Source organism: Schistocerca piceifrons, chromosome 2 (assembly GCF_021461385.2).
Source record: "Schistocerca piceifrons isolate TAMUIC-IGC-003096 chromosome 2, iqSchPice1.1, whole genome shotgun sequence".
NCBI lineage: Eukaryota > Metazoa > Arthropoda > Insecta > Orthoptera > Acrididae > Schistocerca > Schistocerca piceifrons.
In genome coordinates, this window is record NC_060139.1 from 528,846,627 (window position 1) to 529,134,984 (window position 288,358).

At 40.9% G+C, this 288,358-nt stretch overlaps 4 protein-coding genes and 2 long non-coding RNA genes across 7 annotated transcripts; 5 read left to right on the plus strand and 1 right to left on the minus strand.

Annotated features, from left to right (window-relative positions):
* Positions 1 to 11,455: 11,455 nt before the first annotated feature.
* LOC124777003 lies at positions 11,456 to 19,499 on the plus strand. The gene is made up of 3 exons (XM_047252251.1): positions 11,456 to 11,497; positions 16,385 to 16,609; positions 19,078 to 19,499. The coding sequence occupies exons 1-3, from the start codon at positions 11,470 to 11,472 to the stop codon at positions 19,137 to 19,139; spliced, it is 315 nt and encodes a 104-aa protein (XP_047108207.1). The 5' UTR covers positions 11,456 to 11,469; the 3' UTR covers positions 19,140 to 19,499.
* A 25,939-nt stretch (positions 19,500 to 45,438) lies between these two features.
* Positions 45,439 to 62,285, plus strand: LOC124777001. Its single transcript, XM_047252249.1, has 3 exons — positions 45,439 to 45,507; positions 54,218 to 54,445; positions 61,953 to 62,285. Exons 1-3 carry the CDS (start codon positions 45,480 to 45,482, stop codon positions 62,012 to 62,014), a joined length of 318 nt encoding a protein of 105 aa, XP_047108205.1. The 5' UTR covers positions 45,439 to 45,479; the 3' UTR covers positions 62,015 to 62,285.
* Positions 62,286 to 79,595: 17,310 nt separating this feature from the next.
* On the plus strand, positions 79,596 to 187,376 carry LOC124776902. 2 transcript variants are annotated; one of them, XM_047252103.1, is made up of 3 exons: positions 79,596 to 79,639; positions 87,797 to 88,024; positions 187,130 to 187,376. In XM_047252103.1, the coding sequence occupies exons 1-3, from the start codon at positions 79,612 to 79,614 to the stop codon at positions 187,189 to 187,191; spliced, it is 318 nt and encodes a 105-aa protein (XP_047108059.1). In that variant the 5' UTR covers positions 79,596 to 79,611; the 3' UTR covers positions 187,192 to 187,376. The 2 variants fall into 2 exon arrangements, with proteins under 2 accessions (XP_047108059.1, XP_047108058.1); XM_047252102.1 differs by lacking the exon at positions 187,130 to 187,376 and adding an exon at positions 95,651 to 95,919.
* LOC124776903 lies at positions 103,219 to 119,063 on the minus strand. Its single transcript, XM_047252104.1, has 3 exons — positions 119,012 to 119,063; positions 106,551 to 106,778; positions 103,219 to 103,595 (listed from the first exon to the last, which is right to left on the minus strand). The coding sequence occupies exons 1-3, from the start codon at positions 119,037 to 119,039 to the stop codon at positions 103,534 to 103,536; spliced, it is 318 nt and encodes a 105-aa protein (XP_047108060.1). The 5' UTR covers positions 119,040 to 119,063; the 3' UTR covers positions 103,219 to 103,533.
* LOC124776904 lies at positions 123,813 to 133,939 on the plus strand. Its single transcript, XR_007015665.1, has 3 exons — positions 123,813 to 123,853; positions 130,363 to 130,591; positions 133,556 to 133,939. It is a non-coding gene; the product is annotated as an uncharacterized LOC124776904 (long non-coding RNA).
* Positions 187,377 to 227,085: 39,709 nt separating the features above from the next.
* Positions 227,086 to 234,413, plus strand: LOC124777587. Its single transcript, XR_007015753.1, has 3 exons — positions 227,086 to 227,138; positions 230,140 to 230,363; positions 234,118 to 234,413. It is a non-coding gene; the product is annotated as an uncharacterized LOC124777587 (long non-coding RNA).
* Positions 234,414 to 288,358: the final 53,945 nt, after the last annotated feature.

Here is a 288,358-nt window from a genome sequence, read left to right on the forward strand (position 1 = left end):
ATTATTCACCACATCAAATGTTGTACTCATTGATTATTTTCGGAAATTGGTTGAAAATGTGTATTATTATTAACTGATAATTCCTGAACCAAAGAAGTCAGTAGCAGAAGTACATGGACAACTGTTAGTTACTTTTGGATTCTGGATAGAATCTGTCGCTTTCTTGGGTGACTCTGGCATTAATTAATGTACACCACAAGAGTCATCAGTCCAAACCCATCAGTTTCCTTCTGGACTACCGATTCGTTAATTTATGGTCCATTAAGATTTGTTGCCTCAAATAATGTTCCGGCGTTTGAAAGGAACAAAGGAGAAGAACTGTATGGCATAATGGGTGGCGGTGGACAAATTATTAAAGAGTTCTGGACATGACATTTGTTCAAGGTTTCAAAACAGCCATTAATGTTTCGGAAAAAATAACCACACAATTGTGGCCTAGATTCCACGAGAGTTTTTACCTCTAAGAATTTGTGACACTAGTTACCGTCAGTAGGCAGAAGGTTGCAATGAGGAAGGAAATCAGGGCGCACTTGGCTGATAAAACTGTGTTTTCGGAGTTAATATTTGAATTCCTTAGACGGTTTACCGAATAGCGGGAAGGGGGGTGGGGCCGGAGTTGGAATGCGGTGTATGCAGTGTGTTCGTCACTATAATTATATGGATATGGTGTGTATCGATGCTGAAGTAATCTCTGCAACTGAAGTGGCGCTGCAGCTATGCCAGTATAGCGGTAGAAGCGTGGTAGTGACTCTGTACAGCGACAGCAAGCAGGAATTTCGCGTCTCGATGTGTGCACTGTCAATGCAGATAATTTTTCTTTACTTGGCCCTAGACGGTAGGTACCGGGTGGTCTCTTACTATATGTCGTCATGTTGTATGTTGGTCGCGAGTGTACTGATCTCTGAAGTTAGATAAACGAATAAGCTGGGTAGAAATTGTCTGCCTTATCAGTGTTGTAGAGTCGCTCATTTCAGATATGGTGTGATGATCATTCTGTCTCAGGTTATGACTTCTTGCCATCAAGCAATGTTATTATCTCGGAAGTAATTTCAAGATGTGGTGCCAAAATTGAGACTCTGGTGTACACATGTACTGTAAAGGCATTGTTTGAGTCGTTGTGCTCCAGTTATATTCTCCTCCAGGTTGTGTGGCCAATGTGAGTAAAATTAATATAAGGTGATTTAACTACCATTTGCGCATGTGCCGCTAACTCAGTGGTAACAACTGCTGAGAATGCATAAAAATATATGCAATGTATTTACTTGAGTCTGCTTCCCCTGCATTCAAGTATTAGTGAAATAATATAGGTCTATTTCTGATACTGCATTGTTTCATGCTTACTATGAGATACTTTGATACTGTATGAAGGAATTATTAACAGTCTTTGATTGTTTATTTTGTATTTAATATTTAAAACAAAGTATTCATAACACTCAGCTGATGTGTTGTTCGACTGTCCGTTCGCTTCTTCACAGTCGAATTTATTTGTTAAGTACTGAACATTAATACTAGTGCCTCAGAGCAGTTTACTGAAACCTATGGATGCACATCGTACATGAATTTTTTATATCTCCACTTTCTGAGTTAGTGCTTTTGTAGTTCTCGTTTTCTGTAGCTTTAACCATGACCTTTTGCTTCTGTGTCTCCATAACAGAAAGGTATATGTCTTTGGATTTTTGTTGTAATTATTTTCAAGTATTCCAAAAGGCCTTTCCATCTCTAAATTTAATTGTGAGAAGTAAACCGAAAGAATTGTAGGAAAATTATGAAAAAACACTCTCGCTGTATATAGATAAAAGTTAATTCCTTCACGTAGGTTGTTGCAAAGCAATACTAGTTCTCGTTTAACTTGCAATTCGTGACTCTTTCAAATTTGTTGAAAAAGTCTGTAGTTAGTCATATACCGGCGTAGGTAGGAAAGTTCTGTATATCATAGCCAGTTCTTTGTGTGCTACATTTTGTTAAAATTTATTTTGATATCCTCAGTCGTATATGAGAGGTGCAAGATGTGGATATTCATTTCAGGCTGTATTGCTTGTGCACACGATCAGAACTGAAAACACTACATAAAATCCGTTTTCTGGAGACTGGATATAGATGCAGACCTCCATCCTATACCAGTCTAAACGAAAATTCATGATGTAAGCTAAATTTTATTTACTGTATTGAGCGATCTAAATATGTACTAAACGCTAAATCATAACGACCTGTAATTTTCATTGCAGTTTTTAAAATCTCAGTCAATTTGTTCCCTAAATGTGAATATAAACACTAAATATGATTATTAACAGATTGATATGCACTGCACCATGAAGGTGACATAAAAATGTACGAGTGACGCGAAAACATTTTTATTTGCCAAAAAGCGGCTGTAAACCCATGAGACTACAGAACTAATTGCACACATTCGCGACGTTTTACTCGTAGTGGCACTGTTGCAGATTGATTAGGTGACAACCATCATTCTCTGTGTGCCCCTGTAGGGGAGTATAGCTGCTCTATATGGTGCTGCGATTTGGCACGTTGACTGCAAGCTTTCTATGTGTTGTAACACGTAACCGTGCTGTGGGTGTCCTCATGCTCTACACTGTCGTTATTAGTCTTTTCGTTGAAGCTAAAAATCCTCATGAATGTTACAAATACGTGACGTACCCTGACTGTAGGCATGAGAGAGATGATTGTTACTACTTTTAGCATCTAGAAAAGAAATTAATTTTTGATGATTGGAAGTCAGAGTAAGAGACCATTTTTGTTTGGACTTCCATAGAGGTCACCTCTGTACTGTTAATTGTGCTGTTACCCATAGGGTTGTTAGTTACAATATTAAGACTTACATTTAATGATTGTGACCGTTTACAAAATGAATCAATCATTTGTAATTCGAAACCTTTTTTATTAATCATATTCATCTATGACACTGACTAAATAACAAGTAGGAACATTTCCATTGAATGAGCTCAAAGATTAATGTAGACTTCCACGTTGCAAAATCGGGTCGCTATTTTCTACAAGGGTTTTTGGCTGACCGCAGAAATTCATTTCAGGCTCTTTCAGAGCGTGAAAGCAGTGTAAAGTACACACAGATAATTTAAGTGTCTTTTCATAACGACAAAACGAAGTAAAGATAATTTTTTTAAAAGTTTTGACCTCAGAACAATAGTCATGTCATAGTCACAGTAAATTACTAAAAGTTTATATCACTAATTTAGGTCACCATTATCAAACGTAATAAGCCTGAAATAAGTCTGCCATTGATTATGAGAACCAGAAATACAACTGAGATCTAATCAGAGCACCTCTGTCATAGGAAACAATAATATGAGTTAGTTAAATTAAAGTTCATAATGCAGTAATGACAATGAAACAGCATTACTGCAACTGAACGCTGTGTAGCTTTTATCCATACAGCAAACATAAATCTTAACGTCAGATTTGTTGGATTAGGATCGCTTTTGTATAACTATTTGCACATCGAAGCTGACAAGTGAAAATCTCTTCTTATTAGTCTGAGCAATTCTGCTGTTATTCTGATACATACATACTGAAGTATGAGGTGGTCCCGTTAACTTTATCAAGTTGCATTTCGATACTTCAATTAAATGTTCCATCTCATACTTGAGTGATGTATGTTTCAAAATAACAGCAGAAATGCCAAAATCAATAAGACAAGATTTCCACTTGTCAGTTTCATTATACAGGTATTTAGAGAACGCCGACTGCAAGTGTACTTGGTTCCTAGGTTTCATAGATTGAGGAATTCTAGAGGTGCTACAGGAGCACATCGACCCGAATATGTCGAATGACAGGGAAAGATACGAATAGAAGAATCGTAAACCAATACAAGCCTCCTACGAGTATGTAAAAGATTTAGGAATGCATTCCATTTGTCAGAGAATTACGCAGGGAGAAGAAAATGTAGATCTTGATGTAGCATGCAAGGTTGCTCCAGTCATAAGTTCGTAACGTACCAGATCTGTTATGTGTTCCTGTATTTCACTTGAAGGAGGTAGAGCTTAAAAAATTGCCACACAATATGAGACAGCTTAGAGGTGGAAGTAACAGCCCTAAGTTCCGTAATCGTTATATATACGTATCACGTATATTATTACACAAGAATATGCAGTGAACACTGTGTTGCAAAATTTAGTCTTTGAAATGATACTTTTTGGACATTTTTAAATAATGTTCACGTCAGTTGAATAAAATGCCTTGAAAGAACAAATATGTGATGTGTAGAAGCTCTGATTTCCGTTAATTGATGTTTTGTAACGCAAAGTTTCTTAAAATTCCATTAGACAGCAGTAAATAAGGAGTTTTGCATTTGAATAATGTAGGGTCATAGTGAACTAAGAGTACCATATTTGATACATGGGTTACAGCTACTTTTGCTTGAGAGAGACCTACTCTAACACACAATAAATAACGTATAGGTCAGTAGGTCACGTATTTACTGACAATTTTCTTTCAAATTATTGGCTCTTAGCGGTGCTAAGAGGTGAAGTATCACGAGTTTTGCAACTCCTGTATTTAAAAGTTTGTTTTCAGGTCTGTAGAGGTTAACTGATTCAAATTAATCCAGGATGTGTTTGGCAATTGAGCGACGAACAAGTTACTTCCTTGATCATGTTTTTGTATGACTTGCACCAAAAAATAGGAGTGATTTTCGTATAACGTGCGAGAAAAATGTTGTCAACTTATTGTTTTGAGCAAACGGAAATCATTTGACTTGGAAACTGCGATTAATCTCGTCTTTTACGTTATGAGACTATCCTTCAAAGTAAGGAATGGAGGAATAAAGTTGAGCACAAGACTGTAAAATTTCGCTAGCTATGAGTAACTTGGTAGCCAGCGAAGGGTGCCTGCTTTGGTTTCTGATTCCAGTCTCTGTGGAGGATACATTTTTATCCTTTTTGTGGCACAGCTAAAAGAAGTTAACTTGAAAATCAATATGGAATTCATTTTCATTTTATTTATTGCATGCTATATACCGTATCACTTCATTGTGACATGGGACAGTAAGTAAACACAGATTGTTTCAGTGTCCAGAATGAATAACACCTTAGTAATTAAACCTAATCCAGCCACACTTTTTTACAGATACTTTATGGTTTACTAAAATCGACTTAAAATTCCACACCCGTATAAATCAATTGGATGTGAGTTAAAGAGCTTAAACATTAAAATATAAAGATAGCGATACCGAGTTTGAAGGGCGCGATGAACCAGAACCTGAAGGTGGCTATTCAAACACTACTCGACGTCCATCTCCTGGGCACCAGCAACAGTCCAGTCAAATTGAGTATGATCTATCACCATGCAAACCGTCGAAATCCACTGTAATTGAAGTAATTGATGACAGGGTACTAGGAAACGCAGAGGAAGGCTGTTGAAGTCGTGGCTTCAATTCCTGTAGCAAACTAATCAGACACTATAAGCGCATTAGAAGTAAATCAAATTACCGGTTAACTGTATATTGTGCGTCTAGTGAAAGGGAGCAGGAGATCGTTTGAAAGAAAACAGTCGGTCCCAATTACAAGCTCTGAAAGAGCATGTGGTATCACAATTTGATAGAGAGAGGTCGTGTGGATCTACAGTTCACTGTTGGCATCTGCAGATATGGGCAGTAGAAGCGTCTAAAATGGTTGACTTGGACAGTTTCAAAGCTTCGAATTCCTTTATCGACAGTCTTAAAGCTGAGTATTGCATTTCATCTAGGCATTTTATTACATTTGTCACACAGAAGGACACAGAAGACGATAATAGTACACGTCAGAAGCCACAACAGTTTGTGGAAGAGGTAAACATGTTTATGACAGAGCAGAGTGTGGAGAGAGAAAATGTTTGGAACAGTGACCAGAGCCAATTCCAGTACTAAATGCTTCCACCATGTACGCTATCCCACAGAGCAGAGAAAACTACAGCTGATGTGTTGTAGTCCTCAACATAGTTCTACCCACAGCTACATAATTGATGTCGCTTTATTAGTGACAGACTGACTAGCAAATAAGTTGTACATCTGTTTTCAAGAGGAAAAAAAAACTATTACCCAAAATGTTTCAAAGGAACTTGAAACAACCTGATCACGTAACATTCATGCGGAGGCAACAAATGTAGAACAATGACCAAAGAACAACATGAAACGATTTGTTACTTTAGTCCTTAGCGAACATGCTGAAAATGAAAATAACGTATTGCTGTGTAATTGATAGTGTGCGTATACTCGTTGTATTCATCTTGGTGTAAGTTTTCCAAACAAAGAAGTTACGCTAAATATATTCCACTAAAATCACCATACACTACTCTCTCTTAATGTTTACGTCTTCCGCCAATATAAGCTCTATATCAAAAGGATTGCTGGTTATGTAAGATTACGATGTTCCAAAGCACAAGCGAAGATACACGTAAGTATGTCATTTTACACTACGCTCTGTGATGTACAATCAAGTTTCTGCAACAGAGTATACGCATATGTTGCAATATACCTGGTAAAAGGCCTGTTATGACACTGACATACGCACATTATCATTTAAAATTGCAATTAATGTCATTTTGTTACTGGACTGATTGAGTACGAGAGTGATTTTGAGTATAGAAACATGGGTTTAGTGAGGTACTGACTTTGTTCTCGTCCACATTATTTTAAAAACTCCTGCATCTGCAGAATGAGGATTGGTATAAGCACTATCAGGTGTGTAGGATATATGTGTTCTGAGCTACATGATTACTTTAGGCAGAGTATTTTTGCACGGTTGGATGAAAATGTGTGTTACACTGACGTCATTCAATTACGTGTTAATATTCTTCCAAATCCCTATTTACCATTTAATTACATCATATTACTTTATTTCTCTGTATTAAAATGCCACTTGTGGGGGAACACCATGTTCTGCATATAAATTATTCTGACCACTGGTTTTTCTACGATCGGGTGTTATTTTAAACATGGTTCTGTGCGGTTCCAACAGTTCGTTGTCAAAACTATTCCTTGTTAGTAAAAAATACGAAAGTAGCCCATAACATTGTTTACAAAGCAGGAGAGGATGAAGAAATTAAAAGCTCATCAACAAAATGGATATTATACTGTTAATGGGGATGTACTCCAAGGAAGTCTACATTCGTGACTTCCTGTTCATGTTCAGCAGGGACTGCAGGAACAGAAGTGCGTGTGCTCTGTAGGAAAAAAGTGTTTGAGATTTGCTGTATCAACAGTAAATGATAAGACCTCAGAGTTCATCATCGTTGACACATCTGTCCGCTTATTTATTACAGTGTACGAGGTAGTTTCAGATGAGAATCGACAGTGAGGTGCAAAAGACTGTTCGGAGCCCTCGAGATCACACCAGAATATACAGCTAGAGGAAGAGCGCGAAATGGCGGCGGATTAGAGTTCAGGCGGCTATCTTCATAAATTATTATTTACATACATTATTTCGGGTTTTTTGTTTCCCTCGTTTTTGTAACAGGTTTACCCCTAACCGAAGTCAGCTTTATGATACTAGTTGCTACATTATTAGTTATGAAATAAATATATATGTTTATATCACCGCCACGAATCAGCCGATGGTTGAAAAATATGTAGAAGCTCAAAAATCAACATTTATTTTTGTCCATGGACGTTGCATACAATCGTGATTGTTGACCATTAGAAAGAAGGCGACAGAGGAATAAAAATCGATATCGAAGTATATTTTCGTGCCACGTAATGTGGAAAGATAACTATTTCTTGAGAAATGGGACACAAGCTCGGGTACTGATATGGTGGGATATCAGTGGCGTCTTCTTTTGAAAGGAACCATTCTGACATACTCCTTAAGCCACAAACGAAATTCTCACAAAGTCGAATGAGATCTGTTATCTCTCCACTCGAAGTGAGAAAGGCTGTACCGTTCATTATGTAACAACTAAAACGGCTTCTGACACAAATGTAACAGTTGTGTTACTAAATGTGACACTTCGGTCACTCAGTGTAACTGGGTTTTCTCTTTTGATGCTGTAGATTGTCAGGATGATCATTCTAAAGCATGCTGTCAGGGTGAAAATATTAAATAATTAACTTTCTCTCTTAGCAACATGTGGGCAGGGTGGGTTCTTCCTTGGCTCGGGTATGAGGTCGAATGATTTTTACATAAGATAACTTTTATTGAAGGTCTGTACTACTGTATCTTACGGGATGTTCTGGTTCGGAGAGCGGCAGCTGTGTCGTTCGTGAAGTCTTCTGCTGCGGCAGCGGCGGCGGCGGCGGCGGCGGCGGCGGCGTCTGATTACGCGTAGCGGTGTGTATCTCGTGTCGCCGTCTCGCCCAGTTGACTGGAGACGCGCAGCGCGAGGTGGCCCGTTTAATTATTGCGAGCGAAAGCGTGCATCGGATGATACCTTGGGTGCGGCGTCCCAGTGTTTCTCTTCTCTAAGCGGCCGCGTGTGTTCTGCGTCGGCCAGCGGAGCGGTGCGGCGGGAGAAGGCCAGTGTGGCGAACTCGAACCACGGACTCCCGCTTGCCAGTCTTCGGCTGTCAGCTCTTCATCCCAGCTCACAGGTGACTACTGATGTGAGGCCGTCTCCTTCCCGTCCTCACGAGTCACCCGGGTATGTAAAAACCAGACTTCAAATACCTTTTAACTTCTGTCTTCTGGCGCCGCGGCTGCTGCTTGCTATTCCATTACAGCGGCGGACTTGGTGCGTCTGTGCAAGAAGCAGTCTCTTCTTGCATGACGGTCTTCAGCACCGAAACTGACTGAAAACTACTGCTGCTCTTCTTTTCTTCCTTCGTCTTTCGTCTCCGTCCCTGTCTCCGTCTTCGTCTTCTTCCCCGTCTTCATCCGTCTTCATCTGTCGGGCCCACCGCGTCTCGCGTATTTATTCACTTCAGTTCACTGGAGGTGAACGACTTCACGGCCATTGCCTCTTCTGTCACGTTGAAAAGTTTCTCGAAGAATCTTCTTAACGTCGGTCATTGGCTCTTGGAATGTAGGCGGGGGCCTCTGATCGCATGTGACGACTGAGAAACACGTGAGCCAGTCATTGCCTCTTCCGTCACGTTGAAAAGCTTCTCGAAGAATCTTCTTAACGTCGGTCATTGGCTCTTGGAATGTAGGCGAGGGCCTTTGCTCAAATGCGACAACTGAGAAACACGTGAGCCGGTCGGGCGATGCCCTGACGGCTGAATCGACAGCGCCCTCTTATGTGGAACTTGCTGACTTCACGGTCTATGTCTCTTCTGTTCTGCTGTTCTGCACGCTGAATCCCAGTATGTAACTCTCTAAACTAAACCAAGTTTTTCATTTATATTCTAATTTCTAGTTCACTTTGATTTCGCTAATTTATTTACCTAAGTACCACTCAACAGTTATGAAGATTTGTCTTCAGTAAAACTTAACAGAATGTCGTCTCTGCCATGATTACTTCCAGGTAACAGTCAAAATGTTATCAAATTGTTTGGTTTACTTGATTTTTAATATTATTAATTTCTTCTTCATCGTGAAGTCACTCAAAAAATATAGAAAATCTCTCCAAACGTTTTCCTCAGACAACTGATTAAAAGATAGTAAGCATATAAGTATTCGAAAGAAGCAGTAGGAATGTAAATGGTAGCAGGATACGTGAAACCATACAGTGACATCGGTATTTGCTGTTTGCAAGATCTATAAGCTGTGAAGCGATGTTAATTGTTATTCATAGTTCTTCGCTAGTTATAGGAAGAGCGAACGGATATTCGTCTTGTTGCAACACCTTTGGGGCAGTGCAGTGCAACTGAAATTAATAATGGTCTTAGCTCTCTATGGCCCACAACGTCTCTGTGCATGAGGATCAAGTCTATGTTACTTACTGCAAAAGCGTTTATTAATGTGGCTTGTTTCTGTTCCTCTAGAACCATCTTCAGATCTGCAAATTTCGGTTACAGGAGGCAGCATATGAAGGTTGCTGTGTGCCGACGGGTTACTCCTGTAACCGAAATTTGCATATAAGAAGATGGTTCTAGAGGAACAGAGACCAGCAACTTGAATTACATTTTTGCAATCAAGACGGATTATAAGTTTAAAAAGTTATTGCGGTATTCCACCAGACATTACGTCCGTTTTTGCAAAATGCGAGGTTCAAGGCATTTAAAAATTATTTATTTCACTTCATTTTTCGAAGGAGAATGTGACATATTTAACTTCCACTTGGAAGAATGTACTACATATATAACTAATATGTCATTAATACTAAAACCCAAAGCAATTAAACATTTCTCATGTTAAGTACGTATGTGTACCTATGTGGAGCTGTTAGTGATATGTGAAGCATCGACTCTTTCTCTGTAAGTCGTACCTTGTGTGACATTCCCTCTAACAGAAAGGTGAGGGACAAGGTTGTAATTCGAAACAATTTACACAATTTCGCTTCTAGCCGCCTGGATATTTGATCTTTAAATTATTTCCTTATTTCTTATCCACTTTTTATATGCTCCAGTCTTTTCTGCATTTTAAAATGCATTTTCCAAGTCACAACATTGTCTTGTGTTATATTATTACTTATTAAGGTGCACAGCCAACGCAGTATTCGGAAACCGTCAGTACTTTATATAGGATGTCTTTCCTACGAGACGTTACGCGCCCTTTCTCTAGAGCTGTACCACATATTTGCCATTTCCGTTTTGAATTGTGTAGCTAGACTCAATCCTAACAAATAATGCTCATCTACTCTTTCGTATGACGGCCAGTGTCTACAGAAGGCGTCATTTGGTTCTTCTTTACACGCAAAATGATTTTTTAAGGAGCGGAATTTTACGTGCCCATAGGATATAGTGCTCCCACATTTAATCTCCCGCATAAATATATGTATAACTAGGAATAAGAATCTGTAACGTAAGAATTAACCAGATATTTCAAATATATTTAATGTATTATACAGGACTTAAAAGTGTAGATCTCGATAAAATTACAAATGCTGCTTTATTGAGAAAAAAAATATTCCTTTCCAGCATGTGCCTAAATTGAGTTGTACTAATGTTAATAAGTAATATCAGCAATTTCTAGAAAATCGCTTCTGTAGAAATTTGTCTTCTAATTGCGGATTTGACAAGTACTGCCCCTAAGACGTGTGTGAAAATAACAACTCAATAGTGTTGCTGAGCCTTGGCAGTTAATTTCCCTGGACACCTGTCTTTTCGTTTCTTCGTCTCTACTACAACAACACACAACGCGAAAAAAAAAGAAAGGAAGAAAAAAGCAAATCAAAAGACCCAGTATGGCAACCAGTTTTACTGAATGCTGTAGTTGTAATGCTGATAATACGTATGACACAGCGAACGATCACAGATCCTTCCAAGTACAAGGAAAGTCAGTCTACTGCTAGCTGCTGCATCCACAGTTCACGGAACGGAAAATCAGGAGGGAACTTAACGATAACATTCGATGATGCCATTGGGTGTCTAAACATATATAAATGAAAATATAACGCAGAGAGCAGTAGTAGTTTTTGTCGAGTACAATGAAGGCTGCTTTGTTGCTTGTTGCTGGTTAGTATTGGTAGAATTTATTATCTTTCATTCACGATAAACGTTTTTTTCTTAACTCCATTTTACATTATTTCTCATGTATTGATCCGTGTGGAATGCTATATCCATGTATTGAAAGATGGTTGTATAGCGGAAAGAAAAAAAAAGTTTCCAGTAGACTTTAAAATGCATATCTTATTCCGAATGAGAACTTTTTAATCTTCGCTACTGTGAAGCTTATCTCGTCTACTGTAAGCTGTTTGCTATATCGAATCATCAGCAGAGTGCAGTAAGCAACTGAGTAAAGTACTTAGACCACATTACATTCTTGTATCATAAGAAAATACTCACATATACTCTCCTGTGTATATAACTGTTGCACAATAAATAGAAACAAAGCATCTAACTTGAAGATCGATGCTTCACGATGGAATTTAGGCAGTTACAACCCGATCGCTATTGCACGAGTATTTTCCGTGTACAACCACCTTATAAATGTAAAAAAAAAGAAAGAAAAAGAAAGGCAACGAACGGCTGTCTTACTGTAGAAAGCCGTAATTATGTATCACAAAGTTGTATGAATGAATTTAGAAATCAGAATAAAAGGTTTTTCATCTCCAGAACGATTGAAAGCTGCTTCTGATAATCGCTTCCCACGCCCGGGTTCCCGGGTTCGCTTCCTGGCGGGGTCATTGATTTTCTCTGCCTCGTGATGGCTGGGTGTTGTGTGATGTCCTTAGGTTAGTTAGGTTTAAGTAGTTCTAAGTTCTAGGGGACTGATGACCATAGATGTTAAGTCCCATTGTGCTCAGAGCCATTTTTTTGCTTCTGGTAAATAGCTAATTACACTTAATTCACGCAAATGCTGGACAACGAAGGTCACGCCTGAGCTTAGATGTAAAAGAAGAAGCGTTAAATGAACTCCAAAGACGGAAAATCTGTGATGAAATATTTTTAATAAAAATTTTAATTGTGACTCGCAACACTTCATAGATACGGTATTGCGTCGCGCAATTCACGATAATGCTGCCTCTCTGAAAACATCTTTAGTCGTAACAGAAAGTAATTAATTCCTTATCTGATTCTATTCGAGTGGTGCCGTATAAACTTTCCTTCAAGGCTACAACCTATTGCCAGTAGTAATGTTATGAAGAGATATGTCATTTACAGAACACAACATAAAATCATAAAATTATTTTGGCTACAAGACAGCCAGTATACTTTTGTCACTCAAACATGTATTGCGCTTATATCACATTTCGTTTCAACTGATTGTCTGCGTTATCATAGCAGTGCTGCACCACATGAAGAACCATAGTTACCACAGCTTTCTATTACAATGACTACTTGATTGAAAATGAGTTGTCAATTAAACGGTTCCTTTTTCTTTTACCTATATTTTTCCATTATGGTTTTCTTGGAAGTTATGATGAGAGGATTGGACTACGTTGATGGTTCGACTAAACCAATCTAATGTTCCAAGAAAGCTCCTATTGTAGTGGCTTGCGTATAACACAACTATAAAATTACTGGATTGATCTTACTTTGCAGTGAGTTGCTAGCGGTACGATATAATGCTTTTTATGAAATTCAATATAGACAGTAGTCTCTTTTTGATAGCGATCAACTTGAATAAACCTGGGCCACAATGATTTTTAATTAACTCTAAAAACCTTCTTGCGACCATGTACTACGCACATACACGTGTGCTCCCTCACTTATACTTTACCTTTCGGTATTCTCGTACGTTGTCCACTAAATGACAATTCGGAGCTGTATCCAATATTGTTCGGAATATTTCAAGGAGCGAGGCTTCGATGTCGGCGACATTGCCCATACTGTGATTCCTAGTTGATGAGTACCACAAGACTTCTGTTTGTTGAATCAGTTTGGTTTCTTATGGAGGAGACTTCCGTCTTCCGGGGTTCATTTATTCTGCGACGACAACGAGTTAAGCATTCAATCATGTGTGCTTTTTTCGAGTCGCTTGGAATGCTTTGCCTCTCTTTCGAATTACGATTTACTTTTGCTGGAGCGGGAGAAAGTTGTGAATAGGGCCTTAAAGACATCTTCTCAGATCCGGATACATTTCCACTATTGAGCGGTTTTAGTTTCTATTGCTCGATCAGTTACGTCAATGTCGACTAGATGGGTCTTATAAGACAACTCAGCGAAACATCCTTGTGTGGTGAAACAGTTTCCGAAAAGCGAAATCAGTAATTCTACCTTATCTCCGTGATTTGTTGCGAGGGTTCCAGTACGCTCAAAGAGTGACTTAATAAATGAAGTAGATGTATATATTGTACCAATACATTTTAAGATTTTTGGTCACATCGACTAGTGATTGTTTAATTTAAATCTCATGGCTGCTTTTAGGTTTTGCTTTTAACAAGGCTCCGACGTCCTTTAAACCTGTACTGAAGCTCTAAATGTTTTGACAGAAACTTAGTAACGTATCACTCGAACTGTGACGGTCTTTGGATTTCTCTGAAACCTTACTCCCCACATACAGGACTAAGATGCCGTTTGCAACTCGTGGAGTTGACCATTCTGTGTTTCACACCCTCGTCACTAAAGGAGCTGGATATTCGATCTTGACAGCTGAAATACACTGCAGTTCAATTCCTGATATTTCTTCCGAGGGGGAAATCTTTCCTACATCCAGTAACGTTCTACTGATACCAATAGCCGTTGAATTAGTAACAGCCCTATGATCACTGATCTTCTCGTTCATAATAACTGATACGCGAACTATAAGTCTGTTCCATTTAAGAGAATTCCCTATTAGTCACTTCTGTAAATAAAATGTTGGAGATACTTGTCAGATATGAAGTGAAATGAGCATATGGCATTTGTGATAAAAATTGCCAAGTACCGTCTCATACAAATCCTGCCTGTCACATCAGTTTTAATCGAATGGCTCTATCATTTAATAGCTATATGTATTTTGAGAGTTAGTGACTGGTGTTGCAATCCTTTTACACTTGAGAAATAAAGAAGCATGTCGCTAAAATGTGATACGTACTGGAATGCGCACGCAACACCTCTTGTAGGAATGGTGAAAAGAGTACTCCAGCTTTATTTATGTAACAAAAAAGTTACTGCACTAATTATATTTTGCTGACTTAGGACGATAGTTTCCGCGATTTTACTTCACCTTAGAGTGTTGTTGGAAGCAACATAAGGATTAGATCATTTGCCTGCGTTGGGTTATTCAATGATTTTTCCCATGCGATCTTCTGTTTACGTTTACTCTAAGAGGGTACTACAGATCCGACAGTGAGAGGATACATAGTCTTCTTGGTAGATGCCATCGTGCCGAAGAACATTTAACTGTACGGAGGGGTGGACACGGTCCCCAAGCACAAACGCAAACTAGTTTAGATCAATTATGCCTTCCATTACGAAGAATAACCGACACGAATACATTCCTCAGACCATAACGCTCCCTCACTGATTGCAGGTTGTTTGCCCTGAGATGTTTCACGCCGTACACGCCACCCGACTTATACCCGATCGAGCATAAAACGTCTTTCGCCTAAAACGGCCGCTCAAAGCAGGTCCGGTTCAGGTATTGGAGTAAAAATTGAACCCTTCGTCGCCGGTGAACAGCAGTCGACGTGAGCGTACGAATGTGGCACCTGCTGTGGACAGCGGTAAATAGGAACTTTTGCTGGATGGTTGTTGAGCAGACATTGTTGGTAGTCCTTTTGGTTCATCTGGGGCGTCTTTCCCTCAACTGTTGCATGCCTTTTCATGCGTACACATCCCCGCACCTGTCTCTCACTCCTTTCATCTATGGCCCATTCTGCCCCACTGGTCATGGTGTCAGTTTTCGATAGGGCAGTTTTACCAGGCACAGTTCACTTTAAGCAGGGTGACACTTGAACAGTTTACAAACTGAGACGTGCATCCACTCTTGCCCCGAAAGGCAATAATCATACCCCTTTGGACGTTAGATAAATAGCTTCGTTTCCGCATTATGACACCGACTTCACTGTCCCCCGCGGCTCCCTGATGATCTTTATGTAGCCTCCACTGTCAATGCTGCGCCCTACCTTCATTGAGTTGTTATCTGGCGCTGATGTCGAACAAAGGCGGTGGTCACATTACTGTGACGGAACCGTGTATGTACTAGTATCTTGGACTTAACGTAGATAGTGAAAGGACTCTGATGTCTCCCATCGTACAATATGCGGAAGATCACAAGAAGTTATGTGAGACATTCCATTCAAGGCTGTCACGTCTTTGCCTCTAAATTTAGTTTGAATGTAAAAGAAAAACAAACAAATACTAATCATCTCCATCACGGGATTTCAGAGGACGAACAGGGACAATAATTTAATGGGGTACGTTCAGTATCTTGATGAGGAGCAAAAGACTTTACAGAGCCATCCACTTGGAGATATGTGTGCTTTTCAGCGAAACCCCAGCTACATGATCGTAACGAGGAAGGCTTCCTGCTCTGTAATACTTTTTATTCCTTACGACTAAGGGTAGAGTGGGCTGTTTGATGTCAAAATCAATTAAGAACCTAACTTTATCAGCCAAATATCTGGCTACCATTTAGTGAGGGAGAGCCTTACAAGAAAAGCAAACCTTCCCAAACGTAATTAAGGAAAGAAGTAATATTGTCAATTTAATTGTGTGATAATATCAGACCAACAAGAACTTGAAAAACCACTGTATTTGTTTATTGGAACACGAAATTAATTACGAGAGCTTGTCCGACATGAGCATAGCGTGCATGTCGCTGTTGACTCGTTCTTCTTTATTTTCTCGGAAGAGCGGACTGTTAAAATAACACCTATGTAGCATTCAGTAGTGTTGCAGTGCTAAGTGGGAGAGTTTCACTAGCAGCCATTAGACGAAATGGCGATCTGTAATTAGGTTCACTGACTTTTACAGCACTGGTAGCACTGGCGGAGGTCCACGGACAACCAGAAGAGTCGACCACCGCCAACATCGGGAATGAGAATCTAAGCACCGGAAATATCACGGCTGAGAATAGATTTCTGGGGAGGTCGTCCTACACGGAAGATGATGATACCATTTGTGTCGCAGCAGACAACAGGTTCTACTTGTATGCTAATTCGTTGAAGCTGTATTCTTGCTACAACCAACTACCGAAAGGTAAGTTACTTTGAACAGAACTGTTTTCTGTTCAAAATTGACAAGATAAAACCAGTTTGTTCAGCATAAAAATTCGCGCAGGGTTCCACAGCGAAAGTGAAAATATGAGTGAAATCAAATCATCAATGAACAGTGGCTACCCTTGCCTCGCCGAAATTACGAAATTGCAACTTTTCATGGTTCTTCACCAAAACCATTCAGAGCAATTTGCTGTGCATATTTAGTCCACCTTTTACAGTAATTTTCTTTCCCCTTAAAACATCATGTAGGCATTAAAGTAGGGCACAGACTCATTCACTGTTTTAGTGACACGTCTACAATGTAATGTCGGAGCGAAATATAATCTACTTATAGACTATCACACATCGTACTACAATCAACCGTATAACCATTGCAAAAAATGTCCCAAATTTCAGGAATTTATAAATAGCAGCATGCCTCACATTTTAATCAGGAGTCAGTGAAGGTTGAATAAAGAACCTGATAAAAGCACGTTAATTAAGCGTAGTACTAGTTAAGATTTCCACTGAGTTAGAAGTTCTGCCTGCACGCGTGTTGGTTAGCACGTGAGTACATGAATGTTAAATAATGAATCTTTAGATGGAAATGTCTAGAAAACAAGCGGTAAAATCTACATGTATAGTAAGTTTGTTACTACACAGACACGACATTCTCTAGCTTGTCTTTTGGTGGCCACTGTTGTAAGCAGGCTGATACATTGCAGTCACAAAGAACAGTAGTTAAGGAAAACGCACCTTCTATCGAAGCTTTCAGAAGAGCTCAGCTTATACTGTGAAATTGCTCATCGTGTCCTAGCAGAATATCACGATTAAAACTCACCATGAGCCGACCGAAATGCTCCAGCCCCAGGCACCATAGTATTATTAAACAGAAGGCGGGCTCGCATCTCGCACAAAGCTGAAGTCCATAACTTCACAGAGATCGTGCGGAGTATCATGGGCGCAATTTCAAGAGAATAATTTTTCAAATTCTAACAAAATGTGACTCTTCTAGAGTTTGGGAAAATGAAAGGTCTCACTACTACAAACTTTTGGTCTGTCTCAAAACAATTAACATTTTGGTGAACTTGCGCTCTCCAAACTTGGCATTCTGAGTGATGGGGAAAGATACCTGATTCATTCAGTGCTTCTACAGGGTGATTGGGTCGTTTAGCATCCGCAGTTCTGATTTTGACGACGGTTCTGACAGCACGGCGCAATTGTAAATTCTTTGTGATTGCATTTATCTGTTGTCTATTCAAGTCTAATAATTGAATTTATGTCAGCGATGAGTATCTGTGTCCTTTGATGTTCGTGACTATTAAGTATCGCGAAGGCTAAGTCCCATCACGATTCAGCAATCAACTATCCCGTTATCTGTCAAAACGGTAAAGATGATTTTACTTCACTCCGACTTCTGACTAATACTTCCTACCGTAAAACTTTTAAACTTTACATCGTTCTTTAAAACAACCTAGTAGCGCTTAGTATGCGTACTACTATTGCAAGAGTACAAGAGAGAAATGACGTTAACATCTCATTGCCGAGTTACATTGTAGTCACCGCAAACTTACAGCTCGATAGGGCTACAACCCTCTTCTAGGAAAAATGTTATTTTTGGTCAATTTATGATCTGGGCTTTAACCTTAGTAAATAATAATTTCTTGAATTCTTTCTGTTCCGTATCATATGGTATTCTCTCACTGAGTCCTTCCTTAATGATAAGCATTAGTGTTTACATAACATTCTTGTTAATTAAACTATCAAGAGTGTAAATTTTGTTGTCAGTAGCTGCCATCACTGTCAAGATGACTGATTTTTCTATTTCTTTTTGCAACAAAAGGATGTTCGTTATGGGTTGGGTGAACGATCAGACGGTGGAATACCGTTCCTGACCTGTACACGAAGGACAGAGTAAACGCATTTCATCCAGTCACGTTGGATCGTTCTACTGTTAACATGGTCTCAAGTACGACACAGTTTTACGGTTACTGGAGACCAGCGATGCTGACCATTTCCAAATCACACACTCAGGGATTGCCAGATCAGTTCTCAGCAAATGAAACCGAGGTCCCTCAGATTATCGTCATTTGCTTCGTCACAGGATACATGTGTTGCTCACTGAATGCTTCGCACGCCAGGAGCGTTACCCTCCTAGAGGAACGTGGTTCTAGTGACATCCTTAAACTTTCGAAATACGCTATCAGTCAGGTTTATTCGCGTCGTCAATCTTCCAACTGTCTGCTATAATACCAGTAAGGATAGGAACCCTGTAACATAGCACACTGTGTGACCCCAAATTATCTCTGATACACGACCATAACATAATCTTGCCACAATGCTGACAGTGAAATTCGTGCTATGTAAAAAGGGTGAAGGCTTACCACTGTCTTTTTACTAGTAAAATTAAACTGCTATGTTATTTTTGTACTTCCTATCTTTACTAAAGCGCATTTGTCTTCGTTGCAGTTTACGTGGTGAAACCAAAGAGTCAGTGTAAACCATACCTGTCAGATTGTCCCAGGAACTAGGAGTATTGCCAGTCCGTTGCCTCAGCTTGAATGGTCTGCGAGGGAGTGGAGACTAAATGGCTGACCTGCTGACTGAAGACATCTGCTGTTTCCAGAGGAGCCTAGAAACTGCTAGAGTGTCAGAACTTGACACATTTATTTAAACATAAACAGTGGAATCTACACATCCTATTCTGTGTCAGTTACTAATTACTTCACGACAGGCAGTAAATATCATTACTGTAAAGATTAGTATTAAAAACAGTGCATTTGTATTCTTTTTATGTTTCTGTTGTTTCCCAAACAGTTGTGTGCCGACGCAAGAAAAGTGTAGTTTCATGACGTCAACTGTTATATTAAACGGTAGAATATATTTCTGTACCTACAGGTTAACGTAATTATTGAGAAACTACGGCTTGTCATTAATAACATCAAATGCATTTCATCCGTTATCCACGCTGACCTCCTAAATTCCCAATATCCAAATCCAACCTTAACACACTGACTGCCATGAGGACACCGGCGGCCACAGCAAAGACATACGATAGACGCCTCGGCTGGACCTTACGTGGCATGGGAAAAACGTGAAACATTTCTAATCCAGAGGAAATGGTGTCATATCTCACGGTTCTATACAAATTTATTGCAAGCTATTTGAAATATCACGCCAAGATGCGTTTTCGCATTATCGAAGTAGTAAAAGCGACCGTGTACCGTCGCAATTACTAGGTCTTGTCGACTGAAGCGTAAGTAAAGGTGCGTGCCGAAAAGTAATGCCTCCGAATTTTTATATGTGAAAACTTATTAAGCTTTTTAAATAAAATAAACTTTATTAACACTCTACATTCTTATTCTTCCTGTCACTATGTTTATCCAAACAAGAGAAACGTTTCTTGATACCCTCACTGTAGAATGTTTGACTTTGTTCAAGGGGCCACAACATTACTTCTACTTGCACATCTTCATCACCATCAAAGTGAAACCCTCTAAAAGTTTTCATCGAGTTTTGGAAAAAGATGACGGGCGGATGGGGCATAGTCGGGGTATATGGAAGATGATCTGTGACCTCGTATACAATGTGTCGGTTTGTTACACCTGTCGCAGCGCTTGTAAATGCTCTGTCGTTGCCATGATGAAGGAAAGGTAGCTCCATCTGTGCAAGAACTCTTCGAATTCTTCTTTTCAGTCTCTTGAAGGAATATAACAAGCAGTATCTCGAGCTCTGTCACAGTTACGTAACACACCGGGATGTCACATGCTACAGTACGTAGCCCTCGATCGGCAGAGAGTTGCAATTGCGTTATGGAATCGTGAAAGTCGACCGAGTAATATGCACTATGCCTAATAGGGTAACATGCATTGATAACACGATGAAAAACTCGGAGGCATACATCCCGTCTTATCAATACTTACTTTCATTTTTTTCTTGGGTAACATCAGATATCCAAGGAAAAAAGGATGGTGCAAAGCGAATGCTACAAAATAGTGTTATATCAACAAACAGAAAGATAAATAGAGACAGGTAAGAAATTCGTCATCAGTTAGATTAAGGAAACCATACATTAATCATAATTTATTCTGTTCAGTACTAAAACTAAATGTAGATCCCAAATGGCCGCAAAACACATAATTTGCTTGGTAGGAGTAGCGCACACGATTAAGAAAAAATGCCGCAAGTCACGATAGGCATTTGATTGCTGATCCCAGTTCAAGATAAAAATGTATCTACGTAACCTTAGTCCGACTCACTGGTTAACAGAAATGCGATTCAGAAAATGAGGCTCTGGTAATGCTGTTACTGCATGCAGCGGGGCTAAGAACAAGTAGCACTAATTCTCGGCTGAGGTGGAGCTCTCCCATTAGCTCGGTGAGACGAGAAAATGCCCTGGGATTACGACATAACATAAACTTCTTATATATGAAACATATGTTTTACTCTGTCCATGAGTTAATTTAAAACAGTTGAAAATAATAGTGCACACAATAACATCTTCGGTATCCAATGAAGTAAAAAAGACGCAACACGTAGGGGACACTAAATTGCACATTACGTTACACGTTATAATTCCATTCTAGACACCCATCGCCCAGGCGTATATTCACAGTGCTGGTACGTAGACACACGAACAAATTTCACTTTAGGGAAGGCGTTCAACTACCTTCCATTTGCAAAGACAAGGCAACTAGCTGTATCATACGTTGCTGGACCCTACACAACCCGCCTGCATCAACTTTTGTTAAGTTTGCCTCCCCCCTCCCCTCAACCACACACACACACACACACAAACACATACCAAATTAGACTCTAGTGGATTGCCATCTTGGGATTCTGGACTCCAGAACATCGAAAATCCATGACCGATTCATTTCCCTGGAAGTGCTTCTATTCCAAAGTGTGGCAATGTACCTTCGATCCGAAACCTAATGTGTAACTGAACACAAAGAGAAACTGTTAAAATGCATTGTGGAATGTATTGCAAAGGAACTAATTACGCAAGGAACATGCAAAATGTCCAGTAATAGGTAAGGGATCAAAAGTACTTCTTTGACCATTCTAGCCTGTTGATTTATGTTGCTGCGTCAGGAACACAAGCCATGTGCAGGCGTGGTTTGGAGCAACTTTTCTAAATTTCATGCAGCAATGGCTTGAAGGTAGAGGTTAAGGAACGGAATGTCATATCGGATGGCTTTCGCGGGTGACGTTGATATTTAGCAAGCTGCTCTAGGACGCATGTATACGACGTTGCAGTTGAGACGGAATGCAAGGCACGACGAACACTGTATACAAGTGTGATGAAATCAGGGCAGCCCAGGGAACTGCTCTGCTGTGAATAACCGATACATTGTAGATCGAAGCGCACCTAATGAACAGTGTGTAGGGACCAAAGAGGGCTGAGGGAACCTGAAGTTGTAAATATCAAAGAGCACTCCACTTGTCTCCTCCAGAGGAAATACGTCAGGGGTCTAGCCCGCAGGCCCAAATGGGGGGTAGTTGTGCCGCCACTATGTCCATGTTTAGAATCCGAGTGAATAACGATTGCTTAAATTGTACGCGAACCTCGACGACATTGTGGTCATGACTCTCGGCGACCAACGGGCCCGCTGAAACTACTGCCAACCTCTGCTGCACAGACGCGCAGTATCTGTGGCGGGGAGGGACCGCACCTTGGAGGTGCACCGGCACGAGGAACGAGATGGCCGCTACCCTCCGCTCTGTGGGTGACATCGTCCGGCGGACTGCAAGCTGCCATTCGCTGGGGCGGGTCGGGGGCACCAACTAGCGACCTCCCGGGTGAAGAGCAATCTGTGGTCTCTCACGAATACGCCCTGGCTGCTAAGGCGTACTACAACGATGGCGGCCAGTTATTTTCCCTTGGGCGCTGTACGTGGGGTTCACAATTTGTGTTTGAGGGCGCAGTTAGACACGTCCCAGGCTACCTACGCACATACACGCAGGTTAATGTATCGCGGCGACCCCTTAGCCGTCACGAGAGTAGGAGCGCTACTTATGCAACGCTGGGTGGCTGGACGCCGATGCAGCAGGTTCCATGAATGGACGCCACGTGGCGCCATCACTGCGATCAGTGGGAGGCCTGCTGTTTAAATTCTATGCATTAAAGTCAACGAAACACTTTCCGGTTTTTCTATGCATTTTATGCGTAAGTCACCCCTCTCTACCAAACCGTACCTCTGTGTCGTTCCGACAACCCCTGAGCGCTACAGGACGGTTGTGAAATATCATGTTCACATGCAGGTTGTGTTCCAATCAATAATGATTGTTGTGAGTTGAAAATAACTTCACAAGTGAAGCTAGATTCGTCAGTCCATCCCACGTTACTTTTAAAATGGCCTATATCTTTCAAATGGTGCAGAATCCATTCAAATAACTATACTCTTCCATTTCGGTCTTCTGGCCACTGGTGCTGAATTAGCTTGTTATGATACAGAAACAGGTCATTGTGCATTACTTCAAAAACCTGTTTTTCACATATCTGGAACAACTTTTTGTGATGTAGTAGAATGGTTTCAGGACCTGCGTTATCTGTAGGAGTAGGTTTCGTCCTTGGAAGACCACTGTGCATTACTTGTATATGAAGGTTACCCGTTTCCCAGAAGACTGTGCTTCAGGTGACGAAAACCATTCTCTTCAAGATGAAGTCTTCTGTGGTACTGTGTAGCATATCCACGAGCAACAGCGGCCTATTGATCGGAAACACTCAGCAACAAAAACATATTACGATATTTATCTTTTGTGGCTTTCATCGGGAAGCTGCCCTACATAAACTTGACAGGAGCAGTCATGGTTGCCCACTAAGCATTCAGTAGACGCATAAATGCAGGTTAATTTATCCCTCTCTAATGCCATGGGCCACTATCACTTCGTAGGTCATTGTATTGTGTTCAAATAATGCCCAACTTACAAACTACGAGAGCTGGGAAAGGGAATCCACAAAATGAAAATGAAACCGTAACAAGATTTGAAGAGCGGCTGTATGGGGGTGTAGGTTTGATGTTTCTTCGGACCACTCAGTGACCTGCAAGGCCTGGCACGGTTATGTGGGATGACACACAGTCCTCTTTACATTCCGATGCCCTACACGACGTGACAGTGTTGATAGCTCCTCGTTTTCACCAACTATGTGTTTTCTAAACGGACACGATCTTGACAGATAAATTTTTGATCGGATTCGTTTTAAAGATTCGCCTGCTGGTATTTATTCGTCACCCTGTATATTGATTAAGAAAGTTAGCCAACAAGAGTATGTAATAACAATTACTGACACTACAATCGGCTACAAAACAAGAGTGTTGCTCAGTGGGAGTTTTTGTTGTTTACGTTACGGTATGAATGAGCTCTCCAAGCCTCTCTAGGTCTCAGAATGAGTCATTTTATCTGATCCCTTAATCCACTCAACCTCAGACCACTATTTTCTGTTCTCCGACATTCTGTTCAGTGCCTTCTTAACAGTTATGTGGTGTAGCAATCTAATCTTCGGCATTATTCTGTTGCACCTCACTTTAAAGATTAGTGTTACTTGCTTGTCTAAACAGTTTATTGTCCATGTTTCACTCCCATACACGGCTACACTCCGAACAAATACTTTCACGTATGATATCCTACACTTTCATTTATAATCGATGTTAACATATTTCTCTCATTCGAAGACAATTGTCTTGCCATTGCCAGTCTACATTTTATATCCTCTCCAACTCGGCCACCATCTTTTTATAGACATGTGCATTTTTGTATCTTCTCCATTCGTCAAATGAATGCAGTATCGGACCTAAGTGTATCCCAGCGTATACAATCTTCAAAAAACTTACAGAAATACAGGTGGGAGACATCTTTGACAACCCCTAATATTTCTACAGAAGCACTGCTGCCACTTTCAAGAGAAAACTGCAAAAAGTAAGCGCTATGGAAACGAATTTAATAGTTTGGTTTTCGCTGAAAGTCCGTAAAGATAACACACACACTGTCAGCACTGCCGCCAACACAAGTATGGCCGTCGTCATGTGACCGAACCCGCCGGTTCCACGTGTGACCGATTCGTAGTATTAAATAATTCTCGTACGAAATCACGCGTATTCCTACTGTCTTTATGAAATGTACACCACTGGCCATTAAAATTACTACACCACGAAGTGACGTGCTACAGACGCGTAATTTAACCGACATGAAGAAGATGCTGTGATATGCAAATGATTGTCTTTTCAGAGCATTCACACAAGGATGGCGCCGGTGGCGACACCTACAACGTGCTGACATGACGAAAGTTTCCAACCGATTTCTCATACAGTTGACCGGCGTTTTCTGGTGAAACGTTGTTGTGATACCTCGTGTGAGTAGGAGAAATGCGTACCATCACGTTTCCGACTTTGATAAAGGTCAGATTGTAGCTTATTGCGATTGCGATTTATCATATCGCGCTACTGCTATGAATTACTTACTCCCTTCTGAAGAGGGGCAGCAGCCTTTTCAGTAGTTGCAAGGGCAATAGTCTGGATGATTGACTGATCTGGCCTTCCAACAATAACCAAAACGGCCTTGCTGTGCTGGTACTGCGAACGGCTGAAAGCAAGGGGAAACTACAGCCGTAATTTTTCCCGAGGGCATGCAGCTTTACTGTATGATTAAATGATGATGGCGTCCTCCTGGGTAAAATATTCCGGAGGTAAAATAGTCCCCCATTCGGATCTCCGGTCGGGGACTACTCAAGAGGATGTCGTTATCAGGAGAAAGAAAACTGGCGTTCTACGGATCGGAGCATGGAATGTCAGATCCCTTAATCGGGCAGGTAGGTTAGAAAATTTAAAAAGGGAAATGGATAGGTTAAAGTTAGATATAGTGGGAATTAGTGAAGTTCGGTGGCAGGAGGAACAAGACTTCTGGTCAGGTGACTACAGGGTTATAAACACCAAATCAAATAGGGGTAATGCAGGAGTAGGTTTAATAATGAATAGGAAAATAGGAATGCGGGTAAGCTATTACAAACAACATAGTGAACGCATTATTGTGGCCAAGATAGATACGAAGCCCACACCTACTACAGTAGCACAAATTTATATGCCAACTAGCTCTGCAGATGAATTGCAGAAATGTATGATGAAATAAAAGAAATTATTCAGTTAGTGTAGGGAGACGAAAATTTAATAGTCATGGGGGACTGGAATTCGAGTGCAGGAAAAGGGAGAGAAGGAAACGTAGTAGGTGAATATGGATTGGGGCTAAGAAATGAAAGAGGAAGCCGCCTGGTAGAATTTTGCACAGAGCACAACATAATCATAGCTAACACTTGGTTTAAGAATCATGAAAGAAGGTTGTATACATGGAAGAACCCTGGAGATACTAAAAGGTATCAGATAGATTATATAATGGTAAGACAGAGATTTGGGAACCAGGTTTTAAATTGTAAGACATTTCCAGGGGCAGATGTGGACTCTGACCACAATCTATTGGTTATGACCTGTAGATTTTAACTGAAGAAACTGCAAAAAGGTGGGAATTTAAGGAGATGGGACCTGGATAAACTGAAAGAACCAGATGTTGTACAGAGTTTCAGGGAGAGCATAAGGGAACAATTGACAGGAATGAGGGAAAGAAATAAAGTAGAAAAGAATAGGTAGCTTTGAGGGATGAAGTAGTGAAGGCAGCAGAGGATCAAGTAGGTAAAAGGACGAGGGCTAGTAGAAATCCTTGGCTAACAGAAGAAATATTGTATTTAATTGATGAAAGGAGATAATATAAAAATGCAGTAAATGAAGCAGGCAAAAAGGAATACAAACGTCTCAAAAATGATATCGACAGGAAGTGCAAAATGGCTAAGCAGGGATGGCTAGAGGACAAATGTTAGGATGTAGAGGCTTATCTCACTAGGGGTAAGATAGATACTGCCTACAGGAAAATTAAACAGACCTTTGGAGAAAAGAGAACCACTTGTATGAATATCAAGAGCTCAGATGGAATCCCAGTTCTAAGCAAAGAAGGGAAAGCAGAAAGGCGGAAGGAGTATATAGCGGGTCTATACAAGGGCGATGTACTTGAGGACAATATTGTGGAAATGGAAGAGGATGTAGATGAAGATGAAATGGGAGATACGATACTGCGTGAAGAGTTTGACAGAGCACTGAACGACCTGAGTCGAAACAAGGCCCCGGGAGTAGACAACATTCCATTGGAACTATTGACGGCCTTGGGAGAGCCAGTCCTGACAAAACTCTACCATCTGGTGAGCAAGATGTATGAAACAGGCGAAATACCCTCAGACTTCAAGAAGAGTATAATAATGCCAATCCCAAAGAAAGCAGGTGTTGACAGATGTGAAATTACCGAACAATCAGTTTAATAAGCCACAGCTGCAGAATACTACCAGGAATTCTTTACAGAATGGAAAAACTAGTAGAAGCCGACCTCGGGGAAGATCTGTTTGGATTCCGTAGAAACACTGGAACACGTGAGGCAATACTGACCTTACGACTTATCTTAGAAGAAAGATTAAGGAAAGGTAAACATACGTTTCTTGCATTTGTAGACTTAGAGAAAGCGTTTGACAATGTTGACTGGAATACTCTCTTTCAAATTCTAAAGGTGGGAGGGGAAGGTGGCAGGGTTAAAATACAGGGAGCGAAAGGCTATTTACAATTTGTACAGAAACCAGATGGCAGTTATAAGAGTCGAGGGACATGAAAGGGAAACAGTGGTTGGGAAGGGAGTAAGACAGGGTTGTAGCATCTCCCCGATGTTATTCAATCTGTATATTGAGCAAGCAGTAAAGGAAACAAAAGAAAAATTCGGAGTAGGTATTAAAATCCATGGAGAAGAAATAAAAATTTTGAGGTTCGCCGATGACATTGCAATTCTGTCAGAGACAGCAAAGGACTTGGAAGAGCAGTTGAATGGAATGGACAGTGTCTTGAAAGGAGGATATAAGATGAACATCAACAAAAGCAAAACGAGGATAATGGAATGTAGTCGAATCAAGTCGGGTGATGCTGAGGGAATTAGATTAGGATGTGAGACACTTAAAGTAGTAAAGGAGTTTTGCTATTTGGGGAGCAAAATAACTGATGATGGTCGAAGTAGAGAGGATATAAAATGTAGACTGGCAATGGCAAGGAAAGCGTTTCTGAAGAAGAGAAATTTGTTAGCATCGAGTATAGATTTAAGTGTCAGGAGGTCATTTCTGAAAGTATTTGTATGGAGTGTAGCCATGTATGGATGTGAAACATGGACGATAAATAGTTTGGACAAGAAGAGAATAGAAGCTTTCGAAATGTGGTGCTACAGAAGAATGCTGAAGATTAGATGGGTACATCACATAACTAATGAGGAAGTACTGAATAGGATTGAGGAGAAGAGAAGTTTGTGGCACAACTTGACCAGAAGAAGGGATCGGTTGGTAGGACATGTTCTGAGGCATCAAGGGATCACCAATTTAGTATTGGAGGGCAGCGTGGAGGGCAAAAATCGTAGAGGGAGACCAAGAGATGAATACACTAAGCAGATTCAGAAGGATGTAGGTTGCAGTAGGTACTGGGAGATGAAGAGGCTTACACAGGATAGAGTAGCATGGAGAGCTGCATCAAACCAGTCTCAGGACTGAAGACCACAACAACAACAACTTCTTTGTACATCTCCTTCAAGTTCCTCATCTTCATCGCTTTCTCTATAGAGAGATGTTTAACCTAACTTTTGTGGTGTTTCGATAACTTCTTCTTCAATTAACGCGAACTTACTTTCATTGGCTGTACACAGGTGAATACTGCCTACAGCTTCGATTACCCCTGGAGGAAAGATAAATTCATCATAACTACTGCTTTCAGCTTCATCAGTCTCTGACCGGAGCCCGTTTTTGCTATCTCTCTCTTTACAAGGTGCTAAAAATTCAGCTGTCACCCTATATATCTCTAGGATTTCTTCGTCCTCCTCTAACAATTACCGTCAGAATCGTACACGTAGCTTTCCTCCTCCTGTGTGTCACTACTTGATAGATGAACACCATCGACTTCAGCGACACTACAGCCAGTTGCTTGCGTGTTTTGGTCGTCAGTTGGACACTCAACCAGATTATCATCACTTTCGGAATCACTAGCATCATAGGGAACATCCTTTTCTACTGACAACTGATTACCATCGGAATGGGTTTCGTACTTCAGTTCGTGGATCAGGGGCAGTTCCATCTCCGAAAGTGGCCTCCTTTGGGACAGTATGCAGTAATTGTTGTTTGCATTCGTAGAATGGGATTATCTCGTCAAAATCTATTTGTGTATGCATCTTTGTGCAATACATTTTTCCTATTGAGAGTAGCTCCCCTTCCCAGTCACTACGTCTCGTATTCTGCTCAACCCTCCCATTTTTCAACTCATCATACATGTAACAAAGTTCCCCAAAATACGCAACATCATCTGACTCGTCCTCTATTAGGCCATGATTGCTACGCGAAGCAGCAACATGACCCTCCTTCAGTAATAGCAAAATACCTTGTCTTTGGTCCAAGCTCTTCTTCTACGACCTTTTACGTTACCTGTTCCGTTTGGCTATGTTCATCCTTATATACTTGTTTGTCAGTAGTCTGGTTTACCACACTATGTGTCTGTACACCGACAGTCACAATTACATTGCCACTGCTGGAAAATGTATTTACAACACGGTAACACTCGACTTGCCTACTTCGGTCTCCTAAATCCTTCTGTGGTCGCTGTCGTCTTTTGTTGGGCCAGTTTCGTTCCTCCGAGCCAGGCAGACCAGAGATAAGCGCGGCCTTTAGTTTTCCTCATGGTCACTTCCATTATTGTTGAAGTTACCTCGACCACATCCTCTACCACGACCTCTACCACGTCCATTGATCACATTTATCTGATGACCACCTCGGCCTCCTCTTTCCGATGAGTTCTGATATCTTGAAGATCGATTGTCGCGTGTTTCGCGCCATCGATCTTCATCCTATATTTTTTCCAAGAAATCGTCAAATTTCTTGTGATTGCATCCTACATAACGTTTGGTTGCGTCAGGTAGTTTCTTCCGTAACTCTCATACGATTTCAAACTCCGATAGTCTGTGCTGAGATACACTAATCGTTTAAACCAATTTTAGCAATATTCCTTCATGGAATACCCGCCATTCTTGCGACGAGAAATTCCCGCCACAACTTATCCTTCTTTTGTAAGGACCAAATCTCATCCACAAACTTTTCTTTAAACTGGGAATACGTCATGTTTGATGTACCCAAGTTTACACCCCAGTCTTTGTACTACCTACCATAGCATCAATCGAAAAACTGATCTTTTCTCTGTCTTTCATCGCTGTTGGTAACATCCATTCGCTATTCTTTATGAAATCGGCCGAATATCACTCCCCTTGTTTCACTTGAGGTTTAATTTTGTCCTCCTAGCTCAGCAGTTCTGATTTCTGCACAAACAAAGGTGTACTACTCGCTTTGCTTTGCAATCCCACTCGTAACTAGTCGGCTTTACGTTGCAAATCAATACGTAATGCTTCGACTTCGTTACGTATTTGGGTTGTCACGTCACCTACATTACTTTGAACTTTCGTAGAACTGTCTTGTACCCTCGTTACTGTATCCTTAAGCGTCAGGAAATCAGCTTTTGTTTCTTCAGCGATCTCGGTTTTCATTACAGGTAGTATTTCCTGCAACTTGGCCTGTCCTATAGGTTTCACACTGTCTGCCATTCGTGTTAATTCAGTATCAAGCCTTTCGTTGATACCCACTACCTCGCCTTTAACTGACGTTGTAGAAGTACTGAGTTCATTAATTCTTTGGCAGTGTAAATTTAGTACTTTTAAATTCGCTTCAGTTTTCCACGTTACATTAATGTCTAACGTAGAAATGTTCATATCTAATTCTTTGGTCTGATCGGAAATGTTCGTCTCAAGTTTACTAGTGAGCCTAGTTTCTAAACTCTGGCTCTCAGTCGTAATATCCAACAGGATCCCTCAAATATTGGAACTCATGTTAGAATTCATAGCCAACATGATCTTGGACATATTGTTCCACATTGTCATTAAATAGGATATAGATGGTTGAACGTCTACACTCTGTTCGTTCCGAATCAACATCATGCTGATCTGAAACAGTAGTCTCTTTTCCTACTTTTCGCACATTTAGCTGTGTTGTTTCGCTTAATGGTTGCGTCATTTCAACTGCACTGTCACTAGCCGCCAGTAATGACACCGGTCGGCCAGACGCGTCACTGCTCCCGAGCGCGGCCGCTACGTCCGCTATCAACGCCCCATTGCCAGAGCTGTCCGTTTCTGCCTTAATTTTCTCCGTTTCGGGATTGCCGTTAGACCGTGACATTTTTATTAAATAGTTGTCTTGCCTCACAAGTACTCTTACGCAATCAAACAGAGACTGTATTATTGTCAAAATCGGTCTTTGTTGTGCTACCTTGCAGCTCGTTGTCATGGACTATTGTTACCAAGTTCTGGTATTTATGCACGTTTGCACGCAGAACTTTTCCCAGAAAAGGTTTTATAAGTCCTGTCAAGGCAGCCATATGTGACCATACCTGCCGATTCCACCTTTGTCCGATTCGTAGTACTCGTATAAAATAATTCTCGTACGAAATCGCCAGGAATAGTACTGTCTTTACGAAACGTAGTTGAAAAAGAGAACAGTTAACAACGTACATCTTTCCCTACGTCTTTCATTCTACTACTTTTGTTTAAATAACTACATTTTCAATTCACATAATAACGTTTGTCGATTGCTGATAAGGGAAAGTCCAGCGCAAGCCGTCCCGACGAAAGCGAACGCCCTTAGGAAGCGGGCAACGACCACACCTCCTCTGACACCTATGGACACTGGCACAAAAACACTTAACCGTGTCTCTGTGGCCGCGTTCCGCTGCTTTTCTCAAGCCGCAATACAGCCATTAACTCACCCCCGCTAACTTAAACTATACACTGTAAAATGTTACTGCACTTATTGTTAATAAACTTTCTATGTTCAACAAAACCTATGACCGGTGTAACCTAATGGACGTTACACCGCAAGGCTGTCATTGAACGTGGGCTTCTACCCAAAGCACAATGTGGATGAAGGGGCTCGCTGTGCGAATTCGCTCCGGAACACAGGATTGTACAATGTCTGACCTACCTGCTAGAAGATCCATCCACACTGCAGTAGTACACCACAGCAGACTCGAAACCTTACCCTAGTTACGCTCACTGTAAGAAAAACTATTCCTAAAATTTTATTTTCGGTCGCCAGCTCTGATGGAGCAATGTTTAAATCTTTTAACGTTTTTCCTTTATTTACTTTTAGTGCTGACACTGCTTTTGAATGGCTGTAATTTTTTTTATTTGAATTTACTTCGCAACATCATGGAAGCAAACTCGGACTGAGCAAGTGGCAGCTATCTTTACTTTTGAAAAACTTGTTACTCTAATTTTGAATTAGCAGACAAAGCAAATTTATATTTGTAGCAAAATTAATGTTATTCAATGGAATGTAGTTTATTTTGTTGAACACAGCGACCACATTTAAAGATGGTGTTATCAACCAAAGCAATTTCTTCGCTCGAAAATCCCCCTCTTTCTACTATGAAGCAGTTCATAATAATAATGAATTTACTTATCGTAGCGTTTACTCAAATATTAAACAAACAAACAATTTAACTTTCAAACCGTCATCACACAACAAATATGATTAGGAAACAGGACTGGTGATGGCTTGGGGCAGAAATTTTCAGAGAATAAGTTTGCACAACATCTATTTTTTCGCTTCAAAGTAAGTTGACTGAAACCCCTCACACGATCTGCGATCAAACAAACAAGTCTATAGAATTACTGCTTGCCTTGAGTTGCGTGCTGGAGGGCTCATAGTACTGTTGGTACAACAATTTCGGTCGGCTCATCACGTCCCCAGTGATGGACTTCCTTATTGATAGCCACGTCACAAGCAGCAGCCATCTTTATTCGTCGGAGGGTCGGCCGAATTCCCTTATAAAATTATTCGCATAATCTTGCTTTCCAATTTGCTACATACTCTAGACGACTTTGGGGCATAAAAGCCGCTGCCATCCGAATATTTGGTTGCACTTTTTCACAACTTTAGCACCAAATAAGCCACACCTTAGCGGACCTATCGCAGAACGATACACACGCTGTGAAGGCTCCCACGCAACTGCCTTTCTTTCCATCGTCTTCTCACTTGGCGCTCCTTTCGCCAAAGTCACCTCCACAATTGGTCACGTAAAACTCTTTGTACTTCCCCTCATCTTATTCTACACATTTGTTTATTATTTTAACCATGAAAATTTGTCGTAAGGTGGTTACAGCCATTCGAATTTTTTCATTAAATGGCAATAACATTATCCTTATCGTTAATTATCAATTCATTTACATCAAAGAGCTTTGCATACAAACATAACACTTTTACACATTCATTTGCTGACTCCCTTTACATCTCTCTGTAAAATCTACTATCGATATTTCAGCGTACCAGTACCCTAAAACAATGTTAAGAGATATTTGAAGAAAATATGTCATTTTTAACGGTGACATCACACTCAGAAGTTATCGATAGTGAAATAATAATCACCAGGTGTTAAGCATGAACTCTGTCCAGACATCCACAGACGTGATTGTCTCACCAATATGCCACAAATGCAAGGAGAGCAAGCGTCATGCTCCCCACCCAGATGATCCTTTACGGAAACCGAAAGTACAATGACCTTAAATGGCTGTCGAAAAACTCGTGTCACATTATATCTCCGCAAACTACGACCTATACTCATAGAAATGGCCCCAATGTAGGTCAAAAAGGCCATATAATTTGGTGCTACCTCGGTATTATCACCAGTCACCGGGAGCGCACATGGCCAAGAGCGCTATGCAGGTCTGATTTGTCTTTCACTGTAACCAACCTGACGAAGAGTGATTTCGAGATTGATTAGCTCAGCTGAAAAACTCTCATGTCTGAGATTGCATGGGTCCTGTGAATTAAGGTGTGAAGTAGCCTTTCTGGTTGAGGCAGATGGTGACAGCTGTCAGCCTACAGATACAAGATTAAGCTAGTCCGCTTCCTATCATCAGAATGACCCAACGTACCATATACCTTCATCTGACTAACACATCAAGAAAGGGAAGACAGCCATCCTTCTCCATAAACATCAAAGGACGAATAATCGGGTTGAGTGAATTGAAGTGCTCTAAAAAGTTGCTGAAATTTTCACTTCCACGAGGTCAAATTACAAAAATGTCGTCTACATGTCTGAAAAGAAAGGCAGGTTTCCTTTGTTGTTAACCGTCATGGTACAGAAAAATTTTAGCGACGTTTTAGAGAGCATGAATTCAATCCACCCGAATATTCCGCTCTTGATGGAGATGGGAAAGGGTGGCTTTGTACCCTTACTTGATGTGTTGGTCACAAGGAAAGTGGGTTGTGCGATAGGTCATGCTGAAGGTAGGCAGCCGACTAGCGTTGACTTGTATCTGTAGGCTGACAGTTGTCACCAAGTTGCTCAAGGTGAAGCGACGCTTCTTACCTTGGTTCATAGGGCTATTGTATCCCAGACTCTGAGAGTATGTCAGCTGAGTTAGCGCATCTCGAGGTCACCTTTTGTCAGAATGGTTATAGTGTAAGACATATCAGACGTGCATTGCGTTTTCGGCCAACTATGCATCAGGTGAGTTATGATGACACCGAGTTAGTACCAAAATGTACGGTATTTTTGCCTTACGTGGGAAACATTTCTGTCAGTATTGATCGTATTTTGCGGAGATCTGGTGGGAAGCTCGTCATTGGATCGCCATGTTAAACCAGTGTCCTTTTAGGATTTGTAGAGGATGATCATGGTTTGCGTAAGGTGGGTGTCTTCCTTATTCCTTGTAGTTGAAGTCATCCTTTAATGGTAAGTCGATGAGGACAATCGAGGGCCGGCGTACTGAGCATAAGTGGCACACGATTACAACAGGAGAGCAAACCCGCCATTGGAGAACTTTGTCTTGGGAACTGTTATCCCATGTAGCATAACAGCACGAAGATTCCAATTGTTGTATGTTCTTAAGGAAGCTGTTGAAATTAAAGTAGCAAGACACATCATGAATAGGCATGCTGATTTTTGGTTAAAATTTGCATGGAATCCGGCTCTGTCGCTTTTCATAAAACAACGTGACAGAGCTTACGCTTCTCACCGTTGGTTTTTAATAATCGTTATAGATAACTTCTGACGTCGCTAACTTTTGGTTTGTAATAGCCCGAGTGATTACAGTGTCTCTACGCCTTTGTTTGTATGTGTGAGTGTGTTATCATTACGACGTTTCTGTGAAAATCAAGGCATTACGTTAAGTTGCTTAGCGCTTACTTGCTGCAGTTTTGCGCTGAAAATGGCAGGTTGTGCTCCTGTCGAAATATTGTCGTTTCTCGACGACGTCACCCGGCTGTATTCCAGTTAATCCAGTATGTCCTGTGTTGTGCAAGTGTTTCTAATACCCTTTGTCGTTTTGCGTATTAGCTCCTCAGCTGCTTTCGCTATTTCATCTCACAAAGCTTCTCATAATACACAGATCATTGACTGCATCTTTTGTATCAACAGTACGACTAACCTCATAGTTAAACTGCATTAGTTTTACCTTAATTGTCTAATTCAAGAAGCACTGCTTCGTTGCTAATCTTATTCTGCCCGTCAGGCACAGGGTAAATACACGAGAACTGAACTCTATTATTTGTACTACTAGTTTTATTCGCAATGCTTTCTACTTCACTGGCATTATTAACTTCCGTATACTATGGCATGACGTATGTTAATAAACTCACTTTGCTTATAATTAGGTTCACTAATTTCATCCACTGACTGTTCACTGTAGCATGCATTCCCTTCTCGTTGTTCATTACAGCTGTTCCCGCCGTCACAAGTGTCAGCTTCTTCACTTATGCTACCGTTCACTTTACTATGATATTTAGTGAAATTCCCGCCCAACACTTTTGTTTCTGGTGAAAAATTTTAGTTTAGCTTCACTACAACTTTATATTTCGCACAATTGGCTTCATTTGGAGAAATCTCATCAGGCGCAGTATCATATTTTTATTCAGTCTTCTGTCGCTTCATTTGAAAGGCGCAGGTCAGATCCGCTGTCTACGGCCCTTTCCATTTTAATCGACTGCGCCATTCTCATCAGGAGCGACATATTCTGCAGTTTGATTCTTTTAATTTACCATTAAATCATCTTTTTTACTCTCACCATTCTTAGTTGTCTCAACATGACCATGCATTCATTTGTGGCTACTTCCGAACTTCCCTGAAATCACTGGTAAGGGAATTAAGTATTTCGGATTCCTCTTTAGTTTCTCTTCCCTCCGGGAAATGTTTTTGCCCTTGTAAATGTATATAAATCATTGTCCTTGTATTGATATTCTCGTATAGGTTAAAGGTTTTTACCGTTCAGATTCTCGATAGTAATTTCAAGCCTCATATTATGCAAAGAAAGGAATATAGGGGAGTAACCAAACTCAAGTTTGATCCCCTTAACTTCCTCGGTGATACTAAAGATGATATGCTAACTATCCCATTCACTCAGAGAGCGAATCACGTGTGAGGTACCTAACTGCTTTCTCTAGAGCTCTAATGATTTAACCAACATACAGACTTCTAATACTGTGGCAGGTCGCTGATTATTTGTCCTGAGGCTATTATCAACCATAATCGAGGAACTGGTGTCACGTAATTAAGTAGTTCGTTCACTTCTTTTACAGGAATACTACTCGTATTTGCTTTTGGGGGATGGTATAATCTACAAGTCACAAACATTATTCTCTTCGTTTTACCAGTTCGCAAGTTATTGTCGTATTTACGAAATTTATCTTGCGACCCAATAAACCGATTACATGTTATGTATTCTGAAACTGTTTTAGACTCATTTTTAGTGCACAGAAATAAGATTTAAATGACCGCACGAGGCAACATGTCCGTGTCCCATGACTAACCCCTAAATTTCCTTAGCATTTTACTGAATTGTGCGTGAAAATGAAATATATTGGTCCACATCCAACAGCACTTATTCCAGAATGTTAGGTGAGTATAATGCACCTTTCCAAAAGTGTTGGTGGAAGATAAGTGGTGGTTTAGGGCACAGCCTTCGAATGCATCAGCCAATCACATTGAGAGACCGCATTTTTTTGCCATATGTACCGCAAAAGGTCACTTTCTACTACTGGTACATCACACCACTAATTATGTCTTATGCATAAAGCTGCAGCCTCCATTGCTCCCAGGAAAGAGTCTTGGAGGCAAGTATGATGCTAGTATGATATCGCAAGGTGTGGGATGTTTCTAGTCTTGGATTTCCCATTACCGCAAAAGGTCACTTTTTACTATTGGTACATCACACCACTAATTATGTCTTATCCAGACCGCTGCAGCCTCCATTGCTCCCAGGAAAGAGTCTTGGAGGCAAGTATGATGCTAGTATGATATCGCAAGGTGTGGGATGTTTCTAGTCTTGGATTTCCCATTTGACCTCGGGCAGTCGGTCCGAATGCTCTTCTTGCACGGTAATGCAAGCCCCCACACTGCCAATCGGACTAAACCTGATCTTCAACAATTCGGTTGAGAAACACAGCAACATGCTCCATTCAGCCAGAACCTTTCTCTGCGTGGTTTTCACTTCTTTGATGACCTGAAGAAAGAGATGTGTGGACGTCTGTTGCTGCCGGTCAAGGAAGTTCAGTTGACAATGCGCTTGTGAATCCGTCAGCGGCGGACCACATTTTACGAAACAGGAACTGTTCATCAGCTGTCACAATGATATAAACATCGCAATATGTGTGGTGACTCCTTTCGACTGGAACCATTCCAAGGTCACGTTGTTTAAGCAACATGTACACAAGACAAAGTTTATTAAGTGACATAAAAGTACAACTTCACTAAGTATTTACAGCTCATTACAGATTATGCCACAATATGGCAACTGGTTAATAATGCATATGTTCAAACACTATTCTACTTATACATACACTTGTACAAAGTACACATGTGCTTCGTACTAAATGTAAAATGTCGAGTTACATGGACTTTCATCTACAAAACGTGGAAACTAAATTCATACATACATCATTATGGGGACAGAAACATTCAAAAACATTTTAGAAGTTGCTCATTAAGTAGTGGAGTGTTTATAGCCTTTAATTTTGGTTATCCAGGATATACTAGCAAGGAAGCACCAACATTTTCAACATTACCTGTTTCAAATGGACCAGTATATAATGTTTAGCAGTTGTTGTCCCTTCTATTCACGAGAGAGGATTTTGTGTGATTATTGATAAGGTCTCTGCCTTCTACATTTCATCTTTGGATCTCGATACTTCTTTGTATTCTCCAGTGACAGCGGGTCTGTCAATTTATTATGTAACTTGTAACGTGTTTGGTGAGTGGAGGGCAGGATATTGCCGTCATGTAGTAAGCTGAGCAGAATGTCCCTTTCATTTAAAATTTTTAACAGAAATTAAGTTAACCTGTCAATATACGTGATTCCTGGCTTCTGGAGCCAGCGACAGTGCAACTATGGAATAGTTCTCGGTGGTGTGCAATGAGATATCGAAAAAGACTGCTCTCAAATAGAACTCTGTATGAATAAAGTGGCCTTCTCTAATTGACACAATCCTTATAGCAACAATGCATATTTGGCAGGTAGAAACACCTCTAACACCATAGAACAAGAAAGTTTTCTGTACTGCAACTATTTAAACAATTTATTCTAATTTTCCAATGTACTTTAAAAGAAAAACTCAATCCTTGAAACTCCCATAACTGTCAGCCGACAGTAACGTAATTAAAATATTAGGTGAACGATGCACTTCAAGCTGTAAATCTAGTTTGCAGTGACTCAAAAATTCACCAACTGTCACACACCACCACACTCGCAAGAACACACAATACAAGACAAAATCAATTGATAACTAACACAAATATCCACTGATCGAAAATATGACTAACAAAAATTGTTTATTTACACATTGTAAATCTATCATGTCGCCAGAAACAAAAATTGATGGTGACGTAACATCACTGTGTAGCTTTTATCTACAGAGAACATGTAAATCTTAACTTCAGATTTGTTGGATTAGGATCGCCGTTGACTAACTATTTGCGTATCAAGCATGACAAGCGAAAATCTTGTCTCATTAGTCTCAGCAAATCTGCTGTTATTGTGAAACAAACATCGCTCAAGAATGAGGGGGTCCCATTACTTTTTCAAAGTGCGTTCCGATACTTCTATTAAGTGTTCTGTCTCATATGTGAGCGATGTATGTTTCATAGTAACAGCGGAAATGAAAATATTAATCGGCGGCGGCTGATTTAAATACCCTCCGCTCGTGGCGTACTCCCTCCACCGTCCGCGCCCCGCGCCACGGTCACGCGGTGGAACAGATAGCGACGGCGTCTGAGATGACGTCGGTGTGATGGCTCTGTCCGCCGTAGTCGTCACAACTATACGTTTGCTCGATTTACTCTTTATTAACCTCATCGCTGTTTCCAAAGCCTTGCTAAGATTATAGCCACAATCACGGTTTATGAGGTTATCATTGGCGCGAATTTCGATGGCCTGTCTAACAACGCTGTCCCAGTATCTCACGTCTGTACCAGAAAACTCGTGCGTTCATACTCCATAGCGTGATTTTCCGACAAACAATGTTCAGCGACCCCCGACTTGCTCGGATACATCAGTCGAGTGTGCCTCAGGTGTTCACGGCATCGATCCTCGACGGTACGCATCGTCTGACCAATATACGACTTGCCACGTTGACACGGAATCTGATACACCCCGGCCTTCCTGGAACCGAGGTCATCTTTGGCGCTCCCCACCGTTGCACGAGTCTTATTCCGAGGACAAAACACAGTTCCGGTGTTTCTTCAAAATGCGGGTGATTTTCCCCGAGAGTGCGCCTATATATGGAATAAACACAGTGCCTACCTCCTCCCTCGTGATTTCTTCCGACTCCACAGGTTTTGTTGTAGTGGTTCGGCGGAGAGCACGTTTAATCTGCCACTCTGAGTACTCACTTTTTCGAAACACAGTTCCCAGATGTTCCAATTCCTGGGGTAGACTCGCTGCATCAGAGATAGTGCGCTCCCTATGTACTGGAGTTTTAAGTACCCCATTCCTCTGTGAAGCGTGATGGCAGCTGTCTGCGTGCAAATAAAGATCAGTGTGCGTTGCCTTCCGAAACATTCCTTTACCTAGGGTGCCGTTGGCCCTTCTCTTGACCAAGACGTCAAGGAAAGGTAATATACCCTCCGTTTCAGTCTCCATAGTGAATTTGATGTTGGGGTGTATGGAGTTTAGATGTGTAAGGAAGTCAAGGAGTTTATCCATACCATGTGGCCAGATGACGAACGTGTCGTCCACGTCACGGAAAAAGCAAGTAGGTTTCCATGAGGATGACGACAGGGGTTCCTCCTCGAAGTTCTCCATGTACAAATTCGCTACCACCGGTGACAGTAGGCTACCCATGGGGACTCCCTCCGTTTGTTCGTAGTATTCTTCATTAAAAAGAAAATACGTGGATATCAAGACATGCCTAAAATGTTCAGTGGTCTTCTCGTCAAACTTCTGACAAATCATGGCGAGTTTTGAGGTCGTTTCCTTGTTTACGAGGGTACCCTGCGAGAGTCACTAGAATTTATTAAATCTAAAAGAATCTGGGAAAGCTAAGGAATTTAACGGTTCCACACCTGTATAAATCTACTGGGTGTGACTTAAAGATGTTAAACATTAAAATATAAAGATAGGGATACTGATTTCGAAGAACAGGCAGAACCTGAAGCTGAAGGTGATTGTCCAATCAGTACACGACGTTCATCTCTAGGGAAGCAGCAACAATCCAGTCAAAGTGAGTACGACCTATCTACATGCAAACCGTCGAAATCCAGTGTACTGGAAGATACTGACGACTGCTGACTAGAAAACACTGAAGAAGGCTGTGGCAGTCTTGGCTTCAATTCCTGTAGCATACTAGTGAGACATTATAAGGGCATTAAAAGTAAAGCAAATTACCGGTTAATTGTAAATTGAGCGTCTAGTGAAAGGCAGCAGGAGATCATTTGATAGAAAACAGTCCAGGCTCTGAAAGAGCATGTGGTATCACAATTAGATAGAGGGAGGTCGTGTGGATCTACTGTTCACTGTTGGCATCTGCAGATCTGGGCACTAGAAGTTTATAAAATGGATGACTTGGACAATTTCAAATCTTCGAATTCCCTTATCGACAGTCTTAAAGCTAAATATCACATGTCACTATATTTGTCACTCAGAAATAGAAACAAGCCTTTAATAGTAAACGTCAGATGACACAACGGTATGTGGATGAAGTGAAGGTGTTTATGAGAGAGCAGAGTGTGGAGAGAGAAAATATTTGGAACAGTGACCAGAGCCAATTCCAGTACGAAATGTCTTCACCATCAACACTGTCATGCTCTACCCACAGATACACAATTGATGTGGTATTATCAATGACAGACTGATTAGTAAACAAATTGTACATCTGTTTTGAGGTCGCAAACGTCACTGTTGCCCGTTATGTTTCAAAGCAACTTGAAATAACCTGCCCACGATACATTCATGCGGAGGCAAGCAAAACTAGAACAAGAACCAAAGATCAACATGAATCGATTTGTAACTATAGTCCTTTGCGAACACGCAGCAGGTGAAAAGAACATATTGTTGCATAATTGATGGTGAGGGTATATGCATCGTCCTCGTCGAGGTGCAAGTTGTCCAAGTAAAGATGTTATGCTGAAGATATTCCACTACAATACACAAAACACTACCATCTCTTAGTGGTTACATCTTTCGCCAATATAAGCTCTACATCAGAATGATTGCTGATTATGTAAGACTTCAATATTCCAAAACACAAGCGAAGATTCACATGTTTGTCATTATGCACTTCGCTCTGTTATGTACAACCAACTTTCTGCAACAGAGTATGTGCATATTTTGCACTAAACTTGGTGAAAGGCCTGTTTGACACTGACATGCCCACATCACCATTTAAAAATGTAATTAATGTCACGTTTGTTATTGGATTGATTGAATGCGTAAGTGATATTGATCATAGAAACGTGGATTTAGTGAGGTGTTGTCTTTGTTCTCGTCCGCATTGTTTTAACCACTCCAGCATCTGCAGAATGAGGATTAGTATAAGCACTATCAGGTATGTAGGATATGTGTGTTTTGAGCTATATGATTACTTTAGGCAGAGTATTTTTGTACTGTTGACTGAAAATTCATGTTATACTGTCGTCATTGAATTACGTGTTAATATTCTTCCAGTTCCCTATTTACCTTTCACTTACATATTGTTACTTTATTACTCTCTATTAAAATACTGCTCTTTGTAGAATGCAACGTTTTTCATGGAAATTACACAGACCACTGTTTTTTCTGTGATCAGGTGTTATTTTATACATGGTTTTGTGCGGTTCCGAAAATTCGTTGTCAAAGCTGTCCCTTGTTAGTAAGAAGTACACAAGTAGCACGTCACTTTATTTACTAATCAGGCGAAGATGAAGCATTTGAAAGCTCATCAACAAAATTGATACTGAACTGTTAATAGGGATGTAGTCAAAGGAAATCTACAATTGTGACTTCATGTTCTGCAGGGGCTGCAGGAATAGAAGAGCGTGTGCTCTGTAGGAAAGGGCGTGTCTGACATTTGCTGTACCCACAATGATTAACAAGACCTCTACAGGAGTTTTCACAGGGTTCATCTTTGTTGACATATCTGTACCCTTATTTATTACAGAGTAAGAGGTGGTTCCAGATGAGAAGCGATAGTGAGGTGCGACAGACTGTCCAGAGCCCTCGAGACCACACCGGAATTTTCAGCTAGAGGAAGAGCCCGAAGTGGCTGACTCACCGGCGACGGATCAGAGTTCAAGCTGATGTCTTCACAGATTATCATTTACATACAATGTTTCGGGATTTTTTGTTTCCTCGTTCTTGCAACAGGTTTACTCCCAACCGAAGTCAGTTTTACGATATAAGTTGCTACATTTTTAGTCATGAAATAAAATGATCCATCTCTGTAATCGCTACGAATCAGCTGATGATTGAAAAATTACGCAGTAGCGCAAAAATCAAAATTTATTTTAGACCACGACCGTAACATATAATCGTGAGTGCTGTCCATTAGAGACAAGGAGACAGAGGAATAAAAATCGATATCGAAGTATATTTTTGTGCAGCAGCAAGCACGTCATGAGTAAATATGGCAATCTCTTCAGAAATAGAACACAAGCTATGATATGGATGTGGTAGGATATCAGTGGCGTCTTTTTTTTAAGCAACCATCGTGACATATTCCTTAAGCCACAAACGAAATCCTAGCGAAGTTTAAAGAGAAGTAACAGAAGGAGATTTGGTATCTCTCCACTCGGAGCGAGAAAGGCTGTACCGTTCGTTATGACGATTTGTCTTCAGTACCACTTAACAGAATGTCCTCTCTGCCATGTTAACTTCCAGGTAACAGTCAAAATGTCATAAAACTGTTTTGTTTACTTGATTTTAAATGTTATTAATTTCGTCTTCTTCGTGAAGACACTGAAAAAATAGTCTTACTAACGGAGAAAATCTCTCCAAATATCTTTCTCAGACCACTGATAACAAGATAGTATACAAGTATTTGAAAGGAGCAGTAGGAACGTTAAAGGTAGCAGGATTGGTGAAACCATACGGTGATATCGTAGGTTGCTGTTTGCAAGGTCTGAATCCTGTGAAGCGATGTGAAGTGTTCTACATACTTCTTCGTTAGTCATAGGAAGAGCCAGGGGTATTGGTCTTGTTACAACCCCTTTGGGGAAGTGCAGTGCAAATGAATTTGATCATTATCTTAGCTCTGTATGGCCCACAACATCACTGTGCACAAGGTTCAAATCTATGTTACTTATAATCCGTCTTGATTGTAAAGATGTTTATTCACGTGGACGGTTTCGGTGCCTCTAGAACCACCTTCAGATATGCAAATTTCGGTTACAGGACGCAGCATGTGAAGGTTGTTGTGTATGGATGAGTTACTCCTGTAACCGAAATTTGCAGATCTGATGGTGACCGAAACCATCCATGTGAATAAATAATTTTGCAGTCAAGACGGATTATAAGTAACATTGTACAACCAGTGATTGTGGTATCCCACCAGACATTATATGTGTTATTGCAAAATGTGAGGTTCAAAGCATTAAAAAATTTGTTTCACTTCATTTTTCTAAGGACAATGTGACATAATCTTTTCACGTGACTCTACTATATTATAACTAATATGCCATTTACACTAAAACCCAAAACAATTAAACATTTCTCATGTTAAATACGTATGTGTACCTATGTGAAGGTGTTAGTGAGATGTGACGCGTCGTCTCCTTCTCTATAAGTCGTTCCTTGGGTGACTTTCCCTCTACCAGAAAGGTAGGGGACAAGGTGGTAATTCGAAACAATTTGCACACTTTCGTTTCTAGCCAGATGAGTACTTGATCTTTAAAATATTTTCTTATTCCTTATCCACTTCATTGTACTCCAGTTTTTTCCTGCATTACAAAATTTTCTCTGCCAAATTAAAGGTTTTCCTATTTTCCAAGTCACAACATTGTCCTTTGTTAAATTATTTCTTATTAAGGTGAACGACCGACGCAGCATTCCGTAACCGTCAATACTTAATATAGGATGCCTTTTCTAAGAGTCTTTATGTGCCTTTCTCTGGAGTTATAGCAAATATTTTCCATTTCCGTTTGGAATTGTGTAGCTAGACTGAATCCTAACAAATAATGCAACTTGTATTTCATATGACGGCTAGTGTCTACAGAAGGCGTCGGTTTGTTACCCGTTACACACAAAACGATTTTTTGAGGAGGAGAATTTTACGTGCCAATTCGATAGAGTGCGCCCAAATTTAATCCAGTGCAATATATATGTATAACTTGGCATAATAGTGTGTAACTAAAGAATTAACCATATATTTCAAATAGAGTTAATGCATTATACGAGACTTAAACGTGTAGATCTCGAAAAAATTACAAATATTGCACAAAACGCAACCTTACGTCTAAGAACAATAAAAAAATAGAAGATGGTGGAATCTTCTTAGGTAGTCTCTAGAGTACACTCCGTCATGTGATTCTAAGATTGGTAACAAGACTGTAGTATCTAGGTGCTTGAGTTCCTGGGAATACTATCCTCTTGGCACAAGAGTTTCCACTTCAAAATGGAAAGCTCTTTAGACTGCAAGATGAACTTTATAAACGATCACTAACTTCTGTTCATATCCTTTCATCAGGATTCGAGCCGTATTGCATTAAAAGATAGGCTTTATTGAGAGACAAAAAATTATCCTTACGCACCTGTGCCTAAACTGAGTTGTACTAATGCTAAAACATATTATCAGCAATTTCTAGAAACTCGCTTTAGTAGAAATTTGTCTTCGCATTGCGGATTTGACAAGTATTGCCAATAAGACAAGTGAAAAAATATCAACTCAACTGTGTTGGTGTGCCGTGGCAGTTAATTTCCGTAGACACTGTCGCTTCGTTTCCTCGCCTCTATTAAAGTGACACACAACGCAAAAAGAAGGAAAGGAAAAAAGAAGCTAACTAAATGACCCAGAATGGTAAAAAGTGGTATTAAATGCTGCAGTTGTAATGTTGATTATAATTAGACACTGCGAACGATAAGACGTCCTTTCAAGTACAAGGAAAGTCAATCTGCTGCTAGTTGCTGCAACCAGAGTTCACGGAACGGAAAATCAGAAGGGAACTTGGCGATAACATTCGGTGATGCCATCGGGTGTCTGAACATATATAAATGAAAATATAACGCAGACATCTGTTATAGTCCTGTCGAGTACAATGAAGGCTTCTCTGTTGCTTGTTGCTGGTAAGTATTGACAGAATTTATAAACTTTCATTCACGATAAACATTTTTTTCTTACCTCAATTTTACATAATTTCTCATGTATTGATCCGTTTGAAAAGCTATTTGTACAATCGAGGAAGTACATTTTATTGCTGCAATTGGCGACGTAAAATTCGGAATGGAAAACACCTTAGAGGGTCGGGAATGTTCTAGGACGATTTTTTCACATCCTTTGCTCGCGAACAATGGTAGTTCATAGATTGTTGACGAAAGGTATTTGTGTTGCTTATATGAAAAGTATGAATGATTTGAGAGTAAGACTCAAGCAATTACAAATATATATATTGTAGGTACAGCCTTATTAATCTTATAGGTACACCCGTAGTAATCTTGTTAGAGTCGAGGAATATCAGTTTGACGATGAGGAGATTGAGCTTGTTCAGCATATTCGTAACTCCCTCGAACTCACTAAACAAAAGAATCATTCTTCGTCTTCTCCGTCATGTCAGTCATATCGATTCAAGACGGACGAGAAGGACACAGCAACCTACAGACAATGTGCTTTGAGAACCATCTCTTTCGTGGATGAATTTAATTTCATTAAGAAGTTTCCAACAATTCTCACACTCGCAACTGCTTTTCCTGCAGCCAGTTTTATGTGGTCGTTCCACTTTAGGTCTCTTCGGGCAATTACTCCTAGGTATTTCCGGGTTTTAGTGAATTTTCGCCAACAGTGTAAATGAAGTGTTGTGGGTTTTTTCACGTGTTTATGCGCAGTGCTTTATTCTTAATTAGGTTCAGGTTCAACTACCAGCGCCTCAAACAATAATCGAACCCCTGCAGATTTCCATTTCCGTGCAGTCTTTTAACGTAGCAAACTCGCTACAGACATCAATGTCGTCAGCGAAATATCTTATGAAATTCCGTCGGTACCAAAGGATCATTTACGTAGAGGGTGTTAAAAAAAAGTATTTCATGCATTGAAAGATGTTTGTATGGTCGAAACAAAAAAAAAAAAAAAAGAATCCAGTAGGCTTTAAAATGCGTTCCTTATTTCGCATGAGCACTTCTTAATCTTCGCAATTATGAAGCTTATCTCGTCCACAGTAAGCTGTTTGCTGAATCGAATCACCAACAGAGTGCAGTAAGCAACTGAGTAAACCAGTGGGACCACATTACATTCTTGTTGTATCATAACACATTACTCACATATGCTCTCCTGAGTATAAAACTGCACAGTAAATAGGAACAAAGCATCTAATACGAAGATCGATGCTTACCGACAGAAATTAGACAGTTACAAACCGATCGCTACTGCACAAGTGTTTGCAGTATACAACAACGATAGATATGTAAAAAAAAAAAAAAAAAAAAAAAAAAAAAGAAAAAGGGAGGCAACGAGCGGCAGCCTTCCTGCAGGAAGTTGTCTGGATGAATTTATAAATCAGAATAAAAGGTTTCCCATCTCCAAAACGACTAAAAGCTACATTTGGTAAATAGCTAATGACACTGAATTCACGCAAATACTGGACAACAAAGGTAATGCGGTAATTAAACAGAATGCTACTGCGCAAAAATAGATGTAAAAAACACGAGTAAAATAAGCACTAAAGATGTTAATTAGTGATCCAATAATTTTAATAAAAAATGTAACTACGACCAGCAACACTGCATAGAAACTCTAATGCGTCACACAAATCACGATAATGCTGTCTCTTTGAAAATATTTAGTCGTGACCAGAAGTAATTAATTCTTTATCTGATACCATTCGAATAGTGCCGTAGAATCTTTCCTTCAGGGCAAAAACCTCTTGCCAATACTAATGTTGTGTAGAGATATATCATTTACAGAACACACAATAAAATCATAAAAATTACTTTGGCTACAAGATAGCCAGTTTACGTTTGACACTCAAACGTGTATTGCACTTATATCACTTTTCGTTTCAACGGATTGCTGCGTTAGCATAGCAGTGCTGCACGATATAAAGAACCGTAGCTACTACAGCTTTCTATTACAATAACCACTTGATTGAAAATGAGTGGTCAATTTAACGGATCCTTTTTTCTTTTAACTATATCCTTCACTTGACACTTTTTCGGAAGTTATGATGAGAGGATACGATTACGTTGATGGCTAACGGGTTGGGTCAGTACAGATTGGTTTGACAAGACAATTATAGTTTTCCAAGAAAGCTACTATTATACTGGCATGCGTATACCACAATTATAAAACTACTCTATGGGTCTTACTTTGCGATGAGTTGCTTGCAGTGCGATGTAATGCTTATTATGATATTCAGTATAGACAGTAGCCTCTTTTTGATTAGCGATCAGCTTGAATAAACTTGGCCCATACTGCTTTTTTCGTTAATGCTAAATATTTTCTTGGACATGTGCTACGCACATACACGTGCTCCCTCACTTATGTCATACCTTCCCACTTATTATAACACCATTTCCCGCCCAATTTGTCATTTCTGCTCCAAGACACACGTCTGTACAACAATGCACACTGTACGCAACGCACCCCTCCGCGCATTCTTACGCCTACGATATTATCGTGACATGAAATGTATGTCATGTTTCTTACAAATATAACATCCATGACATTGTCAGAGTATTTACTACAACTTGACATAATTATTTGTTATTTATTCTTCCAGCATATATTACAATCTCATTTACGATGGAATTCGCAAGTACATACAGTTTCAAAAATGGTTTTAAACTTATGAAATTAAGTATCTGGATAATACTTGTGGCACTGAGTCGTAGTTTTACAAGCTATTACATAGGGCGTCCATTTGTGATCAAAATGGAGTTTGGTATTTTCCTTGTGAAACAGCAGGCTTCAATTTTCTGGCAATTACAGGGAAAAAACTACAATGTTTTTCGTAAGCTGTTCAAAATACGCACCGGTCCTGTTAGAAATAAGGTATCCGCTGCACTTGCCATGAACTGTGAATACGGTTTACGGTATCACCAAGTACACATAGCTCTAAAAGTATGGATCTTAGAGCTCATGTCTTCCGGATATTTCGCTTGTGTTTTCATTTAAACTACCACCTCCCAGACTATGGAATACATTTTCTACACTGTGTATATTGTGAACAGTTATAGACATATCACAGCTTCTTTCCGACTATCACTTTTGAAAATGGTTCAAATGGGTCTGAGCACTATGGGACTTAACATCTGCGGTCATCAGTCCCCTAGAACTTAGAACTACTTAAACCTAACTAACCTAAGGACATTACACACATCCATGCCCGAGGCAGGATTCGAACGTGCGACCATAGCAGTCGCACGGTTCCGGACTGAGCGCCTGAATGACGAGATGAGTGTGAACATATACATGTGTGGGGGGAGACGTTATGAGGAAAATTAAATGATCAGACAGTACAGAGGTTAATTTAATGAAAAACTTGTTACAATTTTTGGAAAAAATTGGTTACTAAACACGTGAGTGCTTAAAGAGTATTATTAATAATTGACAGTTGAAAAACAGAGGTGTTGGTTTCTTTACTTCTCTCTGTGTGTTTATGTGGGACCGGCTTATCACTTTTGACCCATTAAAAGAGTTCATTTGAATTATTTCTGCAGTGAATTACCGAATAAAATCATAAATCAGGTCCAATATCCGGTATTAAAAATGGTTAAAATGGCTCTGAGCACTATGGTACTAAACATCTGAGGTCATCAGCCAGTAGAACTAAGAACTACATAAATCTAATTAACTAAGGAGATCACACACATCCATGACCGAGGCAGGATTCGCAACTGCGACTGTAACAGTAGCGTGGTTCCGGACTGAAGCACCAAGATCCGCTTGGCCACCGCGGCCTGCTATCCGGTATTCTCGTACGTTGTCCACTAAAGAACATTTCCGAACTATATCGAATATTGTTCGGAATAATTCAAGGAACGAGGCTTAGATGTGGGCGACATTGCCCATACTGTGATTCCGAGTTGATGAATACCATAAGACTTTAGTTTGCTGAATCAATTTGGTTTCTTACGGAGGACACTTCCTTCCTCCAAAACGATCATTATCCGTGGGTATAAAAGGGGTTCTGCAACGACAACGAGTTAGGCATTCAATCATGTCTGCTTTTTTCGAGTCGCTTGGGATGCTTTGCCGCTCTTTCGACCTACGATTAACTTCTGCTGGAAGGGGAGAAAGTTGTGTATAGGATCTTGAAGACATTTTCTCACATCCAGATACCTTTCCACTACAGAGTGATATTAGTTTATATTGCTCTATCAAATACGTGAATGTTGACTAGGTGGGTCATTTGAGACAATTCAACGAAACCTAATTCTGTGGTGAATCAGTTTCAGAATAGCGAAATCAGTACTTCGACCTCCTCTCCTTGATTTGTGGCGAGGGCGACAGTACGGACAAAGAGTGACTTAATAAGTGAAGTAGATGTATATACTGTAACAATACATCTTAAGATTTTTTGTCAGATGGGTTAGTGACTGTTTAATTTAAATTTCATGGCATCTTTCGGGATTTGCTTTTAACAAAGCTCCGAAGTCTTTTAAACGTCTATGAAGCTCTTATTGTTTTAACAGAAACTTAGTAACGTATCATTCGAACTGTGGCGGGCCTTTGCATTTCTATGGAACCTTTTTCGGCACATACAGGTCTAAGATGCCGTTTGCAAATACTCATAGAATTTACCATTTCGTGCTGCACACCCACATCATTAAAGGAGCTGAACATTCGATCTTGACAGCTAAAATACACTGCAGCTAAATTGCTGATATTTCCGCTGAGCTCGAATGCTTTCCTATCTTCATTAACATTCTTTTGACACCAGAAGCCGTTGAATTTGTATCAGCCCAATGATAATAATTGATTCGCGAACTTTGATCTGTTCGCAGATCATCTAAGAGATTTCCCTATTAGTCGCTTCTGTAACTAAAATGCTGGAGGTATTTGTCAGAAATGGAATGAAATGAGCTTATGGAATTTGTCAGAAATATTGTCCAGAACGGTCTCATACAAAACCAGCCTATGGCACCAGTTTTAATCGAATAGCTCTTTCATTTAATAGCTATATGCATTTTGAGAGTTAATGACTGGTGTTGCAATCCTTTTACACTTGAGAAGTAAAGAAGCATAAGGCTAAGATGTGATACATACTGCAATGCGCACACAACACCTCTTGTAGGAATGGTGAAAAGAGGACTGCAGCTTTATTTATGGAACAAAAAAGATACTACATTAATTACGTTTTGCTAACTTAGGACAATAGTTTCCGCATTTTTTTCACTCTTCTGTGTTGTAGCAACAAAATTTTTAGATCATTTGTGTGCGTGTGTGATATTAAACGATTTTTCCCATGTGGTCCCCTGTTTATGTTCTCACTGCAACTAAAAAGACAGAAAGTATAAATCTTGCAATGTAGGTTTTGCTATTCTAGGATAGTATTTTTGAACATCTTCTTACGCATATCATTCCGCCTTCACAATGTAGAGACTGATTCGTGCTTAACACTGCATTCACAGTGTTTGTTTCTGTATATTGAATTGTAACATAAGACGTCACGTTCTTCGTTGCCTCTATGAAATATTAGGTGTGTTGATAGATAATTTTTCTCATGCGTCACATTTCAAATGTTTCTTTAAATATTATTGGAGGGGCTTACAAACGTAAGACGTATTGCAATAATGAACAGCAATGTAAAATGCGCTACTAATCACTAACTAAACAAAGTACTATCAAAGGGATTAAAGAAAGGTAAAAGATAAGAACGAGCATGCAAATAAAAAACAATGTTAAACAATACGTAATATGAACAAATAAAACAGAGGGAGAATCATGTAACAATTAGAAAGCAAAATAGGGGCCACATAATAAACGCTATGGAAGAAAGCGAGTACAATGACAAAACTCTTATATTCTTAACAGATAACTACGTAGTGAAACTAGCAACAGGTATCCAACAAACCAATTGCATAATAAAACCAAACTGCAATTACTGGAAACACATTTCTTGATCACAGAGTATAAAGAGAAGTACAAGAGCCCTAAAGTTACCATATTGAGATCTCATTCCAAAGAACAGACGGAAACATATCCAGTCATGTTAAGAGCAAACTACAGATCCAACAGCGAGAGGATGCATTGTCTTCTTGGTAGATGCCACTGTGCCGAAGAACATTAAACTCTATGGAGGGGTAGACAGGGTCCCAAAGCACAAACGCATACTAGTTTAGATCAATTATAACATCTATTATGAAGAATCACCGACACGAGTACATTCCCAGACCATAACACTTCCTCACTCATTGCAGGTTCTTTGCATTGAGACGTTTCACACAGTACGCGCCACCCGCCTTATACCCGATCGAGCATAAAACGTTTTTCGCCTAAAACGGCCATTCAAAACAGGTCCAGTTCAGGTATTGGAGTGAATATTGAAGGCTTCGTCGCCGATGAACAGCGTGAGCGTTCGAATCTGGGACCTGCTGTGGACGCCGGTAAACAGCAATCTTCGCTTAATGATTGTTGAGCAGACACTGTTGGTAACCCCTTGGTTCACCTGGGGCGTCTTTTCCTCAACTGTTGCATGCCTGTTCATCCGTGCACATCTGCGCAACTGTCTTCTACTCCTGTCATCTATGGGCCATGCTGCCCCACTGGTCATGGCGGCGATTTTGGATCGTGCAGTTTTGCCATGCACAGTACACTTTCAGCAGGCCGACACGTGAACAGTTTACAAACTGAAGCGTGCATCCACCCTTGGTCCGAAAGGCAATAATCATACCCATTTGGACGTCAGATAAATACCTTCGTTTTTGTTTTATGACAACGATTCTACTGTCCCCCGCGGCTCCCTGACGCGCTTTATATAGCTTCCACTGTTAATGTTGCACCCTACCGTCATTGAGTGGTTATCTCGTGCTGATGCCGAACAAAGGCGGTGGTCACATTTCTGTGACGGATCCATGTATGTACTAGTATCTTGGACTTAACGTAGATAGTGAAAGATCTCTGATGCCTCCATCATAGAATATTCGGGCTGTTTGATGTCAGAACCAATGAAGAGCCCAGCTTTTTCAGTCAAATATCTGGCTAACTCTTAGTGGGGCAGAACCTTACTAGAAAGGGAAACATTTCCAAACATAAGTGAGGAAAGTACTAATATTGTCAATTTATTTGTGAGATAATAACAATCCAACAAGAACTTGAAAGACAACTGCATTTGTATATTGGAGCTAGAAATTAACTGCGAGAACTTGTCCGACATGAACGTAGTGTCTATGTCACTGTTGATTCTTTCTTTTTTATTTTCTGGGACGAGCGGACTGTTCAAGAAATGACCAATCTTTCTGTTATATACATCATAGCCAATTACCGTGTGGGGTGTTAGGCGGACAGATTGGATTCCATTACCAACCTTATGGGTAGCGATTTCCAGTTACAGCATTTAGCTTATAGCCAGGAGAGCATTTAGCATTATTCAATGAAAGTATGTAATTTTAGTGGGGTACACTCATTACAAGGGATAAATTACTCGGGGCAATCGTAGTACTGCACTTATGCCATTGTTGCTCCCAGCTGGAGTGGCAGGAGTATTCTGCTTTCGTCGAACGGATTTCAACTGCCAGATTTTTCCTAGGCCACGTGTCTCCTGTGCCAAACGCAATTATCGTATGATAGTTGAAGTTACTAACGATTAGCGTGACGTATATGCTGCGATGTATTGGTACTACTCTTATGTAGTTCAAATAATCCATGGGATGATGTTAGGCACTTATCACATTTGAGCGCTCTTTGGATAATTGGGTTGATATTGTAGGGTCGAGCGGTTCATGCCTGCTTTCTTACCACGTCGAAAAACTATCTTTGCCCAAATTTTAGCGAAGCATCTCCGAGTAAAGCGAATGTAAGCAAATACAGGACGCATTAAAATAAGTATTTAAAAGTGGTAAAAAATGTTAGTCTCTTGAAGAATTGATGTAGCAAACGTCAAGATGCTAATTCTACAATGAACTGATATTTTTTCGGACAGTGAAATAACTCACATTGTCATCCTACGATTATTGCTTGAGAATGAAACGAAGTAACAAAGACTATCAAATGCAATAAAGTTTGCGGGATTGTGTATATTAGTGTTAGTAATTTCCAATTTATTTATTAAGCTGGGACAGTCAGTAAAAACGTCCCCTGTCATCGATTAAACACACAATATTCCCCAGTTCGTAAATAATTACGGTTCACTATAGAGTTCAACGTATCAGAATTCACGTAAACATGAGTAAATATTATAATTTAATGATAATTAATAATAATTACAAATTAGTGGTGAAATTTCCGTCCTACCTGTTGTATTTTCACCCAAGTGTGCATGCTCTCGTATTGCGATGCAGTACGTCTTCATATATTCTTCATAAATGTCACAAATATCCGGTATTCCCTTACTGTGGCTTCACTGAATGTAGTCACATGGTTTTCATGTACGTCGAACAGACTATCAAACTCAGAGTCACACTATGAGACAAAATCAGTATCATTACCAAACGGTGGAGATATGTTAGCAAGTGGAAGGGTTCGTGGTAGGGGTCAGTAGAGTTGCACTATACCTCAGTATTGTCACGCTAGCAGACGGTGCACTTATAGCATACAGTAGTGTCAAAGTCGTAAGTGGGAGAGTTGCACTAACAGCCATGAGACGAAATAGCGATCTGCAATTACGTTCATCGATTTTTACAGCACTGCTAGCAGTGGCGGAGGTCCACGGACAACCAGAAGAGTCGACCACCGCCAGCATCGGAAATGAGGAACTAAGCACCGGCAATATCACGGCTGAGAGTAGATTTCTGGGGAGGTCGTCTTACACAGAAGGTGACGACGATACCATTTGTGTCGCAGCAGACAACAAGTTCTACTTGTATGCTAATTCGCTGAAGCTGTATTTTTGCTACAACCAGCTACCGAAAGGTAAGTTAATTCAAATACCTCTATTTTCTGTGCATATTTGACAATAAAACACCAGATTGTTTTGCATCATATTGTGCCAACGATTCTTCCTTCAACGTGAAGACATGAATGAAACCAAATTATCAAGGATCAGTGACTACCCTTACCTCACCGAAATTACGAAATTGCAACTTTTCATGATTCTGCACCAAAACCATTCAGAGCAATTTGCTACGCATATTTAGTCTACCTTTTACACTAACTTTCTTTTCCGGTAAGACTGCTGCATGTTTTTAACTTCTACACACCTCTGAATTCTTTTACGGGGATTATGTCATGTAACGCGACATCAAGTTCGAATTGGGCTACAATTTCAAAATTTTACGAAAAGATATTTGAACAGGTGACGTAAGCTGCCACAAGTGCCGCGGTCCATAGCGTGTAGTTAATTTTCACAGTGAATGTATTGGCAGCGTTGTACACACATATACTAAGTTAAACACTATAAATCGATAGGCAACGTACACTTTTCATCGTTCTCTGTAGAAGGCCGAAAAGTGGGTTTGTGTTTACAAACAATACCCGTCATACGCTTAGGAACAAGTAGAAATAGGCTTCTAAGCTTAGAAAAGTTTAAAATTTAGCGACGCGTTGACGTAGTGACGAAGAATTAGGTGAATTGGGCAATGATAAGAGAACGTTCTAGATTACAACTTATCGGAAACATCATGCTAGCATTAAATTAGGGCACACACTTATTCAGTCAGTTACATATCTACAATGTAATATCAGATCGAAATATGCTACTTACGGACGATGAAAAACGTACTAGTTATTAACCGCATAACGATTGCAAAAAATGTCCGAAATTTCAGGCATTTATAAACAGCAGCATACATTACATTTCAATTAGGAGTCAGTAAAGTCTGAAACAAGAACCTGGTAAAAGCTCGTTACTTAGGGCACACAAAAGTATCTCGAAAAAAGGATAGGGAAGTGGCGTTGTCGTAGTACTACTTAAGATTTCCACTGAGTTAGAAATTGTGCCTGCATTCATGTTGGTTACCACGGGAGTAGCGGTTACATGAAAGTTAAATAATGAATTTTAGACGGAAATGTCTAGAAAAAAAGCGGTAAAATCTAAATGTATAGTAAGTTTGTTACTATACAACCACGACATTATTTAGCTTGGCTTTTCGTGGCCACTGTTGTAAGCAGGCTGATACATTGCAGTCATCAGGAACAGTGGTCAAGGAAAATGCACCTTCTATCGAAGCTTTCAGGAGAGCTGTACTTATATTGTGAAATTATTCATCGTGTCCTAGCAAAATGTCACGATTAAAACTCACGTTGGACCGATCTAAACACCCCAGTCCCAGGTGCAATACTATTGCGGACGATTAATAAACAGAAGGTTGCTTCGCATCTCGCACAATGTCGATAACTTCACGGGGATCGTGCAGAGTAACATTGGCGCAATTTCAAGAGAATAATTTTTCAAACTCTAACAAAATATGGATCTTCTAGAGTTGTGGAAAATGAAAGGTCTCACCTCTACAAACTTTTGGTCTCTCTCAAAACAATTAACAATTTGGTCATCTTGCGCTCTCCACACTCTTCATCCTGAGTGAGTGGATAACGGTACCGGATTCATTCAGTGTTTCTACAGGGTGATATTTTCCAACGTATTGGATCTATGAGCCGATGAGGAACAAATAAGATCTAAAGAACTTTTGTCCGGAAGTGCTTTCCGTTGTTTCCTTGCAAATGATCGTTTGTCAATTATACGTTGTTACAGAGAATGCGAACTAATACGCGCTATACCAGGCGGCCACTGTTACAGTATGTGCTGAACATTGTTTACATGTGCCATCAACGCATGCATGTACGCGCCGTAGCATGTTCTGTCTCACAAGTTGTCATCGGCCAGGTCGCATCCGAACAGTGTCAAAGGCAGCATGAATACGCTGGTCCAGTGTCTCCATGTTTGGAATGGGCTGTGTATACGTTATACATTTGAGATGGTCCGATAACCAGAAATCGCACAGGTTGTAAACCAATCAACGAGCAGGGCCTGCAGCTGGAACGCCTCGATCGACCCATCGACCAGGGAACACACGTCTGAGATGTGTACGGATGTTAACGGTTAAGTGAGCTGAAACACCATCATGTGGGAACCACATAACGCTTTGAATCATCAAAGGCTCATCTTCCAGCACGGGAGGAAAGTCATCCAAGAGATCCTTAGAGAGTTCCGGCCTATTAGGTGATATGGAAGGAAGACTGGTCCCAAAATACGGTGGCCAGTTATCCCAGCAAACACATCCCAGCTGAATCGATGCTGATGATTCGCTATCACCATTCCTTGAAGGTTATGTATACTGTCCGACAGATGATTGTTTTGAAAGTTGAAGATACCACTCGCCGTGAAGGTGGCCTCATCTATGAATTGGATGGGTGACACATATCCCGCAGTCGTTGTTGCCTGCTGAAGGAACCAGTTACTAAACTGCCACCGATGTGGAAATTTTGTAGCTTGTAAGCCGTGCACACGCTGTAAGTGATCAGGATTGTTGTTATGGATAATGTTCCACAAGGTCGTATGGCTTATCCTTTACAGTGCCGGATGAGGAAGGGGGGGAGAGGGGGGGGAGACACTGCCTGGTACTGACACAGCGGTCGCCTTCCACAGTATTAATCACATTTTCCTCCAAGTCTGATGTTCGAAAATTTCGGGTACGTCCTTCTTGATTTCCTGCTACCTGAAACGAATCTGTGTCACCCTAACGGCGAAACACCCTTTCCAAACAAAGAATTCTGTGATTGTTGTCGGCAGGAATAGGTCTCCTGATACAACGTCGTTGCCCGCCGCCCGTTGTCATTTGCCTCTCCGTAAGTAAATACCATGTCCGCCTTCTCTCGATTCGAATACGGAACCATTGTGTACAACGCCGTATCACGTCCACCATAAGGTGAAAGTGAATCGGACATAAAATTACTAATTACTGTTGCATGAGAGGGTGCTATATCATGACGTATGAAGAACAGTACCGCCCTTTAGGAGAAAACCATGCATATGGTAACTGTGGCTGCGTGGTAAAGCTGTTACTAGACCGCAGTCTCTGCAACAATGTACGATTCAATAAAAGGGCTCTAGCTTGGAAACCATGCATATCCGATAATAAATTCATTGGAATTTTCTGTTCCCTAATCTTCTATTCGATGAATCCCTAGAGTTTATACACGATGGAAAAAATCACTCATTATAATTCCATATACATGTAATTGAACAATAGGCTAACGCAGATCCTAAAACTTTGGTTTAGTACATGTCATGTAACAGCATGATACAGCTGGTATCCCTGAATACCAGTTGGTGCATAAATTGATAGGATGAGGAGTGTGTTGACATCTATATATGAAGTCTTCACGAGTTGTCAGCCGAGTAGTGTCGTCGTCCCATAGCAACGTTTCGATGGGATGAGTCTCCATCACCTTCAGGCGAAGTGATGACATCTGTTTTAAAGAGCCCAAATGCGCTGTTAGTAGCCTTCAGAACCATGTCTTTGTGGCTTTAAGGAGACGACGTCTTTTTAGTGACTGAGTACTACGAAAACGGAGGTGGCTTTTAAGAGAATGGCTGTCAATTTAGCAGCTAGGAGGGTATGTGAGGCCTTCTATTGGCGCAACATCTACTGGAGAACTGACTATCAAAAAACACGCAGCGACGCATTAATTAGTGCGGTCTCAGGCTGTTTTCTCTTCAACTCCAGGAACTTATGTCCCGCCTTATAGTCATTCTTTCTGCAATTTTTCTCTGTGTATGTTTGTTATATTTCACCATGCCACCACATTTTAACATGAATCATGTATTTAGTTTAGTGCAGGTCGACTTGTATTCGACGTACTCAATTTTTCATACTTCTTCATATGTTTCATACTTGGTGTGTTATTTTCATGTAGACGTAAAGAGTGTATTTCTTACTCGTTCATTTAAGTGGACCATCAGAGCTATTAAGACCTTTAGATATATAGAACACTGACTCGTTATCAAACGAATCTTATATTACTACAAAAATTGTCTAATGTTTCCTGCTTTATTCTCTCAGAGATGCTTAAACGGGAGAACTGTCTGCCTCCGATCTTTCGTTTGAGTATTTTTATCCCTTCCCGCAGACTCAAAAGCAGAGAAAACTGCTATTTTCAGAAACGAACACAGTTTTATTATCATGGGAACCGCTGGTTCGATAAAATGCACCAGGAGTGTGTGTCATGCAATATACCTCACTGGCAGCCCAATAATACTGGTTTAGGCACACACAGAAGTTACAGCAACTGATGACTGGCGATCTTGGCTAGCACCCAACTCGTGAACCCCCTGACACTGAAAGGAGTCGGGTGTTCACTAGGACCAAAGGAAGAGAATGGATATATACCGTGACAAACACATAGGCTCATTTTCGACACACATAATTACTTTAAACAAAATATGATTGCCCGAAACGTCACAGATTCTTTGAAATTTTCAAATGTGTCCGTTAATTGCTGCACATGTGAGTTAAAAAACTTTGGGAACTTTGAACATCAAAACGAACACACATAACACACACACACACACACACACACACACACACACACACACACACACACACACAATCACACATAAACACACACACACACACACACACACACACAAAGAGAGAGAGAAGTTAAGAAACAAACACCTCTGTATTTTCAACTGTCAATTATTAATAATACTCTTTAAGCACTCACGTGTTTAGTAACCAGTGTTTCCAAAAATTGTAACAAGTTTTTCATTAAATTACTCTCTGTACTGTCTCGTCATTTAATTTTCCTCATAACATTTCACCCCACACATGTATATGTTCACACTCATCTCGTCATTAACTGTCGCCTGACACATGATTTATAAAAAAGTTTAACTATTCCTTGTCTCTTGTTTTTCGTCAATCATTAACTGCTAACTGACTAACTTAGCTGAAAGTAGCTACCATTCCCCTAGGTGGTCACCATTCTCCATTACGGTTGACACTATTCCTTTAGAGTAGAAGAATCTATCCTTCATGATATGTCTATTGATGTCACGAATGTGGGTGTCGTGCGCCAGCGTCCCCTTAACGTTCTGCAGCTACGTAGCTGAGGGAAAAGCTACTATCATTTTAGCGAGATGCAATGCGAGTAAAAATATTTGATCAATAGTATGCGGACAACAATATGAGAACATTCGACTGATAGGAGAATTTATGTTTATAAGCAAGATCCTAGCAGATGATGCTTCACCTCCAAGTGGGATAAATCTTCAGTACGATGCAAAAAACACAAGTTCATTTACTTATTGATCTCAGTAACCTCCATCGTAAAGCACCCACGGCTAAACACATAGAACACTGGACAGACAGTTGCAACGCATTGATGGCATGGAACAAGTACCATTCGTGATTAAATACACCAAGGAACTCGAAATGCCCCTCCCCCCCCTAAAAAAAAATTACAGGAATGGTTTGTAAGAAATAAGTGATATTCGATTGGCGACTGGGTCTTACAGCGGCCGTGATACTATCAAACATAACATGCAATATTCGCACATACATCTTGAGCAGCATGGTTTGACACTTCAGAGGTTTCGTACAAAGACGAAATTCTCTACAAATAATTTTTTCCAAATACATAGTACTTTGTCATCGAGAATGTTTTCTCAGTAAGTGTCTTGAATTCAAAATCTCTTTCGTTAGTTCACAGCGAATGAACTGTACTCTGTGACGTCTCGCTTTGTCTCGGCTCGATGGTGATGGTTGTACCAGTTTTGCGAGGAAATTGCGTTGTTAATTGTCATTCCGTCGAGAAGGCGACGCTACGTCACGTATTCAGCAACTACACGATGTGTGTGTGGTTTGAGGTTTTCGGGCGCTACACGGCGTGGTCATCAGCGCCCATACACGATGTAATTATAGAGATAACATACCGTTGAGCAATGTTAAGAATGCGTCGTACTTCCGTGTAAACTTATTGCTGTTTACAGTTAAAATGTCACTAAATCACTTCTCACTTTTATGATATCCGAAGTATCAGTCATTTCCAAAAATGCACTTCAAATATCCATTAAATGATGTACGCCACTCGAAGAATTAATGTTGGATTCAAAGATATTGTTCTTCATAATCATCTGTCCCTACACTGAACACACTCACCGATTTTTCATTCAGAGAGCTGGGTCTGTTAGCATCGGCAATTCTGACTTTGACGATAGCTTCTGACAACACGGCTCAATTCTAAGTTTTCCGTGATTGCGTTTGTCTGTTGCCTACTCAAGTCGAATAATTGAGTTTATGTCGCGATCAGTCTCATTCTGTGTCCTTTGATGTTCGTGACTATTAAGTATCATGAAGGCTAAGTCCCATCACAAATCAGCAATCAACTATCCCGTTATCTGTCCAAACGGTAAACATGATTTACTTCAGTCCGACGTCTGACTTCCAACCGTAAACATGCATACTTCTATTGCAACAGTTCAAGAGAGAAGTGAAATTAACATTTCCATTGCCGAATTAAATTGTAGTCACACCTAACTTACAGCTTGATGTGGCTACAGCTTTCTCCTAGGATAAATCTTATCTTTGGTCAGTTTATAGTCTGGATTTAAACTTCGTAAATAATAATTTCTTGAATTCTTTACTTAAAGTTTCTGTTTAGTATCATATAGTATTCATTCATTCAGTCCTTTCTTTATGATAAGTATTAGTACTTACATAACATTCTTGTTTATCAAATTGACAAGAGTGTAAATTTTGTTGCAGTAGCTGTCATCGCTGTTAAGAAGACTATTTTTACGGTTACTGGAGACGGGCAGTTCTGACCATTCCCAAATCACAAACTCAGATATCGCCAGATGAGTTCCCAGCAAACGAAACCGAGGTCCCTGAGGTTATCGTCATCTGGTGCGTCACAGGATACATGTGTTGCTTACTGAATGCTTCACACGGCAGGAGGATTACGCCCCTAGAGGAACTTGGTTCTAGTGACATCCTCAACTTTCGAAATACGCTATAAGTTAGGTTTACTCGCGTTTTCAATCTTCCAAGAGGATTACGCCCCTAGAGGAACTTGGTTCTAGTGACATCCTCAACTTTCGAAATACGCTATAAGTTAGGTTTACTCGCGTTTTCAATCTTCCAACGGTCTGCTATAGTACCAATAACGAAAGGAGCTCAGTGACACAGCACACTTGGCAGCAGTTACAACGGTTGTGACATTATTACGGCATTTATAATAACATTCTCCGCCTATTAAGCATGTCTTCGTAAAATGTAGGACAGAGATAATTACTGGCGGAACCCCACATTATCTCTGATTCACAACCATAACATAATGTTGTCACAATGCTGGGAATGAGATTCATGCTGCCTGTAAAAGGCGAAGAGTTTCAGTTGTTTTATCACTAGTAAATTTAAACTGCTATGCTATTTTTATACTTCCTACCTCTATTAAAACATATTTCTATTCCTTGCAGTTTACGTGGTGAAACCAAAGAGTCAGTGTAAACCATACCTGTCAGATTGTCCCAGGAACTAGGAGTATTGCAAGTCCGTTGGCTCAGCTTGAATCGTCTGCGAGGGAGTGAAGACAAAAATGGCTGGCCTGCTCACTGAAGACATCTGCTGTTTACAGAAGAGCCAAGAAACTGCAAGAGCGTCAGAACTTTCTGATTACTTTACGACATGCTGTATATCTCATTACTGTAAAGATTATTGTTAAAACATCACATTTGTATTCTTTTCATCTTTGTGTTGTTTCGGTAATAGTTGTATGCTGACGCAATATAAGTGCAGTTTCATAACGTCAACTGTTATATTTAAAAAGCACAAGATATTTCTCTATCTACAGGTTCACGTAAATACTGAAAAACAGAGGCTTATTATTAATAACATCAATGCATTTCATCCATTATTCGCTCTGACCTTCTATAATGCCAATATCCAGTTCCAAACTTAACATACTGCCACGAGGACACCGGCGGCCACAGCAAAGACTTAAGACTGACGCCACGGCTTCGCCTTACCTGGCCTGGTAAATACGTGAAACATTTGTAATCTAGAGGAAATGGCGTCATATCTCACGGTCCTACATGGACTTATTGCAAGCTATTATGCAAAGAAAACTTTTAAATATCACGCCAAGATGCGGGTTCAAATTATCGATGTAGTAGAAGTGACCGTGTAACGTCTCAATTACTAGATCTTCTCGATTGAAGCTTAAGCGCAAGTGCGTTCTCAAAGTAATGACTCCGAATTTTTATATGTGAAAACTTATAAAGCTTTTTAAATCCAAGAAAAAAAGCATGATGCAAATGGAATGCTACAAAATAGTGTTATATCAAAAAACAGAAAGATATATCTAGGCAGGTAAGAAAATCGTTATCAGTTGGGTTAAGGAAACCATACATTATAATTTATTCTGTTCAGTACTAAAATTAAATGTAAATCCCAAATGGCCAAAAATCTCATAATTTGCTTGATAGCGGTAGCCAACAGCAAACAAAATGAAGAAAAATTGCTGCACGTCTCGGTCGGCATTTCATTGCTCAACACAGTTCAATACAAAAGTGTATCTACTTAACCTTAGGTGACTCACTGGTTAACAGAAATGCTATTCAGAAAGTGAGGCTCTGGTAATGCTGTTACTGCATGCAGCGAGGCTAAGAGCAAGTGGCACTAATTCTGCGCTGAGGTGGAGGTCTCCCATTAGCTCAGTGAGATGAGAGAATGCTGTGGGAATCGGAGACTCAGACTCAATGATGTTCAAGTTCAGTTTGCGCCAAACATTCTTTATCAGTTAAAGCATCAAACAGTATCCAGTTGACACCTCCAATTGGGGTTGTTGTGTTTTTCTTTCTGTCTTTACTTAAACATTAAGACATAACATAAACTTCTTACATGTAAAACGTCTGCTTTGCTCTGTCCATGAGATAATTAAAAACATTTGAAATTAATAGTGCACACAATAACATCGTCGGTATCCAATGAGGTCCAAAAAAAGCAATACGTAGGGGACACTAAATTGCACATTATGTTACACATTATAATTCCATTCTAGACATCCATCGCCCAGGCGTGTCTTCACAGTGCTGGAACGTAGACACACAAACAAGTTTCATTTTTGGGAAAGGTATTCAACTACCTTGTTTTTGCAAAGACTTCGCATCTAGCTGGATCATACGTTGCTGGACCCTTCACAACGCGTCTGCATCAACTTTTGTTAAGTTTACCTCCCCCCTCCAGTCACACACTCATACACCAAATTAAACTCCAGTGGAGTCCAGAACATCGAAAATCCATGACCGATTCATTTCCCTGGTAGTGCTTGTATTCCAAAGTATGGCAGTGTATCTTCGATCCGAAAGCTAATGTGTAAGTGAACACAAAGAGAAACCTTTAAAATGCATCGTGGAATGTACTGCAAAGGAAATAGCGACGCAAGGCACATGAAAATTGTCCAGTAATAGGTAAGGAATCAACAGCACTTCTTCGACCATTTTAGCCTGTAGATTTATGTTGCTGTATCACGAACACAAGCCATGTGCGGGGGTGGTATTTGGAGAATTTTCTATATTTCATGCAGCAATGGCCGGAAGGTAGTAGTTAAGGAACCGAAAGTCATATCGGATGGCTATCGCGGGTGACGTTGATATTTAGCAAGCTGCTCTAGGACACATGTATACGACGTAGCACTTGGGAGGGAATGCAAGGCACGACGAGCACTGTATACAAGTGTGATGACATCAGGGCAGCACAGGGAACTGACCTGCGGTGAATAACCGATACTTTGTAGATTGAAGCGCACCTAATGAACTGTGTATAGGGACCAAAGAGGGCTGAGGGAACCTAAAGTTGTAAAAATCAAAGAGCACTCCACTTGTCACCTCCAGAGGAAATACGTCAGGGGTCAAGCCCGCAGGTTCAAGTGGGGGGTAGTTGTGCCGCCACTATGTCCATGTTTTGAAATCCGAGTGAATAACAATGGTTTAAATTGCACGCCAACGTCGCTGACAATCTGGCGATGAATTTCGGCGGCCAACCGACCCGCTGAAACTAATACCATACTCCGCTGCACGGACACGCAGTAGATGTTTCGCACCTAGGAGCTGCACCGGCGCGAGGAACGAGATGGCCTCCACCCTCCGCTCTCTGGGTGATATCGTCCGGCGGACTGCAAGCTGCCATTCGCTGGGGCGGGTCGGGGGCACCAACTAGCGACCTCCTGGGTGAAGAGCAATCTGCGGTCTCTCAAGAAAATGCCCTGGCTGCTAAGGCTTACTACGATGATGACGGCCAGTTATTTTCCCTCCGGCGCTGTACGTGGGGTCCACAAGTTGTGCTTGAGGGAGCAGCCAGACACGTCCCAGGCTACCTATGCAGCCGAAACATGCGGTGACCCCTTAGCCGTGACTTGAGCAAGAGCGCTACGTCTGAACCGCTGGGTGGCCGGATGCCGATGCAGCAGGTTCCACCGTTGGTATTGGTGCTGATCTACACATGGACGCCACGTGGCTCCATCACTGGGATCAGTGAGAGGCCTGCTGTTTAACTTCGATCCAATGAAGTCAACGAGACAATTTCAGGTTTTTCTCTGCATTCTTATGCGTAAGTCACTCCTCTCTACCAAACCGTACCTCTGTGTCGTTCCGACAACCCCTGAGCGCTACAGGACGGTTGTGAAATGTCATGTTAACATGCAGGTTGTTTTCCAATCAATAATGATTGTTGTGAGTTGAAAATAACTTCACAAGTGAAGCTAGATTCGTCAGTCCATCCCACGTTACTTTTAAAATGGCCAATATCTTTCACTTGGTGCTGCATCCATTCAAATAACTACACTCTTCCATTTCGGTCATCTGGCCATTGGTGCTGAATTAGTTTGTTATGATACAGAAACAGGTCATTGTGCATCACTTCAAAAACCAGTTTTTCACATATCTGGAACTGCTTCTGGTGATTTAGCAGAATGGTTTCAAGAATTGCGTTATCTGTAGGGGTAGGTTTTGTCCTTGGACGACCACTGTGCATTAGTTGTATACGACGTTTACCCGTTTCCCAGAAGGCTGTGCTTCAGGTGACTATAGCCATTCTCATCAACATGGCGTCTTCTGTGACACTATGTAGCATACGCTCGTGCAACACCAGCCTTTTGATCGGAAAGTCTCAGCATCAAAAACATATTAAGATATTTATCTTTTGTGCGTTTCATCGGGAAGCTGTCCTACATAAACTTGACAGGAATAGCCATGGTTGTCCACTCAGGAGTCAGTAGACACATACACCCAGGTTAATGGATCCCACTATCATGCCATAGGCCACTATCATTTTATAGGTCATTGTCCTGTGTTGAAATGATGCACAACTTACAAACTACGAGAGCTAGGGAACGGGAAGCCAAAAAATGTAAAAGAAACCTGACGTGGATTTGATCAACGGCTCCATGGGAGTGTAGGTTTGATGTTTCATCGGACTACTCAGTGACCTGCTAGACCCGGCACGGTTATGTGGGATGACACAGTCCTCTTTATATTCCAATGCCCTACAAGATGTGACATTGTTGATATCTAGTCGTTTTTACCCGTTATGTGTTTTCTAAACGCACTCAATCTTATTTAGAGAGATAAATATTTGGTTGGAATCTGGTGAAAGATTCGCATGCTGGCATTTATTTGTCTCCCTGTATATTGATTAAGAAAGTTAGCCAACAAGAGTATGCAGTAACCATTACTGAAATTACAATCGACTACAAAACAAGAGTGTTGTTCAGTGGGAGTTTTTGTTGTTTACGTTACGGTATGAAGGAGCTCTCCAAGCCTCTTTAGGTCTCAGAATGAGTCGTTTTAACTGATCCCTTTACCACTCAGGCTCAGACCACTATTTTCTTTTCTCCGACGTTCTATTCAGCGCCTTTTAACAGTTATGTGATGTAGCAATCTAATCTTCGGCATTATTCTGTTGCACCTCATTTTAATGATTAGTGTCACTTGCTTGTCTAAACAGTTTATTGTCCATGTTTCATTTCCATACACGGCTACACTCCGAACATTTATAGTCGATATTAACATATTTCTCTCCTTCGAAGACAATTGTCTTGCCATTGCCAGTCTACATTTTATATCCCTCTAACTCGGCCACCATCTTATTATAGACGTCTGCATTTTTGTATCTTCTCCATTCGTCAAAATGAATGCAGTATCGGACCTTAGTGTATCCCAGCGTATACAATCTTCAAAAAACTTACAGATATACAGGCGGGAGACATCTTTGACAACCCTTAATATTTCTACAGAAGTACTCCTGCCACTTTCAAGAGAAAACTGCAAATAGTAAGCGCTATGGAAACGAATTTAATATTTTAGTTTTCGCTGAAAGTCCGTAAAGATAACAAGCACACTGGCAGCACTGCCGCCAACACAAATATGGCCGCCGTCATGTGACTGAATCCGCTGGTTCCACGTGTGACCGATTCGTAGTATTAAATAATTCTCGTCCGAAATCACGCGTAGTAATGTACACCACTGCCCATTAAAATTGCTACACTAGGAAGATGACGTGCTACAGACGTGTAATTTAACCGACATGAAGAAGACGCTGTGATATGCAAATGATTAGCTTTTCAGAGCATTCACACAAGGTTGGCGCCGGTGGCGACACCTACAACGTGCTGACATGACGAAAGTTTCCAACCGATTTCTCATACACAATCAGCAGTTGACAGGCGTTGCCTGGTGAAACGTTGTTGTGATGCCTCGTGTAAGGAGGAGAAATGCGTACCATCACGTTTCCGACTTTCATAAAGGTCGGATTGTATCTTATTGCGATTGCGATTTATCATATTGCGTCACTGCTATGAATTACTTACTCCCTTCTTTGTACATCTCTTTCAAGTACCTCATCCTCATCGCTTTCTATTTGGAGAGATGTTTAACCTAACTTTTGTGGTGTTTCGATAACTTCTTCTTCAACTAACGCGAATTTACTTTCTTTGGCTGTACACAGGTAAATACTGCCTACAGCATCGATTACCCCTGGAGGAAAGATAAATTCATTATAACTACTGCTTTCAGCTTCATCAGTCTCTGACCGGAGCCCGTTTTTGCTATCTTCCTTTTTACAAGGTGCTAAAAATCAGCGGTCCCCCTATATATCTCTTGGATTTCTTCGTCCTCCTCTAACAATTACTGTCAGAATCGTACATGTAGCTTTCCTCCTCCTGTGTATCACTACTTGTTAGTTGAACACCATCGACTTCAGCGACACTACAGTCAGTTGCTTGCGTGTTTTGGTCGCCAGTTGGACACTCAACCAGATTATCATCACTTTCGGAATCACTAGCATCATAGGGAACATCCTTTTCTACTGACAACTGATCACAATCGGAATGGGTTTCGTACTTCAGTTCGTGGAACAGGGGCAGTTTCATCTCCGAAAGTTGCCCCCTTTGGGACATAATGCAGTAATTGTTGTTTCCATTCGTAGAATAGGATTATCTCGTCAAAATATATTTGTGTATGCATCATTGTGCAATACATTTTTCCTATTGAGGGTAGCTCCCCTTCTTAGTCACTACGTCTCATATTCTGCTCAACCCTCCCATTTTTCAACTCATCATACATGTAACAAAGTTCCCCAAAATACGCAATTTCTGTCTTAATTTTCTCCGTTTCGGGATTGCCGTTAGACCGTGACATTTTTATTAAATAGTTGTCTTGCCTCACAAGTACTCTTACGCAATCAAACAGAGACTGTTTCATTGTCAGAATCGGTCTTTGTTGTGCTACCTTGCAGCTTGTTGTCATGGACTTTTGTTATCAAATTCTGGTATTTATGCTCCTTTGCACGCAGAACTTTTCCCAGAAAAGGTTTTATAAGTCCTGTCAAGGCCACCACATGGACCATACCTGCCGATTCCACCTTTGTCCGATTCGTAGTACTCGTACAAAATAATTCTCGTACGAAATCGCAAGGAATAGTACTGTCTCTACGAAACGTAGTTGAAAAAGAAAACAGTTAAGAACGTACATCTTTCCCTACGTCTTTCTTTCTACTACTTTTGTTTAAATAATTACAATTTCGATGAACATATTAATGTTTGTTGATTGCTGATAATTGAAAGTCCATCTCAAGCCGTCCCGACGAAAGCGAACGCCCTTAGGAAGCGGGCAGTGACCACACCTCCTCTGACACCTATGGACACTAGCACAAAAAACTTAACCGTGTCTCTGTGGCCATGTTCCGCTACATTTCTCAAGCCACAATACAGCCATTAACTCAGCCCCGCTAACTTAAACCTTACACTGTAAAATGTTATGACTCTTATTGTTTATAAACCTTCTATGTTCAACAAAACGTATGACCGGTGTAAACTAATGGACGTTACACCCCAAGGCTGTCATTGAACGTGGGCTTCTACCCAAAGCACAATGTGGATGAAGGGGCTCGCTGTGCAAATTCGTTGCGGAACACAGGATTGTGCAATGTCTGCCCTACCTGCTAGAAGATCCATCCACACTGCAGTAGTACACCACAGCAGACTCGGAACCTTACCTTAGTTAGGCCCACTGTAAGAAAAACTATTCCTAAAATTTTATTTTCGGTCGCCACCTCTGATTGAGCAATTTTGAAAACTTTTAACGTTTTTCCTTTATTTACTTTTAGTGCCGATACTGCCTTTGAATGGCTGAAATTTTTTTTTATTTGAATTTACTTCGCAACAACATGGAAGCAAACTCGGACTGAGCAAGTGGCAGCTATCTTTACTTTTGAAAAACTTGTTACTCTAATTTTGAATTAGCAGGCAAAGCAAATTTAAATTTGTAGCAAAATTAATGTTATTCAACGGAATGTAGTTTATCTTGTTGAACAAAACGACCACATTTAAAGATGGTGTTATCAACCAAAGCAATTTCTTCGCTTGAAATTCCCCCTCTTTCTACTATGAAGCAGTTCATAATAATAATGAATTTACTTATCGTACCGTTTACTCAAATATTATACAACTTCTATTTTTTCGCTTCAAAGGTAGTTCACTGTAACCCCACACACGTTCTGCGATCAAAGAAACAAGTCTATAGAATTACTGCTTGCCTTGAGTTGCGTGCTGGAGGGCTCATAGTACCGTTGGTACAACAATTTCGGTCGGCTCTTCACGTCCCCAGTGATGGACTTCCTTATTGATAGCCACGTCACAAGCAGCAGCCATCTTTACTCTTCGGAGGGTCGGCCGAATTCCCTTATAAAATTATTCGGATAATCTTGCTTTCCAATTTGCTACATACTCTAGACGACTTTGGAGCATAAAAGCCGCTGCCATCCGAATATTTGGTTGCACTTTTTCACAACTTTAGCACCAAATAAGCCTCACCTTAGCGGACCTATCGCAGCCCGATACACACGCTGTGAAGGCTCCCACGCAACTGCCTTTCTTTCCATCGTCTTCTCACTTGGCGCTCCTTTCGCCAAAGTCACCTCCACAATTGGTACGTAAAACCCTTTGTACTTCCCCTCATCTTATTCTATACATTTGTTTATTATGTTAACCATGAAATTTTGCCCTAAGGTGGTTACAGTCATTCGAATTTTTTCATTAAGTGGCAGTAACATTTTCCTTATCGTTATTTATCAATACATTTACATCAAAGAGCTTTGCATACAAACATAACTCTTTTACACATTCATTTGCTGACTCCCCTTACATCTCTCTGTAAAATCTAATATCGATATTTCAGCGTACCAGTACGCTAAAACAATGTTAAGAGGTATTTCAGAAAAATATGTAATTTTTAACGGTGACATCACAGAAGTTATCGATAGTGAAATAATAATCACCAGGTGTTAAGCAAGAACTCTGTCCAGGCCTCCACAGACCTGATTGTCTCACCAATATGCCACAAATGCAAGGAGAGCAAGCGTCATGCTCCCCACCCAGATGATCCTTTACGGAAACCGAAAGTACACTGACCTTAGATGACTGTCGAAAAACTCGTGTCACATTATATCTTCGCAAACTACGACCAATACACATAGAAATGGTCCCAATGTAGGTCAAAAAGGCCATATAATTTGGTGCTACCTCGGTATTATCACCAATCACCGGGAGCGCACATGGCCAAGAGCGCTATGCAGGTCTGATCTGTCTTTCACTGTAACCAACCTGACGAAGAGTGATTTCGAGATTGATTAGCTCAGCTGAAAAACTCTCGTGTCTGTGATGGCATGGGTCCAGTGAATCAAGGTGTGAAGTATCCCTTCTGGTTGAGGCAGATGGTGACAGCTGTCAGCCAACAGATACAAGACAAAGCTAGTACGCTTCCTATCATCAGAATGACCCAACGTACCATCCACCTTCCTCTGACTAACACCTCAAGAAAGAGAAGACCGCCATCCTTCTCCATAAACATCATAGGGCGAATAATCGGGTTGAGTGAATTGAAGTGCTCTAAAAAGTTGCTGAAATTTTCACTTCCACGAGGTCAAATTACAAAAATGTCGTCTAAATGTCTGAAAAGAAAGGCAGGTTTTCTTTGTTGTTAACCGTCATGGTAGTGAGAAATTTCAGCGATGTTCTAGAGAGCATGAATTCAATCCACCCGAATATTCCGCTCATGATGGAGATGGGAAACGGTGGCTTTGTACCCTTACTTGATGTGTTAGTCACAAGTAAAGTGGGTGGTGCGATGGGTCATGCTGAAGGTAGGCAGCCGACTAGCGTTGACTTGTATCTGTAGATGTAGGCGACACTTCTTACCTTGGTTCATAGGGCTCTTGTATCCCAGACTCTGAGAGTATGTCAGCTGAGTTAACGCATCTCGAGGTCACCTTTTGTCAGAATGGTTGTAGTGTAAGACATATCAAACGTGCATTGCGTTTTCGGCCAACTATGCATCAGGTGAGTTATGACACCGAGTTAGTACCAAAGTCAACGGCATTTTTGCCTTACGTAGGAAACATTTCTAACAGTATTGGTCGTATTTTGCGGAGATCTGGTGTGAAGTTCGTCATTGGATCGCCATCTTAAACCAGTGTGCGTTTAGTATCTGCAGAGGATGATCATGGTTTGCGTAAGGCGGGTGTCTTCCGTATTCCATGTAGTTGAAGTCATCTTGTATTGGTAAGTCGATGAGGACAATTGAGGGCCAGCGTACTGAGCATAAGTCGCACACGCTTACAAGAGGAGAGCAAACCCGCCATTGGAGAACTTTGTCTTGGGAACTGTTATCCTATGAAGCGTAACAGTACGAAGATTCTGGAATGCACTTCCAGCTGTTGTATGTTCTTAAGGAAGCTGTTGAAATTGAAGTATCAAGACACATCATCAATAGGCATGCTGATTTTTGTTTAAATTTTGTATGGAATCCGGCTCTGTAACTTTTCATAAAACAACGTGACAGAGCTTACGCTTCTCACCGTTGGTTTTTAATAATCGCTATAGATAACTTCTGACGTCGGTAACTTTTGGTTTGTACGAGATAGCCCTAGTGATTACAGTGTCTCTACGCTTTTGTTTGTATGTGTGTGTGTTATCATTATGACGTTTCTGTGAAAGTCAAGGCATTACGTTAAGTTGCTTAGCGTTTACTTGCTGCAGTTTTGGACTGAAAACGGCAGGTTGTGCTCCTTTCGAAATATTGTCGTTTTTCGACGACGTCACCCGGCTGTATTCCAGTAAATCCAGTATGTCCTGTGTTGTGCAAGTGTTTCTAATAGACTTTGTCGTTTTACCTATTAGCTCCTCAGCTGCTTTCGCTATTTCATTTCACAAAGCTACTCTCAATACACAGATCATTGACTGCACATTTTGTATCAACAGTACGACTATCCTGATAGTATAGGGTCTCAATAATAGTTTAAACTGCATTAGTTTTACGTTCATTGTCTGATTCAACATGCACTGTTTCGTTGCTAATCTTATTCTGCCCGTCAGGCACAGAGTAAATACACGAGAACTGAAGTCTATTATTTGCACTACTAGTTTTATTCGCATTACTTTCTACTTCACTGGCATTATTAACTTCCGTGTACTATGGCATGACGTATGTTAAATAACTCACTTAGCTTATAATTAGGTTCACTAATTTCATGAACTGACTGTTCACTGTACCATGCATTCGCTTCTCGTTGTTCATTACAGCTGTTCACGCCGTCACAAGTGTCAGCTTCTTCACTTATGCCACCGTTCACTTTACTATGATATTTAGTGAAATTCCCGCCCAACACTTTTGTTTATGGTGAAAAATTTTAGTTTAGCTTCACTACAACTTTATATTTCGCACTATTGGTTTCATTTGGCGAAATCTCATCTGGCGCAATATCATATTTTTATTCAGTCTTCTGTCGCTTCATTTGAAAGGTGCAGGTCAGATACGCTGTCTACGGCGTTTCCATTTTAATCGACTGCGCTACTCTCATCAGGAGCGACATATTCCACATTTTTATTCTCATAATTTCCATTAAATCATCTTTTCTGCTCTTACCATCCATAGTTGTCTCAACATGATCGTTGCACTCATTTTTGGCTACTTCTGAACTTCCCTGAAATCACTGGTTAGGGAATTAAGTATTTCAGATTAATCTTTAGTTTCCCTTACCCTCAGAAATAATATATGTATATCCTCCGGGAAATGTTTTTGCCCTTGTAAATATATATTAATCATTGTCCTCAAGTTTGATCCCCTTAACTTCCTCGGTGATACTGAAGATGATATGCTAACTATCCCATTCACTCAGAGAGCGAATTACGCGTGAGGTACCTAACTGCTTTCTCTAGAGCTCTAATGATTTAACCAACATACAGACTTCTAATACTGTCGCAGGTCGCTGATTAGTTGTCCTGAGACTGTTATCAACCATAATCGAGGAGCTGGTGTCATGTGATTAAGTAGTTCGTTCACTTCTTTTACAGGAATGCTACTCGTATTTGCTTTTGCGGGATGGTATAATCTACAAGTCACAAACATTATTCTCTTCGTTTTACCAATTCGCAAGTTATTGTCGTATTTACGAAATTTATCTTGCGACCCAATAAACCGATTACATGTTATGTATTCTGAAACTGTTTTAGACTCATTTTTAGTGCACAGAAATAAGATTTAAATGACCGCACGAGGCAACATGTCCGTGTCCCATGACTAACCCCTAAATTTCCTTAACAATTTACTGAATTGTGCATGAAAATGAAATATAATTGTCCGCATCCAACAGCACGTCATTGTATCATGACTGCACATTTGATTTGTTTAGACGGGGCCATTACCTCGCTTGAGTGCCCGAAGAGCGTTGTTTGTCTTTCCGTTTAGCTTTCGTTTTCAGTTACGCTTGTAATTATGACCTTCGAATGAAGTTGGCGATAGCTTCTATTTAAAGAAACTTATTCCAGAATGTTAGGTGAGTATAATGCACCTTTCCAAAAGTGTTGGTGGAAGATAAGTGGTGGTTTAGGGCACAGCCTTCGAATGCATGAGCCAGTCACATTGAGAGACCGCATTTTCTTGCCATATTTACCGCAAAAGGTCTTTTTCTACAACTGGTACATCACTCCACTAATTATGTCTTATGCATAAAGCTGCAGCCTCCATTGCTCCCAGGAAAGACTCTTGGAGGCAAGTATAATGTTGGTATGATATCACAAGGTGTGGGATGTTTCTAGTCATGGATTTCCCATTTGACCTCGGGCAGTCGGTCCGAATGTTCTTCTTGCACGGTACCGCAAGCCCCCACACTGCCATTCGGACTAAGCCTGATCTACAACAATTCGGTTGAGAAACACTGCAACATGCTCCGTTCAGCCAGAACCTCTCTCTGCGTGGTTTTCACTTCTTTGGTGACCTGAAGATAGACATGTGTGGACGTCTGTTGCTGCCGGTCAAGGAGGTGAAGTTGCCAATGCGCTTGTGAACCCGTCAGCGGCCGACCACATTTTACGAAACAGGAACTGTTCTTCTGCTGTCACAATGGTATAAACATCGTAATAAGTGTGGTGACTCCTTTTGACTGGAACCATTCCAAGGTCACGTTTAAACAACATGTACACAGTTCAATTAGTGACATAAAAGGACAACTACCCCAAGTATTTACAGCTCATTACAGATTATGCCACAATATGGCAACTGGTTAATAATGCATATGTTCACGCACTATTCTACTTATACATACACTTGTACAAAGTACACATGTGCTTGCTACTAAATTTAAAATGTCGAGTTACATGGACTTTCATCTACAAAAGGTGGAAACTAAATTCATACATACATCATTATGTGGACACCAACATTCAAAAACATTTTAGAAGTTGCTCATTAAGTAGTGGGGTGTTTATAGCCTTTAATCTTGGTTATCAAGGATATACTAGCAAGGAAGCACCAACATTTTGAACATTACCTATTTCAAATGGACCAGTATATAATGTTTGCCAGTTTTTGTCCTTTCTATTCACGAGAGAGGATTTTGTGTGATTACTGATAAGGTCTCTGCCTCCTACATTTAATCTTTGCATCTCGATACTTCTTTGTATTCTCCAGTGACAGAGGGTCTGTCAACTTACTATATGACTTGTAACGTGTTTGGTGAGTGGAGGGCAGGATGTGGCTGTCGGGTAGTAAGCTCAGCAGAATGTCTCTTTCATTTAAAATTTTTAACAGAGATTAAGTTAACCTATCAATATATGTGATTCCTGGCTTCTGGAGCCAGCGACAGTGCAACTATGGAATAGTTCTCGGTGGTGTGCAATCAGACATCGAAAAAGACTGCTCTCAAATAGAACTCTGTATGAATAAAGTGGCCTTCTCCAATTGACACAATCCTTATAGCAACAATGCATATTTGGCAGGTAGAAACACCTCTAACACCATAGAACAAGAAAGTTTTCTGTACTGCAACTATTTAAACAATGTATTCTAATTTTCCAATGTACTTTAAAAGAAAAACACAATCTTTGAAACTCCCATATTTGATGAACGATGCACTTCAAGCTGTAAATCTAGTCTGCAGTGACTCAAAAATTCACCAACTGTCACACACAACTACACTCACAAGAACACACAATACAAGACAAAATCAATTGATAACTAACACAAATATCCACTGATCGAAAACATGACTAACAAACATTGTTTGTTTACACATAGTAAATCTATCATGTCGCCAGAAACAAAAATTGATGGTGACGTAACATCACTGTGTAGCTTTTATCTACAGCGAACATTTACATCTTAACCTCAGATTTGTTGGATTAGGATCGCCGTTGTCTAACTATTTGCGTATCAAGCCTGACAAGTGAAAATCTTGTCTTATTAGTCTGAGCTGTTCGGCTGTTATTGTGAAACATACATCGCTCAAGTATGAGGGGGTCCCATTAACTTTTTCAAGGTGCGTTGCGATACTTCAATTAAGTGTTCCGTCTCATACGTGAGCGATGTATGTTTCATAATAACAGCGGAAATGGAAAAATTAATAAGACAATATTTTCATTTGTCAAATCCATTATGCAGGTAGTTAGAGAATGCCGACGTAAGTGTGCTTGGTTCCTAGGTTTGATAGATTCAGAAATTCTGGAGGTGCTACTGGAGCCCATCGACCCAAATACGTCGCACGACAGGGAAAGATGCAAATAGAAGAACGGTAAACCACTACAAGCCATTCTACGAGCATGCGAAAGATTTAGGAATGCGTTCCATTTGCGAGAGATTTTCGCTGGGAGAAGAAAATTTAGATCTGGATGTAGCATGCAAGGTTGCTCCAGTCATAAGTTCGTAACATAACACATCTGTTACGTCTTCCTGTATTTCACTTTTTTACATAATGCACATGGCAGTTGCATAAAATGCCTTGAAAGAACAATAAGTGATCAAAATATCCAAGGGTCTACAGTGTCCAACGGGAAAATATTTTTGCGATCATACACGTCGCCATCATCAGGTGAACTGACGGACTTAGCTCCTGTGAACGTGCCGATACGGACATCCGTACGCTATGGCTGCTCAGGGCAGCTGGGTTCGGCTGCGGCGGCGGCCGATTTAAATTCCCTCCGCCCGTGGCGCACTCCCTCCGCCGTCCGCGCCCCGCGCCACGGTCACGCGGTGGAACAGATTGCGACGGCGTCTGAGATGACGTCGGTGTGATGGCTCTGTCCGCCGTAGTCGTCACAACTACACGTTTGCTCGATTTATTCTTGATTAAACCAATCGTTGTTTCCTAAGCCTTGCTAAGATTATAGCCACAATCACGGTTTATGAGGTCATCATTGGCGCGAATTTCGATGGCCTGTCTAACAACGCTGTCCGAGTATCTCGACGTCTGTACCAGAAAACTCGTGCGTTCATACTCCATAGCGTGATAGGTCATCTTTGGCGCTCCCCACCGGTGCACGAGTCTTATTCCGAGGACAAAACACATATCTGACCCGGTGTTTCTTCAAAATGCGGGTGATTTTCCCCGAGAGTGCGCCTGTATATGGAATAAACGCAGTGCCTACCTCCTCCCTCGTGATTTCTTCCATCTCCACAGGTTTTGCTGTAGTGGTTGGGCGGAGAGCACGTTGAATCTGCCACTCTGAGTACACGCTTTTTCGAAATACAGTTCTCAGATGTTCCAATTCCTGGGGTAGACTCTCTGCGTCAGAGATAGTGCGCGCCCTATGTACTAGAGCTTTAAGTACCCCATTCCTCTGTGAAGCGTGGTGGCAGCTGTCTGCATGCAAATAAAGATCAGTGTGCGTTGCCTTCCGAAACATTCCATGACCTAGGGTGCCGTTAGCCCTTCTCTTGACCCAGACGTCAAGGAAAGGTAATATACCCTCCGTTTCAGTCTCCATAGTGAATTTGATGTTGGGGTGTAAGGAGTTTAGATGTGTAAGGAAGTCAAGGCGTTTATCCATACCATGTGGCCAGATCACGAACGTGTCGTCCACGCAAGGGAAAAAGCAAGTAGGTTTCCATTAGGATGACGACAGGGCTTTCTCCTCGAAGTTCTCCATGTACAAATTCGCTACCACCGGTGACAGTGGGCTACCCATGGCGACTCCCTCCGTTTGTTCGTAGTATTCTTCATTAAAAGGAAAATACGTGGAAATCAAGACAAGCCTAAAATGTTCAGTGGTCTTCTCGTTAAACTTCTGACAAATCATGGTTAGTTTTGAGGTCGTTTCCTTGCTTACGAGGGTACCCTGCGAGAGTCACTAGAATTGATTAAATCTAAAAGAATCAGGGAAAGCTTAGGAATTTAACGGTTCCACACCTGTATAGATCTACTGGGTGTGATTTAAAGATGTTAAACGTTAAAGTATGAAGATAGGGATACTGATTTGGAAGAACAGGCATAACCTGAAGCTGAAGGTGATTGTCCAATCAGTACACGACGTTCATCTCTAGGGCAGCAGCAACAGTCCAGTCAAAGTGAGTACGACCTATCTACATGCAAACCGTCGAAATCCAGTGTACTGGAAGATACTGACGACAGCCGACTAGAAAACACTGATGAAGGCTGTGGCAGTCTTGGCTTCAATTCCTGTAGCATACTAGTGAGACACTATAAGGACATTAAAAGTAAATCAAATTACCGATTAATTGTAAATTGAGCGTCTAGTGAAAGGCAGCAGGAGATCATTTGAAAGAAAACAGTACAAGCTCTGATTGAGTATGTGGTATCACAATTAGATAGAGGGAGGTCGTGTGGATCTACTGTTCACTGTTGGCATCTGCAGATCTGGGCACTAGAAGGGTATAAAATGGATGACTTGGACAATTTCAAAGCTTCGAATTCCTTTATCGACAGTCTTAAAGCTAAATATCGCATGTTACTATATTTGTCACACAGAAATAGAAACAAGCCCTTAATAGTATGCGTCAGATGACACAACAGTATGTGGATGAAGTGAACGTGTTTATGAGTGAGCAAAGTGTGGAGAGAGAAAATATTTGGAACAGTGACCAGAGCCAATTCCACTACGAAATGTCTTCACCCTCAACACTGTCATGCTCTACCCACAGATACACAATTGATGTGGTATTATCAATGACAGACTGATTAGTAAACTAGTTGTACATCTGTTTTGACGTCACAAAAGTAATTGTTGCCCCATATGTTTCGAAGGAACTTGAAACAACCTGTCCACGAAACATTCATGCGGAGGCAAGCAAATCTAGAACAAGACCCAAAGATCAGCATGAAACGATTTCTAACTTTAGTCCTTTGCGAACACACAGCAGGTGAAAAGAACGTGTTGTTGCATAATTGATGGTGAGGGTATATGCATCGTCCTCGTCGAGGTGCAATTTGTCCAAGCAAAGATGTTATGCTGAAGATATTCCACTACAATCCACAAAACACTACCATCTCTTGGTGGTTACATCTTTCGCCAAAATAAGCTCTACATCAGAAGGATTGCTGATTATGTAAGACTTCAATACTCCAAAATACAAGCGAAGATTCACATAAGTTTATCATTATACACTTCGCTCTGTTATGTACAATCAACTTTCTGCAACAGGTTATATGCATATTTTGCACTAAACTTGGTGAAAGGCCTGTTTGACACTGACATACCCACATCACCATTTAAAAATGTAATTAATCTCACGTTTGTTATTGGACTGATTGAATACGTAAGTGATATCGAACATAGAAACGTGGATTTATTGAGGTGTTGTCTTTGTTCTCGTCCGTATTGTTTTAACCACTCCAGCTTCTGCAGAATGTCGATTAGAATAAGCACTGTCAGGTATGTAGGATATGTGTCTTCGCATTGCGGATTTGACAAGTATTGCCAAACTGCCAAACTGCCAAACTGCCGTGGCAGTTAATTTCCGTAGACACTGTCGTTTCGTTTCCTCGCCTCTACTAAAGTGACACACAACGCAAAAAGAAGGAAAGGAAAAAAGTGGCAAACCAAATGACCCAGAATGGTAAAAAGTGTTATTAAATGCTGTAGTTGTAATGTTGATTATAATTAGACACTGCGAACGATAAGACGTCCTTTCAAGTACAAGGAAAGTCAATCTGCTGCTGGTTGCTGCAACCAGAGTTCACGGAACGGAAAATCAGAAGGGAACTTGACGATAACATTCGGTGATGCCATCGGGTGTCTAAACATATATAAATGAAAATATAACGCAGACATCTGTTATAGTCCTGTCGAGTACAATGAAGGCTTCTCTGTTGCTTGTTGCTGGTAAGTATCGACAGAATTTATAAACTTTCATTCACGATAAAAAATTTTTTCTTACATCCATTTTACATAATTTCTCATGTATTAGTCCGTTTGAAAAGCTATTTGTACAATCGAGGATGTACAGTTTATTGCCGCAATTGGCGACGTAAAATTCGGAATGGAAAACACCTTAGAGGGTCGGGAGTGTTCTAGGGCGATTTTTTCATATCCTTTGCTCGCGAACAATGGTAGTTCATAGATAGTTGACGAAAGGTATTTGTGTTGCCTATATGAAAAGTATGAATGGTTTGAGAGTAAGACTCAAGCAATTACAAATATATATATTGTAGGTACAGCCTTATTAATCTTATAGGTACACCCATAGTAATCTTGTTAGAGTCGTGGAATATCAGTTTGACGATGAGGAGATTGAGCTTGTTCAGCATATTCGTAAAGCCCTCGAACTCACTAAACAAAAGAATCATTCTTCGTCTTCTCTGCCATTTCAGTCCTATCGATTCAAGACGGACGAGACGGACACAGCAACCTACAGACAATGTGCTTTGAGAATCATCTCTTTCGTGGATGAATTTCATTTCATTAAGAAGTTTCCAATAATTCTCACACTCGCAACTGCTTTTTCTGCAGCCAGTTTTATGTGGTCGTTCAACTTTAGGTCACTTCGGGCAATTACTCCTAGGTATTTCCTGGTTTTAGTGAATTTTCGCCAACAGTGTAAATGAAGTTTTGTGGGTTTTTTCACGTGTTTATGCGCAGTGCTTTAGTCTTAATTAGCTTCAGGTTCAACAATCGAACCCCTGCAAATTTCCATTTCCCTGCAGTCTTTTAACGTAACAACCTCGCTACAGACATCAATGTCGTCCGCGAAATATCTTATGGAATTTCCGTCGGTACCAAAGGATCATTTACGTAGAGGGTGTTAAAAAAAAGTATTTCATGCACTGAAAGATGATTGTAATGGTCGAAACAAAAAAAAAAAAAAAAAAAAAAAAAAAAAAAAACAAAAAAAAGGAGTCCAGTAGACTTTAAAATGCATTGCTTATTTCGAATGAACACTTCTTAATCTTCGCAATTATGAAGCTTATCTCGTCTACTGTAAGCTGTTTGCGAATCGAATCATCAACAGAGTGCAGTAAGCAACTGAGAAAACCAGTGGGACCACATTACATTCTTGTTGTATCATAACATATTACTCACAGATACTCTCCCGAGTATAAAACTGCACAGTCAATAGGAACAAAGCATCTAATACGAAGATCGATGTTTACCGACAGAACTTAGACAGTTACAAACCGATCACTACTACACAAGTGTTTTGCAGTGTACAACAACGATAGAAATGTAAAAAAAAAGGTTGGCAACGAGCGGCAGCCTTCCTGTAAGAAGTTGTCTGGATGAATTTAGAAATCAGAATAAAAGGTTTCCCATCTCCAAAACGATTAAAAGCTACATTTGGTAAATAGCTAATGACACTGAATTCACGCAAAAGCTGGACAACAAAGGTAATGCGGTAAATAAACAGAATGCTACTGCGCAAAGTTAGATGTAAAAAACACGAGTAAAATAAACACTGAAGATGTTAATTAGTGATCAAATATTTTTAATAAAAAATTTAACTGCGACTAGCAACACTGCATAGAAACTGTAATGCGTCACACAAATCACGATAATGCTGTCTCTTAGAAAATATTTAGTCGTGACCAGAAGTAATTAATTCTTTATCTGATACTATTCGAATAGTGCCGTAGAATCTTTCCTTCAGGGCAAAAACCTCTTACCAATACTAATGTTGTGTAGAGATATATCATTTACAGAACACACCATAAAATCAGAAAAATTAATTTGGCTACAAGATAGCCAGTTTACGTTTGTCACTCAAACGTGTATTGCACTTATATCACTTTTCGTTTCAACGGATTGCTGCGTTAGCATAGCAGTGCTGCACGATATAAAGAACCGTAGCTACTACAGCTTTCTATTACAATAACCTGTTGATTGAAAATGAGTGTTCAGTTTAACGGATCCTTTTTTCTTTTAACCATATTCTTCACTTGAGACTTTTTCGGAAGTTATGATGAGAGGATACGATTACGTTGATGGTTAACGGGTTGGGTCAGTAAAGATTGGTTTGACAAGACTATTCCAGTTTTCCAAGAAAGCTACTATTACACTGGCACGCGTATACCACTATTATAAAACTATTATATAAATCTTACTTTGCGATGAGTTGCTTGCAGTACGATGTAATGCTTATTATGATATTCAGTATAGACAGTAGCCTCTTTTTGATTACCGATAAGCTTGAATAAACTTGACCCATACTGGTTTTTTCGTTAACGCTAAATACTTTCTTGGACATGTGCTACGCACAACCACGTGCTCCCTCACTTATGTCTTACCGTCCCACTTATTATAACACCATTTCCCGCTCAATTTGTCATTTCTGCTCCAAGACACACGTCTGTACAACAACGCACATTGTACGAAACGCACCCCTCCGCGCATTCTTACGCCTACGATATTATCGTGACATGAAATGTATGTCATGTTTCTTACAAATATAACATCCATGACATTGTCAGAGTATTTACTACAACTTGACATAATTATTTGTTATTTATTCTTCCAGCATATACTACAATCTCATTTACGATGGAATTGACAAGTACATACAGTTTCAAAAATTGTTTTAAACTTATGAAATTAAGTATCTGGAAAATACGTGTGGCACTGAGTCGTAGTTTTACAAGCTATTACATACGGCCTGCATTTGTTATCAAAATGGAGTTTGGTGTTTTCCTTGTGAAACAGCAGGCTTCATTTATCTGGCAATTACAGGGAAAAAACGACAATGTTTTTTGTAAGCTGTTCAAAATACGCACCGGTTCTGTTAGAATTAAGGTATCCGCTGCACTTGCAATGAACTGTGAATACGGTTTACAGCATCACCAAGTACACATAGCTCTGAAAGTATGGATCTTGGAGCTCATGTCTTCCGGATATTTTGCATGTGTTTTCATCCAAACTACCACCTCCCAGACTATGGAATACATCTTCTACACTGTGTATATTGTGAACAATTATAGACATATCACAGCTTCTTTCCAACTATCACTTTTGACCCATTAAAAGAGTTCAGTTGAATTATTTCTGCAGTGAATTACCGAATAAAATCATAAATCAGGTCCAATATCCGGAATTCAAAATGGTTAAAATGGCTCTGAGCACTATGGTACTTAACATCTGAGGTCATCAGTCCCCTAGAACTTAGAACTACTTAAACCTAACTAACCTAAGGACATCACAAACATCCATGCCCGAGGCAGGATTCGAACCTGCGACCGTAGCGGTGTTGCGGTTCCAGACTGCAGCGCCTTTAACCGCACGGCCACTTCGGCCGGCGAGGCTTAGATGTGGGCGACATTGCCCATACTGTGATTCCGAGTTGATGAGTACCATAAGACTTTAGTTTGCTGAACCAATCTGGTTTCTTACGGAGGACACTTCCTTCCTCCAAAACGATCATTATCCGTGGGTATAAAAGGGGTTCTGCAACGACAACGAGTTAGGCATTCAATCATGTCTGCTTTTTTCGAGTCGCTTGGAATGCTTTACCGCTCTTTCGACCTACGATTAACTTCTGCTGGAAGGGGAGAAAGTTGTGTATAGGATCTTGAAGACATTTTCTCACATCCAGATACCTTTCCACTACTGAGTGATATTAGTTTATATTGCTCGATCAAGTACGTCAATGTCGACTAGGTGGGTCTTTTGAGACAATTCAACGAAACCTAATTCTGTGGTGAATCAGTTTCACAAAAGCGAAGTCAGTACTTCGACCTCCTCTCCTTGATTTGTGGCGAGGGCGACAGTACGGTCAAAGAGTGACTTAATAAGTGAAGTAGATGTATATACTGTACCAATACATGTTAAGATTTTTTGTCAGATCGGTTAGTGACTGTTTAATTTAAATGTCATGGCTGCTTCCGGGTTTTGCTTTTAACAAGACTCCGAAGCCTTTTAAACGTGTATGAAGCTCTTATTGTTTTGACAGAATCTCAGTAACGTATCACTCTAACTGTGGCGGGCCTTTGCATTTCTATGGAACCTTTTTCGGCACATACAGGTCTAAGATGCCGTTTGCAAATACTCGTAGAATTGACCATTTTGTGCATCACACCCCCATCATCAAAGGAGCTGAACATTCGATCTTGACAGCTAAAATACACTGCAGCTAAATTGCTGATATTTCCGCTGAGCTCGAATGCTTTCATATCTCCATTAACATTCTTTTGACACCAGAAACCGTTGAATTTGTATCAGCCCAATGATAATAAATGATTCGTGAACTTTGGGTCTGTTCGCAGATCATGTAAGAGATTTCCCTATTAGTCGCTTCTGTAACTAAAATGCTGGAGGTACTTGTCAGAAATGGAATGAAATGAGCTTATGGAATTTGTCAGAAATATAGTCCAGAACGGTCTCATACAAAACCAGCCTATGGCACCATTTTTAATCGAATAGCTCTTTCATTTAATAGCTATATGCATTTTGAGAGTTAGTGACTGGTGTTGCAATCCTTTTACACTCGAGAAGTAAAGAAGCATAAGGCTAAGATGTGATACATACTGCAATGCGCACACAACACCTCTTGTAGGAATGGTGAAAAGAGGACTGCAGCTTTATTTATGGAACAAAAAAGATACTGCATTAATTACGTTTTGCTAACTTAGGACAATAGCTTACGCATTTTTTCACTCTTCTGTGTTGTAGGAAGCAACAAAAGTTTTAGATCATTTGCGTGCGTGTGTGTTATTCAACGATTTTTCCCATGTGGTCCCCTGTTTATGTCCTCATTGCAACTAAGAAACCGGAAAATATAAATCTTGCGATGTATGTTCTGCTATTCTAGGAAAATATTTTTGGAATATCTTCTTACGCATATCATTCCGCCTCCACAATATAGAGCCTGACTCGTGCTTAACACTTCATTCACAGTGTTTGTTTGTGTATATTGAATTGTAACGTAAGATGTCACGGTCTTCGTTGCCTCTATGAAATGTTAGGTGTATTGATAGATAAATTTTCTCAAGCGTCACATTTCAAACGTTTCATTAAAAACTATAAGAGGGGCTTACAAACGTAAGACGTACTGCAATAATGAACAGCAACCTAAAATGCGCTACAAGTCACTAACTATACAAACGACTATCAAAGGGATTAAAGGAAGGTAAAAGATAAGTACGAGCATGCAAATAAAAAACAATGTTAAACAATACGTAACATGAACAAATAAAACAGAGGGAGAATCATGTAACAATTACAAAGCAAAAAATAGGGGCCACATAATAAACGCTATGGAAGAAAGCGAGTACAATGAAAAAACTCTTATATTCTTTACAGATAACTACGTAGTGAAACTGGCAACAAGTATCCAACAAACCAATTGCATAATAAAACCAAACTGCAATTACTGGAAACACACATTGAGATCTCATTCCAAAGAACAGACGGAAACATATCCAGTCATGTTAAGAGCAAACTACTGATCCAACAGCGAGAGGATGCATTGTCTTCTTGGTAGATACCATTGTGCCGAAGAACATTAAACTCTATGGAAGGGTCCCAAAGCACAAACGCATACTAGTTTAGATCAATTATGACATCTATTATGAAGAATCACCGACACGAATTCATTCCCAGACCATAGCACTCCCTCAGTCATTGCAGGTTCTTTTCATTGAGACGTTTCACACCGTACACGCCACCCGCCTTATACCCGATCGAGCATAAAACGTTTTTCGCCTAAAACGGCCACTCAAATCAGGTCCAGTTCTGGTATTGGGGTGAAAATTGAAGACTTCGTCGCCGATGAACAGCAGTCAACGTGAGCGTTCGAATCTGGGACCTGCTGAGGACGCCGGTAAACAGCAATCTTCGCTTAGTGATTGTTGAGCAGACACTGTTGGTAACCCCTTGGTTCACCTGGGGCGTCTTTTCCTCAACTGTTGCATGCCTCTTCATCTGTACACATCTGCGCAGCTGTCTTTCACTCATGTCATCTATGGGCCATGCTGCCCCACTGGTCATGGCGTCGATTTTGGATCGTGCAGTTTTGCCATGCACAGTACACTTTCAGCAGGCCGACACGTGAACAGTTTACAAAGTGAGGCGTGCATCCACCCTTGGTCCGAAAGGCAATAATCATACCCGTTTGGACGTCAGATAAATAGCTTCGTTTTTGCTTTATGACAACGATTCTACTGTCCCCCGCGGCTCTCTGACGCGCTTTATACAGCTTCCATTGTTAATGTTGCACCCTACAGTCATTGAGTGGTTATCTCGTGCTGATGCCGAACAAAGGCGGTGGTCACATTTCTGTGAAGGATCCGTGTATGTACTAGTATCTTGGACTTAACGTAGATAGTGAAAGATCTCTGATGCCTCCATCGTACAATATGCGGGCTGTTTGATGTCAGAACCAATGAAGAGCCCAGCTTTTTCAGTCAAATATCTGGCTAACTTTTAGTGGGGCAGAACCTTACTAGAAAGGGAAACATTTCCAAACATAAGTGAGGAAAGTACTAATATTGTCAATTTAATTGTGAGATAATAACAATCCAACAAGAGCTTGAAAGACAACTGCATTTGTATATTGGAGCTAGAAATTAACTGCGAGAACTTGTCCGACATGAACGTAGCGTCTATGTCACTGTTGATTCTTTCTTTTTTATTTTCTGGGACGAGCGGACTGTTCAAGAAATGACCAATCTTTCTGTTATATACATCATAGCCAATTACCGTGTGGGGTGTTAGGCGGACAGATTGGATTCCATTACCAACCTTATGGGTAGCGATTTCCAGTTACAGCATTTAGCTTATAGCCAGGAGAGCATTTAGCATTATTCAATGAAAGTATGTAATTTTAGTAGGGTACACTCAGTACAAGGGATAAATTACTCGGGGCAATCGTAGTGCTGCACTTACGCCATTGTTGCTCCCAGCTGGAGTGGCAAGAGTATTCTGCTTTCGTCGAACGGATTTCAACTGCCAGATTTTTCCTAGGCCACGTGTCTCCTGTGCCAAACGCAATTATCGTATGATGGTTGAAGTTACTAACGATTAGCCTGACGTATATGCTGCGATGTATTGGTACTACTCTTATGTAGTTCAAATAATCCATGGGATGATGTTAGGCACTTACCACATTTGAGCGCTCTTTGGATTACTGGGCTGATATTGTAGGGTCGAGCGGTACATGCCTGCTTTCTTACCACGGCGAAAAATTATCTTTGCCCAAATTTTAGCGAAGCATCACCGAGTAAAGCGAATGTAAGCAAATACAATCCGCATTAACATAAGTATTTAAAAGTGGTAAAAAATGTTATTGTCCTGAAGAATTGATGTAGCAAACGTCAAGATGCTAATTTTACAATAAACTGATATTTTTTCGGACAGTGAAATAACTCACATGGTCATCCTACGATTATTGCTTGAGAATGAAACGAAGTAACAAAGATTATCAAATGCAATAAAGTTTGCGTGATTGTGTATTTTAGTGTTAGAAATTTCCAATTTATTTATTAAGCTGGGACAGTCAGTAAAAACGTCCCCTGTCATCGTTAAACACAAAATATTCCCCAGTTCGTAAATAATTACAGTTCACTATAGAGTTCAACGTATCAGAATTCACGTAAACATGAGTAGATATTATAATTTAGTGATAATTAGTAATAATTACAAATTAGTGGTGAAATTTCCGTCCTACCTGTTGCATTTTCACCCAAGTGCGCATGCTCTCGTATCGCGATGCAGTACGTCTTCATATATTCTTCATAAATGTCACAAATATCCGGTATTCTCTTACTGTAGCTTCACTGAATGTAGTCACATGGGTTTCAGTACGTCGAACAGACTGTCAAACTCAGACTCACACTATGAGAGAAAATCAGTATCATTTCCAAACGGTGGAGATATGTTAGCACGTGGAAGAGTTCGTGGTAAGGGTCAGTAGAGTTTCACTATACCTCAGTATTGTCACGCTAGCAGACGGTGCACATACAGCATACAGTAGTGTCGAAGTCGTAAGTGGGAGAGCTGCACTAACAGCCATTAGACGAAATAGCGATCTGTAATTACGTTCATCGATTTTTACAGCACTGCTAGCAGTGGCGGGGGTCCACGGACAACCAGAAGAGTCGACCACCGCCAGCATCGGAAATGAGGAACTAAGCATCGGCAATATCACGGCTGAGAGTAGATTTCTGGGGAGGTCGTCTCACACGGAAGATGACGACGATACCATTTGTGTCGCAGCAGACAACAAGTTCTACTTGTATGCTAATTCGCTGAAGCTGTATTCTTGCTACAACCAGCTACCGAAAGGTAAGTTAATTCAAATACCACTATTTTCTGTGCATTTTTGACAAGATAACATCAGACTGTTTTGCATTATATTTTGCCAACGATTCTTCCGTTAATGTGAACACATGAATGAAACCTAATTATCAAGGATCAGTGACTACCCTTACCTCACCGAAATTACGAAATTGCAACTTTTCATGATTCTCCACCAAAACCATTCAGAGCAATTGGCTGCGCATATTTAGTCTACCTTTTACACTAACTTTCTTTCCCGGTAAGACTGCTGCATGTTTTTAACTTCTACACACCTTTGAATTATTTTACGGGGATTATGTCATGTAACACGACATCAAGTTCGAAATGGGCTACAATTTCAAAATTTTACGGAAAGATATTTGAACAGGTGACGTAAGCTGCCACAAGTGCCGCGGTCCATAGCGTGTAGTTAATTTTCACAGTGAATGTATTGGCAGCGTTGTACACACATATACTAAGTTAAACACTATAAATCGATAGGCAACGTACACTTTTCATCGTTTTCTGTAGAAGGCCGAAAAGTGGGTTAGTGTGCATAAACAATATCCGCAATACGCTCAGGAACAAGTAGAAATAGGCTTCTAAGTTTAGAAAAGTTTAAAATTTAGCGACGCGTTGACGTAGTGACGAAGAATTAGGTGAATTGGGCAATGATAAGTGAACGTTCTGGATTACATCTTATCGGAAACATCATGCTAGCATTAAATTAGGCCACACACTTATTCAGCTAATTACACATCTACAATGTAATATCACATCGAAATATGTTACTTATGGACGACGACAAATGTACTAGTTATTAACCGAATAACCATTGCAAAAAATGTCCGAAATTTCAGGCATTTATAAATAGCAGCATACATCACATTTCAATTAGGAGTCAGTAAAGGCTGAAACAAGAACCAGGTAAAAGCTCGTTACTTAGGCCACACCAACGTATCTCGAAAAAAGGATAGGGAAGTGGCGTTGTCGTAGTACTACTTAAGATTTCCACTGAGTTAGAAATTGTGCCTGCATTCGTGTTGGTTACCACGAGAGTAGCGGTTACATGAAAATTAATTAATGAATTTGTAGACGGAAATGTCCAGAAAACAAGCGGGAAATTCTAAATGTATAGTAAGTTTGTTACTATACAACCACGACATTTTTTAGCTTGGCCATTCGTGGCCACTGTTGTAAGCAGACTGATACATTGCAGTCATCAAGAACAGTGGTTAAGGATAATGCACCTTCTATCGAAGCTTTCAGGAGAGCTGTACTTATACTGTGAAATTATTCATCGTGTCCTAGCAAAATATCACGATTAAAACTCACGTTGAACCGATCGAAACACCCCAGTCCCAGGTGCAATACTATTGCGGACGATTAATAAACAGAAGGTTGCTTCGCATCTCGCAAAAAGCTGAAGTCCATAACTTCACAGAGATCGTGCAGAGTAACATTGGCGCAATTTCAAGACAATGATTTTTCAAACTCTAACAAAATATGGATCTTCTAGAGTTGTGGAAAATGAAAGGTCTCACCTCTACAAACTTTTGGTCTCTCTCAAAACAATTATCAATTTGGTCATCTTACGCTCTCCACACTCTTCATCCTGAGTGATGGATAACGGTACCGGATTCATTCAGTGTTTCTACAGGGTGATATTTTCCAACGTGTTGGATCTATGTGACGATGACGAACAAATAAGGTCTAGAGAACTTTTGTCCGGAAGTGCTTTCCGTTGTTTCCTTCCAAATGATCGTTTTTCAATTATACGTTGTTACAGAGAATGCGAACTAATACGCGCTGTACCAGGCGGCCACTGTTACAGTATGTGCTGAACATTGTTTACATGTGCCATCAACGCATGCATGTACGCGCCGTAGCATGTTCTGTCTCACAAGTTGTCATCGGCCAGGTCGCATCCGAACAGTGTCAAAGGCAGCATGAATACGCTGGTCCAGTGTCTCCATGTCTGGAATGGGCTGTGTATGCATTATACTTTTGAGATGGTCCGATAACCCGAAATCGCACAGGTTGTAATCCAATCAACGAGCAGGGCCTGCAGCTGGAACTCCTCGATCGACCCATCGACCAGGGAACACACGACTGAGACGCGTCCGGATGTTAACAGTTAAGTGAGCTGAAACACCATCATGTGGGAACCACATAACGCTTTGAATCATCAAAGGCTCATCTTCCAGCACGGGTGGAAAGTCATCCACAAGATCCTTCGAGAGTTCCGGCCTATTAGGTGATATGGAAGGAAGACTGGTCCAAAAATACGGTCGCCAGTTATCCCAGCAAACACATCCCAGCTGAATCGATGCTGACGATTCGCTATCACCATTCCATGAAGGTTATGTATACTGTCCGACAGATGATTGTTTTGAAAGTTGAAGATACCACTCGCCGTGAAAGTGGCCTCATCTATGAATTGGATGGATGACACAAATCCCGCAGTCGTTGTGGCCTGCTGAAGGAACCAATTACTAAACTGCCACCGATGTGGAAAGTTTGTAGCTTGTAAGCCGTGCACACGCTGTAAGTGATCAGGATTGTAATAGTTGTTATGGATAGTGTTCCACAAGGTCGTGTGGCTTATCGTTTACAGTGCTGGAGGAGGAAGGGGGGGGGGGGGGGACACTGCCTGGTACTGACACAGCGGTCGCCTTCCACAGTATTAATCACATTTTCCTTAAAGTCTGATGTTCGAAAATTTCGGGTACGTCCTTCTTGATTTCCTGCTACCTGAAACGAATGTGTGTCACACTAACGGCGAAACACCCTTTGCAAACATAGATTTCTGTGATTGTTGTCGGCAGGAATAGGTCCCCTGATACAACGTCGTTGCCCGCCGCCCGTTGCCATTTGCCTCTCCGTAAGTAAATACCATGTCCGCATGCTCTCGATTCGAATACGGAACCATTGTGTACAACGCCGTATCACGTCCACTATAAGGTGGAAGTGAATCGGACACAAAATTACTAATTACTGTTGCATGAGAGGGTGCTATCTCATGACGTATGAAGAACAGTACCGCCCTTTAGGAGGAAACCATGCATATGGTAACTGTGGCTGCGTGGTACAGCTATTACTAGATCGCAGTCTCTGCAACAGTGTACGATTCAATAAAAGGGCTCTAGCTTGGAAACCATGCATATCCGAAAATAAATTCATTGGAATTTTCTGTTCCCTAATCTTCTATTCGATGAATCCTTAGAGTTTATACACGATGGAAAAAATCACTCATTATAATTCCGAACACGTGTAATTGAACAATAGGCTAACGGAGATCCAAAGACTTTCGTTTAGTACATGTCATGTAACAGCATGATACAGCTGGTCTCCCTGAATACCAGTCGGTGCATAAATTGATAGGATGAGGAGTGTGATGACATCTATATATGAAGTCTTCACGAGTTGTCAGCCGAGTAGCTTCGTCGTCCCATTGCAACGTTTCGATGGGATGAGTCTCCATCACCTTCAGGCGAAGTGATGACATCTGTTTTAAAGAGCCCAAATGCGCTGTTAGTAGCCTTCAGAACCATGTCTTTGTGGCTTTAAGGAGACGACGTCTTTTTAGTGACTGAGTACTACGAAAACGGAGGTGGCTTTTAAGAGAATGGCTGTCAATTTAGCAGCTAGGAGGGTATGTGAGGCCTTCTATTGGCGCAACATCTACTGGAGAACTGACTATCAAAAAACACGCAGCGACGCATTAATTAGTGCGGTCTCAGGCTGTTTTCTCTTCAACTCCAGGAACTTATGTCCCGCCTTATAGTCATTCTTTCTGCAATTTTTCTCTGTGTATGTTCGTTATATTACACCATGCCACCACATTTTAACATGAATCATGTATTTAGTTTAGTGCAGGTCGACTTGTATTCGACGTCCTCAATTTTTCATACTTCTTCATATGTTTCATACTTGGTGTGTTATTTTCATGTAGACGTAAAGAGTGTATTTCATACTCGTTTAACGCATTTAAGTGTACCATCAGAGCTATTAAGACCTTTAGATATATAGAACACTGACTCGTTATCAAACGAATCTTATATTACTACAAAAATTGTCTAATGTTTCCTGCTTTATTCTCTCAGAGATGCTTAAACGGGAGAACTGTCTGCCTCCGCTCTTTCGTTTGAGTATTTTTTTCCCTTCCCGCATACACAAAAAGCAGAGAAAACTGCTATTTTCAGAAACGAAGACAGTTTTATTATCATGGGAACCGCTGGTTCGATAAAATGCACCAAGAGGCAATCCCGATTTGCTGCTGTAGAACTGGCGTACTGCTAGTTTTCCAGAGGTCGACTGCTTCACTTCAGCACTCATCTATTAGCATCGTGTAAGAATTGACATGTTTTCCCTTATTTTGTTTAAAATTATGGTTGAGCTTACCCCGCCGACTTGTGTGTCATACAATATGCCTCACTGGTAGCCCAGTAATACTGGTTTAAGCACACACTGAAGTTACAGCAACTGATGACTGGCGATCTTGGCTAGCACCCACCTCGTGAACCCCCTGACGGTGAAAGGAATCGGGTTTTCACTTGGACCAAAGGAAGAGAATGGACATATACCGTGACAAACACATGGGCTTATTTTCGACACACATAATTACTTTAAACCAAATATGATTGAACATCAAAACGAACACACACACACACACGCACACACACACACACACACACACACACACACACACACACACACACATACAAAGAGAGAGAGAAGCAAAGAAACAAACACCTCTGTATTTCAACTGTCGATTGTTAATAATACTCATTAAGCACTCACGTGTTTAGTAACCAATTTTTCCAAAATTTGTAACAAGTTTTTCATTAAATTTCCCTCTGTACTGTCTCGTCATTTAATTTTCCTCATAACAACTCACCCCACACATGTATTTGTTCACACTCATCTCGTCATTAACTGTCGTCTGACGCATGATTTTACAAAAAAGTTTAACTCTTCCCTGTCTCTTGTTTTTCGTCAATCACTAACTGCTAACTGACTACCTTTGCTGAAAGTAGCTACCATTCCCCTAGGTGGTCACCATTCTCCATTACGGTTGACACTATTCCTTCAGAGTAGAAGATATGTCTATTGATGTCACGAATCTGGGTGTCATGCGCCAGCGTCCCCTTAACGTTCTGCAGCTACGTAGCTGAGGGAAAAACTACTACCATTTTAGCGAGATGCAATGCGAGTAAAAATATTTGATCAGTAGTATGCGGACAACAATATGAGAACTCTCGACTGATAGGAGATTCCTAGCCGATGATGCTTTACCTCCAAGAGGGATTAATCTTCAGTACGATGCAAATAACACAAGTTCATTTTCTTATTGATCTCAGTAACCTCCATCGTAAAGCACTCACAGCTAAACACATAGAACACTGGACAGACAGTTGCAACGTATTGAGGGCATGGAACAAGTACCATTCGTGATTAAATACAACAATGGAACACGAAATGCCCCTCCCCCCCCCCCAAAAAAAAAAAAGAATTACATGAATGTTTTGTAAGAAATAAGTGATATTCGATTGGTGACTAGGTCTTACAGCGGCCGTGATACTATCAAACATAACAGGCAATATTCGGACATACATCTTGAGCAGCAAGGTTTGACACCTCAGAGGTTTCGTACAAAGACGAAATTCACTACAAATAATTTTTTCCAAATACATAGTACTTTGTCATCGAGAATGTATTCTCAGTAAGTGTTTTGAATTCAAAATCTCTTTCGTTAGTTCACAGCGAATGAACTGTACTCTGTGACGTCTCGCTTTGTCTCGACTCGATGGTGATGGTTTTCCCAGTCGAGATGACGTGGGACGGTGTAGCTCGTTCACGACATGGTCCTTTGGGTATTCGCGACAGACTTCCAGTTCACGTGAAAGTGCTGACTGTAGTAGCTATGCCCGGTTTGAGAATGGGTATTCAAACGATGAAAATATAATGCCATGAATCACCAATCCATCACCGAAGCCGATGTCACATCATGATTTTTGCGAGGAAATTGCGTTGTTAATTGTCATTCCGTCGAGAAGGCGACGCTAGGTCACGTATTCAACAACTACACGATGGGTGTGTGGTTTGAGGATTCCGGGCGCTAAACAGCGTGGTCATCAGCACCCATACACGATGTAATTATAGAGATAACATACCGTTGAGCAATATTAAGAATGAGTCGTGCTTCCGTGTAAACTTATTGCTGTTTACAGTTAAAATGCCACTAAATCACTTCTCACTTTTATGATATCCGAAGTATCAGTCATTTCCAAAAACACACTTCAAATATCCATTAAATGATGTACGCTACTCGAAGAATTAATGTTGGATTAAAATATATTGTTCTTCATAATCATCTGTCCCTACACTGAACACACTCACCGATTTTTCATTCAGAGAACTGGGTCTGTTAGCATCGGCAATTCTGACTTTGACGATAGCTTCTGACAACACGGCTCAATTCTAAGTTTTCCTTGATTGCGTTTGTCTGTTGCCTACTCAAGTCGAATTATTGAGTTTATGTCGGTATCAGTCTCATTCTGTGTCCTTTGATGTTCGTGACTATTAAGTATCATTGAGGCTAAGTCCCATCACAAATCAGCAATCAACTATCCCGTTATCTGCCCAAACGGTAAACATGATTTTACTTCAGTCCGACGTCTGACTAATACTTCCAACCGTAAACATGCATACTACTATTGCAACAGTTCAAGAGAGAAGTGAAATTAACATTTCCATTGCCGAATTACATTGTTTACACACCTAACTGACAGCTTGATGTGGCTACAGCTTTCTCCTAGGATAAATCTTATCTTTGGTCAGTTTATAGTCTGGATTTTAACTTCGTAAATAATAATTTCTTGAATTCTTTCCTTAAAGTTTCTGTTTAGTATCATATAGAATTCATTAATTCAGTCCTTTCTTTATGATAAGCATAAGTACTTACATAACATTCTTGTTAAACAAACTGACAAGAGTGTAAATTTTGTTGCAGTAGCTGTCATCGCTGTTAAGAAGACTAATTTTACGGTTACTGGAGACGGGCAGTTCTGACCATTCCCAAATCACAAACTCAGGGATCGCCAGATGAGATCCCACCAAACGAAACCGAGGTCCCTGAGGTTAAAGTCATCTGGCACGTCACAGGATACATGTGTTGCTTACTGAATGCTTCACACGCCCGGAGGTTACCCCCCTAGAGGAACTTGGTTCTAGTGACATCCTCAACTTTCGAAATACGCTATAAGTTAGGTTTACTCGCGTTTTCAATCTTCCAACGGTCTGCTATAGTACCAATAATGATAGGAGCCCAGTGACACAGCACACTTGGCAGCAGTTACGACGGTTGCGGCATAATTACGGCAGTTATAATAAAATTCCCCGCCTATTAAGCATGTCTTCGTAAAATGTAGGACGGAAATAAATACTGGCGGAACCCCACATTATCTCTGATGCACGACCATAACATAATGTTGTCACAATGCTAGAAATGAGATTCATGCTGTTTGTAAAAGGCGAAGAGTTTCAGTTGTTTTATCACTAGTAAATTTAAACTGGTATGTTATTTTTATATTTCCTACCTCTATTAAAACATATTTCTATTCCTTGCAGTTTACGTGGTGAAACCAAAGAGTCAGTGCAAACCATACCTGTCAGATTGTCCCAGGAACTAGGAGTATTGCAAGTCCGTTGGCTCAGCTTGAATCGTCTGCGAGGGAGTGAAGACAAAAATGGCTGGCCTGCTCACTGAAGACATCTGCTGTTTACAGAAGAGCCAAGAAACTGCAAGAGCGTCAGAACTTTCTGATTACTTTACGACATGCTGTATATTTCATTGCTGTAAAGATTATTATTAAAACATCGCATTTGTATTCTTTTCATCTTTGTGTTGTTTCGTTAATAGTTGTATGCTGACGCAATATAAATGTAGTTTCATAACGTCAACTGTTATATTTAAAAAGCACAAGATATTTCTCTATCTACAGGTTCACGTAAATACTGAAAAACAAAGGCTTATTATTAATAACATCAATGCATTTCATCCATTATTCACTCTGACCTTCTATAATCCCAATATCCAGTTCCAAACTTAACACACTGCCACGAGGACACCGGCGGCCACAGCAAAGACTTACATGGCCCGGAAAATACGTGAAACATTTGTAATTCAGAGGAAATAGTGTCATATCTCACGGTTCTACATGGACTTATTGCAAGCTATTATGCAAAGAAAACCTTGAAATATCACGCCAAGATGCGGGTTCAAATTATCGATGTAGTGAAAGTGACCGTGTACCGCCTCGATTACTAGATCTTCTCGATTGTAGCTTAAGCATAAGTGCGTGCTCAAAACTAATGACTCCGAAGTCTTATATGTGAAAACTTATAAAGCTTTTTAAATAAAATAAACTTTACTAACATTCTATACCCTTATTCGTCGTGCGACAACGTTTTTCCAAACGAGAGAACAGTTTCTTGTTACCGTCGCTGTAATATGTTTGACTTAGTTGAAGGGGCCACTACATTACTTCTACTTGCACCGTTTCATCACTGCCAAAGTGAAACCCTATAAAAGTTTTCTTCGAGATTTGGAACCAGATGACGGGCAGATGAGGCCTAGACGGGGTGTATGGAAAATGCCCTGTGGCCTCGTGTACAAGGTGTCGGGTTGTTACACATGTCGCTGCGCTTGTGCAAGCTCTATAGTTGTCATGATGAAGGAAAGGCAGCTCCATCTGTGCAAGAACTCTTCGATTCGTCTTTCCAGTTTCGTGAAGGAAAACAACAAGCTGTTTCGCGAGCTGTGTCACACGATACAGTACGTAGCCCTCGTTCGGCAGAGGGTTGCAGCTGAGTTATGGAATTGTGAAAGTCGATCGAGTAATATGCATGACGCGTAATAGGGTAACCTGCATTGTTAACACGATGAAAAACTCAGAGGCACACATTTCGTCTTATCAATATTTGCTTTCTTTTTTTCTTGGATAACATCAGATATCCAAGAAAAAAAACATGATGCAAAAGGAATGCTACAAAACAGTGTTATATCAATAAAAAGAAAGATATATCTAGGCAGGTAAGAAAATAGTTATCAGTTAAATTAAGGAAACCATACATTATCATTTATTCTGTTCAGTACTAAAATTAAAATTAAATCCCAAATGGCCACTAAAAACATAATTTGCTTGGTATCAGTAGCCAACAGCAAACACAATGACGAAAAATTGCTGTACGCCACGGTCGGCATTTCATTGCTCAACCCAGTTTAATACAAAAGTGTATCTACTTAACCTTGGGCGACTCACTGGTTAACAGAAATGCTATTCAGAAAATGAGGCTCTAGTAATGCTGTTACTGCATGCAGCGAGGCTAAGAACAAGTAGCACTCTGCGCTGAGGTGGAGCTCTCCCATTAGCTCAGTGAGACGAGAAAATGCCGTGAGAATCGGGGCTCAGACTCTATGATATTCAAGTTCAGTTTGCGCCAAACGTTCTTTTTGTGTTAAATCATCAAACAGTATCCAGTTGACAGCTCCAATTGGGGTTGTTGTGTTTATCTTTCTGTCTTTACTTAGACGTAACATACACTTCTTACATATATACCTAGCGAGGTGGCGCAGTGGTTAGCACACTGGACTCGCATTCGGCAGGACGACGTTTCAATCCCGTCTCCAGCCATCCTGATTTAGGTTTTCCGTGATTTCCCTAAATCGTTTCAGGCAAAGGCCGGGATGGTTCCTTACAAAGGGCACGGCCGATTTCCTTCCCCATCCTTCCCTAACCCGAGCTCACGCTCCGTCTCTAATGACCTCGTTGTCGACGGGACGTTAAACAACACTAACCTAACCTAACCTCTTACATTTAAAACGTCTGCTTTGCTCTGTCCATGAGATAATTAAAAACATTTGAAAATAATAGTGCACACAATAACATCGTGGGTCCAATGAGGTCCAAAAACAGGAATACGTAGGGGACACTAAATTGCACATTATGTTACACATTATAATTCCATTCTAGACATCCATCGCCCAGGCGTGTCTTCACAGTGCTGGAACGTAGACAATCAAACAAATTTCATTTTTGGGAAAGGTATTCAACTACCTTGTTTTTGCAAAGACTTCGCATCTAGCTGGATCATACGTTGCTGGACCCTTCACAACGCGTCTGCATCAACTTTTGTTAAGTTTACCTCCCCCCTCCAGTCAGACACTCATACACCAAATCAGACTCCAGTGGATTAACGTCCGGAGATTGTGGAGTCCAGAACATCGAAAATCCATGACCGATTCATTTCCCTGGAAGTGCTTGTATTCAAAAGTGTGGCAGTGTATCTTCGTTCCGAAAGCTAATGCGTAACTGAACACAAAGAGAAACCTTTAAAATGCATCGTGGAATTTATTGCAAAGGAACTAACGACGCAAGGCACATGCAAATTGTCCAGTAATAGGTAAGGAATCAACAGCACTTCTCTGACCATTCTAGCCTCTAGATTTATGTTGCTGCGTCACGAACACAAGCCATGTGCATGCGTGGTTTGGGGATAACTTTTCTAAATTGCATGCAGCAATGGTTGGAAGGTAGTAGTTAAGGAACCGAGTGTCATATCGGATGGCTTTCGCGGGTGACGTTGATATTTAGCAAGCTGCTCTAGGACGCATGTATACGACGTAGCACTTGGGAGGGAATGCAAGGCACGGCGGGCACTGTATACAAGTGTCATGAAGTCAGGGCAGCATAGGTAACTGACATGCTGTGATGAACCGATACATTGCAGATGAACTGTGTGTAGGGACCAAAGAGGGCTGAGGGAACCTGAAGTTGTAAAAATCAAAGAGCACTCCACTTGTCTCCTCCAGAGGAAATACGTCAGGGGTGTAGCCCGCAGGCTCAAATGGGGGGTAGTTGTACCGCCACTATGTCCATGTTTATAATCCGAGTGAATAACGATTGTTTAAATTGCACGCGAACCTGGACGACATTGTGGGATGACTTTCGACGGACAACCGACCCGCTGAAACTACTGCCAACCTCTGCTGCACAGACGCGCATTATCTGTGGCGGGCAGGGGCCGCACCTTGGAGCTGCACCGACGCGAGGAGCGAGATGGCCGCTAGCCTCAGCTCTGTGGGTGACGTCGTCCGGCCGACTGCAAGCTGCTATTCGCTGGGGCGGGTCGGAGGCCCCAACTAGCGACCTCCCGGATGAATAGCAATCTGCGGTCTCTCACGAATATGCCCTGGCTGCTAAGGCTTACTACAACGATGGCGGCTAGTTATTTCCCCTTGGGCGCTGTACGGGGGGTTAACAATCTGTGCTTGAGGGAGCAGACAGCCACGTCCCAGGCTACCTATGCACATACACGCAAGTTGATTTACCGCGGCGACACCTTAGCCGTCATGAGAGTAGGAGTGCTACTTATGCAACGCTGGGTGGTTGGACGCCGATGCAGCAGGTTCCACCGCTTGTATTGGCGCTGATCCATGGATGGACGCCACGTGGCGCCATCACTGCAATCAGTTGGAGGGCTGCTGTTTATCTTCTCTGCATTAAAGTCCACGAAACACTTGCCGGTTTTTCTCTGCATTCTTATGCGTAAGTCACCCCTCTCTACCAAGCCGTACCTCTCTGTCGTTCCGACTTATTACAACCCCTGAGCGCTACTGGGGGGTTGTGAAGTGTCATGTTCACATGGACGTTGTGTTCCAATAAGTAATGAATGTTGTGAGTTGAAAATAAATTCACGAGTGAAGCTATATTCGTCAGTCCATCCCACGTTACTTTTAAAATGGCCAATATATTTCACTTGGTGCTGAATCCATTCAAATAACTATAATCTTTCATTTCGGTCTTCTGTCCACTGGTGCTGAATTAGTTTGCTGTGATACAGAAACAGGTCATTGTGCATCACTTCAAAAACCAATTTTTCACGCTGTTGGTGATGTAGTAGCATGAATTCAAAGATTGCGTTATCTGTAGGAGTAGGTTTTGTCCTTGGACGACCACTGTGTGTTACTTGTATACGAAGTTTACCCGTTTCCCAGAAGGCTGTGCTTCAGGTGACGATAACCACTCTCATCAACATGGCGTCTTCTGTGGCACTATGTAGCATATTCTCGTGCAACACCAGCCTTTTGATCGGAAACACTCAGCATCAAAAACATATTAAGATATTTATCTTTTGTGCGTTTCATCGGAAAGCTGTCCTACATAAACTTGACAGGAATAGCCATGGTTGTCCACTCTGCAGTCAGTAGACACATACACCCAGGTTAATGGTTCCCACTATCACGCCATAGGCCACTATCATTTTATAGGTCATTGTCCTGTGTTGAAATGATGCACAACTTACAAACTACGAGAGCTAGGGAAGGGGAAGCCAAAAAATGTAAAAGAAACCTGACGAGGATTTGATCAACGGCTCTATGGGCGTGTAGGTTTGATGTTTCATCGGACCACTCAGTGACCTGCTAGACCCGGCACCGTTATGTGGGATGACACAGTCCTCTTTACATTCCAATGCCCTACAAAAATGTGACATTGTTGATATCTCCTCGTATTTACACGTTATGTGTTTTCTAAAGCACTCAATATTGTTTAGAGAGATAAATTTTTGATTGGAATCTGGTTAAAGATTCGCATGCTGGCATTTATTTGTCGACCTGTGTATTGATTAAGAACGTTAGCCAACAAGACTACGTAATAACAATTACTGAAATCGCAAACGGCTACAAAACAAGAGTGTTGCTCAGTGGGAGTTGTTGTTGTTTACGTTACTCTTTGTAGGAATTTCCAATCCTCTTTATGTCTCAGAAGGTGTCGATTTAACTGATCCCTTTATCTAGTCAGGTTCGGATCACAAATTTCTTTTCTCCGAAAATCTGTTCAGTGCCTTCTAATTAGCTACGTGATGCAGCAGACTAATGCCCTTGCAACTTTCGTTCCTTTGCAATACATTATATGATGCGTTTGAAAAGTTTCTCTTGGTATTCAGTAACACTTTAGGTTTCGGAACGATGGTACACTGCCACACTTTGGAACAAAAGCATCTCCAAGCAAATGAATCGGTCATGGATTTTCGATGTTCTCGACTCTACAATCTCCCGACATTAATCCACTGGAGCCTAATTTGGTGTGTGAGTGGAGGGGGGAGGGAAACTTGACAAAAGTTGATGCAGACGTATTGTGTAGGTTCCAGCAACGTATGATACAGTTAGTTGCGAAATTTGCAAATGCAAGGTAGTTGAACGCCTTTCCGAAAGTGAAATTTGTTCGTGTGTTTACGTACGAGCACTGGGAAGATAAGCTTGGACGTTGGATGTCTAGAATGGAATTATAATGTGTAACGTAATGTGAAATTAAGTGTCCCCTACGTATTGCGTCTTTTGTATCTCATTGGATACCGACGATGTTATTGTGTGCACTATTATTTTTAACTGTTTTTAATTAACTCATGGACAGAGTGAAAGATATGTTTAATATGTAAGAAGTTTATGTTATGTCTTAATGTTTAAATAAAGACAGATAGAAAAAGATAACATACCACAATTGGAGTCAACTGGATACTGTTTGATGCTTTAACTGAAAATGAACGTTTGGAGCAAACTCAACTTGAACATCATCGAGTGTGAGTCTCCGAATCCCAGGGCATTTTCTCGTCTCACCGAGCTAATGGGAGAGCTCCACGTCAGCCCAGAATTAGTGCTACTTGTTCTTAGCCCCGCTGCATGCAGTGACAGCATTACCAGAGCCTCATTTTCTGAAAAGCATTTCTGTTAACCAGTGAGTCGGACTAAGGTTAGGTAGACACACTTTTATCTTGAACTGGGATGAGCAATCAAATGTCTACCATGACGTGCGGCATTTTTTCTTAATCGTGGGCGCTGTTGTCTACTCCTATCAAGCAAATTATGTGTTTTGTGGCCATTTGGGATTTACATTTAATTTTAGTACTGAGAAGAATAAATTTATGATTAATGTATGGTTTCCTTAATCTAACTGATAACGATTTTCTTACCTGTCTCGGTTTATCTTTCTGTTTATTGGTATAACACTATTTTGTAGAATTCGTTTTCCATCATTCTTTTTTTTATATCTGATGTTACCCAAGAAAAAATGAAAGAAAGTATTGATAAGACGGGATGTATGCCTCCGAGTTTTTCATTCTGTTAACAATGCAGGTTACCCTATTACGCGTCGTGCATATTACTCGGTCGACTCTCACGATTCCATAACGCAATTGCAACCCTCTGCCGATCGAGGGCTACGTACTGTAGCGTGTGACATGGCGGTGTGTTACGTAACTGTGACAGACCCCGAGATACTGCTTGTTGTATTCCTTCAAGAAACTGAAAAGACGAATCGAAGAGTTCTTGCACACATGGAGCTACCTTTCCTTTACCGTGGCAACGACACAGCATGTACATGCGACATGTGTAACAACCCGACACCTTGTATACGAGGTAACAGATCATCTTCCATACACCCGACTATGCCCCATCCGCCCGTCATCTTTTTCCAAAACTCGATGAAAACTTTTAGAGGGTTTCACTTTGATAGTGATGAAGCGGAGCAAGTAGAAGTAATGTTGTGGCCCCTTCAACAAAGTCAAACATTCTACAGTGGGGGTATCAAGAAACTGTTGCCTTGTTTGGATAAACATAGTGACAGGAAGAATGAGGATAGAGTGTTAATAAAGTTTATTATACTTAAAAAGCTTTATAAGTTTTCATATATAAAACTTCGGAGTCATTACTTTTGAGCACGTACTTGTGCTTAAGATCCACATCACAAGATTTAGTAATTGAGACGGTTCACGGTCGCTTTTACTACTTCGACAATACGAACACGCATCTTGGAGCGATATTTCAAATTGCTTGCAATAAATTTATATAGAAAAGTGAGATACGGCACCATTTCCTCTGGATTACAAATTTTTCACTTATTTCCCAGGCTAGGTAAGGCTTAGCAGTGGCGTAAGTCGTGAGTCTTTGCGGTGGCCGCCGGTGTCCTCGTGGCAGTCAGTGTGTTAAGGTTGGAAGTGGACATTGGGAATATAGGAGGTCAGCGCGGATAACGTATGAAATGCATTTGATGTTATTAATAACACTCCGTAGTTTGTCAGTATTTACGTGAACCTGTAGGTAGAGTAATATCTTGTACCGTTTAATATAACAGTTGACGTCATGAAAATACACTTTTATTGCGTCGGCATACAACTGTTATGGAAACAACAGAAACATAAAAAGAATACAAATGCAATGTATTTAATACTAATCTTTACAGTAATGATATTTACTGCATGTCGTGAAGTAATCTGACACAGAATAGGATGTGTAGATTCGACCGGTTATTTTTAAGTATATGAGTCAAGTTCTGACACTCTTCCAGTTTCTTGGCTCCTCTGGAAACAGCAGATGTCTTCAGTCAGCAGTCCAGCTATTTATTCTCCACTCCCTCGCAGACGATTCAATCTGAGCCAACTGATTTGCAATACACCTAGTTCCTGGGACAATCTGACAGGTATGGTTTGCATTGACTCTTTGGTTTCACGACGTAAACTGAAATGAAGAGAAATGCGCATTAGTAATGATAGGAAGTACAAAAATAACGTAGCAGTTTAATTTTACTAGTGATAAGACAACGGTAAGTCTTCACCTTTTTTACATAGCACGAATTTCACTGTCAGCATTGTGACAAGATTATGTTACGGTCGTGTATCAGAGATAATGTGGGGTCACACAGTGTGCTATGTTGCAGTGTTCCTATTCCTACTGGTACTATAGCAGACAGTTGGAAGATTGGCGACGCGAATAAACCTGACTTATAGCGTATTTGGAAAGTTTACGGGTATCACTAGAACCACGTTTCTCTAGGAGGGTAATGCTCCTGACGTGCGAAGCATTCAGTAGGCAACACATGTACCCTGTAACGAGGCAAATGACGATAACCTGAGGGACCTCGGTTTCGTTCGCTGGGAACTGATCTGGCGATCCCTGAGTTTGTGTTTAGGGAATGATCAGCGCCGCCGGTCCCCAGTAACCGTAAAACTTTGTCGTACGTGAGACCATCTTAACAGTAGAACGTTCCAACGTGACTGGATGAAATGCGTTTACTCTGTCCTTCATGTACAGGTCAGCAACAGTATTCCGCCGTCCAAACGTTCTCCCAACCCATAACGAACACCCTTTTGTTGCGTAAAGAAATAGAAAAATCAGTCATATTGACAGTGATGACAGCTACTGACAACAAAATTTACACTCTTTACTGTTTAATTAACAACTGTGTTATGTAAATACTAAAGCTTATCATATAGAAAGGACTGAATGAAAGAATACCATATGATACGAAACAGAAAGAATTCAAGAAATTATTATTTACAAAGGTTAAACTCCAGACCATAAATTGACCAAAGATAACATTTTTCCTAGAAGAGGGTTGTAGCCCCATTGAGCTGTAAGTTTGCGGTGACTACAATGTAACTCGGCAATGGAGATGTTAACTTCATTTCTCTCTTGTACTCTTGCAATAGTAGTACGCATGTTAAGCGCTGCTAGGTTATTTTAAAGACGATCTGAATTTTAAAAGTTTTACGGTTGGAATTATTAGTCAGAAGTCGGACTGTAGTAAAATCATCTTTACCGTTTAGACAGATAACGGGATAGTTGATTGCTGATTTGTGATGGGACTTAGCCCTCGTGATACTTAATAGTCACGAACATCAAAGGACACAGATAGAGACTCATCGCTGACATACATTCAATTATTAGACTTGAATAGACAACAGCTAAACGCAATCACAAAGAATTTACAATTGCGCCGTACTGTCAGAAGCTATCGTCAAAGTCAGAACTGCGGATGCTAAACGACGGAATCACCCTTTAGAAACACTGAATGAATTAGGTACCTTTCTCCATCACTCAGAATGCCAAGTTTGGAGAGCGCAAGGTCACCAAAATGTTAATTGTTTTGAGAGAGACCAAAAGTTTGTAGTGGTGAGATCTTCAGTTTTCCCCAACTCTAGAAGATAGACATTTTGTTAGAGTTTGAAGAATTATTCTCTTGAAATTGTGCCAGTGTTTCTTTGCACGATCCCTGTGAAGTTATGGACCTCAGCTTTGTGCGAGATGCGAGGCCACCTTCTGTTTATTAATCGTCCACTATTTTATTGCACCTGGGGCTGGGGCATTTCGGTCGGCACATCGTGAGTTTTAATCGTGATATTTTGCTAGAACACGACGAGCAATTTCACAGTATAAGCACAGCTTTTCTGAAAGCTTCGATAGATGGTGCGTTTTTCTTAACCACTGTTCTTGATGACTGCAATGTATCAGCCTGCTTACAGCAGTGGCCACGAAAAGCCAAGCTAAATAATGTCGTGGTTGTATAGTAACAAACTTACTATACATGTAGTTTTTGCCGCTTGTTTTCTAGACATTTTCATCTAAAGTTTCATTATTTAACTTTCATGTACTCTTGTGCTAACCAACACGCGTGCAGGCACAACTTCCAACGCAGTGGAAAACTTAACCAGTAATACGACAACCCCACATCTTCTTCTTTCGCGACATTTTAGTCTGGCCTAAGTAACGTGCTTTTATCAGGTTCTTTTTTCAACCTTCACTGACTCCTAATTAACATATGTGGCATGCTGCTATTTGCCATATAAATGCCCGATATTTGGGAAATTTTTTGCAATGTTTATACGGTTGATTGCTAGTACAGTGTGTCATCGCCTATAAGTAGCATATATTTCGGTCCGATATTACATTGTAGGTATCTCACTAAAACAATGAATGAGTCTGTGCCCTAATTTAATGCCAACATTATGTTTCCGATAAGATGTAGTCCAGTACGTTCACTTATCATTGCCCAGTTCACCTAATTTTTCGTCTCTATGTCACCGCGTCGTTTAATATTTAACTTCTTTAAACTTGCAAGCCTATTTCTACTTGCTCCTCAGCGTATGGCGGGTATTGTTTATACACACTAATCCAGTTGTCGGCCTTCTACAGCGTATGAAGAAAAGTGTACGTTGCCTATCGGTTTATAGTGTTAAGCTTAGTATAGGTGTGTGTACTTCACTGCCAACACATGCACTGTGAAAATTAACCACACGCTACGGACCACGGCACTCGTAGCAACTTCCGTCGCCTGTTAACATATCTTTTCGTAAAATGTTGAAACTATGGCCCATTGCGTACTTCATGTCACGTTACACGACATAATCCTCCTAAAGGAATTCAAGGGTGTTTAGTTTTAAGGGGCAAGAAAATTACTATAAAAGGTGGACTAAATATGCGCAGCAAATTGCTCTGAATTGTTTTGGAGGAGAATCATGAAGAGTTGCAATTTCGTAATTTCGGTGAGGCAAGGGTAGCCACTGTTCCGTGATGATTTGATTTCACTCATATTTTCACTTTCGCTGTGAGTCCATTCGCGAATTTTTATGCTGAACAAACTGGTTTTATCTTGTCAATTATGAACAGAAAACAGTTTTCTTCAAAGTAACTTACCTTTCGGTAGTTGGTTGTAGCAAGAATACAGCTTCAACGAATTAGCATACAAGTAGAACTTGTTGTCTGCTGCGACACAAATGGTATCACCGTCATCTTCCGTGTAGGACGACCTCCCCAGAAATATATTCTCAGCCGTGATATTTCCGGTGCTTAGATTCTCATTCCCGATGTTGGCGGTGGTCGACTCTTCTGGTTGTCCGTGGACCTCCGCCACTGCTACCAGTGCTGTAAAAGTCAGTGACCGTAATTAAAGATCTTTATTTCGTCTAATGGCTGCTAGTGCAACCCTCCCACTTAGCACTGCATCGCTTCAGTATGCTATATATGTGTTACTTGAACAGTCCGCTGGTAGCAGAAAATAAAAAACAACGAATCAACAGCGCCATGCACGATATGCTCATGTCGGACAAGTATTCCAATATACAATTACAGTGGTCTTTCAAGTTCTTGGTGGATTGCGATTATCTCATAATTAAATTGACAATATTAGATCTTTCCTCACTTATATTTGGGAAGGTTAGCCTTTTTAGTAAGTCTCTGCCTCACTAAAAGCTAGCCAGATATTTGCCTGATAAAATTATGTTCTTGATTGGTTTTGACATCAGACAGCCCGCTCTACCCTTAGTAGTAAAGAATAAAAGGGAATTGCAGAAGCTGGAAGCCTTTCTCGTTACGATCATGTAGCTGGGGTTTCACTGAAAAGCACACATATCTCCAAGTGGACGGCTCTGTAAAGTCTTTTGCTCCTCATCAAGATAATGAACGTAACCTATTAAAATATTGTCCCTGTTCCGTCCTCTGAAAATCACGTGATAGAGAAGATTAATAGGTACCATTAGTATTTGTTTGTTTTTCTGTTACATTCAAACTAAATTTAGAGGCAAAGAAGTGACAGCCTTGCATGGAACGTCTCCCATAACTTCTTGTGATAATCCGCATATTGTACGACAGGAGACATCAGAGTCATTTCACTATCTACGTCAAGTCCAAGACACTAGTACATACACGGTTCCGTCACAGTAATGTGACCACCGCCTTTGTTCGACATCAACGCGAGATAACCACTCATCAAAGGTAAGGTGTAGCATTATCAGTGGAGGCTATATAAAGATCATCAGGGAGCGCAATCGTTGTCATAATGCGGGAACGAAGCTATTTATCTGACGTCCAAAACGGAACGATTATTGCCTTTCTGGCAAAGAGTGGATGCACGCCTCTGTTTGTAAACTGTTCAAGTGTCACCCTGCTTAAAGTGAACTGTGCATCGTAAAACTGCACTATCGAAAACTGACAGCATGACCAGTGGGGCAGCATTGATCATAGATGACAGAAGTGAAAGACAGTTGCGGAGATGTGTACGGATGAACAGGCATGCAACAGTTGAGGGAAAGACGCCCCAGATGAACCACAGGGCTACCAGCAGTATCTGTTCAACGATTATCCCGCGAAAGTCCGCTGTTCACAGTAGGTACCACATTCATACGCTCACGTCGACTGCTGTTCACCGGCGACGAAGGCTTCAATTTTCACTCCAATACCTGAACCGGACCTGCTTTGAGCGGCCGTTTTAGGCGAAAGACTTTTCATGCTCGATCGGGTACAAGGCGGGTGGCGGGTAGGGCGTGAAACGTCTCAAGGCAGACAATCTGCGATGAGTGAGGGAGCGTTATGGTCTGAGGAATGTATTCGTGTGGGTGATTCTCCATAATGGAAGGCATAATCGATCTAAACTACTATGCGTTTGTGCTTGAGGACCGTGTCCACCCCTCCATACTGTTTAATGTTCTTAGGCACGATGGCATCTGCCAAGAAGACAATGCATCCTCTCGCTGTTGGATCTGTAGTTTGCTCTTAATACGACTGGACATGTTTCCTTCTGTTCTTTGGAATGAGATCTCAATATGGTAACTATAGGGCTCTTGTACTTCTCTTTATACTCTGTGATCTAGTAATGTGTTTCCAGTAATTGCAGTTTTTCTTTATTATGCAACTGTTGTGTTGGATACTTGTTGTCAGTTTCACTACGTAGTTTTCTGTAAAGAATTTAAGAGTTTTTTCACTGCATTCGCTTTCTTCAGTAGCGTTTATTATGTGGCCTCTATTTGGCTTTCTAATACTTACATGATTCTCCACCAGTTTTTGTTTTCCTTATGCTACTTATTGTTTAACATTGTTTTTTATGTGCCTGTCCGTACATATCTTTACCTTTCTTTATTCCCTTTGTTAGTAGTTTGTTTAGTTAGAGACTTGTAGCGCATTTTTCGTTGCTGTTCATTATTGCAGTACGTCTTACGTTTGTAAGACCCTCTTATAGTTTTTACAGAATTATTTGAAATCTAACGCATGAGAAAATTTTTCAGCCAGCACACCGAAACATTTCATAGAGGCAACGAAGAACGTGCCATCATACGTTACAGTTCAAAGTGCACAAACAAACATTGTGAATTGACTCAATCTCTGTATTCTGAACGCTGTAAGGAATGCATAATAAGGTATTCCAAAAGTATTATCCTTGAATTGCTGAAATTGTGTTCCATGATTTATATTTTCTGGTTTTTTAATTGCAGTGAGGACTAAACAGACGACCGCATGGGAAAAAATCGTTGAATTACACACACGCAGACAAATGATCGAAATCTTATGTTGCTTCCAACAACACTAAGGTCAAATAAAATAGCGAAAACAATTGTCAGGAAAACGTAACTGGTGCAGTAACTTTTTTTGTTGCTTAAATAAAGCTGGCGTCCTCTTTTCACCATTCCTACAAGAGGTGTTGCATGCGCATTCCAGTATGTATCACAGCTTAGCGTCATGGTTCTTTACTTCTCAAGTGTAAAAGGATTCCAAAACCAGTCACTAACTCTCAAAATACATATAGCTATTAAATAGTAGAGCAATGTGATTAAACCTGGTGCCACAGGCAGGATTTGTGTGAGACTGTTCTGGGCAATGCCATACGCTCATTTCATTTCATATCTGACAAGTACCTCTAGCATTTTAGTTACAGAAGCCACTCTCTTACATCTAACAGACTCAGAGTTCCCGTATCAGTTGTTATGAAAGAGAAGCTCAGTGATCATAGGGAAGTTACAAATTGAACGTCTTTTAGTGTCAATAGAATGTTACTGGATATAGGAAAGAATTCCCCCTCAGAAGAAATATCAGGAATTTGACTACAGTGTATTGCAGCTGTCAAGATCGAATATTCAGCTCCATTAGTGACGAGGGTGTGAAACACAAAATGGTCAACTCTACGAGTATTTGCAAACTGCGTTTTAGACCTGTATGAGCCCAGCAAGTTTTCAGTGAAATGCAAAGACCCGTCACAGTTCTAGTGATACGTTACTAAGTTTCTGTCAAAACATTAAGAGCTTCAATACTCGTTTAAAGATTTCGGAGCCTTGTTAAAAGCAAAACCTGAAAGCAGCTATGATATTTAAGTTAATCACTCACTAGCCGATCTGACCAAAAAACTTAACATGTATTGGTACAACATAGACATCTTCACTTATTAAGTCACTCTTTGACCGTACTGACACCCTCTCGACAAATCTAGGAGAAAAGGACGAAGTACTGATTTCGCTTTTCCGAATCTGATTCACCACAGAATTGGGTTTCGTTGAATTGTCTCAAAAGACCCAGCTAGTAGACATTGACGTAACTGATCGAACAAGTAGAAACTAATACCGTGTGTGTGTGTCTGTGGTTTACGGGGGCTAAACAGCGTGGTCATCAGCGCCCAAACGCATAAAAACAGGAACACATGCAGTGAAGGGACTAAGACGGACAGCGAACAAGGAGAACGGCTAAAACACACAAACCTGATGCAGTTCCAAATCCTCACGTACAGTGGCAAAACAAGAGGAGAAGAAACGCACTAAAAAAGGAAAGGGAACACAAGGAAAGGAGGACAGAAACCGAAGGGAAACAAGGAGGTATTCGTGACCGGCGGACCTCTTACCTAAAACCTTGGTGAGCCAATCACCCAGCATCACATTAAAACCCCCTTCCCAAAATCCGAGGCAACAAACTGGACAGGACACAAAACCGTAAGACTTTAACCACAGTCGTTGCGTCGTCTTGCAAAATAGAGGGCAAATCCGGTGGCAATGAAACCCCTGGTCAGAGAATAAAAGACAGTCAAGTAAAATGTGGTGGACAGTAATCTGGACCCCACGAGCACTGCAGATTGGGGGGTCCTCCCGCCGGAGTAAAAAACCGTGTGTTAAGAGACTGTGCCCGATTCGGAGGCGAGTGAGGAGAACCTCATCCCGCCTGAATGACTGGTAGGACGTACGCCATGGCCGCGTGGTGGCCTTGACCAGACGCAGCTTATTGTCACCGACTGCCAGCCAATCCTCTTCCCATTGACGCATAACACGAAAACGCAGGAGGGAGGTAACAGCATGGAGGGGGACGGCACATTCAACAACGTGAGGGAGGGAACATGCATCTTTGGCAGCCACATCCGCCAGTTAGTTTCCCCTAATACCCACGTGCCCCGGCACCCAGCAGAAAGAAACCTCCTCCCCCTGCCGTTGCAGGTGGAGTAGGGCATCATGGATGTTCTGGGCGACTGTATCCGCTGGGTACAAGTGTTGCATGGTCTGAAGGGCACTCAGTGAGTCAGAACAGTTGAGGAACATAAGGCTGGGAACACATCTCATCTGCTCCAATGCCCGCAAGATCGCAAACAATTCGGCATCAAAGATGGTAAACGCCGCAGGAAGCCGTAACTTGACGACTCGATCAGGGAACCAACAGAGTCCCCCTGTTTAGAGCCATCCGTAAATACTGGTACATGGTCGTGATGCTGGTGTAAACTATCGGAAAATAAGGAGGTAAAAACAAACGTAGGAGTGCAGCTCCTCCGGTACTTCCACAAGTCTAAAAGGACGCTGGGCCTCTGGAGCAACCAGGGAGGCAGGCGAGTAAAACCTCGTCGTTGGGGGGTCACACGCTCCACACCAAGGGACTCAAGCAAATTCTTGGCACGAATCCCAAATGGTCTTGTTGCCCTGGGACAACTGGAAAAGAGACGTTCCATTGGCGGTCGGGCAACGGTAGGTTACGCAGGGGAGGCAGGACAGTCAAGGAATTGACACAACCGTCGCACCATGAGGAGTTTCCGCCGGATGGCGAGCGGCGGTTCTCATGCCTCAGCGCACAGGCTGGGTATGGGACTGGTACGGAAGGCACCAGTGGCCAGCCGGATACCCTCATGGTGTAATGCGTCAAGAATCTTCAGATACGAAGGCCTTGCTGACCCATACACGGTGCAACCATAGTCAAGACGCGATCGGACGAAAGCCCTATAAAACTGCAGCAGCTACGCCCGATCTGCTCCCCAGGACCGATGGCTCAGACGCTTCAAAATATTCAGTGCCTTCAGGGCCCGCACCTTAGGTCGTTAAGGTGAGGCAACCACGACAACTTGGAATCAAAAGTGAGGCCCAGGAACCTCACAGTGTCTCTAAAAGGAAGAACGGTGTCCCTCAGACGCAATTCAGGGGAGGTAAAAAGACGTCGAGAACGATTAAAATGAACACGCACACATTTCTCTGCAGAAAAGGTAAAACCTGTCTTCGCAGTCCATGCCTCTAAGCGCTTTATCGTAAGCTGCAACTGCCGACTAGCAGTGACAAGACTGGAGGAAGAACAGAAAACAGCAAAATCGTCCACAAACAAGGAGCACTGGGCAGGACTCCGGATAGTGGACGTGATACTGTTAATGGCGACGGCAAAGACGATGACACTTAAAACGCTTCCCTGAGGCACACCATTCTCCTGCACGTACAAATCAGATAGCGCATTACCAACCCGATATCGAAAGAGGCGGTGGGAAAGAAAGGACCGAATGAAGATGGGGAGACAGCCACGAAAGCCCCACTCATGGAGTTGATTGAGGATAAGGCGGCGCCAAGTAGTGTCATACGCCTTATTAATGTCAAAGAATACACCCATACCATGCTGGTTACGTAGCAAGGCCTGCTGTATGGCCGCCTCAAGCAGGGTCAAGTTGTCTATAGTGGAGCGACATCTCCGAAAGCCACACTGAGAGGGCCTAAGGAGCTGCCTGGTCTCGAGGAGCCAAACCAGGCGACGGTTGACTATGCGTACCAACGTCTTCCCGACACAGCTCGTCAAAGCAATACTTCGATAGCTACTGGGATGCGTTCGGTCCTTCCCCAGATTGAGGAGGGGAATCAAAAGCGCCTCCCTCCACGAGTCAGGGTACATGCCGGATAACCATATCATATTAAAACAATTCAGGAGAACTTCCTTGGATGACAGCAACAAGTGCTGCAGCATGCTGTACCGGATTTGATCATGACCAGGCGCAAAATCATGAGCCACAGACAGCGCCGAATTCAGTTCCCACATTGTGAAGGGCAGTTGCAGGGTTCAGAATTTGGAGACCGGAAGTCCAAGTGACCCCTCTCGATGGCAGTGCGGTAGCGGCAGAAATCTGGATCACAGTTGATAGTGGCGGTAGATTCCGCAAAATGCATGGCCAGTGTCTGGGCAACGTCTCTCGGCGCCGTGAGGAGACATCCTTGATGCAGCAATGCCGTGACAGGTAGTTGGCTGCGTTTCCCGGAAATCCTCCTGATGGCTTCCCATACTTTCGTAGAACTAGTGGAGCGGGAGATGGAGTTCAAGAACGATTGCCATGACCGTCGTTTGCTCTCTTTAATCACTCGCCGCCTTTGGCCCTTGCCACCCGAAAGGCCGCAAGATTGTCAGCTGAAGGACGGTACTTGAAGCGGCGCAGAGTTGCACGGCGGGCTCGGATAGCTGAACGGTACTGAGTGGTCCACCAAGGGACAGGACGCCTCTCGGGATGACCGGATGACCGTGGGATTGACAATTCAGCAGCATGGGAGATCACGGCTGTAACATGGTCTACCCATTCGTGGACGCTGGCACGGTGTTCCAAAACAGCCAGTTGGCTGGAAAGTGTCCAGTCAGCTCTGCAGAGGTGCCACCAGGGCGGCACTGGTAATGCCACAGCCTCATACAGGAGGCGAATCCAAAGGGGGAAGTGGTCACTAGAATGGAGGTCAGCAGCAACCTCCCACAGAGCAGAATCCGTGAGTGCTGGAGAGAAAAAGGAAAGGTCAGTAGCCAATGATGACCCGGAAGCAGTACAGAAATGAGTGGGAGCACCAGAGTTGAGGATGCACAGTTCTTCAGACATCATGAGGCTTTCCAGAATGCGACCCCTGGGGCAAGTAGTCGGAGAGCCCCATAAGACATTATGAGCATTGAAGTCCCCCAGAAGAAGAAATGGGCGGGGGAGTTGGCTAATAAGGTCTGTGAGAGCCGCAGAGTCTATCGCATCCTGGGGTGGTAAGTAAACTGAACAGACTGTGAGCCCCCGACCCACAAGAAGGTCAACTGCGACTGTTTGCAAGTCTGTAACGAGAGGGAGCTCAGATCAGGGGGGCATGCCACGGACAAAAACCTCAACACCACCCTTTGCTCTTTCCCCCATCAGATCATCTTTTCGATACACGGTATAGCCCCATAAAGGAGGAGCGTCAGTGGCCCGAAAATGTGTCTCTTGGAGACATAAGCACAAAGGGCACTCTCGTACAAGGAGTTGTAATTCGGCCACATGCGTCCTGAACCCATTCAGGTTCCAATCTAATATGGGAGCCAATGATCAGGGTGGCTGAACTTTCACCCTGCCTCTGTGCTTTGGAAGAGAGCCCGTACGGGCCAGAGATTTATTCCTGGGGCGAGAAGATCGCCCCCGGTCGACACCAATGTCCATCAGCTCCGATGACGACTCACGGGAGTTGTCAGACAGTACCATGGTCTCGTCATCTGACCGACCCTGACTAGTCTCTTGAGGTGGCAAAACCTTCACCTTCGGCGTCTTTGTCTTGGGGGGCTTTGAATGCAGAGCCTTGTCAATAGCTGGAGCTGTACTTGCCGGTGCAGAAGCCTCCATATGGGGAAAGGCAGGAAGTACCCCAATGTCAGCAACCACGGCCTTGTCCGACGTTGCGGGGAGAGCTGCAGGTTGCAAAACAACCGCAGCAGCACAAGTGCACTGGCAAATGAAGGTATTAGTGCTAACACTAGCAGCCTCCGTTTGCGTAGCAACAGTGGCCATTTGTACCGGTTTTTTCAGAGCAGAAGCGAATGATGTTGAAAACACAGGAGGTAGCAAGGCCTTAAAGAGCTTCTTAGCCTCACCATAGGGGATGCGCTTAGATGTTTTAATCTCCTGTATCTTCCGTTCTTCGAGATAGATGGGCCAGACTTGGCTCCAGACAGTGTGACTCCCAGAGAAATTCACGCACTTCACAGGCGATGAACAATCGCCCCCTTCATGGGCAGGCTGACCACTTTTACCACAAGTGGCCAACCCATTGCACCCCAACGTAGTACGCCCAAAGCGCTGACATTAAAACAGCGCATTGGGTTAGGGAAATATGGCAGTACTGGCAAACGTAAGAACCCCGCTTTAACGTGCCCTGGGAGTCTCGGGCAACTGAACGTGAGAATAAACGAGTCGGATTTGATGAGGTCCCCATCGACTCGTTTCATAATATGCTGCACGTCAACTATACCTTCGTCAGACCACTCAGATTTTAACTCGTCTGTGGGGATATCCACCAAGTCCCTACATGTCACAACACCCTTACTATAATTCAAAGTGGAGTGGAGCTCGGTCTCGATAGCGTACTCTCCGAGACAGGTTGCTTTCCGAAGAGAAGCGACTTGACGGTAACTAGAAGTCTCAACTAACAGAGTCCCATTGCACAGTCGCTTCACAAATTTCAGTGTTCCTGCAATTCCCTCAAGACCCTTGTGGATGTAAAAGGGAGAAACGCTCTCAAAGCGACCCTCCTTCCGTTTCAAATCAAAAACACATTCTGATTATCAGCATGTGCTCTGTTACGACAGTCTGATAAATCTCTAGCAACACCAGGCGCTGGAGGGCTCGTAGCTCGAAGTCGCTTTTTCGATGGGGTGTGTTTTCCTACCTGTGGCCCACCCAATCCACTCGTAGGGGAAAATGTAGAGGTCGAAGGGTCCATTGCAGTCCCACGAGCAGCTAGCGAACTAAAGGTCCGCGCAGACAGAGCCCCGCGTGCCTGAGTAAGCCTTATACAACTGGGGTGCGGCAGGTGCCCCAGAGGTTGCCCGCTTGCGACTGTCCCACCCCAACAGCCATGCACTTTATAGGCGCGGAGCACACCGTAAGTTTGAGGGGTTCTTATAGAGGCTGGCCTTCCTCGCAATCCAGGAGATCCAGAGAAGATTACCATTCCCTGCAGCACACAACATTCCACCACCGCGCCATACGGTGGTCGCTGAAGCATGTCCGGGGTTACGGTGACAGGAGACTGGCTGCGCTGATCAGTCCCCACCTCAGGACCCCGGGGTCGCCAAGCCCGTACTCAGCAAATGAATGCTAAGCCCCTGGGGGCAGAAACTAATACCGCTCAGTAGTGGAAATGTATCTGGATCTAAGAACATGTCTTTAAGGTCCTATACACAACTTTCTCCCGTTCCAGCAGAAGTTATCCGTAGGTCGAAAGAGCGACAAAGCATGCCGAGCGACTCGAAAAAAGCACACATGATTGGATGCCTATCTCGTTGTAGTTGCAGAATAGATGAACCCCTTTTAAACCCACGGTTGATGACCGATTTGGTGGACGGAAGTCCCCTCCATAAGAAACCATACTGATTCAGCAAACACAAGTCTTGTGATACTCATCAACAAGGAATCACACTATGGGCAATGTCGCCCACATCGAAGCCTCGTTCCTTGAAATATTCCGAACAATATTCGATACAGTTCCGAAATGTCATTTAGAGGACAACGTACGAGAATACCGGATATCGGACCTGATTTATGATTTTATTCGGTAACTCACTGCAGAAATAGTACAACACAACAGTCTTAATGGAACCAAAGTGATAGTCGGAAAGATATTTTCAAAGGTACGACAGCAAGCTATGATATGACTATAACTGTTCACACTTTACACAGTGTAAAAGGAGTATGCAATAGTTTGGGAGGTGGCAGGTTAGACGAAAACATAAGCAAAATGTCCCGAAGACATGAAGTCTAAGATACATACTTTTAGAGCTACGTGTACTTGGTGATACTCTAAACCGTTTTCACAGTTCATTTCAAGTGCAGCATATACGTTAATTCTAATAAAACAGTTATGTATTTTGAACAGTTTATAAAAAACATTTCCGTCGTCGTTTTTTTCTGAAATCACCAGAACATTGATGCCTGCTGTTTCACAAAGAAAATACCAAACTCCATTTTGATCCCCTCCTTTACAGATGGCTCACAAATGCAGGTCTTATGTAATAGCTTGTAAAACTACGACACCGTGCAGCACGTGTTTTCCAGCTATTTGGTTTCATAAATTTAAAACCATTTTTGGAACTGTATGTACTTGTGAAATTAATCATAAATGATATTTTATGAGACTGTAATATATGCTGAAAGAATAAATAAAAAATAATTATGTCAAGTCGTTGTAGTAAGTAGTCTGGAAATGACAGGGATGTTATATTTGTATGACACGGGTCATACATTTCATGTAACAATAATATCGTTGGCGTAAGAACGCACGGAGGGATGAGTTGCGAACAATCTGCGTTGTGGTACAGACATGTGGCTTTGGGCAGAAATGACGAATTGTGCTGGAATTGATGTTATAATAAGGGGGAAGCTAAGATATAGGTGAAGGAGCACGTGTATGTGCGTAGTAAATGGTCGCAAGATGGTTTTTAGAGTTAATGAAAAAAGCAGTGTGGCCCAAGTTTATTCAGATTCATCGCTAATCAAACGAGCCTACTGTCTGTACTGAATTTCATATATAGCATTACAGCGTACTGTAAGCAACTAATCGCAAAGTAAGATACATCCAGTAGTTTTATAGTTGTGTTATACGCATGCCAGTATAATAGTAGCTTTCTTGATTAAAAAAATAGCTCTGAGCACTATGGGACTCAACATCTGAGGTCATCAGTCCCTTAGAACTTAGAACTGCTTAATCCTAACTAACTTAAGGACATCACACACATCCATGCCCAAGGCAGGTTACGAACCTGCGACCGTAGCGGTCGCTCGGTTAGAGGCCTGAAGTGCCTAGAACCGCTCGGCCATCCCGGCCGGCAGCTTTCTTGGGACATTAGATTGGTGTAGTTAAACCACCAACGTAGTCCTATCCTCTCATCATAACTTCGGAGAAAGTCATAATGGAAAAATATAGATAAAAGGGATACATTAAATTGAGAACTAATTTTCAATCAAGTAGTCATCGTAATAGAAAGCTGTAGCAACTATGGTTCTTCATATGGTGCAGCACTGCTATGCTGACACAGACAATCAGTTGAAACAAAAGTGATATAAGTGCAATTCATGTTTGAGTGACAAAACTATACTAGCTATCTAGAAGCAAAAGTAATTTTACGATTTTATGTTGTGTTCTGTAAATAACCTATCTCTACATAACATTAGTACTGGCAGTAGGTTGTTGACTTGAGGGAAAGTTTCTACGGCACTATTCGAATAGTATCAGCTAAGGATCAGGAATTAATTACTTCCGGCCACGACTAAAGATATTTTCAGACACAGCTTTATCGTTATTTGCGTGACGCAATATAGTATCTAAAAGTGTTGCTAGTCGCAATTAAAATTTTTATTAAAATTATATCATCACAGATTAACGTCTTTAGTGTTCATTTTACGCGTGTTTTTTTTTTAACATCGAAGATCGCGCAAGCGCATTTTGTTTATTTACCGCATTACTTTTGTTAAAGTATTTGCGTGAATTCAGTGTAATTAGCTATTTACCAAATGGAGCTTTCAATCGTTTTGGAGATGTATAACATTTTATTCTGATTTCTAAATTCATTCATACAACTTTGTGATACATAATCACGTTTTCCTACGTTAAGACAACCACTCGTAGCGTTTCTTTTTTTTACATTTATAAAGTTTTGTACACAGCAAATACTCGAGCAATGACGATTGGGTTGTAACTGTCTAAATAGTATCGGTAAGCATCGATCTCCATATTAGATGCTTTGTTTCTACTTATTGTGCAACAGTTTTATGCACAGGAGAGTATATGTGAGAATAGCGTTACGATACAATAAGAATAGGATGTGGTCCAAGTGGTTTAACAGTTGCTTACTGCACTCTGCTGATGATTCGATATAGCAAACAGCTTACACTGGACGAGATAAGCTTCACAATAGCAAAGATTAAGAAGTGCCCGTTCGAAATAAGATGTGCATTTCAAAGAGTCATGGAATGCATTTCACTTTTTCTTTTCGGCCAATCAACCATCTTTCTATACATGGAAATACCTTTTCGCACGGATTAATACATGAGAAATTATGTAAAATTGGGTTAAGAAAAAAATGTTTATCGTGAATGACAGATAATAAATTCTGCCAATACTTACCAGCAACAAGCAACAAAGCAGGCTTCATTGTACTCGACAAAAACTACTACTGCTCTCTGCGTTATATTTTCATTTATATATGTTTAGATACTCGATGGCATCATCGAATGTTATCGTTAAGTTCCCTCCTCATTTTCCGTTCCGTGAACTCTGGTTGCAGCAACTAGCAGCAGATTGACTTTCCTTGTACTTGAAAGGATCTGTGATCGTTCGCTGTGTCATACGTATTATCAGCATTACAACTACAGCATTCAATAAAACTGGTTACCATACATTAGGCACAAACTGGAAAGGAATATTTTTTTCTTTCAATAAAGCCTATCTTTTAATGTCGTACGGTTCGAATGCCGATGAAAGGAGGTGAACAGATGTCAGTGACGTTTATATCATTCACCGTCCGGTATAAAGAGGAAACTCCTGTGCATAGAGGAAGTTTAGTACTTAGATACTACAGTCTAGTTACCAATCTTAGAATCATACGAGGGAGTGTACTCTAGAGACAACATAAGCAGTTTCCTACATCTTCTAATTTTTTTTATTATTCTTAGACGTAATGTTTTGCTTTTTGCAGCACTTGTAATTGTTTCGAGACCTACACCTCTATGTCCTTTATAATACATTAAATCTATTTGAAATATGTGGTTAATTCTTTAGCTACAGACTGTTATCCAAAGTTATACATCTAACTTACCGTGGATTAAATTTGGGAGCGCTATATCGTATGGGCACGTAAAATTCCCCTCCTTAAAAAATCTATTTGCGAGTAAAGAGCAAGAAATCGACGCCATCTGTAGACACTAGCAGTCAAATGAAAGGCTAGACGAGCATTGTTTGTTGGGATTGAGTCTAGCAACACAATTCGAAACGGAAATGGCATATATCTGTTATAACTCCAGAGAAAGGACACTTATCGACTCTTAGGAAAGACATTGTACATGAAGTATCGACGGTTTTGTGATACTGCGTTGGTCGTGCGCCATAGTAAGTAATAATTTAACGCAAGACAATGTTGTGACTTGGAAAATGGGAAAAAGCTTCAATTCAGCAGAATAAACTTTGTGATGCAGAAAAAGACTGGAGCACATAAAAAGTGGATAAGAAATCAGGAAATATTTTAAAGATCAAATATCCAGCTGGCTAGAAGCGAAGATGTGTAAATTGTTTCGAATTACAACCTTTTCCCCCACCCTTCTGTTTGAGGGAAAGTCACACAAGGAACGACTTAGAGAGAAAGAGCCGATGCTTGACACATCACTAACAGCTCCACACACGGAACACATACGTACTTAACATGATAAGTGTTTAATTGCTTTAGATTTTAGTGTAAATGGCACATCAGTTATGTATGTAGTACATTCTGCCACGTGGAAGTTATTTATGTCACATTCTCCTTAGAAAAATGAAGTGAAGTAATTTTCTTTTTGATGCCTTTAACCTCGCATTTTGGAAAATCGGACAAAATGTCTGGTGGGATACTGCAATCACTGGTTATACAATGTTACCTATAATCCGTCGTGATTGCAAAAATGTTTATTCACGTAGCTGGTTTCTGTCCCTCTAGAATCATCTTCAGATATGCAAATTTCGGTTACGGGAGTAACCCGTCCTCACACAGCAACATTCACATGCTGCGTCCAGCTGAAAATTCCGGTATGATCTCGAGGGCTCTGGACTGTCTGTCGCACCACACTGGCGCGTCTCTTCTGGAACTTCCTCGTACTCTGTAACAAATGAGTGGACAGATGTGTCAACAAAGATGAATTCTCTGAAAACGTCTGTAGAGGTCTTGTTATTTACTGTTGGTACTGCAAATGACAGACACGCTGTTTCCTACAGAGCACACGTACTTCTGTTCCTGCAGCTGCAAAACCTTACTTACTGTTTTCAAGGGTCAAAAGACACTATTGCGACAAATATTTCAAAGGAACTTGAATCAACCTGCCACGAAACATTCATGCGGAGGCAAGCACAAGTAGAACAATGACGAAAGATCAACATGAAACGATATCTTACTTCATTCCTTGGCGAACACGCAGCAAGTGAAAAGAACGTGTTGCTGCGTAATTTATGATGACGGTATACGCATCGTACTCGTCTAAGTGCAAATTTTCCAAGCAAAGATATTTGCTGAAGATATTCCACTAAAAGCCACAAAACATTACCATCTCTTGGTGGTTACGTCTTTCGCCCATATAAACTCTACATCACAAGGATTGCTGATTATGTAAGACTTCAATGTTCCAAAACACAAGAGAAGATTTACATAAGTTTGTCATTATACACTTCACTCTGGGATGTACTATCAAGTTTTGGCAACTGAGTATATGCATATTTTGCACTATACTTGGTGGAAGGCCTGTAATGACACTGACATACTCACAATATCATTAAAAAATGTAATTAATGTCCCGTTGTTTGTTGGACTGATAAAATATGGAAGTGATTGTGGATATAGAAACGTGGATCTAATGAGGTGCTGACTTTGTTCTCGTCTGGATTGTTTTAACCACTTCCTTATCTGCAGATTGAGAATTCGTATAAGCACTATCAGGTGTGTAGGATATGTGTGTTTTGAGCTATATGATTACTTTAGGCAGAGTATTTTTGCACTTTTGACTGAAAGTGCATGCTACACTGACGTCACTGAATTACATGTTAATATTCTTAAAGTTCCCTATTCACCTTTCAATTACATCTTGTTACTTTATTTCTCTCTATTAAAATGCTGCTTGTGGTAGAATGCAACGTTTTGAATGGAATTTATACAGACCACTGGTTTTTCTATGATCGGGTGATACTTTATTCATGGTTTTGCCCGGTTCCGAAAGTTCATTGTCAAAGCTGTCCCTTGTTTGTAAAAAGTACAAAAGTAGCCCGTCACTTTGGTTGCCAACAAGGCGAAGATGAAGCAGTTAAAAGCTCATCAACAAAATGGATACTATACTGTTAATAGGGATGTAATCAAAGGAAGTCTACGTTCGTGACTTCCTGTTCATGTTCTGCAGGGGCTGCAGGAATAGAAGTACGTGTGCTCTGTAGGAAAGGGAGTGTCTGTCATTTGCAGTACCAACAGTAAATAATAAGACCACTACAGACGTTTTCAGAGAATTCATCTTTGTTGACACATCTGTCCACTCATTTGTTACACAGTACGAGGAAAGTCCAGAAGAGAAGCGCCAGTGTGGTGCGACAGACTGTCCAGAGCCCTCGAGATCATACCGGAATTTTCAGCTGGACGCAGCATGTGAATGTTGCTGTGTGACGACGGGTTACTCCTGTAACCGAAATTTGCATATCTGAAGATGGTTCTAGAGGGACAGTAACCAGCTACGTGAATAAACATTTTTGCAATCATGACGGATTATAAGTAACATTGTATAACCAGTGATTGCAGTATCCCACCAGACATTTTGTCCGTTTTTCCAAAATGCGAGGTTAAAGGCATCAAAAAGAAAATTATTTCACTTCATTTTTCTAAGGATAATGTGACATAATTAACTTCGACGTGGCAGAATTTGCTACATACATAACTGATATGCCATTTACACTAAAACCTTAAACAATTAAACACTTATCATGTTAAGTAAATAATAATATTGTTCCGTGTGTGGAGCTGTTAGTGATGTGTGAAACATCGGCTCTTTCTCTCTAAGTCGTTCCTTGTGTGACTTTCCCTCTAACAGAAGGGTGGGGGACAAGGTTGTAATTCGAAACAATCTACACATCTTCGCTTCTAAGCAGCTGGGTATTTTATCTTTAAAATATTTCCTTATTTCTTATCCACTTTTTATGTGCTCCAGTCTTTTTCTGCATTACAAAGTTTACTCGGCTGAATTGAAGCTTTTTCCCATTTTCCAAATCACAACATTGTCTTGTGTTAAATTATTACTTACTATGGCGCACGACCAACGCAGTATCACAAAACCGTCAGTACTTTATGTAGGATGTCTTTCCTGAGAGTCGTTAAGTGCCCTTTCTCTGGAGTTATAACAGATATATGCCATTTCCGTTTCGAATTGTGTTGATAGACTCAATCCTAACAAACAATGCTCGTCTAGCCTTTAATTTGACTGCTTTACACGCAAAACGATTTTTTAAGGAGGGGAATTTTACGTGCCCATACGATATGGCGGTCCCAAATTTAATCCACGGTAAGTTAGATGTATAACTTTGGATAACAGTCTGTAGCTAAAGAATTAACCACATATTTCAAATAGATTTAATGTATTATACAGGACGTAGAGGTGTAGGTCTCCAAAAAATTACAAATGCTGCAAAAAACAAAACATTACGTCTAAGAATAATAAAAAAATTTAGAAGATGGTTTAAACAGCTTACGTAGTCTCTGGAGTACACTCCCTCGTATGATTCTAAGATTGGGAACTAGACTGTAGTATCTAAGTACTAAAGTTCCTCTATGCACAAGAGATTGCTCTTTACACCGGACGGTGAATGATATAAACGTCACTGACATTTGTTCACCTCCTTTCATCAGCATTCGAGCCGTACGACATTAAAAGATAGGCTTTATTGAGAGAAAAAAATATTCCTTTCCAGTCTGTGCCTAAAGTATGGTAACCAGTTTTATTGAATGCTGTAGTTGTAATGCTGATAATACGTATGACACAGCGAACGATCACAGATCCTTTCAAGTACAAGGAAAGTCAATCTGCTGCTAGTTGCTGCAACCAGAGTTCACGGAACGGAAAATGAGGAGGGAACTTAACGATAACATTCGATGATACCATCGGGTATCTAAACATATATAAATGAAAATATAACGCAGAGAGCAGTAGTTGTTTTTGTCGAGTACAATGAAGGCTGCTTTGTTGCTTGTTGCTGGTAAGTATTGGTAGAATTTATTATCTGTCATTCACGATAAACATTTTTTCCTTAACCCAATTTTACATAATATCTCATGTATTAATCCGTGCGAAAGCTATTTCCATGTATAGATAGATGGTTGATCGGCCGAAAAAAAAATGAAATACAATCCAGGAGACTTTAAAATGCATATCTTATTTCGAACGAGCACTTGTTAATCTTCGCTATTGTGAAGCTTATCTCGTCCAGTGTAAGCTGTTTGCTATATCGAATCATCAGCAGAGTGCAGTAAGCAACTGTTAAACCACTTGGACCACATCCTATTCTTATTGTATCGTAACGTTATACTCACATATACTCTCCTGTGCATAAAACTGTTGCACAATAAATAGAAACAAAGCGTCTAATATGGAGATCGATGCTTACCGATACTATTTAGACAGTTACAACCCAATCGTTATTGTACGAGTATTTGCAGTGTACAAATCTTTATAAATGTAAAAAAAAGAAACGCTACGAGTGGCGGCCTTACTGTAGGAAACCGTGATTATGTATCACAAAGTTGTATGAATGAATTTAGAGATCTGAATAAAATGTTATCCATCTCCAAAACGATTGAAAGCTGCATTTGGTAAATAGCTAATTACACTGAATTCACGCAAATACTTCAACAAAGGTAATGCGGTAAATAAACGAAATGCGCTTGCGTGATCTTGGATGTAAAAAAAAAAAAAAAAAAAAAAAAAAAAACACGAGTAAAATGAACACTAAAGACGTTAATCTGTGATGAAATAATTTTAATAAAAACTTTAATTGCGGCTAGTATCACTTCATAGGTACTATATTGCGTCAAGCAAATAACGATAAAGCTGTGTCTTTGAAAATATCTTTAGTCGTGACCTGAAGTAATTAATTCCTTATCCTTAGCAGATATTATTCGAATAGTGCCGTAGAAACTTTCCCTCAAGTCAACAACCTACTGACAGTACTAATGTTATGTAGAGATATGTTATTTACAGAACACAACATAAAATCATAAAATTACTTTTGCTTCAAGATAGCTAGTATAGTTTTGTCACTCAAACATGTATTGCACTTATATCACTTTTTGTTTCAACTGATTGTCTGTGTTAGCATAGCAGTGCTGCACCATATGAAGAACCATACTTACTACAGCTTTCTATAACAATGACTACTTGATTGAAAATTAGTTCTCAATTTAACGTATCTCTATTATCTATATTTTTCCTTTATGACCTTCTCCGAAGTTATGATGAGAGGACAGGACTACGTTGGTGGTTTGACTACACCAATCTAATGTCCCAAGGAAGCTGCCGGCCGGGATGGCCGAGCGGTTCTAGGCACTTCAGGCCGGAACCGCGCGACCGCTACGGTGGCAGGTTCGTATCCTGCCTTGGGCATGGATGTGTGTGATGTCCTTAGGTTAGTAAGGATTAAGCAGTTCTAAGTTCTAGGGGACTGATGACCTCAGATGTTGAGTCCCATAGTGCTCAGAGCTATTTTTTGAACCAAGAAAGCTTCTATTATACTGGCATGCGTATAACACAACTATAAAACTACTGGATGTATCTTACTTTGCGATTAGTTGCTTGCAGTACGCTGTAATGCTATTTATGAAATTCAGTACAGACAGTAGGCTCGTTTTATTAGCGATGAACTTGGATAAACTTGGGCCACACTGCTTTTTTCATTAACTCTAAAAACCTTCTTGCGATCATGTACTACGCACATACACGTGCTCCCTCACTTATATCTTAGCTTCCCCCTTATTATAACATCAATTCCAGCACACTTCGTCATTTCTGCCCCTAAACACATGTCTGACCCACAACGCAGATTGTTCGCAACTCATCCCTCTGTGCGTTCTTACGCCAACGATATTATTGTTACATGAAATGTATGACCCATGTCATACAAATATAACATCCCTGTCATTTCCAGACTACTTACTACAACGTCTTGACATAATTATTTGTTATTTATTCTTTCAGTATATATTACAGTCTCATAAAATATCATTTATGATTAATTTCACGAGTACATAGAGTTCCAAAAATGGTTTTAAATTTATGAAACCAAATAGCTGGAAAACACGTGCTGCACGGTGTCGTAGTTTTACAAGCTATTACATAAGACCTGCATTTGTGAGCCATCTGTAAAGGAGGGGATCAAAATGGAGTTTGGTATTTTCTTTGTGAAACAGCAGGCATCAATGTTCTGGCGATTTCAGAGAAAAAACGACAACGTAAATGTTTTTAATAAACTGTTCAAAATACTTAACTGTTTTATTAGAATTAACGTATATGCTGCACTTGAAATGAACTGTGAAGGCGGTTTACAGTATCACCAAGTACAAGTAGCTCTAAAAGAATGTATCTTGGACCTCGTGTCTTCGGGACATTTTGCTTATGTTTTCGTCTAACCTGCCACCTCCCAAACTATTGGATACTTCTTTTATATTGTGTAATTTGTGAACATTTATAGCCATATCACAGCTCGCTGCCGTACCTTTGAAAATATCTTTCCGACTATCACTTTGGTTCCATTAAGACTGTTGTGTTGTACTATTTCTGCAGTGAGTTACCGAATAAAATCATAAATCAGGTCCGATATCCGGTATTCTCGTACGTTGTCCACTAAATGACATTTCGGAACTGTATCGAATATTGTTCGGAATATTTCAAGGAACGAGGCTTCGATGTGGGCGACATTGCCCATAGTGTGATTCCTTGTTGATGAGTATCACAAGACTAGTGTTTGCTGAATCAGTATGGTTTCTTATGGAGGGGACTTCCGTCCACCAAAACGGTCATCAACCGTGGGTATAAAATGGGGGTTCATCTATTCTGTAAGTACAACGAGTTAGGCATCCAAATATGTGTGCTTTTTTCGAGTCGCTCGGCATGCTTTGTCGCTCTTTCGACCTACTGATAACTTCTGCTGGAACGGCAGAAAGTTGTGTAAGAGGACCTTGAAGACATCTTCTTAGATCCAGATACATTTCCACTACTGAGCGGTATTAGTTTCTACTTGTTCGATAAGTTACGCCAATGTCTACTAGCTGGGTCTTTTGATACAATTCAACGAAACCTAATTCTGTGGTGAATCAGATTCGGAAAAGCGAAATCAGTACTTCGACCTTCTCTCCTAGATTTGTCGAGAGGGTGTCAGTACGGTCAAAGAGTGACTTAATAAGTGAAGTAGATGTGTATATTGTACCCATATACGTTAAGATTTTTGGTCATATCGGCTATTGAGTGATTAATTTAAATATCATAGCTGCTTTCAGGTTTCGCTTTTAACAGGGCTAAGACGTCTTGAAACGTGTATTGAAGCTCTTAATGTTTTGACAGAAACTTAGTAACGTATCACTAGAACTGTGACGGGTCTTTGCATTTCACTAAAAACTTGCTGGGCACATACAGGTCTAAAATGCAGTTTGCAAATACTCGTAGAGTTGACCATTTTGTGTTTCACACCCTCGTCACTAATGGAGCTGAATATTCGATCTTGACAGCTGCAATAAACTGTAGTTAAATTCCTGATATTTCTTCTGAGGGGGAATTCTTTCCTATATCCAGTAACATTCTATTGACACTAAAAGACGTTCAATTTGTAACTTCCCTATGATCACTGAGCTTCTCTTTCATAACAACTGATACGGGAACTCTGAGTCTGTTAGATGTAAGAGAGTGGCTTCTGTAACTAAAATGCTAGAGGTACTTGTCAGATATGAATTAAAATGAGCGTATGGCATTTGTCAGAGAAATTGCCCAGAACAGTCTCACACAAATCCTGCCTGTGGCACCAGGTTTAATCACATTGCTCTACTATTTAATAGCTATATGTATTTTGAGAGTTAGTGACTGGTTTTGGAATCCTTTTACACTTGAGAAGTAAAGAACCATGACGATAAGCTGTGACACATACTGGAATGCGCACGCAACACCTCATGTAGGAATGGTGAAAAGAGGACGCCAGCTTTATTTATGTAACAAAAACAGTTACTGCACCAGTTACGTTTTCCTGTCTATAGTTTTCGCAATTTTATTTCCCCTTAGTGTTGTTGGAAGCAACATAAATTTTCGATCATTTGTCTGCGTGTGTGTAACTCAACGATTTTTCAATTGCGGTCGTCTGTTTAGTCCTCACCGCAATTAAAAAGCCAGCAAATGTAAATCATAGAACATAATTTCAGCTATTCAAGGATAATATTTTTGGAATATCTTATTACGCATTTCTTACCGCGTTCAAAATACAGAGACTGAGTCAATTCACAAAGTTTGTTTGTGCACTTTGAACTGTAACGTATGATGTCACGTTCTTCGTTGCCTCTATGTAATGTTTCGGTGTGCTGGCTGAAAAATTTTCTCATGCGTTACATTTCAAATGTTTCTGTAAAAACTATGAGAGGGTCTTACAAACGTAAGTAGTAGTGCAATAATGAACAGCAACGAAAAATGCGCTACAAGTCACTAACTAAACAAACTACGAACAAAGTGATTAAAGAGAGGTGAACATAAGTACGAACAGGCAAATAAAAGACAATGTTGAACAATAAGTAGCATAAACAAAACAAAAACTGGTGGAGAACCATGTAAAAATTAGAAAGCCAAATAGAGACCACATAATTGACGCTGCTGAAGAAAGCGAGTGCAGTGAAAAAACTCTTAAATTCTTTACAGAAAACTACGTAGTGAAACTGACAACAAGTATCCAACAAAACAGTTGCATAATAAAATAAAACTGCAATTACTGGAAACACATTTCTTGATCACAGAGTATAAAGAGAAGTACAAGAGCCCTAAAGTTACCATATTGAGATCTCAAAGAACAGAAGGAAACATATCCAGTCATGTTAAGAGCAAACTACAGATCCAACAGTGAGAGGATGCATTGTCTTCTTGGTAGATGTCATCGTACCGAAGAACATTTAACTGCATGGAGGGGTGGACACGCTCCTCAAGCACAAACGCATAGGAGTTTAGATCGATTATGGCTTCCTTTATGAAGAATCACCGACACGAATACATTCCTCAGACCTTAACGCTCCCTCATACATTGCAGGTTGTTTGCCTTGAGACGTTTCACGCCCTACCCGCCACTCGCCTCATACCCGATCGAGCATAAATCGTCTTTCACCTAAAACGGCTGCTCAAAGCAGGTCCGGTTCGGATATTGGAGTGAAAATTGAAGCCTTCGTCGCCGGTGAACAGCAGTCGACGTGAGCGAATGAATCTGGAACCTACGGTGGACAGCGGAAAACAGCGACTTTCGCGGGATAATCGTTGAGCAGACATTGCTGGTAGCCCCGTTGTTCATCTGGGGCGCCTTTCCCTCAACTGTTGCATGTCTGTTCATCCGTACACATCTCCGCAGCTGTCTTTCACTTCTGTCATCTATGGTCAATGCTGCCCCACTGGTCATGCTGTCAGTTTTCGATAGTGCAGTTTTACCATGCACAAATCACTTTAAGCAGGGTGACACTTGAACAGTTAACAAACTGAGGCGTACATCTACTCTTTACCAGAAAGGCAATAATCATACCGTTTTGGACGTCAGATAAATAGCTTCGTTTCCGCATTATGACAATGATTGCACTGTCCCCCGCGGCTCCCTGATGATCTTTATATAGCCTCCACTGATAATGCTACACCATACCTTCGTTGAGTGGTTATCTCGCGTTGATGTCGAACAAAGGCGATGGTCACATTACTGTGACGGAACCGTGTATGTACTAGTATCTTGGACTTAACGTAGATAGTGAAATGACTCTGATGTCTCCTGTCGTACAATATGCGGAACATCACAAGAAGTTATGGGAGACGTTCCATGCAAGGCTGTCACTTCTTTGCCTCTAAATTTAATTTGAATGTAACAGAAAAACAAACAAATACTAATGGTACATATTAATCTTCTCTATCACGTGATTTTCAGAGGACGGAACAGGGACAATATTTTAATAGGTTACGTTCATTATCTTGATGAGGAGCAAAAGACTTTACAGAGCCGTCCACTTGGAGATATGTGTGCTTTTCAGTGAAACCCCAGCTACATGATCGTAACGAGGAAGGCTTCCAGCTTCCGCATTACCTTTTTATTCTTTACTACTAACGTCGGAGCGGGCTGTCTGATGTCAAAACCGATGAAGAACCTAACTTAATCAGCCAAATATCTGGCTAGCTTTTAGTGTGGCAGAGCCTTACTAAAAAGGCAAACCTTCCCAAATATGAGGAAAGAACTAATATTGTCAATTTAATTATGAGATAATAACAATCCAACAAGAACTTGAAAGACCACTGTAATTGTAAATTGGAACACCTGTCCGACATGAGCATATCGTGCATGGCGCTGTTGATTCGTTGTTTTTTATTTTCTGCTACCAGCGGACTGTTCAAGTAACACATATATAGCATTCAGTAGCGATGCAGTGCTAAGTGGGAGATTTGCACTAGCAGCCATTAGACAAAATAAAGATCTTTAATTACGGTCACTGACTTTTACAGCACTGGTAGCAGTGGCGGAGGTCCACGGACAACCAGAAGAGTCGACCACCGCCCAACATCGGGAATGAGAATCTAAGCACGGGAAATATCACGGCTGAGAATATATTTCTGGGGAGGTCGTCCTACACGGAAGATGACGGTGATACCATTTGTGTCGCAGCAGACAACAAGTTCTACTTGTATGCTAATTCATTGAAGCTGTATTCTTGCTACAACCAATTACCGAAAGGTAAGTTACTTTGAACAAAACTGTTTTCTGTTCAAAATTGACAAGATAAAACCAGTTTTTTTTAGCATAAAAATTCGCGTAGGTTTCTATGGAGAAAGTGAAAATATGAGTGAAATCAAAACATCAATTAACAGTGGCTACCCTTGCCTCGCCGAAATTACGAAATTGCAACTCTTCATGATTCTCCACCAAAACCATTCAGAGCAATTTGCTGCACATATTTAGTCCACCTTTTATAGTAATTTTCTTGCCCCTTAAATATGCTGCATGTTTTTCACTACACACCCTTGAATTCTTTTAGGAGGATTATGTCGTAAAACGTGACATGAAGTACGCAATGGGCCATAGTTTCAACATTTTACGAAAAATATTTTAACAGGCGGCGGAAGTTGCCACGAGTGCCGTGGTCCGTAGCGTGTGGTTAATTTTCACAGCGCATGTGTTGGCAGTGAAGTACACACACCATTACTAAGCTTAACACTATAAACCAATATGCAACGTACACTTCTCTTCATACCCTGTAGAAGGCCGACAACTGGATTAATGTGTATAAACAATACCCGTCATACCCTTAGGAGCAAGTAGAAACAGGCTTGCAATTTTAAAGAAGTTAAAATTTAACGACGCGTTGACATAGTGACGAAGAATTAGGTGAACTGGGCAATGATAAATGAACGTACTGGACTACATCTTTTCGGAAACATCATGTTGGCATTAAATTAGGGCACAGACTCATTCATTGTCTTAGTGAAACATCTACAATGTAATATCGGACCGAAATATATGCTACTTATAGGCGATGACACACTGTATTAGCAATCAACCGTACAACTATTGCAAAAAGTTTCCCAAACATCGGGAATTTATATGGTAAATAGAAACATGCCACATATTTTAGTTAGGAGTCAATGAAGGTTGAAAAAAGAACCTGATAAAAGCACGTTACTTAGGCCAGACCAAAATATCGCGAAAGACGAAGATGTGGGGTTGTCGTATAACTGGTTAAGATTTCCACTACGTTAGAAGTTGTGCCTGCACGCCTGTTGGATAGCACAAGAGTACATGAAAGTTAAATAATGAATCTTTAAATGCAAAAGTCTAGAAAACAAGTGGCAAAAACTACATGTATAGTAAGTTTGTTACTATACAACCACGACATTATTTAGCTTGGCTTTTCGTGGCCATTGCTGTAAGCAGGCTGATACATTGCACTCACCAAGAACAGTGGTTAAGGAAAATGCAACATCTATCGAAGCTTTCAGAAGAGCTGTGCTTATACTGTGAAATTGCTCGTCGTGTTCTAGCAAAATATCACGATTGAAACTCATGATGAGCCGACCGAAATGCCCCAGCCCCAGGTGCAATAAATTAGCGGACGATTAATAAACAGAAGGTGGCCTCGCATCTCGCACTAAGCTGAGGTCCATAACTTCACAGGGATCGTGCAAAGAAACACTGGCACAATTTCAAGAGAATAATTTTTCAAACTCTAACAAAATGTGTATCTTCTAGAGTTGGGGAAAACTGAAGATCTCACCACTACAAACTTTTGGTCTCCTCAAAACAATTAACATTTAGTGACCTTGCGCTCTCCAAACATGGCATTCTGAGTGATGGAGAAAGGTACCTAATTCATTCAGTGTTTCTACAGGGTGATTGCGTTTAGCATCCGCAGTTCTGACTTTGACGATAGCTTCTGACAGCACGGCGCAATTGTAAATTCTTTGTGATTGCGTTTATATGTTGTCTATTCAAGTCTAATAATTGAATGTATGTCAGCGATGAGTCTGTATCTGTGTCCTTTGATTTCCGTGACTGTTAAGTATCACGAGGGCTAAGTCCCATCACAAATCAGCAATCAACTATCCCGTTATCTGTCTAAACGGTAAAGATGATTTTACTACAGTCCGACTTCTGACTAATAATTCCAACCGTAAAACTTTTAAAATTCAGATCGTCTTTAAAATAACCTAGTAGCGCTTAACATGCGTACTACTATTGCAAGAGTGCAAGAGAGAAATGACGTTAACATCTCCATTGCCGAGTTACAGTGTAGTCACCGCAAACTTACAGCTCGATGGGGCTACAACCCTCTTCTAAGAAAAATGTTATTTTTGGTCAATTTATGGTCTGGGGTTTAACCTTCGTAAATAATAATTTCTTGAATTATTCTGTTTCGTATCATATGGTATTCTTTCATTCAGTCCGTTCTTTATGATAAGCATTAGTATTTACGTAACACTGTTGTTTATTAAACAGTTAAGAGTGTAAATTTTGTTGTCAGTAGCTGTCATCACTGTCAAGATGACTGATTTTTCTATTTCTTTTTGCTACAAAAGGGTGTTCGTTATGGGTTGGGGGAACGTTCGGACGGCGGAATTCCGTTGCTGACCTGTACACGAAGGACAGAGTAAACGCATTTCATCCAGTCACATTGGATCGTCCTACTGTTAAGATGGTCTCACGTACGACAAAGTTTTGCGGTCACTGGGGACCAGAGATGCTGACCATTCCCAAATTACAAACTCAGGGATCGCCAGATCAGTTCCAAGCTAATGAAACCGAGGTCCCTCAGATTATTGTCATTTGCCTCGTCACAGGGTACATGTGTTGCTTACTGAATGCTTCGCACGCCGGGAGCATTACCCTCCTAGAGGAACGTGGTTCTAGTGACATCCTTAAACTTTCGAAATACGCTATAAGTCAGGTTTATTCGCGTCGTCAATCTTCCAACTTTCTGCTATAGTACCAGTAAGGATAGGAACCCTGTAACATAGCACACCGTGTGACCCCACATTATCTCTGATACACGAACATAACATAATCTTGTCACAACGCTGATAGTGAAATTCGCACTATGTGAAAAAGGTGAAGCCTTACCGTTGTCTTATCACTAGTAAAATTTACTGCTATGTTATTTTTGTACTTCCTACCTTTAGAAAAGCGCATTTCTCTTCGTTGCAGTTTACGTGGTGAAACCAAAGAGTCAGTGCAAACCATACCTGTCAGATTGTCCCAGGAACTAGAAGTATTGCATATACGTTGGCACAGATTGAATCGTCTGCGTGGGAGTGGAGAACAAGTAGCTGGACTGCTGACTGAAGACATCTGCTGTTTCCAGAGGAGCCAAGAAACTGGAAATGTGTCAGAAATTGACTCTTGCACTTAAAAATAACCGGTCGAATCTATACATCCAATTCTGTGTCAGTTTCTGATTACTTCACGACATGCCGTAAATATAATTACTGCAAAGATTAGTATTAAAAACATTGCATTTGTGTTCTTTTTATGTTTCTGTTGTTTCTATAACAGTTGTATGCCGACGCAATAAAAGTGTAGTTTAATGACGTCAACTGTTATATTAAACGGTACAAGATATTTCTCTACCTACAGGTTCACGTTAATACTGACAAACTACGGCTTGTTATTAATAACATCAAATGCATTTCATCCGTTATCCACGCTGACCTCCTATATTCCCAATGTCCACTTCCCACCTTAACACACTGACTGCCACGAGGACACCGGCGGCCACAGCAAAGACTTACGATTGACGCCTCGGCTGGGCCCTACCTGGCCTTGGAAAGAAGTGAAAAATTTGTAATCCAGAGGAAATGGTGTCATATCTCACGGTTCTATACAAATTTATTGCAAGCTATTTGAAATATCACGACAAGATGCGTGTTCGCATTATCGAAGTAGTAAAAGCGACCGTGTACCGTCTCAATTACTAGATCTTGTCGATTGAAGCGTAAGTAAAGGTGCGTGCCGAAAAGTAATGCCTCCGAATTGTTATATGTGAAAACTTATAAAGCTTTTTTAATAAAATAAACCTTATTAACACTCTACATCCTCATTCTTCCAGTCACTATCTTTATCCAAACCAGAGAACAGATTCTTGATACCCCCACTGTAGAATGTTTGACCTTGTTGAAGGGGCCACAACATTACTTCTACTTGCTCCGCTTCATCACTATCAAAGTGAAACCCTCTAAAAGTCTTCATCGAGTGTTGGAAAAAGATGACGGGAGGATGGCGCATAGTCGGGGTGTATGGTAGATGATCTGTTACCTCGTATACAAGGTGTCGGGTTGTTACACATGTCGCATGTACATGCTGTGTCGTTGCCACGGTAAAGGAAAGGTAGCTCCATGTGTGCAAGAACTCTTCGATTCGTCTTTTCAGTTTATTTAAAGAATACAACAAGCAGTATCTCGGGGTCTGTCACAGTTACGTAACACACCGCTACAGTACGTAGCCCTCGATCGACAGAGGGTTGCAATTGCGTTATGGAATCGTGAGAGTCGACCGAGTAATATGCACGACGCGTAAGAGGGTAACCTGCATTGTTAATACAATGAAAAACTCGGAGGCATACATCCCGTCTTATGAATACTTTCTTTCATTTTTTCTTGGGTAACATCAGATATAAAAAAAAAGCATGATGCAAAACAAATGCTACAAAATAGTGTTATACCAATAAACAGAAAGCTAAACCGAGACAGGTAAGAAAATCGTTATCAGTTAGATTAAGGTTCAAATGGTTCAAATGGCTCTGAGCACTATGGGACTCAACATCTTAGGTCATAAGTCCCCTAGAACCTAGAACTACTTAAACCTAACTAACCTAAGGACATCACACACACTCATGCCCGAGGCAGGATTCGAACCTGCGACCGTAGCAGCCTTGCGGCTCCGGACTGCAGCGCCAGAACCGCACGGCCACCGCGGCCGGCTTAGATTAAGGAAACCATACATTAATCATAAATTAATTCTGCTCAGTACTAAAATTAAAAGTAAATCCCAAATGGCCATAATACACGTAATTTGCTTGATAGGGGTACACAACAGCGCACACGATTAAGAAAAAATGCCGCATGTCACGGTAGACATTTGATTGCTCATCCCAGTTCAAGACAAATGTGTATCTACCTAACCTTAGTCCGACTCACTGGTTAACAGAAATGCTTTTCAGAAAATGAGGCTCTGGTAACGCTGTTACTACATGCAGCGGGGCTAAGAACAAGTAGCACTAATTCTGGGCTGACGTGGAGCTCACCCACTAGCTCGGTGAGACGAGAAAATGCCGTGGAAATCGGAGACTCAGACTGAATGATGTTCAAGTTGAGTTTGCTCCAAACATTCTTTTTCAGTTAAAGCTTCAAACAGTATCTAGTTGACACCTCCAATTGTGGTATGTTATCTTTTTCTATCTGTCTTTATTTAAACATTAAGACATAACATAAACTTCTTACGTATAAAACGTCTGTTTTACTCTGTCCATGATTTAATTAAAAACAGTTGAAAATAATAGTGCACACAAAAACATCGTCGGTATCGAATGAGGTACAAAAGACGCAATACGTAGGGGACACTAAATCGCACATTACGTTACACATTATAATTCGGTTCTAGACATCCATCGTCCAAGCTTATCTTCACAGTGCTGGTACGTAGACACACGAGCAAATTTCACTTTCGGAATGGCATTCAACTACCTTGCATTTGCAAATTTCGCAACTATCATACGTTGCCGAAACGTACACAACACGTCTGCATCAACTTTTGTCAAGTTTCCTTCCCCCCCCCCCCCCCCCCCACTCACACACCAAATTAGGCTCCAGGGGATTAATGTCGGGAGATTGTAGAGTCGAGAACATCGAAAATCCATGACCGATTCATTTGCTTGGAGATGCTTCTATTCCAAAGTGTGGCAGTGTACCATCGTTCCGAAACCTAAAGTGTTACTGAATACCAAGAGAAACTTTTCAAACGCATCATGTAATGTATTGCAAAGGAACGAACGATGCAAGGGCACATGCAAGTTGTCCAGTAATAGGTAAGGGATCAAATCACTTCTTTCATGATTCTAGCCTGTAGATTTATGTTGTTGCGCCACGAACACAAGCCATGTACTGGGTGGTATTTTCTGAATTCTTCCAAATTTCTCGCACCTTTGGCTGGAAGGTAATAGTTGCTAGCAGAATGTCACATCATATTCCTTTCGCGGGTGACGTTGATATTTAGCAAACGATTCGGTCACGTAGGTTTACGACGCCGCACATAGGAGTGAAGGCAAGGCACGGCGGGCACTGTACACAAGTGTGATGAAATCAGGGCTGCACAGGGAACTGACATGCTGTGAATAACCGATATATTGCAGATAGAAGTGCAGCCAATGAACTGTATATAGTGACCGAAGAGGGCGCTATTAAAGAGCGCTCCACTTGTTTCCTGCCGGCCGAAGTGGCCGTGCGGTTAAAGGCGCTGCAGTCTGGAACCGCAAGGCCGCTACGGTCGCAGGTTCGAATCCTGCCTCGGGCATGGATGTTTGTGATGTCCGTAGGTTAGTTAGGTTTAACTAGTTCTAAGTTCTAGGGGACTAATGACCTCAGCAGTTGAGTCCCATAGTGCTCAGAGCCATTTGAACCATTTTTTGAACTTGTTTCCTCCAGAGGAAATACGTCAGGGGTGTAGCATGAAGGCGAGTGAATAACGATTGATCAAATTGCACGAAAACCTAGACGACATTCTGGTGATGAATCCCGTCGGCCAACCGGACCGCTGTAACTACTACCAACCTCTGCTGCACGGACGCGCTATAGCTGTGGCGGGGCCGGCTGGAGCTGCACCTTCGCGAGCAGCGAGATGGCCTCCTCCGCTCTGTGGGTGACATCGTCTGGCGGACTGCAGGGTGCTATTGGCTGGGGCGGGTCGGAGGCACCAACTACCGACCCCCCGGGTGAAGAGCAGTCTGCGGTCACTCACGAATATGCCCTGGCTGCTAAGGCTAACTACAACAATGGCTGAAAGGTGTTTTCCCTTCGGCGCTGTAAGGGGGGTCCACAAGTTGCGTTTGAGCTAGCAGCCACCCACGTCCCGGGCTTCCTATGCAGCCAGAACGCGCGGCGACCCCTTAGCCGTGAGGTGAGCAGGAGCGCTATGTCTGCAACAGCAGGTTGGCGGACGCCGTTGCAGCAGGTTCCACCACTGGTATTGGTGCTGATCCACGCATGGACGCAACATGGCGCCATCACTGGGATCAGCGGGAGGCCTGCTGTTTAACTTTGATGCTGGAAACTCAACGAAAGAGTTGCCGGTTTTTCTCTGCACGCTTGCGCGAATGTCACCCCTCTCCACCAAACAATACCTCCCTGCCTTTCCGACTTATTGCAACCCTTGAGCGTTACATGGCGGTTGTGAAATGTCACGTTTACAGGTTACATGCAAGTTGTGTTTCAATCAATAATGATTGATGTGAGTTGAAAATAGCTTCATGAGTGAAGGTAGTTTCGTCAGTGTATCCCACGTTACTTTTAAAATGTTCAGTATCTTTACTTGGTGCAGAACACAGTCACATAGCTATACTCTTCCATTTCGGGCTGTCGGTCCATCGTGCTGAATTAGCTTGCTATGATACAGAAACAGATCATTGTACATCCCTTCAAAAACTAGTTTTTCACATATCTGAAACTGCTTTTGGTGATGTAGTAGAATGATTTAAGGAATTGCGTTATCTGTTTGTGTATTAGGTTTTGTCCTTGGTCGACTTTTGTGCATTACTTGTATACGAAGTTTACCGGTTTCCCAGAAGACTGTGCTTCAGGTGAGGAAAACCATTCCCATCAAGATGGCGTCTTCTGTGGTACTGTGTAGCATATGTACGAGCAGCCCATTGATCGGAAACACTCAGCATCCAAAACATATTAAGATATTTATCTTTGTCCGTCTCATCGGGAAGCTGCCGTATATAAACTTGACAGGAGTGGCCGTGGTTGCCTACTATGCAATCAGTAGACTCATACACTCAGGTTAATGGATCCAGCTCTTATGCCATATGTCACGATCACTTTATAGGCCATTGTCCTGTGTTGAAATGATTCCCAACATGCTAACGGCAAGAGCTAGGGATCGTGAATCCAAAAAATGAGAAAGAAACCTGACGAGGATTTGAACAACGGCTGCATGAGGCTGTAGGTTTGATGTGTCATCGGACCACTCAATGACCTGCAAGGCCTGGCACGGTTATGTCGGATGACACACAGTAATCTGTATATTCCGATGCCCTCGTTTTCACCCAATAAGTGTTTCCTAAACGCACCTGATCTTAATTTGAGAGATAAATTTTTGATTCGGCTCTGGTTAAAAATTCCCATGCTGGCATTTTTTCATCACCCTGTATATTGATTAAGGAAGTTAGCCGACAAGAGTATGTATTAACAATTACTGAAATTACAAACGTCTACAAAACAAGTGTGTTGCTCAGTGGGATTTGTTGTTGTTTACGTTATGGTTGGAAGGAGCTCTCCAAGTCTCTTTATGTCTCAGAATGTGTGGCTTTAACTGATCCCTTTATCTAGTCAGATTCAGCCCACAATTTCCTTTTCCCCGAATTTCTGTTCAGTGTCTTCTTATTAATTACGTCATGTAGCAATCTAATCTTTAGGATTATTCTGTTGCACCTCATTTTAAAGGTTTCTGTTAACTGCTTATCGAAACTGTTTATTGTCCATGTTTCACTTCCATACACGACTACAGTCCCAACAAATACTTTAAGGTAATATGTCCTACACTTTAATTTATATTCGGTGTTAACATATTTCTCTCGTTCGAAGACACCTGTCTTGCCATTGCCAGTTTATATTTTACATCCATTCTAACTCGGCCACCATAGACATCTGCGTTCCCTTTCGCCTGTTTCATTCCCTGCAATTTTTGTATCTTCTCCATTCGTCAAATGAAAGCAGTATCAGACCGAGTGTATCCCGGCGTATACAATCTTCTAAATACTTACAGAAATACAGGCGGGAGACATCGTTGACAACCTCTAATATTTCTGCAGAAGCACACCTTGCCACTTTCAAGACAAAACTGCAATAAGTAAGCGCAATGGAAACGAATGTAATAGTTTGGCTTTCGCTGAAAGTCAGTCAAGATAACACACACACTGTCAGTACTAGCGCCAACACTAAGATGGCCGTCGTCATGTGACCGAACCCGCCGATTCCAAGTGTGACCGATTCGTAGTATTAAATAATTCTCGTACGACATGGCGCGGTATCGTACTGTCTTTACGAAACGTAGTTGGAAGAAACAAACTGTTAACTACGTGCGTCTTTCCTTATGTCTTTCTTTCTACTAATTTTGTTTAAATAAATACATTTTCAGTGCACATAATAACGTTTGTTGATTGCTGATAAGTGAAACTCCAGCGCAAGCCGTCCCGACGAAAGCGAACGCCCTTAGGAAGCGGGCAGCGACCACACCTCCTCTGACACCTATGGACACTGGCACAAAAAAACTTATCCGTGTCTCTGTGGCCGCGTTCCGCTGCTTTTCTCAAGCCACAAACAGCCATTAGCTCACCCCCGCTAACTTAAACTTTACACTGTAAAATGTTACTACACTTACTGTTTATAAACCTTCTATGTTCAACAAAACGTATGACCGGTGTAACCTAATGGACGTTACACCACAAGGCTGTCATTGAACGTGGGCTTCTAGCCAAAGCACAATGTGGATGAAGGGGCTCGCTGTGCAAATTCGTTGCGGAACACAGGATTGTACAATGTCTGACCTACCTGCTAGAAGATCCATCCACACTGCAGTAGTACACCACAGCAGACTCGAAACCTTACCTTAGTTAGGCCCACTGTAAGAAAAACTATTCCTAAAATTTTATTTTCGGTCGTCAGCTCTGATGGAGCAATTTTGAAATCTTTTAACGTTTTTCCTTTATTTACTTTTAGTGATGACACTGCCTTTGAGTGGCTGTAATTTTTTTTATTTGAATTCACTTCGCAACAACATGGAAGCAAACTCGAGCTATCTTTACTTTTGAAAAAGTTATTACTCTAATTTTGAATTAGCAGGCAAAGCAAATTTAAATTTGTAGCAAAATTAATGTTATTCAATGGAATGTAGTTTATTTTGTTGAACAAAGCGACCACATTTAAATATGGTGTTATCAACCAAAGCAATTTCTTCGCTTGAAAGTCCCCCTCTTTCTACTATGAAGCAGTTCATAATAATAATGAATTTATTTATTGTACCTTTTACTCAATTATTAAACAAACAAGCAATTTAACTTTCAAACCGTCATTACACAACAAACATGACCAGCAAAGAGGACTGGTGATGTCTTTGGGCAGAAATTTTCGAAGAATAATCTGCCTGATAAAGATTTGTCAAAAGTTGAAATTTCTGTACTAGCGAAAGGAGGCAATTTTGCTGTGACGCCCCAAAACGTACCCACAGAGGATATTGTAGCAAATATTGAGGCAGGTATTCATCAGCTTCCACAGAAGTCTGCTGACGAAGTTAGGATGGAAACGGCTAGAATTTTACGTACATGTAAGCCACCCAACAGTAATTTCTCGCAGGCACAAAGGAAGGCGCTGATGGATATAAATGCAGATAAAAACATTATTGTTGTTAGTGCAGTTAAGGGAAATAAATGCCACAGTAATTCAGAACAGTGTGCACTATCATTGACAAAGCAAGGCCGGCCGCGGTAGTCTAGCGGCTCTCCAGCGGCTCTAGGCGCGTAGTCCAGAACCGCGCGACTGCTACGGTCGCAGGCTCCAATCCTGCCTCGGGCGTGGATGCGTGCGATGCCCTTAGGTTAGTTAGGCTTAAGAAGCTCTAAGTTCTATGAGACAGCGGCTCTCCATCGGCTCTAGGCGAGCAGTCCGGAACTGCGCGACTGCTACGATCGCAGGCTCCAATCCTGCCTCGGGCATGGATGCGTGCGATGCCCTTCGGTCGCAGGCTCGAATCCTGCCTCGGGCATGGATGTGTGCGATGTCCTTAGGTTGGTTAGGCTTAAGAAGTTCTAAGTTCTATGGGACTGATGACCACAGATGTCAAGTCCCATAGTGCTCAGAGCCATTTGAACCATTTTGATAAATCAAGAAATTCCAAAAGGATCCGACTATCAAGATTTTGTTGTTGTTGTGGTCTTCAGTCCTGAGACTGGTTTGATGCAGCTCTCCACGGTAGTCTATCCTGTGCAAGCCTCCTCATCTCCCAGTACATACTGCAACATACATCCTTCCGAATCTGCTTAGTGTATTCATCTCTTGGTCTCACTCTACGATTTTTACCCTCCACGCTGCCCTCCAGAACCAAATTGGTGATCCCTTGATGCCTCAGAACATGTCCTACCAACCGATCCCTTCTTCTAGTCAAGTTGTGCCACAGACTTCTCTTCTCCCCAATCCTATTCAATACTTCCTCAATAGTTATGTGACCTACCCATCTAATCAAAAGCTTCTACTCTCTTCTTGTCCAAACTATTTATCGTCCATGTTTCAAGATTTTAAGAATGACTAATCGACAGGTGATAGCGTCTTCATTCGCCTCCGAGGATAATAAGCTGCTTTGTTAAACAGAAGCGTACCAACCTAGACTTTATGGCTTACCCAAAGTGCATGAACCTGAGATTCCGTTGAGGCCAATTGTCAGCGCTACAGGCGGACCAACACTTTGATTTAGCTAGGCACCCTGCCTAATTGCTGAAACCTTATGTTGGTAGGACGGATAGTCATATTAAAAATTCAGCTCATTTCATTGACAAGAAGAGGGAACGAGTGTGGGCCCGGATGATATCGTCGTCAGTTTCGATATTGTGTCGTTATTTAACATGATTCTGGTAAGCGAAACTAACTTATAAATAGCGAATATTTTTCCTACCGATATTGTGGCATTATTCCGACACTGACTCACCACAACCTATTTTCAATACAATAATAACTTTTATGAACTGATTGACGGGGTGGCTATGGGCAGTTCGTCTTAGTCCTGCTGTGGTAAACTTATTTGTGGAGACTTTTGAAGAACGAGAGTTGTAGACTGCCAGTAAGAGACCAGCCAGATGCTATCGCTGTGTCGATGACACGTTCGTAGTACGGACACACGGGGCAGAGGAGCTGGATGCCTTCCTGACACATTTAAATAGCATTAATCCGAAAATCCAATTTGCTATGGAGACGGAAAGGAAGGGGCAATTGAATTTCCTGGATGTGTCTGTAATTAAACGACGGGACGGAACGTTGGGCCATAAGGTGTATAGAAAGGTCGCACATACTGATCGTTATCTGCATAAAGATTCAAACCACCACACTAGACAAAGAAGAGGTGTAATGAAAATCTTGGTAGACAGAGCGTACCAAATTTGCGAAGCTGTTTATTTAAAAGATGAGATTGAGCATATACGGTCAACTTTCGTGAAGAATGACTATTCTAGCAAGGATATAGGTCGAGCACTTCGCTCTAGGCAGAGAATCAGGAGCAACGACGAACAATAGTCGCCCAAGGGCAAAGTTTTTCTTCCGTTCATTAGTAAGGTCACAGATCGCATTGGGGAAGTTTTAAGCAAGTATGGGGTGCAAACTATTTACAGACCCACCAGGAAAATAAAAGAATATTTAAGATCGGCAAAAGATGCACGACAGCTTTTGGCTACACCGGGGGTATATAAAATCCCTTGTAATTGTGGACAGGTTTATACCGGTACCACAAAGAGAAGTGTGAATACCCGTCTTGTTGAACGTAAGAGGAATTGCCGCCACAGATAAATCGGCCGTAGCGGAACATGTTTACTAGGAAGTTGATCATGAAATAAAATTCAGCGTACGAGCGTCATATAAAAAACCTCGCGTTATTATGCACGCATGTATAGAGAGGCTATAGAGATTGATAAACAGCGTAATAATATTGACAGGAAAGACGAAGGTGTTAAACTGGTTAAAATTTGGATGTCAGCGTTGCACCGCAATCTTGACGATCGATTACTTCCAATCGTGAATGTTGGCATTACCAGAGACAATCTCATAGCCGACGCCACGTAATCGACAGTGGCGCCATCTGTACTGCCTATATAATCAGCACTTCCTCGAGTTCTCTTCGCAGTTCGCCGCTGTAACTCCGAGGATGTCTCCCGCAGTCGGAGACGAAACGTCAGCGGAGAGTTTTATACTTCGACCACGGCCTATCATCCCGGAAGTTTTAAGTGAAGACAATACCGGCCGTGAAAGCCTGTATTGTATGATTTCGAAGAATAAGTTTGCACATCTTCTATTTTTTCGTTTAAAAGTAAGTTAACTGTAACCCCTTACATGTTCTGAGATCAAACAAACGAGTCTGTAAAATTAGTGCTTGCCTTGAGTTGTGTGCTGGAGGGCTCATAGTACTGTTGGTACAACAATTTCGGTCGGCTCTTCACGTCCCCAGTGATGGACTTCCTTATTGATAGCCACGTCACAAGCAGCAGCCATCTTTACTCGTCGGAGGGTCGGCCGAATTCCCTTATAAAATTAGTCCGATAATCTTGCTTTCCAATTTGATACATACTCTAGACGACTTTGGGGCATAAAAGCCGCTGCCATCCGAATATTTGGTTGCACTTTTTCACAACTTTAGCACCAAATAAGCCTCACCTTAGCGGACCTATTACAGCCCGATGCAAATGCGGTGAAGGCTCCCACGCAACAGCCTTTCTCTCCATCGTCTTTTCCCTTAACGCTCCTCTCACCTAGGTCACCTCCACAACTGGTCACGTAAAACCCTCTGTACTTCCCCTCATCCTATTCTGTACATTGATTAACATATTAAACACGAAAATTTGCCCTGAGGTGGTTACAGTCACTAAAATTTTTTCATTGAATGGCAATAACATTTTCCTTATCGTTAATTAACAATTGGGAATGAAGTAATTATTATATGTCAAAGAGCTTTGCATACAAACATAACAATTTTACACATTTATTTGCTGACTCCTTTTACGTCTTTCTGTAACACTTCATATCGATCTTTCAACATACAAGTACCCTAAAGCAAAGTAAAAAAATATTTAAAAAATTATTTAATTTTTAACGGTGGCATCACGTATTCCCCACATTTCGTTAAATATGCCTGAAGGGATGAGCTTAACGGAATGTTTCTTTGGTAAAACTCATTTCCTCTATGATCAAAATTTTTGTTATACCTTCCATCAATATAACATCTCATCAAAAATCAAAAATCTAGATTACATCAATAATTACATAAACTACATTTCCATCTCCTCCTCTTATCTTTGCATATTTGGTCCACATTTCGTTAAATTACACATTACTCTTTAGTTGCTTTTTTTCATATTATAGATTTTTCTGTATTACTCTTATAAGATTATCCCAAAACATTAACACATACAGTATACCAAATACACAGTTAAAGAACAAAATTCTCCTGAAAACAGAGAAAGTCTCTACGTCACACGAAAGGAAACAATAGAGATAAGGGCAATGCGCCCAAGAGCGTCACTTGCTCATTTCGTTGCTTACGTTTTTGGAGCTATTATTGCACCATTTGTCACTCCCCACCACTTTCATTTCCCCGGTGAGTCCTTGCTCACCCCGTTTTCACCGTCACTTGAATTTCACGGCTTTCTAGAACCACAGGCCTTCCTACCTATATTTACATTTCGGTTTCCCTGTAACTTAGAAAACTATGTTACAATCTCATCTATATATATTTATACATTATTATCAATGTCATGCTTTAACAAGTACTATATTCTTATTTTACTTTACTCATTTACGTTTTTTCAGACAGCGTTTAAGTCTGATTATCTGTCGGTTGAACCCGTGGTTCATACTTCTTTAAGTCTAGAATTTATCTAATCCCAAAACCATTTTTTGACACTGGGTATTCAAAATAGTACGCACTGGTATGCGGTATGTTTACTATTCGGTATGGCCCGTTATAAACAAATTTAAATTTCTATATTTCGTGCTCAATTTCGCTTGACTTCTCGTAAGCTTTCACGAGAACCAAGTCACCAACGACAGGTTTTGGAAGTTTCTATTTTTCGTCATGCCGACGAATCCTGCTCTCAGCTTGCTTACCCATTTTGTTTCTCAATGTGTCTTTCTTTTCATCCACAGCCATTTCCTTGCCATGTGGGGACGCTAACAATTTTCCTACCAAACTCTTGGTGTGCCTTTTGCTTTAGATTATCCTCTGGAGTACATGCGGTACTCTCTTGTTTCAGCGAGTTCATGATTTCTGAAAAATCTGAAATGTATTTTCCTCATGCTCGGTGATTCTAATGGCAGTATGTTCTACATAATCCTCCAAATTTCGCGCATATACCATTCCGCCGGATTACTGGACGGTTGATATGCGGCTATATGCGCCACATATACCTAGTTACACTCCATACCTTCTTCCCATAATTTTGAACAAATCTGAGCGCCGTTGTCTGGCAACAGACGCTTCGGCTTTCCTAACTTTGGGAAATAATACAAAATCATCAAATTGTATACAGCTCTTGCCGTCGCTTTTCTCAGTGGGTACAATTTCATAAATTTCGAGAAAAGTTCGACCACCACAGAGATATACGCAAAATTTCCTGTGGTTTTTGGCAACAGGCCAAAATGTCCACCGGTGCTATATCCAACACATCGTTTGGTTTAATAGTCTGCATTGGACCCCTGTTTATGACATTTGTCACCTTCAGCTTCTGACATAAATGACACGACTGTATCCTCATTGCCACCCTTCTCATTAAGTTATTAAAAGCCAAGCACTCCAGCATCTTTTCCGAGCACTTTTTTGCTCCACATTGGCCATTCGCGAAATGAAAATAATCTATAACCTGTTCAATTAACTTAAGTGTTTGCTGCCGGGTGACGTCGTCGACCACCGCCGATATTTTGACAGGAGCACACCCTGCCATTCTCAAGTCGCAAATCCAAGGAGGAAGCAATGTGCAAGGAAATTTTATACCTCGGTTAACAGAGGAGAAACAAGGAAGTTACCACACACAGAACAAGTGTGAACAGAACCAAAGATAACCAACATCAGAAATATCGTATGTGACTATTAATCAACAGGTGAAGTAGCACTAATTCTGTCCCTCTGATTTTTGATGAGAGACAGAGCCGGATTCCCAGTAGCATTTAAACAAAATCCACCATCTCTGCTTATAAGGTTGTTTGACAGTTTGATTTCAACAGCTTCCTTAATTACACTGTCCCAATAGCTGGACGTGCAAGCCAGAATCTCCGTGTTGTTGCATTCCATAGGATGACAGGTGTCAAGGCAATGTTCTGCAATAGCGGATTTGCTCGGCTGTTGTAAGGGTGTGTGACGCTTATGTTCAATACACCGGTCCTCCACAGTCCTGATTGTCTGACCAATATATGACATCCCACAACTGCAAGGAATACGATAGACACCAGCCTTACGCAAACCAAGATCATCTTTTACGGACGCCTACAGGGCCTTAATCTTAGAAGGTGGTCGAAAAACACATTTCACATCATATTTCGACAAAATACGGCCAGTCCTGTTGGAAATGCTTCTTGAGTAAGGCAAAAAGGCCGTAAACGTAGGTGGCACTTCGTTGCTATCGTCACTCACCCGTTGCACAGAAGGCTTATAGCGCAACGCACTTTTGATCTGCCTCGCACTATAACCACTCTGACGAAGGGTGACCTTGAGATGTGATAGTTCAGCTTCCAAACTTTCAGGGTCTGAGATAACGTGGGCCCTGTGAACCAAGGTGCGAAGTACTCCTTCACCCTGAGCTGGATGGTGACAACACCTGTTATCTATGACCAACTCAGTTCCCTGGAAACGATTCTATTCCAAAGAGTGGCAGTGCACCATCATGCGGAAACCGTAGCTGTCGCTGAGCACCAAGAGAAACTTTTCAAACGCATCATGGAATTTGTTGCAAAGGAACTAACGATGCAAGGGCACATGCAAATTGTCTAGCAATAGGTAATTCTCCCACGATTCTAGCCTGTGGATTTATGTTCCTGCGTCACGAACACAAGCCATGTGCAGTGGTGAAAACAGAGTAGCTCAGGGAACTGACGGGCTTTGAAGATCCGATACACTGCAGATAGAGGAGCGCCTAAAAATCTGTTTGTAGAGGCCGAAGAGGGCTGAGGGAAGCTGACGTTGTATTAATTAAACATCACTCTACTAGCCCCCTCCAGAGGAAATACGTCAGAGGTGTAGGAAAAACGGTCGCAGGTCCGAATTCTGCCGCGGGCATGGATGTGTGTGATGTCCTTAGGCTGGTTAGATTTGAGTCGTTCTAAGTTCTAGGGGACTGATAACCTTAGAAGTTAAGTCCCATAGGGCTCAGAGCCATTTTTGTAGGTAAAAGACGTATAAATAAGCGAGCCCGGAAGCGAAAGTTGGAAGCCGTCGTGTCTCTATTATGCCCATGTTTAGAACGCCAGAGAAGGACGGTTATTTAAGTTGGAGGCCAACCTGGACGACCTTTGGGTGATGGATTACGCCGGCAAACCGGCCCGCAGCAAGGACACGCAACAAGTGTGGCCGGGTGGGCCGCACCCTGAAGATGCACCGGCGCGACATCGTCCGGCCGATGGCAAGTTGCCATTCGCAGAGGCAAGGCGGAGGCGCCAACTAGCGACATCCCGGTTGCAGAGTAGTCTGCGCTCACTTACCAAGACGTGTTGGCTGCTAAAGAATACTACAACAATGGCGGCCAGCTGTTTCCTTACGGTGCTGTACGTGGGATCCACAAATTGCCCTTTAGGGAGCAGCCAGCCACGTCCCAGGGTACCTCTGCAGCCAACACAGGCGGCTGCCCCTTAGCCGTGACTTGAGTTGGAGCGCTACGTCTAAAACGCTGGGTGACTGGACCCCCATGCAGCAGGTTTCACCATTGGCATTTGTGGGTGATCCACGCACTCACTCCATGAGGCGCCACCACTGGGACCACAGGAAGGCCTGCTGTGTACCTTCGATTCAATAAAGTCAGTGAAACTCTTGTCGGTGTTTCTGTGCATGCTTCAGAGTTAGTCACCCCGCTCCTCCGAACCATACCTCTCAGATCGTTCGGACATATTACAGCCCCTGAGTGCGGAAAGCGGGAGGTTAGAAAGTGTCTAGTTCACAGGTTATATGTGGGTTGTTTTCCAATCAATAATGATTGTTGTCGATTGAAAGTAACTTCACAATAGAAGATGGATCACTCAGCCCATCCAAAGTTATCTTCCATTTAGTGTAAAATACACTCTCAAACCTATACTCGTCCATTTCGGTCTTCTAGCCACTGGTGCTGAATTAGCGTGCTATGATACAGAAACAGACCTTTGTGCATCACAAAACAGTGTGTTTTATACTTGGACAACAGGTGTGCATTACTTGTGAACGAAGATTACCCATATAGCAGAAAGCTGTGCTTCAGTTGACGAAAATCATTCTCTTTAAAAACTTCCTAGCAGATTAAAACTGTATGCCTGATCGAGACTCGAGCTTGGGACCTTTGCCTTTCACGGGCAAGTGCTCTACCCAAGCACGAGTCATGCCCCACACGGCACACGGTTTTAATCTGCCGGGAAGTTTCATATCAGCACACAGTCCGCTACAGAGCGAAAATCTCATTCTGTAAATACCCTCCAGGCTGTGCCTAAGCCATGTCTCCGCAATGTCCTTTCTTTCAGGAGTGCTAGTTCTGGAAGATTCGCAGGAGAGCTTCTGCAAAGTTTGGAAGGTAGGAGACGAGGAAATGGCAGAAGTAAACCTGAGAGAATGGGTGCTTGGGTAGAGCACTCACTCGCGCAAGGCAAAGGTCCCGAGTTGGAGTCTCGGTCCAGCACCTGGTTTAAACTGCCAGGAAGTTTTGTATCAGAGCACACTCCGCTGCAGAGTGACAATCTCATTCTGGTATTCTCTTTAAGATGACGACTGTGAGGGCACAGTGTGACACATACACGACCAACAGCAGCAGCTTCCTGATCGGAAATACTCGGGATCAAAAAGGTATTGAGATATTCTTCGTTTGTGCACTCCCTCGGGAATCTGTCCTACATTGACTTGACAGTAGCGTCTATGGTTGTCCACTATGCGGTTTGAAGACTCATAAATGCAGTTTAATGGATCCCACCCAAATGTCATAGGCCACTGTCATCCTATTGGCCACTATCTTGTGTTGAAATTATGTCCCGCCTATAAGCGACGAGAGATAGCGAACGGGCATCCAAACAATGAAAAAGAAACCTGACCAGGATTCGAACAATGGCTCAATGGTGGGGGTAGGTTTGATGTTTCAGCAGACCACTCCGTGACCTACTACGCCTTTCACGGTTATTGGAGTGATACACAGTGCTATTTACATTCCGATGCCCTACATGATGTGACAGTGTCGACAGCTCCTCGTTTTCACACATGTGTTTCCTAAATGCGGCCGATCTTATTTTGATAGACAAATTTTTGATTGAAATCTGGTTAAAGATTCGCATGCTAACATTCGTTCGTCACCCTGTATAGCGATTATCGAAGTTAAACATAGAGAGTATGTAATAACAGTACTTGCACTTTACAAATTGGTACAAAGAATGACAGTTGCTCAGTGGGAGTAGTTGTTGTTGAGGCTATAGTCTGAAGAAGTGCTCCGAGCCACTCAAACCAGCGTCAGCCTCTTCACCTTAGAATAACTACTGCTACTTACATCCTTCTCAAACTGCTTAATGTACTCATCTATAGGTCTCCCTCCACAACCTTTTCCCTTATTCCCCCCCCCCCCCCCCACCCGAGCAATACACACTACCACCTCCCTCCAATATACAGGGTGGTCCATTGATCGCGACCGGGTCAAATATATAACGAAATAAGCGTCAAACGAAAGACGTGAAAAGAACGACGTTTTTGAGATTCCCGATTCTCGCGCAATTTGTCTGCCACTGATGTGCGGATTAGCCGCGACAGCAGCTAAAACACCTACTTGGGCACCATCATCTGTTGCAGGTCGTGGTTCACGTTTCACATCTGGCTGAACACTTCCTGTTTCCTTAAATAACGTAACTATCCGGCGAACGGTCCGTACACTTGGATGATGTCGTCCTGGATACCGAGCAGCGTACATAGCACACGCCCGTTGGGCATTTTGGTCACAATAGCCATACATCTACACGATATCGACCTTTACCGCAATTGGTAAATGGTCCATTTTAACACGGGTAACGCACGAGTATCACGAAGCAAATACCGTCCACACGGGCGGAATGTTACGTGATACCATGTAGTTATACGTTTGTGACTATTACAGTGACATCTATCACAAAGCGAAACAAAAAGTGGTCCAACTAAATTATTCATATTTCTTTACGTACTACACGAACATGTAATAAAAAATGGGGGTTCCTATTTAAAAAAACGCAGTTGATATCCGTTTGACCTATGGCAGCGCCATCTAGCGGGCCAACAATAGCGCCACCTGGTTTCCCCCTTCAAGCTAGACGAGTTTCGTTCTTCGTAGTTTTTTCGTTTGATGCTTATTTCGTGAGATATATGGCCAGGTCTCTATCAATGGACCACCGTGTATGTGTGTAACTTGCAATGATTTTATGTAACCAAATAATTAACCATATATTTCAAATAGTTTTAATATATCATACACGACTTAAACGTGTAGAAGACGAAATAATTAAAAATGCCACACAAAACACCACCTTACGCTAATAGTAATTAAAAATTCAGAAGATGGTGCAAATTTCTTAGGTAGTCTCTAGAGTTCATTTTTTCATGTGATTCTAAGATCGGTACCTTGACTGTAGCTCCTAGGTATACAATCCCTTAGGCACAAGATTTACCTCTTCCAAATGGAAAGCTCTTTAGACTGCAAGGCGAATGGTGTAAACGATCAGTGACTTCTGTTCACCTCCTTTCTTCAGGATTTAAACCTTACTGCATTAAAAGGTAGGTTTTTTTGACGGAAAAGGAATTCTCCTTTCGAGCCTGTGCCTAAGTTGAGTTGTACTAATGTTCAAAAGTATTATTAGCAGTTTCCCGAAACTCTCTTTAGTAGAAATGTCCCTTCTCATTGCGAATTTGACAAGTACTGCCCCTAAGACGTGTATGAAATATCAACTCAATTGTGTTGCTGAGCCGTGGCTGTTAATTTCCGCGAACACGGGTGGTTTCGTTTCCTCGCCTGTACTACAGTGACACACAACGCAAAAAAAAAGGAAAGGAAAAAAGAAGCAAACAAAACACGCATTATGGTAACCAGTTTTATTGAATGCTGCAGTTGTTATGTTGATAATAAGTGTGACACAGCGAACGATAACAGATTCTTTCAAGTACAAGGAAAGTCAATCTGCTGCTAATTACTGCAGCCACAGTTCATGGAACGGAAAATCAGGAGGAATCTTGCGATAACAGTCGATGATGCCATCGGGCGTTTAAACATATACAAATGAAAATATAACGTAGAGAGGAGTTATAGTTCTTCTCGAGTATAATGAAGACTGCTCTGTTGTTTGATGCTGGTAAGTTTTGACAGAATTTAGAAACTTTCATTCACGATAAACGAAATTTTTCTTAGCCCCATTTTACATAATTTCTCATGTATTAATCCTCGTGAAGATCAATTTCTACTGTTGAACTAGAATAGTCAATTTCCGCAATTGGCGACGTTAAGCTCGGAATGGAAGACAGCTTAGAGTGTCGAGAGCGTTCTAGCAAGATTTTTTTCATTTCGTTTGCTCACGAACAATGTTATTTCATGGATACTTGACGAAAGGTGTTCGTGTTGCCTATAGGAAAAGTTTCAATTTTTTGAGAGTAAGGCCCAAGCAAATACAAACATAAAGTTTCGCTGACTTGTTCTTACTTACCCATGAGAAGCCTACTCGGTGTTATAGTGTGCAATCGAGGGGAAGATTTGTAGACACACTTGCAGATGAAAATAATGCGAAATAGATTACAAAGGATGGTGGATTTTGCAAGTTCGCAAAACAAAGTGGGTAACACAAGTTCGGGAGAGACGAGGAATGCCAAACCAATGGAATGACTGAGCTGTTGATATGGAACATAACGACGATAAGCAGGTAATGTGAGTAGTAATCTCTTATTGTAAGCTGAGGAGTTAGTTGTTTGTACCAAAGAATACCTGTAGACAATATTCTTTCGACATAAAAAAATTCACTTTGTTTAAGAAATAGCACCTTGGATTGAAAATGGATACACGGGAAGTGGTCAGATTCAAAATGGTTCAAATGGCTCTGAGCACTATGGGACGTAACATCTATGGTCATCAGGTCCCCCAGAACGTAGAACTACTTAAACCCAACTAACCTAAGGACATCACACAACACCCAGCCATCACGAGGCAGAGAAAATCCCTGACCCCGCCGGGAATCGAACCCGGGAACCCGGGCGTGGGAAGCGAGAACGCTACCGCACGACCACGAGATGCGCGCAAGTGGTCAGATTAATAACTCACATGGTTATCCTATAAATATTGCTTAAGCATCAAAACAAGTTACAAAAATTATCAAATGCAGCGAAGTTTGCGTGATTCTGTATTTTAGAGTTAGTAGTTTCCAATACATTTATTAAAGGGCGATGGTCAGTGACAAATATAGTCCCCTGTCATCTACTAAACACAAAATATTCCTCAGTTCATAAATAGTTATAGTTCACTATAGAGTTCTACATATCAGAATTCACATAATAATGAGTAGCTGTGATTATTTAAAGATAATTACTAATAATTACATGTTAATTGTGAAACAGTACCAGTTCTATCCCACTTTCAGACCCTCTCCACCAACTGTCACCCAGAAGACAGGGATTATTTGTGAGCCCCCCTTGATTACTTGTCACCTGATCACTAGATGCTTAATGACCTTCTCACCCTCTTCTTTGAGACAAACCGGGCTGCGGCTGGAGTCAAGAATTATTTGATTCTTATCGGATAATTTACGATCCTATGATTGCATTCCCCTTTCCTGCCCCTATGTAGTAAATGAAATTCAAGAGTAGTTATCCTCCTGGTTCCCTCAGATATATAGCGTCCAGGATGGCCAACACTACGACATCATTACCTAACTGTAGATGTAATAAGACGAAATCATTGACATCGCAAGCACAGTGGAACTAACTGTCAAAGTCAACAAAATCACAGTAGGTCTAAGCAGCGTAGTTGGTCAAACGAAGCTGCATCTTGATTTCACATTCAAAAATGGCGACTGGTAAAATGATTTTGTCATATGTGATGTCACAACAACTTACCCTCTGCCTGAAACAAATCCTGTATCTGATGTACTCTTACTTAATACAGTTCTGAGAGATGTGGGCTGATTTACAAGACCATTTATGCACGAACACTGTGCAATTCATTTTATTTGCATAGCACTTGCACTGCATAAAGCAAGTACAGTACACTAGTTTTAAACTTAAGGTCATTCATCGCATCTGCCAGTTTTCAGGTACATTGACGTGCGTAATTTTTGCCTAATGCCTTTAAACGACCGTCATCAAACCCCAAAGGCCTTACGAACGTGGGGAGTCACTAAAGTAAAAACATTCCTCCTTGAAACAAAAGTCATTTTCTTGCCATGATCAGTGGTATTATCCCCATAACCGGCGCAAGTGCTTTTCACTGCTCCCTTTGGTTCTCACCTTTACTGAACTCAAATAAAAGATTGTGGTGGAATGTTGGGATTTATGCACTTGGGACTCCAGTTTCTAGCGTCTACAACCCCAATCACTACCTCCAAACAACAGGATGGTAGTATGTAAATTCTAATGGCAATAGTGAACTACAAATCAAAGATACAATCCTTTACACATCATTACATAAAACACAACATTTGTGCATAAGGGCACATGATAAACGATCAACTAATCGTTCATAAACATACAATAAAATTAAAATAGCCTGTTCAACAAAAGCGCCTCTCTGCTTTCTGTTCAATGCTGTTATGGAATTTACATTTAAATTACCACTTTCAAGTGAGTAGTCTTCCGTATAGGACACATTTAATATTTAATTAATACTAAAAATAAACTGGAAGTTAACTAGAAATCCTGTTCTATGTTATATATATATGTCACCATTTTACCAGAGGTAAGGTATGAAGAATGTCATGCAACAGACATGTTCTGTGTAAGTGCGGATCTGGCACGTTTACGCAAATAAAAATATGTAAATCTTTACAATACAATACATACAAGGTACATAGAGCTAGTCATTTTACTGATAATAGCTCTTGTCTTCCGCATTATATAGCGCTTACTTCATCCCTTCCACTGCTGGTGGGAAACCACTGATACCCTGTGACTATGTGCCGCCGGCCGAAGTGGCCGCGCGGTTCTGGCGCTGCAGTCTGGCACAGCGAGACCGCTACGGTCGCAGGTTCGAATCCTGCCTCGGGCATGGATGTGTGTGATGTCCTTAGGTTAGTTAGGTTTAACTAGTTCTAAGATCTAGGGGACCAATGACCTCAGCAGTTGAGTCCCATAGTGCTCAGAGCCATTTGAACCATTTGACTATGTGCCCTCCAAGTCTTTGCGACGACATGCATGAATAAAAAGTTCTTGGTTTTCAAACTGCGTCAATTCGAAAAAAATCCTCGAGCTTTCGATGACCATCTCCACCATCGCCTGCCCCTGGCGCCACCTGACGTCACCGGTGCTGCCACGGGCAATAGCTCCGCTAGCTGTCCGGGTCGCCTTACGCGCTTGCGCCACATTGGTTCTAACTGATTGGCTGCTGCACATGTCATCATGCCTATATAAGCGAGAAACCATAACAGCACGGGCTCTCCTCTCCCTCCCTCCTCCTGAGCGGCTTCCCCCTCCTACTCCCCCTCCATCTCTTGTGCCTCCTTTCAGTGTCTCTGCGCTCCCTCCTGCCCTGTCTTCCCTCTTCCTCTCCCGTCCCACGTGTCTCCTGCCTCTTCGTGAACCCACTGTTGCCCCTCCTCTCTTCATCCCGCCGCTTCCCCAGCTGCCCCATCATCTCCCCTCCTTTTCCATCCTCTCTGGCCTTTCCCTCGGCAGGTCCCACCTGGCAGTTTTATTCTTCGTCGTGTGTGCTCCAAGTGGGTTTTAAGTGTGTTGTTCCGGAGTGTTTTTACTACTGTGGCCGACTTTTAACCTGTGCCTGTGCATTCAGTGTCTTCTTTGTGTTTGAGAATCACCAACTGTGTTTTTTTAACTTTCTGTTGACTTTTTTAACTGTCCCCCATGAACGTCTCCATGTCAGTGTATATTTTAGCTCTATTTTCTCCCCTTACTCTGTTTTATGTTTCCCTTTTTTATCTCCTAATGTATGTATGATTTTATTCTTGTTTTAGTTGTAGTGTTACTCGGCTGAAGTGCAGCGGATTGTGCTGCTGACAGCCCTCTCCTGCCCCTATGGGGCAGGGTAATGAAATCACAATAAAGAAAAAAAAACAGCACGGGCAATCAGTGAACTCCTGACGACGATGGTCATCGAAAACCCGAGGATTTTATTCGAATTGGCGCAGCTTGAAAACCGAGAACGTTTTATTCATCCTGTGACTACCTGCTTGCTCGCTGGCAGCCATGTGGCTACTGAAGGTGGCTCACCCGCATGCACCAGCGTCGGCCAAGTCATAACGTTCGGCTCCCAAGTTAAAATAACTTTAAGTGACAACAGTTCTCTGAACTAAACAAGAGTAACCACATCTGGCAACTGATTTTATTATTCACAACTTCATTTGCTCTACATCTATAATTCTTTTCCTAGCTAATTAGGAAAAGTAATTTCCGTCCTATCTGTTGTATTTTCACCAAAGGATGCATGCTCTCGTGTTGCGGTACTGTACCTTTTCAGATATTCTGCATAAATGACACAAATATCCGGTCTTCTCATACTGCAACTTTCCTCATTGTAGTCATATGGTTTCCATGTCTACTATTTGATGAACCGATACCCATTTAAAGGAACGGGTCTCTTACTTTACTTATACTTGATGGAACTAGAGACGTTGAAAAATTTGGTGCTGGACTGTGATTCGAATTCGTATATCCTCTTTCGAGGATCCGAATCTCTCAGAACAGTATAGTTCACTCATTTCGTTCCTTTTCCCAAGACTGCAATCTTCTCTAGGTCTCCTCCAAAGCATTCAGTACAAAAATATTCATAATTTCATTTCAAGCCCTATCAAGTGCACACCCACCTGCTAGTGAAAATGAACGTGCATTTTTAATGTCTGTTCATGTGTTGCCAACAATCGAAATAGGTGTCGTTATTTCTGGTCAGACATGCACACATCTTATTGTTGGTGAGTAAGCAACTGATATGTAAGCTATATTCGTGGATGCACCGTAGGTGTGCAGTTCGATTGTCGCTTAGGCGCAGAACTTTGTATCCTTTTTTTTTATTCAAACATCTAGCAGCTCGGAAGAAAAACAGATACGTAACATTTGGTTTTTCTTAGTTAACAATCCGACTACGTGTTGGGTTCGTACCTCCGTCACAGAACTTCACATCTTGCACTTCATCTTTAAATGCATGCACACTTTGTTACTTCAGAATGGAGGTATATCAGACACCTTTCGTGGTTAGTTAACAGGGACGAAAGAGTCTTGATAGGGGTCTCGGTTTATTACAAAAATTGTCGTCTTTTATTTCCAAGTTTAGATTTGGTTACTGGTAATGGCAAATATCTCGGTAATTCATGACTCTTCATGGCTAGTCATCAATATGATGTGATTAGATTAGATTAGATTAATTCTTGTTCCATAGATCATGAATACGACATTTCGTAATGATGTGGAACGTGTCATTTTAAATGAAAGATTTCTTTACATATCATGATTCAATTTCTTTACAACAATTTTTTACACACTCTCTCTCTCTTATTCTATTTTATTTCTCTCCCTCTCTCCCTCTCTCCCTCTCTCTCTCTCTCTCTCTCTCTCTCCCTCTCTCCCTCTCTCTCTCTCTCTCTCTCTGTCACACACACACACATTTTTTTTTATTTGTTTGTTGTGCTCGACTATCGACGAGGCACGAAAACGCCTGTGAATGAGTTTCTTAGTTTTGAGTACACTTGCGAAAGAAATATAAAAACAACTATGAGAGTTACTGATTTATGATGCGTAGTTTTATGTCAATTCTGAGTATTTTTAGTAACTACAGTAACTACGCTCCAGTCCCTAAACCCAGTTACAGAAATGCGAATCAGTCGCATTACGCATTCCAGGCTGTAGCAGCTGCGACTTGGAGACACCAGCTATGGTCACTTCCCAGCCCGCTACAGGATCACATCGGTTCGTCTTCTTCCTGCTGGTACTGTAACTGAGATTTGGCAACAAGGCAACGTATGTTTGGCAACTCTGTGATCGACGAGTTACTTCCTCGTGTGCACGGAATTAAGCCTCAAAGTTCACTTGATTTTACCTGTCAATTCCATTGAATAATCTCAGTTATTATCGCTTGAGGTGTAACAAAAGATTGTAAGCTTACGGTTTTCAGCCCAGGAAAGTCGTTGCAGGTGGAAATCGCAACTAATCTCGTTCTTTAAATAGCGGTTTGTGAGTTCTAGCCAATATTGGCCTCGTAAGAGGAAACTCACACAATAACGTGTTCGCCAGCTGTGCGATAACGTGCTGACGTGTGAAAGAGGTCTGTTACGGTTCGCAGTTCCAATCTCAGTGACTTCAACGATTTTACCCCTTCTGTGGAAGAGCTACAAGCAGTCAGATCAAACATCAATAAGTAAATCGCAATAAAATGCTTTCGGCTCATAGTGCAACGGTGAAAAACTAACAATGCTGCACAACAGGTAACGCCTCTTTCCGCTGCTGACAAGCAAATTTTGGGTTCCTAGAAATACATAACTATATTTATGAAATGCCACATTTGCCCACCTCTTGAGTATGACACAGCATACAAATTAAACACAGACCCAATCAAAATCTAAGTGAGTAGTATTTTACTAATTCGTGTCGATAGAGGCATGCTTGTGTACAGATACGAAGTTTTATTAAAACAGACTTTCGTCGTAAGGTTATCGTGGGTAGTTTTATTTCATTTCTTATAATACAGTGCACAGTTTTCGTAAAGTTTCCTTTAGTATTGTTGAAACAATAGTAAACATGAGAGCGAAATTAATCATCAACGATATATGCGAATTCTCTGATGTTATCTATAACAGTCTGACGCTGCACATGCAGTTTATTGATTACATGCATGTAGAAAACTTATTCTGAGTTAAATCTGTCAAACAATGTTTGAAGAAGAATAAAATGCCACTACCACACGACAGCTAATGTAGAAAATACTTTTCTGACGTATTTGGGCACGATGAGCTCTCCCCATACATAATACAAAAGCTTCGAGATGCAACTGCTGCCTGGCTGTCTATTAAACCTGAAAAGAACAAACTGTCACAGAAGTTAGCCCTTTTTCCACGTGCGACTATTTTGGGTTGAGAAGTGAAGGGAATTATATCCATAGTTCTGTTAGATTGGTAACTTCAGCAGACAGCAGAATTGGGTTTAAAAAAAGTTTTGTAGTAAACGTATTCGAACTCGCGACATCTTAGCTATGGTGCACGACACTTACCATTACGCTACTAGCTGACACGTAGCTCCAACAGCTGAACAACAAGTCCTTCAGAACTTCTGCATACCACAGCGCTGCGAGATAATGCAAATGGCTGGGTCTAGACTTCTGACAGTGAGAGAAACAGTTACAGCGTTTCTTTTGCGCTGTACGACGTTTCTTACAAACAGATAGCGCATTAGAATAGCTCAAGTGGAAAGGAACACTTCCTATTTCAATTTCTGCATCCTACACTGTTGGCAGTTCTGTGTAGGTGGCAGTTATGTGATTTTATTTCGGTGATTACAAAATAGAGTCGAATGTATGCACTGGGTAGCCGAGGCAGCTAGTTCATGGTGATTCGGTCAACCAAGAAAATGAATTTACTGAACATGCTGCGATTTACTACAGGGAGCCTGTGTGTCAGAATTCTCATCCAGAGTGGCGCAACGTCGTTAAAATAGAAAAAATGAGTGAAAGAAAAGAGTGTTTGGTGGTCTGTTGGACTGATCGTAGGTTCTTATACCTATGGTCCGGGTTCAATTCCCATTTCTGTCTATGATTTTAGATACGGAGAGAAAGATTCCATTCTCTTCTGCCTACACCAAGTGAAGAACATATAATGGCAGTGTGGTCTGAAGTTCACATTAAAGATGATATTCCTTCTCTGACAAGTAGACGTTAGGCTGAACCACAATAAAGTCTGGAGTGGCGACATGTAGAAACTCTATCACCAGTAACCATTCTTATACTAGTTATTTATTTCTAGTGACGAAGCAAACGCTATGTACAGTCACAGGGCACTTATTCCTTCTTTTATCTGAGATTCTATATGTCGATAAAATTGGTTCTGAACTGAGAATGCAACTCAGACCGCCCTTAACGCGGAATTTGATCCCTCCGTGCCACTACAGCTTGGCTACAATTTGTTATTTGTTCAAAACTGCAGATTCCTCAACAACTCCACATATTACGTGTGAATGGGTTCGAATCCTGGCCCGGCACAAAAGATTTCATTATGTATTATCAAGCTCTAGCATGAGAACACCTATCTGCTGGTGGATAATAATTTTGATTTTTAATGTTTTTTCATTCGTTGTCGACACTAACGATATCTGACGTTTTTGACTCCCAGTGGGACACAGAACTATTTGCGAGATCACTGTAAGTTGAAGATGTTATTCCGAGCTGCTGGTGGAGAAAAATTCGGTAGCTGACGTCTCTTTGTGTTAGTCAACAACGATATGTGTGGGGCTCTATTCCCAGTAAGCACTGAACTCTTCGTCATATTATTTCTAGTTCAAACATGCTCACATGTCGCTGCTGGTGCAACAAACCTATATTTAACGTTCGTTTTATCTAGAATATAACAGCGATAGGTTCCGGGTTGGAGTCCTGGGAAGGAAACAATTAATGTTTCTTCTCGTCATTTCAGTTAAAACATCTAGCTACTGGCAAGGAAATCCGATATGTCACAGTTGGTTGTGTTTCGATATCATGCCGATTAGGTTCTGGGTTCGAATCCCTGTCCAACACAAAGCTTTACCTCATGGCATTTCAAGCAAGTTACTCGTGAAGAAGCAATATTTAACATCTCTCGTAGTTCGTTAACAGGGACAAGAGATGCTGGGGAGGAATTCGCGTCCGTTAAAAATGTTTGTGTTATGTAATTTAAAGTTGATATATGCTTACTGAAACTGTCTAAAATCGAGGTATTTCACTCTCTGTATGCCTAATCAAGAAATGACTGTTAGTTTGCGTCAGTCACGAAATCTTTGCTTAGTCTGCCTGACCTGGGTTTGAATCCATATGCAGAACGAGACGGTTCGTCGTGTCATTTGAAGTTCATACATATTCTCAACTAGCTGCTCGTGGATAATTTAAATTTTCAATATCATTTTGCGTTAAATAGTAAGTACTGTATGTTACTTTGAAGAGGAAATCATGAATACAACGAACTTACTACGTGCATTACCTAACTGTCGTAATAATGAGAGTGGTAACATTTCAGGTATCTCATTTATTGTAATAAATGTGAGCTTACAAGGCTTAATGACCGTCTTATCTGTGATAAGGTATTCCCTGATATTTGTATCACCGTGGTATTACTTTACATCATAAGTTACTGCAATACAGAGCGGTGTTTTCTAGTGGTGACTTGTTGGAACCATTTTCAATAGTCAAATGACTATACCAAGGAGCGATTAGAGGACCTGCTAGACACATGCGTTATGCCGGTTGCATGCGAATCAGGCAAAATGCAATTCAGGTCGTCCGGATACTTTTGAGTATGACTGTACCTTATCTTAGTGCGACTCACAAGGAATGCGATTTAGAAAATGAGGCTCTGATAATGCTGTTAATGCATGGAGCATGGCTAAGAACAAGCAGCACTAACTCTGCGCTGTGCTGGAGCTGTTTCATTAATCGAGTGTGACGAGAAAATGCCGTGGGAATCGGAGATTCACACTCAATGATGTTCAAGATGCGTCTGCGCCAAACATTGTTTTTCTGTTAAATCATCAAACAGTATCCGGTTTACACCCCCAGTTGTGATATGAAGTGTATTTGTTTCTGTCTTTAGTTAAACACTATGACGTCACATAAACTTCTTGCAGCCATAACGACTGCTTTGCTTCGTCCTTGACACAAGGAAAGTCAACTGAAAAAAATGGTGTACACAATAACATCTTCTGTATCTAATGAGGCACAAAAAACAAAATATGCAGGGCTCACTAAATTGCACATTGGGTTACACACTGTAATTCCCTTCACACATTTATTGTCCAGGCTTATCTCCCCAGTGCCGGTATGTAGACATACGAGCAAATTCCGCTTTAGGAAAGCTGTTAAACTACCTTGTATTTGCAAACATTTCCCACTAACTGGATCATACTTTGCTGGACAACACGAAACGCGTCTGCGTCAACTTATTCCTTTAAGTGTCCCCGCAAAAACAAAATAAAAGTGTAGTGGATAATGTCCGAGGATTGTGGATTCCAGGACATCGAAAATCCATGGCCGGATGCTTCTATTCCAAAATGTAGCAGCGCACCATCATGCTGAAACAGTAGCTGTCACTCTACACCAAGAGAAACTTTTCAACCTCGTCATGGAATATGTTGCAGAGGAACTAACGACAAAAGGGCACATGAAAATTGTTCAGAAATTTGTAAGAGGTAAAAATCACTTCTCCCACGATTCGAGCCCGTAGATTTATGCTGCTGCGCCACGAATACGGGCCACGTGCAGGCATAATTATTGAGAATTCTTGTAAATTTTGCGGACAGTAGCAGTTAAGCTGTCACATCGCATGGCGGCACGGCGACGTCGATATTTAGCAAACGATTCTGAGACGCAGGTTTACGACGTAGGGAAGGCACGGCACGGAGGATCTGTAAACAAGTGTGATGAAATCAGGGCAGCACAGGGAACGGATGTGCTGTGAAGAACCGATGAATTGCAGATACAAGAGCGAAGAATGACCTGCGCGTAGGGACCGGAGAGGGCTGAGGGAACCTGACATGGAAATTATTAAAGAGCACTCCACTTGTCCCTTCCAGCGGAAATAAATCAGAGGTGTAGGTAAATGGCATATAAGTGAGCCCAAAGTCTCAACTGGGGAGTAGTCGTGTCGCTAATATGTGCATGTTTAGAATCCGACAGAATGACAACTGTTTAAATTGCAGGCCAACCCCGAGGACCTTCTGGTGATGCAGTTCGGTGACCAACCGCCCCCTGAAACTTCTACCAACCTCCGCAGCGGACGCGCAATGGACGCGCAATATCTTTGGCGGGGCGAGCCGCACCTTGGAGCTGCACCGGCGCGACGAGCAAGAGTACTGTTAGCCTCCGCTCTTTGGGTGACGTCGTCCGGCGGACTCCAAGCTGCCATTCGCAGAAGCGGGGCGGAGGCGCCAACTGCCGACCTATGCAAAGCAGTCTGCAGTCACTCACGAAGATGCCCTGGCGGCTAAAGCTTTCTACGACGATGGCGGCCTGCTGTTTCCCTTCGGCGCTGTACGTGGGATCCACAAGTTGCGCTTGAGTGAGCAGCTAGGCACGTCCCAGACTGACTAGGCAGCGAACACTCGCGGCGGCCCCTTAGCCTTGGCGTGAGTAGGAGCGCTACGTCTGCAACACTGTGTGACTGGACGCCTATGCAGTAGCTTGCGCCATTGGCATTGGTGGGTGATCCACGCGCGCACGCTAAGTGATGCCATCACTGGTATCATTGGAAGACTTTGATGCAATGAAGTCAAAGAAACACTTGGCGGTGTTTCTCTCCACGCTTCAGCGTACGTCAGCCCTCTCTCCCAAACCATACATCTCGGTCGTTCAGACATATTACAACCCTTCAGCGAGGGCGGGGGTTTAAAATGTCACATTGACAGGTAACATGTGGGTTGTGTTCCAATCAATAATGTTTATCGTGGGTTGAAAATAGCTCCACATGTAAAGTAGATTCGTCAGTTCTTCGCATGTTACTTTTATAATGTTCATCATCTTCAACTTGGTGCAAAATCCATTCACATAACTGTACTCGTCCATGTCCGTCTTGCGGCCACTGATGCTGAATTTGCGTGTTATGATACAGAAACAGATAACTGTGCATCACTTCAAAAACCCATCTTTCATTTACCTGGAACTGCCTTTGTTGACGTATTTGGTGAATGGTTTCAGGAATTCCATGTTCTGTTTGTGGAGTTGGTTTTTGTTCTTGGATGACCGCTGTGCATTACTTGTGGCCGAAGGTTACCCGATTCCCGGAAGGCTGTACTTCAGGTGACGAAAACCATTCCCACCAATATGACGTCTTTGAGGGTACTGTGTAGCATATGGACGAGCAACAGCGGTAGCCCGTTGATCGGAAACACTCAGCATTAGAAACATATTGAGGTATTAGTCTTTTGTACATTCCATCGGTAAGCTCCCCGATATAAACTTGACAGCAGCAGTTCTGGTTGTCCACTATGCTCTTAGTAGGCACTTACATGCAGGTTAATGGATCCGACTTTAAAGTCATAGGTCACTGTCATGTTATGGGCCACTGTCCTGTGATGAAATGATGCCCTGCTGATAAATGACGAGAGCTAGGGAACGGGCACCCAAACAATGAGAAAGGAACCTGACGAGGATTCGAACAATCGCTCTATGGTGGGTGTAGGTTTGATGTTTCAGCAGTCTACTCAATCAGTTACAACGCCTGGCACTGTTATGTATGGTGACACACGCTTCTCTTTACATTCCGATTCTGTACACGATGTGACAGTGTTCACAGCTCCTCGTTTTCACGCATGTGTTTTCCAAATGAACCCGATTTTGTTTGATAGATAAATTTTTGATTAAAGACTCGCATGCTAGCATTTATTCGTCACCCTGTATATTCATTAATTAATTTGCCGATGGAAAGTCTGTAATAACTATAACTGTAAATTGCAAACTCCTACAAAGCAAGTGTGTTGCTCAGTGGAAGTTGTTGTTGTTGTTTATGTTAAGCTTTGAATCATCTCTCCAAGGTACTCTTCCCTGTGTCAGATTCTTCACCTCCGAGTAACTATTGCAATTTACATCCTTCTGAAACTTCTTAACGTATTCATCAATAGATCTCGCTCCACAACTTTTACCCTTCCCGCACCCCCCCCCCTCCCCCCCCCCCCCACACCCCACCCTCACTACCTCTTCCCTCCGATACTGATATCTCATAATGTTTTCTACTAACGGATCCATTCTTCTAGCCAGGTTGAGTCCACAATTTTCGTTTCTCCAAAGTGCTGTTCAGTGTCTTCCCATTAGTTACATGATATAACAATCTAATCTTCAGCATTATTCTCTTGCACCACATTTCAAAGACCTTCTCCTCTTCTAGTCAAAACTGTTTATTGTTCGCATTTCACTTCCATGCACGGCTACACTCTGAACAAATACTTTCAGATAAGGAGTCCTACATTTTATCTATAATTGATGGTAACATATTTCTCTCCTCCGAAAACACTTCCCTTGCCATGGCCGGTCTACATCTCACATTCTTTCTAACACGGACAACATAATTTTATAAACATCTGTGTTCCCTTTCATCTGTTTCATTTGCTGCGTTTTTATATCTTATCCTATCGTCAAATGGTTCAGTATCAGACCTTATTGTTTCCCAGCCTTCAAATAACTTACAGAAATACAAGCGAGTGACACCGTGGCCAACCGCCAATATTTCGACAGGTGCACACGGCGGCATTTTCTAGGCAAAGCTGCAACAAGTAAGCGCTGTTGAAGCGAATTCAATAGCTCGATTTTCACAGAAAGTCCGTAAAAATAACACACACGCTATCAACACTGACTAAATATGGCCAATGTCAGAAGTTATCGATAGTGAAATAATCATCGGGTGATGAGTATAAATTCTGTCTTGGCCTTCACAGAGCCAATAGTCTGGCCAATACACGAAATGCCACAACTGCAGTAATACGACAGACACCTTACTTTAACAGATCATGCTTTACGGAAAGTAAAAGTACACTGACCTTAAATTACGGTAGGAAAACACACGTCACATCATATCTCCGCAAAACACGACCAGGCCTCTTAGAAATGGTCACTGCTTAAGACAAAAAGGCCATAAACGTTCGTACTTCCTCAATTTTATCACCAGTCAAGCGGTGCACAATTGGCCGATAGCGCAACGCAGGTCTGATCTTTCACTATAACCACTCTGATGAAAGGCGATTTCGAGATGGACTACCTCACCCCACAGGTTGTCAGAGTCCGAGGTAACGTGGGTCCTACGAACCAAAGTAAGATGTATCCCTTCACCTTGAGCCTGATTGTGATAACTATCAGTCTGCAGATAGAAGTCGGTGTGAGTAGACTTCCTATCAACAACATGTCCCAACGTACCACCCAACTTCATCCTGACCAAGATATCAAGGAAGGGAAGACAGCCATCTTTTCCCATCTCGATTGTGAGACGAATATTCGGGTGGATTGAATTCATGTTCTCTAAAAAGTCGTTGAAACTCTCACTTCCATGAGGTCGAACAACAAACGTATCATTTACAAGTCTAAAAAGAAGCAGGTTTCTTTTGTTGTTTACCCTCAAGGTAGTGAGAATTTCAACGAAATTTCAGAACACATAAATTCAATCCACCCCCGAATATTCACCTCATGGTGGATATGGAAACGCATGGCTGTATTGCTTCCTTGGTCAGGAGGAAGCTGGCTGGTACGTTTTGTCGAACTACACTCCTGGAAATTGAAATAAGAACACCGTGAATTCATTGTCCCAGGAAGGGGAAACTTTATTGACACATTCCTGGGGTCAGATACATCACATGATCACACTGACAGAACCACAGGCACATAGACACAGGCAACAGAGCATGCACAATGTCGGCACTAGTACAGTGTATATATACCTTTCGCAGCAATGCAGGCTGCTATTCTACCATGGAGACGATCGTAGAGATGCTAGATGTAGTCCTGTGGAACGGCTTGCCATGCCATTTCCACCTGGCGCCTCAGTTGGACCAGCGTTCGTGCTGGACGTGCAGACCGCGTGAGACGACGCTTCATCCAATCCCAAACATGCTCAATGGGGGACAGATCCGGAGATCTTGCTGGCCAGGGTAGTTGACGTACACCTTCTAGAGCACGTTGGGTGGCACGGGATACATGCGGACGTGCATTGTCCTGTTGGAACAGCAAGTTCCCTTGCCGGTCTAGGAATGGTAGAACGATGGGTTCGATGACGGTTTGGATGTACCGTGCACTATTCAGTGTCTCCTCGACGATCACCAGTAGTGTACGGCCAGTGTAGGAGATCGCTCCCCACACCATGATGCCGGGTGTCGGCCCTGTGTGCCTCGGTCGTATGCAGTCCTGAATGTGGCGCTCACATGCACGGCGCCAAACACGCATACGACCATCATTGGCACCAAGGCAGAAGCGACTCTCATCGCTGATGACGACACGTCTCCATTCGTCCCTCTATTCACGCCTGTCGCGACACAACTGGAGGCGGGCTGCACGATGTTGGGGCGTGAGCGGAAGACGGCCTAACAGTGTGCGGGACCGTAGCCCAGCTTCATGGAGACGGTTGCGAATGGTCCTCGCCGATACCCCAGGACCAACAGTGTCCCTAATTTGTTGGGAAGTGGCGGTGCGGTCCCCTACGGCACTACGTAGGATCCTACGGTCTTGGCGTGCATCCGTGCGTCCCTGCGGTCCGGTCCCAGGTCGACGGGCACGTGCACCTTCCGCCGACCACTGGCGACAACACCGATGTACTGTGGAGACCTCAGGCCCCACGTGTTGAGCAAATCGGCGGTACGTCCACCCAGCCTCCCGCATGCTCACTATACGCCCTCGCTCAAAGTCCGTCAACTGCACATACGGTTCACGTCCACGCTGTCGCGGCATGCTACCAGTGTTAAAGACTGCGATGGAGCTCCGTATGCCACGGCAAACTGGCTGACACTGACGGCGGCGGTGCACAAATGCTGCGCAGCTAGCGCCATTCGACGGCCAACACCGCGGTTCCTGGTGTGTCCGCTGTGCCGTGCGTGTGATCATTGCTTGTACAGCCCTCTCGCAGTGTCTGGAGCAAGTATGGTGGGTCTGACTCACCGGTGTCAATGTGTTCTTTTTTCCATGTCCAGGAGTGTATAATTATTGAGTGTATTTGCACTTTATTAGAGATGTTATGGATTCTGTATGCATTAAGATATTTTGGTGAATTATCACCTTCAGTTTTATGTACCCAGTTAGTTACATCAAATGTCTTACTAAGATCTTCTACCTCTTGCGTAATTTCTCTCGATTTACCTTAAACTGATCTTATCTTTAGAAGAGGATTCTACATTGACCACTTTGCTATCCTGTTCACTCCTTTCTTGAGACAGTGAGTTAACACTAGAATGGCAGAAGTGGGCAAAATGACCCCTGTTATAAATTTTCCATCACTGTCATATCTAGTTTTATTTACTTTATGAGAGAAATCATATGACTCTTCCCAAATTTTTCTCCTCTTCACGATGATGTAATTTACAATTTTTTTTAACATTTCATTCGATATACATAGAACAGCGGAAGAAGTCAATTTGACCCCACTGCAAATTCTCTTCAGAATATATGTGAATTATCCAACAATGAAGCAGCAACAGTCAGCGGTCACCCAGAGCAACTTGGTACACGTAAATTCTAATCTTCTGTATTTTATATTGTGTCATTCAGGGGATAGTCTTTGTCTGCAAAACACAGTTTCCAACATGTATCGTCAGCGTGATCTTTCTGATGAAGGAGAGTTATTTCTGTTAGAGGATTCAGAAGTTGAGTAGGTAACTGACGTCATTGATGAAGATGATGATCATGTATCTGAGACAAGTTACAGTCAATGCACTGTGATCGAGGAGCGGTTAGTGGAAGAGGATTCATATGTTGATCTATGTCAGTCGTCACATCTTTCACCACACCAGGCACAGTAGCAAGCGTCTATACAGATGGTTGCTTGGGATGGAACTGTGTTGGAGATCGCCAGTTTTTCAGCTTCTCAAAGAAGGCCCGCTGTGAACGTTCTGAAGGAGAGAGGAGGCCCAACTGCTTACGCCTGCCAACGAATGTCTTCCGTCTTATTTTTGATGAAGGATCGCTACGTCTCTTGAAGAAATACATGGAATCAAATGCTCGAAAAGTACTAAGGAACAATGAATGGACTGTGCTGCCAGAGAAACTGGAGAAGCTGACAGCCATAATATGAGCTCGGGGCCTCATTTATATAAAAGTTATGTCTGTGGATGATCTCTGGTTGCAATCTTGGGGGAGTACTTTTATCGAGGACATTATGCCAAGGGGCAGATTTCAGCAGATTCTCAGATTTCTCCGTTTTGATTAAGAAATAAATCCGAGATAAATGCCGGGGAGTATATATATTCTTTCTTGTATCTTATTTTTTGGATAGTTGATTGAAACTGGTAATCACTCTTACTGCCCTGGAGAAAATGTGACCATTGGCATGCAACTTTTACCAGGCAATAGAAGATACAGGTTGACTCAGTTCATGTCCAACAAACCACACGTATATGGTCTCAGATTGTGGTTGGTTGTCGATGTAATGACGAAGTATACACTTAATGCTTTCCCACACGTTAGCGAAGAGGACGCACGCAGTGAGAAGGAATAGCTTGGAGGGGACATCTCTCTGCCTTCTGATGGAGCCATTTCTAAATCAAAGAAGAAATATAACGACATTCTTCTTCTTTACGTCTCTTCCAGTTTACAAGAAACTGAAAGGAAAGGACAACTTTGTTAAGTGGTACAATGAACAAGATCAGTCGTGAAAAGCCGGATGATGTAAGGATGTCTGATGCTGAAATACGTTCCACCTCCATCATGCGCCATTGTGGCCACGCAGACAGCACAATGACTGTCTACCAAGTAAAGAAGAATGGAAATCTCAGCCTTCTGAGTATACTGCATACTGAAGTAGCAAAGAGCAAGGAATGAAGTAAGAAACCTGGAACCATAGCATTCTACACTGCAAAAAAGTATCGGGTGAACGTGTTTCATCAAGTAACCCATAAATTCGCTACAATTATTGCATGTAGGAGATGCCCTATGCTTTCTTCTACAACATTTTCGATATGGCGTCATTAAATGCATGGCTCATCCACAATACTGTAATGAACGAGAAAATGAAAAAGAAGAAGTGCATACTCCGGACTGTATACCAGTTAGGGTCCTTTCAGAGTATGGTGATGCAGTAGCTACGAATGATCCGTACCCAAGGACTGGAAAGTTGCTCAGGTCACACCAATATTCAAGAAAGGTAGTAGGAGTAATCCACTTAATAACAGGCCCATATGATCAACGTCGTTAATAATAAGTAGGACAGAGCTAACGATAACAGGTCCTTTGAAGTACAAGGAAAGTCAATCTGCTGCTAGTTGCTGCAACCACAGTTCACGGAACGGAAAATCCGAAGAGAACTTAACGGAAATATTCGATGATGCCATCGGGTGTCTAAACATATATAAATGATAATATAACGCAAAGAGCAGTAGTAGTTTTTGTCGAGTACAAATGAAGGCAGCTCTGTTGCTTGTTGCTGGTAAGTATTGGCAGAATTTATAAACTTTCATTCACGGAAAACTTTCTGTCTTACCTCCATTTACATAATCTCTTATGTATTAATCCGCGTGAGAAACTATTGGCGACGTAAAGTTTGGAACGGAAAACAGCTTGGAGTGTCGGGAGTGTTCCAAACAGATTTTTTCATTTCCTTCGCTCGCGAACAATGGTAGTTCATAGAAAGTTGACGAAAGGTGTTCTTGTTGTCTGTATGAAATGATTCAATGGTTTGAGAGTGAGAACCAAGCAACTGCCAATGTACAGCTTCGCTAAATAGTTCTTATATACCTATAAGAAGCAAACTAGGATTCATAGCGAGCTTCGAGAAAACAGATGCATCGAGAAAACAGATGCAAAGATAATCATAGAAACATTTCACAAACTTACAGATAAAACCTGATAACTAAAATCATATGAGAAAACGAAAAGGTTGAACACAACATAGAAAAATAAATACAAACAAAACACGGAAACATCAAAAGAGTTGATAAGTTTAAATATTTGTGAGAATGTACACAACCGAGTGCTTTATATAAAACCACAAGAACGAAAGGGCAAAGAAAATAGGATTACCATGCACTCACTCTAAGCTCGTGTAACAAAATAGCAGACAATTCCAGGCAAAAATTAATAACAACGCTACGGTAATTAAACCGTAATTAAAAACAAAATACTCCCCAGATCATAGATAATAACAGTTCATTACAGAGTTTAACGTATCAGAATTCATGAATCGTAAGTAGATATGATAATTTTATGATAATGGAGTTAAAGAGCAGTTATCCTTTTGGTTCCCTCAGATATGTAGCGTCCAGTATGGCCATCACTATGACACCATCACTTAACCTTGTAGATACAATATGACGAACTTATTCACATTCCAAGTCCGGTGGAACTAACCGTCGTGGTCAACAAGATTACAGTACGTCTAAGATACGTAGCTGGTCAGATGATGTTGCCTCTTGTTTTCGCAATCAAATCTGGTGGACAAGATAACGACTGGTGAAATGATGGTGTCATCTGTAATGTCAGAACCTCCTACCTTTCTCCCTGAAACAAATTCTGCACCTGATCTCTTCTTACATAGTACAGCTGTGAGAGATGTGGGATGGTTAACAAGACCAATTATGCACAATTAATTTTATTTTCGTAGCATTTGTACTGCATAAAGAATGTACAGCACATCAGTTTTATGCTTTAAGATCTTTTATCACATTTACCAGTTTTGGGATACACTAACATGTTTATTTGTGGCATAATGCCTTTAAAGAACCTTCTTCAAACCGCAAAGCTCCTCCATAACGTGTAGAGTCACTAATCTCAAAATGATCATCCTTAAAACGGAAGTCGTTTTCTTGCTATGAGCAACGGCATTATCTCCATTACCGGCGCAAGTGTTTCTGGCTGCCTCTGCTTCTGTCATCCTTTCATTGAATCCATATAAAAGAATTTGTTGGAATGTTCAGATTCGTCCACTTGGCACTTCATTTTCTAGTGTCCACTGCCCCACTCACTACAAACGACAAAAAGACAAAGTGTACATTAAAATGGCGACAGTGAACTTCAAATAAAAGTTACACTCCATAAATAAACCCATACCAACCGGAATAGCAAAATATAATACAAAAATTTTACGAACTTATGCAACAACAAAAGAAAATGTATACAAGTTGTAAATTCAATATCTCTGTCAAATAAAAGTGCTCTCACTTTTCTTTCCCCTCATACGATATACATTTTCAAACGTCCAAATTCTCGGTACTTTACACGTAATTATATAAAGTCTGAAAATTGTGCACATTCTAACAATACCACCAATTGCAAAGTAGGTTACAAATCAGATTAATAATGTTGCTCACCCAGCATATATTCGCTTTATCGGGCAACAACAAAGTTATTAACTGTGGATGGTATCGTCAGAATGGAAATGATGAAGTCACAGTAAAAATGTCATTAATTTTAGCACTTATCTTGAATGGATTCCCATGTAGATTTCTGAGGTTATTATGGCTCGTCCTGTTGATTCTAGGGTGACTCCACTTTGACTGATAGAAGATCCAGATCTGTATTTCAGCAATATCTAAAATGCGTTTTTCAGGAAATTCATAATGATCAAACAATCCTAAATCAGAACATTGGTATGGAACAAATAATTTTTGACTTGGTGTTCACGATCCATACTTTTTTTAACTTCTTGTAAATTCACATATACTTCTTCTTAATTGTCACATCATCAAGAAAACAGTTTTGTATCAATCTTCATATATTTGATTTCCACTTAAACCAAACACAAGACTTGACTGTTGTTTTACAAAGCGAAATAACAACTTAATTTCTGCAAAGTGAAACAAGGACTGCTCTGTGCGCATTCGCGCCAAAACGGTTACAAATAAGTCAAAGATTATGAGACAGAAATGAATACACACAAGAACCATATCACTGTAACATATCGATACATCGGAGTACCTATACATTAATAAAACCAAATGTGAATATTGTCACAAACATATGTGTGTTACTTAGCAGGAAAGTAGTACGATATTACTGGTATCTAGAACTGGGGTTGGAGTGCCGTATTGGTCACGTAAATAAAGAACCATTACAACATGCACATACGACAAATGTTCAAGGAATGGTTCATAAACTTGCTAAAAATGAAGGTAGCCTGTTGAATAAAAGCACCTTTCTGCTTTCTGTTTAGTGCTGGTATGGAGTATTACATTTAATCTATCACTTCCATGTGAGAGATCTTTCAAATAGGCCACATTTAATGTTTAATTAACTATGGCAAATAAATTAGATGTTAACTAGAAATCCAGTTCTATCTTATATATATATATATATATATATATATATATATATATATATATATATATATATATATATATATGTGTATATATATGACACCTGTTTACCGAAGTTAAGATACGAAGTATGTCATCCTGCAATAATGTTGTGGGAGAGTATAGTGATCTGGCACGTTCACAGAGATAAAGATATCCAATACATCAAAATTCAATACAAGAAAGATACATAGAGGTGTTGCTGTTCGTGATAATAGCTATGGCATTCTGCATAATTTAGCGCGCAGCTCACCCCTTCAAAATGGCTCTGAGCACTGTGGGACTTATCATCTGACGTCATCATTCCCCTAGAACGTAGAACTACTTAAACCTAAATAACCTAAGAACATCACACACATCCACGCCCGTGGCAGGATTCAAACCTGCGACTGTAGCGGTCACGATGTTCCAGACAGAAGCGCCTAGAACCGCTAGGCCACATCGGCCGGCCTTCACCCCTTCCACGCGTGGAAGTAAACCTCCGACATCCTGTCACTTGCCGATTGCTCGCCGGCAGCCATGTGGCTACCGAAGCTGGCTCTGTCGCCTCCACCAGTGTCGCGTTTCAGCCAAGTCAAAACGTTCAACCACAAGGTTAAAATAACTGCAGGCGGCATAGTTACACCATGAATGAATTAGACGAACGAATGTACTAGAGATGAAGGAGGTAATAGACATTCTTACATGTACTTTCACTCATTTCCAGCTGCTTGACATCAGTTCTCTGGGCCAAAGAAGTCCAAACAAATCTTTCCAGTGATTGTATTATTCACCACTTAATTTACGCTGCATCTGTAATCCTTTTGCTAGCTGCTTCCGTCCTATCTGTTGTATTAGCACCAAAGAGTGCATGCTCTCGCGTTGCGGTACAGTACGACTTTAGGTTTTGTACATAAATGTCACAAATATCCGGTATCTCTTACTGCACTTTCCATGATTGTAGTCACATGGTTTTCACATAAGTCATAAGAATATCAGTCTCAGAATCACACTACCAGACAACATCAGTATCATTACCATACAGTGGAGATATGTTAGCAAGTGACAGCATTCGTGCTACGTCTCAGTAGAGTTGCTCTATGCCTCAGTACTGTCACTCTAGCAGTTGGTACTGTCACAATAGCTTAGAGTAGTGTTGCAGTGCAAAATGATAGAATAGCTCTATTAGCCATTAGACGAAAAAGCGGTATGCAATTATGTTCATCGATATTTACAGCACTGGTAGCAGTGGCGGACGTCCTCGGGCAACCAGAAGAGTCGACCACCATCTCGAGTGGGAAACTAACCACCGGCAACATCCCGGCTGTGAGAACATCTTTGGCGAGATCGTCAGACACGGAAGATGATGATACCATTTGTGTCGAGGCAGACAACAAGTTCTACTTGTATGCTAATTCGTTGAAGCTGTATTCTTGCTACCACCAGCTACCTAAACGTAAGCTTCTTTAAGCAAAGCTGTTTTCTGTTCAAAATTGAGAAGATAAAAGATTGTTTGGTGAAACAAATCCCGAAGCATTCCACAAGGAACATAAAATATTAGTGAAATCAAACAAAAGGGAAGAGTGGTACCTCTACCACACCGTGCTTAATGCAGGACTATCCACTTCACGAAACTGCCTCTATTCAAGATTCTTCACCATAACTATAGAGAGCAACCTATTGCTCATATTTAATCTGCTTTTTACAGTAATTTGCGTTCCCCTTAACTCTGCTGCACTTTTTATTCTTCTACAGTCTTGAATTCTTTTATGAGGATTATGTTGTATAGGGCGACATCAAATTCGCAACGGGCCGAAGTTTCAACATTTTACGAAGAGATGTTTTAACAGGCGACGGAAATTGCCACGAGTGTCGTGGTCCATAGCGTGTGGTAAATTTTCACAGTGAATGTGTTGGCAGCATTGTACATACACCTATGGTACGTTAAAAAGTATGAAGCGATAGTCAGGAAATACGTTCCGTTGTACCCTGTTGAAGGACCACAATGGGATTAGTGTATATAAACAGTACCCCTGAGATGCTTATTTACATGCAGAAAAGTTTACAATTTAGCGACCCGTCGACGTAGAGACGGTGAGTTAGGTAAACTCGGCAATGCTATGTGAACGTACTGGACTTCGCCTTGTCGGAAAGATCATCTTGGCATGAAATTAATGCATGCACTCATTCAAAGTCTAGTGAGAAACATCTACAATCTACTATCAGACAGAAATTTATGCTACCTACGGACGATGATACACTGTAACAGTAAGCAACTGTATAAGCATTGCAAAAATTATCCCAAATTTCAGGAGTTTATAAAAAAGAGCTTGTCTCTCGTTTTCACTAGGAGCCAGTGAAGGTTGAAAAAAGAATCTGGTAAAAGTGCGTTACTTAGGCCAGATCAAAATATCGAGAAAGGAGAAGGTCGTACCGCAGTTGTAGTACTAGGTAAGATTTACACTGCGTCAGAAATTGTATCTGTATTCTAGCGTGAGATTAAGAGTTATATAAAAGGCAAAAAATAATAAGTATATCCTTCTAATGGCTTTCAAATTCACCCGTAACTTAAGAAGAAAGCTTTAGCTGAGGTATATGCGCTTTAAAAATTGTGTCATGCATTCAACTGTTCAAGCAGCCTTAAGAATACCAGCAACGTTCGTAAATAATTCCAAAACATTTCTGGAAACGCGTCGTAAAACAGATACTATTGAATTAACATGCACCCAAACAAGTACGAATACTTGTGGAGCCTTAACATCGTCTTCACTTTCATGATGTAGTTGTTGCGGTAATATGAATCTAAAAACGGACATGTGTACAAAAAGCGGTAAAGCAAATATGTGTAGTAAGTTTGTTACTACAGAACCACGATATTATTGCGTTTGGCCTCCAGTGGCCGCTGTTTGAAGCAGGCTAGACACTGCAATCAACAAGGAAGGTGTTGACTGAGCAAAACGCATCTTCTGTCGAAGCTTTCAGGTCAGCTATGCGTATACTGTCAAGTTGATCATCGTGTCCTCGCGAAATATCACCATGAAAACTCAAGATGAGCCGACCGAATCCACATAGTTACAGGTGCAATAATATTGTGGGCGTTTAATGAACGGAAGTGTGTCTCGCATCTCGCACAGTGCTGAAGTCGGTTAACTTCGACAGCGATCTTACAGAGTACCACTGGCGCAATTTGAAGAAAATAATGCTTCAAACTCTAATAAAATAAGAATCTTCTAGAGCAGGTGGAAATGAAAGGAAACACCACAACAAATCTTTGCTCGGTCTCAAAAGAATTAACATTTTGGTCACCTTCACACTTGGTATTCTCATTCATGTATAAAGGTACCAGATTCATCCTGTGTTTCTACTGGGTGATTTTTTTCAACCGTTTGCGAACTCTAGGGATTGCTCGCTGAGTGGATACGGAACAAAAATGTCTAAGGGACTTTTGTCCGGAAATGGTTTCCATGCTAAAAAACATACATTCATTGTTACAGAGACTGCGGTGTAATACACACTGTACCATGCAGGCATATGAACAGTATGTGCTGAAACTGGTTTCTATGTGCCATCAACTCATGGATGTACCCACCGTAGCGTGTTCGGTCTCGTATGTTGACATTTGCCAGGATGCACTGTACAGTGTCAAAGGCAGCATGAATACGCTGTTCGAGTGTCCCCACATCTGAAATGGTCTCTGCATAAACGATACTTCTGAGATGGCCCAATAACTAAAAATTACACTGGCTGAAATCCGGTGAACGTGCAGGCCATGCAGCTGGAACACATCGTCCGATCCAAAGACCAGGGAAGATACGACTGAGATGCGTCCGGACGTTAACGGCAAAGAGAACTGGAGCACCAACATGTAGCAGCCACATAAGCATTCGAATCATCAATGGCGCTTCTTCCAGCATGGGAGACAAAATCACCCGCAAGAAACACTCATAGTTCCAGGATGTTAGGCGACGCAGAAGGAAGAATGGTCATAAACTGAGGTCCCCAGATGTCCCATCCCACACACACCGGCTGCACCGATGCTGATGATTCGCTGTCACCATTCCAAGGGGGTTCTGCATACTTTCCGACAGATGAGAGTTGTGAAACTTGAAGGTATCAAAGCTGACTACATCTGTGAATACGATGGATGACACGAATCCCGGAATCTTGGTTGCCTGTTGAAGAAACCTGTTACTAAACTGCTCCAGATGTGGAAAGTCTGTCGCTTGTAAGCATTGCACACGCTTAAAGCGATAAAGATAGTAACAGTCGTTAAGGAGAATGTTCCACACGGTCGTCTGGCTTATCCTGTACTCGGGGAACCACTGCCTGGAAGTGATGCGGGTGTTGCATTCCACATTTTCCTCCAAGTCTGATGTCTGAAATTCTGTGTACGTCCTCCATGACTTCCTGGCTCCTGAAACGTCCCTGTCCCATACAAACGGCGAAACACAGTTGCAAACATTGATAACTGTGGTTGTTGTCGGCAGGAATAGGTCTCCTGAAACAACCTTGCCGCCCGGCACCCAATGGCATTTAACTTCCCGTAAATAAACAACATCTCCGCAAGCTCTCGATTCGAATGCGTGACCATTGTGTACAACGCTGTATCACATCCACTACAAGGTTAGTCAGCAACAGAAGTGAATCGGACACAAAGTTACCAATTATTATGGCAGGAGAGGGTGCTAGGTCATGACGTATGAGGAACTGAAGCGCAATCTCGGGGGAAACCATGCATTCCGTAACTGCCACTGCGTGGTACAGCGAGTATTAGACCCAAGTCTCTTTAACGAAGTGTGATTCAATAAATGGTCTCTTGCATGGAAACCATGCATTTCCGAAGATAAATTCATTGGATTTTTTTTGTTCCATACCTTCTCATCGATCAATCCCTAGAGTTTGTAAATGGTGGAAAAAATCACCCCGTATAATTCTGAGGGCATATAATTGAACAACAGGCCAACACAGATGACGAAAATTTCGATTAGTACATGTCATGTAACAACATAATACAGCTAATATCGAATATATTCTGAACTGAATATCAGTGGGTGTATAAATTGACACGATGGGTAGTGTGATGATGCTTGTTTTAAAGAGCTCAAATGCGCTATTGGTGTCTTTGTGGTTTCGACGAGACTATGTCTTTCTAGTGACAAAGTGCTACAGACACAAAGTCGACTTTTAAGAGAGTGTCTGGCAATGTTTGGAGCTGAGAGTGTGTGTGAGGCAGTCTAATGGCGCAATATCTACTGGAAAACTATTCGCCCAACCACACAGCGACACATTTCCTATTGTGGTCGGAGGCCGTTTCCTTCAGATCTCCATCAACTTCTACCATTACACTGCATAAATCTGCCTTATAGTCAATCTCTCTGCATTTCTTCTGTGTCTGTGTTCATTATATCTCGTCATGCCAACAGAGTTTTACATAAACATGAGCTTAGTTTAGTGCAGGTCGATCTGTATTGGATGTTCTCAATTTTTGGTACTTCTTCTTATATTTGGTACTTGGTGCGCTATTTTTATGTCGACGAGAAGAGTGTCTTTCTTAGCCGTTTAACGCATTTAAGTTATGGTAAACTCTCAGAGATACTTGATCATGAGAAATGCTAATTCCGCTCTTTCATTTGAGTATTTTTATCCCTTCCGGCAGACACAACACGCACGGAGAACTGTTATATTCAGATGCGAAGACAGTTTCATTACAACGGGTACCGCTGGTTCGATAAAACCCATCAGAGAATCCCGATTTGGTGCAGAAGAAGAGGCGTGCTACAAGATCTCCAGAGGTCGACTCTTTCGCCTCAGCATTCATCTGACTATTAGGAACGTACCACACTTTTAGAACGTGAATCCTTATTTTATTTAAAATTAAGGTTGTGCCTACTGCACAAGCCACGCCATTACGAGAAAATCTCTGTCTTCTGCGACATACTACGTGCCTTCTGCAGACCAATAATACTGGTTGAAGCACAAACAAATATTACAACAAATGGTGACTGGCGATGTTGGCTCGCACCCACCTCGTGAACCCCGGGATCCCCATCCTCATACCCCGATATCACTGGTTCAGCTACCGATGAAAGGCGTCGGATTTTGACTTGCAGCTCAGGAATTGTTTTTTGTCAATCACACACAGACACACAGGGGACATAAGGCATCACCATTTATCTGCTATTTGCTAAGTGACTACCTTTGCCGTAAGTATCTACATTCCCGTAGGTGGTCGCCATTCTCCCTTTGGGTTGGCACTATTCCCTCAGAGCAGAAGAATCTACCCTTCATGATGTGTCTCCGATGTCACGAATCTGGTAGTCGTGCGGTAGCTTCCCCTTAACATAATGCACATATGTAAGTGAGAAGCAACTACTACCATTTTTTAGTGACAGACAAAGCGAGTGAAACTTATAGGCTCAAAAGTTTGCAGATACGAGAAATCTCGTCTGACAGAATCAGGCAGTTATTTTTATAAGCAAGACCATACCAGATGCTGCTTTCTTTGTAAGCGGTATAAATATTCAATGCGATGCTTCTTGCAACGCCGAAACACTTCGGCACTTCGGCTTATTTGCTTATCGATCTCAGTAAGTTCTGTTGTAATGCACTCACGGCTACACACGTAGAACACTGGACAGACAATTGGGACGTATTGAGGACACTTCGTGATCAGATACAAATATGGAACTTGAGAGCTTAAAGATAAGAATAGTATGGAAGGAGCACTGGACAAAAAGTACATAATTGTTGTTATACTTCAAAAAGTACAGTAGCTTAGAAGGGTTCCGTTGAATCACCTGGCAGCGTTGAATCAGTGGCAGCGGTTAGGCGACAGTCTGGCGTTCACTTGAAGTAAGCTCACGACGGAATGTAATCAACACCTACTGTGCAGGAGATGCCGGTAATCCGTGTTGAAGATTCCAGTCCAGGTGCAAAACCCCGTCACGCAGTCTCCTTGGTTAAGCGGCATACAGCTTCTTTGCCAGTGATCCCACAGTGTTATTTCAGCCAAGCGAAAGCGCATCGATTCCAACACTTCGATAATCATTTATACGAATTGTTTATGGGTTGTTGTTGTTGTGCTCTTCCGTCCTGAAACTGGTTTGATGCAGCTCTCCACGCTACTCTATCCTGTGCAAGCTTCTTTATCACCCAGTACGTACTGCAGCCTACATCCCTCCGAATCTGCTTAGTGCATTCATCCCTTGGTCTCCCTCTACGATTTTTACCCTCCACGCTGCCCTCCAATACTAAATTGGTGATCCCTTGATGCCTCAGAACATGTCCTACCAGCCGATCCCTTCTTCTAGTTAAGTTGTGCCACAAACATCTCTTCTTCCCAATTATATTCAATACCACCTCATTAGTTATATGATCTACCCATCTAATCTTCAGCATTCTTCTGTAGCACCACATTTCGAAAGCTTCTATTCTCTTCTTGTCCAAACTATTTATCGTCCATGTTTCGCTTCCATACATAGCTAACCTCCATACATATACTTTCAGAAACGTCTTCCTGACACTTAAATCTATACTCGATGTTAACAAATATCTCTTCTTCAGAAGCGCCTTCCTTCCAATTGCCAGTCTACATGTTATATCCTCTCTACTCCGACCGTCATCAGTTATTTTGCTCCCCAAATAGCAAAACGCCTTTACTACTTTAAGTGTAACATTTTCTAATCTAATTCCCTCAGCATCACCCGACTTAATTCGACTACATTCCATTACCCTCGTTTTGCTTTTGTTGATGTTCATCTTATATCCTCCTTTCAAAACACTATCCATTCCGTTCAACTGCTCTTCCAAGTCCTTTGCTGTCTCTGACAGAATTACAATGTCATCGGCGAACCTCAAAGTTTTTATTTCTTCTCCATAGATTTTAATACCTACTCCGAATTTTTCTTTTGTTTCCTTTACTGCTTGCTCAATATACAGACTGAACAACATCGGGGAGAGGCTACAACCCTGTCTCACTCCCTTCAGAACCACTGCTTTCCTTTCATACCCTTCGACTCTTATAACTGCCATCTGGTTCCTGTACAAATTGTAAATAGCCTTTCGCTCCCTGTATTTTACCCCTGCCACCTTCAGAATTTGAAAGAGAATATTCCAGTCAACATTGTCAAAAGCTTTCTCTAAGTCCACAAATGCTAGAAACGTAGGTTTGCCTTTTCTTAATCTAGCTTCTAAAATAAGTCGTAGGGTCAGTATTGCCTCACGCGTTCCCATATTTCTACGGAATCCAAACTGATCTTCCCCAAGGTCGGCTTCTACCAGTTTTTCCATTCGTCTGTAAAGAATTCGCGTTAGTAATTTGCAGCCGTGACTTATTAAACTGATAGTTCGGTAAGTTTCACATCTGGCAACGCCTGCTTTCTTTGGGATTGGAATTATTATGTTCTTCTTGAAGTTGTGAGGGTATTTCGCCTGTCTCATACATTTTGCTCACCAGATGGTAAAGTTTTGTCAGGGCTGGCTCTCCCGAGGCTTTCAGTAGTTCTGATGGGATGTTGTCTACTCCCGGGGCCTTGTTTCGACTTAGGTCTTTTAGTGCTCTATCAAACTCTTCAGGCAGTATCATATCTCCCATTCCATATTCATCTACATCCTCTTCCATTTCTATAACATTGTCCTCAAGTGCATCGCCCTTGTATAGACCCTCTATATACTCCTTCCACCTTTCTGCTTTCCCTTCACTGCTTAGAACTGGGTTCCCATCTGAGCCCTTGATATTCATACAAGTGGTTCTCTTTTCTCCTAAGGTCTCTTTAATTTTCCTCTAGGCAGTATCTAACTTACCCCAAGTGAGATAAGTCTCTACATCCTTACATTTGCCCTCTAGCCATGCCTGCTTAGCCATTTTGCACTTCCCGTCGATCTCATTTTTGAGACGTTTGTATCCCTTTTTGCCTGCTTCGTTTACTGTATTTTTATATATTCTCCTTTCATCAATTAAATTCAATATTTCTTCTGTCATCCAAAGATTTCTACTAGCCCTCATCTTTTTACCTACTTGATCCTCTGCTGGCTTCACTACTTCATCCCTCAGAGCTACCCATTCTTCTTCTACTGTATTTCTTTCCCCCATTATTGTCAATTGTTCCCTTATGCTTTCCCTGAAACTCTCTACAACCTCTGGTTTAGTCAGTTTATCCAGGTCCCATCTCCTTAAATTCCCACCTTTTTGCAGTTTCTTCAGTTTTTCTCTACAGTTCATAACCAATAGATTGTGGTCAGAGTCCACATCTGCCCCTGGAAATGTCTTACAATTAAAAATCTGGTTCCTAAATCTCTGTCTGACCATTATATAATCTATCTGATACCTTTTAGTATCTCCAGGCTTCTTCCATGTATACAACCTTCTTTTATGATTCTTGAACCAATTGTTAGCTATGATTAAGTAGTGCTCGTGCAAAATTCCACCAGGCGGCTTCCTCTCTCATTTCTTACCCCCAATCCATATTCACCTACTACGTTTCCTTCTCTCCCTTGTCCTACTACCGAATTCCAGTCAACCATGACTATTAAATTTTCGTCTCCCTTCACTATCTGAATAATTTCTTTTATTTCATCATACATTTCTTCAATTTCTTCATCATCTGCAGAGTTAGTTGGCATATAGACATGTACTACTATCGTAGGCGTGGGTTTCTTGTCGATCTTGGCCACAACAATGCGTTCGCTGAGATGTTTGTAGTAGCTTACCCGCATTTCTATTGTTTTATAAATTATCAAACCTACTCCTGCATTACCCCTATTTGATTTTGTATTCATAACCCTGTATTCACCTGACCTAAAGTCTTGTTCCTCCTGCCACCGAACTTCACTAATTCCTACTACATCTAACTTTAACCTATCAATCTCCCGTTTTAAATTTTCTAACCTACCTGCCCGATTAAGCGATATGACATTCCACGCTCCGATCCGGAAAACGCCAGTTTTCTTCCTCCTGATAACGACGTCCTCCTGAGTAGTCCCCCCGCGGAGATCCGAATGGGGGACTATTTTACCCAAGAGGACGCCATCATCATTTATCCATACAGTAGAGCAGCATTCCCTCCGGAAAAATTACGGCCGTAGTTTCCCCTTGCTTTCAGCCGTTCGCAGTGCCAGCACAGCAAGGCCGTTTTGGTTAGTGTTACAAGGCCACATGAGTCAATCATCCAGACTGTTGCCCCTGCAGCTACTGAAAAGGCTGCTGCCCCTCTTCAGGAACCATACGTTTGTCTGGCCTCTCAACAGATACCCCTCCGTTGTGGTTGCACCTACGGTACGGCTAGCTGTATCGCTGAGGCACGCAAGCCTCCCCACCAACGGCAAGGTTCATTGGGGGGGGGGGGGGGGGGGGCTTATGAGTTAACAGGTTCAAAGTTTTTAAGTACTGTTACAGGAGATAAAGAGTCATTGAGTCGGAAATATAAAGAAGCCGTCACCCTGAATCAGAACGAATGCTTCTAGTATCTTAAGAACTTCCATGGTCATATCACTTGCCATTGCCGGAATTGTGAATATAACAGACTTCTGCTAACATGAAGCCCAGTACTTCCTTGCAACAAAGTCACTGCTTTTGGAGCCGTCAGTGTAGATATATTTTGTGAACAGATACCCAGTTATTACGTTCATCTTCCACAGTTTCATTGGGAAAGGAACGTTAAATGTGTTTAGCCTACGTGCTCTAATGGTTATTCCTGAAATCTTCTGACATGGGAACCTCCCCATCGCACCTCCCTCAGATTTAGTAATAAGTTGGCACAGTGGATAGGGCTTAAAAAACTGAACACAGATCAATCGAGAAAACAGGAAGAAGTTATGTGGAACTATGGAAAAATAAACAAAATATACAAACTGAGTAGTCATGCGCAAGATATGCAACATCAAGGGAAGTGTAAGCTCAGCAGTGCCGTTGTCCCGCGGTTAGCGACAGCAGCTGTGGAGCGAGAGGTCCTTGGTTCAAGTCTTCCCCCGAGTGAAAAAGTTATTTTCTTTATTTTCGTAAAGTTATGATCTGTCCGTTCGTTTATTGACGTCTCTGTTCACTGTAATAAGTGCACCGCAAAACCGTGCGATTAGTAGACGAAAGGACGTGCCTCTCCAATGGGAACCGAAAACATTTGATCGCAAGGTCATAGGTCAACCGACTCTTCCACAGGAAAACACGTGTGATGTATTTTATACGACACTGGTGACGGCATGTGCGTCACACGACAGGAATATGTTGTCGACCCACCTAACTTGTACACTTGGCGAATGGGTAAAAAGATTCTTCTACCTTGCCCTATTTAGGTTTTCTTGTGGATGTGATAATCACTCCCAAAAAGTGATGAAAACAAAACAGTTTGTGACATAAACTGAAAATAAAAAATTAAACTTTTCACTCGAAGGAATACTTGAATCAAAGACCTCTCGCTCCACAGCTGCTCACGCTAACCACGGGAACACGGCACTGCTGAGCTGATATTGCCCTTGATGTTGCTTATCTTTCACATGGACTACTCAGTTTGTATATTTTGCTTATTTTTTTCATAGTTCCACACAACTTCTTCCTGTTTTCTCGATTGATCTGTGTCCAGTTTTTCAAGCCCTATCAACTGTGCCAACTTATAACTAAATCTGAGTGGGGTGCGATGGGGAGGTTCCCTTGTGAGCATCTAAATTCGCTTGGAATAGAGGGGCAAGCACTACAGTGAATCAGAAGTGTCCAGTTCATCACTGTATGATGACATTTGAATCCTTGTGAGAAGAAATTTGGTGCAGGGATATTACCGGGGGAGTTGGATTGGAGGTTGTTAGTGGGTAGTGTTTACTTGTGTGTGTCGTCGTAAATACAAACCTGGGAATGAAAACTGAAACTTAATTGTACTACCAAGTTCAAAGACAAATCACTTGCATGAAATGGAATAGAATCCTGTGAGTGAAAACCAAAGTTATTCATATGCCAATAAATAAAAAAACAAATAATTTCACGCTCGGTAGACTTCATTAGTGCGAACTGTTTGAAAATACACAAATATGTAAAGAAAACAAAGCAAACTGTAATATCTCCCTGTATAGAAATGTAATCCGAAACCCACAAAAATATCTGCGCTGACGTATAGCACTTGTAAAACAAACTGACAGAATCTACATTGCGTAAAGAAACGAAACAAACATGTATTACGAATTGCACCTGAAAAATGAACTACTGGCAGACAAAAAAAAACTAGTTGCTCCAAAGGAATTGGGTCCAATAATTTTCAAGAATGCCAGTGAAACACGTGACTCAACGTTTATGTTCCGAAATTTCAGTTAGCAAGGAACTTATAAAAAAATATACAGACCCTAATATCAAACTTCATTTAATCTAATAACTTCCATGGTATGGTGCAGTAAATTAACTCAGAAGGTCATCATCAGAATTATTATCAAAACTCGACTGCGACAAAGGTGAAGAGGACCAACAAGTCAATAAAAATAAAACGTAACTTCTTAACTCATGAAGTCATTTCATGTTTTCATTTCAAAGCCATTTCCTAAGTCCATATTTTATCCAACCACTATTCTGAGATCATTATTCCTCCTCGTAATAAATCTGCATCTCACATAATTCCAAAAGGGCGTCCATGCATTACACTGTATTCTCAACGAACGCCGTCTGCTGCCCACCGCAGCTTTCCACTACTGACTGTCGAAGGTTCTACAATCCCACAGTGCTGCCACCGCAGACACACATACAGTTGTCTAGCAACTGTTCTTCTGACCACAATTCTTCGAATATATCACTCTCATTTAGAAATATTAACACATCCAATAACATAAAAAATAGATATCTTATGAGGTGCATGTGCTTCACCCAAGAGTGAATTGCTAGGGATGGCCCGCATTGCTACCAGAAAAGCTCTCAAAGTTTTCTGATTATAGTGACAGCTAGCTCACATTTCGTAGCCACATACTTCGTGTTCACCTTCCAAGTTAATTAGTGTTCGATCACGAGTCACATGTATTTGACTACCAGTTTCGAAGGGATGTGATATGGGCCTAGCGATATTTCCACTCGAAGATTTGATCTATAACTCGGACACAATACCGTAATTTTTTCTTTTTTCCGTCTTTCCCTTAGGTACTTTCATTTCGTGGATATATGGACCGCTTATGCATAGATGGTACATACCTCCACGAATACTGTTTTAGGTTTTGCTGTCTGTTACTTGTTAATCACTGCTGGAATGCGAAAATAATATAGGCCTTACACAAGCAGCTGTTGTTCAACGGAAATGGGTCCAATGAAATATGTGAAATTCAATTGCAGAGTTGGTCTTCAGTGTCCACGATATATTCAAACATTTTAGGCAATATTTGGGCATACGTCTTGAATAGTAATTTTTGACACTTAAGTTGTGTCGTGTAAAGAAGAAATTCTCTACAAATATATTTTTCCAAATACATAATATTTGGTTCAAAACTTTATCATCGACAGCTTTTTTAGTAAGTGTTTGGAATTAAAACCTCTTTCGTTAATTCAAATTGAACGAACTGTACTGTCTGGGCGAACGTGTAGACGGCGGAATACGGCGGCGGCGCTGCACACTTAGGACAGAGTAACCACAAGGCAACGCTTCACGTTGGATCGTTCCAGTGTTACAGTGGTCTCTTGTCGGGCCACATTCGCATAAGATTGCTCACGTAGGACAAAGTTTTACGGTTACTGGGGACCGGCAATGCTCACCACTCCCAAATCACAAACTCGGGGGTCTCCAGATAAGTTTCCAGGAAAGGAGCCTAAGATCCCCGAGGTTATCGCCATTTGTCACGTCACAGGACACACGTGTAACTTACTGAATTCTTCGCAAGCCAGGAGCGTTACCCTCCTAGAGGAGCTTGGTTCTAGTTACATTCTCAAACTTGCGATGTGCGCCATACGTCATGTTTACTCGCATGGTCCATCTCCCAACTGTTTGCTATCGTGCCAGTAAGGATATGAATCCGGTAACACCGCACGATTGTCACCAGTTACGATGGTTGCGCCATTATTACGGCACTCTTAACAACTTCGCCGCCTATTAGGCATGTCTTCGTAAAATGTAGCACCGAAATCCTACTGGCGGAACATCAAATTCTCATTGATATACGACCATAACATAATCTCGTCACAGTACTGATATTGAAATTCATGCTCTGTAAAAAAGGCGAGGACTTACAGCTGTCGTATCACCAGTAAAATTAAACTGCTGAGTTATTTTCATAATTCCTATCATTATTAAAATGTATTTCTTTTCGTTGCAGTTTACGTGGTGAAACCGAAGAGTCAGTGTAAACCATACCTGTCAGATTGTCCCAGGAACTAGGTGTATTGCAACTCTGTGGGCTCTCCTTGAAGGGACTGACTCGCCTGCGAGTGAGTGAAGATTAAATCTCTGGCCTGCTGACTGAAGACATCTACCGTTTCCAGAGGAGCCAAGAAACTGCAACAGCGTCACGACTTACTTCTTTTACTCAGAAATAACCGGCGGAATCAACTCATCCTCTTCTCCAACGCAGTTCCTGATTACTTCACGACATGCATTAAATTTCATTACTGTAAAGATTAGTATTTGAAAACATTGCATTCGTCTTCTTTATATGTTTCTATTGTTTCTGTAATACTTGTACGCTGACGCAAAAATAGTGTAGTTTCATGACTGAATTGTTACATTTAAGCTGCAGAAGATATATCTCTATCTGTAGCTTCACGTAAATACTGTCAAACAATGACTCATTATTAACAATATCAAATGCATTTCATCGATTATCCTGATGACCTCGTATAATCAAAATATTCTGTTTCAGTCGTAGTGCATTGACTGCCCCGAGGACACCGGCGGCCACAGCAATGACTTAGGCCTGACGCCATGGCTTGGCCTTACGTGGCCTGGGATATACGTGAAACATTTATAATCCAGAGAAAAAGATGTCATATCTCACTGTTCTACATGGTTTTATTTCAAGTTATTATGTAAAGTGAACTGAGAAATATCACGCCAAGATGCGGGTTGACATTATCGATGTAATAAAAGCGATCGTTTACCGTCTGAGTTACTAGCCCTTCTTGAGTGAAACTTAAATACCAAGGGCCTGTTGAAACATAATGCGTCTGAATATTTATATGTGAGGGTTTTCAAAGTTTTCTAAATAAAATAAATTTTATTATCTTTCTACATGAACGTCAGCAAAAGAAAAACAATGATAATGGAATGTAGGCGAATTAAATCAGGTGATGCTTAGGGAATTAGACCAGGAAGTGAGACACTTGAAGTAGTAAATGAATTCTGCTATTTAGGAAACAAAATAACTGATGATTGTTGAGGTAGGGAGGATATAAACTGTAGACTGGCCATGACGAGGAAAGCGTTTCTGAAGTAGAGAAATTTATCAACTTCGAGTACACATTTAAGTCACAGGAAGTCCTTTCTGAAAGTATTTGTATGGAGTGTAGCCATATACGGAAGTGAAGCGTGGACGATAACGAGTTTAGACAAGAAGAGAACAGAAGCTTTCGAAATGCGGTGCGTCAGAAGAATGCTGAACATTAGATGGATGGATCATCTAACAAATGAGGAGGTACTGACCAGAAATAGTGAGAAGAGGAAATTGTGGTGCAACTTGACGACAAGAAGGAATCGGCTGGTAGGACACGTTCTGAGGCACAAAGGATCGTCAGTTTAGTATTAAGAGGAGGGAGAGTAGGGGGTTGTGGAAGTGAGGAGGGTAAAAATTGTACAGAGAGGCCAAGAGAGTAATACAATAATAAGATTCAGAAGGATGTAGGTTGTAATATTTATTCAGAGAGGCTTGCCAAGGATAGAGCAGCCTGGAGAGCTGCATCAAATCAGTCTGGATGGATGACCATAACAACAACAACAGCTCTCTACAACGTTATTCTTCAGGGCTATATGTTTATTTCTTGTCATAGTAGTCATGGCGACGAAAGAGTTTATCCCAAAAGTTTGCTAATACTGTCGCAGTAGAATATTTGACTTTGTTGAAGGGGCCACAATCTTACTTCTACCGCTTCATCACTATCAATGTGAAATCCTCGAAAGTTTTCTTCCAGCTTTGGAATCAGATGAAGGGTGGATGAGGCCAAGTGGGTACCGTATGGAAGATGATCTACGACATCCTTTACAAGGCGTCGGGTTGATACAAATATCGTAGCGCTCCTGCGTGCCCAGTCGTTGTCATGATGAAGGGAAGGTGGCTCCCTATGTGCAAGAACTCTTCGAGGTGGTATTTTCAGTTTCTTGAATGGACACAGGAAGCTATTTCTCTGTCATAGTTACGTTACACACGGCCATGTTACACGCTACAATACGTAGCCCTCGTCGGCAGATGGTTGCAACTAGTTATCGAAGCGAGAATATCGATAGAGTAATATGCACGACGTGTAATACTGTGACCTGTATTGGGAACACATAAACAAATTCAGAGGCATAGTTTTTAGCACAACCTCGTACACCCCGCCCTATCACGTGCAAAAGCATTTTGCACAATAACTGTTAATTCCATTGGATGCCATGATTTACCGATTAATAGAAAGTAACTTCTTCATTCCAGTTATTAATGACAGCTATTCAATGAGAGAAAAGTACATTATTAACCTCCCTTGTACCACTGAAGTCAATATGATTATATGACTATTATATCTTAACCATTTGGCTTTCTCGCTCTGAGTAAGTTTCACCCAACCAAGTTTAGTTCAGTTTTATATTTGCAGCACATCGAAATTTATGCCTCAGTTTTTGCAGTGAGGGCCGCTGGATTCAATACAACCGCTGTCTGAATTTCCTTTCATTCCTTGAATGTACTATGCCTGCAGTTAGAATGATGCGATATGCTGGAACAATTGCCATTAATGTTTCATGTTACTTCATTACTATACTGTCAATTTATCACTTGCCATTTCCTTTGGGCCTTGATGAACCCACGAACACTCAGTCAAACAAAAAATCTTGGTAATAGGTGAGTGTAGTCGTTAAGCCAAAGAAAGGAAAAAATAAAATAAAATGGGAATTAAAACTGAGCATACTTTCGTTTTGTAATCATATAATAAGCGAGTAGAGGCGAAGAACGACAGAGAGTTGAAGCTACGCATGCACAACACTGACGGAATCGTATGCAATCATTAACAGAGATGAACAACAACGTGAATCCTCTTAACACGATACGATGTGCTAACAGAATTTTTTTAACAGATAAGTAAGGCTGTCGCTATTGTGATTCTACTCTCTGCATTACAAGTATTGTTTTGCTTTCTTTCTTTTTCTTTCAAATTACCAAGTTTTATGTTTAGTTTCCGAGGTTATATCTAATTATCTTTTATTGATAGTGGAGTGTGGGGATAAGATTATCATTGAATTCGGTACTGGTTGGTGTTTATCTTTACGCCTACATCAGCACTGCGTGACGGCGTAATTTACAATATTATCACATGCAACAATATTATCACATGAATATTTCCGAGGACGAATATATTAAGGCAATCGAAGGCAATCGGAAGTCTGTTTGGTTTTTAACAGCACACAATATGGATCGTTGTCGATGTAATTCCAGAGGTTCACTTGGTCCTTCATTGTGCATATTGTCCCTGCACCGTACTATTTACTGCATGTAACTTCTGTCAAACAGCACAGGTTGCTTCTGCTACTATACAATTCATGTTTTGGAAATTGACTTTCCCTCTTAATTTAGCAATGGATTTGTTGGCCCCATAATGGCCATGTCGTATATGGAGGTAATATGTCACCAGATCCACATGGTGTGAAGGGAAATATAATTTTAATTTGTTGCATCTAACATCCTTCTTCGGGATAAAATTCCTTAGTTCAGGCAAAAATACTGCGCTACTTTTTGATAATTGGAGCTCCTGAACAGTTTTTGACTAACCTTTGTTGATAATCTTCATTTTGCTCCCTTCTTATGTTTCTGCACACTTTCTTCAAGGCACTTTCCTCCTTGAGCTCATGTGTGGCCAACATGCTCACTTCATTTCTATCTGCTAACGCAATTTCTGATTCCCTTTGTTAGCCAGCACTTGTTGATATCTCATCTGCTATCAGATTTTCCTTCTTCTTCAATTGCGAAGTGCTGAAGGTACAAAGCCCACCTGGTCTGTCTTGGATGTCTCAGTTCTCAAATTTTTTAAAAACGTAGGTGGCTTGTGATCACCACAGATTTTCGCCTTATGTTGTAACAAATAACGCTCAAACGCCCGCGTACCAAATATGAAGGCCAGTGCATCTAATTCAGAAATTCCATAATGACGCTCAGTGAACGACTCGTAAGCGCAATTGTTTTATGTCTCTCTTCGGCACCCTCTGTTTTCCATCTGAAAATCTTCTACTGCAGTATTATAACTACTTGCGTCAACTAACCTGCAAAAGGGATTCGAAAAATCTGGGTGGTGCAAACGCGGACTATTCATCAAACAATTTCTTAATTCTTCAAAAGAGGGCTCTCACTGTTTCGTCCAAGCCCAAGGAGTATTCTTCTTCAACAGGTGGTGTAAACAAGGTGTATGAAACAAGTGATCATTTACAAAACGGCGGTAGAATCCGAATATACCGAAGACTGACCCGAGCTACTTTTTATTACGTGGAGCTTCAAAAGGTTCAATAGCTGATAATTTGGAAAGATCAGGTAATGTACTGCCCCAGCTAATTTAATGACCAAAGAATTTTATTTTGTCTCTTACACACTCAGTCTTTTCTAACTTTAATTTCGTACTTCCATTTTCTGTAGGTAGACCGATAGGTTCTTCCCATGTGCGAGTTGCCAAAAGTATATCACCTACATCCTCATCTACATCTACATTTATACTCCACAAATCACATTTAAGTCTCTGAGAGAGTGTTCATAGGACCACATTGAGAGTTCTCTATTATTACAATCTCGTATATCACGCGGAAAGATCGAACACATTTATTTTTCCCTAGGAGCTCCAATTTCCCTTGTTTTATCACGGTGAACGTTTTTCCCTGTGTAGGTCGGCGTCACCAAAATATTTTGTTACTCGAAGGAGAAATTTGGTGATTGGAATTTCTTGAGAAGATTGCTACGCAACGGAAAACGCCTTTGTTTTAATTATGTCCACCCCAAATGCTGTATCATATCAGTGACACTCTCTCCACTACTTCGCGATTATACAATGCGTGCTGCACTCCTTTGAACTTTTTCCATGTGCTCCATCAATCCGATCTGGTAAGGATCCCACACTGCGAAGCAATATACTAAAAGAGGACAGACAAGCGTAGTGTTGGCAGTCTCCTTAGTAGATCTGTGACATTTTCCTGGTGTCCTGCAAGTAAAACCAAAATAATCACATCATCTAACAATTCCTGTCCCAATTCTTGAGCCATCACTCTTACAATAGTAGACACACAAATATTTAATCCAAATGGGACTACTTTGTATAAGTACGGCACTCCTTCACACAAAAGGCCTGTATATTTATCTGATTCTTTCGTCAGGGGCAAGTTCCAGTATCAACAAGTTTTTTCCATTCATATAAGATACCTAAATCCTCGGAATTTTAGTATCAGTTCCTATGTATTTTCGGGGCAGCCAGTCTCCCTTATTACAGTTTCACTTAGCCAGCGCACATCCAGTACTAATCTAACACTTCCGTCACCCTTAGACACATCAACGAAAGGATTGTTATGTTCTCTAGCTGCTTGTTCAACGACACCCCATGCCAACAACATATGTTGAATTTCTTTCTTCACCGCTTGCTATCTTGAAACTTGTACCTGATAAGATGTCTTGAAAAATACCTGCCCAGGCTTTACACTGAAACGGCATTCACAACCTCTAACTTTACCAGGAGTATATTTAATCCAAATGGGACTACTTTATATATATACGTTATGATGAATGGTTAATATTAAGTATTATCTTCACTTAATTCTGCTTTCTGCATTCAGAAATTTCATTTGTTGACTGTTGGTTTGGCTTCTGTCTCTACTAGCAAATAGGTACCATTTGCATTACCATCTAGCACATTATTCAGTATCCTCCTCAAGTATCCCTTATTCCTCAATACTCTATTAGGAAGATCCCATACTTCATTAATACGGCCTATATAAATTCTGTGAAACGATCTTTTATTACCTGAGAATCAGATAATGATAATAGTAAGTGGTTCTCATCAAAATTAGTCCTTCCCTGGTATTTTGTTAAGATACCTCTGCCTGTTAATATCTCAACACTTAAACTGAGAACAATTAAACAACGATGATCTATTGTACCAACTTATATCAATGCTTAAAGTTGTACTGGTCTAGAAACTTATTCTTAAACCACTTCCTTTTATGACAGGTAATTCACTCCTATTAGGAACAAAATGAAAGAATGCTTGCTTCACTACCACTTTCATGGAGAAAATGCACTGTTACTCCTTGTTCGTTTTTATAAGAGGGTGCATTATTCTAGTGTGAGCAGGCTAATCACAAACATCTTCTAATAAACCCTTTTAAATCTGTTTCCACTTAAAGTAATTTAATTCAGTTTCAAGTACATTCACACTTATGTTCATGGGGTCATCCGCCTCTGCATTCTCAACTGCTGTTTCCAACATGTCCACCAATTTTACATCAAAGCGTTTGACGACTCCCTCTACTTTCGTTTGCTGCACATCAGGTAAACTACTCTCTAACTCTGAGCAACTGCATCCCAGCACAACAATGCTGTCTATAACACTACTGTCAGCGTTTAAAGTTTGTGATAAGTCAATACAGCAAACAGGTTCTTTGACTTCATTATAGTTTCTACCCCCATTATCTATCAACTCCTTCTCTTCATAATCTTGTAAAACCGATTCTATTTCTCCTGCCGAAACTTTAGGCTGTAGATTGGTATCATTGTCGTAGATGTATGCCTCTACCTCACATTCTTCCTTTTCTGGTTCAAACACATTAATTGGTTGCTTCCTTCAATAATATTATCTTGGAACTCCTCCATTTGGTCCGTGTTTGCATAGAAAAACAGTAATATCACAAACTGAGTTTCACACACATTCTCCACAGGATAAACATACACCTCTTAAACAAGGAAACTACACCCAGGAACTAAACATAATCAAACAAATTGCTGTTGAAAACGACTACAAAACAGACATCATAAACAAATTCAAAGACAATGTAAAACGGAAGCACGCAGCACACACAGACAACACAACAGACCACACCACTTCAGAAAAAAGAGAGATATGGTACACACTACATACAATAACAAAGTATCACATAGAATAGGAAACATATTAAAAAAGCAAGGGATCCTAATAACACTCAGAACAAACACTACAGTTCAGAAAAGACTAAGACCAGTCAGAAAAACCTCAGACAAATTCAGCAACGCTGGAATACATCAACTCAGTTGTAACTTTTTCAGGCCCACTACGTAGGACAAACAAGAAGAAATTTTCGAAAGTGGTACACAGAGCACATGAGAGCTCTAAGAAGTGAGAGCAGACATTCAACTTTTGCAGAGCATCTAATGAACAAAAACCATAACCCCACTAATATTGAAAACCATCTACGCATTCCGAGAAACTGCAACAGTCTATACCGACAACTAACAATAGAAGAAAATTACAGCGTACAGAAGATTATAGTCGAAGGGAAAAATGTAATAAATGAAAACACGACACTCTGCAACAACACACTCTTTACCGCTCTGAGATAACTGACCAAGGACACAGAACAGAAAGCACACAAACGCAAAAGAACCACTTTCCCATCACACAGAGAGACATAAATAATGAACAGAAGTCGTAATTCGTGCTACAGTTTTTCATAGCCTTTCTCGCCACTTGCGATACTCCTCTCGCGACACACGCTAACAGCAAGATGGCGTAATATTCTGGATCAGAAAAAATGTGCTAAAGTTTTGTTTTTCTGTCTAAAAGCAGCCACACACCATCCAACGAACGTGAGTACACGAATTGCTAAGCAACAGCTAAATACATACCAAAATAACTTGTTTCCACAACACTACCACAACCACCAGTATATACTGGTGACATACGAAGTTCACCTTTGAGTATTTGTTTACTAACAGCCGCTCACATGGTTGCTGATGACATGATGTTCGCAAAGAGAAAAGACGGCAACAGAAAAAAGAGCACAGAAAATATGTCACAAACAGCGCCAATAATAGCTTAAAACATCCAGTAGCATTAAATAAATAAGGTAGTATAAAAGTATCAACATAAAACTATGTTTCAAAAGACGATTTGTAAAAATGTAATAATGTTCTACTGTGTTTGTGCAACCATACCATTTTCTGCATGTTTTAGATTTTAAAAAAACCCACTGATGATGGTGATATTTGTCGCCGAAACTAGTTTGGGATAATAAAGAAATAAACAAATAACACCGTGTTTTGCATCAAGGCGGACTCAATTTGTGATATTACTGGTTCCTTACTGTTATCTCTAGCGTTTCCTCGCTCCTCCTTGACCCATTTTGCTGAAGCTTTCTAAATGATGTCAGCTATATAATGAGAATCACTGGTATTGTCTGTTCCTATTTCATCATCCCCGCTATCTGTTTGCGTGTGCTGACTGACGATGATTTGTGTTGTCGTTACTGGCTGATTTACTCTTTCTGCCTGGTGAGCTCCAGTTTCGTCATAGACAGGACCTATTTTCCCTCACGCGGCCTGTTCTCTTCATTCGATACAGATCCAGATAGGATAGTATTAGGCTCTCCGTCTTGTCTCAACGGCGGATTATTAGCATTTCTACTTTCGTCATAATAGTTATTGCAAAAGAAAGGTGGCCGTCTAGCCACTCTTTTTGAATCACGGCCTTGAACATGATAATTAGAACTTGTATTCTGTACCTCCAAACTTCTAACATTCACATTCCCACTGTCATTATTTCTCTTGGTTACGTGATTGTTAGAAAGCCTGTTATTATTTTGCACCTACTCCTCAGCAGCAGCTACAATTTCTACTCGGTCCAAATATTCAGTGAACCTACCCTGATTACCTCTACATGTGGAAATGATTCTTTTCTGCCAGAACTAAGGCAGATTTTCTTCTAGTACCATGATATCCTTTTCTAATGCCATCTTTTCGGTCAGATGCAACAGTCTTGAAACCCACGTTCTAGAGAAATCCTTTACTGACTCATGACCTGGAGAAACCTATTAACACTCTAAAGCTATTATAAAACATTGAGTTCTTTGTTGTGTGACCAGTGCTTACTAAGAAATGCAGTTTTAAATTAAGGAAGAGCTTTTTTATTTCGTAAGCTGACTGTCGCAGAATATCTTCCGACAAATGACTTCTTAGGAAAGAGATTTTCTCTCGCTGTTACCATGCGTCAGGTAAAACATCCTCAGAATCAATCCAAACATGTAATCGATCTGGATAAAAGCGTAAAGCGTACGATATCCGACGAAAGCGGCTTCAACTGAAACAACATGCTGTATCGGAAATTATTGTATTTTCAATATTGGTAATAGTAGTATTTTATTCTTCTACTTTTAGCTCAACTGCTTCCATTCTGTCAGAATATATTATATCGACATACTTATATAATTTCATATAATCGCATTCTAATCTCTTAATATCTTCCTCCCATTAATTCTTCTCCAACTTTGAAATCTTTGCGAACTTCACTAATTTCTCTTTTGAAAGTACGAAGCAATTTAATTACCAGTTTCACAACTTTGACTTTCAAATCACGATGCTTAGTAGCAATTTTATAGGTTTAACTATCTAGTTTTGAGGTTATTTCATCATTCAGCCCTTTATTACTAGACTCAAACTTACTATTTCACTGTTTGCTATTGGGTTTATGCAGCACTTAAACAACTAGCTTGTGATATGATACCTTTTTACTTTTTATCCATTTCTCTCATCATTAACTGATATGAATGTTTCGTTTTTCTCATTACTAATAAGAAAATTCTACATTACCAAAGAAGGTGGCTATGATAGGCTTTTAAAATTACCTTTGCAACAGAACAGCAATCTCCATAGATTTTCCATTTATTTAAGAACTTATGTTTCGATTTCGTTTAAGAGTACTTACGGTTCAGATTTCACACAAAAAGGACGTGAAATTTTTATTCTTGACCAACAAATGTGTAGTAAATTCAAGTAAATATACATTTTAAAAATTTTCATAGCCGCAAGAATATTTTTATTTAATACACAAAAATTCGTTCACAAGCATGAATTTTGCCTGCAATCATAAAAAGATTAGATTAGATTAGATTTACTTTCATGCCAATTGATCCGCAGTGAGGATGTCCTCCAGGATGTGGAACATGTCAGAAAAACAACAATACATGACAAATATTTGCAACTAAAAACAAATAAGCTAGTGTACCATTCCACAGGTCCCAATTGGAATGATCGTAATTTTTTAATGAACACTGTATGAGAGTCATTTTACAAATACAAATGCACTGAATTAAAAAAAATTTTTTTTACTTATAAGTTAATAAACATCTAATACAACCACTATAATACTTATTTACAATGAACACATTACTGCACTGAAATTGTGCAGAAGTTAGATTGTACTGACACACACACACACACACACACACACACACACACACACACACACACAAATTTACAATGAACACATTACTGCACTGAAACTGAGCAGAAGTTGTTTGTACTTATAGATATATATATACACAAATCACTTGGTTTTACTGAGAAATTCGTCAATGGAGTAGAAGGAGTTGGCCACCAATAAATCCTTTAGGCTTCTCTTAAACTGTATTTCATTGGTTGTTAAGCTTTTTATGGCTGCTGGGAAGTTATTGAAAATGTGTTTTCCTGAATAATGCACACCTTTTTGTACAAGAGTAAGTGACTTTAAACCTTGTGAAAATTATTCTTATTTCTAGTATTGATTTCATGAATTAAGCTGCTGGTTTGAAAAAGTGATACATTTTTAATGACAAATTTCATTAAGGAACAAATATATTGGGAAGCAGTGGTTTGTATCCCTAGATCCCTAAACAGGCTTCTGCAGGATGTTCTTGAGCTCACCCCACATATAACTCTCACTGCACGTTTTTGTACCTGGAAAACTTTAGCTTGGCTTGATGAATTACCCCATAAAATAATCCTATATGACATTATGGTATGAAAGTAAGCATAGTATGCCAGCTTTTTCATTTTTATATCCCCTATGTCTGACAAAATTCGCATTGCAAACAGAGATTTGTTAAGATGCTTCAGCAGTTCTGTGGTGTGCTCCTCCCAGTTGAATTTATTATCAAGCTCTAATCCCAAGAATTTAACACTGTCCACTTCTTCTATCTTCTTGTCATCGTATGTTAGACATATACTAGTGGGACACCCCTTACAAGTTCTGAACTGCATGTAGTGTGTTTTTTCAAAGTTGAGTGACAAAGAATTCGCTAGGAACCAGTGATTAATGTCCACAAATATTTTATTAGCTGATCTTTCTAAGACTATGCTTCATTTGCTATTTATTGTAGCGTTTGTATCATCGGCAAACAAAACAAACTTGGCATCTGGTAATGTTACTGATGAAAGGTCGTTGATATACACAAGGGAAAGTAAGGGCCCCAAAATGGAACCTTGTGGGACCCCATATGTAATTAGTTCCCAGTTGGATGATGCCTGATAGCTTGATACATGTCTCTTCCCTAATAACACCCTTTTTTCCTGCCGGAGATATAAGATTTGAACCATTTTGCAGCATTTCCTGTTACACTATAATACCCTAATTTAGTTAAAATGATATTGTGATTTACACTGTAAGGTAATAATTTCTTCCATCCTACAAGACATCTTAAAATACGTATATAGCGATCATTAAGATTTAGTGGACGGACTGTATGATCCTCAACCAAAGAGGATTACAGGTAAATTAATGATTCCAGCTTAACTTAATAGTGTAATACTTAAACAATTGACTTTTTGCGAGGCACCAAGTTTGCCCCAAAATCAGACATTCTAAAAATTTTTGTACCTTCAGTATCTGTACGTTACTTTGTTTTTTTCCACGTTGTGAGGCAGACTGTTCATGGAAAAAATTTAGTTTCAACAAGAATCCATCCTTTAATTCAAGTACTGCAAGTAGTTATTATTTCTCATTAGGTAAACTTCATGCCAATAGTTGCGTTAGCAGTTGGTCTGCCCCCCAGCACGGTTATTCCAAAAGCGACCAACAGACTAACGCAACTGGCGACCAATTTTCCAGGACGAAGTCATATCTAAACATGAACAGACTTTTTCTAGCAAATGTTAAATGAACATGCGCAGAAATTTTGTCATTACCGTGTAAAAAATTTAATTTATGTCTATTTTATTATTGCAAGGGTATGCCACGAACTTGCTATGCTGTCATAGTAGGAGGAAAGATGATACTCCTACGTGGCATGTACCAGGTGGCGGATAGGGAAATGAAATAAAATAGCTCTCGTGGAAGAAACACGCCCTCTGCAGTTAACAACCGTAGTTGTAAATCGGAGCTTGCTCTAACTAAGGTTGACAACCTTCGAAAGTTAAAAACGGAAAGGTGTTTTAGGAAAAAAATTTCCACCGTGCTGCTCAAAAAGGCAGGAAAAGGCTACATCGGATTATGTGGGTAGTCATCTAGCAGACAGCAACGAATCGGAGTGTTTGCAACCAACAAAATGCACACTTAAACACAAGAAGAAGATTAAACACGAGCAGATAAATTATATATCAACACGCAACATAAACTCACCACTTCAGTCTGAAAAACTCAAGGAGCTCACAGATGAACTAAATAAACAAAAAAATTTAATAAAAGGGATCCAAGAAACGAGAAACACCACAGAGGACCCATTCGAATCACAAGGATACAGAATTTATAATGGGAAACCAGGACTGAGGGCAATGAATCAATGTCCCCAGTTTGGAACAGGGTTTTTAGTAAACATAAAAATAATAGATTCAGTAACGCATTTCCAAGCAGTATCACGTAGAATTGCGACTCAAAGCTTTAAAACAATGAATAAAACCTATACAATAATAAATGCTAATGCCCCAAAACATGAAAAAATTGTATAACAAAATCAAAAGGGAGAGGTAGATAAATTTTGGGACCTTCTAGAACAAACTGTGAACAGAGTAAATAAAAAGAATGTAAAAATCTTACTGGGAGATTTGAATGCTCAGTTGGGAAAAGAAAGGATATATAAAGATATTACTGGAAAATGGAGTCCACATAAATTTACGATGAAACACGGTCAAAGACTTGTAGAACTCTGCAGAGAACCCAACCTTATATCCAAATCAACTACTTTAAGAGGAAGCCAAGTAAGCTTAAAACAAGGAAACATCCAGACCAGAGGAAGGGGGAGTGGCAGCTAGCCCATGTCTGTATGGACAATAATTTTCATAAGGAATCCACAACGTTAAAGTACTGAGAGGAGTAGACACAGGTTCAGACCATTATGTAGTTAAAATTAAAATCAAATTCACTCCATTAAAGAAGAGGACCGGAAAAACTAATAAAATAAAAAGGTCGCCTGACCCACATCAGCTAATTAAAAATAGTAAATACCAACAATTAACACAAACCATCAAATTAACAGATGATCTAGAACAACTAGTGCCTAATCTTAAAAAAGAAGCAGAGAATCTAGCTCCCTTGAACCCATGAAGGAAGCATACATGGTGGACATCAGAATGTGACAAATTCCATGAAGATAGACACCAAGCATGGTTAAAGTTTCAAACACATAAATGTGAAGAGAATGCCATCATCCTAACATATGAAAGAAAAACATTCACACAAAATATTAGAAGAATCAAGAGAGGATTCCATACAGATATTATAAACTGTATAGAAAGTAATTATCATAAAACCAACTCCAGGAACTACTATAAAATATTTGGGAAACAATTACAACAATATGAGGCCGCCTACATTAATGCTGAAAGATGAAGATGGAAGAATGACACACAGTAACAAGGAAAATGCAGAAATCATGGCAAAAGCATTTAAGGTGCTCTGGAAAGGCTCAAAATCTTGAAGAGTTCAATTTTTACTTCTTTGCGTTTTCTGAATCTGCAGACTATTACCTTTTAATAGATATATAGTTTATTCAATTCCGAAGACTACAACTATTTTTAAATTTTTTTTGAAATGTGTTCTACATGGGCGTGACCCACTGTGGCGCTGTTAAACTGCTGTCAAATGGTGTTATTATTAACGTCCGTGTTCATCAGGTACATTTTAGTGATGTGAGATAAAGTATGTGTTGTGGCTAACCTGTGATGGTTCAATATATATCGCTGGTGTGATTGTCGATTGTTTCATGTTTATTTACCCTATCGTTATCTCGAAAATATTCGTAATTAATTCCTCTCTGTTTTGTTGAAGTATAATAATGAGTAAAAGTAAAGTTATTAGAAATACTCTGAAGGCTTTTAAGAAATGGAGAAATGTTGGAAAGCCAAAGGTATGTCTTATTACTGTAAACAATAAAGACGATAACCAAGTGAGTGAACCTAACCTCTCAAGTACACCTGCCCATAGCAGTCAAAGTGGGAAAGAAAATACTTCACAGTAGAAGCTTGGTTCAATGAGTGAAAACTACGAATGTTTTATGGGCGAATCGGATGTGAATGAAATATTTGATATGTCGGTTCTCAAAGGAATTTTTTCAAACTGTGTAAGATGTATTCATTGTAGTGAAGTTGGTCTGGAACTCTCCATAATAAAGCACGTAGGACTTGCTAGTGAAATACAACTGAAATGTGATAAGAGTTCATACATGACCACCTTTTGGAACAGTGTTGCAGTAACTGCAACTGAAGAAAATGGTGGCAAAATCTACGAACACAACAACGAGTGATGCTTGCTTTAGACAAGGAACGCCTTCGGGCTGCAGACAGGGCTGTAAAGAGTCTAGAAATACAAGCAAGAGTAAACAGGAGGAAGAACAAGAAGAAGCTGGAGGAGGAGTTTGCAGAGGATGAAGATAATCCATCCTATGGACCTGGAATGCACTAAAAAGTTAATCCAATCTTTGTCGCTCGATTCCCAAAACTTTTATTTTCTCATACTAATTACATGTTTTCTAAGGATCTTCCAAACATATTTGTTTCAAACTTTCAGTAAATGTTACACAGTACCTTCTGCATAATTTAACTCAGCCTTTTTCCAAAAAACTGTATATTTTTGAATATATAAATAAAAAAATTGCAAAAAATGTTGTGAATTTTCATTACAATTGAAAAAATCATCTTTAATAACTGAACTAAAATTTTGTAAAATCCCTATGTTAAGTTGTAGCCCATATTCCAATAAATAATCTGTAAAAAGTTCAACTTTCTACCTCAAATACTTTGTGAGGAAAGATGTAATTTATAAGCGTTATTTTAACATTGCAAGTATGGGGCATTCCGGAGCCCCTTAACAAACTTCTGAATTGCGAGGAACCCGAAGAACGCTTACAAATCAACATTAATAGCCCAATAAAAACCAAACCTAACAAACTAGGCCCTCCAACTTTCCAAGAAGTAGGAAAACTTCTTAAAGCACAAAAAATTGTAAGGCATGTGGAGAACATCAGGTTTTAGTTGAAATGTAGAAATACGCAAGTGACAAAGCCAAGACCTCCTTACACATGGCTCTAACAAAACTTTGGGTAACAGAACGATTCTACGAACATTGGCCCACAGCTATCATACACCCACTACACAAAAAGGGAGATAAGAGCAATCCAGACAACTACAGAGGAATCTCTCTCCATGATTACACATACAAAATTCTATCCAAGTTCCTATATGAAAGAATCAAGCAGCAATTACAACAGGAGTTAGCGGAATATCAGGGAGTTTTCAGACCATGGAGAAGCTGTGCAGAGCAGATAATTAGTTTGAAATTGATTATGGCATACTACAAGAAACGGAACAAACCTCTGGCAATATCATTTGTATATTTTAAGAAGGTACATGGCTGTCTCCAAAGACCTTCAGTTTTAATAATTTTAAGAAATCTAGAACTCCATCTAAAACTAATTAAAATAATACAACTCACTCTAACCAACACCAAATGGAAAGTAAAGATGAGAGGAGAAATTTCGGAACCATTCCTCGTAAAAACGGCTTAAGACAAGGTGACTGCCTATCACTGTTACTGTTCAGCTGTGCACTGGAATACATAATAAGGGAATGGTACAATGACAATCCAGAGATGATAAGAATTGGAAGTGCAAAAGATGATATCAGCTTAAACTGCTTGGGATTCGCTGATGATCTTCCTCTCCTAGCCAACACCGTTCAAAAAGCCAGGCAACAAGTGAAATCGCTACAAGAAATAGCAGAGAAAATAGGCCTTAGAATATCATTTAAAAAACGGAGATTAAGCTAACTGATCCACCACCTGCAAACAAAATTACAATAGGAGAACAGGAAATCGAACTTGTTGATAATTTTAAATATTTAGGCGAAATAATAACATACAATCTAAATGAGAAGCCATCATGGCAGAATAGAACAAAAAACCTGAACTATGCAAATTACATTAGCAAACTTACATACAACAAAACAAGCCTATCTATAGATGCAAAAATAAAACACTATAAAACAGTTACACAACCAGAAATAAAGTATGCAGCTGAAAGTATCTTCAAAACAACTAATACAGCAGAAATTGACAGAATACTAAAAATAGCAAGAAGAATAATTAGGACGTGTTTATATAAGCAGTATAAAATAAATGGACATTGGAGAATAGCACCAAATAAAACAGTATATAAGAAAATAGAATCAGTCATGAGCACGATCAGGAAGAAATGCATCTCATTCTTTGGACATCTGATGAGAACTCCAGAAAACAGAATAAGTAAAAAAATAACACAACAATTGTGGAATAGCAAGAGCGACATTAAATGGATCACAGAAAGTAAGAATATATAAAAGAACTCCAAATTACAGTAGATGACCTAAAAAACAAGACAGAGAAAACCAGAATACCGCAAGACCCGCAAACCAGCCTACAAATGTAAATCAATGAAAGGAGTACAGGAAGAGTGGTCTCAGATGAAGAAAGAAAGAAAATATCTCAAATAATGAAGAAATATTGGGTAGACAGAAGAGCAAAACACCTTTCATATAAGAATAGATGCTAATAATTATAATACCTAGATATCATATTAAGCTATTGTTGAGCCAAATTGTATCCCTGTGTAACAACTTGTTTACAACTTTGTATTTTTGACTAGAGTGGTCCAATGAAGACCATAAAATAAATAATAATAATTGCATGGGTATGAGTGCAAGAAAAGCCATGATATATGAAAATGAGAGGCATAGGATTAAAAAGACCAATTTATCGACCAATGGGATTTTTTATTTATTGTGACAATTCTGGCTACAAAAGTGTGCATTTTTTATTAATTTGGCAACTGCTAGAACGATCAAAATGACTGACCAAAAATTACCCATTGTTGGACGTAATACAGAAGGTGCAATCCGCCAAGATGGCGGTGATTTCCATGAACGGATGAATGAAACCGAAATGCCCACCATGCATTTAGCAGGAAACCAACATAAATCAGAGATAAGTATCACAGATGTAACAAATGACAGCGCTGATGCACAGACAAAATGTGACGATACCATGATGACTAACGATGAGACTGTTCACGCATCTCCGGAAGCACCATATCGCAGCTGAACGAAGCCGAGGAACGTGAAACAGCAATGTATATAGACAACATAGGATGGACAATGATTACCAGTATTTCGAATACTAACAAGCAAAGTACAGCTGATAGCAACGATAATAGTACTACCAATACGCCGTTACAGCAAATATTAAAGATTGCGAACTCTATATTACTTGATATGAACACGAAATTCATTTGATTTACACAACAGCTTAGTAACTTAAACACAAAATGTAACGATTTGTCACAAGATATTTCAAACATTAAAACAGAACAAAAGCAGGTGTTGGAAGATTTCAAAAATAGTGTCACACAAATATTCAATGATCTGACAGAGAATCAAGGAATTTAATAGCTTCATGAGAACATACACACCGCACACACACATGAAATTGGTACAGTATGTCTAACATTCTGCGTGGTGTCTGTTGTTCTAAGTCATGTCTCCCTACCACTTTCACGCAACGACACTCTGAGCGTGTTTTTTAGGGAATTGACTAATTTGAACCTGGGACCTATTGCTGCTAAGGAGTCGCCAGACCACACATGACAAGTAGAGTTCAGAAGAGTTCAGTGAGGTTAGCGATGATATAACCAAATACTTAATGATTTCAGCGTCAGCTCTACTGCACTCCCTGGAAAGAATCTTAATACTATCTAAATTTAGTGGAAGGGGTTCAAGGCTTTCCTATTTTTAGTTAGCTGGTAAAATAACGTCGAAAAAGCAGTTAAGTTCACCATTGGAAATCTTCTCCACTCACAAAACATTGTTTATAAATTGGACTATTGATAAAAGTAAATGTTTTAATACAGGATGATAAAAACCAACTGCGTTCAACAAAAATGTGAACGAATATTCCCTGAATGGGTTTCCAAGTTCTACAATGGATTGAAGGATGACCTATGACATATCACATCTCTAATCTAAGTTTAAATTAAGTTTCACAAAAGAGAAAACTATCAAAATGGTCTACAGTGACCCTCAATTATTTTTAATTACTTATCTAACTTGTCGTAAATTACAGTGGCTGATGTGGCTTCTCAATAATTATATAACAGAAAAATCATCGCGTTTCAGATTTTAACTTATGTAGCAAATGTGAATACTATGAGCTTCAATTGACGATCGACTCTAGTATTACGTAAAAAGGGGATGTAACAGATGAGACTTCTGCAGTTCTGAGTCAAGCCTTATGCGCTCAAAAATGCGGCATCATATGTGTTCATTACCTTGTCGTTGGTTAGGTAGTGTCAGGGGCCGTGGGGTGATGCAGCTCCACCCAGCTCGCCGTCTCCGAAGCAACTCCTTCCTAACTTCTCGTAACTACAGTTTACCAAAGTTGGTTTAAAAAAAACTATTTGGCTGTGATTTCATCTGACCAGTCAGAGTCTCAGTGTTAACCTTAAGCTCCGCCTACAAAAATTCTGTCTATCCAATGAGAAACGTTATACTTTTCGTGGTGCGGCAATGTTTTTAAAGTTTGCAACGTAACAGAGACGCGAAAAGTGTCACGCTAAAACTTGCAGCTGGTGTGGCCCTGTTAGTGTTACCGTAAGATCTATACTGTTCTTCTGGAAAGCTCTATCTTTTAACATGGGCTGGGGGTGGTCCTGTCGGTTACTTTTAGTGGTGGGTCAACATTTTTAACGTTTGCAACGTAACAGAGACGCGAAAAGTGCCACGCTAAAATTTGCAGCTGGTGTGGTACTTTTAGTGTTATCGTAAGATCTATACTGTTCTTCTGGAAGGCTCCAGCTCTTGACATTGGTTGGGGGGAGGTCCTAGCGGTTAGCTGGCGACGTGGGTGTCCATTCCTTAACGTAGGGCCTTCTAGCTTAACGCGGTTCTGCTCTCGGCATCTATTCTCGGTTCTCCCCTCAGAACTGTGTCTCATGGTGGGAAGGTATGACACGCGTTTAGGCATTTTTGCGTTAGTCTGTGGTATCCCATTGGCTCACTCGTTACTAGTATTACTTTGGTTAATTTAATGTCACGACTTATTTGGAGCTATGTGACATACTACTGGATTTGCTTATCATGTCATGGTTTTCATGGAAGGTGTTGGATTTGCCTGACACTTTAAATATCACCACCCTTCGAACTTAACTTTTGCACTGAAGTTAGGCCATGATTGAATCGTCATCTAAGTCAGTCAAAAATTATTCCTTTATCTAAATTTTGTTGCCTATTGTTCCATTACTAATTTATATTTTCATATTCTTCCACACTACTCTCAAAAATATGTTGTATAGACAAGAGAAGAATATTTTTATATTATTATTATTTTTATTAACTTTTAATTATTTTCTTTCTTTATTTAAGTGTGAAGTTTGTTTTCTAAGAAGTTTGTTATCGAAAGTGAGGAGTCTTTCACAGCGATTTTCTTAGAAATATTTCTTTTTATAATTGTAGTAATTGAGTAAAATCTATTCCTAACACATTTTCTAAATATCATGTTCAAGTAAAATGTTTTTGTTTCTAGACACTCATTTCAACATTGTTACGCTAACAAATAAGAATTATTTCCAAGAATTGCTTTGACAAAGAAATATATGTACAGAATTATTGAGATATTATACTAACAAATGGTACAAATTTTTAAAAAGGGGAAAACATCCAACAAGATAATTTTTTATTCTTAGTTTTTATAAGGAGAAAATAAGTAAAATATAGTTATTCTTTTATTTTTATGAGGAGAAAATAAGTGGAATATAGCTTTAGTGTTATTATGCCTTATTTTGTTCTTTATATACTGTCAACTTCAGAACTAATGACTTATTTTTATCGACAGTGTATTTTTTACTTAGGTCCATAGTCGATGACAGTTATTTTGTACTTTATTAACTGTCTGGTGTGCTTAACTTATTTAGTTTTTCACATGTTTCTTTTGCACAATTCCTACATCACATAATTAGATTTCACACATTCACACAATCCTATGAATGTTGAAGCATGAGGTTGACGAATGTTTTTGCACTAAGGTGGTGAACTTGAGTGACATGGATGTGGGTAAGTATTTGATGTACAGCTTCGTTCGTTGTTCCCTGTCGGCTTTACAAGTGTGTGGTGCTGTTGTGGAGGTCCCATAATGGAATGGAGCTGTGAGTGCAGAATCTCGTGGTTTACTGGCTTTGTATGCGTGAAAGTCATCGTTATGTGTCGCTGAAAGCGGTCGTTTTTCGTTCTAATACATCGCAGATGACTAGTTTACAATAGGACAGAGATTTGTTAAGGTATGTCGTCTATTCTTCAACCATCTTCTTTCTTGGCCTCTATCTTGCGAATCTTCAACTTCTGTTCTTCCTGCTTTTTCTCTGCTTCTTACTTGATTCTTCATTCTTCTCTGGGCAGGATATGGAAATATTTATAGATTACTAGTCGCTTTGAAGTTCTCCTCTTAGTAACAGTTTGATAAATTGTTTGGGCATGTCATTTTCCTTTGTGGAAGTTTTCTTCAGTTTCGAGCATCAGCGTGCTGTTTACTAGCAGTAATGTGACTTTTACACATATTTTTTTGCCAGTGTGGCTTGCCCAAGTGGTCTTCTTGTCAGGCCGTTTTTTGCTCACTCTGCTGAGTTGGGGCATTCCAAGACCCTCACTCTGTGATTCCATGTTCTGTCCCAGCAGGTTTCTGCCACCCTGTGGTTCACAGATTTACTGCCCACTTCTGCTACAAGAGGGGCCCTCTGTTTGTCACGCTGTCCTTTCCCTTCTCTCGATGATTCTGCCTTGTATGAATGTGTCTTGCTAATTACGTCCTTTTCTTTCTTGATACTTCTCTCGTTTCAACTTGTGGGTCGTTGCATATGGTCTTTGCCGGAGTTTTTACAATGGTTCTTACGAAATGTTTTACTTATAATCATCTAACAAATGTATAGTACCTACTTTGTTTTAAGCCTTCTTAGAAAGCTTTACAAATTTCGGCGCCGTTTCCATGTTACAATTCTAAGAAATTTTGAGCCTTAACTTCTACAAGAATCCTCAAATTGTTTTTTTTTTTTGTTTTGTTTTTGTGTAGTGTCATGGTGTATAGCATTTTAGTATTTCATGCTGTTAGACTGTCTACATTTTATCTCGTCACCTTAATCTATGGTACTATTGGTGTTATTTTTATTTTTGTTTTATTGAAAGTACTTTCTTTTTCCCACCTTCCTAACTCTTCATTCTTCTTTCTCCTGACGATCTCATCTGCAACATAATCTTGAAATATTGTGCTGATTATTTACTAGTAATAAAATTTATCTTCAGACTTGTTCTGAAAGTGTTTAATACTGCCAGTCTTAGGTAAAAATACCTCTGCTTTCTCTCGTAAAATACCCTCGAATTCTCTTTTACTGTGTTCCGAAATACCTTGAATTTCTTGCAATTTTTCGTCGATTTCTTTATGGACTTCTAACATGAGTTGAGGCGATTTCCCTTATTGTGCATACCATTCTAATTCTTCATGCTCTTTATCTTGCATCATTCTTAATTGTTTGTTTGTAACTGGTATTCCTTCTAATTTTAGCTTTTGCTCAAAGAGAAGTGAGAAATACACGAATGTTATGCTACCTTTCCCCATATCTATTATCGCTCGTTTCTCGTTAAAAAAATCTGCACCTATAATCAAATCTACAGTTAGTTTAGGTATAATCACGATTTTGGCATCGATCTTTTGACCTTGACACGAAAGAGTTAACCTGTTTGTCTCGTAACTTCCCCAGCATTGTTTCTAATAGGACCTCTTACTTTAATCTTAGGTGTTTTCAGAACTGGCAATTCCTGATTGGCATTACACTGCATGAATAAATTTTCTGAGGTCGCAGTCAGTTCACTTTCGCTATCAATTACAATATTGACTGGGATATGCTTTACCATGGCCTTCACATTTGGTTGAATTTGAAAGGGTTGGTTCTGTTCTTCTTCTTCTTGCATCAACGAATCCACCACTGAATCATACATGAGTCTTTTCAGGAATTTCCCTTGTGAATTCGAACTTTCCGTAGGATAAGCTTTGACTGCTACTTTTCTCTCTTTTATTTCCTCTTCTCTATTTCTTCCTTCATTTACGCTTTCTTTAACATCCTCTACTTTTTCCTCATCTTCATCTACCTTCTCCTTCTTCGTCGCTACTTCCACATAATTGCATCCAAATGCTCTAATTATTGCTTCATAACTTCCTTCATGATATACGTTGGGTTGTGTGCCCACTAGTAACTTATTTTCAACTTCTGTCAACTGCACATTATCCTCATTGAATTCGCTTTCCCTGGTTTCCATCTCAAATAGCTCTGCAATACTCATTACTGCGTCCTTTCTTCCTACATTCATTGCGCATGCCTCTGGTAACTCATCTTCCTCGTCAGTATTCTCCCAATTAACTTTGTCCCAACACGATATTGTTATTTTCCTGTCTTCGTTTTCATCTGGTCCCTGCGGATTTGTTTCTTTCTTCTTCTCTTCTCGTGATAAAACTTTTACTTCTCTGTCAAAGTGCTGCAGTTGTCCTGGTTTGGTGCGTCATTCTCTTTGGCATGGGCGCTTAGCTGTCAATTCGAACGTTTTTCGGGGTTTGGTGGTCTTACCTCCAACTCTTCTATCTCTATTCTCTTTTCTGGTTCAACTTGTTGATAGTGGTTTCTTTGTTAATAATTTGTCGGTCTATTGGTTCTCCAGTACCCGTTCCGGTTGTCGTTATTCCCTCTGTAATAGTTGTTGCCGTTCCCGGGTGAATTATAGTTATTGCCATATTCTCTTCTAAATCCATAACCGGTTCATTGTTTACTGTCGTTTCTTGGTGCGAAGTTATCACGTGGTTCGTAATTATTGTTTCTTCGTACAGTGTCTCGTGGATTCCGCTGCTTTTTGCTTTCGTTTTCACGTGCGCTTCGTCGTTTTCTGGCGTCATCTTCCGAAAATATGTACTCTAGTTCCCTTAGAATACCTTCAAATGCTTCGACGTCATTGCCTCCGCGCCCTACTAATGATTGCTGGTATTTCAATGGTAACTTCATCGCGCATAATTTAATCAACTCTCCGTCACTGTATGGTACATGTAAGCATTGATTTTTCTTTACCATTAATTCGAAACATTTCACGGGACTCTTCTCTCCTGAATTTTCAAAATATGGGTTCCGTAATAATTCGTACTTCACTCTGTTCTGTGCTTCGCTGGACCAATATCGTGAGAGAAACTTCTCTCTGAAATCTTCGTACGATCGGCATGTCGCTGCAACATTCTGCATGGTTTGTGCGACTGTTCCTGACATGTGTGCACATATAAAGTCTAGTTTTTGTGCTAACGTCCAGTGTTCTGGTAATCCTACTCGGAATTGATGAATAAAAGTTCGTGGATGTAATGAGTTTCCTTCTCGAAAGTGTTGAAATTTTCTGACTGTGAGGAAATGATCGTTGTCGTACTTCGTCATAGTTCCATACGAAATTCGCGATTCTTCGCCACTTTTGTTTCTGGTCATTTCTCCCCTCATTCTTTCCGGTTGTGGTAGATCCATTGGATATTATCCACTTTAACTTTCGATTACCCTTGCGTAGTATCATTGGAGTGGTACGCAATAATCTTCTTCCATCGGTTGTGAACGTGTAGCTGAATGCATTGCACTGTACTCTTCGCAACCTGGCTTTCCATTGTCACGTATTGCTTGGATATCTTGTCTGGGTAACCTTGCCGATCCATTGCTCGATCCAAACTGTCTTGACACGTACATTTGTGGTTCTGCATGTGCTTGTGGTGCTGTTTGTTCATCAAGAATTTCGAAACGTGTTTGTTGGGGTGCAGGCTGTCTGATTTCACGTATGTTATTTTCTGCCTGTGATTGGAATCGAAAATGCATGATATCTTCGTTAATTGCTTGTTTTTCCGGTGCTGTTACAGATACGGATGTGGTTGCAGACTCAGTGCTTGTTCGATCTTGTTCACTACGCTCTTCTATGGTTTGCAACAACTCTGTTCGCAATTTCTGAAATTGTGGCTTCGTTTGCGCTTCTATTTTGACTATACGGTTACCATACCTTTTCAGCGCTGCTTTTGTGATACGTTTGTGTAACACACTGTTTTCAACAATTTCACGCGCTGTACCTGCTGCTTGTCTAGTAATTTCTAATTATCTGTTTCTCTAGTTTCTTGACTTCTCCCTGGGTGTTGTTACGTAATGTTTTGATCTCGTCCTGAATGTCATTACGCAGTGTTTGTACGTCCGCTTGTACCTTGTCAATGTCTGTTGTCAATTGATTGTGACCTGTTATTAAGCTTCCAATCACTTCTCGAGATCCTTTTGCCTCGTCTTCAATATGACTTAGGTGTAACTGAATTTTTTTGTTTTGCTCTTTAATCTCACGCATTTGTCTCGTGTTTTCTGCATTCTGAAATTGAATTTGGTTCGCTATGTCCTTATTTTGCCTTGTCTTGGTTTCCGTAATTTGTTGTAATAATTCTGCCCAATTGGTGGGTCCTATGGCGTTTTCTTCCGACGTCCTACACTCTGTGTTTTCGCCCAAGAGTTGGTTCGCAACCCATTGCATTGATTTGTGCGGTGATACGTTTCTGCTCGCATTCCTTGTACTCTGTAGTGAGGGAGCTCTGATTACTTGTACTATGGCTTCTACGTATTCAAGACGCAAGTTAGAATCCTCATCGATCGTCTATCTACTTTCCTGCGCCTCTGTCGTATGCTGACTTAGGTTTTCTGTGCCTTGGCGTACATTATCCTCGTCATGGTGCGTTATCTGTCCCATTTCTCGCGACACTGCATCCTCTGTTGTAGTATCCTCTATTCTCTGTCCGTCTTCATGTTGGGTCTCTACCTCAATTCGGTCAAGGTCTCGATCTGCCATTGCTAATCTTTCCGAATCCCTTATTTTCTGTTTTTAAGGCAATTCACGCACCCTACTTCGAGTCAACATACGCTCATACGATCTCACGCGTTTCATAAACTTTTTGTTCACACTACTTGACACTAATTATACCCAAGACTGACACTCCATTCACTTACTTGTTGGGTCAGAACCAACTTGTCAACGATGTATCCGCCACCTGTGCGCTTGCATTGAGGAGAAAAATTAATTCTAACAATCTTAAAATTCGTAACTTAATTATGCTATTGTATCTGTTAGAACGTCTCACTATCTATTGAATACTTTATTACTATCTATCGCTGCAACTACTGTTTTCAACTATGGATGCCTTTAAAAAAAATTTTTTTTACGAAAATTTATCAACAGGATATGTTTCTCACCTAGTTAGGCATTTGGTGGACCTTCAATCATGGTATTTTACCATCCTGGCAGGGTCGCCATTCTCTAACATTCTGCATGGTGTCTGTTGTTCTAAGTCATGTCTCCCTACCACTTTCGCGCAACGACGCTCTGAGAGTGTTTTTTAGGCAATTGACTAGTTTGAACCTGGGACCTGTTGCTGGTAAGGAGACGCCAGACCACACATGACAAGTAGAGTTCAGAAGAGTTCAGTGAGGTTAGCGATGATATAACCAAATACTTAATGATTTCAGCGTCAGCTCTACTGCACTCCCTGGAAAGAATCTTAATACAAACTAAATTTAGTGGAAGGGGTTCAAGGCTTCCCTATTTTTAGTTAGCTGGTAAAATAACGTCGAAAAATCAGTTAAGTTTACCATTTGGAAATCTTATTCCACTCATAAAACATTGTTTATAAATTGCACTATCGATAAAAGGAAATGTTTTAATACAGGACGATAAAAACCAACTGTGTTCAACAAAAATGTGAACGAATATTCCCTGGATGGGTTTCCAAGTTCTAAAATGGATCGAAGGATGACCTATGCCATATGACATCTATAATCTATTTTTAAACTAAGTTTAAAAAAAGACAAAATTATCAAAATGGTCTACAGTGACCCTCAATTATTTTTAATTACTTATCTAACTTGTCGTAAATTGCAGTGGCTGATGTGGATTCTCAATAATTATATAACAGAAAAATCATCGCGTTTCAGATTTTAACTAATGTAGCAAATGTGAATACTGTGAGCTTCAATTGACGGTTGACGCTAGTGTTACGCAAAAAGGGGATGTAACAGATGAGACTTCTGCAGCTCTGAGTGAAGCCTTATGCGCTCAAAAATGCGGCATCGCATGCGTTCATTACCTTGTCGTTGGCTAGGCAGTGTCAGGGGGCGTCGGGCGAGGCAGCTCCATCCAGCTCCCCGTCTCTGAAGCAACTCCTTCCTAACTTCTCGTTACTGCAATTTACCGAAGTTGGTTTAAAGAAAACTATCTGGCTGTGTTTTCATCTGACCAATCAGGGTCTCAATGTTAACCTTAGGCTCCGCCTACAAAAATTCTGTCTATACAATGAGAAACGCTATACTTTTCGTTGTGCGGCAATGTTTTTAAGGTTTGCAACGTAACAGAGACACGAAAAGTCTCACGCTAAAACTTGCAGCTGGAGTGGCCCTTTTAGTGTTATCGTAAGATCTAAACTGTTCTTCTGGAAGGCACTATCTTTTAACATGGGCTGGGGGGTGGTCCTGTCGGTTACTTTTAGTGGTGGGTCAACGTTTTTAACGTTTGCAACGTAACAGAGACGCGAAAAAGTCACACGCTAAAACTTGTGGCTGGTGTTGTCCTTTTAGAATTATCGTAAGATCTATACTCTTCTTCTGGAGGGCTCTAGCTCTTAACATTGTTTGGCGGGTGGTCCTAGCGGTTAGCTGACAACGTGGATGTCCGTCCCTTAACGTAGTGCCTTCTAGCTTAAATTAGTTCTGCTCTCGGCTTCTGTTCTCGTTTCTCCCCTCGGAACTGCGTCTGTCTCCCGGTGGGAAGGTACGCATGCATTTAGGCATTCTTGTGTTAGTCTGTGGTATCCCATTGGCTCACTCGTTACTAGTATTACTTTGGTTAATTTAATGTCACGATTTTTTCGGAGCTATGTGACATACTACTGGATTGGCATATCATGTCAGGTTTTTCATGGAAGGTGTTGGATTTGTTCGACATCTTACATATGTAACAACCTTCATACAGGTAATTACCAGTCTAACACATTTTCCCACTGGTTTCACACCGTATGAATCAATGTTTTACGCCAGACAAGAGAACGAATGGGAGTCACCGCTACCGAAAATATCAGTGGTGGAAATGACGTTGGAGGAGAAAATTAAACAAGCAATAATCGCTATGGAAAACCAGGCCGAATATAGGAAGAAAATCTATGATCTGAAAATGAAGAATTATACAGTTCACTGAAGACCAACGAGTTCTGTTACAAGCACATCCTAAGTCAACAAAAATAGGGAAGTTGAACAAGAAATGGAAATTAATTTATACAGGACCATATATAATTTCCAAAGTCCCATATCCTGGACCTGATAGATTGATTTACCGGACGACTGGTCGAGACAAAGGTCTTCCCCCACAAGGACTTAAAGGTATTTTTGGAGTAAACATTTTTGACACAAGTATTGTTACTGAAAATTACTGTACATAGTGTACATAACAGTAATTTAATTTCTGTCTACTTTTGACTATTAAAGTCAAGGAAACATGTTTAGATATGTAAAGTAGCAGGTAATTGAAATTGAGAGTTATATACACGACACAGCGTTTCGCTTGACGCGAGGAGCGCCGAAGCAGAGCGGAACATGCGACACACACTGTGATGTAATCGTAACAGTGACCTACGTCAGCAGACGAGATGAGAGCAAAGACTTGCGCACATGCGCATGTAAACACGGTCGTAGGGTGCTTAATTATTAGACAGCCTGCATGATAAACGACCGCCAGCTAACGCAAGTAAACGCCACTCACCCACACACACATTTATAAGAATTATATGCATATAGGAAGAGAGGAGGAATAACCATATTATTACTATAGACCTAAGGTGGACTACATCTAAGCATACTAAGATGTACGCTGTACGTAGTGCAACAGCGACCTCCATCAGGAAAGGGATCGAAGATGGTTACTTGAGGAGAATAGGAAAGCCTCGAGCGATATATATATATATATATATATATATATATATATATATATATATATATATACTGGTATGTACAGGTGTTTACAGAGTAACATTCATTTAATGATATGAAAGTTGGATACAGAGACGAGGAGCAAAAGTATCTCACGGTTTATAAAACTTTTTTGATACTTTTCTTTACAGGGTAAAGGTAGGTGAAGCTGGTAATGTACTGGGTAGAACAGGCAAATAAAATGGCTGCATACAGATGAGGAAAAATGACTGAATCAGTGGCCCCTGAGCTACAACACATTTAGTTTTAAGTTTTTTTTTTCTTTTCAGCGATCAGTGCACTGACACGGCGTGAAAGCAGAGATGATAAGCCTCAAGAGTGGTATGGTACCATACAAGTTTAACCGGCCACACCTCTAGCCAATAAAGTTTACCTGTTAGAAATATTGCATACATAAGTGATATCAATGAACAATTCAAAGTAAACATTGATGCTACTGAACAAGTAAGAGGCTGTCCTACACACTGGGTACAGTCATTGCTTCATAAACTCCCAACACTCATTTTTCTCTTTACAGTATGCATACAACAACTTTTATGCAATGAAATACACGTCATGAGTACTTAAGTTACACGTTGTCTCACGTAAACAATGACTACTTCATGTAGCAGGAACCAAACAAGAACCAACCATGAACAATGCTGATTGTCTTCTTATAATACAATATATGAGTTCTACATCCTTTCCTTAGTAATCCGACGAGCCTGTAGTCAAATAGATTCCTACCTTGATTCCCAGAGGCTCTGTTAAGCGTAGTCAGACAAGAAGCACGAAGTGTATTTGAAGTAGATGACGACGTTTCACACCTGCTCCATAAGTAAATAACAATTGTATAATGTATCTTATGTAAAGATTTGTCATACCCAAAGACACACACACACACACACACACACACACACACACACACACATTGGTTTCACAGATCTTTATATATCGGGTGGTCCATTGATCGTGACCGGGCCAAATATCTCACGAAATAACTACAAAGAACTACAAAGAACGAAACTTGTCTAGCTTGAAGGGGGAAACCAGATGGCGCAATGGTTGGCCCGCGATATCAACTGCTTTATTTTTTAATAGGAACCCCCATTTTTTATTACACATTCGTGTAGTACGTAAAGAAATATGAATGTTGTAGTTGGACCACTTTATTCGCTTTGTGATAGATGGCGCTTTAATAGCCACAAAAATATTGCACACAATTTTTGACGAACGGTTGGTAACAGGTAGGTATTTTAAATTAAAATACAAAACGTAGGTACGTTTCAACATTTCACTTCGGTTTTTCCAATGAGATACATGTACCTTTGTGAACTTATCACTTCTGAGAATGCATGCTGTTACAGCGTGAGTACCTGAAAATATCACATTAATGCAATAAATGCTCAAAATGATGTTCGTCAACCTCAATGCATTTGGCAATACGTGTAACGACATTCCTAACAGCGAGTAGTTCACCTTCCGTAACGTTCGCACGTGCATTGACAGTACGCCGACGCACGTTGTCAGGCGTTGTCGATGGATCACGATGGCAAATATCCTTCAACTTTTCCCACAGAAAGAAATTCGGGGACGTCAGATAAGGTGAACGTGCGGGCCATGGTATGGTGCTTCGACGACCAATCCACCTGTCATGCAATATGCAGTTCAATACCGTTTCAACCGTACGCGAACTATGTGCCGGACATCCATCATGTTGGAAGTAGATCGCCAATCTGTATGCTGTGAAACATCTTGTAGTAATATCGGTAGAACATTACGTAAAAAACCAGCATACATTGCACCATTTAGATTGCCACCGATAAAATAGGGGCCAATTATCCATCCTCCCATAATGCCGCACGATACATTAACCCGACAAGGTCGCTGATGTTCCAGTTGTCGCAGCCATCGTGGATTTTCCGTTGCCTAATAGTGCATATTATGCCGGTTTACGTTACCGCGGTTGGCGAATGATGCTTCGTCGCTAAATAGAACGCGTGCAAAAAATCTGTCATCGTCCCGTAATTTCACTTGTGCCCAGTGCCACAACTGTACACGACGTTCAAAGTCGTCGCCATGCAATTCCTGGTGCATGGAAATATGGTACTGGTGCAATCGATGTTGATGTAGCATTCTCAACACCGACGTTTTTGAGATTCCAGATTCTCGCGCAATTTGTCTGCTACTGATGTGCGGATTAGCCTCGACAGCAGCTAAAACACCTACTTGGGCATCATCATTCGTTGTAGGTCGTGGCTGACGTTTTTCACAAGTGGCTGAACACTTCCAATTTCCTTAAATAACGTAACTATCCGGCGAACGGTCCGCACACTTGAATGATGTCGCCCAGGATGCCGAGCAGCATACATAGCTCACGCCCGTTGGGCATTTTGATTACAATAGCCGTCATTAACACGATATCGATCTTTTCCGAAATTGGTAAACAGCTCATTTTAACACGGGTAATGTATCACGAAGGAAATACCGTCCGCGCTGGCGGAATGTTACGTGATACCACGTACTTATACACTTGTGTCTATTACAGCGCCATCTATCACAAAGCGAGAAGCGTGGTCCAACTCACACATTCATATTTATTTACGTACTACACGAATATGCAATTAAAAAAGGGGGGGTGCCTACTTAAGAAACACAGTTGAAATCCGTTTGACCTATGGCAGCGCCATCTAGAGACCCAACCATAGCGCCACCTGATTTCCCCCTACAAGGTAGACGAGTTCCTTTCTTTGCAGTTTTTTCGTTTGTCGCTTATTTGGTGAGATATTTGAACCTGTCTCTCGATGTAACTGAGGTTCGCATGTTTTTCCTACAATATGGACGTAAACTCATCTATTATGTACAAACTAAACTTATATGACTTCTTAAGAAAATAGTAAAAGGTAACGTAGCGTTTTAGGCTACATATTTCTGTAATTAAACTCAATATGAAATGTGTGTCAGTGAAATGTAAGCAATAGTATGTAATATATGAATGCATTAAAATTTTAACTATGTAAATAACGATTTGTTTAAAGAATAACAGCATACGAAAGCTGACACTTCGTGCAAAATATGTGGTTAATGAAGTTGGGCGGCAGCTGGGTAAAGAACCTATGTAAACGCAATTCTTTTTTAAAAAGTGAAGTGTGTCGATGCTTAGGACTTTTTTGCAAACCTACAAAAATTTTTACTAAACTACTCTCAACTCTGAATAAACGGAGAAGTGTTTGATAAGAAACTTAAATTCTCAGAGTGTGCTGATCGACGGATTTCCTCTCTGCTGAATAAGCGCGTTCCGATGGATAAACAGTGGCCGTAAAATGAGTGGTCTTATGTACGGCATTGAAATTATCACAAGCACACACACCGTTTCCAAGAGATGAACAAATATTTGGGAGTAATCCACGCTGCAACACACGACTTCGGTGTTTCACTCCGCAGTCGTCGTGTGTTTCACGAGGACACAACCGTTAGAATCCCAGTGCCAGGCCGCCAACTATTTGCCACGAGTGTGGGCGCGATAATGAAAGAGTCTTGGCTAAACCAAGCGTTGTTGAATAGGCACTGTATCTGATATTTGTACCCGTTTTTTATAACTTGTTTTCCTTTTAATTTTTTGTATTAGTATATGAACATATAAAATGGTAAAGCTGATATCTCCACTCAAAGTCACATAAGTATTCATAAAATACCGAGAAACGAAGGGCTTTGACCTCCCCACCTCTGTAATAGATAGCAACCCAATAATAATATGATATGGACTAACACTGTACATCTCCATACAATGCCAGTGTACAGTGGGGGACAACTGTGTAATACCTAAACAAGTAGCTCCCAATATCATAACTTATAATTTTTTTTTTATTTTTCTTCGTTGTTAATTGATATGAATGTTTTCTTTTCCTCATAAGTAATAACAAATTTGTACATTTTACATCAACGTGATTACTCTGCTATTCACAATAAAGTTCCTGCAGAGGGTTCAATGAACCACACTCAAGCTGTTCTCTACTGTTCCACTCCCGAACGGCGCGCGAGAAAAACGATCACCTGAATTTTTCTGTGTGAGCCCTGATTTATCTTATTTTATCATGATGATCATTTCTCCCTATGTAGGTGGGTGCCAACAGAATGTTTACGCAATCGGAAGAGAAAACTGGTGATTGAAATTTCATGAGAAGATCCCGTCGCAATGTTTTCTGCCAATGAATCGCAGTGTTTGGTTTTCTCTATCCACAACATTTTCCTTGTGATTGCTCCAATTTAGGTTATTTGTAATTGTAATCCTTAAGTATTTAGTTTAATTTACAGCCTTCAGATTTGTGTGACTTATCGGGTAATCGAAATTTAGCGGATTTCTTTTAGTACTCACGTGAATAACTTCACAGTTTTCTTTATTCAGATTCAGTTGCCAAATTTCGCACCATACAGATATCTTATCTAAATCATCCCGCAATTCGTTTTGGTCATCTGATGACTTAACAAGACGGTAAATGACAGCATCATTTGCAATCAATCTAGGATTGTCTTCAATGTGTTAATATAGACCAGGAGCAATAGAGGGCCTATAACACTTCTTTGGGGAACGCAGGATATTACTTCTGTTTTATTCGATAACTTTCCGCGTATTACTATAAACTGTGAACTTTATGACAGGAAATCACGAATGCAGTCTCACAACTGAGGCGATATTCCATAGGCACGCAGTTTGGTTAGAAGACGCTAGTGAGGAACCGTGTCGAAAGCCTTCTGGAAATCTAAAATCGTGGAATCAATTTGATATCCCCTGTCAATAGCACTCGTCACTTCATGAGTATTAAGAGCTAGTTGTGTTTCGCAAAAACGATATTTTCTGATTCGGTGCTGACTATGTGTCAATAAATCGTTTTCTTCGAGGTGCTTCACAATGTTCGAATACAGTACATGTTCCAAATCCCTACTGGAAATCGACAATAGTGGTGTGGGCCTGTAATTCAGCGGATTACTTCTGCTTTCCTAGCTGGGTATTGGTGTGACTTGAGCAATTTTCTAGTCTTTAGGTACGGATCTTTCTGTGAGCGAACGGTTGTATGTAATTGCTAAATATGGAGCTATTGTTTCAGCATTCTCTGAGAGGAACCTGACTGGTAAACAATCTGGACCGGAAGCCCTGTCTTTATTAAGTTATTTAAGATGCTTTGCCACACCGACTATATCTACGTCTACGTTTCACATCTTGGCAGTTGTTTTTTATTGTAATTTAGTAATATTTACTTCATCTTCTTTGGTGGTGGAGTTTCGGAAAACCGTGTTTAATAACTCTGCTTCAGTGGCACTGTTATCAGTGACTTCACCGTTGTTATCGAGCTGTGAAGGTATTGATAAAGTCTCGTCACTGGTGTACTTTATGTACGACCGGAATATCTTTGGGTTTTCTGCCAGATTTCGAGACAGAATTTCGTTATGGACATTATTAAAAGCATCTCGCACTGAAGTGCGCGCTATATTTCGAACTTCTGCAAAAGTTTACCAAATTTGGAGACTCTGCTTTCTATTAAATTTGGCATGATTTTTTTGGCTTCTTCTGGAACAGTCATCTGTCCCGTGTGCCGCAGGAGACTAGTACTATCACTTATTCATTTATGTGGTATATGGGCCTATCTCTCAATTGTTGCGGATACTATATCTTTGAAAGTACCCCACAACTTTACTACGCTTACATGATCAGATCGGAAGGAGTGAAGACTGTCTCTTACGAAGACATGAGGAGCATTTTTATCAGCTTTTTTAAATAGATATATTTTGCGTTTCTTTTTCACGGTTTTAGGTGTTACGGTATTTTGCCTAGCAGCAACTGACTTGTGGTCGCTAATCCCTGTATTCGTCACGATACTCACTACTTGTCCAGGATTATTTATTGCTAAGAGGTCAAGTATGCTTTCCCAACGATTTATGCTTCAAGTGGGCTCGTGAACTAATTGTTCAAAATAATTTTCTGAGAAAGCTTTCAGTACAATTTTGGATGCGTTTTATGCCTGCCGCCGGCTTTGTCGTATAATTTTTCCAACATATCGAGGGTAGATTGAAGTCACTACCGACCATAATTGTATGAGTGAGGTACGTGTTTGAAATGAGGCAAGTTTTCTTTGAACTGTTCAACAACTATATCTTCTGAGTAGGGGTCGGTAAAATGATCCAATTAATAGTTTAGTCCGATCGTAAGGCATAACCTCTAACCATGCTATTTCGTAGAAACTATCTACTTCAATTTCACTTCAAGGAGAACTACTTCTGACAGCAATTAATACTCCACTACCAACTGTGTTTAGTATATCATTTCTGAACACTGTTACACCGTTTGAAAACATTTTGGCTGAAGTTTTTTGCCGCTTTAGGTACCTGTTATCAGTGTATTTATCAAAAGTAATTTTCTTATTTGGATCTCTCGTTTTCAATTGCTAGCTACGATTTGGACGTGCGAAGCCTGAAAGTTACCAACGTTGTTCAAGAATGATGAAGTATAGACGCAAGCGTAAAAAAATATAACATTTGCCTCATACTGTTCACTTTGGGATTAGTAGACGTGTGAAGGTCGTAGAGGCTAATAAGGAACCCAGAGGTTGTTTTTTTGTCACCGATGTTAAAATTCATGGGAATTTTGTGAAGCGGCTACGGTGTTGTTTTTAACAACCGAATGTGTAACCTCACCTGTATGATGGACTTTCCTGTACCATTTTTGTCGTGGTTGCTCGAAGAGACTGGAGGTATGAAGGTCTTACGTATTACTCTTCAGTGGCAACAGTTAATCTTTTTATTGTACATAACTGTGTGCAGTTACTGCAAAGGTCAATTTCCTTTCTCATTTCCATTCCCAGGAATATAACATTCATTCTATTTGTGAGTTAACAATCAAGAATAAAAAAAAATATAATTGATTGTGCTTTTGAAACGTACATAGGATCTTATGGATGTACTGTGAATGATCTATGGAGATATGTGTTTCACTTGGCAGAGTCCAACAAATTATCACAGCGTCTTAACAAACAGCCAGAGATGGCAAGCAACGACAGTACCTTTATATCCGCCTTAGGAACACTATTTCTACTGCTAGAGGACAAACTTTCACTTAGTTACACATAAAACAGTGAAAGAAATACGGTTTAGTCCTTCACATCACATTTGTATTGTGGATGATGCCAATGGTGGATTGAATCTCACAGACGTGTACAATAAAGCACAAGCATTGTACGTCTGTAAAACATATAAACTGTGGAAGCGGTCAGTCGACAGTGTCACCGCATTCTTGTTAAATGAAATAGCGCCGGTCAGCCAGGACGCCCCAATAGACGTTCACCACATCCCAAATGAACTTTACCACCTAAAATATTTCTTCGTAGAGTATAGCTACATTGGACTGGGAACACCCGAGAAAGATGTCATCAAAGTCAAGAAAATATACCAAAACTTAATGAACTTTCAGACCAAGAGCATCATAGAACAAAAATACGTCGGTCACTCTTGGCATGATATCTGGAGGAACATACATCACCCATATTTACCAACAAAAGTGCGGTCATTGTGGTACTACTTTGTGAATAGGAAATTTCCAACGAACTCCAGACTACATTCCATTCACCTGGCTGATTCCCCTTTGTGTACCATTTGCAACCTGATTGATACAGATGAACATCAATTTGTCTGTGGAAATGCGAATAATATATGGTGGTCAATCAGAAAAAAATTAGCAACTATGCAGAGAAAACCGCCGTATTTGATAACGCCAGCGTGCCTTTTATACCCGGAAGAGGACTTATACCCCACCTGGAAGAAATATGCCGTCAACTGGTTGAAGGGACACGCAGTATTTTACCTGCTGTCCAGTAAAGAAAGGAGCGAAGAAGATTTTTGGACGTACATTTCCGACCAGCATCACAAGCTACTACGCATGAATAATTATTATGATACATACGCCAACTTCCTCAGAAGAACAGTCATGTGAACTTCATTTTCGATGATGCGATTCAGAACATGAAGAAACGAGAGACAATTTGATCTTTGAAAAACAAATAAGATCAAGTGACGAACATCACTATCTGGTTTAGACTTGGATTTTTTTTTCTAAAATGCCAAGGAACCTTTGTTTTATTACTTTTAAATGTCAGTTGAAAAATATGTACTACTGTAGAATGTTATGACTAAAAAAAAGAAAAAAAACAGCAAAATGTTTCTGTATAATATAAGACGCCAATCCGATGGTGTCACTGCTGCCGAAAGAGAATCGCTGTCCACTTTACCCCTTCAGGTTGGGAAAAGTGACCACTACGTCATGCTTCAAAAAATACCTGTAGATCCTTGTCATGGTACATATTTTATCTGCAAATATTCAGTGTCATATCATGTAATAAGTAGATTCACATTTTGTAAGCGGTAAGCATCTATCGGTACACATGGTATTGTGAAAATTCGACTTCCGTAGAGTAACCACTCTACGCCACTTTACGCTACGTGATAACGCATTCTGCCGACTTCACTAACAAAACTATCCAGGAGATTGAAAATTCTACCATCACTCACTTATTTTTCTGACCTTATGCTCTCAGATTTTGACCTTTCAAGCTCCTTGTCGAAAAACGGCCAGAAAAATTCCCCTCTGTACTTAAGAGCACTTCAAACCTGTTATGACGACGTCTTTAAACAAGACCCAGTAGATTTCTACAGACGGAAAATAGGTAAATTACTTGAGCATTGTCAGATTGTTTTGGGTAATGAGACAGAATATACCGTTGATCATTAATTTCTCTTTGATTTTTATTGTTGTGTCCAATAAAATATAGGACAACGCTATGAAAATATGCCCATTACTTATCCACACAAAATTCAGATCGCAGATTAATAAAACATAAAGTATCTGTAACAGCAGCGTGCCTGCTTCAGCACAAATTAGTAAGATATTATTCATTCTGGAGTTCGAATAGGTCTGTGTTTACTTGCTGTCCTGTTTCAAAATGAAGTAGTATGGGAATACGGCATCGCATAAATGAAATAAATAAATTTTCTTGATTGATCATCGATCTGACTGCATGTAGCTCGTCCGCGAAACGGTTAAAGACGTATCTTTCAGTGAACTGACACCTGGTAAGAAAGCAGTCCCCGCATTACAGTTGAAAAACTTACCTTTTGTTACTTTATTTTTATTTATATATTTTGTTCTTCAACTTCTAAAATGTGAGATACAGTTGTAATAGATATAGTTTCTATTACAATAAGACACTGTAAACAAATTAAAAAAACATTAATCACCTTATTATGAAATAAATATTTAAAAAAATCATACTCACTTCGTACGTCCATTTTCCAAATGATGGGTGAACTTAAAATACCTAGACAACAAATAACAGAATACGTACTGCTACAATTATACTGCTTAAACAGCCTCATGAAACTTATATCGGAATAATCGAATGAGAATTAGTATCGCTCCACGCCAAACGAGAACGGCTGAACCGTTCCTTATGATGATTTGCCTTCAGTAGCAGTTAACAGAATCTCGTTTCTGCCTTGATTACTTCCATGTAACAGTCGAATTGTCAGAAAACCGTTTTATTTACTTAATTCTTAATGTGATTACTTTTGTCTTCTGCGTAAAGTCATTGAAAACAGATAAACTTACTAATGGAGAAAATCTCTCAAAATATCGTTCTCAGACCCCTGATGAAAGGATAGTAAGCATATAAGTATTCGAAAGCAGCAGTAGGAAAGTAAATGGTAGTAAGATACGTGAAAGCATGCAGTGAAATCGGAATTTACCGCACACAAGGGCTTAACGCTGTGAAGTGATGTGAATTGCTGCTAATACTTCATCGCTAGTTATAGGAAAAGCGAACGAATATTCGTCGTGTTGGAATGCGTCTGGGGTAGTGCAGTGCACTGAAATTGATCATTCTCTTAGCTATGTATGGCCCACAACATCTTTGTGCACAAGATTAAAGGTATTTAAAAGCATTATTTTACTTTCTTGTTCTAAGCAATGTGACATAATTTATTTCCCAGGAAAGGATGTACTACATATGTAACTAATATGCCATTTACACTACACCAAATGTGTACCTCAACCGAGCTGTAAGTGCGATGTGAAGCATCGACACTTGCTCTGTACGCCGTTCCTTGTGTGACTTCCGTCGTATGTAAAGGGTGGGGGACTGGGTTGTAATTCTAAACAATTTACACACTTTCGCTTCTAGCCAGCTGGGTATTTGATGTTTAAAATATTTCCTTATTTCTTATCCGCTTTTATGTGCTGCAGTTTTTTCTCAATTACAAAATTTACTGCGACAAATTAAAAGTATTCCCATCTTCTAAGTCACAACATGGTCTTCTGATAAATTATTACTTATTATGGCGCACGATCGACACAGTATTCCTTAACCGTCCGTACCTTATACAGGATGTCTCTCGTGAGAGTCGTTAGGTTCTCTTACTCTAGAGTTTCAGCAGATACTTCCAACTTCCATTTTGAATTGTGCATCTGGACTCAATCCTAACAAATGTTGCTCGTCTGGTCTTTCATATGACGGCTAGTGTCTATAGAAGGCATCGGTTCGTTACCCATTACAAGCAAAATGATTTTCTAAGTAAGAAATTTTACGTGTCCGTATGATAGAGCGCTCCCAAATTTAATCGAGTGCAATATACATGTATAACTTACAAACCGAATCTGTAACTAAAGAATTAACCATCTATTTCAAACAGCTTTAATATATTACACACGACTTAAACGTGTAGATCACGAAATAATTACAAATGCTGCATAAACACAACTTACGTCGAAGAACAAGAAACAATTCAGCATATGGTGCGAACTATTAAGGTAGTCACTAGAGCACACTCTCTTGTGTGATTCTAAGATCGGTAACTATACTGTAGTATCTAGGTACTGAAGTTCCTAAGTATACAATCCACTCGGCACAAGACTTTCCTCTTCCAAATGGAAAGCTTTTTAGACTGTGCGGTGAATGGTATAAACGGTCAGTGGCTTCTGTTCACCTCCTTTTATCAGGATTTGGACCTTACTGCATTAAAAGATAGCCTTTGTTAACGAAAAAGGAATCCTCCTTTCGAGCCCGTGCCTAAATTGAGTCGTACTAATGTTAAAAGTATTATTAGCAAATTCTCGAAACTCATTTTACAACAAATTTCCCTTCTCATTGCGAATTTGGCAAGTACTGCCTCAAAGACGTGTATGAAATGTCAACTCATTTGTGTTGCTCAGCCGTGGCAGTTAATTTCCGTGGATACCTGTCTTCTCGTTTCCTTGCCTCTACTACAACGACATACAAAGCAAAAATAGAATAAACAAATTAAACGACGTCAATGGTGACCAGTTTTATTGACTGCTGTAATTATAATGTTGATAACAAGTATGACGCAGCGAACGATAACAGATCCTTTCAAGTACAAGGAAAGTCAATTTGCTGCTAGTTTCCGCACAGTTCGCGGAACGGAAAATCAGAAGGGAACTTACGATAACATTCGATGATGCCATCGGGTGTTCAAACATATATAAATGAAAATATGGCGCAGAGAGCAGTTATAGTTCTTCTCGAGTACAATGAAGGCTGCTCTGTTTTTTGTTGCTGGTAAGTATTGGCAGAATTTATAAACTTTCATTCACCATAAACATCTTTTCTCTTAACCCAATTGTACATAGTTTCTCATGTATTAATACGCTTGTAAAGCTATTTCTACAGTCGATGAACAATAGTTTATTTCCGCAATTGGCGTCATAAATTTCGGAATGGAAAACAGCTTAGAGGGTCGACATTGTTCTAGTAAGATTTTTTTCATTTCCTCTGCTCGCGAACAATGATAGTTCATAGATACTTGAAGGAAGGTGTTAGTATTGCCTATAAGAAACGCTTTAATGGTTTCAGAGTAAGACTCAAGCAGTTAGAGGTTTTAAGTTTTAGTGAGTAGTTCTTATATACCCACGAGAAGCAAACTAGGAAATCTAGCGAGCAATCGAGGATAAGATTTGTAGTGTCACTTGCAGATGAAAATAATGCGAAACAGACGACAGAGGATGGTGGATTTTACAAGTTGGCCAAACGAAGAGGGTAACACTAGGTAGGGTGGGATGCTGCATACTAAACCAGTGGAATGACTGAGCCGTGGATATGGAAATTAATGACGACAATCAGACATTGTGGGTAGTAACGTCTTATTGTATTAGTTGCTTGTACCAATGAATATCTGTAGATAAAGTTCTAAAGGCATAGAAAAATTCTCTTTGTAGAAGAGATAGCACCTTGCCAAAAAAATGGGTAAACGGAAAGCGGTCAGTTAAATAACTCACATGGTGACCCTTAAACATAAAACCAAGTTACAAAAATTATCAAATGTAGTAACGTTTGCGTGATTCTGTAATTTACTGGTAGTAATTTCCCATTTATTTTTAAACGGTGATTGTCAGTGACAAACATATTCCGCTGTCATCGATTAAACAGAAAATATTCCCTGGTTCGTAAATTATTATGGTGCACTATAGAGTTCAACATATTCACGTAATAACGAGTACATGTGATAATTTAGTGTTAAATACTAATAATTACAAATTGGTTGTGAAACAGTACCAGTTCTATCGCCCTTTTCACCTCATTTATGTCGTCATCATCACGGTCCTGATCATTTTAGACCTCCTCAACCACCCGTCACCCAGAAGAAAGGGGTTGTTTCAGAGCCGAAATTCATTACCTCTAACGTGGACAACATATGCTTAATGACCTTCTCATCCTCCCCTTTGAGTAAACCGAGGGATCCAGGATTATTTGATTCTTATCGGATAATTTGCTATCCTATGATTAGATGCCACTTCCCTCCCCCTCTACGTTAAATAAAATTTGGGAACAGTTATCCTACTGGTTCCCTCAGATACATAACGACCAGTAAGGCCGACACTATGACACCACCTAACATTGTAGATCTAATAAGACGAACTCATTGACATCGCAAGCCCAGTAGAACGAACTGTCAATGTCAACAAGATTACAATAGGTCTAAGCATCGTAGGTGGTCAAATGAAGCTGCCTCTTGATTTCACAATCATATCTGGTGGCCAAGATGGCGAATGGTAAATTGATGGTGTCATATGTGTTGTCACAACAACCTCCCTCCACAGCCCGAAACAAATCCTGCACATATTGTATTCTTAGGTAATACAGTTGTGCGAGTGTGGGCTGATATACAAGACCACATATACACAATCACTGTGTAATTCAATTCATTTGCATAGCTGTTGCATTGCATGAAGGAAGTACAGCACATCAGTTTCATGCTTTTCATCACATTTGTCAGTTTTTGGATACGCTGACGTGAGTGATTGTGGCCAAATGCCTTTAAACGAACTTCGTCAAAGCCGAAACGCCTTCTGAACGTGGACAATCACTAAAGTTAAAACAATATTCCTTAAAAAAAAAGTCATTTTCTTGCCTTAAGCAATGGTATTATCCCCAAAAGTGGCGAAAGTGTTTCTGACTGCTTCCGCTGGTGTCACACCTTCACTGAACTCAAATAAAAGACCGTGTCGAAATGTTCCGTTTTGTCCACTTGGGACTCTATTTTCTAGCGTTCACAGCCCCACTCATTATCTCCATAGGACAATATGACACTATGTAAATTCAAATGGTGATAGTGAACTACAAATGAAAGTAACAATCCATCAGTAAATCCTTAGCAACCGGAATAGCCAAATGCAGTACAAAAGGTCTAGGAACTTATACCTCAACCAAGTAAAATATAGAAGTTATAATTTCAGTACCTATGTCAAATAAAGGGGCTCACTTTTTCCTTTCCCCCCACATCATATACATTTTCAAATATCCAATTGCCCGATCCTTTACACAGAATTATATAAAATTTTAAATTTGAACACAAGAGCATATGATAAATGAAATTATTATATAAAATTTTAAATTTGTACACAAGGGCATGTGATAAATGAATAATAAATGGTTGATAATCATGCTAAAAATGAAGCGAAAACGCTACCGCGAGACCACGAGTGGCTGACGGAGATGAAGAAGGTAAATGATTTTCTTGTACGTACTTTCACTCATTTCCTGCTACTTGACAACAGTTCTCTGGGCAAAATAAGTCTAACCAAATCGGTGAATTGCTTTGTTATTCACTACTTCATTTTCTCTGCATCTTTAATATATTTCTAGCTAATTAGGAAATGTAATTTCCGTTCTATCTGTTGTATTTGCATCAAAGCATGCATGCTTTCATTTGCGGTACAGTATTTCTTCAGGTATTCTATATAAATGTCAAAAATATCCGCTATTCTCTTACTGTAACTTCACCGATTTTAGTGACATGTTTTTCTGGTACTTGATAGAGACTATCAGTCTCAGAGTCACACTACCAGACCACATCAGTATCATTACCATACAGTGGAGATATGTTAGCAAGTGGAGGATTTCGTGCTACGTGTCATTAGAGTTGCACTATACCTCACTACTGTCACACTAGCAGCTGGTACATACATATCATATAGTAGTGTTGAAGTGTTAAATGATGGAGTAGCACTAACAGTCAGAAGACGAAATAGCTGTCTGTAATTATTTTCAACGATGTTTACAGCACTGGTAGCAGTGGCGAAGGTCCACGGGCAACCGGAAGAGTCGACCACCGTCACCATCTCGAATGGGAAACTAACCACCGCTAACATCCCGGCCGTGAGAACATTACTGACGAGGTCGTCGCCAACGGAAATGACGATACCATTTGCGTCGAGGCAGACAACAAGTTCTACCTGTATGCTAATTCGTTGAAGCTGTATTCTTGCTACAACCAGCTACCGAAAGGTAAGCTACTTTAAGAAATGCTGTTTTCTGTTCAAAATTGACAAGATAAAATCAGATTGTTTAATATAACAATTCGCGAAGTTTCCACGAAGAATGTGAAAATATGAGTGAAATCAAATATTATTGGAAGAAAGGTACCCATACCTCACCATGCTCACTGCAAGGCTCTCCACTTTACGAAATTGCAACTCTTCAAAATTCACCACCAAAACTATTCAGAGTAATTTGGTTTGCATATTCAATCCACTTTTACGGTAATTTGCGTCCCCTTAAATGTGCTGAATTTTTATAATCATCTACAATCTTGATTCTTTGACGAGGATTATGTTGTGTAGTGCGAAATACAAGGTAAAAAATAAAGTTAGCAGTCGGCTGTAGTTTCAACATTTTACCAAGAGATAATTTAACAGGAGTCGGAAGTAGCCACGAGTACCGCGGTCCATAGCGTATGGTTAATTTTTCACATTAAATGAGTTGACAGCATTGTACTTTCACGTATACTAAGTGGAACACCATGAAGCGATAGGCAAGCCATACGTTTCTTTGTACCCTGTAGAAGGCGAACAATGGAATTAGTGACCATAAACAATACCCGTCATATGCTTAGAAACCTGTAAAAATGGGCGTACAAGTTTAGAAAAGTTTAAAATTTAGCGACCCGTCGACGTAGAGACGAAGAATTAGGTGAACTCAGCAATGCTATGCGAACGTATTGGACTTCACCTTGTCGGAAAGACCATCTTGGCATGATATTAATGCATGCACTCATTCAAACTCTAGTAAAAAACATCTACAATCTACGATCAGACAAAAATTTATGCTACCTACAGACGATGATACGCTGTAATAGTAAGCAACAATAAGATTTGCCTAAACCATCCCAAATTTTAGGCGTTTATGAATAGCAAAATGCTTCACATTTTACTTAGGAGCCAGAGAAGGTTAAAAAAAGGGCCTATCAAAAGCACTTTACTTAGGCCGGACCAAAACATCGAGAAAGGAGAAGGGAGTACCGTAGTCGTAGTGCATATATTTGATAACCAGATACTGTCTTAAACTGCGCCAAAGTTTTATTTTTAATGCGATTCAAAGGTAACACCAGTTATTAAGTTCACTTTCGACAGTTTCACTGTTAAAGGGTCGTTAAACCTGTTTAGCCTAGGTGCTGTAAGGATCGCTTCCGAAATCTCCTGAGTATTCAAATACGCTTGGAATAGAGGGGGTAGCACTACAGTGATTCAGATTCGTCCAGTTCAACACTGTATGGTGACACTTGAGTCTGTCTATCTCGGATGCTGGATTCGTATTGAATCCGTGTAAGAAGAAATTTGGTGCAGAGATATTACCGGGATTGTAAGTGAGTGGTCTTTACTTGTGTGTTATCGTAAATACAAACCTTGGAATGTGAACTGACAACTTAAATGTACTACCGAGGTCAAGGACAAATCACTTACATGAAACGGAAGAGAATCCTGTGTGTGGAAAAAGGAGTTATTCGTAAGCAAATAAATAAGCAAACCAATTATTTCACGCTCGGTAAACTTCGTTAGTGCGAATTGTTTGAAAAAACATAAATGCATAAAGAAAACAAACCAAAATGTAATATCGACCTGTATATGAATGTAACCCGAAACACAAAAAAATTTCTGAGCTGACATATGGCCCTTATAAAACAAACTGACAGAATCTGCATTGTGCAAAGGTACCGAAACAATCACGTATGATGAATCGCACCTGAAAAATTAAGTACTGGCAGACAAAAAAAAAAAAAAACTAGTTACAGTTGCTCCAGGGAAACTGGGTTCATAATTTTGATAAGAACGCCAGTGAAACACATGACTCAACCTTTAAGTTTCAGTTGGGAAGAAATTTACAAAATAATATATAGACTCTAACAGCAAAATTCATTTAATCTAATAAATTCCATGGTGCAGTAAATTAACTTAGAAGATTATCAACAGAAAAATTATCAAAACTCGACTGTGACGAAGGTGAAGTGGACCAGTGATACAAGTCTACAAAAATTAAACAAAACTTTTTACCTCATCGAATAATACATAGTTCTTCATTTAAAAGATATTATTTATGTCCATATGGTACCCAACCGTTGTTCGGAGTCATCAATCCTCCTCGTAATAAATCTGAAACTCACTTAATTCCAAAAGGGCGTTCATGCATTACACTGTATTCTCACCGAACCCCGCCTGCTGTCCACCGCAGCTTTCCACTACTGCCTGTCAAAGGTTCTACAATCCCACAGTGCTGACAACTGTTCTTCCAGTATATCATTTTCCTTTACAAATACTAACACACCCAATAACATCAACCAAAAATATCCGTCTTAGAAGGTTCATGTGCTTCAGCCAAGAGTGAATTGGAAAGGATGGCACGCATTGCTACCAGAAGAGCTCTCAGGGTTTTTCTGATTATAGTGACAGCTAGCTCACATTTCTTAGCCACATACTTCGTCATCCCCTTCCAAGTTACCTGGAGGTCGATCATGAGTCGCATGCATTTGACTAACAGTTTCGAAAGGATATGATATGGGCCTAGTGATATTTCCACTGAAAGGTTTGCTCTGTTACTGGGATGCCATACAGTATTTTTTCTGTTTTCCGTCTTTCCCTTGGTTAATTTAAATTCGTGGAGGCATGCACCGTCTATGCATAGACAGCACATACTTCCTCGAATAATGTATTTGACTTTGCTGTCCGTTACTTGTTAATGTCTGCTGGAATGCCAATTTAATATAGTTCTTACACCTGCAGCTGTTCTTCAACAGAAATTGGTCGAAAGAAATACGTGTAATTCAGTTTCAGAGTAGGGCGTATTTCCTGAATAATAAGGTTTGACACTTCAGTTGTTTCGTGCAAAGACGAAGTTCACTAGAAATACCTTTTTCCAAATACATAATACTTGGTTAAAACTTTGTCGTCGACTATGTTTTCCCGGTAAGTGGTTACAGTTTAAAATCTCTTTCTCTCAGTTCACAGTGAATAAACTGTACTGGTTGAGCGAACGTGTGGACGGTGGAATACGGCGGCGGTGCTGCATACTTAGGACAGAGTAAGCGCAAGGCAACGCTTCACGTTGGATCGTTCCAGTGTAAGGGGGTCTCGTGCCGGGACACTTTCGCATCAGATCGCTCCCGTAGGACAAAGTTGTACGGTTACTGGGGACCGGCAACGCTCACGATTCCCCAAATCACAATTTCCCAGGTATTGCCAGATCTGTTCCCCTGCTAAGGAAACTCAAATCCCCAAGGTTGTCGCCATTTGGCATGTCACAGGATACAAGCGTTGCTTACTGAATGCTTCGCACGCCAGGAGCATTACCCTCCTAGAGGAGCCTTGTCCTAGTTACAACCTCAAACACTGCAAATGCGACGTGCGTCAGGTTTACTCGCATGGTCCATCTCCCAACTGTCTGCTATCGTACCAGTAAGGATATGAATCCGGTAACACAGCACGCTTCTCGGCAGTTACGATGGTTGCGCCATTACTGCGACACTCTTAACAACTTCACCACCTACTAGGCATGTCTTCGTAAAATGTAGCACAGAAATCCTACTGGCGGAACATCACATTCTCAATGATATACGACCATAACATAATCTTGTCACAGTACTGATATTGAAATTCACGCTCTGTAAAAAAGGCGAAGAACTACAGCAATTTTATCACCAGTAAAATTAAACTGTTGAGTTATTTTCATAATTCCTATCATTATTAAAATGTATTTCTTTTCGTTGCAGTTTACGTGGTGAAACCAAAGAGTCAGTGTAAACCATACCTGTCAGATTGTCCCAGGAACTAGGATTATTGCCACTCTGTGGGCTCTCCTTGAAGGGACTGATTCGCCTGCGAGTGAGTGAAGATTAAATCTCTGGCCTGCTGATGAAGACATCACCTGTTTCCAGAGGAGCTAAGGAACTGCAGCAGCGTCAGGACGTACCTCTTTTACTCAGACATAACCGGCGGAATCAACTCATTCTCTTCTATAGCAGTTTCTGATTACTTCATGACGTGCAATAAATTTTATTACTGTAAAGATTAGTATTTGAAAACATTCCATTTGTCTTCTTTATATCTTTCTGGTGTTTCTGTAATAGTAGTATGCTGACGCAATAATAGTGTAGTTTCGTGACTCAGTTGTTATATTTAAATTGCAGAAGATATTTCTCTAACTTTAGCTTCACTTCAAACAATGACTCATTATTAACAATATCAAATGCATTTCATCCATTATTCACGCTGACCTCCTATAATCCCAATATTCAGTTCCAATCTTAGCGCACTGACTGCCACAAGGAGACCGCCGGACCCAGCAAAGACTACGCCTGACGCCACGGCTGGGCCTTACCTGGCCTGGGAAATACGTGAAACATCTGTAATCCAGAGAACGAGGTGTCATATCTCACTGTTCTATATGGTTTTATTGCAAGTTATTATGCAAAGTAAACTGAGAATATCACGCCAAGATGCGGGTTCACGTTATGGATGTTATAAAAACGATCGTGAGTGAAACTTCTAGAGTGAAACTGAAATACAAGGGCGTGCTATGACATAACGCCTCCCAACTTTGATATGCACCATATTTTAAGGCTTGTTAAATAAAATAAACTTTGTGAGCCTTCTACATGAACATCAGCAAAAGCAAAAAAAAAGATATTGGAATGGAGAAGAATTAAATCAGGTGATGCTTAGGGAATTAGACTAGGAAATGAGACACTTAAAGTAGTAAATGAATTCTGCTATTTGGGAAGCAAAATAACTGATGATTGTGAAGTAGGGAGGATATAAAATGTAGACTGGCCTTGGCAAGGAATGGGTTTCTGAAGTAGAGAAATTTGTCTACATCGAGTACACATTTAAGTGTCAGGAAGTCCTTTCTGAAAGTATTTGTATGGAGTGTAGCCATATATGGAAGTGAAACGTGGAAGCTAACGAGTTTAGACAAGATGACAATAGAAGCTTTCGAAATGTGGTGCTACAGAAGAATGCTGAACATCAGATTGGTAGATCATGTGACTAATGAGGAGGTACTGAACAGAAAAAGGGAGAATAGTAATTTGTGGCACAACTTGACTAGAAGAAGGAATCGGCTGGTAGGACACGTTGTGAGGCACCAAGGCGTCGCAAATTTAGGATTGAGAGGGGGGAACGGGGCGGGAGGGGGGGGAGTGAGGAGGGTAAAAAGTGTAGAGGAAGACCAAGAGATGAATACAGTAAGCAGATTCAGAAGGATGTAGGTTGTAATAGTTATTTGGAGAGGCTTGCACAGGATAGAGCAGTGTGGAGAGCTGCATAAAATCAGTCTGGACTGAAGACTACAACAGCTACAACTTTCTACAATCTTATTATTCAGGGCTCCGGGTTTACTTCTTATCATAGGCACCATGGCGACGAAGAAGTTTATCCCAACGAGAGAACAGTTTGCTGATACCGTTACCGTAGAATGTTTGATTTTGTTGAAGGGGCCACAATCTTACTTCTACTTGCATCGCTTCATCACTAGCAAAGCGAAATCCTCGAAAGCTTTCTTTGTTTCCTGGAACCAGATGAAGAGTGGATGAGGCCAAGTAGGTACTGTACGGAAGACGATCTGTGACACTGTATACAATGTGTCGGGTTGTTACAAATGTTGCAGAGCTCGTGCGTGCCCTGTCGTTATCATGATGAATGAAAGGGAGCTCCATGCGTGGAAGAACTCTTCGAATTCGTGTTTTCAGTTTCTTGAAGAGACACCGCAAACTGGTTCTCGCGCTCTGTCATAGTTACGTTACACACCGCCAAGTTACAAGCAATAATGCGTAGCCCTCGATAGCCAGAGGGTTGCAGTTGACTTATCGAAGTGTGAAAGCCGATCGAGTAATGTGCACGACGTTTAATACCGTGACCTGTATTGGTAACACAACAAAAAATTATTATCAAGTGCAGAGACTTTTTGCACAATAACTGTTAATTCCATCGAATGATGTTTTCTTTCGATTAATAGACACTGACTTTTGAATTTTAGTTATTAACGGCATTTATTCACTGAAAAAATACATACACTCTTAACCTGCCTAGTACCACTGCAGTAATATGATCCCTTAAGCAACTGGAAAACAAATCTTCCTTGCTTTAAAAAGTAATATTTCTAAAGCATGTGACTTTCTCCCTCGAAATATGTTTTATCCAGCGATGTTTAGTACAGTTATATATGCACAGCACAAGAAATTTATGTCAAATCTTTGCACTGAGGGCCGCTGGGGTCAATAAGAGCGCTGACAGAATTTCCTTTCGCTCCTTGAATGTAGCTTTTCAGCAACTGGAGTGAATTCTTATGCTGGAACAGATTTATGTTTTCCTGTTCGTTCATTAAAGTACTGTCAATTTATCTCTCGTACATTACTTGGCGCCATGACGACCCCAAGGGAATCAAATCCATAAGGTATAAAAAGGAAGAGAAAGAGTAAATTAAAATTGGAATTTAAACTCGCCATATTTTTGTTTTGTAATCTTATCACCAGCGAGCAGAGGCGAGAAACGACAGCGAGGTTAAACTACGCATGCATAGCACTAACGGAATCGTATGCCATCACTAACAGAGCTTTACAACAATCGCCCTAACACGATACAATGTATTAACAGAAATTATTAACCGCGTAAGTAGTGCTGTTGCCATTGTGGTTCCACTCTCTGCATTACAGGTATTGTTTCCCTTTCTTTGAATTTCTTTCAAATTGCCAAGTTATGTTTTATTTCTTATTTCAGAGGGAAATCGGATATAGGGATGTGGGGATAAGATTATTGTTGACCTCGGAACTGGTTGGTGTTTTCCTTTATGCGTGCATCAACACATACACCCACACTCACCCACACACCCACACACACACACACACACACACACACACACACATACATATATATATATATATATATATATATATACGAGGCCTGTTCAGAAAGTAAGTTCCGATTGATTGCCAAATTGAAACCACAGTGAACATCAGAAATGTTTTACTTCTAACAATTAGCTACACCTTTCAGCTACTTCTCTACGTAGTCGCCGTTCTGACTTAGACTTTTGTCATACCGTTGTACCAACTTTTCAATAGCCTCATCATAGAAGGCAGCCGCCAGTGCTTTCCGCCAATTCTCCACGCTGGCCTACACCTCGTTGTCTGTGTCAAAATGTTGTCTTCAAAGACGGCGGTTCATGTGACCAGAGATGAAACTCAGGGGGAGACAATTGCGGACTGTATTGTGGGTAATCTCACATTTCCATTTGAAAACGATGCAGGAGCATCTTCATTGCCCCTGCAGAATGCGGCTGAGAACTGTCTTGAAGAAGAAACAGCACGACAGTTATGTAATGTTAGCTGCATAGCTTCAGGCGAAATTTCTCACCAGGCCCTCGTACTTGGCGGCAGACACTATTTTCTAGACATCTTTACGCACTCACTGCGAGCTCAGAAATGAGAAGAGCGACGTGATGCTAACTGGGGTTATACTAGAGACACTACCCAACACATCTGTGCAAAGCTTTATTGGATTTTCATAGTCGTTTCCATTTCGCGACCGATCGGAGCTTACTTTCTGAACGCCCCTCGTATATACGTTTCCACGGGAAACTAGAGAAAATTCGACCAATCTCTCGAGACCTTCAATCGGTTGCATTGTTGTTCAGTGAGATGGAAGATTGTTGCTCTATTAGTAACCACTGTTTTACGCTTCGACGGTGGTTACAGGAAACGGATTTTTTTATTTTGATCGATTATGTTGTGGTACGGATTTTTACCTTTGAAATGTCCCTTATCTTCCACTTAGTGTAAAATCCTTTCGCATAACTGTACTCTTCCATTTCAGTCATCTTGACACTGGTGCTGTGCATCAATTCAAAAATGAGTCTTTGAAATATCTGGAACTGCCTTTGTTGAAGTGGTTGGTGAATGGTTTAAAAAATTCCGTTCTCTGTTTGTGGATCATGTTTTGTCCTTGGACAGCCGCTGTGCATTACTAGTGGACAAAATTTACCCATACCGTAGAAGGCTGTGCTTCAAGCGAGACGAAAACGATTCTCACTAAGATTAAGTCCTTGAAAGTATTGTTCAGCATATGCACGAGCAACAACAGCAGCCAGGTGATTGGACACACTCAGCATCCAAAACATATTGATATATTCATCGTTTGTGCACTCCATCGGGAAGCTGCCCTAGATAAACCAGACGTTAGCAGTTATAGTTGTCCTCTATGCGGTTAGTGGACTCGTACACGCAGGTTAATGGATCCCTCTGTAATGTCATGGGCCACTGTCATCTTATAGGTCATTGTCCTGTGATGAAGTAATGCCCTGCTTATAAATGAGGAGAGCTAGGGAACGGGCATCCAAAGAATGGAAAAGAAACCTGAGGAGGATTTGAACAGTGGCTGTATGGCGGGTATAAGTTTGATGTTTCGGCAGACTACTCGATGACCTACGATCCCTTACACGATGTGACAGTGTTCACAGCTCCTCGTTTTCACACATGTATTTTCTAAATTCACCCGATCTTATTTTGATCGATATATTTTTGATTAGAATTTGGTTAAAGACTCGCATGCTAGCATTTATTCGTCACTCTGTATAGTGATTAAAAGAGTTAGCCATCGATAGTATGTAATAACAATAACTGTAAATTAAAAACGGCTACAAAACAAGAGTGTTACTTAGTTGGAGTTGTTGTTTATGCTATGGTTTCAAGCAACTGTCGAAGCTACTCTTTTCTGTGTCACCCTCTTCACCACCGAGTAACTACTGCGACGTACATCCCTCTGAAACTGCTTAATGCATTCATCTATAGGTGTCCCCTTACAAATTTTATCCTCCACCCCTCTCCACCCTCACCACGGCTTCTCTCCAGTATTGACGTCTCGTCCTGTTAACTGATCCCTTTTTCTAGTTAGATTGTGCCCACAACTTTCTTTTCTCCAAAGTTCTATTCAGTGCGTTGTCGTTAGTTACGTGATCTAGCAACCTAATCTTTAGCATTCTTCTCTTGCACCACATTTCAAAGGCTTCCGTGCTCTTTTTAAATAAACTGTTAAATGTCAATGTTTCACTTCGATACATGGCTACACCCCGAACAAATACTTTCATGTAAGACGTCTTACACTTTATTCAGTACTAAATGTTGAAGTATTTCTCTCCTTCAAAGACACTTTTCCGGCAGTGGCAGTCTACATTTTATATTCTCGCTTTCTCGGCCACCTACATTTTATAGACGTCGTTGTTCCCTTTCTCTTGCTTCATCTGCTGACTTTTTATAATATTCTCCTTTCGTCAAATGGATTAAGTATCAGACCTTAGTCGATCCCAGCGTATACAATCTTCAAAAAACTTACAGATGGGTAACATCGTGTACAATAGCCAATATTTCGACAGGAGCACCCCCTGCCACTTCCAAGGCAAAACTGTAGCAAGTAAGCGTTGTGGAAGCGAATTTAATAGCTCGATTTTCACAGAAAGTCCGTTAAGGTAACACATACACTGTCGACAATAGCACCATCACGAGCTATGAACGACCGTCGTCAGAAGTTATGGATAATAAAATTAAGATAAGCATAAAGACTGTCTGGACCTCCACAGACCTTACAGTCTGAGCAGTATCTTAAATGCCACGACTGCAAGGAATATGAGGATACTCTCCTTACTCAAACCAAGATCATCCTTACTAAATCTAAAACTACACTGACCTTAGATGACGGTCGAAAAACACTTCACATCATGTCGCCGCCAAAATACTACTAGTCCTCTTCGCAGTGGCCCCTGCGTAAGACAAAAAGGCCGTAGACGTTGGTGCTACATCAGTATTATCATAAAATCACCCGGTACACAGTTGGCCTACAGCGCAACGCAGGTCTGATCAGTCATTCCCTATAACTTTTCTGATCAAAGGAGATTTCGAAATGGAGTACCTCAGCTGAAAAACTCTTAGGGTGCGAGATGACGTGGGTCCTATGAACCAAAGTACAAAGTAATTCTTCAGGTTGATCCGGATTGTGACAACTGTCAGCCTGCAGAGAGAAGTCAGTGTGAGTAGGCTTCCTGTCAACAGCATGTCCCAACGTACCATCCACCTTCCTCCTAAAACATCAAGGAAGGGAAGGCAGTCATCCTCTCCCATATCCGTCGTGAGACGAATATTCTGGGGAACTGAATTCATGTGCACTATAACGTCGTTGAAATTCTCTCTGCCATGAGGTCAAACAAAAGTATGACCTACATACAAAAAAAATTGGCAGGATTATTTGTTGTTTATCCTCATGATAGTGAGAATTTCAATTGATAGGAAGCCTACTCACACTGACTTCTATCTCCAGGCTGACAGTTGTTAACATCTGCGTCAAGGTCGATGCTTCTTACCTTGATTCATAGGGCTCATGTCATACCGCACTCGGAGAGCGGGTCAGCTGAGTCAGCTCATCTCGAAATCGCCTTTCGTTAAACTTGTTATAGCGAAAGACGTATCAGATGTGTGTTGCGCTGTCGGCCGACTGTGTACCGGGTGAGTGATGATATAACCGAGTTAGAACCAAAGTCTACGGCCTTTTTGTCTTATGCATGAACCATTGCGAACAGTATTATTCGTATTTTGCGGACATATGATGTGACGTGTATTATTCGATCGGCATCTTAAATGATTGTCCTTTCAGGTCACGTAAAGGATGATCATGGTTTGCGTAAGGCGAGTGTCTCCCGTATTCCTTGCAGTTGGGGCGTGTCTTATATTGGTAATATTGTCAGGATAGTGGAGGTCTGGTGTACCGAGCATGAGTGGCACACACGCTTACAACAGGAGAGCAAATCTGCCATTGGAGAACTTCGTCCTGGGAATCAACTTCCAGCTGTTGTTAAAATTTTGCATGGATTCCGGCTGTGTCACATTTCAAAATACAGCCTGGCAGAGTTTACACTTCCCACCGTTTGCTTTTTTAACAATCATTACGGGTAACTTCTGACGTAGGTCAATTTTGGTTTGTAATAGCGCTATTGTTTACGGTGTTGTATGTGTGTGTTTGTGTGTGTGTGTGTGTGTGTGTGTGTGTGTGTGTGTATGTGTGTGTGTATTTTGTGTGTGTGTGTGTGTGTGTGTGTGTATCTGTGTATGTATTATCTTTACGAAGTTTCTGTGAAAATCTAGGCATTAAATTTAATGGCATAGCATTTATTTGCTGCAATTTTGCCTTGACAATGGTGGTTGTCGACGACGTCACCCGGCTGCATTCTCCGAGATTTGGTGTGTCCAGTGTTATCCAAGGATTTCAACTGGCCTTTGTTGTCGTACCTAGTTGCTCCTCAGTTGATTTCAGTATTTGATCTCTCAAAGCTACCAATTAGTCTACTACAGTCTTCCTTTCCGCTGTTCATCTCAACTGTTGCCTAATGCTCCCTCTGAAACTTTCAACAAATGTACTCAGAGTAAACAACTGCACGTGGACGTCTCTTATTGTTTATTCCTTGTCCTTGCAACTACTCAAAAATCTGCTCCCATTCTACAGGAACTAGACGTTTGTCTGGCTTCCCAACAGATACCTATCAGATGTGGATGCACCTCTGGTACAGCAATCTGTATCGCTATGGCACCCAAGCCACCCCACTAACGGCATTGTTGACGTTTGAAGGTGAGTGTGACGTGGGATGGGGGGGTGGGGGGTGTTCAGATGGGTAATCGCGTATATAGCGTATTTCAGTCAACCAGTGTATCTCACCCTCAAGTGCCTTAAGGAATATGTCGTATCGAGGTCCTTCCCAAGTATACACCGTTTGTCACGTTTCTTAACCAATAGCCAAGGATGATGAAATTATCCACTGTGCAAAATTCAACCAGGCGACTTCCTTATTCATTCCTTTCCCCAAGACCGCATCCCTCTGGTACTTTCCTTCTCTTTGTTTTTGTACTTGCTAATTCGAGTCCTCAACCACATTTTCATCCTCCGTAACTATCTGAACAGTTTCTTTTAACTCATCATGCATTTTATAATCCTCTTCATCACCTGAGGAGCTGGTGATCTAGAAAATTCTACCACAGTAGTATGTGTGGACTTCGTGTCTATTTTGGCTACGATAATCCGTTCAAAATTCTGTTCATATTAGCTTACCAGCATTACTGTTTCCTTATTCATTGTTAAACACACTCCTTTTTTACCAGAATTTGATTTTATATTTATGAACCTGCATTTACCTGACCAAAAATTCTCTTCATCCCACCAAACTTCACTGATTCGAATAATATCTAATTTCAGCCTATCCATTTCCCTTTTCTAAATTTTCCAATTTGAGGGCGGCGGATCTAATAGAAAATATAATATAAAACTCCACCGTCTTTTACAAGGGCCTGAAAAGTATTTTTGCGGTCAGCCAGAAAGTGATGGTGAACATAGGGACCAAGTCTTCCGTATGGAAGTCCACTTTCTTCTTGTGCTCACTGAAACAAATGTTTCTACTCTCTATGTACTCAGCGGGATCAGGAACTATGATTATGAATAAAAGTTTTGAGTTCTAACTGATTCACATATTCGCTAAATGTCACAAGAACAAACATAGTTATATTCCTGATAGTAATAACGGCCCCATCATAACAGCAGTATGAGCAGTTCAGAGGCGACCTCTGCGGTAAGTTCCAATTGAATGGTCTTCCTCCTGACTTCTAATCTTCAAAGTTAATTGCTCGCCACGAAAGTGGAAAATTATCTCACCACTTGCCACGCGGTTTTGTTAACTTCAAGGGCGATATCTAAGTGACCCAGGACGATGTACAGTCCCCGAGAGTTCACTTTCTATTTTCTGATTGTGAGGTCACACGCGACGCAGAGTGTGCCAGCGTTTGATTGACGCGAACAGATTGATAGCTGGGTGCGATGTGTCTCCCTCACTGCCTCCAGGCCGTATTTATACAGGATGGTCGGAAATTCCCGTTACAAACTTCTAGGACATGTAGAGGGTAGTGAGTACATAACATTTTGAATAGGAACCCACGACCGGAAACGTATCGTTTCCGTTCTACGACAGCTTCAATGCTCATTCACACCCACCTGAGGAATGTACTTAGGCGTGACCCAGTACAATTGTTGCTATCCATTTGAAAAGAATACTGACTCGTACCGTTATTACGTAAGCATTTACATTACAACTTACACCTTATGGTTTACATTAGTCGACAAAAACAAGAACCCAGCATCTACGGTACCAGCCGCAACGTACCGATACAACAGCGGCTCGATGTGGCGACCACCAACGTTGTTACATACATTGTACCTCCGATACAAGTTCTGGTACACTCTCTCCATCCCACCCGGTGTCTCTTGAATGTCTTGTGCAGCGGCCAGAACTCGTGCCAGCAGATGTTCCTCAGTTTTTACAGGTGTCTCATAAATTAGGCTCTTCATACGACCCCACAAGAAGTAGTCCATAGGGGTTAAATCCGGCGATCGTGGCGGCCACGTCGTTGGACCACCACGGCCTGTCCATCTTTCACTATACCGTTTGTTGAGATGTCTCCGGACAGCCAGTGAAAACTGATGTGGTGCTCCACCATACTGAAACCACATTTCCTGGCGGACATTCAATGGCACAGCTTCCAAGAACGGGTCTATTACGTGACGTAGGAAGACCAAATACGCGGGGCACTTGATCTGGGATGGAAGGAGGTATGGTCCAATCAATAACCGTTCAGAATACCTGCCCACACGTAAATTCCAAACCTGTCTTGAAATCCCTGAACATGCGTGGCATGAGGGTTTTCGTCCACCCAGAATTGGCTATTTCGAGCATTCAGATCGCAATCCCTTGTGAACCCACATTCATCTGTGAAGAGAACTCGACGTGGAAACAGGGGCGCGTCGATGCAACGGTGCTGGAACCATGTGCAGAAGGTGACGCGTTGTGGAAAGTCTGCTGGACCCATAGCGTGTACCCTTTGCAAGTGGTACGGATGTAATAGCTACTCATGCAGGATGCCCAAGAAGTTACTGTGACTATCAGCCACTGCACGCGCAATTGTTCGCGAACTCGTTGACGGGCTATCTTCAATGCGACGCAGTACACCTTCTTCAAATTCTGGAGTGCGGCGTCGCCGTGGAGCACCACAGTCCTGCCTCCTCGCGGTGAAGGTACCCGGTTCTCGCAGCCGTTGTGTAACTTGGGCAAACAGTTTGTGCAATGGAGTGTGAAGGTGTGGAAAACGTTCCTGATACAACCGACTAGCAGCTCTTCCGTCACCTCCAGCTTCGCCGTACACAAGGAGCAAGTCTGTGAATTCCGCAAAAGTGTACTGCACCGTGTTTCCTCTATCGGTGATGCACAGGTATTGATTGACTCGGCCTCACAGCCATGGAGGTAAGAATAGAGGGTGACGCCGTGACGTCACAGCTGCGAAGCTATGTGAAGCCGAGGGTAGCCATCTCAATCCGACCAAAACATTGCTGCTGTAAACTTGTGTGCATAGGCTTGTCGCTCACTTTTGGAAGGATTTTGCGCTATTATGGTGACTTGTGTGGTGTTCGGATGTACGAATCCTGATTGTGATGCGAAATCGAAGGGAATAACATTTCATGTGCAAGTTGTCTCGTTAAGTGTGATTTTACAACTTCATTGTGAATGAACGTGTGCTACATCGGTACTTGTACTATAGCGTGTTTTTCTCCGGTATGATTTCAGATTTCCTAAAAATGAAAGTCGGAAACTCTGTGGGAGAATGCCGTGAGGAGGAAGAATTGGCGTGCGCCTAAATGGAGCACTATATGGTCTCAGCATTTCCGAGAAGAGGACATAGACCGAACTTCCCTTTCAACAGTAAGGCTCCGAGGAAATGCTGTACCATCAGTTTTCCCTACACATCCAAAACATTTGCAAAAGGTATGTTAAGTCAAAAAATTAAATTCTTACTTTTCAAGTTCACGTTTCAGTATAATACGTACGTATCGTCGATAATCGAAGTGTTGAGTAACTCACTTTGTCTTCTTCATGTACCAAATTAAAAGCTAACACTACATTAACTGGCGTAAAGTATAGGCCTAAACAAGACACTGTGTAGACTTGCCATTCTATGTACCGTATTTCAGTAAATATTGGTGATAATGAACAGTGTTTCCCAGTAGTGTAACGTAACTGAAATGTCCCAGTACGTATTATAAACAAGATGTATTTATGGGGCTTTGGAGGGAGGGTATAGCTAACTTAGTTTTCAGTTACTATTATCTAGTTTGTGATACACGTTTATTACCGAATTAACAAAATTGTATCGTTTACATTGAAGACTAGCTATTCGTAATATTACATTAAAAACTATTTTTAATCAGAAGAAACGCGGAATATCGCCTTTACGAGATTTTATTTCAAAAAAACTTTGAAACAACCAATCTGATGACGTTACATGCGTATATGGTGCAATTAGCGACTGTAATACACGCAGCGCTATAGCACACTGGCAGTGTTTTGGTCAGAGTGTCATGGCAGCAAGCCACGCCCCCATGGCTTCAAAATGTAGTACGGCTGCGATACGTAGCGCCATCTCCCCTTATTCTTACCTCCATCCTCACAGCAAAGCGGACAATAAGTGACATCTGGGGATCGTTTGACGTAGTACACGTCACCGTGTCTACCCTGTTGCATACCAGGACAAGGAACTCTGGGACGTTTCTCATGCCGCAAGCAGACGTTGACGAGGTACACATCTGAATTGAAACTGTAGTAGAAAGGAAACGATACTATTCCGGACATGGGTTCCTATTCAAAATGTTCTGTACTCACTACCCTCTACATGTCCTTGAGTTTGTAACGGGAATTTCCGACCACGCTGTATATGGGCGCAACGGATGGCCAATCGGAACAGCTGCCGTCATTCGCTCTAAGCCCAGATAGAAGCATCTACCTGACCGCCTTCTCTGACACACGCTATTTTATAACACTATTGCATATCAATTTCCTACCTTCGTAATTTTTATGTGAATGGAATTAGACTGGATTAGAACACAGAAAAAGTCTTAGCTCGGTTACATTTAAACTTTGCGGGCTAAACTTTTTAGAACGCAGTCTGCAGTAGAACATCACCTCTGAACTACTTCTTTAAGAGTCCTTGTATATATTGTTATTTACGTCAATGTCTTGAAAGTTTCATATCTTTATTATTTAGTTGATGTAGTCAAGTGCTGTAATCAGAACTTTCTACCAATAATATAAGTAACACTTAACTTATTACAAGTAAGGTCTTTTTGCTCCTTATTTAGTTTTTAGTAAATTTCTTACAGAGTATTAGAGCTAGCTTAATGAAGAAAGTTTTTGTATCAAATTGAAGCTTCATATAAATGTTCAATTTTCTGAGTCTAATATTTAGCGCCTTAAATTTTTTGTAAAAAGGCCGCTTCTGAGCAAAATATTGCTCCGTTCAAACCGACACTTGTAACAGTTGATTTTGTCATGCATTTGCGCAGTCTGAAGTGTTTTAGGCTTTCTGGGTTTATTATTTAGGGCCACTTGTTTTCTTCTTAAAACTATGTATTTCATGACGTATATTCATGGGTCGTTCTGAGATTTATGAATTTCGGCATTAATATACTGAAGCATTTGTTGACAAAGTTTTGGAAAATCTACTTTAACTTTTAATTTCATTCTTAGATTATAGCATAATACTTTGTATGCTATGCACAGCCGCTTTATGAAGACATGGCGCTAGTAGCAGTGAACTGGGATAAGTCCCAGCACATTCTCTCGTCTCGTTTCGGCACATTGCCTCACTTTAATTTTTGTAAACAAAAACATTTTTGAACAAAATTAAATATTAGAAACAATGGATGTAGCTATGGTTGACCTCTTTTAAATGAAGTTAATTCTAGGGAAATTTTCCTTAATACTACACTCAAACAATAACTACATATACCGGTATATTCATAGAAAAACATTAGATAACAGATTCTTACAAATTATGTATGTAAATTACATAGGAACATAAGATAAAATTTTCGATTATTACAAATTTGGTTTTTTGATTTAGACTTATCAGTCTTTATCTGAAAGAGAAAAACACAAACATTTAGTTTTAAAGTACTCATTTAATCACAATCGTAGGTACAAAAGACGGAGTCCATACGAACCACTTTCAATAGAATATTACAGGTGGAGATTGGAAAGTTACTGTGACATTCTTCACGATTAGCAAAGACTAATTGAAGGCTTCACTGTAGATCAGGTCCTTCACACTTCCTTTTCAACTACGGCTTGTAGAGTTTGTTCTAAGCTTACACCTAAAGGGGGACCAAACACATTCTACAATCTATTTTCTTTCTACATTTTTTTTAAAAAAAGCTTTTGGGAAGTTACCAGAAAGTATTTCTCTATTTTTCATTTAATATTACGAAAATTGTTATTAACGTTCTAGAAATTATTATTGGCGATACGTTAGCTCATAATATCGTAACGTTTTACTTCATTATTGAATTACAAGCATCACAGTTTTTATTCTCTTGTTTTTTTAACCATAACTATTATGCTATGAAATTCAACATAGGATTCCTTTTATTAGTTACATTTTGGGATACTTCGCAATATACTTTATTACTTTGGATGATGCTTTACTTTGAACATTGAATAAAATTTCTAAGGTCTCTCATCTTGTTGCTCGGTTATCATATGGGTTAGTATGCTAAAAAATTCATGTGTCAGTAGCACTTACTGTGCTTTGTTATACATAAAATTAGAAAGCTTTTTTTATTGCTACATTCCATACTCTACAATTTGCGTTTCTTAACACACTCGTACCTGTATTTCGCTGTCTGTGTTTATCTGTTAATTGACCATCTGCCTTAAGCAAGATAACGCGTTTTTCAAATCCTTTTTATGAGACGTTTGGGAGTTACTCATCAATTTTCCACCTTCTCAAATCATATGCCAGCCTACTGATTTCATTACTCCTATTTCTCTCTGTTTACCCTTATTGATTTATTTACACACTTCTTTCCCTGTTTCATCTCCATCAGCCTACTGACCGCATTATTTCCGTATACATTTGGTGTGATCCTCGCACCACTTTCCCAAATCTCTTTTAGTTTGTATCAAAACGTTTTTCCTGTCTCTAGTGGCACTATTTTAGTACCCTTTCCTACCTTCAGACAACCTTACTCCCAAATGGAAATTATTAATTGATGCAGAGTTTATTATTTCAGAAGTTTTCAGGTTCAGTTACTTCCCTTAAAGCAAAGTATTCCGAATTTCAGAGTTGCTAATCAATTTTAGTGGATATCTTTCAGTATTTATTTAATTTCGCCATTATTTTTCTATCATTGGTGATCAAAAGTCGTCCACTGTTATTCTGACATTTAGAATTCTGACATTCTCTCGTAAATCATTGTTCGGTTATTGTCATTTTCGGGAATCATTCTTGTTCACTGGAAAGGATTACAAACTAATAGCATATGTACAAGATGAAGACATATTTTCCTTAATATTCCTTATTTGCTATGGTAGGACAGAAAGAATGAAACTTGAAATGGAAAACAGTTTCATACAGCTGGGGCCCACAGGACGCCGGACTGTTTATCTGCCATAAAGTGTTAGACTCCCTACAAAAATTAGTTGCTGTCGTTTCTGAATCGCTTCAAATCTATAATGCTTCGTAGACCTAGATCTTTCTTACTTTTCAGGTATTCTGAACGGTATGCATTTGAATGAGACTTATTTTAATCGGGGAATGGTCCTTGATAAACATGCATAAACTTTTTTATTTCTGCTGAATTTTTGTAAGATTTTTCTTTAGTTCACCAGTGCTAAAACTAATGGGGAAAGCTTTTTCTTTATGCCTTCTTCTTCTATCCAAAGCGCTTTCACATATGTTTTCCCTAGCTTGTTCCTTCTTCTCATCTATAGAGCTTTGAGATAGGACTGGAAAATTAACCGTGCTTGAAAGGATGTGGGATTCCCGAGTAAACACCAGTTCACAATCAGCAAAGCCTGTGGCATCGTGTTTCATATTGTTGATGATTTCTTAAAAGTTTTTGATATGATCGGCTCAAGTCGAATGTTTCCTGGCTCAGTAAGTCCTACACAGTCTGTCTACCTCACCCATTAATCGCTCGTTCATATTTCCATGTGGAAAATACGCCGAGATCCTTATATGGCGAATTCCGGCCTTTTGTACACATTCCTTAAATTTTTTAGATACAAATTGAGGACCGTTATGCGACAAGAGACTCTTCGGCATTTCAGCTTTTCCAAAATAGTCCTTTTCCAACTTGTCTGCCAGCGTTTTGGCATTAGCTCTCTTTATTGGATAGAGTTCGAAGTACTTGCTAAAACCGTCATTTACCACAAACACATTGGTACATCTTCCTTTAGGTGTCGGGAGGGGTTCAAAAATATCTATTCTAGGGGTTCGCTTGGTTTTACATTGCGCATGTCTCCCTGCACTATACTATTTACTTCATGTACCATCTAACAATCAAACAGAATGCAGGCCTTCTTGCTTCTCTGCAACGCATGTTATCGAAAATGACTTTCTCAATTTAGCAGTGCGTTTGTTGGCCCCATAATGGGTCCATCTGCAGGTGGTCGCTACCCATCTGCAGGTGGTCGCTCATGTCGGCACCAATGATGTGTGTCGCTATGGATCGGAGGAAATCCTCTCTGGCTTCCGGCGGCTATCTGATTTGGTGAAGACTGCCAGTCTCGCTAGCGGGATGGAAGCAGAGCTCACCATCTGCAGCATCGTCGACAGGACTGACTGCGGACCTTTGGTACAGAGCCGAGTTGAGGGTCTGAATCAGAGGCTGAGACGGTTCTGCGACCGTGTGGGCTGCAGATTCCTCGACTTGCGCCATAGGGTGGTGGGGTTTCGGGTTCCGCTGGATAGATCAGGAGTCCACTACACGCAATAAGCGGCTACACGGGTAGCAGGGGTTGTGTGGCGTGGGCTGGGCGGTTTTTTAGGTTAGATGGCCTTGAGCAAGTACAGAAAGGGCAACAGCCTCAACGGGTGCGGGGCAAAGTCAGGACATGCGGGGACCAAGCAGCAATCGGTATTGTATTTGTCAACTGTTGAAGCTGCGTTGGTAAAGTACCGGAACTTCAAGCGCTGATAGAAAGCACCGAAGCTGAAATCGTTATAGGTACAGAAAGCTGGCTTAAGGCAGAGATAAATTCTGCCGAAATTTTTACAAAGGTACAGACGGTGTTTAGAAAGGATAGATTGCATGCAACCGGTGGTGGAGTGTTCGTCGCTGTTAGTAGTAGTTTATCCTGTAGTGAAGTGGAAGTGGATAGTTCCTGTGAATTATTATGGGTGGAGGTTACACTAAACAACCGAACTAGGTTAATAATTGGCTCCTTTTACCGACCTCCCGACTCAGCAGCATTAGTGGCAGAACAACTGAGAGAAAATTTGGAATACATTTCACATAATTTTTCTCAGCATGTTATAGTCTTAGGTGGAGATTTCAATTTACCAGATATAGACTAGGACACTCAGATGTTTAGGACGGGTGGTAGGGACAGAGCATCGAGTGACATTATACTGAGTGCACTATCCGAAAATTACATCGAGCAATTAAACAGAGAACCGACTCGTGGAGATAACATCTTGGACCTACTGATAACAAACAGACCCGAACTTTTCGACTCTGTATGTACAGAACAGGGAATCAGTGATCATAAGGCCGTTGCAGCATCCCTGAATATGGAAGTTAATAGGAATATAAAAAAAGGGAGGAAGGTTTATCTGTTTAGCAAGAGTAATAGAAGGCAGATTTCAGACTACCTAACAGATCAAAACGAAAATTTCTGTTCCGACACTGACAATGTTGAGTGTTTATGGAAAAAGTTCAAGGCAATCGTAAAATGCGTTTTAGACAGGTACGTGCCGAGTAAAACTGTGAGGGACGGGAAAAACCCACCGTGGTACAACAACAAAGTTAGGAAACTACTGACAAAGCAAAGAGAGCTCCACTCCAAGTTTAAACGCAGCCAAAACCTCTCAGACAAACAGAAGCTAAACGATGTCAAAGTTAGCGTAAGAAGGGCTATGCGTGAAGCGTTCATTGAATTCGAAAGTAAAATTCTATGTACCGACTTGACAGAAAATCCTAGGAAGTTCTGGTCTTACATTAAATCAGTAAGTGGCTCGAAACAGCATATCCAGACACTACGGGATGATGATGGCATTGAAACAGAGGATGACAGGCGTAAAGCTGAAATACTAAACACCTTTTTCCAAAGCTGTTTCACAGAGGAAGACCGCACTGCAGTTCCTTCTCTAAATCCTCGCACAAACGAAAAAATGGCTGACATCGAAATAAGTGTCCAAGGAATAGAAAAGCAACTGGAATCACTCAATAGAGGAAAGTCCACTGGACCTGACGGGATACCAATTCGATTCTACACAGAGTACGCGAAAGAACTTGCCCCCCTTCTAACAGCCGTGTACCGCAAGTGTCTAGAGGAACGGAGGGTTCCAAATGATTGGAAAAGAGCACAGATAGTCCCAGTCTTGAAGAAGGGTCGTCGAGCAGATGCGCAAAACTATAGACCTATATCTCTTACGTCGATCTCTTGTAGAATTTTAGAACATGTTTTTTGCTCGCGTATCATATCATTTCTGGAAACCCAGACTCTACTATGTAGGAATCAACATGGATTCCGGAAACAGCGATCGTGTGAGACCCAACTCGCCTTATTTCTTCATGAGACCCAGAAAATATTAGATACAGGCTCCCAGGTAGATGCTATTTTTCTTGACTTCCGGAAGGCGTTCGATACAGTTCCGCACTGTCGCCTGATAAACAAAGTAAGAGCCTACGGAATATCAGACCAGCTGTGTGGCTGGATTGAAGAGTTTTTAGCAAACAGAACACAGCATGTAGTTATCAATGGAGAGACGTCTACAGAAGTTAAAGTAACGTCTGGTGTGCCGCAGGGGAGTGTTATGGGACCATTGCTTTTCACAATATATATAAATGACTTAGTAGATAGTGTCGGAAGTTCCATGCGGCATTTTGCGGATGATGCTGTAGTATACAGAGAAGTTGCAGCATTAGAAAATTGTAGCGAAATGCAGGAAGATCTGCAGCGGATAGGCACTTGGTGCAGGGAGTGGCAATTGACCCTTAACATAGACAAATGTAATGTATTGCGAATACATAGAAAGAAGGATCCTTTATTGTATGATTATATGATAGCGGAACAAACACTGGTAGCAGTTACTTCTGTAAAATATCTGGGAGTATGCGTGCGGAACGATTTGAAGTGGAATGATCATCTAAAATTAATTGTTGGTAAGGCGGGTACCAGGTTGAGATTCATTGGGAGAGAGCTTAGAAAATGTAGTCCATCAACATAGGAGGTGGCTTACAAAACACTCGTTCGACCTATACTTGAGTATTGCTCATCAGTGTGGGATCCGTACCAGATCGGTCTGACGGAGGAGATAGAGAAGATCCAAAGAAGAGCGGCGCGTTTCGTCACAGGGTTATTTGGTATCCGTGATAGCGTTACGGAGATGTTTAATAAACTCAAGTGGCAGACTCTGCAAGAGAGGCGCTCTGCATCGCGGTGTAGCTTGCTCGCCAGGTTTCGAGAGGGTGCGTTTCTGGATGAGGTATCGAATATATTGCTTCCCCCTACTTATACCTCCCGAGGAGATCACGAACGTAAAATTAGAGAGATTAGAGCGCGCACGGAGGCTTTCAGACAGTCGTTCTTCCCGCGAACCATACGCGACTGGAACAGGAAAGGGAGGTAATGACAGTGGCACGTTAAGTGCCCTCCACCACACACCGTTGGGTGGCTTGCGGAGTATCAATGTAGATGTAGATAAGTAGATGCACATAATCAGTCAGCAGATCCACATGTTATGAAGGAAAATAAATTCTCCAATCTGCTGAATCTAACTTTTTCTTCGGAATAAGATTTCAATATGTAGGTGATAATGCTGCGCTACCTTTGGATTGTTAGGAACTCCAAAAATGGATTTTCACTAACCTCAGCTGATCGTCTTCATTTTGCTCCTCTCTTAAGTTTTTGCATGCCTTATTCAATGCACTTTCCTCCTTGAGTTCATCTATGGCGAACATGCACACTTCATTCCGATCTGCTAATGCAATTTCTGATCCCTTACCTAACTCAGCATTTCTTGATAGCCCCTCTGCTACTACATTATTGTTCCCTTGTATGTATTTAATCTCAAGAGAGAACCGCAGAAAGCACGTAACCCACCTCGCTAGTCTTAGATGTCTTAGTTTGCAAGCCTTTAAAGACGTAAGAGTCTTGTGATCACTATAGATTATCATCTTGTGCCGGAAGAATCAATGCTCAAACTTTTACGTACCTAACACGGCGGCCAGAGCCTCTAATTCAGATAAACCATACTTAACGCTTAGCAGGTTGCAGTGAACGACTCGAAAACGCCTCTTGTTTAGATTTGAAACACCTCTACTGCAATATTATAACCACTTGCGTCAACTAAAGTGTGAAAGGGGTTCGGAAAATGTGGATGAAGACATACCAGACAATTCGTCAAACAAATTCTAAATTTCTTCAAAAGCGGACTACCACTCTTTCGTCCGAACCCAAGGGGTATTCTTCTTCAAAAATTGCAGTAAATGAGGTGCATGAAACAAGTGATCTTTAACAAAACGGCGGTAGAATCCGAATTAACCGATCATTGACCTGAGCTACTTTTTATTTTCGGGCACTTCAGACTTTTCAATAACGGATCATTTGGAAGGATCTGGTAATGTTCCTCCCCTGCTAATTTCGTGACAAAAAATTTTGTCTATTACACACTCAGTCTTTTTAACTTTAATTTCATACCTTCTTTTTCTATAGCTTCTAGCACCGTGTCTAGTAGACAGATATGTTCTTCTCATGTGGGAGTTGCCTACATTATATCATTACATAAGTAGTTACCTCATCTAACTATTCCTGTCCCGATACGTGAGCCATTACTCTTACAAAAGCACACTTTTTTTTTTTTTTGGTCATCAGTCTACTGACTGGTTTGATGCGGCCCGCCACAAATTCCTTTCCTGTGCTAACCTCTTCATCTCAGAGTAGCTCTTGCAACCTACGTTTTCAATTATTTGCTTGACGTATTCCAATCTCTGCCTTCCTCTACAGTTTTTGCCCTCTACAACTCCCTCTAGTACCATGGAAGTCATTCCCTCATGTCTTAGCAGATGTCCTATCATCCTGTCCCTTCTCCTTATCAGTGTTTTCCACATCTTCCTTTCCTCTCCGATTCCGCGTAGAACCTCCTCATTCCTTACCTTATCAGTCCACCTAATTTTCAACATTCGTCTATAGCACCACAACTCAAATGCTTCGTTCTCTCCTGTTCCGGTTTTCCCACAGTCTATGTTTCACTACCATACAGTGCTGTACTCCAGACGTACATCCTTAGAAATTTCTTCCTCAAATTAAGGCCGGTATTTGATATTAGTAGACTTCTCTTGGCCAGAAATGCCTTTTGTGCCATAGCAAGTCTGCTTTTGATGTCCTCCTCGCTCCGTCCGCGATTGGTTATTTTACTGCCTAGGTAGCAGAATTCCTTAACTTCATTGACTTCGTGACCATCAATCCCGATGTTAAGTTTCTCGCTGTTCTCATTTCTACTACTTCTCATTACCTTCGTCTTTCTCCGATTTACTCTCAAACCATACTGTGTTCTCATTAGACTGTTCATTCCGTTCAGCAGATCATTTAATTCTTCTTCACTTTGACTCAGGATAGCAATGTCATCAGCGAATCGTATCATTGATATCCTTTCACCTTGTATTTTAATTCCACTCCTGAACCTTTCTTTTATTTCCATCATTGCTTCCTCCATGTACAGATTGAAGAGTAGGGGCGAAAGGCTACAGCCTTGTCTTACACCCTTCTTAATACGAGCACTTCGTTCTTGATCGTCCACTCTTATTATTCTCTCTTGGTTGTTGTACATACTGTATATGACCCGTCTCTCCCTATAGCTTACCCCTACTTTTTTCAGAACCTCGAACAGCTTGCACCATTTTATATTGTCGAACGCTTTTTCCAGGTCGACAAATCCTATGAAAGTGTCTTGATTTTTCTTTAGCCTTGCTTCCATTATTAGCCGTAACGTCAGAATTACCTCTCTCGTCCCTTTACTTTTCCTAAAGCCAAACTGATCGTCACCTAGCGCATTCTCAATTTTCTTTTCCATTCTTCTGTATATTATTCTTGTAAGCAGCTTCGATGCATGAGCTGTTAAGCTGATTGTGCGATAATTCTCGCACTTGTCAGCTCTTGCCGTCTTGGGAATTGTGTGGATGATGCTTTTCCGAAAGTCAGATGGTATATCGCCAGACTCATATATTCTACACAGCAACATGAATAGTCGTTTTGTTGCCACTTCCCCCAATGATTTTAGAAATTCTGATGGAATGTTATCTATCCCTTCTGCCTTATTTGACCGTAACTCCTCCAAAGCTCTTTGAAATTCCGATTCTAATACTGGATCCCCTATCTCTTCTAAATCGACTCCTGTTTCTTCTTCTATCACATCAGACAAATCTTCACCCTCATAGAGGCTTTCAATGTATTCTTTCCACCTATCTGCTCTCTCCTCTGCATATAACAGTGTAATTCCCGTTGCACTCTTAATGTTACCACCGTTGCTTTTAATGTCACCAAAGGTTATTTTGACTTTCCTGTATGCTGAGTCTGTCCTTCCGACAATCATATCTTTTTCGATGCCTTCACATTTTTCCTGCAGCCATTTCGTCTTAGCTTCGCTGCACTTCCTATTTATTTCATTCCTCAGCGACTTGTATTTCTGTATTCCTGATTTTCCCGGAACGTGTTTGTACTTCCTCCTTTCATCAATCAACTGAAGTATTTCTTCTGTTACCCATGGTTTCTTCGCAGCTACCTTCTTTGTACCTATGTTTTCCCTCCCAACTTCTATGATGGCCCTTTTTAGAGATGTCCATTCCTCTTCCACTGTACTGCCTACCGCGCTATTCCTTATTGCTGTATCTATAGCGTTAGAGAACTTCAAACGTATCTCGTCATTCCTTAGTACTTCCGTATCCCACTTCTTTTCATATTGATTCTTCCTGACTAATGTCTTGAAGTTCAGCCTACTCTTCATCACTACTATATTGTGATCTGAGTCTATATCTGCCCCTGGGTAAGCCTTACAATCCAGTATCTGATTTCGGAATCTCTGTCTGACCATGATGTAATCTAATTGAAATCTTCCCGTATCTCCCGGCCTTTCGCAAGTATATCTCCTCCTCTTGTGATTCTTGAACAAGGTATTCGCTATTACTAGCTGAAACTTGTTACAGAACTCAATTAGCCTTTCTCCTCTTTCATTTCTTGTCCCAAGCCCATATTCTCCTGTAACCTTTACTTCTACTCCTTCCCCTACAACTGCATTCCAGTCGCCCATGACTATTAGATTTTCGTCCCCCTTTACATACTGCATTACTCTTTCAATATCCTCATACACTTTCTCTATCTGTTCATCTTCAGCTTGCGACGTCGGCATGTATACCTGAACTATCGTTGTCGGTGTTGGTCTGCTGTCGATTCTGATTAGAACAACCCGGTCACTGAACTGTTCACAGTAACACACCCTCTGCCCTACCTTCCTATTCATAACGAATCGTACAGCTGTTATACTATTTTCTGCTGCTGTTGATATTACCCGATACTCATCTGACTAGAAATCCTTGTCTTCCTTCCACTTCACTTCACTGACCCCTAATATATCTAGATTGAGCCTTTGCATTTCCCTTTTCAGATTTTCTGGTTTTCCTACCACGTTCAAGCTTCTGACATTCCACGCCCCGTCTCGTAGAACGTTATCTTTTCATAGATTATTCAGTCTTTTTCTCATGGTAACCTCCCGCTTGGCAGTCCCCTCCCGGAGATCCGAATGGGGGACAATTCCAGAATCTTTTGCCAATGGAGAGATCATCATGACACTTCTTCAATTACCGGCCACGTGTCTTTAATGCAGTGGTTTCCATTGCCTTCTGCATCCTCATGTCGTTGATCATTGCTGATTCTTCCGCCTTTAGGGGCAATTTCCCACCCCTAGGACAAGAGAGTGCCCTGAACCTCTATCCGCTCCTCCACCCTCTTTGACAAGGCCGTTGGCAGATTGAGGCTGACTTCTTATGCCGGAAGTCTTCGGCCGCCAATGCTGATTATTTATCAAAATTTAGGCAGTGGCGGGGATCGAACCCGGGACCGAAGACGTTTTTGATTATGACTCAATGTCGCTACCCCTAGACACATATGAATACTTAATCCAAATGGGACTGCTTTATATCGTTGCACCACTCCTTCATACGAAAAAGCTGTATACTGACGTGCCTTTTCGGCAGGGGCAAATTCCAATATCCACAAGTCATCTCAATAGATGTAAGATGCCTAACTCTTCGGAACTTTTGTATCAGTTTCTGCATATTTTAGGGACGGTAACTCTTCCTTATGACAATTTCATTTTGCTGGCGCCTCCGTCATGCTTGGGCACAACAAGTACAGGATTATAACATTCACTAACTTCTTGTTCAATGTCACCCCATGCCAACAGCCGCTGAATTTCTCTTTTAACAGCTTGTTTTCTTGAAACATGTATCTGGTAAGGTTTCTTGAAAAATACGTGCCTTGGCTTTACAATGAAAGGGCACACATATCCTTTAACTATATTGGGCGTATTTAAAGTAAATTGTGGTGAGTGGTTCATATATCCCTTAATTCTGCTCTCTGTTTATCAGAAATTTGATTTGTTGACTGTACCTTTTGCCTTTGTCTCTACTAGGATATAGTTCCCTTCTGCATTAGCATCTTGCACATTATTACCTAATTCAGTATCCTCCTCAAGTGTCCCTTATTCCTCATTACCGTAATAGGCTTTCCATGCCTCAATATTACTGACTATATAATTTCGGTAAAAGGATCTTTAATTACTTGAGCATCAGTTAATGTTAACACTTAGTGGTTCTGATCAAAATCTACTCTTTACTGCTCTTCACTTGTTAAGAAACCTGTACCTAATAAAATCTCAACACTTAAACCGAGCACGATCGAACAAGGATGATTTATTATTTTGTCATTGATTTGTGCTGTACTGATCTAGAAACTTTTCAAGTATCGCGTCGTATTCTTAAACCACTTACTTTCATGACAGTTAATTCATTCTTATTAAGAATAGAATCAAAGGATGTTTGGGACAAAGCACTTGCTTTGCTACCACTATCAAGAAGACATGGCAATGTTACTCCTGAGACATTAGTTTTTACAACTGGGTGAATTATTCTAGTCTGAACAGCTTTCTCACAAACATCTTCAAATGAATGAGATTTTCACTCCGCAGCGGAGTGTGCGCTGATATGAAACTTCCTGACAGATTGAAACTGTGTGCCGGACCGAGACGCGAACTCGAACTCTGCTGCAGAGTGAAAATCTCATGCTGGAAACTTCCCCCAGGCTGTGGCTAAGCCATGTCACCGGAATATCCTTTTTCCAGGAGTGCTAGTTCTGCAAGGTTTGCAGGAGAGCTTCTGTAAATTTGGAAAGTAGGAGACGAGGTACTGGCAGAAGTACAGCTGTGAGGACAGAGCGTTAGTCGTGGTTGGGTAGCTCAAATGGTAGAGCACTTGCCTGCGAAAGGCAAAGGTCCCGAGTTCGAGTCTCGCTTCGGCACACAATTTTAATCTGTTAGGAAGTTTCATCTTATAATGAATCCTTTTCAGTCTGTTTCTGTCTAAAGTAGTTTAGTTCAGTTGCAAGTACATTCACAGTTATGTTCATTGGATCATCAATGTCTGCAGTATCAACTGCCTTTTCCAACATGTCCACCAATTTTACATCAGAGCTCTTGACAATTCCCTCTACTTTCGTTTGCGGTTCGTCAGCTATACTACTCTCTACCTCTGAGCACAGCATTGTCATCTATAAAACTGCCGTCGGCTTTTAAAGATTGTCCAAGTCAATAGAGCTACTATGTTCCTTGACCTCATTATTATTGCTGCCCACCTCATCCATCAACTCCTACTCTTCAAAACCTTGTAAAACAGAATCTATTTCCTCTACTGAAACTTTAGCCTTCAAATTGTAACCATTGTTGAAGACGTAAGGCTTTACGTCATCTTCGTCCTTATCTGGTTCAAACATGTTTATTCCTTCCTCCCTTTTATCTATAACGTTTGCCTTTTCCTCCTTGACCCCTTGTCCATAATGCTGTCAACTATATAATGAGACTGATTTGGCTCATCGCTGGTACTCTCTGTTCTTATTTCTTATCTGTATGCGTGTGCAGATTGATTGTGATTTGTGTTTCCGTTACTGGCTGTGTTACTGTTTCCGCCTGGTGAACTTCAGTTTCCTCATAGACGAGAGCTAATTTCCCTCTCACGGAATCAAATAGGACTATGCGCATTATTTTCATTTCTACCTTCGTCATAATAATTATTGCGGAAACGAGGTAGCTGTCTAGCCCCTCTTCTTCTACCACGGCCTCGACCACGATAATTAGATATTGTATTCTGAACCTCCATGCTTCCAACATTCACGTCCTGTTGTCATTATTTCTGCTGTTTACACGATTGTTAGAAGGACTGTTATTATTTTGCACCTGTTCCTCAGCAGCAGCTACTCTTTCTACTCGCTACAAATGTTCAGTAAATCTATCCACATATCTCTAGGTACGGAGATGATTCTTTCCTGAAGGTAGAAAGGCAGCTTACCTCCTAGTCTCATGATAATCATTTCCGGTTTCATCTTTTCTGTCAGATGCGACAGCCATGAAATGCACTTTCTAGAGAAATATTTTACTGCCTCATGACCTGGAGAAAACTTATTACCATCCCAGTATTCTCTCAAGGCATTGACTTCTTTGTTGTGTGACCAGTACTCATTAAGAAACGCAGTTTTAAAATCAGAAAGAGTTCTTTCTATTACGTAAGCTGACCATAGCAGAGAATCTGCCGACAAATTTCTGGTTATGAACAATAGATTTTCTCTCGTTCCGACCCTGCGTTAGCTAAAACATCCTCATAATCATTCCAGAACTCCGATGGGGAATTTGTTTGTCTGGAACAAAACGTAAAAACTGACGACATCTGATGAAAGTGGTGTCAACTGAAGGAACAAGCTACATAGTAGAATTACAAGAACTGCAACAAGTTATTCTATTTTCTGTGTTAGTACTACTAGAATGTAGGTCTTCTACTTGCAATTCTACTACTTACACTCCGTCATAAAATCTTATATCAAGATCCTCATATAATTTCACACAATCAGATTTTACTCTCTTAATATCTTTTTGATAAACATGTACTTTAGTACTTACTTCTTCAAATCGATTAGAGCGTAGCCTGGATTCATTGCCTATTCTTTCCGACAACCCCCCTTCCATAAGTTCACTTCCGACTTTGAAATCTTCCCTAACTTCGCTAATTTCGCTTTTGATAGTACTACCAATGTATTTCGCAGATGCCCGAATGTGACTTCACATCATGGTGGCTAGAATCACTTTGCTACCGGATTCAATCTTACTATTCAGTTCTTTATAATGCGATTCAAGTTTAGCAAACAGTAATTGCATCCAATTTGTCACCTCTACATTGCTGCTTGGCATTTCTAGCGGTTTTAAAGAAGTTTCTAGCATTCCATGACTTGGCTGACTTTCAGAAATACTGAAGTCAATTTCGTTATCTGGTAACTCTATGTATTCTGATTTTTCATCTTTAACCTCAACTTAAATTATTTCGTCATCAGAAAATGGTTCTAACTCTGCAGTAACAATGAAACTCATTTCAGATTCTACTTTCGACAAATCGCAGTCGTATTTCAGATTTATAACTTTCACAGAACCATTCTCATTAATTTAACGTAATTGGTTGACCTCGAAGAACGATGTAGGCGTGTGGTATGAGCGAACGTGATGCGACAGGTCGCGACATAATGCGGGCAACATCGGCGCCTGTGGCGGTCATGTAGGTAGTTTGCAGGTCCACGCAGCTCCGTGATGACGCACTGCTTTTTTCTAACCTCAGAGCCGGTGGTTTTCGCAAATGTGGAAAATTATCTCTCCACTTGCCACCCGGCTTTGTTAACATTTCGCGTGGCACACAAACAGTTACTTCTGAAATGTAAGCAATCCAGGACGGTGTACAGTCCTCGTGAGTTCGCTTTCTGTTTGAACCGAAAACACGAATTTATAGTAGCCTCGCGGTGACGTCATCCGAGAGACAGCGTATGCCGAAGTTTGACTGAAGCCAATAGACTGATATCTGTGTGCGAAGGGTCTCCCTCACTGCATCCAGGGCGTATTTATATATGGACGCAACGGACACTCGAACGGAACACCTGCTGTCATCCGTTCTCCAAGCCCAGGTAGAAGAATCTAAAAGGCCACTTCTTCGGACACATTTTATAACATTGTTGCGTGTCAGTTTACAAACTTCGTAATTATTATGAATAAATGGAGTTAAATTGCCTTTAAATTCCGAAAAATACTTAGCTTGATTGCACTTAACGTTGCCGGCTGGAATACTTAGAATGGAATCGACAGTTAAACATGACCTCCGAACTACCTCTTTTAGAGTCCTTTCATTGTTTGTTATTTAAATCAAAGTCTAGAAACTTGTTGCAACTTTATTGTTTAGTGGATGTAATCAAGTGCTGTAATCAGAACTTTCTATCATTAATATATATGTTACTTAACGTATTATAAATAATGACTTTTTTCCAGTTTTAGGTTTTAGTAAATTACATGTAAACCATAGAGGTAGCTCAATGAAGTAACACTGTCAGTGTTTTTTATATCAAACTGGAGCTTCATAGGAATTTTCATATTTCTAATATTTACCCCCCCCCTTCTGTGTATCGTAAAATGTCAATTTTCACCAAAACATTGCTCCGATCGAGTGTAGACTTGTAACAGTTGATTTTGACCCACATTTTCATGTTATGAACAGTTTTTGCTTTTCTAGCTTTATTATTTACAGCAAATTATTTCTTTTTCTTAAAGCAATGTATTTGGTGACAGATATTCATTCGTTCGTTCTGAGGTATAACAATTTTAACATTAATGTACTGAAGCATTTGTTGCCAAAGTTTGGAAAAGCTATTTTAATTTGAAATATCATTCTTAGATTATGGCTCAAAGCTTTGTATGCTAGGCTCAAACGAGTTATGATGACGTGGCGGTAGTAGCAGTGAACTAGGGTAAGTCCCGGCACATTCGTTGGCCTCTGTATCTCTCAACTGGCACAGCGCTTGTTTCGCCATATATGCTACCTGCCTGATTAAGAAATTTAACATTCCATGCTACAATCCATAGAACGCCAAACGGTTTTGCTGATGATGACACCCTTCTGAGTAGTCCTTGCCCAGAGATCCTAATGGGGCACTATCGTACTTCTGGAATATTGTTATCATCAGTTAGAGCAGTAGAGAATCAGTAGAGGAGCACTCCCTTGGGAAAAATTTCAGCAATAATTTCCACTTGCTTCCAGCTGTTCACAGTACCAACTCACCAAGTCCACTTTGGTTGACGATACAAGGCCAGATTAGTGAATCATCGAGACTGTTGCCACTGCAACTACAGAGAAGGTTGCTGCCTCTCTTCAGGAACCACACGTTTGTCTGGACCATCTACAGATCCCCATCAGATGTGGTTGTTCTTGGGGAACGGCTATCTGTATCACCGAGGCATACAAGTCACCCCACCAACGGCAACGTCAACAGTTCATGCAGTTGGAGTAGCCAATCATGTGTATCAAGTATTTTTGTCAACCGTCACAAACTTGTGTGGAGTATGTCACCCTCGTTCCATGCAAACTTCTCTTTCATGTAAGTGCAGTGACTTAGGATTAATATACTGGGTGGTTATAATTAAACTTTCCTTATAGAAACACGTTATGATACGGAAACTAATTGCCATACGAGCACCAAACTTGGTCGCATTAATGTCCAGAGTATGGGGTACATGATTTCCATGCGCCACAGCGCCACCGTCCAGTTCCAATTATGACCACCAGATGCCGTGATCAGTCATCATGAATCATAGTGGCACACACCTGACCAGTCGTAGTGTAATAGTTGACGTGTCAACTTGAGCTAGGACAAAAGGAGCAGGGCCTTATTTTAGAATCTCTACTATCAAAACAAAAGCAATGTTGCAGCTTTACTTCGAGAATATCGCCGGCTGTAAGGATTACAGAAGAGTCATCTTTTTGCACCTGCTCTGTCGAGCACAATGAAGCATTTCTAATCAACTGGAGTACTGGGCGTCGCTCTGGGAGGAGTCCAACGAAAAGTTGCATCACAGGTGGTTGATAAAATCACTGCACGCAATTCCCGAACGCCAGACAGTGCGCGTGCAGCGTGACGACAGTTGAAAATCCCGTGGTCCACTCTACGGAAGGTGCTTCCAACCATTCTCAAACTATATCTGTACAAGATCCATATCGTATTGCAGCTTGCTTCGTAGAAAGCACAACGACGTGTAGACTTTGCTCTTCACTTTCTCTCAAGGACTGAAGTATACAAGGGCTGGTCCTCGACTATCCCGTAAACAGATGAAGCTCCTTTTTCTCTGATGGATGAGGTGTACACACAGAACTGCTAAGTGTGGGGATCTTCACCTCCAGTCGCTGTGCATGAAATTTCTGTGTATGGTGGGCGTGTCACTGTGCGTTGTGGCTTCATGGCTACGTTCGTTATTGGCCCATTCTTTTTTGAACAGGATGGCGCTGAAGGACCAAAGACGTGCAGTGTAGGTGGCCAGCGCTACTGCGATATGCTTCGCCAGTATGTCTTACCCGTCCCACAGGAGAGAGACGGATTTAACTCAACAGTTTTTCACATCGCTCATGAAGTCCACCTGCTTCTTCGAAACAAATTTGGAAACGATCGAATTATCAGCCAATTGTTTCCAAATGCTTGGCCGGCACTTGTGATTTCTGATTGTGGGGGCTATCTGAATGACAGGGTTTACCAAGGACACATTTACACATGTGCTGATCTGAGGCGCAGCAGATTAAGAGAGGTAGCCAGCATACCTACGGATGTGCTTTGTTCTGATATGAAGAATGCAATCCTGCCCTTTCAGACTCTTCTGTACACTGATGTCTGCCATACTGAGCCTCTTTTCTAGCAGTAATGGTAACGGTATGTAATGGTAAGATTTACTGCAACATCATATTAAAAGTGTTTTAATTGCATTGGTTCTGCATTATTTCTCTTCCCAATGTCCATGCATTTATGCTACGATGTTTGGTACTCATACGGTAATTAGTTTCCGTGTCACAACGTGTTAAAAATGTTTAACTACAACCACCCAGTGTGATTGTTTTATTTTTAAGGATCGACGGTGGAGATACTCCGTTCGTCCTAGTGAAGTTTGACTAAATGACACAGTACATACGGCTGTTAGCTCCCACCCTGAGCAATGGTCATGTTTTGTAGCCGTTTAGGATTAAGAGTTATTGTTGTGGTGTCACCGCCAGACACCACACTTGCTAGGTGGTAGCTTAAATCGGCCGCGGTCCATTTAGTACATGTCGGACCCGCGTGTCGCCACTGTGTGATCGAAGACCGAGCGCCACCACAAGGCAGGTCTCGAGATACGATATAGCACTCGACCCCAGTTGTACGACGACTTTGCTAGCGACTACACTGACGAAGCCTTCTCTCATTTGCCGAGAGACAGTTAGAATAGCCTTCAGCTAAGTCCATGGCTACGACCTAGCAAGGCGCCATTAGCCTTACAGAGTTTGATAGTGATCGTATGAAATGTCTCATCAAGAACGTTGTATTCACAACAAGGATAAATAAAAGTTAAGTATTCGAGGAGCTGCATACTTTTCTTATTAGAATTCACTACTTATCCTGTTCCAGAATTCACGCCCGTCTGCGTTAGATAGCGTGCATTTCGGCCTCCTCTATCTACAAGGTGTTGGCACATTTGCCGACACATCAATTGTACTACATGCTCTCAACAGCTAATTAATACACTCAGTGTATACTTCTAATATCATGCCTGCTGAGATTCACCCACTTAACATGACCTCCCTTTCGGCTCAGTTGGGGGAAGCCGCCGACTCGCCAAAGTTCTGGACGAATTGTTGGAAACAGTTCACCAAGACGACAAAACCTCTCAATATTTTTCTTGTGCTTAGACACTTGAGACTGATAGATGGCTTTGTTGCTGTCGTGGTCTATCCTTACACTATTGCTTATTGGCTAATCTTGCCACGTGGAGGCAACATAATACTTGCCCTTCTCGGTCTTGGGGTAACGTCTTTGACTAGTAACCAAAACGTCCTTGGTCCCGGTTGCGAAACGCATCACTGCTTCCATCTTGATTAATAACAGCATTGGCGGCCGAAGTATTCTGGCACAATAAGTCAAGGAGGGGGGAAGAGCGGACACAGGTTCTGGGCACTTTCTTGACCTGGGGATGCGAAAATGCCCCTAAAGGCAGAAGAATCTCCCATGATCAACAGCATGAGGGTGCGGAAGGCAATGGAAACCACTGCATTAGAGACAATAAAGTGTAGAGACAGGACATGTGGCCTGTAATTGAATTTGTGATGGGTCGCATCAAATTAGTCAGAAGGGTGCTGCCTCCGAAATAAATGCAGAGGTTCTCATCATTTTGCTATAAATAAAATTCCAGAATTTTAAATCTCACAAAATAGAGTCTGAAATTAGTGATAAGCCTCCTGCGCCCGTGGCTAATCCAAAAACGGCACGGTTGTACTCAAATTCCAGTCTGTACAGAGAGCAGTCAAGGACTTTTCTGTAAGTGATACCTGATAATACTCTTGGTTCAGACCAAGCACTGAAAAACATTGTATGTTCGAGAGTCAGATTGAGCAGTTATGCAAATATAGAATTGGGACTGATTTTAATATAACTTTCTAATTCAACTGGCCACCTGCTTTCAGTAATAAAAATAAACATTAAGAGTGCAACTGGAATTCCACTGTTACATGGAGAGGAGAGAGCAGACAGGTGGAAAGCGTACACTCAAGGCCTCTATAAGGGGGAAGACTTGTCTCATGTGAACAAAGAAGAAGCAGAGGAAGATTTAGAAGAGACAGGGCATCCAGTATCAGAATCAGAATTTAAAACAGCTTTGGAGGGCATAAAATTAAACAAGGCAGACGGGATCTATAACATTGCATCAGAATTTCTGAAATCGTTGAGGAACCTGGCAACAAAATGTCTATTCACGTTGATCCCTAGAATGTATGGGTCTGGAGACGTACCTCACTTTCGAGGAAATATCATTCATTCAATTCAAAAGACTGCAAGTGCTGACAAGTGCGACAATAATCGCGCAATCAGCTTAACAGCACATGCATCCAAGTTGCTGACAAGCGTAGTATACAGGAGAATGGGAAAGAAAACTGAGATGTGTCAGTTCACGATCAGTTGGACTTTAGTAAAGGTAAAGGCACCAGAGAGGTACATATTACATTGCGGTTGGCATCGAAAGAAAGACTAAAGAAAAATCAAGACACGTTCGTAGGACTTCCCGACCTAGAAAAAGCGCACAACAATGTAAAATGGTGGAAGGTGTTCGAAGGCCTCAGAAAAATAGGGATAATCTACAAGGAAAGACAGATGTTATACAGTATCTACAACAGCCAAGAGGAAATAGTAAACATAGACAACAAAGAACGAAATGGTCGGATTAAAAAGGGTGGAAGACAGGAATGTAGTTTTTCGCCCATACTGTTCAATCTATACAACAGAGAAGCAGTGAAGGGAATAAAAGAAAGGTTCGGAAATGGGGTTAAAATTCAAGGTGGAAATATATAAATGAAATTCGCTGATGACATTGGTGTCCTGAGTGAAAGTGGAAAACGGTTACATGATCTGCTGAATTTAACACCTTAATGAGTACAGAATACAGATTGCGAATAAGTCGAAGAAAGTCGAAAATAATGAGAAGTAACAGATATGAGAACAGCGAGAAACTTTGCATCTTGATTGATGGACAATACCTAGGCAGGAGAATAACCAAAGTCAGAAGGAGCAAGCGGGACATCAAAAGCAGACTAGCAATGGCGGAGAGGGATTCCTGGTCAACAGAAGTCTACTAGTATGAAACAGAACGTAATTTCAGGAAGAAATTTCTGAGAATGTGCGTTTGGAGCATAGCATTGTAGGGTAGTGGAACATGGACTATAGGAAAACCGGAACAGGAGAGAAACGAAGCATTTGAGTTGTGGTGTTACAGACGAATGTTGAAAATGAGGTGGACCGATAAAGTAAGGAATGAGGAGGTTCAACGCAGAATCGGAGACGAAACGAATATGAGGACAATGCATACAAGGATAAGGGACAGGATGATAGGACATCTTTTAAGACATCAACGAATGACTTCTGTGGTACTGGAGAGAGCTGTAAAGAGCAAAAACTGTAGAGGAAGACAATGACTGGAATATATCAAGTATATCCAGCAAATAATTGAGGACGTAGGTTGCAAGTACTACTCTGAGATGAAGAGGTTAGCACAGGAAAGGAATTCGTGGCGGGCCGCATCCAACCACTCAGAAGACTGAAGACTCAAAATAAAATAAAATGGAACAACTGTGGCAGTCCTATCGATGTTATTTATTGTATGTTATATAGCCACCACTTGCCGCAGTGGTAACACCGTTTCCAGTCAGATCATCGACGTTAAGCACTGTCATGCTGGACTAACACTTTAATGGGCGACCAACCGGTCTGGCGAGTGCTGTTGGCAAGCGGGGTGCACTCAGCCCTTATGAGGCAAACTGAGGAGCTACTTGATTGAGTAGCGGCCCCGGTCTCGGAAATTGACATCCAGTGACACCTACGGGCTGAGGATGACACGGCCGCCGGTCGATACCGTTGTGCCTTCATGGTCTGTTCGGGAGGGGTTTAGTTTTAGTTCCTTACATAGCCACCAGTTTCTGTGATTCAGTATACCATCTTCAGGCCTTAACTGACGCTGAGAAAGTTAACTCTTACCGTTCCTACATGATTCAGTCAGTGACCAACATCTATGAACTTGTTTTCAGAGACTACTGTAACAGTGGTTGTACCTGCAGCCATCAACTACCAGTTAAATCGGTGCACAAGATGAACTCAGGTTGCTGTAAGATATCTCATAGTAGTGACGTTACTGGCTAGTGTCGCCAAAATGTGTAACGGTATGAGACAACAGCTTACACCAACCTCTGTACGACTCGTGTGCCAAGTCAGTTGGTAATTGTTTGCAGCAGATACAACATCACTGTTACAGTATTCTACGGAATCCAGTTCATAGACGTTGGCCACTAACGGAATGTCATATACGATTGGAGTTCGCCCCTGCAGCGTCAGTTAAGACTGAATATGGTGTACCAAATCACTGAAATTGTCAACTATATAATAAATATCATCGAAAGGACGGCTGCAGGTTTTCAGTTTTATTACAAAATGGCGAAGTGGTTTGGGAGAAAAGAATTGCCGATTCGACATTGTGCCTTTTTGATATAAGTTGGCATATAAAAGTAATTTGGAGTGCAGAGGTCAACATGTAATCGGGATTATCAAGAATAAAAATTGAATTTCTGGGAAAAGGGAAGGTAAATATCTTTACAAACCTTTATTCGATGTTGGAGCCTCGGACCTTCCTAAAAACTATTAGTGTGTATAGCAATACAATGCATAGTGATTTCTTCGCGAATTAACAATACTGGGCGAATCTGCGACTATCACGGTCCGATCGACACGCAATATTTCGCCGTCAGCTCGCATGTTCAAGACGTTCCCTAAGCGATCGGTTTGTTTATCAGAAGATATCATACTGCCACTGTTGTTCAACATTATCTTTCTGATGGTGTTTCCAGGAAAGAAAATCTTACGGCGACTGTGAATATTGTAGCTGCTAGGGGAGACGGCGTCTTCATAGCGAGTTCTAGCAGTTTTCCACGACTTTGCCTGGCGTTCTCTGAGAACCGGAGCAGCAGAAACCTCCGACCGCCAACTTATCCTGTACCTAACCCGTTCTCTCCTTACAGCAGCCACGAAGAAAACACGTTCAACTGTAGTGAATTCTTTCACAGATTGTTTATATTAGACAGGTAAAAATTTTATAACGTTTGCCTCTAAGCAAAAGAAAATTTAGAAAAGAGTTTTTTTAATGCAGTACCTGTGTTATCTTTGTCAAAGACAAAAGTCCAAGAACGGGTTAGTTAATTAATTAATAATTTTTCTTTTTGCGTAGAAGAGTTCATTTCGGAGTGGTAATGCTGCTGCAACGATGACACTAGGAAGAAATGGGGCAGAAGAACTAGAGGAAGAGGAGAGAAAAATACTCAGAAAAATACTATGTCCCAAAATAAGTGGAGAGAGATTGATGCGAAGACCTAGGGAAGAACTTTACCGGAACATGAGGACAGTATACAGCAAAATCAGACTAAAAAGGGCAAGGTTTGCTGTAATTAGCATGAGTACCGACAGAATGACGAACAGAGTGTGTGAAACAGGGAGGACACAGAGAGGGACCACGTGGGTTGTTGATCCTCGGAAGAAATGGTTGAAATTGGGGATCAAGGTCGAAGGAAAGCAAAATTGAAGGAACACATATGCACCGATCAATATGCCAGAGATCAACGACAGAGAAGAATACAAGAAAAGATTAGAGCGTCACGAGTGGAGCCGACAGGAGAAAGTACACAGAAGATCTCCGAAGAGCAGTGGGAGAGAAGAAGAGAAAGAATGAAGAGTTTCTGGGAGAAGTAGAGGAAAATACTGTCCACGAAGGAGCTACCCGTGGTCCTACAGAGGCCATACGCAAGAAGAACAAGAAGAAGAAGAGTATCGCCTAATTTCCCTAGTTCCTTTTCTCAATACGTTAAGCCTCCCCCAGTCCCGCCCCCTTCCTCTCCGCTATCTGTGTGCCTCTAGTAACAGCTTTGATTTCCTTTCTCTCGGTGTACCAGAAAATCTTGTTGTTCATTTCGGATTCCACTTCCTCATTGGAGATCTCAAAGCATACTTTGTTGATCACTGCAGTGTGAATGGGAAGATGGTGAGGGCACTGGGGTTGTTTGGCATGCAGTATTGTTCTAAGTAGTGGCACAGAAGCTTTGACACTAAAGGTAATGCTATCAGTTTTGAAGAGGAGGTCACTGTAGGAGCTGGGTTCAGGGCCTTACAAAAAACAGTCTTTTCTAGCGATGATTGGTTGGTACTTTTTGATTTCGAGAGAATTTGAGTTGGAGAAATTTCGGATATAGCTTAGAGAGGATGCAGGTGTGGATGGTAGGGAAATATGTTTGAAGGGGAGTGGTTGTGAGGTGTATGTTTCTTTTTAGCGTTATTTCGCACCCTTCGCTGCATGTTGGCCGGGGTTGTGTCGGCTGGCAGCATTACATTCTACACACTCTCCAGCCAGTAGACCCTATTTACTAAATTAGATCATATATACAAAGTAAAGTAACATATTTACCATGAATTAAATTTTTTTTAATGGCGATACTAATGGTAGGATGTAAGAAATAATGGTGTCCTCATAAATAGTTTAAAAGCAGCGATGATAGTGTGGACAGACAGCACAGTTAAAAACAGTTGAAGAACACTAAACATTAGAAAAAGTACTTGAAAAACGCAGAACAAGACAGAAAAGGCATTGATAATCAACGTCAGAGCACTTTGACTAAAACTGGAAAATGACCTTCAATAGAATGACAGATTCTTGATGAAAGGAAAGGTGGGTGTGGTACGAGATAGCAGAGTAGGGGTGCTGACGACTGAGAACTAGTTAGAAATGCTGACAAGATAGGGGTGTCTGTGAGGGACAAGGAGAGAGGGAGGGAGGATAGATGGGCATTTAAAGAGTTGGTAAAGAAACGTTGTGGTGAAGGTAAGCAGATGTGGAAAGTGAGGAAGATAGTGGATGTTCAAGGAACTGGAGGGACATATAGAACATTGTAGGGACAGATGTCTGTGCAATGTTTCCATAGGAAAGGATGTGATGCATCAGATATTTGTACATGTGAAGGTCGGTGCTGGGGTGTAGTCTGCATGTGCAGCAATTTAGCAATTCTTGTAGTGTTAGTCCGTTGTCGGCTTTCTGTTGGATGGTTAGTATGTGAGGTTTCCACGTTAGTTGGCAGTGGAAGAGTAGCTAAGTTATTTCAACGCGTTAGTTTGCTGAGTGGGATGGTTACAAATGATGAGGTACAAATTATGGAGACAGAAGGTGTGGTTGATGCATCCTGTAAGCATTGCTTCGCTTTTGAGGGTGTTAAAGAGTCAAGGTTATGCCAGAAGGTAAACTGATTGAGGGGGATTTAGGGAGATCATTGGGTTTTCTGCAGCATAGGATAGAGAGCGATGAACGAGGTGTCATCACCATGATGATGAAAGTGGATAGGAGGAGATGGTTTGGACATATTGGCAAAGAGGTAAAGAGGAGGGGAGAAATCGGAATCTTGGGGTTCAGTTCTTGTGGGGTTGAAGGTATGGGAAATGGTGTTGTTAATAGTGGATGTAAGATGAGTACCTAGAGAGGAAGTGTGTAATAATGTTGATGTAGTTGATTAGATGTGCGTAAGTCTGGAGTTTGGAAAGGAGACCAGAATGCCAAATATGGTTGCATGATTTCTCCAGGCTGAAGGAGGCAAACAGAAATATATATTCGATTAAGCCTTTTGAGCTGTTGGGGTAGTTGATGTGTGAGATTCAAGAGTTAATCATCAAGAGACAAGGTCGGACAAAAGCCACGCAAGTTAATAGGAAGCAGATAGTTTCGGTGCAGGGGGGGTCATGGATGGTTCAGGAAATGGTGAATATAAAGAACTTGCTAAACACTGAGATGAGCTGATGGGGCAGTACGAGGAGGTATCAGTGAAGGCTTTGTTTGGTGTGAGGAAATGTAGGATTTTGGAGGTTTTCCATAGGTTGGGTGTGTTACCTGTGGAGGGGAAAGTGATATATATTTGCAGGGATGGTTAAAAAGGACAAAGGTCATTCTTTGTTATGGCGATAGGTAATACGATTGTGACCAGGGGATGTGTTGCGCTTGCTCTGAAGTACCTGTTTAATGTCCGGTGCTTTGATTGGGGTGCTTCATTCTGTTTCTGGTATGACGCAGAAATAACTGAAGCGGGGTGCTGGGCATGGGAGTGTAATATCTGTGTGTTCGTGGTGAGGAGGGAGTTGGAAATATTCAAAGTGATAGTCGTCACAGACAAGGAAGAATTAGGAGAAATAGGCTGCAAAGTGATTGGATTTGCTCAGGTCGTCTGGTAAGGGAGTGATTTTTTGAAGGGTCAGGTAGTTAGGGATGGCATGGGTGCCAGTAGGACTGTGGAATGCTTCCCAGTACTTGAAGGAGTTAACTGGAAGTGTAGCATTAGCTCACGTCAGGGGCCAGTCGCAGCGATTTTTAGCACTGAGTAAATTTCTAATTTGTTGCTGTATTTTCTGGTGACATGTGAGTGTATCCTGGTCATGAGTCCATGGGAAGGAGTGGTATAAGCGCGGAGATAGAGAAGTAGAGCTTGAGGAAGGGGAGGGGGGGGGGAGAGTGCTGCGATGAGGATATATGGTTTTAGTAGAAAGATAACACTATCCTTTGGAGGAAGGCTATCTCATGGGCACTATCATCTGATTGCTGGAATGTTATGGATGGCCTGCAGTCTATCAATGGAGTCTCAGCAGGTATTCCTGTTGGCACAGGAGTAGTAATGGACAACTTAGGCGCACATAAAGACAGGGATGTGTGTACGCTACGATGAGGAGGGCATGTAGGTGGTGAATTCCAGTTGGATTAAGGATCTCTGCAATGAGGGGCCCAAGAGGGTTGGGAGATGTTAGGATCACATATGGGGTGGTTTTGCTTTCTGTGCATGAGTGTTTTGGGGTAGGGATAGTATCAACTTGGAGGGATCAAGTAAACTGAGGCCACCACCAGAGTTCTGCAGGGGATATACTGTAGTATAGATTTTGAGGTCGGTAGCAATAGTGTAGGCGGAAAAGGTATAGTCAATGTGGGCGAGGAAATCAGAGGGGATGGGATTATTACGAAGGATGAAGATGGCAGTATAGGTAACAGAGTTGTGGGGAAGACGTTAAAGGTAAGCTGCTCAGTGGGATTATTCAGTGAGGGCTGTGGCTGAATGGTGATACTCCTGTGATTACCAATTGCTTCTCCATGGAGGGGTTTTGTCAGTGAGGTTGAGGATATAGGGAGGGGTTCACATGGTGTGGTGTGGTTGGAAGGTTGTTTCATTGAGGTTGAAGATAATGGTGTTGGATTTGGACAGGGTATGTGTAAAAAGAGATTATTAATGGGTAGCAAGCGGATGTTGCGATATAGGATGCTTTAGTTTCTGTTGCTCTATTGTAAGAGACTATGTAGCAAAAACGGGTGGATAGAATAATAAGAGGGTTTCGATAAAAAGTGGACATGGTTTGGGGAGTATGCGATTGGGTGTTGAGGAGGAATACTGAGTAGGCAACAAAGGAGATATGCTGAAGGGTTTGTGGTCATCGGCAGAGCTGGATATTTTTGGCAATGATGGTAAGGAAACAGATGACGTGCTTTTCAGTGGGGGGTGGATGAAGGGAGGTGCCAGGATGGCTGGGTTGGTAAATAGAATGGACAGACGCAGTTAATTCAGTGATTCAGGTTTGGCAGATGGGGGATTATCCTTGAACTAGGCAGATTAAGTAGAGTGAATGTCATTGCAGGTGTTGTAGATGCAGGAGAAGTGATCTACTTGAAGAAGTGGGATTGCTCATAATGGGGGCCAGTGTGCGGTTTCTTACAATCAGTAGTACGGAGGTGTTGGAGGTATTTCTGGGGTCTGTAGCATTGGCTGTGAATACTCAGACGAGGAAGCTGGGACTGGAGACACAGAACATATTTTGGATGGTGTGGATTTGTATGGATTCATACGGAAGGATAGGAACTCAGCTCTGTGACTAACTCCTCCGCTGTTATCTCAGGGTCAAGCTCCATGTTCATAGCAATGCGGGTGGTGGGACAGTGGGGAGGATGCAGTTGTCTGGATGGGGGTTTGTTGTGAATGGGGTGAGAGTGGAGTGGGAACCGAAGGAATCTGAGTAGAAAGTCACTATGGAATTTGGGAGTAGCTGGTTTGATAAAAACCAAGTTTTTGAGGGAGATGATTTGGTTGATAGGAGTGTGGAGGACACACTTCTTGGTTTCGAAGGTGAGTGATTTGGTGTTCAGCGGGGTCTGGGTTCGTTTGAGGTTAATTGGTGGAAGTGCTTCCTCTGGTGTCTGTGATGTGGCGCTTCTGGGATACTAGAGGGTAGAGGAATTGGAAAGGGTAAAATATGGCGCTGGGAAGGTCCTTCAATGGGCTGGAGTCATTGCAGGTGCTGGTGTATGGTGATGTGGCGGCTGGTGTAGCGACATTGGCATGGCAAGAGGTAGATGTTATAGGAGCAATGGTGAGTGTGGGATAATTTGGCAATTAAGGATAGGCAAATGAAAAAATTGAGGGTAGGGAAGGTGTCGTGGGGTAGGCTGCCGAGACGAGGATGGATGTTTCTGGAGTATGAAAATCTCCTGCGTAAAAATCATGCGGAACTCAGCTCACTGTGTTCCTCCATGAGATCCACAGTACCGTAGACAATGGCGCTCAGGTCGATGACATGTTCTTTGACTTCAGCAAGGCATTTAACATCGTCCCGCATTGCCGTTTAGTGAAACAAATACGAGCAGATTTGCGGCTGGATTCAAGACTTCCTTGCTGGTAGAGTTCAATACATCGCAGAACAACATCGACAGATGTAAAGTAATTTCTAGAGTATCCAAAGCCAGTGTGATAATACCATCTGTTTACAATATATATTATTGTATAGTAGAATGCATCGGATGCCCTTTTAGGCTGTTTGCATATGATACGGTGGTCAATAACAAAGTAGCAATGCCATAAGATTGTAACGATTTGCACATTGACCTCCAGAGAATTGGTGGAAGCTGCAGGCTATGACAGTTGACCCTGAACGTAAGCAAACGTAACACGCTGAACATACATAGACAATGAAATCAACTACTGTACAGCTACACTGTAGATGGAAAACCGCAGGTAACAGTATATACCGTAAAATATCTAGGAGTAACTGTCCAGAGTGACCTTCAAAAAAAAAAAAGTGGGGAAAGCAGCTGCGAAATTCACAGGAAGATTCTTCGCTAAAATCAGGTGATTCCAGCTCTCCCGGTATGCGACGTGCCTCCGCTAAGGCTACTATGTCACGATATCGGCAAAGTGCTGCGTGTATGTCACTGATTCCCCTGATCTGGTGACGTAACTTGAGGCAAGGTCGAACGTATACGGGTCGCTACCACTCTGGTAAATATCTTCATGTCGCTGCTGAAGAGTGTCAGCGAGCGGTAATCATACTAGAGCCCCATCTTTTATGGACAGGAATAATCATTCCTTCGACCAAGGCTGCGGAAGGCGGCACGGTGGGGGACATTAGCTCCCGAAATATGGGCGTCAGCTTTGGAGCCAGTTTATACAGGGAGTCCGTTAGGGCCAGGAGTCTTTATTTAAGGCGTCGATAGTTTTTACTTAGTTACTTCAAACTATAATTCAGTTTGTAGCTATTGTGGAACAGTATCGTAAACTAATTGTGAGACTCCGGTCACCGTCGTCGGGTCGGAAAACTGAGCTAAATAAAGTCTTGTGTAATAGTTAAAGAAATCTGCACCAGTACCACTTTGCTTGGTGAGGCGACAGTCGTCCGCAGTAGTGATGGCCTTTATAAAGCTCTTTCAATCGTAGTTTACATTCTCGAATGACGTGGTACCTGGCTGGTCATTGCTATTGTGTGATGTTTCGCGCTCGGACAATCGTGCCTTCGAGGTGTCGGCTCATATATGCTACGATCTGGACCTCCGCACGGTGTACTGTCATCTGTCGTTCTGGCATGAGTGGCGGGGAGGCATATTCGCGTAGGACCGTGAAACTAAAATCTTGATTGAGCCGCCTCCAAGGATACGGACGATTTCTGTGATTCTATTTGAACGTTTTCGCGGCTAAATCGTTTGATTTCTGAATTATTATCATACGTGGTAGGAATGGAAGCTGATATTGATGGTGTCTTGTCAGTAAGAAGGAGCCATAGCGACGCAATGTCAATGAAGTCGAGTAGCAGTTGAGGCTATGTAAAGGAAGTACGAGCTCTCGCGGCTCTGTGTCCAGGAGGAAACAAGACGTACTTGGCACTCATCTGCCGAAGGTAGACTGCAAATATCATTGTTGAAACCTTCCCATCTCTTTATCTCTTTTTTTTACGGAAGCTTCTCTTCTACAATAACCTATGAAACCTTTCCTTAGGATATCTATCTCTTGCTTAATAATAACAAATGAAATCTTCTCTTTGAAATTTATTCTCTTTCTCAGTCTTCACATACAAATTTAATTGCTGCTTATTAAAAGTGATTTTCTGATTATTTCAACGAAACATAGAATGTGTCGTCGTCATGGCCCTCAGTCGTTATCTGCAATAACGCAGAACTCATAATTTCCTTTTTTACTGTTACTGGATCGCCATCTGACTGCTTCATCGAACTGTGACATGAATATACTTACTCTGATTTACTATACTCTATTAAATGCTGGTGGGCTGTCATAAGAAGTGGCTGTATTCATTACCAAAGCTGACATTATTCTTTAATTAATTTGACTGAAGTTACGTAATTCAAAGTTACACTTTTTCTTGACAACAATAAAATTTTTGTAAAGGTTTACGTTGATGGTTTTTTGGATGGATTATAATCAGTAATGCAACATTGCTGGCAAAAATTAATTACATTCTGAAAACGCTTCAAATATTTAGTGTTGGTAATGAAATGATTTTACAAACGTTCAAATGGGACTTACTTTTTACAATAATCTTACAACTAGCATCACGCAACCGTACTTTCAGTAGTCTTGAGTTTCGCAAAGAAAATAATTCAATAATACTAGTTCCTCTTATGATAATAGTTGATGTCTCTGTACATCCGTTTATAATATCTTGTAAATCATAGCTGGTGGCTGGCAGGCACACTACTCCTCTCAACCTCTCGCTTCAGATCTGCTACCAACTCGCTTCACATCTCGCTTACTGCTGACTTCCTACGAACGCTAAAGTGCAGTCTCTCCTGCCAACAATGCTTTCTGGTGCAGACAATCCCTGCTACCATTACAAAACGTATCAATGCGCGGTCTTTCCCGCTCTTTTCTTAAAATGTATCCACACGCGGTTTCTCCTGCCATTTTTAAAATTATACCAATTTGCGGTCTTTCTTGCCAACAATACTTTTGTGCAGACATTCCCTACTACCACAATTATTTCCAACATGACAAATATTAATTATTCCTACTTAATCCTATTAATAAAATATAAACATCTTTTATAAATTGTGGCTTGACAATAGACAATATAAATATACACGTCTTACATTGTGTGCAAAGATAGAAGGCAGTGGGAGGCGGAACACTGATTAAACTTCACCCTTACATTGGCTACGGCACCTTTCTATTTAACTTTCCTGGTAGATGAAAACTTTGTGCTACACGTGGATTCGAACGTCGATTCTTTACTTTTCATGGGCATTACTTTACCGATTGACTCATCGCCCCATCGTCACAACTTTACTTCTGCCCGTAGCTCTGTCTCACTGTAAATATTGGTCGTGAGACGTGCTTCGATAGCTCAGTCGATAGAGTACTTGAGCGAGAAATGCAAAGATCCCTATTGGCGTACAGTTTCAATCTGCCAGGAAGTTTCCAATCACCGTTTATACCGCCGCAGAGTGAAAACACTTTCAGAGGTGGCGTCACATGTTACACGTTCTCTGGAGTCCTGAAGCTATACCAAAGCTCTACAGTGACGGTTTCTAAAAAAGATATCTACCCTCATCCAGCCACACGACGACTTCCTCTTGAGTGGAGCAGTTCGGCTGCTGCCACCTGAGGTCTGAAGGAGCAGTTACAGCGCCTGGTATCGCAGCTGCGAGGACAAGCCTGAAGCCGTGCTGCTGGTAGATCGTACCAGCCGTCGTAGCGCGAGTGGTGCTGTGTAGGCATTAGAGATTCAGCCAGGGTGATAGAGATAAGACTCCGAGCGCTATCGGTAAGCCGCGCTGAAGCACCTTGCCTTGGTTGGCACTAACACCGCCAAAGCTACGGGCTGCGGCCGGCCGGGCTGCGCCCATCTAGCCTCCCTAACTTATGCGAGGCACTCCAGTGGCTGCCGTCTTGAGTGAGCAGGCGACAGCGTTCCGCAATGGAGCGTATTTTGTCCGGAACCACAAATTCGATGCCATGGGCAGAAGAGAAACCAGAACGTGGTTGTAAGACTCGACATACATGAAAGAGAGTCAGCATTCGAGAAGGGAATGAGACAGGGGTGCTGCCTATTCCCATTGCCTTTCAGTCTGTACACAGAGGAAGCTGTAACTCACACCTGGGCATATTAGGAATTTCTATTGTAGGGAAAATTAAGAAGAACTGAAAGAACTCCAGACGTCACTATAACTTTGGGAGAGACGTCATAGAATTTGAAAGCTCCTGAGTTAAACAGAATAGATAGTGTCTTGAAAAGTGGTCCCAAGGATGAATATAAACAGTGAAAGAAGAACAACGAAAATGAAACGACACAGTATCAGAGACTTTACTGTTCTCATGCAGATATGACATATATGTACATAAAATCATATCTGTATGAGACCACTTAAGTCTCTGAAAATGTTTAATTTCATTAGTATGAGTACCTACATCCTTCAATTACGTTCGATGCTCAGGTGCTACTCCAGAACTGGGGTGGCACTGAGAACCCGGGTCGAGGACAGAGGTATGCCGGGATAATCCGTGTAGATGTATGAACCGCTGCGCCAAGGTGGCTCGGTGGCTAACGCACTTGCCTAGTAAGCAGAAGACTCGGGTTCGATTCCTGGCGTTAGTACAAATTTTCGCTCGCCGCTTCGTTCTATGTACATAAAATTGTAATAGAGTGTGGCCGAATTGAATTACGATGTCTGTTTAGGAAATGGGACGCTAAGGACAGTGGATGACTTTTACTATCTGGGCAGCAAAACAACTGACATCGGCCGAAGGACATAGGACGTAATTTGCAGGCTGTCGGAAACATGTAAGGCATTGTCGGAAATGAGTTTTTTGCATGGAATATAAATGTGTTAGGAAGTCGTTTCAGTGGATATTTGTCTGCAGCGTAGCCTTACATAGAAGCGAAAGAGGATCATATACAGTAATAACAAAAGGAGCTGTGTGGTGTTACAGAAGAGTGCTGAAGATTAGGTGTGTAGAAGGAGGAAGTAACGAATAGGTAATTAATAGAACTGGAGGGAAAGGTGATTTATTATAGGGGAGATCGGGGCATGTTGACGCTCGGGGCACGTTTACGCAGAGCACTTTTCTCAGGAATCGTTCTTGCTAGAGCGCTACCAACAATGGAACATTAGTAGTGGTATCTACTGAGGACTGTCACAAACTTCAAGGCACTAGTAGAGTGAACGTCTGAGCTCAAAGAATATGTTTGCATTTTTGTGCAACGTGAATGAATTTTGTTACTCAAATATCGAAGCTCCTATGAGCATAGCTGTCACAATTCAGAACAGATACATACATGTTAGTTTCTAAGAACATATTCTACTTTACAAACCACATTTGTATAATTTGAAAGCCAGAAAGTTACTAATGTAGATTCTAAAATCATTCAAACATAGCGATGGGACACACTTCACAGTTGTCTTGGGCATGTTTAGGCACTATTTAGCATTGCCATCGTAACAGATACCCCAGTCATGAAAAGTTGAAGACCAAAACAGTTGGAAACTAAATCGAAAATGATAAACGCACAGACGAGTAAAAGGCAAAATTGCTAATAAAAACATTTGAGCCTAATTAATCTCTAGGAGACGGAATTAATCTATAACAGTAAGGACAGATATGGACGTTTTCGTTAGGTGTATTTCTCATGTCATTATTAGTGTTCTGCCCAAAGGCAAGTTCTCACGTGAAACCGGTACCTCTCCATACTCTCCTGACTTCTACCACCCTCTTCACGCCTGCGTAATTTCCATTTCCCTTTACATCGTCTATCATTTCGTATCTCCTCCTTCCTCTCAATCTCCTCTCACAAACTAATCCTTCTCCTTATAACCTTAAGCAGCCTGATGAAGAGGACGAAAACTGCCTTTGTATTTACTGCTTGAAACGATACAACCAACCAGAACCAAATCTATAATGAGTCCAGTGCGTTAGATGTAAAAGGTGGGTTCACGACGATTTTTGCACAGGTAACACTTTGTTTTTTTGCATAAATTGAAGCTTCAACAGTGATGATTAATAGGCTTTTAGTTATTATTAAAACCTCTGTGTAGGCCATAATATGGTAACAGGTAGAATTCCCCCAAAGAAAACTATAGTACTACTACAAAATGTGTGTATTTACCACGTTAATTCATATAAGTTAGCCTGTAATTCTGTTTATTGCCCATAAACTATATTTCGGAAATTTTGGTAGTGTGTTCTAATATAAGTGCAACTGTGCCTGCACAGGGGTTGTTAGCTTGTCCCATACTTGCGGCACGTTTATGCACTAATTACTGTCAACGCAAAATTACTTTGTTCTCTTAAAAATATAATATTGACTTTCATGTTGTACTTCAACAGCAATTTTATAAGAATAAACAATTTTAAACATGATAAATCTAATTAAATAATTTAAAAATACCGAAAGGATATGGACATACATGTGCCCTGGCCTCCTCTACATGTGGCCAAAGAAGGTTTAGACTTGCAGGACACATTCTCAGGCATCAAGGAATATTAACCCAGTAGTAGAGAAAACTGTGTAAGTGCATAAGAGCTGTAGAAGGAGTCTAATTCTAGATCACAAGATAGAGGTGCAAGTGGATGCACATTGCAGAAAATACACAGAAATGAAGAGTACAAGGTAATTCATAAAATAGAGTAAAAGCAGAAACCACTCGTTGTTCAAAATCTCATTGTTTAACAACAAATAGTGCTGTTACCAGTTTGGTACCAACATCAAATGGTGGTTCAAATTTAAAGTTACACATAGATTTTACTGTACATGCGACTTTGAGAGGTGTTTAAGGTAACATGTGTTCCTTGGGACAATGGTGACATACAGCAAACTTTGATGTCAGTAAAAGGATTAATAAATGTAATTTCATGTAATAGTCAACAGAAAAAGGCAAACTACTCTCTTGTCTTACACACTTCGAAAATCTTGCACTTTGTTAACACTGCGGACTGGTTTTGAGGAAGTTAATTTTACATCAAATAGTAAGATTCAACACTTTTCTGAACTTTGGAGATATATTTTGGAGACATGAACATTTTCATAAAAAGATCATTTATCAAGACTTTTTAATCCCAGAGACCGTGCTTGCCCAAGAATTTACGAAGGTTATGTCAATGTTCGGTAACGGCCTTGCCGCCATGGATACACCGGTTCCCGTCAGATCGCCGAAGTTAAGCGCTGTCTGGCGTGGTCAGCACTTGGATGGGTGACCATCCAGGCCGCCATGCTCTGTTGCCATTTTTCGGGGTGCACTCAGCCTTGTGATGCCAATTGAGGAGCTACTCGACCGAATAGTAGCGGTTACGGTCAAGAATACCATCATAACGACTGGGAGAGCAGTGTGCTGACCCCACACCCCTCGGATGGTCCCAGTAGGCCACTCGTGGCCTGAAGACAGAGTGCATGTAAATGTTACAAGAGGATAATCGTAGGGTGTATAGATTCAGCACTTTTGATGTGCACTGAATGTAAATTAATTATAACTAACGACAACAAATATAGGAAAAGAGCTTAATTTAAACATATTATGGAAATAAATATTGTACAAAATTTTGTGAAAAAATTTAAACAAAAATAAATAAGAAAAACCTTTTATGGGAATGAATATTGTAACAAATTTCTGGCAATTATCCTTATGGTATAGTTTGTGTACTGTCTAACAGATAAGTGATGGGATACAAATTTACAAGCGTAGATATTAACACAGTGGATGCTAATTTCTTTTGTAATAGCTTATTGAAACATCAAAGTAACTTAACTAGTGCATTGACTTACAAATATAAGTTAAATGATTTTGCTGCAGTGAATTTGTTTCAGTGCATGTAGGCAGAGGGAAGAGGGGGAGAGTGATTGATGGTGAAATGGATGGGGCTCAAACGAGAGCAGAGACATATGCCTCTCTTTTTCAGTAATATGATTACTGCCTGCACATTTAAATTGAATATGAAATATACATACGTTTAGTAACAGAGTATGTTCTGACACAGCCTGAATTGTTGCAGATAACTCCCTTACACATGACACCATGTGGCATTGCCAGATATCTGCTCTCTCCCATCTCCACACATTCTGACATAGGTCAACAGCCTTATGTATAAAATGGCAGCTAATTCAAATATTGGTGAGAAATACCAAATAGGCAGTTTCTCTACACTCCTACAACTTCACTGTGTAAGTAGGGCAGTTCTCATTAATGTAAACGGGCGGAAAAATTAATATGAAACATTGCTCTGTTGGCGTGAAGTTTAAGGCAGTCTGTATGGCATGACAATTCAAGGGGTGGTCAAAGATGGAAGCCTCTGCAATGTCAGAATTCAAGATAGTGATCGAAGATGGTGGATCTGGAGATACTAACATGGCCTCTATGATACCAGTATCCAAGGTGGGAATTCAGAATGGCAGACCTAGAGATACTACCATCATATATACGATGCGGAAATCCATGTTTGTTGATTTAACTGGACTAGTCCAAACACAGGTGGAACAAGGTATAAAAATTAAATATACAATAATTACAAAAATATTTCAACATGATATATACACAAAATAACTCCCATATGTTAATGTGGTTTTTATAGTTAATGCACGTATATGTATTTCTTCCAGCAGCCTACAACAGTCGTAGCAGAGCTTACAAAGCACAAACAGCTGATGGACTTACACATTTTTGAAATACAGTTTACAGGTTACGTAAATTAATCACAGTTATTATGGAAGATACATTGTTCCTCTGTGGGATATGACATTAATCTACATACAGTTTTGCTTTGGTATGGCCAGCAGCAATGAATCGTAATATAGTATGCAGACAGTATATGCAACACACACTGTGTACCCTCCATCTTACATGCTTATACACGCATAAATACAATGTCGAAGACGATGTAACTCCAAAGAAAATAATTTATATACGAAGTATCCAATCATGTGTATTTTCCCTGTTACAAGCACCCACAGGCATACACATATGTACACTTTCATACATATTTACACACTATGATAAATGGATAACACCGCTCCACATACACACACAAATTTTCACCATATATACAACACACATGCACACTTCCATACACTCTATCATTCAAGTGAATAGTGTGCTGTATGTTTAAATTTTTATGTGAAGATGTAAAACTCTAAAACAGGCAACCCATTTACCTCATGGTTCACCGGGCTGGTAACCTTGTTAGTAGGCTTCAGGCCAGGAGGATAAACAGCTGCAAGTCTAAAATTGCCAAATGTTTCTGGAACCATGTTACATTATATGTATCGCAACCCTTTCTCCAATAGATGAAGGCCTATGTATCTGTATAATATCACCATCAATCTGTGAAATGAATTTCTGTGAATTCATGGCAGAGGTGGTCCATGCAGAGTTTAGATAGGTCTAATATACTCATAACTGCATAAAAGGATTCAGTGAACACTGCTGAAGTCATAGCCATTTTCACAGGACACTATCCAGTTTCAAGCACTACTAGAAACATTACAGGAGATAAATGTAGTATGTACCTAGGTTTTCCCTCCAGCATTGTTAAAAGCTTGGGTTGGCTACCATTTTGTAGGACTTAGCGCTCTGGATAAACGGTATATTGTTGTGCTTGTCACGCAAACTACCTCTAAAATATATCCCACTTCAGAATGTGCTTGCACATTTGAAGACTTACCCAGTCCAACACTTTCCTTATCAGGAAGTCATTGGAACACTACAATATGTTGAGATTGTGGCATGGGATCCCCATATAGTTCCTTCACTTCTAAGTGCGTACTGTAGCTTACACTGTGTAAGTAGGCTGTTTAGGTTTTTATATTGGTAACGACTTGTAGCGCTCTATATGAAAATCACTGACTGTGCTGTGTGCAGTGTGAGGCTGGTCGGCATTGTTGCAATATTCGCAATTGTAGTGTTGGGCAGTTGGCTGTTAACAGCGTGTAGCGTTGGGCAGTTGGAGGTGAGCCGCCAGCAGTGGAGGATGTGGGGAGTGAGATGGCGATGGCGGAGTTTTAAGAGCGGATGATCAGGACAGAGACAGTAAATTTGTAAGACTGGATATCATGAACATATATATATATGACTTTTGAACACTATTAAGGTAAATAAATTGTTTGTTCTCTATCAAAGTCTTTCATTTGCTAACTATGTCTATCAGTAGTTAGTGCCTTCAGTAGTTTGAATCTTTTTGTTTAGCTGGCGGTAGTGGCGCTCGCTGTATTGCAGTAGCTTGAGTAACGGAGATTTATGTGAGGTAAGTGATTTGTGAAAGGTATAGGTTAATGTTAGTCAGGGCCATTCTTTTGTAGGGATTATTGAAAGTCAGATTCCGTTGCGCTAAAAATATTGTGTGCCAGTTTAAGCATAGTCTTGTATAATTTTTCTAAGGGGACGTTACATAACTGCACTGATTGCACATTAACAGCTTATTTTATGTGTGTGCCTATGAGCACACTGGACAAGCTACCTGTGAATCTCATATTCGAAAAACATCATAATCTTCAATATTAACTCATCGTTTTCCGCATGACAACCCATGAAAATCCTTATGTCATGTGGTACAAGAAAGGATCAAGAGAGTCTGTTTCCAGATATACACAATGGAGTCATTCGAAAATGTCTGCTAATAAGTGTACATCCATGTGAACATTGAGCTTTGTATATTCTACTAAAATAGATGTGCTGAACTCCTGTCATACACTCATCATGGCTCCATACTCTGCATTTGATATGACAGTGCCTGAATGTTTGCTGTAGAATGCGTTGATCCAAGAGTAGTGTTGTTACTCTACCTGCGATACTAGCAACAAATCTGCATGTTACTGAATCTGAACAGCGAGTCTGGAAAGTAAAGGGGTTCACTGACTTTGCATGTAGCCAGACCATGATCGGACTAGCATTCTTCCACGCTATATACACGTATAGATTGAGACCGTGCATCTCAAATTTACTGATGTCTGGAAACCTTACTGGGAATTCAACACTACCTTGTTTACAATACCCACGAATGTCTCCCACATGGTGATGATCCATACGTTCTACATTTCTACTATTATTTTCCTCGCAAGCCAGATGTCACCATGCAACGCTATAGTCATTGATTTAGACGACAATAGCGGCGTTTTTATTTGCTACCTCCATTGAAATAGGGTTATTGGAGGTCCTCCACATATTGGATCATATGCATCTACATCAGCATCCAAATACAGGACTCCTATTAGAGCTTCCTCTAAATGGAATTCATAGTGCAAAGCCTCTAATGGCTTCAGGGTGAAGACCTCAAATGACTCAGCAACTACAGTGCCATGCAATAGGTATCCATTATCTGCCCAATTACGCAAAATGACATTCTTGCAGACAATCCTTGGGCGGTGAAAGAAATCAATTAAATGTCTTTCATGATATTTAACTTGTTTGTCTTGCTTTTGTCTTATGTCACTCAGTTTTGTAAATTGCAGACTTCAAGGAAGGAGGAGTGGCATTGTGTTCATTCCACTAATTCAAAAGGTATCAGCAATATCCCCATTCTCCCCAAACCACGTGTACATAAATATGAATGCGTGATATAGTGAATGAATGTAGCTTCATTCCTATTTTCCGCCTCCTCCATATCTGCAAAGGTGAATGTACTTTAAAATCAGACTGAGTATGTTTAGTACATGGACTGAAAGGTTTCCTGTACAATGCGTTGGTGGGAGGCGGGTGTAGATATTATATGTTTTCGAAAAGTTGGTCAGGAAACACTAAGGTACTTTTCAGTACTTTTCCTCTTCCAAAGCTGCATTTGGCCAGGGGACGGAAATCATGTAGAAATGGCACTTGTGGCCAGGCGACTTGCTAAGACAGACATGGATACACTGCAAACTTTATTTGGTTTTATGTACGTATTCGAGTTCTTACTCACTTGCCATAGGTCACCATCAACATATCATTTACTGAATGTATACTTCTATGTTATGCTCGATCTCGGCTTTAACATCTGCAATATGCAGCTATGTCCCAATCAAGCTCATCTAGAACAAAAGAACGAATCACAAGTATTGCATGTAAGCGTAAAATAGTCTGTAGAAGAAGGAGAGGAAAAAGATGAGGAACAAGAAGAAATAATGTTACAATTACTTACATACCTGATTCTCCACAATAAGAGAAAAACCCAACACCTTTTAGTTGAGAATTGCGAATCCCAGTCGCATAGTATCCAGATCGCCGGCCGGTGTGGCCGTGCGGTTCTAAGCGCCTCAGTTTGGAACCGCGTGACCGCTACGGTCGCAGGTGCGAATCCTGCCTCGGGCATGGATGTGTGTGATGTCCTTAGGTTAGTTAGGTTTAAGTAGTTCTAAGTTCTAGGGGACTGATGACCTCAGTAGTTAAGTCCCATAGTGCTCAGAGCCATTTGAACCATTTGTATCCAGATCGTAACCAGCTCCCGATAAATCACGTGTGAAGAAGGTATGGTGTGATGGCTTGGAACCAAGTCGTTGACCCCCGACAATTCATCGTGCATAGCAGTGCCATTGCCATTACAAAATTCGTACTATCGCTTCATACTCACATACTAATCAGTGCTCACTCTGAAGTGGGACAGGAGCTGATCAACATGTCTATTTACCGTCTACACATGGATGTGTATACCTGTTTAAGATCTGTAACCTGCTCTGTCTGTGATCACAACTGTATCACTTCTTCAACACCAGTAAACTATACTTGGAACTTTTAACATTGCAGCTCGTCAGCAATTGTGAATAATTTAATGACTAGAAAGAATCCGCATCGATTGAAAATTAAAACCTGGATGTTGACCTAGGTTTCGGCACGAATAACGACGCCTACTTTGGAACACCCTAGAACTACAAACTGCCTAAAGAGGCATGTTCCAACATTAATACAGAACACTCAAAAGGGCAAAAGACTCGCATTAAAAGTAAAATAAACGGTACGTGTGTACCATGTCAATAGCTGTACTTGGCTCAAACGTCAGAAGCGTGGTTCCTCACCCCAGCCAATGTTCGGTGGGCCGCGGGCTCTCAGGTAAACTGAGGTGGCCCGGCAGCTAGGCTGTGAGAAAGTCAGAAAGCAGTGCGCATGCGCATATTGAGAAATTGTCTTCTTCCATGTGATTGGCACAAAATGTGTTATGAAAGCGATCTGATGACCCGGTCAAAGGCGCAGGAAGTTAACGCGTGTGTATGTATAATGTCCTAGCTGGAGGACGATTTTATAGAACTATAGAACTTGGATAGGCTGAAACTATATATGTGGAATAGCAAATTCCACGGATGGTCAAAACGCATGCACGCAAGACAGACAAAATACCATTAGCTAGAAACAGGCTAAAAATATAGGGCATGAATAACCCATTTTTCAATTACTTGGGGTCGGTGATAGTATTTGATGACTACGCTTGGATATACACGTAAAGTTACCATATTAAATTCTAAGAGCTGTTGACCAGAAAAGGGTCAAATTAGTATGACAGGCCTAATGTAATTCCGTGAAAGGACGTACAACGTCGCCTTCATCGCCCTTAATATCTAATGACTGACAGAGGCCATTTTGAATAGTGCTATCGGGTTTGTACCAAAATAGTGTAAAATTAACCTAAAGCTAAACTAGTTTCTTAAAATCAGGTACTTGAGGTACTGAACCATGGAGCTTAATCAAG

What these genes read in the sequence shown, in the direction of transcription:
- LOC124777003 (XM_047252251.1), top strand. Translation starts at nt 11,470, where the DNA reads ATGAAGGCTGCTTTGTTGCTTGTTGCTG. An exon ending in TGCTTTGTTGCTTGTTGCTG is followed by an intron (nt 11,498 to 16,384) that starts GTTAGTATTGGT and finishes TGACTTTTACAG; the next exon opens with CACTGGTAGCACTGGCGGAG. An exon ending in CTACAACCAACTACCGAAAG is followed by an intron (nt 16,610 to 19,077) that starts GTAAGTTACTTT and finishes TCTTCGTTGCAG; the next exon opens with TTTACGTGGTGAAACCAAAG.
- LOC124777001 (XM_047252249.1), top strand. Translation starts at nt 45,480, where the DNA reads ATGAAGGCTTCTCTGTTGCTTGTTGCTG. An exon ending in TTCTCTGTTGCTTGTTGCTG is followed by an intron (nt 45,508 to 54,217) that starts GTAAGTATTGAC and finishes CGATTTTTACAG; the next exon opens with CACTGCTAGCAGTGGCGGAG. An exon ending in CTACAACCAGCTACCGAAAG is followed by an intron (nt 54,446 to 61,952) that starts GTAAGTTAATTC and finishes TATTCCTTGCAG; the next exon opens with TTTACGTGGTGAAACCAAAG.
- LOC124776902 (XM_047252103.1), top strand. Translation starts at nt 79,612, where the DNA reads ATGAAGGCTTCTCTGTTGCTTGTTGCTG. An exon ending in TTCTCTGTTGCTTGTTGCTG is followed by an intron (nt 79,640 to 87,796) that starts GTAAGTATCGAC and finishes CGATTTTTACAG; the next exon opens with CACTGCTAGCAGTGGCGGGG. An exon ending in CTACAACCAGCTACCGAAAG is followed by an intron (nt 88,025 to 187,129) that starts GTAAGTTAATTC and finishes TTTTCGTTGCAG; the next exon opens with TTTACGTGGTGAAACCGAAG.
- LOC124776903 (XM_047252104.1), bottom strand. Translation starts at nt 119,039, where the DNA reads ATGAAGCCTGCTTTGTTGCTTGTTGCTG. An exon ending in TGCTTTGTTGCTTGTTGCTG is followed by an intron (nt 106,779 to 119,011) that starts GTAAGTATTGGC and finishes TGACTTTTACAG; the next exon opens with CACTGGTAGCAGTGGCGGAG. An exon ending in CTACAACCAACTACCGAAAG is followed by an intron (nt 103,596 to 106,550) that starts GTAAGTTACTTT and finishes TCTTCATTTCAG; the next exon opens with TTTACGTCGTGAAACCAAAG.